Genomic DNA, 275483 nt, shown 5'->3' on the forward strand with positions numbered 1-275483 from the left:
TGTTAAATGGGCCATGAAACATCTGCAATAAGAAAAACAAAGCCCAGTCCCATAAGATATGTCAATGAGTGATGATGACCTGGATGACAGAACCCTCCCAGACACCCTAGGGTGGAATGTAACCACTCTGCAAGTCTGATCAACCTAAATGACAGAATACAAAAAAGCTTATGAAATGCTGTCCTCTGCTGCAGACAAATGCACTTTGGCAGTATAGTCAATAAAGATGTCCATCCATCTATCCATCCATCGCCTGCCGCTTATCCTACTTAGGGTCACAGGGGATGCTGGAGCCGATCCCAGACGGGGTACACCCTGGACCAGTTGCCAGTCAATCTTAGGGCTCAATAAAGATGTGTGTAAGGTGCTACCAACTTTGAACCACTGGTACTTTGGATCTTCGGTGACTGAATTGCACTTTTTATAAGTCGCTTTGGATAAAAGTGTCTGCCAAATGACTGTAATGTAATGGAATGTAAAAGGTAAAGAATGCAGATTAGCATTATTTTGAGTGTTTAATTGCATGAGTACATCATAATAATTTATCCTTTAGTAATCCCTGTGGGGAAATTCAATCTCTAAAATTAACCCATCACTGCACTCCTGCCCAAGACATCATGTCTTGGATATGCGTAGACCAACGTCATGACGCAAGCAGTGCATCCAAACGTTAACGTCAATTCGGTTTACTGCCGTTATCTGAATATTACATCACTTTTTTTTTCAAAGTTGTCCGCCACTTTTGGTTACTTCAATACTCAAACCTCAGACATGAAGGTAAATGATTACATTTATTTGATGCAATAAACAGCAATAAACAGGTAAGTAAACGTTCATTCGATCTCTGAACAATGATAAACTATGGGGTAAACAAATAGATTGCTTCAGTGCAATACACGGGTAAGTAAACATTCATTTGGTCTGTGAATAACAATAAAACACTATGAGGTAAACAATTACCGGTAGATTGTTTCAGTATAAAACAGGTAGATGCAGAAATAAAATATTCTATGCTCAAAATATTGAGCATAGAAACAACATTATTAATACTTTCAAATATAGAGCCTAGAATCAATCTTGTAAATACTTTCAAATGCAACAGTAAACAAAATGACTCTGAGATACTAATTTTGAATGTTTTCCTTCAGGTAATTCCCAGTACAGAGCATAAAGTAAACAATCTTATAAAGATAAAGATAACTCATTTTGTTTTTCATCTATTTTCAAACTCTAAAATATTCAGTCCGTTTCTCAGTTTCATTTTTTTTGTTACAATCCATTTCACCGTATAATTTTTTAGTTAATTTTTTAGTTGCCTGTTTTCCTCAGGCTGTTTCAAAGTCACTGAGGTATTGTAGAGGCTGTCGGCACCTGGCCAGGCACTGTGTCTGTGGTGACTTCCTCCTCTTCTTCTGCTGCAGATATGTCACGCAGGCCAGGGTTGAGCTTGTTGAAGATGAAGGGGTTTCCTGTCACACAGTGTCCACTCCGCTCAGCTGTGGCCTTGACAGTCGTCACTCCCCACAGCTTGGAATTGTAGCCTGCGGTAAGTTTTCAGTGCCTGGCCTGAGAGCACAACACCGCGGGGTTGCCAGGTTGGAGATTGTAAGGTGCAGCATGATGGTGAGTGCTGCTCTCCATGTAGGCAACAAGGAGGGTCTTTCAGAGCGTTCTCATGAACCTCTTTGCCGTAGCATTTGCCTTAGTGTGATCTTTCGATGGGGGGACCCCATGTAGGTTACAAATTTGCCTAACAGCTCACGTTGAAGCGGGGGCTGTTGTCTGTCTTCACTGTTCTGGGGATGCCAAGCATCAAGAAACTCTTTTCCATGACAGGTATAAAAGAGTTTGCAGAGGTGGAGTGCATGATCTCAACTACAGGGTATCGGGAGTACTGATCCACAATAACTAGTAGATGTTCAACTGACGGCCGTGAGCCACAGAAGTCTGCACTGATGTCAAACCTGGCCAGGTCTGACATCTGCAGAGGCTCATTGTGTGTCTCAGGTCCAGTAGCTTGACATGCTAGGCAGTTTCTCACCATCACCTCAGCTTGTCGATCAATGTGTGGAAACCACACCTTTTCTCTCAGGAGGGCCTTTGCCTTGGTGATTCCTCGATGTGCATCGTGTGCAAGCTGAAGGACCCTTTGCTCAAGTGAGGAGGGAATGATTCTTGAACCCTTCAGTATGTCATTTTCGTGTGACTCTAAAAGCTCTATTTTAGCATCGTCTCAGTATCATCCATCCAGCCATTGCTTTTTGTGTATTGCCCCGCATGATGAGGTTTACGTACTCTTCAGCAACTATTGTTGCATGAGTGTTTTTAGTGTGTGGCTGTGCTTGTATTGAGTGGTGGGACATATAGGCATATAGGCATATTTTGTACTCCACCTTGAGGAAATATGGCTGTCGCCATCGCTTCCAGACATGCATTTTCATATTAAAGCATCTAACCAATCACATTTCAGCCATCATCTGTTGCCAGGCAGGGTCAAAGTCAAAGAAATCTGCCTGGGTGGGGCCCTGAACAATCAGTTCTGCTAGCCCTTTACGCAAAAAAATAAGTGTTGCTTCAACCAATCAGATTTTGACCTGGCGACATCCAAAGCCTTCAAGCAGGCTACAGCAACATCAGCGTATTCACACCCTCTGATTGGATAGTCAGCGAGTGGACTAGTGTACTGGCAAGGAGAAGCGTACTAGCGAGCTGCGAACAGAAATATAGCTGTGTTTGTTTAATATTGGTTTTGTCATACTGCGATGGCTGCAGGGGGAGAGAAGCGTATTTAGTTGCTAGTACATTGTTAAAGCCATTTTCTAGATGGAGTTTTGCAGAAAAGCTGGACATAGTAAAGAAAGGTCTGGCAACTACCAAGCTGGCAAAACTGTCATAACCAGAAAAAGGATTTGTCCAACATTGTCAAGCCACTAACCATGACTGGTACTCCTGGCTCACAGGCTCTTAGGTACAGTGCAAATCATATTGCTGGGAGTGCTTGTTCTTCTTCTTCTTCTTCTTCTTCTTCTTCTTCTTCTTCTTCTTCTTCTTTCGGCTTTTCCCGTCAGGGGTCGCCACAGCGAGTCAACTTTCTCCATCTAACCCTATTCTCTGTATCTTCCTCTCTCACACCAACTACCTTCATATCCTCTCTCACTACGTCCATAAATCTTCTCTTTGGTCTTCCTCGAGACCTCTTGCCTGGCAGCTCCAATTCCAGCATCCGTCTACCAATATATTCTCTATCTCTTCTCTGTACATGACCGAACCATCTCAGTCTGGCTTCTCTGACCTTCTCTCCAAAACATCGAACATGTGCCGTCCCTCTGATAGACTCATTCCTGATCCTCTCCATCCTGGTCACTCCCAAAGAGAACCTCAACATCTTCATCTCTGCAACCTCTAGTTCTGCCTGCTGTCTTTTGGTCATTGGAACAGTTTCTAGTCCAAACATCATCGCTGGTCTCACCACTGTCTTGTACACCTTTCCTTTTATTCTGGCTGAAAGTCTTCTATCACATAGTACCCCTGACACGTTTCTCCACCCATTCCAACCTGCTTGGACCCGTCTCTTCACCTCTTTTCCGCACTCTCCGTTGCTCTGGACTGTTGACCCTAAGTACCTGAAATCCTCCAGCTTCTTGATCTCCACTCCCTGTAGCCTCACCACTCCACCCGAGTTCCTCTCATTCACAGACATATATTGTGTCTTGCTGCGACTAACTTTCATTCCTCTCCTTTCCAGAGCATACCTCCACCTCTCTAGATTTTCCTCTACCTGTTTTCTGCTCTCACTACAGATCACAATGTCACCCGCAAACATCATGGTCCATGGGGATTCCTGTCTAACCTCATCTGTCAGCCTGTCCATCACCATTGCAAACAAGAAGGGGCTCAGAGCTGATCCCTGATGGAGTCCCACCTCCACCTTGAACTTCTCGGTTACCCCTACAGCACACCGTACCAGTGTCTCACAGCTAGCATACATGTCCTGCGCTAGTCTAACATACTTGCCACTCCAGACTTCCTCATACAATACCAGAGCTCCTCTCTTGGCACCCTGTCATATGCTTTTTCTAGGTCTATAAAAACGCAATGCAACTCCCTCTGACCTTCTCTGTACTTTTCTATTAGCATTCTCAACGCAAATACTGCATCTGTAGTACTCTTTCTAGGCATGAAGCCATACTGCTGTTCACAAATGCTGACTTCTGCTCTCAGTCTAGTTTCCACTACTCTTTCCCATAACTTCATTGTATGTCTCATCAACTTAATCCCTCTATAGTTGCCACAATTCTGCACATCCCCTTTATTCTTAAAAATAGGCACCATCACACTTTGTCTCCATTCTTCAGGCATCTTCTCACTCTCTAAGATCCTGTTGAATAATCTAGTCAGGAAATCTACCGCTGCCTCTCCTAGACACTTTCACACCTCCACAGGTATATCATCAGGACCAACTGCTTTTCCACTCTTCATCCTCTTCAATGCCTTCCTCACTTCACTTTTACTAATTTTTGCTACTTTGTGGTCAACAATGATCACCTCTTCTACCCTTGCCTCTCTTTCATTTTCCACATTGATCAGCTCTTCAAAGTGCTCTTTCCATCTTCCCATCACTCTTGTAGCATCTGTCAATACATTCCCCTCTCTGTCCTTAATCACCCGGACCTGTTGTACATCGTTTCCATCTTTATCTCTCTGTTTCGCCAACCTGTATAGATCATTCTCACCCTCCTTACTATCCAACCGAGCATACAAGTCATCATAAGCCCTTTGTTTTGCCTTTGCTACCTCTATCTTTACCTTTCGCCGCAACTCCCTGAACTCCTGTCTGTTCTCTTCAGTCCTCTCAGTATCCCACTTCTTCTTCGCTAACCTCTTTCTCTGTATACACTCCTGCACTTCCTCATTCCACCACCAAGTCTCCTTATCTACTTTCCTTCCAGATGACACACCAAGTACTCTTCTACTTGTCTCCCTGATAACACAAGCTGTTGTTGTCCAATCATCTGGAAGCTCACCCTGACCACTCAGACCCTTTCTCAACTCCTCCCTGAAAACCATGCAACACTCCTCCCTTTTCAGCTTCTGAGAGTGCTTGTTATTTGCCACTTATTGACATGGTTATTGGAGCCACACTGGGTTCGCAGATCTGGCTTGGCTAAGCAAGGCTGCAACAAGACACCAAAGCACTGCCGGACACATACAAGAAACTGTGCTTTCCAAAACTTTTTGGGAAACGGGAGTGGATCTACGGCTGAGTGAACAAGTACACAGGGAAACAGTGCTCCACAATGAAAAGGGAATAGGAAAATCCTTAAAAGACTGATAGACTGTGTCATTTAATTATTAGGGGGGTGGATTGATTCGGTGCACTATTGATTGCCTAGGTGTAAAATGCACGGCCTGCCACTGCTGTTTGGGAGTAATGCCTCTCTCCATCACTGAGCACTCAGCTTGCATGTGCGATTATGTGTCTCTTTGCCTTGTCCTTTTGTAGCAGTATTGCCCCGGTACTACCAGACTGGTGTCAATGACGAGCTCTGTTTCCATGACCATCAATTCAGTTTATTGGCATTATCTTAATATTACAGGGCAGATGACTTGTGAGGGGACAATGGAACATTGGTTTATCATGACCACACAAGAACTTTCTCATGAATGTTTCAATTGACATCTCTAGTGCTGTTCATATGAATCCAAGGCAAACATACCTTCTGGTGAGCAGAAATGAAACATTTAAATGGACTTGTAAAGTCAGACACAAACTGTAGCTCTTTGGGATGGCTAAGCCACAGTCATGAAGATAATGCCTTTCCAGCTTTTCATGGCTGTATGAGGGAGAAAAAAAATCTGCCCAACCCTTGGAATAAAAAACAGTGGGAGCGAAAGGAACTACAGAAGCAACTGGACGTTGCTCGGGACAACATGTGCAGAAGTCATGGACGTAACAACAAAGGTAAAATCTGTCTTGTGTCACAGTTTTTTTTATGCTACCAACACAATCCTGATACTGTTACAATTCAAAAACAAACAATTTGATACATTCGATGGGAAAGGGTATCAGAAAGCATGCTGAGTGCAGTGTTCACCATGCTGTAGGTATCGGTGAAAGAGGGGGATGCTGCAATCAGGACACCAAATAGCGGAATTAATGTGGACCCTCCCTCTGCTGCCATTTATGCAATTTCACCTGCAGAAAAGGCTAGCGCCTTAATGGCCATATCTTTGGTTACTGTGTTTGCTGAGAGTGGTGACCTCATCACTGCCTCCAGGAATTCCAAGGGCAAGGAGGCGCTAATGCCAATTTTATCGTGCAACTCAAGATCAAGATTATGTGAGCTTCTTTCCTCATTGCAAAAGCTGTGGTTGGTCTTTGACAAATTAGAACTTCTTACCTATCCTCCTGATCTCCAGGGTGAGCTTCCCATTGTTCTCTCGAAAGCAAGTGATGACAATGAAGAAGTTGAACTTATCGATTTTGTTGTATTCCGGGTAGGCCAGAGCTCTGAAAATTCATTATGCCAATCTCAGCCAGGTGTAAACTGTGGAAGGAATATAAGGGAATATAAACAGTATAGACGAGATTTGCAAGTTGAAAGAAAGAGTACAAATTGAAATATCAACAGTTGTGTTTACACAATGTGCAACATGAGAGAGTGAAAATTGACATCTTGAAAGTGGAGTGCAGCTTTGGGTGTGCAAACTCACATGGTGAAGGTTGTATGCACACAGTTAAATAAAGGATTATATTCAATGGCCAGTTGAGTGCAGCACTGGCTGTACTGAATGTAAAGTGCAGTGAAGTGAAGAATAGGGTGCATTAAATTTTCCTGAGGTAGGAAATGGTTATTGAGTCCTGTTAGTTGTCCAGGAGTCTGCAGGCAGTTGGGTAAAAAGAGTTCTTCAGTTGTAACATACCTGGTGTGGTGCTTGGCAACAGAGGCAGCTCTCCTGTGGACTTTGTGGTAGTAGATACTCTGCAGAGAAGGCAGTGGGGTTCCGGTGATCTTCTCTGCAGTCCCCTGCAGTACCACTCCCTGAATTGGTGAGGATCTTAGGCAACATGCCGAACTTCTTCAGCCTCCTCAGAAAGTACAGCCACTATTGAGACTTCCAAACCATCCGTGTTGTGTTGAGTGACAAGTTGAGGTCCTCACTGATGTGGAAACCACGTACTTAAAACTGCTCACCCTCTGCAATTCAAGATCTCGGATGAACAGTGGCTGATGATGACTCTTCCCATTCCTCATGTCCACCATCATCTCCTTCATCCTGTCCATATTGAGGGTGAGATGGTTGTTCTCGAAACATGACACCAGATTGGCCACCTCTATCCTGAAGGCCATTTCTTCCTCCCCAATGATGCATCCTATCACTGCAGTGCCAGCTGCGAACTTCAGCATTGTCCTTGTGGCAGGCGACACAGTCATGAGTGCACAGGATGTTGAGGATGCGGCTAAGGACATATCCCTGAGGAGGGCCAATGTTCATAATGATGCTCGCTCAAGTTATATGATCTATCCTGACAGACTGGGGTCTGCCAGTCTGCAACTTTAGCCAGTGATGTGCAGGGAGGTTCATGGCTGGTGAGGTACTAACTTCATTGCATTCAGATTTACAAATATATGAACCCTACAGAATAGCTTATTCACCATTTGACTGGCAGCACTTAACAGGTTGTGTTTAAAATCTCGTGTCAGATTTCTCCACACACACAAACTGTAGCACACAAAAAAAGCACCTTTAATATTAAAAAATGTATTACAGTCTTATGTTTATTTATAAATGAAGTCCATGCGCCACTCCTGAACAAAAGCATCAATAACTTGATTATAGAAGTTGCAAGTTTGGATTTGTAATCCTCCATTTTGAAAGTAAGGAGAGGAAAAAATAAATGGATGGCTGCACTTGACTTGCCACTTTTAGCTTCCTGTTACTATATTCTGCAGCTGAGTGGTCCCAAAAAGAATCCCTGGAATCACGGGCCCCCCTACCATGAGGAAGGACAGCTGGGTGCCTCACTTTGTGGCTCTTCACACCTGATCGCTCAGCACGAGAAACACACATACAGCTTTTCACAAAAAATACTGTACATTGGAATTGTAGTTCATATCGCAAAAGTATTTAAACATTTTGAGAGGGTTTTAATGGCTACTGTGGGTTGAAGGAGGGGAGGATAGTGTGTTCGGAAGCAGAGAGTGAATAGGAAAGGCAAGAGTCTGGAACTGAGAGTAGGGACTTTGTATATTGGGACTATGACAGGAAAAGGTAGAGAGTTGGTTGACTTGATGCAGAGAAGGAAGGTGGATATACTGTGTGTCCAGGAGACCAAGTGGAGAGGTAGTAAGGCTAGAGGCTTAGGAGCAGGCTTCAAGTTGTACTATCATGGTACTGACAGGAAGAGAAATGGAAAAGGATATATCTTCAAGTTTGTTGGTTTGTTAGTAATGTTCTGGAGGTGAAAGGAATGTCTGATAGACTCATGGGCCTGAAACTGGAAATTGAAGGGGTGACGCTCAGTGTTGTTAGTGGTTATGTCCTGCAGGTGGGTACAGGTGGGTAAGTTAGAGCGGAAGAAGAATTTCTGGAATGAGTTAGCTGAAGTGATGCAGAATATCCCTAGAGATAAGAGAGTGTGGTATTTGGTGCAGACTTCGATGGGCATGTTGGTGCAGACAGTAGAGGGGATGGGCAGATTTGGTATACAGGATCAGAATGCAGAGGGGCAGATGGTAGGAATGAAGAGAACAGTCAGATACAGTATAAGGTAATGATAGCAATAGCCAAGGCAAAACAAAGGGTGTACGATGACTTGTATGCTCAGTTGGACAGGCATTGAAGGCATGGAAGAGTGGAAAGGGAATTGGTCCTGATGATATACCTGTGGAGGTATGGAAATGTCTAGGAGAGGCAGAGGTACAAGTTCTGACTAGATTATATCAAGATAGTCAGCGAGCCTCACATCCCCTCTGCATGCACAGTCCCAAAAAAACCGGGCTGCTTGGCACGTGCTCATTTCTGTTTCTCAAAACCATGCTGATACAATGTTTGTGGAAAGATTTATGATACACCATGATGCTCTACACGGTAATAAAGTCTTTGAAAGTGTGTTATAGAATTATTCTTGATGTAAAGAGAATAAACTACAGAGAGAAGGCCCAAGGTGTTGCAAACAGAACTGTGCTGCACCAGCAGTGGGAATAAGTAAGCTTACAGGTGCTTGTTGCTACTGTACTTCTAGAGTAAAAAGATAAATAAAACAAAATAAGGATGACTTTTACCACAGAGTATCTGCTTTTTATGGAGAAGGATAGGTAAATGGACTTGGTATACATGCAAAGGTAAGACTGCTAATTGTTTTGAGTGTGAGGCATTTGAAAATAATGACCTAAAGTGTTTAAATCTTTTTTCTTGTTATCCCCTTTAATGAACAACCTGTATTATATTTGATGAAAGTGTCAATATTTAAAGTTTTAAAACAACTAAAGGTTTAACTGAGGGTCAAAATTGAAATTGTGTTGTGCACCATACTCCACTTTTGTTCATTTAGAATGATTCTAAATTGTTTAGAACACATGGGGATGCATCACAAATGTCTATCCATTGTTTCTTGCTGCTATAAAAGGAATGATCTTTCTGGGATAAATATATGTGTATTAATGCGTGTATGTGTAATTGAGTGGAATGCTGAAGGGATACAATGACAAATTACTAGAGGTAAATGGCCAGCATGCTATTGAAAAAGGTACAAGATAATCTTTTCAGCTCTTACAATTGTAATTCTAACCCCAAAGAAGTACAGCATACCCCGCGCTTTGAGAAAAGCTTGTTTATGCCGTCCTCTGCTGGGGACATTGTCACAAATTGCATTCCAGATGAGGTGGTTGGGGGGACAGGAAAAAGGAGGATACACATTTTGTTACGGGACGAAACATGTGTCAGTGTCTTCTCTTTTTCAGCGAATGGAGAATGGAGACTTCCACTGATAATGTCCAGTTTAATCTCTTGGATAGCTGAAAGGCTATAAAATAATTTCCAATCTTGAGGCTCGTCCAACGTTTTGAACGTTATATGCCTGAACAGATGAAATCAGGATTTTTTTTTCGAACTCGTCATATTGATGTGGTTGAGAGAGAGAGATGAGAGACAGATGAGAACAACTTTATTAATCCCGAAGGAAATTGTTGTGCCAGAATTTCAAGTAAAAACATAACAGTAATAGATAATAGTGGAAAGGAGGAAGAATAAGAAATATAATGAAATATAAATTGTCTTAGCTGTTAGCAGTAACTACAAAGATTGAAGATTCCCTGCGGCTGAGGGAAGAGGAATTAAAAAGTCTGATAGCCTCAGGTAGGAAAGACCTCCTTTAGCGTTCAGTGGAGCTCTTTGGTGGTATCAGTCTACGACTGAAAGAGTTCCGACAGGACATCAACGTGGCATGCAGGGGGTGATGGATGTTGTCCATGATGCTGTGGAGCTTCCTCATCATCCTCCTCTCTGAAACCTTCCGGTTCTAACAGATCCTGGGATGACTCTCCTACAAGTCTCCCCTCTGCATGTTACCGTGTCCTAAATTAGTATTCTTATTATTATGACCCTGAGTATCATACGTATGATGAGGATATCACATAATAAAAATAAATAAATAAATAAAATAAAATGTTAAAACTAAAAGGTGCTTGCCAATTGGTACAGGCATCCATCTGCAGCCAGCATTGATACTGGAAATCAAATATCTAACGGGCAGAGCTGTCGGAGTGAGAGTCAGGAGAGTGACTTCGAAGTGGACGCCACCCCTGGCAGGCAAGGGACAGTATCAGATTAAAGGTCAGTGTTTAAAAATAAAAGCAAAAAAAAATCATGAAGAATCAAGGTAGGTTGTCCATATTTATCATATTTAAGACAACTGAGGTATATACAGGTTCCACTCCCACTTAAATATCGTTTTATTAATTTAAAAGTCTCAATGCGGAATTCAAAGAACAAAAACAACAACAGTTGGAGCAGTAACAGTAACCATGCAAACTGTAATCCAGGTAGCGCAGCATTTAGTGCTTTAGCAACACAGCAGTAAGGTCAAGGATTCTAAGTTGGTTGCTGACACGAAGTTTGCAAGTTCTCCCTGTGTCTGCGTGGGTTTCCTTTGGATTCTTCAGTTCTTCCAACAGTGCAACAAACACGCAGAAGGTAAATTGAAGAATCTAAAGTGGTATTTTTCATCCACTGTGCCGTGTAATATCATAGTGTATGAAAAGGTGAAAAGCATCCACTGTCATTCAATGGATCTAAATATGCATATGTAGATATATATATAGCAGTGACGTGCAGTCAGTGGAGGCAGGTGAGGCCGGGCCTCACCTGGCGTCATGGAAAGAAAAAAAAGTAAAATGAAAAAATAATTTAATGGTTCTATTTATTCAGTGATTTGTACTATTAAGTTATTTTCAACCTACCTTCACCATTTTTAGTTGTTTTTTTTTTTCAAAATTGCTGAAAAAAAAATCACATTTTGTGTTTAGATACTAAGAAGAGCCATGCGGCGATGCAGCAGCCAGCGGAGCCCGCTATGGATTGCACAATAACTGCGCTGCCATGCTATGCGGCTGAGACCGTATTGCTGTCTCTGTGGATTTCACTATTAAAATTTTCAAACACTTCAAGCACTAATATATGTACTTAATTTCCATACTTTAGCTGATGTGTATAATTTTTTTCGTCAACAACCGTAACGTGTGTCTTGTGCTGAGCGATCGTAAAGCGGCAGGGAAGACACACTAAGTGAGGCACGCAGTGACGGGGCCTCATGGTAGGAGGCACCGGTAATCCCAGGGAGCCTTTTTACTACTCGGCTAAAGAATAATAGAATTTGCAGTAGCAAGCTACTGTTAACGGTTAGCAAGTCAAGTGCAGCTATCCAGTTATTTTTTCCTCTTGCTTGGCTTTATTTCCAAAACAGAGGATTACGTAGCTAAACTGAAAGAATTTTCTAAACTGGACTTTCCGTCGAAGCAGGAGATAATAAGTAAGGGAAGACCGACGCCGGTGCTAACAGATTTGCTTCAGACTACGAGACGGAAGACTCAGCCTTTTCAAACCGAGTGGTACACACAAAAAGGCTGGCTTTTTGGTTCATATGCTTGTAAAACTGACTGATGACGTCAGTGCCTCACCAGCCATGAATCTCACCGCACATCACTGACATTATAGCGATATATATATATATATTGTGGCGAGCTGGGGTTCAGCAAAGTAACAATTGGGGTCAAGGATAAATTTCTCTTAAAGAGATGCTGCCTACCTGGAATTTGTGGAATTCAGCAAGTTTGATTTCTTCATCATCATCTCGGACACTCGCTTTCGAGAGAACGACGTGAAGCTCGCCCTGAAGACCAGGAGGATGGGCAAGAAGTTCTACTTTGTTCGGTCAAAGATCGACCACAGCTTACGTGACGAGGAAGAAACCCAGAATGATTTCAACCCGTTGGTGACTCTTCAAAAGATTTGTGACAATTGTATTGAAGGTAGGTGTTTTTCATCAGATACAATTCCTCTCTCACTTACGGCATGGTAGCGTTCTAAAGTATGAATTATTAAACTCTTAATTCATCGAAAAACAAGAGAGCTACACAACTAGTTTCCCTCATACACCAGAACCCTCATAGAAGGACATGCATCCTGAGTTTTCTGCAAAATCTGCTTCATTATAAAAACACATACGGTTTTAAAGGCATTCCTTATGTTAATCATTATTTGAAGTTCAATGATGGAAATACTGTATATGATTGACATTCCTAACTGTTGAAAAAGAAATTGACAAATAACTAACTGAAAAGATATGGACCGAATGTGGCTCACTTTGATACGCAGGACTTGAGAAACAAGGTTTCCAGGATCCCAAGGTTTTCCTGATCTCCAGCCGCTCTCTCCACCAGCAGGACTTTGTGAAGTTACCGGAGACCTCAGGAGACCTTGGAGAGGGAACTTCCCAAAAACAGGAAGGATGGTCTTCTGCTCGCCATGCCAAACATCAGCCGCAACATCATCAGCAGGAAGAAGTTGACTTTTCAGAGGAAGATCAAGTTCTATGCCGCTCTGTCTGCTTTTGTAGCATTGGCACCTGTTCCTAGGCTTCCTTTCACAATTGATAAGGCCATTGTGGTTAGCACCATAAAGCAGTACCAGAAGGCATTTAATCTTAATCCCGAGTCGCTGAATAAACTTGCTCTCAATGCTCGCGTGCCCTTGGAATCCCTGAAGGCGGTGATAACATCATCACTATCAGCAAACACAGTAACCACAGATTCAGTAATTAAGATGCTGGCCTTTAACATCTTAACAAGTAATATGGCATTAAAGGCAGCAGAGGAAGGGTCCAAATACATTCCACTATTTGGTTTCCCGATTGCAACATCCCTCTCTTTCACCGCAACCTACAGAATGTTGAACACTGCACTTAACATGCTTGCAGATGATGCGCTGAGAGTGTTCTCAAAAGCCCTGGGTTTGGACACCTCAGTGTGATACCCACCCAGGCAGGCCTTTGTATACAAATAAAGGTAAGACTAATCATGGTTTTGAGTTTTAATTAAAAAAAAGTAAATTAGGTATTTGAAAAAAAGTTGACCTAAGGTGAATTTTTTTTTTCCTTGTTATCCTCTTTAATGAAAAACCCATATTAAATCTGATTAAAGGACGACTATATAATGTTTTAAAAACAACTAAAGCTTTAATTGATGGTCAAAATTTAAATTGTGTTGTGCACCACCCTATACTTTTATTTGTTTAGAATAATTCTAAATTCTTCAGAACACATGAGGCTGCAGCATAATTTTTGTCTATCCATTGTGTCTTGCTGCTATAAAAGAAAGGTCCTTTCTGGGCTAAATGTGCTCCTATGTGTTTATTGATGTGTGTGGGTGTGTGTGTTTGAGCGGAATGCTGATGAGATTTGATGGAAAATTACCTGCGGTCAATATGCAAACTGCCTATTAAAAAAGGAACGAGGTACTCTTGAGTTCTAAAAATTGTCAGTCTGACTCCAAAGGAGTCCAGCAAACTCGCTGCTTTGAGATAACGTTGTTTATGGCGTTCTCTGCTGGGAAAACTGTTATAAATCACAACGGCAATCGACCTCTCATTGTCCATTATTTCTTTTTAGTTGTTATTTTATAAGCATTTTCCCCTTTAACAGCTGAGAATAGAGACAGCAAGATTGTTTGATCATTTAACTCTGCTATATTATAAAATATGTACTCTACACATCTTATAATGGGAGAGGAAGAGTGAGGCTGGGTCGGAAGAGGATGACTGAGAATTAGCGACTTCCGCTGACAACATCCGGTTTAGCCTTTTGGCTAGCTGAAAGGCTAAAAAACGATTTCGATCTTACATGGTATCAGGACCGAACGGATGAAATCAGCATTTATCTTTAGGACTCTTGATTTTGAGACGAGAGGAGACTCCAAAAAACAGTATAGATATAGTTTTATAGAAACTTTTTTTTTGAATGATGTAAAGTCTTGCCATGCCCGATCTGACTGACGTCACGTTGCAATATCACGTCTGACCAAGAGGGGGAGGAGGACAGCTTCTCCCTGTTTCCAGGAACTCAAGTGATTTATCGGAAATAGCCCGAAGTTAATGATTTCGGATTGCATAACATTATCAAATATTCCTTTATTCGCACATAAACTTTTGGGCTTTCAAGCGTGAAACCATAGGAGGCTACCAGGGTTCCGCTTGCCAAAGTTTAGGATACTGGGAAGACTACTCTGCACATTTCCCTACAACACGTTACTGTATCGTAACGTGTTGAATAGTATCATGCATATAGTATTATAGTATCATTGTTCAGTATCCTGAATTTCATACTTTTGTTGAGGATATAACTTAAACACATTTATTCATCGATGCTAGTGTCAAGGATAATGAATAAACCAATAACACAAAATTACGTTACATTACATTTGGCTGACGCTTTTATCCAAGGCGACTTACAATAGAGGACATAGGGACTGCAAATAACACTTGCAAATACAAGATGCACAGGAAATATACAGAACGGTAAGCTTGGGTGTTTTTTGACAAAGACATACACAAACGTACACACACACACACACACACACACACACAGCAAAATAAAGAAAAACAAAAAATAAACTGAATATTTAAAACGAGGAGGTGCTTGTCGATTGGTACAGACAAGCAGCCAACGTTGACACTGGTTATAAACGATCTGAGGGGCAGAACCATTGGAGAGTGAGAGTCAGGAGAGTTTCTCCAAAACAGACGCCTCCCCTCGCAGCCGCCGAGCCGCGGAAAGACAGAAACCGTTTAAAGATCGGCGATTAAAAATTAAAGGAAAAACAAAAACTTCTCAAGGTAAGTTGTCCATATTTATGATGACTGACGTATATACGGGTTCAAACTCCAGTTAGATATAGTTTTATTCCCAATTAAAAGTCTGGCCCGGAATTCAAAAGAAACTCCATGTGAAGATTTTTTTTACATTATACAGATACAAGAATAACAATAACAATAAGAACAACTTTATTAATCCCGAAGGAAATTGCTGGAAATCTAGTCCACCAAAAAAATACAAGATTTCAGGTCAGGTCATTTTAGATGACAGACTGAGAATATATTTATTAGGTGAGTGTTTTAGATGCCCATTATTGATTAACTTTCTTCTCTGAAGTGCTGGTTCAGTGTTGTTTTTTTACTTATTAGGTGAAGTACAGCTGTGTCCCTTTCTCCATAGAATATCATACTTCTCAGTTTTGTTCCACTTGGTTTCAAGTTGTAATCTGTATTTCTTTTTCAATGAATTATTTATTAATCCCTGCAGACCATGGCTACTCCAGAGGATGAGGAACCCGCAGAGTTGATCAGAAATGCTCTGCAATCCAGTGGTCCTGCCTCTGCTGCTGCAAGGATCCAGGAATATCTGAATGAGCAGAATAACATTCCGCTTCACATTGGCATCACTGGAGAGGCTGGCTCTGGAAAATCGACATTCGTGAACGCATTCAGAGGCATCAGCAGCAGGGACCCAGGAGCCGCTCCAACAGGTGTTGTGGAAACCACCACAGTTCCTATGCCGTACCTACATCCAGTCCACCAAAATGTCACTATATGGGACCTGCCTGGGATTGGCACTATGAATTTCCCAGCGGTTGCCTACCTGGAATTTGTGGAATTCAGCAAGTTTGATTTCTTCATCATCATCTCGGACACTCGCTTTCGAGAGAACGACGTGAAGCTCGCCCTGGAGATCAGGAGGATGGGCAAGAAGTTCTACTTTGTTCGGTCAAAGATCGACCACAGCTTACGTGACGAGGAAGAAACCCAGAATGATTTCAACCCGTTGGCGACTCTTCAAAAGATCCGTGACAATTGTATTGAAGGTAGGTGTTTTCATCAGATACAATTCCTCTCTCCCTTACAGTATGGCAGCATTCTAAAGTATGAATTATTAAACTCTTAATTCATTGAAAAACAAGAGAGCTACACAACTAGTTTCCCTCATACACCAGAGCCCTCATAGAAGGACATGCATTCTGAGTTGTCTGCACAATCTACTTCATTCTGTCTGACTTAAAATAGTTTGCCCATGTGTGTAGTAGACATAGAGACAGAGGTACATTAGTTAATAACACCCATCCATTTAAATTAATGGAGAACCAGCAGATTCTGAAACTAAAGTGAACAAGATGCAAAACGACATACATGTTTGTCGTTTTAAAGGCATTCTTTTTTAATCATTACCTGAAGTTCAATATTCCAAATACATGATTGACATGCCTGACTGTTAAGAAAAGAGATGAACATAAAATTTGCAAGTAACCGACTAAAAAGATTTAGGTAGTTTTTCGGTATTCATACGCACTCATAAAACATGGCCCTCTTTACTCGGCAGGACTTAAGAAACAAGGTTTCCAGGATCCACAGGTTTTCCTGATCTCCAGTCGCTCTCTCCACCAGCACGACTTTGTTAAGTTACAGGAGACCTTGGAGAGGGAACTTCCCAAACACAAGACGGATGCGCTGCTGCTCGCCATGCCCAACGTCAGCCGTGGCATCATTGGAAAGAAGAAGTCAGCTTTTCAGAAGAAGATCAAGTACTATGCCGCTCTGTCTGCTTTGGTGGCGTCGGCACCGGTTCCTGGGCTTTCGTTCACTTTTGATGTTGCCATTCTGGTTAAGATCATAAAAGAGTACCAGCTGGCATTTAATCTTGATCCCGAGTCGCTGCATAAACTTGCCGTTAGCGCTCGCGTGCCCTTGGAATCCCTGAAGGCAGTGATAAGTTCACCACTCTCAGCAAACACACTAACCAAAGATATGGTCATTAAGGTGCTGGCCTTTTCTGCAGGTGAAATGGCATTAATGGCAGCAGAGGAAGGGTCCAGATTCATTCCACTATTTGGTATCCCGATTGCAGCAGCCCTCTCTTTCACCGCAACCTACAGCATGTTGAACACTGCACTCAACATGCTTGCGGATGATGCGCAGAGAGTGTTCACAAAAGCCCTGGGTTTGGACACCTCAGTGTGATACCAACCCAGGCAGAGTTTGAATCAGTCCAGTCAGCCTCGCTGGTCCCCCCACTGGTCATTTGCGATCAATAATGTAGCGTTTGGGACCCATCCAAATTTGTCATCTCTTGCAAAGTTTTACATTGAATTGTTTTGTGTAACACCGTGTTGTATGATACGCTACAGACAATTAGGTAAAGTTCTAGTTCACTTTCCTGATACTTTTGGTTTTCAAATTTATCAAATTATTTGTTTTTTGAGACAGCAGCATATTTTAGGTTCTGTTGAGGACTTTTTGTGTGTGTTTTGTTGTCCAAATGATATGCAGATTTATTTCTTCCACCATACAAACATGAAAAATTAAAAAGGTCAATTAAAATGGTCATTCATGAATGTGGTTTAACCATCACATAATGCCACAGGTTATGGCTACACGTATTTACAAGTGCCATTTGAACAGCATTCAATTGATTTTGGTTTTCATCCACAATATTTTATTCTCTTCTTTTTAATATCAATAAGTTGTTATTTCTATTTTATATTGCATCAAGTATACAGCAAATTCAATGTACGCAGTTTCTTTATACAGGACATGAGTTTTAAGTGTTTCTTTGTTTAGAGTGTCAAGCCTTGTGCACACATACTCATCCCCAGTAAGCTGTTAGAATTTCTTCCACACCTTCTTTTATATCCATAATATTCACATTCTTTTTATCAATAAGATGTTTTCAGTTCAATATTACTGTCACATGACAGAATTTAATGTCTCTAATTTCAAGTATCTGTTTCAGTACTCATATTGAAAGTGTATTTTTGCTCAAAGTGTCAAACCTTGTGCAAATAACAGTACTCTAGGAAGGTGTGTTTGCCTCGGATTCAAAATGTCAAATAAACAATTCATCAGAAAGGACATGAGTGCTCATTATACATATGCCATTGTCCCTTATCAGTCATCTGCCTGGGCGATTACCTGTGCAGCAATGACGCTCCTCCTCAATCAGAGGAGGAGCGTCTTTTTTTTAAAGTTTTTTTCTTTTTTTTAAAGTTGCTATGGTAACCTGAGACAAGGGTCTCTGCCATGTATAATACTATAAGTTGAGATCATGTTTTTGCACCTTATCATGTCATATCATTGAGGCATTTTCATGTGGCCGATCTTCTCCTTTTGGCTTTTCTCTTCAGAGGTCGCCACAGTGAATCAACTTTCTCCATCCAACCCTATTCTCTGTATCTTCCTCTCTCACACCAACTACCTTCATATCTTCTCTCACGACGTCCATAAATCCTCTCTTTGGTCTTCATTGAGACCCCTTGCCTGGCAGCTCCAATTCCAGCATCCGTCTACCAATATATTCGCTATCCCTCCTTTGTACATGACTGACCCATCTCAGTCTGGCTTCTCTGAACTTCTCACCAAAACATCTAACATGTTTTGTTCATCTGATGGACTCATTCCTGATCCTATCTATCCTGGTCACTCCCAAAGAGAACATTAGCATCTTCATATCTGTGACCTCCAGCTCTGCCTCCTGTCTTTTCGTCATTGGACCTGCATCTAGATCATACAGCATCGCTGGTCTCACCACTGTCTTGTACACCTTTCCTTTCATTCTGGCCGATAGTCTTCTATCGCATAGTAACCCTGACACTTTTCTCCACCCATTCCAACCTGCTTGAAACCATCTCTTAACCTCTTTTCCACACTCCCCATTGCTTTGGACTGCACTCTCCAAAGCCCTGGGTTTGGACACCTCAGTGTGATACCAACCCAGGCAGCGTTTGAATTAGTCCAGTCAGCCTCGCTGGCCATTTGAAATCAATAATGTAGGGTTTGGGACTCATCCAAATTTGTCAACTCTTGCAAAGTTTTACATTTAATTGTCTTGTGTAACACCTAAGCTTTTGAAAATAAGGTCAAGTTCTTGTTCATTCTCCTGATACTTTTGGTCTTCATCAAAGTGTATCAAATTGTTTTTGATTTTGAATTGTGACAATTGATCAGGGGTTGTCCTCCTAGCTTAACTAACACAAGACAGCGGCAGATTTTAGCTTTGTAGTGGCGTGAAGGACTTTTTGTTTGTGTTTTGTTGTCTACAGGATGTGCTGATTTATTTTTTCTGCCATACAGCCATGAAATATTAAAAAGGTGTGGTCATTCATGACCATTTCTCTGGGCTGTTGACCCCAAGTACCTGAAATCCTCCAACTTTTTGATCTCCACTCCCTGTAGGCTCACTGTTCCACCTGAGTTCCTCTCATTCACACAGATATGTCTTGCTGCAACTAACTTTCATTCCTCGCCTTTCCAGCACATACCTCCACCTCTCTGGATTTTCCTCTTAAAACAAACACCTCAACCTCCACACTCAAGTATTTGTTTACCAGGCGGTAGCCCTAACAACAGTCCTCTACACATGTGAAACATGGACACTGTACGCACGACTTGTTAGGATGCTCGAGACTTTCCACATCATATGCCTACAATGGATCCAGGGTATATCCTTGAGGGGCTGCGCCCCTCACACTGAGGTACTCTGCACGACCAACTGCATCAGTATAGAGGCCACAGTCGGCCAGCAACACCTCCATGTCACCAGGATACCCAAAGATCGCCTGCCAGGGAGAGTTCTCTCCGGCAAATTACGTCCTAGCCGCCGCTCTGCTGGTGGCCAGAAAAGGCATTACAAAGATCAACTGAAAATCCTAATGTAGATGTGCAGCCTAAAGCCAACCCAGCCGGAAGAGGCTACCACCCAGTGCTCCACCTGGCGGGGGCTCTGCCAACAAGGTGCGCACAGACTGGGGGAGGACCAAACTAAGAGACGGATGAAGAAACGCATCCGTCTGGTGATGGATATATAACTTACATTTAACTTATAAACCCAGCCTGTGGATTCACCTACTCTGACTGCGGCAAACAGTGTGGATCAAGAATTGGATTTCCAGTTCTTCCTCTGAAAGTCCTTAATGACAACAAGGTCCTGTGGTTGGAGATTGTGCAGGGGTGCTAAGACCGGAGTCGGTAGGGCTGCGACTCTGAAATCAATTCCCAAAAACGCACCTACTTATGTAATTGCTTCCTTCATGAAATGTGGACTATTATCACTGGAGATTTTAGATGGGTCATCACATCTAACAATGTTCTCCCTTAGGAACAACAGTGCAACAGCCTCGGCTGAGAGGAGGTGGGGAAAGCCTTGACCCATTTGGATCACATATCCACTATCACCAGACAGTGTTTTCCCCTCAGATGATGTGAGCTTGATGAAATCCATCTGTAAATGCTGGAAAGGTTGATCTGGGGGTGAATGTGCTGCTATCGCTTGTGGTTTGATTGGCTTACCAATATTTTGTGAGATGCACACAAGACATGAATCACAGTGTTTTTGAGCTGTGACTGAGAAGTCTGTTGTGAACCAATGGGTGTTTATCACATTCCTCCCCTCCCCCCTTTTGATACATGATTCAACCCATGTGTCAACTTAGCAAAATGAGGGAAGAAGAGTTTTGGCAGGCACAGGTTGTTGTTTGGTCCCAGCCACACACCAAACCGGTTTCTCCTCTGGTGTAGCAAACTGTTACATAACGGCCACAGAGGAGGGAACATCTTGTGTTGGGAGTAAAGGAAAGCAACGTGAGGTGAAGAGGGAGAGGGAGGGGAGCTGTTGCTCTATGAAACGGGGTCAGTGAGGTTTGTATGGGCTTGGAGAGAGCTATGCCAGCAGGACAACAGGACAGCCTTTGGAGCTCACCCATGAGAGAATGGTTGAGAATAGGCTTGCCATCCAATTTAAAAACATTTCGGTGCTTCCACAGAGCACCAAAGTCATGTGCGACACCAAAGATGTAAATATGGTAACAGTGAAAATAGTAACAGATTTGCCCATAGCTATTCTACAGGGTTCAGTGAGTGCACCCAACTCTGCCTGTGCTGAGAAATGACATGGAAGTGGTCCGAAGCAGAGGACGTTGTGATCTGAAACCAATATGATTACGGGTTTCAGGGTTTTGTGATGCGGAGCCATCAACATATTGCACCGTGTAAGAGTTGGGCAGACGTGTGTCGAGCAAGTCAGGTCTGGGTGTGCAGATCATGTCTACCAGCAGAAAAGCATAACCAGATATCCTGACCAAACAGCAATAAGATACAGGAAAGCGGGTCAAAAGTCATAGCAGGAATTAACAGGGAAGCAAATAAGAGACAATGGTAGGGAGAGATAATGGTGGGAAGATGTGGACATTAATTCACATTCAAAGCGGGGGCTGAAGAGGGGGAAAAAAGTAGAAGAAGAAGCTAGTTGATCAGCATTTTAGTGTCCCTATATTCATATGGGTTACATTTGGTAGCAGCAGTTTAATATAAGCGGTAAGAGATGAATTCGATAGTTGGTAATAGGGAGGCTAGGCAAATTCAATTTGTACACGAGGGAGGAGAGGTTAGACCATTTAGGACCAGGCACTACATAGGGTAGCTAAGTGTAGGCAGGGTCTGGGAGTTGATGACTGATTTGGACAAGCAGCTGGTTGTGCCAGCATATATAGTTAGCACCCACGTTATGGCTGAATATGTTGCTGTGGTAGAGAGGATTGTGTATGTTATTCAACTTGGGGTTCCCTGGAAGGATCAAGTTGAAGGAGCTAGTGAGTCCCAAAAGATAGGTATGCCGAGATGGCGGCAGAAGCAGAGCAGCAAGGTCAGACGGCTCAGGCCTGTGGTGCCAGTTGCGGGTTTGTGGCAAAGTGCTCTTCTAAGTGAGTTGGGCATTCGCAGCCAGAGCCTGAAACTTGCAGTCAGTAACATGTCACTTGCAGCAGAACAAGCAAGTGAATGGTTGGGGCCAAGGAGGAAGCATGGTAGCTGAGGTCGCTAAGGACAGGTTGTTTGCTTGTGGAGCAGGGTGTTTCCAGGATGCTGGATTTCACTGTAAAGCCTTCTTGAGGTGTTGTCGGCCTAACTCAATGAAACACTGATGATGGAAGGTGCCCACTTGATAACCCCAATGATATCCAGGGATATCAATGCCTAGTTCTACACAACAGATCTGAGATCTTCAGGCTGCTGTTGGCTCATGTGGGTAAGTGGTGTCTGTTTTACAGGGTAGGGTGCTAGGCTGCTGATAGCTTGCCTGTTGTGTGTTATAGATAGCTTCAATACAGCTTGAATTGGGCTTCTAGATGTGTTTTACGGATGCTCTTGGCACAAGGGACAGGAACACTTTGCCCTGTGTATTAATGCATGTGCAATGACACGATGGCCTGGGCATGCTTTGGGGAGAGGATCTTCCTCAGACCGGTCTCATCCTGACCAGTCAGACCAGTCACTTCCTGTTTAACAAACTGAAGTTTAGCAAGACTGGACGTGTGTCTGGCTGAAGGCCCGTGCAAAAGTGTTGCAGAGGTGCATTTCCCACAGCACCTGCTCTGCTGTTAGCGGATGTAGTTCCTGTATGCCATAATTCTCTTTGAACACTTTACACAGTCTCTGGTAGTACTCTGCCACTGCTTTCTGCTCACGATCAGTGATTTTGGCCATGTTCATGGTTTTAGGACATTTTTCCTTGAAACCATCGCACAGGACAGCATTGGCATTCCTGTAATCATTATCTGCAGCGTACTCCCAGTTCATGCCATGTTGGCGTTTTTGGCCTTGTGCTAGGTTGCAGATTTCTGCAAATTGAGTTGTGCCTAAATTCTTCATGACCAGATGTCTGAACTCAGACTTGGTGGGGCTGAATTCCTTACAGAAGGTTAGCGGGTCATCCCCGAACTTGGCGCTGCTGTTTTCCGGGTTTGGCAGATATTGAACAGCATTCTTTACTGTATGTCATCATCACAAGGCTCAGACCCTGGAGTCCCATGACTTGGATCATTTGCAGGTTTAGGACAGAAGAATCAGGGGCACTCCCCTTTCTGGTGTGACTGGGGAGAAGGGCGTTGATCCCCGTGTAGCCAGCACCCTCTGCTGGTCTCAATGACACTTCTGCTTCTCTTTCCCCATCTGCCAATGGGAGTGGGGCTGACGGAGATGGGGATTGGTCAAGGTAGGAAGGGGGTGGACAAGAAAAATGACCCTTTGCTCCTGTCAGAGAGAGATACAAACAAGTGGGCTGGTTTTTATGTTTTCTTATCACCTTCGCTACTTTTTTGTTTGCCCTTTTCTACATCTGTCTGAATTATCTGCAATTCACACTTTTTAAGTTTCTTCATCTGTCTATGATCCCATTCAGTTTTCCCCATTTTCCAGCATTCCACATTTTTTTGAATGTATTCCAAGTCTTCCTTGGAAAAACCTCAGCTGTTTTTCTTTTCAAATTTCCGTTTCTTTTGTTTTGTTTCCAAATGTGCCAATTGTATGGGACTGAATGACAACCCCCCCTTTCCGGAAACCAAATTCTGACCATTCAATGAGACAACTTATGGATTTTGGTCCATATTTGTCAACCATGCATTTCATAATAGAAATCAGCTTCTAATTTGGCTTGACAATGTTCCCTGAATCCTCTTCCCCACTTTTTCTTGACCATGTTCACTAAGAATTGTTTGGTCCTCACAAGAAATGCAGCATGGTGATCACCTCAAATGACTTTTAGCAATCTTTTTGCTTTTTATCACCAATTTAAGAATTTTACATCTCACGCAGTGACTCTGAGTTCGTTGGAATAGACGTGAAGTCTAACGGTTCTTCCCACCAGATATTGGTCCTCTTGTCTCTGTAATTTACTTTTATTTGAGGTAGAGGAGGATTTTCAATTCCGCTGATCAGCCATCACGATCCAGGAGTCAGATTGGTCTTTGTATATATATTTTGAGGCCTCAAAGGTACAAGGTTCACCGAGCATAGAGTAATCTGAGGAAGAAAATACAAAAACTTAACTCTAGAGTGTGGTTTTTATACCTTAGTGGGACAGTTGGGTCCTCCTTGAGGATGGACTCCTGTGTAACGTACACAGGAGTAGAGGCTTCTAGACAATGGGTTGGAAACCAAGAAATTGAGAAAACAGCTGATATTCAAAGGAGGGGCAGTTGGGAGGCAAGTCGATAACAGGTCTGGTCTACATCAATGCTATGAAGCCTTCATTAAAATTTGCCATATAGGGAGACTACCTGTACCACGGAACTACCTGACAACCTGTACACCATTCAAAATGCCCTGATGAGCTTCAAGATTGAAATTATCGATAGCTTTCGATAGCTTGTCAGCTAGCTGAGAGGCTAACCCAGATGATGGAAACCGCTTGCACAAGCAGCCTGAGGGCGTCATACAGTGCACTGTAGACCCCAAAACCCCGCCAACACCGACCAGAGCGTCGATACGAACTGGGGACACCTGTCTTAAGTGGTATCTGACAGGGTGCCGAAACGGGCAACCAAGAAGACAGAAACGGCCGAGGCACGTCTGCAGCAGCAGTGGAGGAAAACGGGACCACCTCTGGCCACCTAGTTGTCCAATCAACTACGGTGAGCAGTGGGTAAAACCCTGCATAGGAGGTAGGGGGCCCACCAGGTCGATATGGATATGGTCAAAACTCCTGGCCAGAATAGGGAACAGCTCATATCTACCCACTTGTGGAGGATCGCGCAACAACTCCATGACCCACCCTCGTGGTCTGCTGGTCCAGCGCCGTGACAACCAAGAAGTACCTGGCATCCTCCGACGAAATTCCCCGCAGGTGAAAAATCAGACCTTTGCGTGTTGGAACCAAGCGGCCAAGGGGCTCTGCCAAAACTCCGGCAGCTGGATGGCAGTGACGGTCAGGTTCGGCTGTGCAGGATCGGGCGACATAGGTAGCATCGCACACTTCCTCTGAGTCAGACATGCTCGGATCAGTGTCACCAACGTGTTGTTTCGGTGATGAAATAGTGGCAGAGGCGTGGAGAAGTTTGTCTCTTTAATTTCGAAACACCAACAACTCAAACATGAACATCTGGGATTCCCCATATATGTCTGTCTTAACCCCCCCTGCCCCCAGTCCTTAGTCCCATGGGGTGATTGGCTACACCCTTTGGTGTCCGCCGCAATATATTCATTAATGTGTTTATTTGTTCATTTTCTTATAGCTTACTGAACGCCTTTGAGAGATAAGCATGACGAGTGAATAATTTCTCTCTCCGCCTCCACTCAGGGACCAGAGCAGAGCAGTGTCCTCTTGGTAAGGGAGGTGCGGTCCAAGCACTGCTGGGCTGCAAGAGTTATCAGGAGAGGCATTTTGTGAGCAATTCTGTCTTTTTGCAAAAGGGAACGGCTACTTTGAGCACTGTGATTCTTCATTCAAGAGGTGGAACATGAAACTATAGTGATATATCATACTATACTATAACTGTTGCTCTTCCTGCATGATTAATACAGTGATATTTTATATATATATATATATACTGCCATGACGTTCAATTCATGACGTTCAACAGTGCCAGTTTGGCCACAAGATGGCAATATTTGCCCCTCACTCACAAAAGTTTTTGTACTCTTACGAAATAATTTTTTCTCCGTTTTTATTTAGTGCCAATCAAGCTTCCGATTGTTATTGATGAAGTATTCAAAGGAATAATGCCACTATCATCTGCAACCTTTCTCATTTTTGAAAACCAATAATTATCAAGAATGATCAATTGCTAGTCTGGACACATTATGCCATCTACAGGTTTGTGTTTTCCTTGGAGTAACTGCGAGATATTAATGAGATCATACAACTATTTCTATTTCTTATTAAAAATCTAATCTTATCTAATAATGAGGCTCCTTAGTGGGGATTTTTTTTTTACATCTACACTTTTGGGATGTGAGTTTGCTTGTATTTTGGCAAAAAACTGAAACCATTAATTTAAAAAAATCAACCTATTTTTTCACTTTTTTTTTTTCAGCATAATTTCTTTCTATGGAAGAAAACATTTTTTAAATTTTAACAACTCTATATATACACGCATATGAACATTTAATCTTTGTTGTACATAAACATTACATCTACTTCTCAAGGGAGATATAGTTTAATTAATTCCATTATTCAATTATTCAGTGAGTTAAACCAATGGTTATCCAGAAATAAATAATTAGTAACAAGCTTAATAATACGGAAAACAAAACAATTTGAAATTAAAAAAGGAAATATAATCAGAAACAATTATTTATTAGTATTGTAAGCTTTTATAATTTGTTGATGTATTTTTGTATAAAATAAGGAATTCCAAAAATTTACAAAATAAAAAAGAAGAAAGAACATTTTAAATATATCTTTGTAATTACTAAACTTACCCTAACCCTTTTTGCAAGTTTCGATTGCAAATAATGATTATTTATTACATCTGATCAGGGAAGGAGTAAAGAAAACACATTGTAATACAGTAAAGTACAACATACAGTATATCATTGAAACATTTGAAGGATCCCCTTATGAGCCTTCTTGAACCTTCCGACCTTTCGGTAAAGTCGAGTTTCTGAATGAACTTGTGAGACTCCCCTGCAACTGTTCAAGTCACGGCAAGCGTAATTATAATTACTGGCACACCATTCCATTTTTGTGCAGACATGTCTTGTTTCTAAGTCAGTTTCGAGAAGCACCGAGAGTCGATGACGCCGAAAATTCCCTGGCTGTCTAGAAACCCTTGGGCGAGTGGCTTCCGTCACCTGTGTCCTTAAGGCTTGAACCTCCTCGTGATGCACAAGAATTTCAGCAGACGCAAAGGAAAACCCCATAGAAACTTGATTTTATCCCCCTGCAGAGGGGGAATGAAGCCCGTGCCAAACTGATGGGTGGAGCGGGGTTGGAGAAACACATCTCATACACTTGGCTGCTTGTTCCCTGATCTGGGCAATGATTGGCTAACCAGCGGGTGGGTGGATCAGGGAGTAAAACAAATATTGCCACAAGCTTTGCCACTCTGCACCTTCATGTTTTAGTGCTCCCAGTTCAGTTTAGCCACAGATTGGACACCCTCTCTCCACACTCCCAGGCCTTCCAAGCTTTGCCGCTTGGTTTTTCCTACTTGGCCATGGGGACCACGGTGCTCACTGTTGTCATGGTGATGGCGTGCATAACGATGGTGTACGCAGATGTGAAGCCACAGCGGGATTTCAACCTGCAGAGGGTAAGAGGGATAAACAGGCCTAAGTATATTCAAGTTTGTTTGAGTGTGTGTGTGTGTGTGTGTGTGTGTGTGTGTGTGTGTGTGTGTGTGTTTGTGTTTGTGTGTATATGTGTGTATGTGTGTCCGAGTCTATTGTTTTGCGCAGAACTGAAAGTGTTTATGCTGTTGTATTAAGTTGCTTTGCCCCAGATAAACAACTGCGTGAGTCTACCCAATATAAACAACATGTTTAAAATGATAAATAAGAGAAGAGTATCCTTCTATTTTTTTAACAACAGTTTTCGAAAAAAAATAAAAAATTCTCAGGTATTTTGAAGCTTCTTTGACCAATAACTGTGTTTGTTTTGCCCCCCCCCCGAAGAAATAGATTGAAGTCAGGTCAAAGCCAGTTAATTATAATAATTATTATTATTATTATTGCTATTTTTATTATAATTGTTTTTAGTAGTAGTAGCTTCTGTAGTGGTGATCTATTCTATTTTTAATTTTTTAAAGTGTTAATCTCTATTTTACCGGTTTTTCAAAAATGGTGGAATTTTGTTGTCAAAGGCCCTGAGTATATTCCTGTAAGGGAAAATCCTTGCGGTTTGTTTCTGAGGAAGATGCATTTTAGAACGTCACAAGGACAAGAGTGTTTCACAGCTAGAAATAGGTCACTCGCCAATCTGATGCAAGCAAAGGACGAGCCACGTCAAGTTGGAAGTATTTAATCCTCCATGCAAAGGAAATGTGGTTGCAGTTGCACAAAAAGGCACCATCTGTCAGATCTCAAAAAAGGTTGAGCCTGAGAAATATTGAGAAACTTCATGGAAACTTTCACTATCAAGCCTGTGAAATATAGTCATTTTTGAGTTTAAAATGAGTCCTCATATGGAAGAAATAGATTAATTTTACTAACCAACCCCCCTACCAGTTCTCTTTATTTTAAACTCTGTTTGCTAACTGTTATTTGCCACAAGGAGGTATAAAAGTCCACATATGAGGACAAGGGGGATGCAAAGGTTTTAACATGTGCATGTGTTTAACATTTAGTTTGCAGGTAAATGGTACCGTGTGGGTCTGGCCTACGACTCTCAAGGCTTTGTGCCTTTCAGAGACAAGCTGAAGGCGTCAATGGGCATCATCACACCACTCACAAATGGCAACGTCAACCTCACCATGTGGGACGCCACGTGAGTCTGCGTGCATTGCCTATGGCTGTAATGGTGAATTATGAGAAAGGAGAACATTTAGGTGCTCATTTTCAGCCTCGATCTCTTTGCCCATGCAGGCCTGCAGGTTGCCGAAGTAAGTTGTACCACTACGAAAGGACCAGTGTTCCCGGGCAGTTCACCTACTTCAGCACACGTGAGTCCCATCCCGGCCTTCTCCCTCATAAGGGAATGGATGCTCCAGCATTTCTCGACACTGCCTTCAGCGTGGCGGTTCAAATATTTGACTGGTGTTGAGCTGCAAGCAGTACAAGCAAACAACGTGCACACAAACAAATGTGCACACAACGATAATCCAGATCCTTCAATCTTCCAGGAAACCAAAAGACAAATACGCCACAGTGTGCGTTGAAAGTTTCCTGTCGTCCTGCTCATTCAGAAAATACAGTATATATATATATATATATATATATATATATATATATATTGTTTATAGTTTTACCCAATATTTAACATTATATCCAATATGTATATTAATTTAATAATAATAATAATAATAATGATAATAATAATAGTAATAGATCTCCCTTTGTATTCCCCATCAGGCCACAACATGATGAAGGACATCACAGTGGTTGAGACAAACTACAATGAATATGCATTGGTTCTCAAACACAAGGTTTTTAACAGGGAGTACACACAGGTTGCGCTATACGGTAAGACACACGGGTGCAAAAACACGTAGATGTAAAACACACACACACTAGTAATCGGGTCAACTTGTTTGTCTTTAATCCCAGGTCGCTCTCAGAGGGTCAGAAATGAAATAGTCCAGAGGTTTAGGGGCTTTGCTTTGTCCCGTGGGTTTCCCAGGGAGTCTATCTTGACTCCACCTCCTGCAGGTAAATAACCACGCCCTTTTCCCCGAGTACTTTCACACAAAGGGTAGAACTCAGTGGCTCCAACTGTTTCTCTCCAACAGAGAATTGCCCGCCAGCGCCATCTGGCCGTTAGGTGAGTCTGCTGAATGATAATAATGGGGGGGGGTGAAGGCACAGTTTAAAAAAAATAACTATGGTGTTATTTCTCTCACTCTAAGTTTGCAGATGATACACAAGGATTTCCAGTTTAATGAACAAAGACTTGGAACAAATGACATTTTCTCCATCAAAAATCATGACAAAGGACACGAACTCCCTCCCAGCTCTTCATCCTCTCCACACAACATGACTGTTCTTCTGTTTTACACTTATTTCTTATTTTACACATATTCAATAAACCTCAACTTCCAGCTCCCCTTTCTCTAAGAATCAGCAATTATAGCTCAAATAAATCTTAGCATGCACTGCAATAACTCAGTAATTACTCAGAAATTACATTTCCTTTTTGCACTGCACTTTTTAGGCATCAGGAGTAATTTTTACAAAGTTCACTTATATGTGAACGACATGGAACTCCATCCATGTGTTATGACTGAGGGTTGTAGGTCAAAAAGTAGATGCAAGGTCAAGACATCAAACCGATTACGTTGTGTAATTGATGGATTAATCTAAAACACCGATGATGTTTGAATTACTTACTTGAACATACTGGCATCGCACCATGAATAAAAATTATAAGTGATCGAATGAAGAGTCTGGCGAAAAGCTGTTTTTAAAAATAATTGAGGACACTAACCTAGTATCCGTATGACCACTAGGGGGGTATATTTCACCAGTTTACAGTTTTTTTTCCTCTCATTTGCACATATTTAGTGGAGAAGCATGCACACAATGTGATTTCCATCTGCTGCAGACTTTGGATAGACTTCTCAACAACAAAATGACGAGATCGGACATACTTTGGTGGGAGACCGACACCGTCAACATCACCTGCTCCCTTTCTGACAACCTGTCTGTCACTGCGAAATCAATAAAAAAGCTTGTCCCTTCCTTTTTATATCCAAACGTGTATTTTTTCCAAAAAGAATTAGATGTCATTGAGACAGAGAGAATATAATGACATTGTTAAACAGGCAGAGGCCATCCTCTAGTGATGTAATTGGCACTTTTACTTTGCAGCAAGAAGCTTTCCAGTTAGATTCCAACAGAGGGCCTTCTGTGTGGAGTCTATTTTCTTACCAAACCCGTGTAGGCGGTTCATTGGACACATTAAATAGCCTAGACCTATGAATGCCTGTGTGAAATATCAAATGTCTATATGTGTATCACTGAATGAATGAGGAAAAAAGTGAAACTCCACGTGACATGGTGATGCTACTAACAGTTACTAAGTTTACCCTATTGTCCCCGTTGGACAGGGGTGGGCAAACTTTTTGGCTCAGGGGCCAAATTGACTTTTAAAATTTGATTGGCGGGCCGGGTTAGCACAAGATACAATACAAATAATAAAAAACACATTTGTTAACAGTTCATATCACACTCGTCTGACATCTGCTTTGAAAGCTCGGTTTTGAAGGCTCTGACGTTTGCTTGCATTTCATGTACAAACCAGTTTTTCCCTTGTAGCTTCACGTCCAGCTCATACATGTGTGTCAGTAAGTCAAGAGTAAAGTCTAAATCAAAAAGCCAATATGTGTCATTCAGTTCAGGTGTTCTAAAGTAGCTCCAAAAATGAAATCATCTCCTGTTTGAGCTCCCACATTCATTGATCCAGTCATTCAATCATTCAGTATGAATTCACTACCAATCTTTGGCGGGCCGGATTAAAAAGACCAACGGGCCAGATGTGGCCCGCAGGCCGTGGTTTGCCCGCCCCTGCTGTGAGAGAACAAGTCTGAAAATAGGACTTGATCATTAAGCAACAGTGTCAACACATTTATCCATTCATTCTGGAGTTTTTAATAACTATCCTGTGTTCAAGGGTGGGGCTGGAGACTATCCCAGACATACAACCATTCACTCCCTCATTTATACCTCATATAGAGACATACAGCCACTCATTCTCTTCTTCACTTTTCTGGGTGATTCAGGGTCTCCAGTGAACCTCTTGCATATTTTTAGACAGTGAGAGGAGAATACAGAGGAACCGCACGCAGACTGGTGACATGGAGACTCACAGGGAAAGCCCCTCTCACACAATCGAACCTGGGACCTTCTTGCTGGGAGTTACAAAGCTCAAAGCAGGGTATATATATGACTAAATGAGATAAATGAGATAGCAAAGAAAAAGAGGCCTTAAAAGAGAATGATAGCTGTGTTTATCAGTGTTCTGGTTTATCACTATTTTGCTTTGTGCCTTCTCATGGCCACATCAAAAAGGATGCAATCATGAAGGTATTGCAAATCCTTTCAATTCAATCACCTTTTTTTTTTGTAGCCTGCTCTCGGCAGCCACGTGGCGGATTGTTGCAACCCTGACCGGACGCGAACTATGTCTGGAGTGTGCAAACTGAATAAACAATTCTGATTTTACACAACCCGGGGAGCAGCGTGGGAGATACTGACAGTCAACCCCACTCAACAGTCCACCCCCGACCTTCATCCTCGGGGCTGGACAGTCCATCTGACAGGATGCAGCGAGCAGCAGCACCAGTGACCCTGGTGGTCCTGCAGGGGATCTGGATTCTCCACAGAATCTCTGCTTTTCCTGAAACACCCATCCTGACACAGCAGGACTTTGACTTGGACCAGGTGAGAACTCCCATCTATATGATATGATATGATATGATATGATATGATATGATATGATATGATATGATATGATATGATATGATATGATATGATATGATATGATATGATATGATTATTGTTATTATTATTCAACATTTGTCCTTGCAGTTCACAGGGAGGTGGTACGAGGTGGCTGTGGTGTCCGACTGCCCCCACTACATGAGGCGGAAGACAGCGAATCCCTTCACTGTCGCACTACAGCTGACGCACAACGTGTCAGAAGGAAACGTCGCAATAACAAGAGACGCTTTCAGGTCAGAGGCCAGGGGGGATGTAACCTGAGAATGCTCCTGGTTACATTGCACTAGTAAAACCCACTTTTTGTTTTTAAATGTTTTGGATGTAGGAACGGCACATGCACACAGATGTCCACGCATTACAGTCTGACAAACACGTCGGGACAGTTTTTCCACCACGTCGCAAGTGTGTTATCTGGATGTAACCCTCTCCCATAAACATACACACACACACACACACACACACACACAAACACACACACACAAACACGCACGCACAATTGCAAGTACTGACCAACAGTGTTTCCCACGCAGGGTTCGGTGCGGATGTGGACTCCTTTGTGGTTCAAACCAACTACAGCAGTTACGCTGTGCTGGTCCAGCAGGGCACTGAGAGGCCCTCCGGCACCGAGACCACCGCCATCAAGCTTTACAGTACACATACACACGCACGCACACACACACACACACACGCACGCACACACACACAAATATTTTGTGAAGCTCAGGATTCTTATGAAATCATTGCCATTTTTTTTTCAAACAATGAAACTAGTTTATAAAAATATTCCTATAAGTACCATTACATTTCTTTACGTAAAGACCCCATAACAAACATTAACCATGTGTTCCTTTGACAACAACTGTTAGTTTCATATCATAACCTAAACATCGAATTCATGCAGATTTGATAATATTAAAGTTTTAAAAAGGACTGTTAACAACAACTTGACTTAGACGAGTTTGCCTCAAATTAACAACGATGCACCTTTGTCCACTAATTCTGTTATTGCCACGACAAATTTTACGAAGCTGACGAATGACATATTAACAAAGATTTATACGCAATGTACTGAAAAGTTGTGGAAACGACTGGATAGAAGGCAGCTGATTTAACAACGCCTTTACAAACACTATGTATCAGTGAGAGGGGGGGAACAACAATGCTTTTTTTTTTTCTTGCAGGTCGAAAGGTGGAGTTAAGGCCCACTGTGCTGGCCGACTTCAAAACACTGGTGACCCAACATGGACTGAGCAAGAATGCTATCATTGTCCTCCAGAGCAAAGGTGTAAATGAACCCTTCACTGAGCAGGATGTCAGGGCTCTGAGGCGGGAAACGGGTTGAGGCGGCTTCCAATATCTAGCCAAGATATTTGATAACCCGACTAGAGCACATCATTTTCTAATAATTTATTTTATTTCTCCTCTCTGGAATAACTTGTACCTTCCTGTTCATCTGTTTATTTATTTATGTTATTCATGTTTTGATTGATGAGGCTACAAAAAGCCATGGCAGAGCCAGGTAGCTGTGCAATTGTCATTTGGATTAGATTAAAAGTCCTTATTAGACTATGTTTTTGTTAAAATTAAAATTAAAATTAAAATTAAAATTAAAATTAAAATTAAAATTAAAATTAAAATTAAAATTAAAATTAAAATTAAAATGCAAAGAAAAAGATGAAATTAAAAACATCATTTTGATGCTAAGGAGGAGGAGGAGGGGATTTGAAGGATGATGATGATGATGATGATGATGATGATGATGGCAATAATTATAATTAGATAATCAACTGTAATTATAATTATTGTGGTTGTCACCTTTGCATAAAGGTTGCGTAGTAATTCAGTTCCAACTGGGTTCATTCTGTGTGAGGGTTCTGCCAGCCTGGATTCTCTCCCACAGTTCAAAAACAGTCAGCGAATTTATTGAAGACTCTAAATTACCAAATGAGATGAGAGGATGAATGGCTGGATGTCTCTGCGGCCCTGTGATTGACAGGTGACCGGCCAACTCCCCTCTATTCTCAGTTGTGATTGGCTCCAACCTCCCTACAAGCTTGTGTGCAGGATAAACAGTAGAGAAGATGAATGAATGAATGATTGAATGAATGAATAATGATCAGTTGTGTTTTCATTATTAAACAGCCAAGTAGCACTCATGTGTTTCTTCTGGCTGGATTTCATTTGTTTATTTTATTTTGTTCATCTGTCTGCTCAGGTGATTGTGTTCCAGGTGAACAGTTGACTGATGAGGCTCAGCGTTCCCAGGTAATCTGATTCACATCCACACATACACCCACACACGCATACACACACACAAATACACACACAACACACACGATTTAGCAGCAGGAAACTACAAAATATTTATATAAAGTCTCAAAAAAATCACCTAAATTCAGATATGTTCTGAATTACATAAAGAAGTACATGAAAGGAAGAAAAGAAATATTTTTTTCATAACAGATCCATCTAGTTAAACCATTGACCATAAAAGGGCCACATTTTACTGAATAAAAAATGGAAAGAAGATCCTGGAACTGTGTTCCTGACTCTTCACCTGGGGTAGCATTAATCTGCTTTTCTTACTTGCTTTTCAGGAATCATGGATTAGTTTGATGAATGTTTGAATTTGGTCGAGCAACGTTTTTTGCACTTATGTTTGCAGAGCTGAAAGAAATGCAATCCCATTTCAAAATTGGGTGGATGGGAGTTGACAGTATATCAGCAGGTGAGTTCAATCAAAACTCAAACTAGGGGGCAACCATGGCATTGCCCCCCAAAAATAACATTATCACCAACTGCGATGCTCAATGGTGTCTTATCTCCAAACCATATTTTACGCACACATACATAAGCACATTTGAAATGCACAAACACACCAGGCTCGTCACAGACCAGTGGATCGATCCATATCTTCTGTCTGTTCCAGGACAAACACCGGGGTGGACAGAAGTGATACCTGGAGGCATCAGTGATCCAAACTGACCACCCATGTGAAGATAATAAAAATGGAACAGCAGACATGTCCTCTGGCCTCATATCTGAAACACACCACTGTTGGGAATTGAAACAATAACTGTGAAACCACAATCCTGTTCCTATTATTATTATTATCATTGATAGTAGTAGTAGTAGTAGTCGTATCTAACACTTATCTTGCCATCATTTGGTGAGACGACGTAGCTTCAGAGGGATAATATTACCATTATCAATCCAGTGAATTCTGATTCACCTCACCATTTTTGAGTGGTAACACGTTTAAGAATAATTTTTTAGATTTAAAAAATCACTAATATTATTGCTATACTTACGGATTAATTTTGGCCTGTCTTTATTAAAAAAGAAGTGACCCTGAAATCAGCCAAAATAAATGATCAAATACGAAAATTAAAAGAACGGTTGGGATTAAAGATAATAAATCTAAATGTAAAAGAATAAATATGAAGCAAATTTCCCACAAATATTGATCTTCATTCACAGCGGCTAGAACTTTTGTCAGGCCCCTTGTAACACCCTGCATTTTGGTGTAGGAATATATTGATCGGCTGTTTGTTATTCATCTTATCAGCACAAATATCCATTTGTTGATTCTGCCAAGGCTCTGAAGTCCAGTGTGTTCAGGAGGCAACGAGACAGAAGCAGAACTTTGCTCTCTCTCTCTCTCTCTATATCTATCTATCTTTTGCCTTCTCTTCTGTTTGTTTTCTTTGTCATTGGTTCGGGCCCGGACGCAGGTCGATGCCCTCCTCCCAAACCAGAGGAGAATCTTATCCCTCGATCTCAGAGCAGAGCGGATGTTCAGGATGAAGACAGCGGTGATTCTGGTGTCTCTGCTGGTCCTGGGCTGGACCTGGACCCCCCAGGGTGTCCCGATCCCCTTGGACCCTGTGCACTCCACGCAGGAGAACTTCAATTTGGCCCAGGTGAGTGCAACGTCTGGGACGAACAAGCCAAAATGGAGAAATTAACCCCCTACCCCCTTTTTCTTTTTTAAGATAATTGAGTTAATCAATCCCTGATTCCAAGAGATTACAGCTGCTGTCGCAAGATACAAATTTAAATACCTCCGCATTGGTTTCAAAATGGCAAAAGAATCACACAAAAGTAAATTTTTTCTCCAGGTCGTAAAAGCTCTTGCAGATCTTTAGATGACAGACAAATCGCGTCAATTCTAAAATCTAGTGTGTTCCTATTTTACGGCATTTTCTTCCAGATGTTTGAGCAACTTCCTGTTTTATTCGAAGTATTTATCTTTAGCAATAATTTTTATGGAAAGAACCTAATCTTCTAATCTTTTGCAGCAAACGCCTGCTCATTTTCTTCTTGTTCATTCTCCAATTAATTATAGTTACATGACGTTAGAAAATTAAATTCCTTTGCTATGCATTTTCAAAAACAGTTGCAAAACGGTAGAAACCATAATTGATACCCAGGCCTTTATTCACCAAAGCTGTCCTCCAGCGATAGGTTTGTTGAAGTTCATTGCAGCGTTATAAATACTGAATATGAATATGTTGAGTGCAAAACTGACATGCAATCAATTCTGTATATATAACTTTACATTCTAAATTAAACCTATAAACATGTGGCCAGTTTCTCGGAACCTGGTACCACATTGCCAGGGCAACCAACTGCAGTAAGGCGGAGCATCATGGCAAAGGTAGGATAGAGAAGGTGGTGCTAGAAGAAGGACTCGGCATGGACAAGGTCAAGATGAAAAGAACCATCGTCAGGTGTGTGTCTTCTTTTTTTGTGTGTGAAAAATGAATAACCATGGAAATGTGTGGAGTTTGATATCAAAATAGTATTATTTTGAAACAGAGATGCATTTTTCGTTTAAATAGTATCTGTTTATAATTATCATTTTCAGTTCTTGCATTTACACAAGGCTTGAAAACTAAGACTGCATTTTGGGTTTATTTCAAAATTAAGGATGCTTTATGGGCGTTTTTTAATTCTAATGTTATTCTAACCTGGTTTATTTTCTATTTTGAAAACATCATCACTGCTGGGTATTATAATGGAGATACCCAAAAGTCAAAGGCAACAGTGTTATATGTGGGAGGAATCATCAAATAACATGTCAGCTTTTCTACCTGTATGTGTGTCTTGTGTGTGTGTGTGTGTGTGTGTGTGTGTGTGTGTGTGTGTGTTCGTGCGTGGAACGGAGTGCAGACAGGGGATGTGCAAGGAGACATTTGGGGAATATGAGATGACGGCAACACCCGGACGATTCTTCTATCACATGGAAAGTGAGAGTCTCTCTTTCTCTCTCCCTCCCTCTATTACTCCCTTTTTCTATGTAGTCCTGACTACCCCTTTTTTTGCTCCCCCTAACAGTGTTGGGGGCCGACATAGACATCTATGTTACTGATACAAACTATGACGAGTACGCCATAGTCATAATGAGAAGACAGAATTCCTCAACCTACATCAGCACATGCGTAAACCTTTACAGTGAGTAGACATTTCAAATATGTGTGTTCAATTTGTGTGTGTGTGTGTGTGTGTGTGTGTGTGTGTGTGTGTGTGTGTGTGTGTGTGTGTGAAAACTAACCTTTACACAAACACACACACACACACACACACACACACACACACACACACAAACTATCCAGCATTTCCCTCAATCATTCATGACATTGCTTTTATTTCAATGCATTTCCCAAAATGATGATAAAAGAAATAATGAGCAATTGATTAAATATGAATTTAAGTAAATATATCATTATAAACCTGCATGGAATGGAGACTGTCATTTCTCATGTCATTTCTCACTGTATTTGAATATTGTGGCCTCCTTAAAATAATTACCCAGGTCATTTTTTCCAGTTTTTCAGACCAAAAATCTAAACCATATGCTGAATAAGGAGTCGATTTTGGCAAAAAAAAAATATTCGGTCAAAAAAGGAATTATTTTTAAGAAAGTGACAATATGTAATATGTAGAATGTTCTTGCAATCGTGTCCCCACACGGGGACCAATGCTCTGTTTCTTTGCACTAGATATGCTCAAGTGTTGATTTGGGTAATGCAATTCCAAGGGACTTTGATAGATGAGATACAATCATCTTTTCCATTTCAATAATAATCTGCAAAAAGATGATTTCAGGCACCTTTTTTTTTTTACATGTCACACAATACTATTTTGCCAACGAAGAGGAAGGTGTCGAGAACTCAACCAGTAATTTTGTTATATGAGAATTCCAGGTCGCAGGAGGTTCAAAAATTGAACTTTTACATCACTTTACTACATTTGGGAAAACAAAAATCAATCAGGTTATTTAGATCAGCCATTTGAAAATTCACATTCTTTCTCCTATATGTGTCCAATTCTGCACCCTTCAGGCAGGACCAGGGATGTGCCACAAACGGTGACTCACAAATTCCTAAATGTGGTCCGTGAGCAAAGGTTGGACAATGCTATCCTCATCACCAATAAGAATGAAGGTACATATACATATCTCTGTATAAATATATACAAATACAAATATTATTCAAATTCTGTTTACCTTTAATTGTTGAAGTTAACAGAAACCCAGACCTTCATATTATGTCATCAAGTTATTGTCAATTCAGTTCCTAACTTAATTTTATTTTTCAGGTAATCTTCTTGTAACCATTTACCGACTTTCAAAAAATGTTCAGAATTTTTCATCACCATCTCATTTTTGTTGGCAATTTATTGCAATTTTATTTTTTGCAGATTTCTCAAAAACTTTGTAGTTACTTGTCGATTGCTAATTTCTTGGTCAATTCTTGCAGATATTTAGAGAAAAATCTTCAAATAATGGCAATATTGAGATGTGATTAAGCACAATGGCACAATGGTTAGCGCTGCCTCATAGCAAAAAGGTCCCTTGTTCGATTCCAATGTGGGTGCGGAGGATTCTGCACGCACTTCCCATGTTATCGTAGATTTCCTCCCACAGTCCCGAACAATGCAGTAGGTTCATAGACGACCAGATGATTGCCCTGATGGAAAGAATGATCATGTCTCCAACAAAGAATACTTTTAAAGTTTAAAATTTGATGAGTTTGTATATCCTTAAATCTGCTGTGTGCCGAGTGACTCTTTCTCTCTCTTTAATTGGGAAAAAAATGAATGACAGATATGATTACAAATGTTCTGCGCAGGTGACTGCGTTCCTGGAGAGCCAGTGGCAGGGAATGTAGCTGAAGAGCACCACCATCAGGTAGTCAGTCTATTTTGGCTTTAACTATTGCAAAATAAAATATACCTATTGTCCTTACACACCTATTTTGTAAAATTAAGAAAAGGAAAAAAAAAAACTTTATGTTCAAAGATAACGCTTTATTTTCAGACTTATTTTTTCACACAAATGGGGAGGAGGAGTTATGTGATTCATGAGCAAAGGGTCGGATGGGGGTTAGATTAAAGTTCATGTCTTTCAGTCAGCTGAATGAACACAAATATGTACATTGTCAAACTTTTCAAACTGGTCAAAAAAATCACCCTCTGCCTCAAAAATATGATGTAGCTCAACTCAAAGACTACCATTGTCTGAACCCATAAAAACAGTTATAAAAGTGGATTTGACTAGCTGTTTCAACACTGTTGCATCATCAATTAACTTTGAACTCAAGCTGCTTCAACCCTACAATCTCAGTTGAAGGAGCTATGACACATTACCAACAAATGTTACTGAGCAAATCATACTAATACACATTTCTTCATCATTATGTCTCACAATGCAAAGATGTTTTTTGAACTAAAAATCACTGAACTTTGTTAAGATTACTAGTCATTTTAAGTGAAGAGAGTGATGAATTAACTGATGAATGCAAATGGGCCTTCTTTTTTTTATAATCCATTTTATTAAATTCAAACAATTAATTTCTTCAAACACATTTACTGCAGCGCAGTAGTTTTCTGCAAGAACCTCAGACATCAGCTTTCAATGTTTCCTCCTCCTTTTCATTGATTTTTTTTTTTGCATTTTTGTAAATTGAATGTTATCATTGGTTTATTGTAAACCTATTTAAATGCTTTATCTAACACTGATTGGGTTTACAAAATGGCCTTTTCACTCCCACTTCCAGTTGCCTGCACCATATAAAATTTTCATCAAATGCAGATTTACAGAAAATGCCATCCTATTATTCTTGTGATTCACTTTTGATGAGCAACAGCTTTGTTTCATCAACCATTAAGTTCAAATTTTAATGCACAGTAGACTTCCTTCTCACTTGGCTATTGCTGCACTCCTGGAAACATTAGCATAGTATCTGAAGAGCAAAGCAAGAAATCCAAGTTAATCCCTGAAGGCCGAACCCATTTCGACCCATTTCAGACTCAACATAGCAGTTTATTCTTTGCAGTTTTTATGGATTCTTGCATAGTACTGGTCGGATTTTATTTTCATGATAACTTCCCCTGAAGAAGCTCGAAAAAGCCCCTCAGATTACTGGGGTATTCCAGGTTAAGGCAATAGAATGTTACCATTAACATGTCTGCAGGCACAGTTTTGAGGTCACCTGGATTATCGTTTCGTCTACCACCACAGTAGCATTGGAGATTTCCCAGCAGAGGAGCCTTCTGTCCCATCAAGATCTCAACCTAAAGTTGTTTCAGTATCTAACTGAGGGTTTCAATGTGTACCCCAAGACACACACATATGTAATTATACCTTTGGGGTTAAAACAAAAAGGTCTTTAAAGATAATTCATCAGCACTTTCTCTCCAACACAAACAAGAATCTGAATCAATTTGATAGTTTCCTGCATTTCTGCAAAAGTTTAATGCCGGCATGACAGAGTAATACATTCATTGTCTTCTTTTTCTTCTCCTTTCAGCTTTTCCCATCAGGGGTCGCCACAGCATATCAACCTTCTCGATCTAACCCTATTCTTTGTATCCTCTTCTGTCACACCAACTAACTTCATATCCACTCTCACTACATCCATAAATCATGTCTTTGGTCATGGAAAATGTCTCACTGTTGGTCAAAATTAGACCGACTGACATCAAACATTTTAGACACATTACTGAGTCAGAGGAATCCTCTACAAGGAAACATGGAAGACCAAGTAGGGCAGCTGTTCTTCTGTTTTGGTTTGTGTCCTACAAGAGGGGAAAAACCCAATTGAAAAGAGTACAAGTAATCTTGTCTACCTAAGAATGATCCCAGCAGGTCTTCTGTGATGATTCTCTTGAAAAATTAGCTGAGAATAGAGCACGAATGAGCTCAAAAGAGCAACAGATGGCTGTAGGTATAGACGGAATGAAGTGCTAGTTGAAAACTGACACAAAGTTATAAAGTGCTTTCAGACTACAATGCTCAAATATGTAAATGCTCAAGTTCTAAGTTTCCAGTTGGCAAAGGTATGATTACCTGTCTCTGGCTGAACGACAAAGGCCATCTTTCCATATTTGTTGTGGCAAGTGGTTCATCACCATCGATCTCTTTTCTTCAATCACTTCAATCAAATTCTGTGCCCATACTCCCTCCATGGATACTGAAAAGTTGACTTCAAAATGAGCAGTCAAAGACTTCACAGATATTTGATATTATTCTGATGCTGTCAACCTAATTTACTTTCAGTGGAGTAAATTGTACGCCCAAAGTCAGCCTTTACCTGTGGTACATAACTGTGGGGCTGCTCAAGCATGCACTGTGCACAGACAAACAGTTATTGACCAGTCAAACACATCTATATTGATGCCAAATCATGATCCAAAGTTACTATCATCTGATATGCAACTTTTAAAATTATTAATTGATTCAATTGTCAATATAAAATGCCTAAATGTGTCATTTAGAGGTGAACTTAGGCATCATGGGGATAGTGTCAAAGGCAGCTGTCTTAAGCTGACACAGCAGTCTAGTAGACTAGCAGTATTAAGATGACACAACAAACTAGCACTGGATCATATGACAAACTTGATACACAGAAAAGACGAAGAATACCTTCACACAACAGAAACACATAAACAAACAAATACTTTTTAATTCAAACCCTTTGAGCAGAAGCATTCGAGATAAAGTGGACCACTGCGACATTATTGGGCACGATGGAAACAGGAAGGTGGAAAAACACCAGAAAGCTGATGCTAACAACTACAAAAGTCATATATATATAGATATATATATACATATATATCTATATATATGAATGATGGATTTCATTGTCAACATCTATATTTGTTGGACAGCTCGGACAGCATGGACAGCATGTCTTGGACGCCAGAACGAGCAAGTTAATGGTTGTGGCTGGGGAAGAAGCATCGTAGCTGAACAGGTTGCTAAGAAAGGTAGTTAGCTTTTGGATCAGCTATGTAGCATGGAGGGCGGTGTTTCCAGGACGCTGGATCTACTGTCAAGCCTTCTTGAGGTGTCGTGGGCCTAACAATGAAACACCGATGATGGAAGGCGCCCACTTGAAAACCCAAGGATATGCTTCAGGCTGTTGTTGCCTAATGTGGGTAAGTGGTGTCTGGCTGGTGGTGTGGTAGCCTGCTGGTAGTTGGTTTGTTGTTTGTCTTAGATAGCTTCTCTATAGTCTTGATTGGGCTTCTATACATGTTTTTACTCAGGATTTTGGCACAAGGGTCAGAAACACCTTGTCATGTGTTTCCCCCCTGTTTGGAAAATTCTGTCTCCTCCACCTCCACCAATTTCTGGTTCACAGACCTCCTCTGATGACACTCGTCCTTTTTTGTCCAGCCCTGCTTCCTGTCTTTTCCTGAGTGCCAATGCATATAAACCAGACAGCATTGAAGGTCTCATCACCATCTTGTACCCCTTTCCTTTCATTCTGGCTGATACTCTTTTATTGCACATCCTCCCTGAAACTTTTCTCTACCTGTTCCAACCGGCTTGCACTTGTTCCCTCACCTTTTTTCACACTCTCAATGGCTCTAGACTGTTCACCCTAAGTACCATCTTTATCTCTTCTCCCTGTAACCTCACTGTTCCACTTAGGTCCTTCTCATTCACAAATATATCCTGTATTGCTGCAACTTACCTTCATTTCTCTCCTTCCCAGGGTATATGTCTGCCTCTCTAGATTTTCCTCCACGGGCTCCCTACTCTTACTACAGATCACAATATTATCATCAACATCATGCTTTTTCTAGATCCACAAAGGCATAGTGCAGCCACTTCTGACCTTCTCTGTACTTCTTCAAGCAAGTTCTGCATCTGTAGTACTCTTTCTTGGCATTAAGCCATACTGATGCTCAAGAATGCATCTATGGATTAAATGTTGGTTGGAATTTAAAGTCACTGTGTTTTTAGGAAATGCTATGTACTTTATAGCCTTAAAACTAGACATGTTTTGAAGAAGACTCTTTCTGTTCCTTACCTTTTTTATCGATAACTTTAAGACCAGAGATCCAACATTTGTTTCAAACAGTCAGCATAATTAAGTTGAACGTCTAAAAAAATCCAAATCCAAAAACTTGCGGGCATACTTTGAGTGGAAGAGTGGAGGTAAGTGGATATAACTAAATGGGGCTATCATGTTTTAAAGTGTAGATATATATTAGTGTAGATATAATATATAAATGTAGATGTTATATTTTTGTGACTACAAAAATTGTTGTGATTTTGCTGAAGCTCTTGGTTAGAGACGATAAGTGCAGAGTAAAGAAGTACAATTGTCTGGGGTATATTAGAGGGTAAATTACATTACATTACATTACATTACATTTAAGGATGTTACAAATTACAAATTAAAGATGAATGTTTAATCCCACGTTTGTATCGTTGACGAAGCATCTCTGTGTATTCAATGCAGAGGATGAGAAGGTCTCTGTTGTCTCCTGATGATGAAGGTTCTGGAGATGATTTATCTCTGTTCCAAGGAACTGGTAAGACAACACTTTATTCACCAAATGACTCACATTGTACTTATGCACACTGAGCCCCCTTGAAATGTATAAATCTATCAGTGTGATTCTTGATCAAATTAATTAAATTACACAGACATTGACCAACTGTCCACTAACATTTCTGTTGCGTGTGTGTGTTTTTGTGTTTGTGTCTGTTTATTTGTGTACACAAACAACCAAATATGCACACACAATTATACACTTTATGAAATACACATAATATAAAGCTTGTTTTGAAACATGGTGTTATAACATAGGGAGCGCCTTTGGGGACTTTGCAAGATCACGCAAAACTGTTTATATTAGGAACAATGTTCTTCTGGGTCATCTACCCGGGACAAACATCTACCCTAACGTTACAGCCTCTATGGTTAGAGCATAATGTGATTAGCTCATCTTAAATTCTGTAGTGCTACATTAAGTTACTGAATGAAGGTTATGCCCACTTTGTCTCTCTTCATCCACATCCTTTTTTTAGCCTTCAAAAATCCCCCCCATGTCCTCGAAGAGGCTCAATAATATCATGATTGTTGTTCCAAAATAGACAAAAAGTAAAATAAAAGGGAAAAGGTTATTTCACAGTATCACATTCATGAAAGTAAAGATCTAGAATATCTAAAATCTGGTTTCAGCTGGATATGATCTGACTTTCTTTTGTTTCAATCCTCTTAGAGGCTTGCAAGGAAGCCCCGGATGCAGGGCCATGTTTTGGGATGAAGCAGCGCTACTACTACAACTCCACCTCTATGACGTGCACACTGTTCAGCTATGGAGGTTGCATGGGCAACCAAAACAACTTTGAGACTGAGAGAGAGTGTCTGCAAAGATGTCGCACTGAGGGTGAGGAGTGAAATGCAAAACTAGGATATTTGCATTGGCTGACTCTTAAGACATTGCGATGTGATTTGTTTTGCAAGCTTAGAAATGTTTTATTCTGTGTTGCATTATTGGATTTTGCACAAAAGTGGAACAACCTGTAAGAAGGGAGTTTTCTTGGGACAGAGTTATACCAGAATATCATTTTAGCTATTGCCCCATACCGTCATTGCTACAGTTATTAGCAGTAAGAGATCATTTGTGCCTGTCCTTTCCACCCCTCGACCTTCCCTGACACTATCACGCCCATGCTTTCTACTCCTCTATCCTTCTATCTCTCTCTCTCTCTTTCCCAAAAGGGTTTAAACAGAAGGATGCTCACATTAAGCTTAGATCTGTCCAAAGTTTTTGCCCAGTAAAAGCTGCTTGAGGGCAAGAGGGCAAATAATCTACAGGGAGAGTGGGAGGAGTGGTTCAGAATAGGTGATGTTTCTTCAGTGTCCTCGGGAAGAAGATCCACTGGTGATCCTTTTTGACAAAGCTGGAGGTGTTGGTAGTCCTAAACAGGTCTTTCGAGATGCACATCCCCAGGAACTATAATCTGAGGACATATTTCACAGCTATCCCCTTGATGTGGATGCAGTCATGCATGGCTCCTCTCTCCCTCCTGAAATCCACTAGGAGCTCCTTTGTATTGTTGGTATTCAGGAGCAGGTTGTTATCAGCACAATGAAGCTAAGTGCTCTACTTCCTCTCTGTATCATTATTGTTGTTGAGGCCAATCACTGTGGTGTTGTCTGCAAACTTGATGAAGGAATTGGATCCATGCGCAGGCCTGCAGTCACAGATGAGGAGGGAGTGGAGAAATGGGCTCAGCACACAGCTTTGCTGTACACCTTTGTGATGGTGGCGGAGAAGCTGTGGCTTTACCGAACATGCTGAGGTTTGTTGGTAAGGAAGTCCAAAATAAACTAAGGAGGGAGTTTAGTTTATGCTCAGATCTCTAAATTTAGTGACTGACTTAGAAGGAATTATGGTGTTGAATGCTGAGCTGAAGTTGACTGACAGTATTAGTCTGTATATGTTGTTTTTGTCCCGATGTGTGAGCACAGGGGGTGATGCACAGTGCTGTGATGACATTATCCTCAAACTGTATGCAAAAATTGATGTGGGTCCAGTGAAGCTGGTACAATTCTTCAGGTGTGCCAAGATTCACTTCATAACGATGGGTGTGAGTAGCGTGTTATGGCACTGCTACAACAGAGGTGGATTCGAAGTGTGTTGTCACAGGTGCTTCAACCTGGGAATGGTTGAAAACATCTGTGAAAGCCCTTGTGAGCCGCTCAGCACATGCCCTAGGCATGCACACAGGGGATGTCGTCATGGTCGATAGCCTTCCGTGTATCAATCCAGCTCAGTGTGGCAGAGACGTCGGTGGAGGTGAAGGGCTGGTAGTCTGGAAAGTGACTGGTCTCATCTCTGTCAAAACAAACATAAAAGTCATTTAGCTTGTTCAGGAAGGATGCATTGGTAGTTTGTGAGGCATATTGGCTGGTCTTGTAATTGCTGATAGCCTGAATGCCCTGTCATAAGCATCAAGGGTTTGAGCTGGAGAACCCCACTACCTTTGGCCTGTTGCAGTGCTTGGCCTTTTCAGTGCCACTCCTCAGGTTTGTCTAAGATATGCCATAGGCGTGTGCATCACTTTTTCTGAGGGCGGTCTTAGAGACCTTCAGCAGGACCCACACACACTTCTTTTCTGTGTGGTAACACTGTCGATGGTCATGTTGAAATAGACCAGAACAGTGGAGGGGTGTTAATATCCTTGTGCAATCCATGCCCTATTTTATCCTGAAGTACATAGTCTGTCCCCGTAGGCCACATGGTGATTGTTATTCTTGATGTCTTTAAATATTGAATAAGTGGTGCATACTTGAGAATGAGGTATAGGAAAAGGTGGTCTGACCGTCCCAGGCAGGAGGGGGGGGGGTCACAATGTAAGTTCCAGCAATGTTTGTGTAAACATGATCCACAGTTTTGTTTCCTCTTGTACTGCAGGAGAAATGTGTTGGAATTTTACGAGCTCTGTCTTTGAGTCTGAGTGATTTTAATCACCTGCAACTATAAATGCCCCATTTGTTGTTTGCTGATGGCTGTGTAATGTTTGCTATGTCAAGCTTGCCATTAGCAATTAAAAGATTCATGGAGCAGTATATACATACAATTAACTACACATCTATGAATAAATGGTACAGTTATGCAATAGACTGTACATTAATGCAATAAACTGTAAATGTATAAAATAGACATTACATCTAAGAAAAAAACAGTACATTTATAAATATAATGTATAATGTAATATAAATACCAGTAATAACAGTAGCAAAATACACAATATATTATGTACAATAAAAGTTGGGAAAAATAATGGAACACCAATTAATCAGGCAACTTACTGATTTTTTTAGAATTTACGACAGCTGAGGATAAAAAGTGTGGGGGGGGCACATATTGTTTTAACAGTTCCGTGTACTATCATGCAGTGCTCGAAGTCAATAATCCTCATATGGGGACAGCAAAAAATAAATCAATAAAGGTTTAAAGACAATGATTGGTATTGATACTAATATACAGCCCCTAAATAGCTTCTTTTTGTTTTTGCTTTAACCAAATCACCACTGTCATTGGAAATAAAGCTGCTTCACGGATCTTGTGTGCACATTGTCGATAACATCAAACTATCACTGTAAAATATCTGTGCTTTTCCACTCCTGCAGCTGTGTGCCGTCTGCCCATGGTAGCTAACCCCTGTGTAACACAGACACCCACATGGTCCTTCGACTCGACCTCTGGTCTGTGTGTGCTCTACAAACAGGGCTTCTGTTCAGACAACGCCAACAAGTTTTACACCAAGTCCGAGTGTGAGGAATACTGCGGGATCACTGGAGACGGTGAGGCGACAGCATCAGATTGAAAACAAATATTTTAGTGGCATTGGGGAACAGAGATATACTATGAGATATTCATATTTCACTTATTACTAATTCTGTTTTGTTCCTGTAAACTTCCTTATGCTGCTGTGAAAATGACTCCTGTCAAACAATATTTGGTGTTCAGGAATGTGTAATGACAACAATTTTTTCATCTTGTCTAATGAAACTGGCCCCTTATTTTCTTGTGAAAAAATCATGGTCTTAGAAAAGGGCATAGAGACTTTGTTACTCTGATCTTTTACTGCACTTCATGAATTTTCTTAATTTTAATTTAATGATTTTGTTGGTGGTTTTCTGTCGACTGGTTTATAAGTCTTTCTGGCAAAAATGTATAGTTGTACTTTTGCTGATTTGAAGGTTCAAATTTCAAGAATTTCAGCCTAACTGTTAAAGAGACTTCCCGCAAATTTCATAACGATCTCTTACTGATTTTTTTAATTTTTTGGGAGGTAATTTCTTGCTCTTTTTTGGCAAAACTGTTTTGGTAATTTTTGGCTCAATGTTTGATGAGCATCACACAATACTAAGTACAGCTACCGCCCTCTTTATCCCCCCTGCTGGCAGAAAATGCAACTATTAGGCACAATTGTTTTCAGGAAAAAACCCTCGAATTGACATAAAAGCACTGAATGTTTCTCTGTGTCTGCAGGGGAAGAGTAACACAAAGGAAAACACAACGCTCCTCTAAATTCACTGTATGGGGGAGGAACGTGATCCAACATTTCCGATGAAGCACATGGAAAACATTGATTTTTTTCTTAACAAAGAGAAGATGTGGAGAAAATTCAATAAAACAACACATGGCTCCTTTTGGCTGGTATTGACTGTGTCTTAATTACACATCTGACCATCGGGATGGAGGGTTTTGGAACCTGAAAGGAGGATATAGATGGAGACGAGGAATAGAAAAATGGAAAAGTTATGTTTGTGAAATGAACAGTCCAACAATACAATTTAAGTTGTAACAAGCGATAATAAGTTAAAACAAAAACACAATATTGTGTGCATCCGGGAAAAAGCAGAAACTATACATCATGGGAATACATCAAACTGATGAGGCAAACATTATGTGGTATTTGCTGTCATCTACTGGTAAAGTCAAGTCAGATTTTTATTCAATTGGCACCATATCACAACACAGCTGTCTAATGAAACATTCCATGAAGACCAGGTCTGGATCACCCTCTTTAAAATGATTTACAGGAACCCAACATTACCCAATGAGCAAGCACTTGGCTACACCTTTTACTGAGCAGAAACCTTGGACAAATCCCAGCTCAATGTTAGGGGCTTTCTGTCTTGACTCATTTGGGTAGCAGATAGAGTGAGAGGGAAGGGAAGACAGATAAAAGGCAAGACTACTGTCTTCTTCTTCTTCTTCTTCTTCTTCTTCTTCTTCTTCTTCTTCTTCTTCTTCTTCTTCTTCTTCTTCTTCTTCTTCTTCTCCTCCTCCTTCTCCTTCCTCTCCTTTTGGCTTTTCTCTTCAGGGGCCGCCAGAGCGAATCAACCTTCTCCATCTAACCCAATTCTCTGTATCCCCCTCGCTCACACCAACTTTCTTCATATCTTCTCTCACTACATCCATAAATCTTCTCTTTGGTCTTCCTCAAGGCCTCCTGCCTGGCAACTCCAATTCCAGGATCTGTCAACCAATATATTCACTATCCCTCCTCTGTACATGACCAAACCGTCTCAGTCCCTTTCTGACGTTTTCTCCAAAACATCTAACATGTGCTGTTCGTCTTGATCCTATCCATCCTGGTCACTCCAAAAGAGAACCTTAGCATCTTCATCTGTCAGGGTTCACAGCTGATCCCCGTCGTAATCTGCGCCAGCTGCAGCAGATGCCGCTAATCGAGATCCCTATAAAGGGCAGCGGCACTCTCTGCCTGGCGCCGGGGGATTGTGGTCTTCATGGATTACTGTGGGACCCTGCCACGACCCGGACCGCACCCCTGCCAACCCGGACCTCACCCCTGCTATGACCGGACCCCAGGTAGGACCTCCCTTCCCGAGTCACGGCCGGGCCCAGACGGCCGGCGTGACCTCTGTTCCCTTCCCGAGTCACGGCCGGGCCCAGACGGCCGGCGTGACCTCTGTTCCCTTCCCGAGTCACGGCCGGGCCGAGTTGGCCGGCGTGACCTCTGTCCCCTTCCGCAACCCGTACTGTTGAGGCCCAGCCTCTGCCGTTCTGTCTGCAACTCTGTCCCGGGGCCCAGACGGCCGGCGTGACCTCTGTTCCCTTCCGCAACCCGTACTGTTGAGGCCCAGCCTCTGCCGTTCTGTCTGCAACTCTGTCCCGGGGCCCAGACGGCCGGCGTGACCTCTGTTCCCTTCCCGAGTCACGGCCGGGCCGAGTTGGCCGGCGTGACCTCTGTCCCCTTCCCGAGTCACGGCCGGGCCGAGTTGGCCGGCGTGACCTCTGTCCCCTTCCGCAACCCGTACTGTTGAGGCCCAGCCTCTGCCGTTCTGTCTGCAACTCTGTCCCGGGGCCCAGACGGCCGGCGTGACCTCTGTTCCCTTCCCGAGTCACGGCCGGGCCCAGACGGCCGGCGTGACCTCTGTTCCCTTCCCGAGTCACGGCCGGGCCCAGACGGCCGGCGTGACCTCTGTTCCCTTCCCGCAACCCGTACTGTTGAGGCCCAGCCTCTGCCGTCCCGTCCAGTCTGCCGTCCCGTCCAGTCTGCCGTCCCGTCCCGTCCAGTCTGCAACCCGACCCAGTCAAGGCCCAGCTTCTGCCGTTCTGTCTGCATCTCGGCCAGTCTGCAACCCGTCCAGTCCAGTCTGCAACTTCAACCGAATAAAAGCGCTTTCCACCCATCTCTCTCCCAGAGTGTTGTTCCCTGCTCGAGTCCGCCCCAGCACATCGTGACAGAATCCCCCGGCCATCATGGACTCGGGGAACCACACCCACCCAAGCCAGCTCCGTGGGGCACCAGGAGGCGCCCATTGACGGGGGGGTACTGTCAGGGTTCACAGCTGATCCCCGTCGTAATCTGCGCCAGCTGCAGCAGATGCCACTAATCGAGATCCCTATAAAGGGCAGCGGCACTCTCTGCCTGGCGCCGGGGGATTGTGGTCTTCATGGATTACTGTGGGACCCTGCCACGACCCGGACCTCACCCCTGCCAACCCGGACCTCACCCCTGCTATGACCGGACCCCAGGTAGGACCTCTGTTCCCTTCCCGAGTCACGGCCGGGCCCAGACGGCCGGCGTGACCTCTGTTCCCTTCCCGAGTCACGGCCGGGCCCAGACGGCCGGCGTGACCTCTGTTCCCTTCCCGAGTCACGGCCGGGCCCAGACGGCCGGCGTGACCTCTGTTCCCTTCCCGAGTCACGGCCGGGCCCAGACGGCCGGCGTGACCTCTGTTCCCTTCCCGCAACCCGTACTGTTGAGGCCCAGTCTCTGCCGTTCTGTCTGCAACTCGTCCTGTCTGCATCCCGTACTGTTCAGTCTGCCACCCTGCCTGGGGCCCGCCCCGTCTGCATCCCGTACGGTTGAGGCCCAGCCTCTGCCGTTCTGTCTGCCACCCTGCCTGGGGCCCGCCCCGTCTGCATCCCGTACGGTTGAGGCCCAGCCTCTGCCGTTCTGTCTGAACAGTACGGGATGCAGACAGGACGAGTTGCAGTCTGCCACCCTGCCTGGGGCCTGCCCCGTCTGCAATCCGTACGGTTGAGGCCCAGCCTCTGCCGTCCCGTCCAGTCTGCAACCCGACCCGTCCAGTCTGCAACTTCAACCGAATAAAAGCGCTTTCCACCCATCTCTGTCCCGAAGTGTGGTTCCCTGCTCGAGTCCGCCCCAGCACATCGTGACATTCATCTCTGAGACCTCTAGCTCTGCCTCCTGTCTTTTCATCTCTGTAACTGTTTCTAGGCCATGCAGCATTCCTGGTTTCACCACTATCTTGTACACCTTCCCTCATTCTTGCTGATAGTCTTCTATCGCATAGTACCCTTGACACTTTTCTCCACCCATTCCAACATGCTTGAACCTGTCTCATCACCTATTTTCCACAATCCCCGCTGATCTGGACAGTTGACCCTAAGTAACTGAAATCCTCAAATGTCTTCATCTCCACTCCCTGTTGCCTAACCGTTCCATCTGGGTTCCTCTTATTCACACACATATACTCTGTCTTGCTGCGACTAACCTTCTTTCCTCTCCTTACCAGCACATTACTGTGATGTAACATACCCCTACCTCTTTAGATTTTCCTCAACCTGTTCTCTGCTCTCACTGCAGATCAAAATGTCATCCACAAACATCATGGTCCATGGAGATTCTTGTCTAACCTCATCTGTCAGCCAGTCCATCACCACTGCAAAAAAGAAGGGGCTGATCCCTGATGGAGCCCCACCTCCTTTGAACTTCTCTGTTACTCCTACAGCACACCGCACCACTGTCTCACAGCGAGCATACATGTCCTGCATCGGTCTAACATACTTCTCTGCCACTCTAGACTTTGTCATACAATACCAGAGGTCCTCTCTTGGCACCTGTCATATGTTTTTGTAGGTCTACAAAAACACAATGCAGACCCCTCTGGCGTTCTCTGTACTTCTCTATTAGCATTCTCAAAGCAAATACTGCATCTTTATCTGCGCTTTATCCCTCTACAGTTGCCACAATTCTGCACATCCCCTTTATTCTTAAAAGTGGGCACCATCACAGTTTGTCTCCATTCTTCAGGCATCTTCTCACTCTATGATCCTGTTGAATAATCTAGTCAGAAACTATACCGCTGCCTCTCCTAGACACTTCCACACCTCCACGGGTATATCATCAGAACCAACTGCCTTTCCACTCTTCACCCTCTTCCATGCATTCCTCATTTCACTTTTACTAATCTCTGCTACCTTGTGGTCTACAATAGTCACATCTTCTAACCTTGCCGCTCTTTCATTTTCCACATTCATCAGCTCTTAAAAGTACTCTTTCCATCTTCCCATCACTCTTCAAGTATCTGTCAATACATTTCCCTCTCTATCCTTAATCACCCGGACCTGTTGTACATCCTTTCATCATTATCTCTCTTTCGCCAACCTATATAGATCATTCTCACCCTCCTTACTACCCAACCGAGCATACAGGTCATCGTACGCCCTTTGTTTTGCCTTTGCTACCTCTGTCCTTACCTTACGTTGTATCTCCCTGTGCTGTCTGTTCTCTTCAGTCCTCTCAGTATCCCACATCTTCTATGCTAACCGCTTTCTCTGTATATACTCCTGCATTTCCTTATTCCACTACCAAGTCTCTTTATCTACTTTCCTTCCAGATGACACACCAAGTACTCTCCTTCCTGTCTCCCTTATAGCACCAGCTGTAGTTGTCCAATCATCTGGAAGCTCGCCCTGACCACCCAGAGCCTTTCTCAACTCCTCCCTGAAAACAAAACAACACTCCTCTTTTCAGCTTCCACCACTTTGTCCGTTGCTCTGCCTTTGTCCTCTTGATCTTCCTTATCCCCAGAGTCATCCTACAAATCACCATCCTATGCTGTGTGGCTACACTCTCACCTACAACTACTTTGCAGTCACTGATCTCTTTCAGGTTACCTCGTCTATACAAGACAGTCTACCTGCGTGCACCTACCTCCGCTCTTATAAGTTACCCTATGTTCCTGTTTTTTCTGGAAAAAGGTGTTCACTACAGCCATTTCCATCCTTTTTGCAAAATCTACCACCACCTGTCCCTCTGCATTCCTATCCTGGATACCAAATCTGCCCATCACTTCTTCATCCCCTCTATTGCCTTCACCAACATGTCCATTGAAGTCTGCACCAATTACCACTCTCTCTCATCTCTGGGGATATTCTGCATTATTTCATCTCACTCATTCCAGAACTTCTCCTTCTCATCATACTCACATCCCACCTGCGGGGCATAACAACTAACAACATTGAGCATTACACCTTCAATTTCCAGTTTCAGACTCATAAGTCTATCTGACATTCTTTTCACCTCCAGAACATTCCTAACAAAGTCATCCCTCAAGATAACTCCAACTCCATTTCTCTTCCTGTCAGTGCCATGATGGACCACTTAAAGCCATTTGGTGTCCTGGGCACACAGTATATCCACCTTCCTTCTCTGCATCATGTCGACCAACGCTTTACCTTTTCCTGTCATAGTCCCGCTATTCAAAGTCCCTACTCTCTGTCAGACTCTTGCCTTTCCTCTTCTCTCTCTGCTTCTGAACACGCCTTCCTCCTCTCCTTTTTTGACCTACAGTAGCCCAGTTTCCATTGGTACCCTGTAGGTTATCGGTACTGATGGCGGTCGTTGTTAACCCCGGCCTTGAATGATCTAGGTTGAGATTATCAGGTCTGATTCACATGTTTGATTTTGGCAAAAGCTTTACGCCAGATGCCCTTCCTGATACAACTCTCTGCATTTTTCCGGGCTTGTGAGACACTGGCCTGTGTCCCCCTCCAAGGCTGGCTCAGGGAGACACTGGCCCGTGCCGCCCTAGGGTTGCATTAGATAGAAGGCAAGAGTGTGATAGGCACAAATGATTTCTAACTCCTAACACAATTAGCACTGGTAGTGCATGTTAATAGCAGAAATGATACATTAAAAGCTTTAATATTCATAAAAGAAATAGCAGTGGTGGAGTGTAAGACCGCTGCAGTACATTAAGCCACACCCCATGGAACCTGCTAAATGAGAGAGCCAAAAGCCTCAGGAGAAGATATGAGATTACTATCATGCATTGACAAAGGGATATAAGTGAAGAAAGTATAGGAGTGGAAGGAATGATTGACATGCATCATGGGACTGCAGAGTAAGCTACTGCAGCATAATTACAAGCTCACCTGGCCCTTAACTATAAGCTTTCTCATAAAGAAATGTTTTAAGTCTATTATTAAACAAAGAGATGATGCAGATGGGAGGATGGATCTGCAGAAGAGGAACTCTGTAACTGAATACTCCGGCTGCTATTCTGCTTTTTAAGACTCTAAGGGCCACAAGTAGCTTGTGCAAATGGACCTCACCAGACGGCCGCCTGCACGTGAGGGTATCAAAGTGAAGAGGACAGTGGCAGCTTGGAGAACAGCAGGAGCTTGAAGTATATTCACGGCCTAAAGAGCAGCAATCCCTTCACCGAGGGTTGGAGGAGCAGCAATCCCTTCTGCGAAGGTTGGACCAACAGACCAGGTGGTGTCAGCAATCCCCAGATAGAAAATGACTGCTATCGAGGGTTCCAAGAGGAGACATTCGGAGTCAGTTTACCTACAATGCTATACAAGGCTATACTTCTCTGCCTCCCCACAGCCAATTGCAGTGAATGCGACCATGTCCACAACTATAGCCTTCAACTCCACCATGTCACCTCGCTAGCCTCATGGATCCAAGATGTCCGTAGGTTGGTAATGCAGAGCTACTCGCTAAAACAGAGAGGAGCCCTTACAGAATTACCTCATCCAGATAGATATGATGGCATGGTTCAATAACTGGTCACTAGAGGATACAGAGACCCAGGTTGCCCTAGCGCAGCAGATTCTCATCGACCTTCAGCTGCAGGAGTGGCTCAGCTTTCACTCTATTGAGAAAGTACTTCACCAATTCTTTGTTCGCAGAAGATTTCCGGGACCAGCTATACAACCATCACAGAAGAAGAGAAGAGAATCTGAGGACATAGTATTCCCCAGGCAGGATGAGCTGGCCCTCCAAGCATTCTGGGCCCACCAACCTGCATGGGTCCAAGAACACTTCGGCCTACATGCTCCCAAGACCTTAGCTAAATCCCTCAGCAAAGCCGAATGGCTGCAACCTGTTCTGGGTGCTGGAGAACACACCTGTAGTACGAGCATCCCAAGACAAACAGCCCATCGTTGAGGTGGGCAACAACAAGGGAGTAACCCTCCGCCTGACGGAGGGACGTTATCTGTGTCAAGAGCCAGGGCACATCGCACACAGCTGCCCGGCACCAAAACCAAGAAGTCCAGCCACGCTACTGGCATTAAACTATAACAGGATGACACAATGGGAGAACTGCCACCTGAGACCACTGCCATCTCCCCCAACAAGGTGCCGCTTTGGGGTGCCAGAGGAGCTGCACAGGGGCAGAACTTCGAGGCCCTGGTGTTCAGCAAGGTCCACTGGCGTCTTGATGTCAAGAAAACCCAAAGGACACTACTACACCCCCAAAGCAATGGGTTGGTTTAGCAGTTCGGCCACACCTTGGCCGCTCAACTTGCAACCCTGAACAGCCGTCAATAGTGAACTGCACCAGCAACTGGTCCTGTGGGCTTACCAGACAGTAGTACAGCAATCCACCAACTGTGCCACAGCTGTCATGTCTGGATGGGAACTGCATACCCCTGTGGACTTTGTTTTTGGATTCCCATGTGAACCTGAGAATCCAGCAAGGCTGGCTTGTACTATCTTTACCATATGCAAGAGACTCAGGAGTAAACGATCTCACCAGGTAAGTCCTCACCGAGGCTCGGTCCAAACAGAAAAGGGCCGATGACACTTGCTGTCATGGGGAGGGATTATAAGGACCTTTCCCCTACAATGAGGAACCACTTGGTCAGACCCGGCACTACCCTAGCACAGGGCGAGGTAAGGAATGGATACAATCCTCAGGAATTCCACCTTTATTTCCAGTCTACTGGGGAGACTTTCAATCAACCCCCCCTGCAAGGTCCCACGCCAGTTAAAGGATTTCAAAAAGCTTGATCACTGAAAAGTGTTTCCTCTCTTCCACTTGCCTGCTGTAGCCTTGGCTCACAACAATACAGACTAATTATGTGTGAACATTTGATTATTTTATTTAATTTCTAAGTGGTGATGATGTGGTCAGCCTTGTTGAGATTATAACAACGTGACAGGTGCCTGCATATAGGACATAAATCAGGGCGTTTTTATAGAAATGTTGAAGGAAGTCTGTTTTGAAATGAAACCCTGTAGACTATTCTGTTAGTATTTATGGTTTGCTATCAAGATATATGCATGTGATACACAATAAATTAAAGGATAGCAGAGCTTTGGGGAACTCTGGCGAAACATAAGACCGTGTTGCATTTAGGTGTCAGATCCTGATGAAGACCAAGCAGTCCGCGTGAGCGGCTCAGTAAAGAAGCCAAGAGTTAAAACTTTTAGGTTATCTGCATTTACCTCGGTAAAAAGGACAAATGATTGGTCCTCCAATCAGACAGTTCAATATATTATCAAAATTCTGAGCCTGAGGGAGAAAACTGTCCGCCAAGAGGCACCCCGCTCCGCCCTCCGCGCACACCACCGCCAGCCCCTTCTTGAACGACCCTACCCAAAAGCTCATTTTCATTGGAAGTGGAAAGTCAGCCCGTTGCAGTAGTTCGGTAACGTTATTTGTTTTACGTTCTCGTTTCATGTAAGGAAATACCAGTCACTGCTCGGTCGGCCATGAGGGGAGACTATTCTCTATTCCGGGGTTTGAAATGTGTAGACGCGGCACTGACGGTTGACACTATTTAAGTATTTTTTCCCTTTTTTTTTTAAGCTAGTGTTAGTGTTAACTCACCGCGGTGGCAGCTAACGGTTAGGGACTCGAAGCACGTTGGTGGAGGGAGTCAGCACGGTAAGTAAGTGTGAATCAGTGAGTCGCGGTTACGCTGCATCAGTTGTTAATGCAACTGATTAATGACATCTACGTGAGAATACGGTCTGTGATGGTAAATAAGACATTTTGCTCCCAAGGTTAGAATCTATTACATCTTTATGAAACCTTAGGGAGTCCAACAATAAAATACATATTTCCGGCAAATTCATACGGCTATTTTGCTAGTAATGTTCATGGTAAACTTTTGCGGCTAATCAGGAGCATAGTTAGAAAACAAACATAACTTTAACATATTTGTGGCATTTCAGTATTTTAGCTTTCACGTTTTGTTTATTTGAATGGACGAAATGTGACCTTCGGGATAGTGGATTACAGTAAAAATGTTTAAAAAAACTCATGACAGATTTAAGAGTAGCTCAAAGCCCAGATTCCTCTCGACAATCATATATGACCTTCACAACAAAATATAATCAGACATTATTTAACAATTGTAATTTTATATAAATTGGGTATACTGCGTTTATTTGTGCTGTAACCCTCTTTTTATTGTACAAGAAACTCAGTCATTATAGGAGGAAATAGACAATAGAGCTAATGGCTTAAATCACATACAATATATTTTACATTAAAAGAATGAAAACTCAATGAAAAAAAGCAGCATTTTTATAACATCTGTAAACAAATAGTCCAATTTTTTTTTTGAAAAGTTGTTTTATCTAGTTCTATTATTGCAGACCTGTAAGGAGTTTAAGATAACCATCAGCGTGAATCATTTTCAGTGTCACAAACTGAACTATCAAATTTTGAATTATGCCATTTGAATCGTCAAAGCCTTTCCTCCAGACGATCATTTGTTTTAGATGTGTATTTACATTTAAACTCTAGCTGGCTACCTCAGTATATCCTATTTAGCCTTATTGTATCATTTGGTATTATATTAAAATATAGGTTGAAAGCATGTCTGGTAGTTACCCAACATTGCAATCAACCTCCACCCCCTACGTTGGCCTCACAGTGGCTTGTTTTGTTGCCCACAGTTCCAGTGCCTGAGGAGTCTAGAAGTTTGTCAGGGCTGACTAGCTTCAAAAAGAGAAATGTCAGACAGTTCATTCATCTCTTCAACTCAGTGGACTAAATAATGTTTAATTGTACCCAGACAGCAGTTATTTTTTGCAACTTTGCCTCCCAGCCAAATTTAAAGGCAGACAGGAGAATTTCCTGGAGCCAAATTACAAAAGACAACTTTCCAATGTAAAGCATTGCTGTTATGATGACGCACAACTTTTTTTTTTTTTCTTTTCCTGAGTTGGGTATCTTAGAGTTGCTGTGGTTCCACACTGCACAAGGAAGAGGCAGTAGATTGTCACCCTATTTCAAGAGACGAGTCTGCTGGCTTCCCCACCACTACTTAGACCATATTGTATGAGAAGTAGGTGACACAGGAAATGGCATTCAGAGGCAGACGGAACATTTTATTCCAAAACAGACAACTATAAACAATGTGTTTCAAACCCAAGGCTCAGGGACCAAATACTGTTCATCTCCTTATGCGCATCTAAAGCCTTTAAAGGATAGGATTTCCAAATTAATGCTGCAAAAAAGAATGATCCTCAAACTACCCATTCCCGTTATTATTGTGCTATGAATTATTACTATGCTATAGACTGTAATAATTGAATAGCTATTGTGACTGTTTCCTAAAAAATAGACAGAGCTTCTTAACAATTTTGTAACAAAAACAATTGTAATCAATCAAATGCAGAGGGAAAAAAAACATTTGCAAGTAGCCCTTTTTGAGTGTCTGTTATTCTGATGGAGCCCAGAGTAAAAGAATGGAAAATAAATAAAATAATAAAAATGAACCATGACTGGAATCCTTCTCTAAACCAATGAAGCTTTCGATAATTTCCTAGATAACATTTAGATAACATTTTATCTTTTAAGACTAATTAGGTGAACCCTGATGGTAGCAATGATGAAATAAAATCCAGAAATTGATGAGTGAAAAGAGCAACACTAAAGATCTTTCCCCTACATTTAAAGCTATCATAACACTTTCTTTGAAATTTAGAATTTGACTGACACAATATGGCAAATAAGACTTTATGATAGTACATAAAGATTACATACAAAAATATCCAGTTGATAGTTTTAGTGTGAGAACAGTGATTATCAATCAGTTTGCTGAATTCAGGAAGTAAAAACAATTGGCTTAGAGTTAAACTTTAATCCACTGCCAAAATGAAATTGAATGCCGGGAGTCCTGCTGTGTCCATACTGTGAGAAAATGTTTGGTGCAGAGGGTCAAAGGAAATGACAAAATTCAGATGGTAGAACTGGTCATCTCAATAGCCTTTTGGCTTTTAAGATAAGTCTTCATCTTTCTGGGCTTGAGTCTTTTCCCTGCCTGTGCATTTCATCCTTGGTCTCAATCAGATTCATCACTTAAAAGCCTGTATCTGAACGATGTATGTTACTTATCTGCAGTCAACTTTGCCTTTGTCTTCAGTGGTTCACATGTTCAGCCTTCCATCTTAACCTTTTGTCTGTGAGTTTTTGGTTACAACAAAACATCTCAGAACCTCTCCATTATCTTGTCAGACACTAACATTAAAAATGCTGCCACTCACAACTTCAAGTTATTATGTATTTCACATAAATTTAAGTATAACTGCTCAAGGGTACACATTTATTAACATTGTTAGTTCAAAGGGAAATATTTAAGTTTTGTTGCTTTCAAATGGATGTTAAAATGTATATTGACTGTGGTAATCCGATAGATTCCCCAAGCATTATTCTTACAGCTGACTGAAATTTTTACCCAGGTCTTAATAATGTGTAACACTGATCAAATTTAATTCAAGTCACACTTGGAAAACTGTACTAAAGCTGTAAACCTTAAAACAAGTCTATTAGCGCCCCTATCACCAGAACAGAGACAACAACTATCCATGTCCCAAAGTAATATTCATTGCTGTTTTAGGAATAGTGGATTATTGAGAGGCAGGCAGCTAGATCTGAACTCTAGATAATGAAATTATCACTTACACCACAGTGTGGTTTTGCCTTGCGTTTGCCTTGATTCATTTATTTTCAGAGGCATCCCGCTTTAGGCAACATTACCGACTTCATCATGGGTGACTGAAAGTAAGTATTGTTCACCCATGCACTCATTCATTGTTTTAACACAGTAGGAGGTATTTTAGAGAGAATTCCTTGTACAAAACTCATAATTTGTCAACAAGGAATACAGTATTACAGTATACAGGAATACGGTAGCAATATCAATAATACTAGCTGTTGATTTGTGAATCATTTTTAGAAACTCGTTCATCCATTGTGCTAGTGCTGTCTTGTTGAGCAGTGATTTCAGAGACTTGCATCACGGCAAAATCTTTAAAATATGGAATCTGTGTTGTCACCATCCCACGTAACTCATTTATTTGGGATTATCTCATTCCAATTGTTTTTTGTTTCTGCTTTAACTTCAACATACTTGTCTGATCTGTGTCACATGGACATGGGAAGATATACAGTGGGGCATAAAGTATTTAGTCAGCCACCAATTGTGCAGGTTCTCCCACTTAAAAAGATGATAGAGGCCTGTAATTTTCATCATAGGTACACTACAACTATGAGAGACAGAATGCAATTTTCTTTTCCAGTAAATCACTATCTGATTTTTTTGCAAATTATGGTGGAAAATAAGTATTTTGGTCACCTACAAACAAACAAGCAAGATTTCTGGCTCTCACAGATCTGTAACTTCTTTTTGTAAGAGTCGCCTTAGTCCTCCATTTACGTTACCTTTATTAATGGCACCTGTTTGAACTGGTTATCAGAATTAAGGATGCCTGTCCAAACCCTCAAACAGTCACATTCCAAACTCCACCATGGCCAAGACCAAAGAGCTGTCAAAGTACACCAGAAACAAAACTGTAGACCTGCACCTTGCTGGGAAGACTGAATCTGCAATAAGTAAGTAACTTGGAAGACATACAAGGCCACTGATGATCTCCCTCGATCTGGGGCTCCACACAAGACTCACCCTGTGAAATCAAAATGCTCAGTGAGCAAAAATCCCAGAAGCACGTAGGAGGACCTAGTAAATAACTTGCAGAGAGCTGGGACCAAAGTAACAAAGGCTACCATCAGTAACAAACTATGCTGCCAGGGAGTCAAATCCTGCTGTGCTAGACGTGTCCCCCAGCTTAAGCCAGTACATGTCCAGGCTCGTCTGAAGTTTGCTGGAGAGCATTTGGATGATCGAGAAGAGGATTTGGAGAATGTCCTATGTTCAGATGAAACCAAAATAGAACTTTTTGGTAAAAATTCAACTTGTGTTTGGAGAAGAAAGAATGCCGAGTTGCATCCAAATAATACCATACCTACTGTGAAGGATGCCGTTGGAATCCTCATGCTTCGGGGCTGTTTTTCTGCAAAGGGACCAGGACGACTGATTCATGTAAAGGAAAGAATGAACAGAGCCATGTATCGTGAGATTTTGAGTGAAAACCCCCTTCTATCAGCAAGGGGAATGAAAATGAATCGCGGCTGGGTCTTTCAGCATGACAATGATCCCAAACACACCGCCTGGGCAACGAAAGAGTGGCTTCGTAAGAAGCATTTCCAGGTGCTGGAGTGGCCTAGCCAGTGTCCAGATCTCAATTCCATGGAAAATCTTTGAAGGGAATTGAAAATCTGTGTTGCCCAGTGACAGCCCCAAAACATCATTGCTCTAGAGGCAATCTGCATGAGGAATGGGCCAAAATACCAGCAACAGTGCGTGAAAACCTTGTGAGGACTGACGGAAAACATTGGATCTCTGTCATTGCCAACAAAGGGTATATAAGAAAGTATTGAGAACTTTTGTTCATGACCAAATACTTGTTTTCCTCCATAATTTGCAAATAAAGTCTTTAAAAATCACGCAATGTGATTTTCTGGATTTTTTTTCCGCATTCTATCGCTCACAGTTGAAGTGTAGCTATGATGAAAATTACAAGCCTCTAACATCTTTTTAAGTGGGAGTGCATGCACAATTGGTGGGTTAATAAATACTTCTTTACCCCACTGTGCAGTATGTGAATATTGTGATTATCCTTTGCGTCCCAGCCATTTGACAGCTGCAAGTGGAGATATGTTTGTTTTTTTCATAGGGTAGAGACTTTTTTCTTTTCTTTCCAGACTTTGTAGTAAATATTTTCTTCCTCTCTTTTCACTCCTTTTTCACTCCATTGCATTTTCACCCAAATCAATATATTTTACTTATCTATTATGCTATATTTACTCTTCCTCTAGCCCTCCTGTCTGGCAGCTCTCAATTCCAGCATCCGTCTACCAACATATTCATGATCACTCCATTATCACATAGTACATCCTCTGTACGAACCATCTCAGCCTGGCTTCTCTGACCTCTTCAAAACATCGAACATGTGCTGTTCCTCTGGAGTCATTCCTGATCCTATCCATCCTCGTCCCTCCCAAAGAGAACCTTAGCATCTCCAGCTCTGCAACCTCTAGCTCTGCCTCCTGTCTTTTCGTCATTGTCAGGAAAAATTGTCACAGTTACAAGACTGCAAATTATCTTGCTTCTGTAATGCACTGAGTGGGGGGTTGGGCTGATTAAAATGGGAATCATTGGATGCTAACTTTCTGGATTTAACATTTTCTACTATTTCTTGTGGCCACCTCTGGACTTTCAGTTTTCAGTGGATCATTCTTAAAATGCTGATGTAGCCACAGTGTTCTTAACGATTCCGTAGCAGAAAGACATCAGTTGGCTCTTTCTATTTATAGTACTGTATCGGTTCTTTTACTTTTCTTCCACCCATCCATCTTCTCCTGCTTACTGGGATTGGGGGTGCAGCAGCTGTAGCAGGGGGGCCCAAATCTCCATCTCCTTGGCCACTTGGTCCAGCTCTTCCGGGCGATCCCAGGCAAGCCTAGAGACAGTCTGTCCAGTGTGTCCCGGGTCTTCCAACCCTCACTCATGGAGTTCACGGTCCGATGAAGCAAACAGAACCACATTCTTATCCAACTCTGAGATCATCAAACTTGATACCCTCAACACACTGGCTGCACCTAGAAATTCTGTCCATAAAAGTTATGAACAGAATACTTGACAATGACTGTCCTGGCAGAGTCCAAACCTCACCAGAAACGAGTGTGACCTATAACCGTCAATGTTGACCATGTTCTGGTACTTATCAGAGAAAGACTGAATAGCCCTCATTACAGGATACAGAACCCTTTACTCCCCGGACACGGTTGAATGGTTTCTCTAGGCCCACAAAACACGTGTAGATTGGTTCGGCAAACTCCCATGCGCCCTCAAGGACCCTGCCAAGGGTGTAGAGCTGGTCCCCTGCTCCAAGGCCAAGACAAAAACCATATTACTCCTCCTGGATCCGAGGTGAAACCACCTGTCGAATCTCCCTATCCAGCACTTTTGAGTAGACTTTTCCAGTGACGTTGAAAAGTGTGATCCCTCTGTAGTTGGAACACAAGACTTTTTCTGATGACCTGAATTTGTGAACCGATGCAGCATATTTTTGAATGTTACAATCCCTGTGATAAATTCTTCAGTTTGGTCCAATTAGCATGTTGAAATTTAAGTAGAGCAACAAGATTAAATATTTCTAAGTAGATGAGGGCTAAATAAGACAATGAGCCATTCATCCAAATTGTAGCTGATAATTTTTGAAGAAAAAATAAATGGATGACACAGGAGGGGGAACAAAGGAATGGAAAATAAATGGTATGTTCATAAATGAAAATGAGGTAAACTACTGAAGACCGAATTTAATGCGAAAAACCAAAAAATGACACTAGATCACAATCGGCGATAGGTAAGACTGATGATCAAAAGGAAAAAAGAGGGAAACCAACCGAGATGAGGCAAAGCTCTGCATACATTGAGGTAATGATCCCATAATGATCCCAAATAAAACATTGAAAAGAATGTGGAAATGTAAACAGAGCTCCAAAGGCCAGTACCAGTGTAGACAGGGACAGATATTTCTCAAACTACAGAGACCGTGGGAATAAAAAAGTCTGTCAGCTATAATTCACGTATAGGAAAGGCATTCAATGAACAACCTAATTCAAACGTATTAAAAAAAATTTGAACTTAACTGTAACAATAAAACTTCACTGTAACTATAAAAATTGAACCATGATAAATAATTTTTCCCTCTACCATAAGAAACCACAGTGTAGCATCAACAAATGAATACTTTAACCAACGACCGAGCACTGTACTCTTGAATTTGTGTAAAAATGCATGCCCAGTGCCCAGCTACTGAGTATGTGTTTCCAAATAAACGAAACATGAGGGAATCTTTCATTGCCGCCCACACTTCCTGAGGAACATGGCCCAGTTTGACAGGGGTTTCAGTTTACTGTCCCCTTTTTCTGAGGCCACAAAATGTCTGAGGATCATGCTGCAGCAAGAACTGAAAAAAAAACAATGTGTCTTGCAAGATCTTATAAACATGACTTCCACTAATATTGAGCAGTCAAGTTTTCAGTCATACTGACTCCAAACCAGAATGTCTGTGTTTTTTCAGATGAGTGAAGCTCGCTATCTGCAGCTGAGTTCTCTTGAATCATTACCACATAGCAATAATTTCTGTTTTGTTAGGTTGACCTATATGTTATTTTCATTAAGTAACAGTCAGTTAGGTGGTGTGGTGCTGTAAGGCTGCTCTTGTAAACACTCATTCAGCCAGAACGGGAGCGTCCATAAACTTTTCGCAAGAGGGCAGATTACTTAGGAGTACTGAAGAGTAGGCATCTGCAGTGAGTAGTACAGCTGTACAGCTGTAAAAGCCCAAATGTGGCACAGCCTGATAACTCTGACACAAACCAGCACTGAGGCCCTGATAACGCGCAGCAAGGAACTGCTCTCAATTCTGCCTGTCTGCAACATGATAAACGTTTTGGGTGTGTCAACACTGATAAACTACTGACAGACCAGAGTGTTCCTACTGAACTTCCTCTTGTCATTTGAAATTTTGAAAGTTAGATTAAGCAAAAAAAATCCTGCAACCTTCAGTTTGCTGTTGGATACATTATTAAAATGATAGCAATGAGTATAAATGCCCCAGCTTGTACAAAGAAAATATAATTATAGATTCGTAGTCAGTAAAATCAAGTTGGTAAACCTTAAAGATATGTTGCGCAGGGGAGTATTTTTCATCAGGAACTCATATGAGGTTGGATTTTCCACTAAGCTGTAAGAAAGAGGTGGTTTTGTGGATGGTAATGTTCAGCCATCAGAGCCATCAGAATAACTGCTAAGTTGTAGGGGCTTTCATCATGTTAAATTTTGATGTATTTCACCCAATAATGCATTCTCCTAGAATCCAGCTGACGGTAGAAGAGAAACAGGATGTTGTTTTTAGAGGAAGGAAGTAGGACAGAAGAAAAGAAGCAGGGCAAAAAAAAGGCAATACCTGTAAACTATGACATCAGCTGTGGACACATTGGTATCCAAAGCTCAGGGGAGGTTTCTTGGCTTCTTCACAAAAGGAGGAAATAGGAAAACATCTGGATAATGTTATGCTTTCAGTTTTGATGTAACAGTACTGGGAACTGCATGATCAAAACTATCAAGATAACAGAAACTGCAGTCTTTCTGCTATCAATGTTGTAAATAAGACTAAAACAAGATTATCTTACCTTATCTTAGGTCTATCTTATCTACTCTTGTGTTTACGTTCAGTTTGTGCATCACCACAGCAACATTTTGTCATGTGCTCTTTTTTTTTAACTCTGCCTTTCTGTAACATGAATGCTTGTCCTGCCTAAGGAGGGATTCTTGTGACTTTGATGGTACCCCCAGCTTTCTTTTAGCCCTATTGTCCAGCTGTGATTAATAATATTTCTGCTGGTCCATGGCAATATGTTGAAATCTTCTGAGTAAACACCTGAGACTTGTCTAATACTTGAATCAACTACAGCTGTACTTTTTCTGCAGACATTGTCTGTAAAAATGTTTAATGGTTCTCATCCTACCAGGTGGATGTTTGTGGCAAACAGCACATGGTCTGTATTCTACTGACAGACATGGACCTGTCAGCTTCCACCCCTTCGACAGACCACCACCAGGGCTCCCTCTTTGATGTCAGTGCTGCTTCCGGACTGGACCCTGAGTGGGACCGAGATACCATCTGCCTAAGTGTCCACCTGTATCACATGGGAAAGGGGGGTGGCAGAGAAATGGAAGGAGGAGGGGTACCCAGCAGAACAGACAGTATGCTCACATTTCCTGCTGGGGAGTATGTTGCAGAGGAGCTCTGCATTCAAGCAGCGAAAGCATGTGGTGAGTCTGAAGATGATTTAGCACTTGATGTTGACCAATGCACAGTAGTACATGCCAGCGTAATTTTTATATTTACATATATATATATACATACGCACACACAGACACATATATATTTGTGTGTGTGTGTGTGTGTGTGTGTGTGTGTGTGTGTGTGTGTGTGTGTGTGTGTGTGTGTGTGTGTGTGTTTTGGAGATAAAAGTCAGAGAGGCCAGATTGAGATGGTTGTCAAAAAGAGTCAATATTGTCAAACTAAAAAAAAACTAAGCCCCAGTGAATGTTGACGGGCATGAAAAACTGGCAACTAAATTTTTGTCTACAATGTATTTCTTTTTGAAAAAGAAACATTTAAAAGAGACAAAGTGATGAGGAAGCAGAATTGAAATACAGCACATTTTGTGGCGAGATCAGAAACTAGGTATGATAAAAAAACTTGAAAAGAAAAAGTACTAAACAACATATTTGGAAAAACAATGTCAAACTCTTTTTATAGGTTTATTTATTTATGCATATATACTGTATATATATATATATATATATATATACACACACACATATATATGGACATATATATATACACACAGTATATATATATGTATATATATACTGTACATATACAGTATGTATATATTTGCTGATATGTATATATAAGCAAATTTCTTGGTTTGTCCTACTACTTCAATGCATTTGTCCTACGACTGGGATGTAAGCATTGTAGAGCTGATGTGATGTTAGAGTTTTACAAATGTAATGAGGTTTGATTAAAAATGAATACATAATATAAATGAGACCTTCCAATCATCAGCACCGGACCCTGAACTTCAACACTTGCACAGCCTCTAATGAGACCAGCTGTAATCACAATATTATATTTATAACATGTGTATATATATATATATATATATATATATATATATATTATCCCAATTTGAAAACAAAACTAGTCAGTCACAAAAGAAAAGCTGCCTTCCTCTTTTGGGTTTTAGCATATTTCCCTTATACTGTTCACACACAGTTGCTACACAAGTGTGAGAGCTGCCTTTTGTGTAAAGACATTACGTCTGCAAATGACAGCTGAGCATCTCTGTAACAGGTGGTGTACAGTTCATGTACCACTTAATGTAGAAAAGTAAGTTGTTATTTACATAGCAGCTTCATAAAACCTGGATTAGGTAGCATTGAAAAATAGTCAAATATTCAAACGAAGTGGTGGTTTGAGTAAAATTAATACCGTATATATCGCAGCAACACAATCAAAACTCACAACGTAGTGCCATGACAAATCAATAATGCATAACTCTTGTTGGCCTTAATATTGGAAGATTTTGTCCAGTGTAGTCTCTATTTCAGAAACGCATTAGCAGAATTTTAAACAGCCCCCATGAGGTATCAAAAATGTTTGATATGCATCATGCTTAATATTGAACATGCCTTAGTATGAAGCAAATTTATAATGCTGCTGGTGTAGAAAGAAGTAAGGAGAGAAAGCTCTAAATGCATCCTATTTCTTTTTAGGCACTGCAGGTCTCTGTAGCTTTCATCACAGTCTTACATTATGATTTTTTGTTGTTTTTAATTTTCACGAAAAGACTGGTGAAGTGAGGTCATTCCGAGGTTATTCTCCCCAGATGTAGCGCCATTGCACTGCAGCCTGTTCGCCCTGAGGAGGGAAAGTGACCAGACCTGGTTCCCTCCTAATCACATCTTTAAAGTTCGACCGCCAGCCAGTGAGACCCTGGACTTCAGAGTCAGGTACCACTTCAACTTTCAGTACCACTTCAACCCATTCAGGCATGAGAATTTTCAAAAAAAAGTTTAAGCTTGGGCTCCATGTTTTTGTTTGTCTGTTATCCTGTCCAGGTACTATTTTCCTGGCTGGTATAACAGGGGAAGCACTTGCCATGCCCATCGCTGTGGTATTTCAAAGGAGATGGAGACCTCTGTTATGGATGATTCTGTCATGACATACCAGTTTTTTCAGGTAACTTGTCTATTTGTCTTCCACTGGATTCACTGGAAAAAAAATTGTCTATATTATTATCAAAAAGCAGTATAATCTTATCTTGAATCTGTTCATCCTAACCGTAGGATAATGCCGACTAACAATTTTAGAACAATGCTTCACTCTTCCGACAGTGCTTTACTTTTTTTTTCAACAGTGCTTTACTCTTTCAACAGTATGTCATCTTTTGCTTTCTGTACTCTTTCAACAGTATGTTAAAAGAGTACAGACAGCAAAAGATGACAATACTTTACTCTTTCATGTTGAAAGAGTAAAGTATTGTGATCTTCTGCTCCCGGATGTGTCAAGCTCCTTTTAAAACTTCTCAAATCACAAAGTCAAGTGTGGTCAGCAAGTGCAACTCGATCAGTGTCTCATTTTTTCTAAATATATAATAATTATGTAAAACCAGATGCTAAAACCATTGACTCTAATGCCTTTCTATCACCGAAAGGGTTTTTTTTTTACTTTTGTATTCCTGCTTGACAACATGCTGATAAGCAGAAATGGGCCCGTCATGTCAAACTTTCTCAGCGCAAGTTGAAAACAGGAAGTGTGGTCATGAGTGCAATCATCAAGGTTTTACTTTGTTTTACTCTCACAATGATGTCTTGTCACTACATGTGTGCTCTAGTGTTTTTTTTCTATCCCACTTATATCAAAGTATCATACTGATAAAGTGGTTATGTAGATATAGTTATGTATAAACCCTTCTTCAGAATTCAATAAAATTTTTTTATTTGTAATTTCAGGATTAGTTTTGAAGAACAAATTCTAATTTTCATGTGAGCCATGATATGTTGGATTTCATGACATTCAGCAACACATCAGCGAATCAACTATCTCCATCTAACCCTATTCTCTGTATCCTCCTCTCTCACACCAACTACCTTCAGGTCTTCTCTCACTACATCCATAAATCTTCTCTTTGGTCTTCCTTGAGACCTCTTACCTGGCAGCTCCAATTCCAGTATACATCTACCAATGCTTCACTATCCCCCCTATGTACATGACTGAGCCATCTCAGTCTGGCTTCTCTGAACTTCTCTCCAAAACATCGAACATATGCTGTTCCTCTGATGGACTCATTCCTGATCCTAACCATCCGAGTCACTCCCAAAGAGAACCTCAACATCTTCATGTCCGCAACCTCAAGTTCTGCCTCCTGTCTTTTCATCATTGTAACTGTTTCTAGACCAAACTACATCGCTGGTCGCACCACTGTCTTGAACACCTTTCCTTAAATTCGAGCCGATAGTCTTCTATCACATAGTACCCCAGACACTTTTTTCCACCCATTCCAACTTGCTTGAGCCCGTCTCTTCACCTCTTTTCCACACTCTCCGTTGCTCTATACTGTTGACCTCAAGCACCTGTAATCCTCCAGCTTCTTGATCTCCACTCCCTGTAGCCTCACCGTTCCAGCCGAGTTCATCTCATTCACACACATATATTCAGTCTTGCTGCGACTAACTTTCATTCCTCTCCTTTCCAGAGCGTAGCTCCACCTCTCTAGATTTTCCTCTTTCTGTTTTCTGCTCTCACTACAGATCACAATGTCATCCGCAAACATCATGGTCCATGGAGATTCCTGTCTAACTGTCTGTCAGCCTGTCCATCACCACTGCAAACAAGAAGGGGCTCAGAGCTGATCCCTGATGGAGTCCCCCTTCTGTTTCCCCTACAGCACACCGTACCACTGTCTCACAACTAGCATACATGTCTTTCACCAGTTTAACATACTTCTCTGCCACTCCAGACTTCGTCATACAATACCACAGCTCCTCTCTGGGCACCCTGTCATATGCTTTTTCTAGGTCTACAAAAACACAATGTACCATATTTTGATGACTATAAGACACACATAAAAGTCTTAGATTTTCTTCAAAATGTGCGGCGCGCCCTATAGTGCAGTGCATCCTGTGTGTGTCGTTGTCAGGAGGACATAGTAGAGAACATCATGAGAATGTTAAAGGGGGAAGTGTGGGCGTTAATTGTATATAAAGGAACGGTATATGCGTTATGCAGAACATTGTTGTCTTAACAACCCTGAAAACATCACCGACAGACACATCCACCCTAGCCACATCACTAACATGGACAAGGTGCCACTCACTTTCGAATGACACTGTGGAGAAGAAAGGGACCAGCATGGTAGCGATACGCACAATGGGGTACGAAAAGTCTTCTTGGAGACCACAGTTTCACTAAGAGTGGAAGGCAGCACTGGATGAGTTACGCCAACTTTTTGTGAATGGATTGTAGATGCTTGGGCTAATGTGTCTGCTGGCACTGTTGTTCAAGCTTTTGCAAAATCCGGCATCATTTCTGTGGAGCCGCATGGCACGGAAAGCGACTCTGACAGTAAAGAAAGTGAACCTGGTATGTTTGATCGAGATTTAGCGCAGCTGTTCAAATCAGAAACAGGATGAGGACGTCGATGGCTTTGATTGATGACGATTGCTGGTAAAAAAATGTGAATACCAAACTCAGTTTTCCTCTCACTCTATTTTTAAATACGCACACTTGTATGCTTGTGTGTGTTGTTGTTGTAAGGCGGACGTAGTAGAGGACACCATGAGAATGTTAAAGGGGGAAGTGTGGGCGTGGATTGTATATAAAACCTGCGCCCTATAATCAGGTCCACCTAATATGTGTGTTAAATACATAATGGCACACATAACTGAGACTGCGCCTTTTTAGTACGGTGCGCCTTATGGTCGTGAAAATATGGTAGCTCCCTCTTGCCTTCTTTGTACTTCTCTATTAGCATTCTCAAAGCAAATACTGCATCTGTAGTACTCTTTCTAGGCATGAAGCCATACTGCTGTTCACAAATGCTGACTTCTGCTGTCAGTCTTGTTTCCACTTCTCTTTCCCATAACTTAATTGTATGGCTCATCAACTTTATCCCTCTATAGTTACCGCAATTCTGCACATCCCCCTCATTCTTAAAATAGGCTCCATCACACTTCATCTCCATTCTTCAGGCATCTTTTCACTCTCTAAGATCCTGTTGAATAATGGAGTCAGAAAATCTACGGCTGCCTCTCCTAGACACTGACAGACCTCCACGGGTATAACATCAGGACCAACTGCTTTTCCACTCTTCATCCTCTTCAATGCCTTCCTCACTTCACTTTTACTAATCTCTGTTACTTAGTGGCCACACACCAAGTACTCTTCTACCTGTCTCCCTGATAACACTAGCTGTTGTTGTCCAATGGGAGCTCTCCCTGACCAGCCAGAGCCTTTCTCAACTCCTCCCTGAAAACCATACAACACTCCTCCCTTTTCAGCTTCCACCACTTTATCCTCTGCTCTGCCTTTGTCCTCTTGATCTTCCTTATCCCCAGAGTCATCCTATAAACCACCATCCTATGCTGTGTGGCTACACTCTCACCTACAACTACTTTGCAGTCACTGATCTCTTTCAGGTTACCTCATCTATACAAGATGTAGTCTACCTGCGTGCTCCTACCTCCGCTCTTATAAGTTACCCTATGTTCCACTTTTTTCTGGAAAAAAGTGTTCACTACAGCCATTTCCATCCTTTTTGCAAAATCTACCACCATCTGTCCCTCTTCATTCCTATCCTGTATACCAAATCTGCCCATCACTTCTTCATCCCCTCTATTGCCTGGACCAACATGTCCATTGAGGTCTGCACTAATTACTACTCTCTCATTTCAGGGGATATTCTGCATCACTTCATCTAACTAATTCCAGAACTTCTCCTTTTCTTCAAATTCACATCCCACCTGCGGGGCATAACCACTAACAACATTGAGCATCACACCTTCGATTTCCAGTTTCAGACTCACTCTTTTCACCTCCAGAACATTCCTAACAAACTCCTCCTTCAAGATAACTCCTACTCCATTTCACTTCTTGTTAGAACAATAGTAGTACAATTTAGAGCCTGCTCCTAAGCTTCTAGCCTTACTTCCTGGTCTCCTGGACACACAATATATCCACCTTCCTTCTCTGCATCATGTCGACCGACTCCACCTTTTCCTGTCATAGTCCTGATATTCAAAGGCCCTACTCTCAGTCCCAGGCTCTTTCCTTTCCTCCTTTCTCTCTGCTTCTGAACACGCCCTCCTCCTCTTCTTCTCGGACGACCCACAGTAGCCCAATTTCCACTGGTACCCTGTAGGTCATCGGTACCAATGGCAGTTGTTGTTTACCTGGTCCTTGACTATGATCTGGTTATTATGGTTGATTTGCTTGTTTGGTTTTGGCAAAAGTTTTACGCCGGATGCCCTTCCTGACGCAACCCTCTGCATTTATCCGGGCTTGGGACTGGCTCAGGGAGACACTGCTCCGTGCCCCCCCGAGGCTGGCTTGGGGAGACACCGGCCAGTGCTGCCCTGAGGCTGCATGGGAATTTGACCACAACATGTTCTTTAGTAATGTTTGTACACAAACAACATTACAGCCTCTCTGACTCCTTTACATCACAAATTCGACACCTATTGGATTTGATTTTTGCTGATTTGTATTTCCATTGATAGTGGCGCAGCGACTTTCTGAATGACAGGATCCAGATTTCGATGGACTATGCAGCCCAGGAGGACTGTCTGGGCATGGCAGTGCTTGACATGGTGAGACTTGCCAAAGAGACTAATCAATCACCTGTGGATGTTTACAACAATACCAGGTATGATGCTTTTGCTTCCTAGAAACGATCAATTAGTTTTGGATAGTGTTATAGTGTCTCTTAAGGCTGTCTGATGTATTGCCTATACATTGCTTGTGTTATTTCTAAGGGAAAGGTTAAACTTGCAGGTTCTCCTATAGTAGTGACAGCCGATGGCTGCTACTAAAAGCTGTGAAGAGTACAAACTTAAATGTTTGTCAATGCCTGTCAGGTGTGATATAAAACAATGTTTCTACATATTTCTGCAAGTCATTACCAACCTTGAGCTGTTTCTCAATTCTGAGTTCAAATTGGGAAACAGCTTGTCATCAAGCTTGTGTAAAAAAGCTGCAATCATCAATGTGGAACATCTTTTTGTTTTTAATTTCCTTTTATTGTTGGTTTGCTGTCTCACATTGTATTTCTATTTTTTCTGTGTTATGAACCTGTTTTCCTCAATAAGGCCTGCCTTGAATTGACTAAATGTAAGCATCAGTCATCAGCAGAATCTGTTAATTGATTCTACCATTTAACTCTTGGGCTTGATATGGAAGTTTCTATTGGGCAGTCAGGTGTGAGTCAATACAATAGATTACTGCCACAAGATTTGCTTACATGTAAATTAGTTGTTGTAGTTACCTGGCTCTATAATCATCCATCTTACTTCTGTCATTTAAGTCTTCTGTTATCTGCTTTCTTTAATTCTCACTCACTTCCCTCTGTTTTCTCTCTGTGTTCTCATCTTACTCAATTCCAGCTACAAGTCCTTCCTGCCACGGAGCATGCACAGCCACATTCAGAAATATAACATCCTGACAAGGAAGCGTATCCGTAATCGTTTCAAGAAGTTTATCCAGCAATTCTGTGACTGCAAGGCCTCGGTTTGCAACCTGAGACTAACTTATTTGATGACCCTGGAAATGCTACTTCCATCCCTCTACTCTGAACGCTTCCAAGTCACAGACCTCTCTGCACATGCAATGACCATTGTTGTCATGGGCAACAAGGGCATCCAGTGTTCAATAGGGAAAAAAGATGAAGCAGAGGAGGTGAGGGCCAGAGATTGTTTTATGTTGCCATGGTAATAATTTGGATTTGTCAAATTGGCTGTCAGGTAATTTCATAGCTGGTAAAAAGTGATGAAGCTGGTTATTACTCTGAATCACCAGTAACAACAAAAGTGGATGTGTGGACATGGTATTGTACCGAATGCAAGTGAAACTCACCAATATTACCTTTTTTTTTTGCCTCTAGGAGTTATGGACGTACTGTGATTTTCCAGAGGTGATAGATATCACTATTAAACAGTCCAATAAAGAAGGCTCTGTAGAGAGCCGCATAGTTACCCTCACCGATCAAAACAATAAAATCCTGGTATGTTTTACACTTTTACACTCCCCAACATATATCTACTCCTTAGGCACTGTAGACTGCAACAGAATACTGTTCCTCCCTTTAACTAGTTTAGGGTTTAATGTATCTTTTTCATCTCAGCCATATAATTTGATATAAATGTTCTGTGTTTGCTGGAAAATATGTGGATGACTAGAAGAGAAAAGAAATTCATTTGAAACATTTCAGTTCCAACCGTTCTAAATGACTTTAACTGAGTTTGCTGTATACGACAAAATGAGAAGAGAGACACTTTAGTCTATCGCTTGATTCTTGGTCTTTTGGTCTATTGGTCTTTTGGTCTATTGAGTCTTGGCTCCTCATACTTCACTATTTATAGTGTAGTGCCAGGTTCACTGATTCAAGAGTATTATCTTAGACCATGGCTTGTTGACCTGTTATCTTTAAGCAACTACAGCAGTATGTATCTTTATCTCCCTCTGCCTGCTACCTTGGCCAAAACATTCTTTTTTGTATTACTTCAGGAGCTGGAGTTTCATTCGCCACCAGCAGCACTGTCGTTTGTATCTCTAATTGATGGATATTACAGACTAGTGGCAGATACTCACCACTACCTTTGCAAAGAGGTTGCTCCACCAAGACTTCTTGAGTGCATTCAGAGCTACTGCCATGGCCCTATGTCGTGAGTATCATACAGAGAGCACAAATACAGCATATGACAAACACACGTGTCCCTACAATCAAAGGCTGATTCAGAGACACAAAGACACATTCTGTCCATTTGATCACAGGATGGAGTTTACAATTGGTAAACTGCGTCGCTCTGGTAACCATCAAGGCCTGTACATCCTTCGCTGCAGCCCTTTGGACTATGAAAAATTCTTTATTTCTTTTGTAGTCAGGGTGAGTACTGTAATCATCTTCAGTGTGAAGTACTGCGGTTACCACATGTGACTATACTAACAGACAGCCGTTAACACAGTCTTCCCTAACTGATTAACTGTATGGCTTCAGGGTCTTGTCAAACAGCTTAAATGCCTTGATTCAGCTCCCGACACAGGACTCTTGTCACCAACTGCCATCCACCTAATCATACAACAAATGTTGTAAAAACTTAATTCACTGAACCATAAAGTCATTCAACGTACACATTGGACCTCACTTGGACTAAATACACTAAATAACAGAGTAATAGAAACAAGGAGAGCTATGCAGTAGGGGAAGATAGAGGTTCAAGTTTTGCATAACTCATTTCAAATCGTTAAAAGTATTTTGGGTAAACACCAAGCAGCTGTCATAGTTGTCATAGCTGTCATAGGGCACAGTCCTTGAGATGAGAATTATCTTGTTTCCTCACCCCCGAGCAACATGCTTCCTTGCGACAGTTCAACTTACACTTACAGTACATTGCCAATAACGTCACAGCAAGGATGCCCAGTGACAGTATTGAATATTCACAGGAGGAACTGCCGCCTGTCTTTTTGTTTTGTCCCTGTTTCTAGACCTGGGGTGGGCAAACTGTGGCCCGCGGGCCACATTAGCCTGTTGGTCTTTTTAATCCAGCCCGCCAAAGATTGGTAAAGAATTCATACTTGTTGTGAACGATTAAATGATTGGATCAATGAATGCGGTAGCTCAAACAGGAGATTATTTCATTTTTGGAGCTACTTGGGAACACCTGAGAATTTTCAGGAGCTGAATGACACAGATAGGCTTTGTGATTTAGCCGGATGGTTTTCAACCAGTGTGCGGCACCACACTAGTGTGCCACTATTTTGTATGCTTATCTACAAACAATGCGAAACAGGCTTTTTTTTTTTTTGAGAAACACCACAAAGGTAAATCAGAGAGCCCTGAAAAGTTAGCTACCTTGTTGCTGAACTCGTAGCTATATCCAAAAAGTCCCACACTGTGGCAGAAACATCAATACTTACAGCTTTTAAAGCTTGAGCAAGAGCTTCGTGTGTGTCTTTCTACCATTACTGCCAGGATACCCATTTTGTTTTCACCGAAACAGCCCTAGGTCTCACACTAAGTGAGTATAAATACATTAAAAACTATATTATTAACTATATGTATTATATGTACTGTGTTAGACTGTCATTTTGGTTGGTGGTGTGCCCCAGGATTTTGTAAAGGTAAAAAATGTGGTGCGGCTCAAAATTGGTTGAAAATCACTGGGAAAAAGGGAAAAAACTGGTTTGTCCATGATATGTAAGCAAACGACAGAACCTTCAAAACCAAGCTGGTTTTATTTTAAAAGCAAATGTCAGATGAGTCTGATATGAAATGCATTTTTTTATATGTATCTTATGGTGACCCGGCCCGTCTGTCAAATTTTAAAAGTTAATGTGGCCCCTGCGCCAAAAAGTTTGCCCACCCCTGTTAAGATAAGATAAGATAAGAACAACTTTATTAATCCCGAAGGAAATTGTTGCGCCAGAGTTACAGAAAATATAACAGTAATAAATAATAAAAAGAAAAAGGCAGAATTAGAAATAAAAATAAACTATAAACTATAAAGAGTGTCAGTGAAACTATAAAGTGTCTTAGTAAACAAGTGATAAAACTATAAGTGTCTTAGTAACAAGTGAGGTAAGGAGTGCACAATAGTATGATAAAAGGAAAAATTGTAGTGTAGCTGTTATGAAATGAAATATTGCACCGTGAAATGAAATATTGCAGTTTTCTAGACCATACAACATTGCTGGTTTCAACACTGTCTTGTACACCTTTCTTTTCATTCTGGCTGATAGTCTTTATCGCATAGTTCCCCTGACACTCCACCCATTCCAACCTGCTTGAACCCGTTGGTATGAATTCTTGCAAATGTGAAAATTTTAAGCTATTTTAAATAATCATTTGTTTGTTTGTTTGTATGTTCATTAAAATAATTCTAAATTTGGGGCTAAATATTCAAATGAAGCTGCTCTGGGCCAACCCAAGTGATATCACATGGACTGTACTAACATAGAACTAAGATTCACTACCTCTTTGGCATTCAGGATGAAGCAATAGTGGACTACAAGCACTGTCAGATTGTGCGGACGGAGTCTGGAGAGTATATTCTAAGTGGTGCCATGAAGAGCTTTGGTTCACTCAAGGATCTTCTAAACTGTTACCGAAAGGAGGCGCTACGCACAGATGGATACACGTTCCAGCTGACCACATGCTGCCCACCCAGCCCTAAATGCAAGTACTCATGAACACACATGCATGCACACTCATACACAACACTAAAATTATGTGTGCTTATGTATAAAAACATCATATTCAGTGTTATAAAAATAACGTAGTGATTATTCTTGCAATTGATTTAATTTCAATTGAAACCATTTGTAATTTGGGATCAATAAAGTAATTCTGATTCTGAAATCCTAATTTGCTTTGATTGGCCAATTATGCTGTGTGTTGGTTGCACACATCTTCACTCTTTAGCTGCTTCTGGGTAACCTCTGGAACAAACTTTTGACTTAGCCTTTGCGAAATGTGAAATGAATTAATTGATTCAATGGGTTTAAAGCCTTGTTTCCATTGGGTAAATAAATGTACACCAAGAAAACATACCAATCCAACTAAGTATTTTCATCTAGCAGTGCAAACAAACAGGTAGTATTACAAAAATAAGAGAGACAATTGAATTTAAACAATGGAAAATCAGCACACTTAAGTTTAAATTGCTGTTATTAATATTCAAATCAGAATACTTAGTGCAATAGAATTCTTTGCTGCAAGGTTTGAAGCAACCTGACAGGTTCTGGAAGATTGTGAAGAGACCAAAACAAAGATAACTATATTCACTGGGCAGTGTAAACTAGGTAATTAATTTTATTTAATCTAATTAATGATCCTTTGCCTAAATATTTGGTGTTGATGGATAAGCTCATCAGTGCTTACTGGATATTTTCTTACACCTACACACTTCAGGGGTTGCCACATCGAATCAACCTCCTACATATAATCCTATTCTCTGTATCCTCTACTCTCACTCCAACTAACTCCATGTTTACTATATTCATAAATCTTTTTTTTGGTTTTCTTCCTAGCCTTCTTTTCTTTCTTTTCTTCCTAGCCTCCTGCTTGGCAGGTCCAACCCCAGCATCCTTCTACCAACATAACCGCTATCCCTCCTCATTGCATGACCAAACCATCTCAGTCTGGCTTCACTGACCTTCTCTGTGAAACATCTAACATGTGCTGTCCCTTTGATCAACTCATTCCTGATCCCTATCTATCCTCGTCCCTCCCAAAGATAACCTCAACATCTTCATCTCTGCTGCCTCCAGCTCTACTTCCCATCTTTTCTTCAATGTAAATGTCTCGAAACCATATAGCATGGCTGGGTTCACCACTGTTTCGTACACCTTTCCATTCATTCTGGCCAATACTCTTTTATCACACATTACCCCTGACACTTTTATCCACCCATTCGAACCTGCTTCACTATGTTTCTTCACCTCTTTTCCATACTCTCCATTGCTGTTGTCCCTAAGTGCCTCAAATCCTCCTTATTCTTAATCTGCACTCCCCGTAGCCTGTTCCACTTGGGTTCTGTCTCATTCACTCACATGTATTATGTCTTGCTGAGACTAATCTTCATTCCTCCTTTCCAGAGCATACCTCCACCTCTATAGATTTTCCTACCTGCTCCCTGCTTTCACCATAGATCACAATTTCATCTGCAAACATCATGGTACATGGAAATTCCTGCCTCCTCTGTCAGCCTGTCCATCACCACTGCAAACAAGAAGACCCTCGGAGCTGACCCTTGATAAAGTCCCACCTCTGCCTTGAACTTCTCTGTTACACCTACAGTACACTTCATCGCTGTCTCACAGCTCGCATACATGTCCTACTTCTCTGCATGTCCAGACTTCCTCATACAGTACCTTAGTTCCTCTCTCTACACCCTGACGTATGTTTGTACTAGGTCTACAAGGACACAATGCTGCTCCCTCTGACCTTCTCTGTACTTTTCTACCCGTGTTCATAGAACATATACTGCAACTGTAGTATGCTGAAAACCATACTACTGATCACAAATGCTGACTTCTGCTCTCAATCTAGCTTCCACTACTTTTTCCCATAACTTCATTGTATGGCTCATCACTTTTATTCCTCGGTATTTACCCCAATTCTGCACATCCCTGCCTCCCTACTTTTCCAAGTAGCCTTTGCTACCTCTAGCTTTACCTTGTGCTGCATCTCCCTCTACTCCTGTCTGCTCTCTTCGATGCCCTCAGTGTCACACTTCTTCTTTGCTGATCTCTTTCTCTGAATATACTCCTGCACTGCTTCAATCCACTACCAGGTCTCCTTATTTATTTTCCTTACAGACGACACACAAGTACTCTCTTGTGTACTGCTCCTGACCACTCAGAGCCTCTCTCAGCTCTTTCCTGAAAACCATACACTCTTTCCTTTTTCAGATTCCACAACTTTGTCGTCTGCTCAATTTTTGTCCTCTTCATCTTCCTTGTCTCTACATTCACCCTCCAAACTACCATCCTATGATGTTTAGCTACAATCTCACAAACCACTTCTTTGTAGTCTCTGATCTCCTTTACACTGTCTAAACAAGATGTAGTCTACCTGTGTGCTCATACCTCCGCTCTTATAAGTTTCCCTACGCCCCTGTCTCTTCTGGAAAAAAGTATTCACTATAGCCATTTCTATACTTTTTGCAAAGACAGCCATCATCTGTCCAGATGCCCTTCCTGACACAACTCTCTTCATTTATTTTGTCTTGGGGCCAGCTCAGAAAAACTAGTTTGTGCCCCCCTTAGGCTGCACTGCTCTAAATACTCTTCATGACAATTGTGTGAAATCCTTGTTTTTGCAGATTCACTAAATTAATTTTAACTCGTAAAATTCTAACTACTGATAATATCTCTAAACCGTAGATTTAGATTTGTAAATTTAATGAGCCCTGTATTATTTTGGATGAAGAATTTAGTGGGAATTTTACCACGCATGATCATCATAGTATCCCAGTAAGGGACATGATGGACCTACTGATGAACTCTAATGACCGTATATCTCTCTTGAACATGTCTATGATTCTCAGTCATCCAGGTTTTAATTGTCGTTTAAATCTTTTTATGGTAACTGGACTTGAACCTCTTCCTCTGAAGACATTTCACCTCACATCTGAGAGGCATCTTCAGTTCCTTTGGTCAAAGTGAAGAAGCCTGTCGGATGAGAGGTTAAACCTCTTCAAGGGAATAAATTCAAGTCCAGTTCTCTGAATAAAAAGCAGTTGCAGAATGTAATAGTAGTAAAAGTGAATTTTCCTGGTTCTGATACCGTGCCATGATCCATGATCTCACAACCACCCCCACAGACAAATCCAACCTGCTGATATGCAGAAACAATCAAGGCCCGGAGGCTTCTCACTCTCCCTCCCTTCACAAACAAAACATTGGGCAGATGGTCTTCCACAAGATCCGAAAAGAGGACCTCGTTTTCGTGAGTTGGTTTTGCTTACAGCCAAATCTAAAAGTGATGAATATCATATACAGTAGATTTAAAAGGATTGAACTGTAAATCTGTGAAACATCTCTGCTCTGAAGTGGACATTAAGCAGTAAACCAGTGCCCTGGGAAATAAGGAAACAGGAAAATCCTTTTCTTAGCTTGTCATCAGCCAGGATACCTCAGGTTCTGAATGAGTCCCAAATGCTGACTGTATTTCTTTCTGGCCATTATAAATGCCAGATTTGTGCCGATTTGGGATTATAAAGTGCCGATTTGGGATTTCCTCCAATTAGTTTTTCCAATGTGCGGAAGAAGTTAGTCAAGCACCACCCTAATCTGACTCCAGTTATTTTAATCTGGCTGCAACCATAAAAAAACTGAAAAAAACAAATGCAGTATAGTGTCCTGGTAGCCACTACATTGTTCTGGAAAATAACTTAGACAGTATTCTACTTTTCTTTGAGATGTTTAGAAAACTGACAGTATCAGTGTCTGTAATGTTTAAAATATTACTACTATTTCATTAGAAATATAGTTGGTGTGAGAGAAGAATATATAGAGAATAGGTTTAGATTGAGACGGATGACTTACTGTGGCAACCCCTGAAGGGAGCAGTTGAAAGAAAAGAAGATATTATTTAAAATATTGTTTTTCAAAGTCCAACTTGGGTTAATGACAGCTGTTTAAATCTTTTCATAAAACTTCATATTTCTTAAAATTTGAAGGGCCGCATGGCACAGGAGACAGAGCAATCGTCTTTGGAACTGAGCATTCCTGTTTTGATTGCCGGCTCCTGCTAGTGTGTCAAAGTGTTGTTGAGCAAGACAATGAAAAAAAGAAAACCCTAAAATAGTAAAGAGAGGGAAAAAAAAAATTAAAAATTAAAAAACTGTTGTGCTTATCACTTTAGAAAGAAAGTCTGGGTCAAGGGACATTCACGAAGATCTTCAGGGGTGTGAGGAAGGTGCTGGGAGACTACGGGGAGATACACCAGATGGACGTGGTGCTGAAGATCCTAGACAAGGCACATCGCAACTATTCAGAGGTTGGCTTACTAATGGAGTGAGTGTGTGATCAACTGGGTTGTCTTCCTCCCTCTCCCATTCTGACGCCTTCATGTCTCCGTTTGTCCTCTCCCTGTGTCTCAGTCCTTTTTCGAGGCAGCGAGCATGATGACCCAGGTCTCCTTTAATCACCTGATCTTGATCCATGGAGTGTGTGTTTGCGGAGATGAAAGTAGGTCTCACACACACACATACACACACACACACCAACACACAGACACGCACAAACACAAACATAAAAATAGAAAACAGGTGTCTCTAACTTGGGCATGTTGGAGAATAAAGGACCAATCCAACGTTCAGGTCCACCCCTGCCCCAAGCAGACTGAGCACATAAAAAATGAACACATTCTGTGTGCCAGTCAAATATTTGAATAGCAGCAGGAAGGAATTGGAGGTAATATGTGATGACTTTTTACAAGTTGTTTTGGGGATTTTTATTGATTTTAATTATCAGTAATACATACATCTCTTTTTGTCATGGAGGTTTCTGTACTTTTTTTAACAAATTTGTTATTTGATGAACCATGTATATAAAGCTCTTACACTGATAAAGAAATATATAGAAAATGGAAAGAGTCTTTTTCCTGTCCCCCTGAGCAGACTGAGGATCCAATGTTCCATTCTATCATATCTGAAGAGATAATATAACTGACTGGAAATGTGTCAAAATGTATTTTGTCCCCCATTTTTGGTCATTTAAAGTTCTGTAATTTCCAGACTGTTGAGAGCAAGTTTGGCACCTGTTTTAGCACCAGCTAAAAATAAATAAATAAATATATGTGTACACATATAGGCCGCACTTGTCTATAAGCTGCAGGTGTCCCTGTTGTATTGGGATATTTACACAGAAAAAAAAATTGTAACTGTTAATTAAATATATACCAGTATCATCCACAAATATGTACCAGAAAATATTTTTTTCCGAACAGTGCCTGAAAAAGATTAATAATAAATAACACAAGGAAAAGTCCATTCATCCATCCATTTTCTATCCCCTCTTCTTCCGCTCCAGCTGATCACTATCTTCATCCTCGTCCTGCGCACTAAAACCATTAGTGATCTTCTTCAGTGTTAGAATTGAACAACCTCAGGATTTCATGGTAATTTCATTGGTCCAGTGTGACGAGGCTAAATGTTATGGCATTTTGAAGCTGGTGAGCCCAAAAAATCAATAAATTAGCTATATCATTGTTTAAGCCATAGTGTTCAAAGTGTGTGAAAAAAGTAGTGGCTCATAGCCTGGTAATTACGGTAAAGAGATGAGCAACACGTGAGACTAAGGGATATGGATTCACCCCCTCCCAAAAAAGAAATTTTCCATGCAGAAAATAGCTTGGTAAAAAATTTTTTTCGTCTTACTTTCAGACATAATGGTACAGGAATATGGTAAATTTGGCTCCCTGGACACCTACCTGAAAAAGAACAAAAGCTGTGTCAACATCAAGTGGAAGCTGGAAGTGGCCAAACAGCTGGCATGGAGCATGCACTACCTGGTCAGATATGGACATACGAACACAATCCATCACATGCACACACTTTTACTTTCTCCTTGAAAGTGACATCAGGCGACTCTTCAATTCAAGGCCAAGAGAACAAAGCATTTGTTAGCAAACCTGGTTGAGCCTTTCACTTTAAAGTAAATGTTTTATCCTCATTCACACACAATAGCGTGATTGATATGCCTATTTTGTTTCACTCACAGGAAGAAAAAAGTTTAATTCATGGTAATGTTTGCGCCAAGAATGTCCTCTTGATCAGAGAGGAGGATCGGAAGTCAGGCAGCTTGCCCTTCATCAAACTCAGTGATCCTGGTATCAGTACTACCGTGCTGTCCAGAGAAGGTGAGGCACATTCTTGCCATATGCGCAAGGTCAAGGTCATCTCAAGATTTTTGAATGCAGCTGTTTCCACCAGTTGTTAAAAAAAAATGTTATTCTTAGAAAATCCTCATCAAATCCGGTTACAGAAGCCCAGCTCTCCAGCTTTCAGTTGGTATGCCAAAAGGAACAACTCTCTGCTTTGTGTGTCTCCTAGTGCTGGTTGAACGTATCCCCTGGGTGCCCCCTGAATGCATTGACAACCCACAGAACCTGAGTCTAGCCACAGATAAGTGGGGCTTTGGCACCACCCTCTGGGAGATCTGTAGCAATGGAGAAAAGCCACTCAGCACCCTGGACTCATCCAAGGTTAAGGGAACTTGACTGGAAAGGGAAAGAAAATACATTAGCGTTTGCTCATGTGTTTATTTCATCATGATGCTACTGTAGCCTTTTCTATTAATGTTATTCACCTAGATAAGAAGCTACTGAAACCACCATTTTTGGTATCATATAAACTCAGAAAAGCTTTATCAAATAGTCGGTATTTGTCATGTCTCCAAGTAAAATTGGACATGTAGACCTTGGCTTCAAATGTGGAGTTTTAAGGATTGGGGTCCAAAAAAAGCATTGGGTAATATTATAACTAAACAACATTTTAGAAAAGAAAATAATTAAGCTTCACCATGATCTAAGAATAGATGAGTATCCTGGCCCAATGCTAATGGAAACTGTGCTTGACGTCTGCTCTGTCCCGCTGCAGAAGAACTTGTTCTACGAGGACAGACATCAGCTCCCGGCTCCGACATGGACAGAACTGGCCAACCTGATCAACAGCTGCATGGACTATGAGCCGTCACATCGACCCTCCTTCAGAGCAGTAATCAGAGACCTCAACAGTCTCTTCACACCAGGTAAGAACAACCTTCTGACAGTCACTGATTGCATAACAGAGCAGCAGCCATTTCATTTTCCATATGCATATCCATCAACAAGAGTTCTGTCGAGATCTTAGATTGTAACATCATAACAATGTACTGTTTCCTGCTAGACTATGAGCTGCTGGTGGAGAGCGACATGGTGCCCAACAGAACACGAGGCATCGCGTTCCCATGGGCCCCCGAAAGCCAGGAGCCCGCTCAGTTTGAGGAGAGACACCTCATCCTTCTCAAGCAGCTGGGGAAAGTGAGCAACACTTACAGTTTTCAAAATATCCATTGACCACTTTCCTATTTGTCTCTGACACAAAGGATTTAGATCATCCTTTTACATAAAAATCTAAATCTATCGTAAGCGATACCTCAGAATTCCCCTCAATTAATGCGAAGTATGGGACACTTCTTCAGTTGCCTGCATAATGGGAGGAGAAAATGCAAGCTGATTATATACAGTGTTATACGAATTTAACACATGATGTGTTATCAACATGGTACTTTATTGACTATGTAAAACAGTTTGAATCAAAGGCAAGTATTGAAGTAAAGTATCTTAAATGTGGAAGAAAATGCAAGAACATTTGAGCAGCCTCCTTTTCAAAAAGCATTTTCTGTTTGCAGAATGTATCATGTAACACTTGCTGCATTGGGAAAGAAAACCAGCTTATGGATAGAAAGTAGATTTGCATACAGAAAATCCATGAGAAAGAAAAGATTTCTAGTATGACGTGAGGCCTTCACATGTGATCCTCTACTTAATTTAGCACAAGTATTGCAAAGCACTGACTCTCAAAGTAAAGGTAGTAGTTGTAGCTGCATCTGTGGAGGTGAGGTGATGCAAAGATGCAATAAATGCAGCTAAAGACAAAGTTTTATCAAGCCAGCGCTAATATTTTACTTAAAGGCCTTTTTTTTCAATGATCTTTATCATATAGCTCCCATCTTCGCCTCATAATTAATTTTTTTCTTCCCTAATTATGGGCAGCATCAACATTCTTACTGACACTCTTTCTTCCTTTCCTACAATACCAATTTGTTTCCCAACAGCACGCTGTCAGCCATGTCCACCAGCATCTCCACTTCCATTACTTCCATTTTCATTTTCTGCTTGCACTCATGCAACATTCCAGGGCCAAAGCCACTATAACATGCAAATCCACAATTTAAGTACTATACTTTGACCACTATTTCCAGAGACAGAACAGTTTAGTGAGTTAAGCAACAGTGGAAAAATGTTTATACAAAACATTTTAACTAACAGTTTGCCCTGGTCTAACAACACTCTGCAGGGGAACTTCGGCAGCGTGGAGATGTGCAGGTACGACCCCTTGCAGGACAGCACGGGGGAGGTTGTGGCAGTGAAGAAGCTACAGCACAGCACAGCTGAGCACCTCCGGGACTTTGAGCGGGAAATAGAGATTCTCAAGTCCCTCCATCACGAAAACATCGTCAAATACAAGGGAGTGTGTTACAGTGCAGGTAGGGCTCTCACTCAGTACATTCCCCTGCAAACATCTCAGAGATGCCTATACCTCTTTATTTGTTCCTTGTAGTGGTTTATCTGAAGTTATTGAGAAAATTATAGTTTCCTAAGAGGAAACTTGTCACACAAAGAATAGGGACTTTCTCACCTGCTGCCGTTGAGAATCATTATGACTTTGGAATTAAAATGAATGCCACTGAGTCTCTCAGTGATAACAGTGAGGACCAATGACATCCCATTTTAGCAGCGGGTAGAACCCATTATAGCAGCGGTCTCCAACCTTTTTTGTATCAGGGACAAGTTTGATGCATGAAAATGTTTCGGACCGGTTCGAGGCATAGGGGTTAAATTATTAAAAACGTTTGTCAGTTTCACATTATTTAGGCAAGTAGGATATTAAGTGCAGCGGTAAGGCGAAGGCAGAAACAGTAGTTTTTCAAAATAAGATCCGGAAGGTCTAATGAAAAAAATATATAATTTGTACCATGAAAGATTATCTTTGCAGACCGGTACCAAATGTTCCCCACACTGGTATCAGTCTGGGGATTACGGTTCAGGACCACAGCTTTAGAGGACAAAGTCTGACTAGTACTTTGAAGTTTTTTCGCGTAGGTTTCATCCTGTACTTCCTCCTATGTTCCGAAACCTTTTTTTTTTTTTTGCTAGTAGTCATGCACCCTTTTTGTGCCCACAGGTCAAGGCAAGTTAGGAAGCCCTAAAAAACTAAAACTAAAAGACAAACTAAAAGATGACAGCATTTCTAAAACACTTTGTGTCACATCCTATCTGACAAAAATTGGAAAGGTCTTTCCTGTTTCATAGCCAACATGTTCATGACATAAAAACGGTCAACTTAGTCAGTATTTCATATCAGTATATACTGTATCATATGTAACCTTGTCCTGTTCTGTCAAAAACTTTATTATTCAAGTCCATCCAAAAGGTCAGCAGAGACAGTAACCCCAACTTCAGTCAAGGACAATTTCTGCAGCTCAGCAGAGGGAATGGAAGTGGATTCCATCGGTAGACTGCTGATTTACTCCATGTTGTATGCCATCAGGCTAAGCTAGTTATCTAGCTGGTGGAGACCCCGAAATAATCATGCTTAATATTTTCTGTGTGATAATTGGTCTTAGAGAACAATGTTCTTGGAGCCTTTCACAGTGTAAAATCAAAGGAGAAGTGACTAGAATGTGCTTCAATAGGCTAGCCTTCTCTGCAAACTTTTTATTTTCTTCTTATTGCTCTAAAATCAGCATCTGCCATGGAAATGCAGAGAAGGGGGAAATCCTCTCAGTCTATGTTTGCCCTCACCATTATATTCTCTCCCATATAACCGTGTGTTTACAGCCTCCACATCTGCTACCCAGGGGCTTTCTGACCATTTCCATTAGATAATAAAGAAGATAATAAAATTACATTTGACCTTCAGAGATATAACACTTCCCATCTCTGTCCTTCACAGGACGAAGGAACCTGCGGCTGATCATGGAGTACCTCCCCTATGGCAGCCTTAGGGACTATCTTGGAAAAAATAAGGACCACTTTGACTCTAAGAAATTACTACACTATGCATCACAGATTTGCAAGGTAATACAAGATCAACAATCATTAAGGTTTTATGCCACGGTTGAAACAATAATAGCTGCCACTCAGTGTTGGATGAAACCCCTACTTTCTAGGGTATGGACTACCTGGCCATTAAGCGTTACATCCACAGAGACCTGGCCACCAGAAACATCCTGGTGGAAAGCGAGATGAGGGTGAAGATTGGCGATTTTGGGCTGACCAAGGTCCTGCCTCAGGACAAGGAGTACTACACTGTCAGAGAGCCCGGAGAGAGCCCTATCTTCTGGTGAGGAGGACACAAGGCTACTGTTTGAAGCAGACATTTCTGCCCCAGGGCGCCGTGGTTTAGTGCCTGCACCACTGTGGTAGACAGTGATGCAGTGGTTTAGTGCCTCCTCCCCACAGCATGGACGTTCATTGATAGATTCTGACAAGGAGCCTTTCTTTTGGGAGATTTGCATGTTCTTCCCATGTCTGTGTGAGTTTCCTCCAGGTTCTTCCCACAGTCCAAAAACATATAGTGGCTTCATGAGAGACCCCACATGGCTGACACGGGAATTAGAGAGTGTCTGGTTGTTTGTCTCTATTTGTGACTCTGTGTCTTGACTGGCAACCAATCCAGTGCATACCCCGCCTCTCGCCTCTTGACAGCTGTGATAGCTGTGATAACCCCTGACTGCAGGACAAGTGATGTAGATAATGAATTAATGTTTAACCCGGAGGGGGAATCATTTGCTCATCTTCACACACAAACCCAGTAAAACACAGGAAGAGAATAGAAAAGTGTGTGTATACAAATTTATAGAGGTTTGTAGAAAATGAAGAGGTGTATACACAAGCATTCAATTAATGATGAATGCATTGAAATAATTCTGAAAGAATCTGTAATAAACATCCAACAATATCAAAAATAATTAAATTTGTAGATGTATAACCAGCTGGCAGAGTGTGAGCCACCTTGCTGAGTGGATATGCTATGATTAAATAGAAGACTACCAGCCAGAATGAAAGGAAAGGTGTACAAGACATTGGTGAGACCAGTGATGCTGTACGGCCAAGTAACAGTTACAATTTATTTATTTGAGATATGCATGTAAACATACCACTCTGGATTGTAGCCATGGGCTAATTTGCATCCATTGTCCCACAGTTGCATTCACAAACACCACTCTCATTAATCCTGACCTATTGTACATGTTTTTAGTGGTAGGGGAAACTGGAGCACCCAGAGAAAACCTACGCAGACAGGGGGAGAACATGCAAACTGCACGCAGAAAGTCCCCGTCAGGCCCGGGAATCGAACCCATGAGTTTCTAGCTGTGAAGCACAAATTGCTCAAAAGTGCAATGACGAAAAGACAGGAGGCAAAGCTAGGGGTCGCAGAGATGTAGACGCTAAGGTTCTCTTTGGGTGTGACCCTGATGGATAGGATCAGGAATGAGTCTGTCAGAGGAACAACACATGTTAGATGTTTTGGAGAGACTGTCAGAGAAGCCAGACTGAGATGGTTCGGTCTTCTGCAGAGGAGGGATATTGTGATGAATGCTGGAATTAAAGCTGCCAGGCAGGAGGTGTTGAGGAAGACTAAGGAGAAGATTTATGGGCTTAGTGAGAGAAGATATGAAGGTAGTTTGTGTGAGAGGAGGATACAGAGAATAGGGTTAGATGGAGAAGGTTGATTCGCTGTGGTGACCCCTGAAGGGAAAAGCCAAAAGGAGAGGAAGAACATCTTAATAAGAAACAGTCAATTCATGGATTTTTGGGCAAAGAACCTAGCTCTTTCCTCTGGTTCAAAGCAGTGCCTCATCAGCAGTTCATTTCTTCCTCTCTGCATGCCAAAGTGTCTCTCCTCCCCCCACTCCCACATGCTCTACACTCTACAAGTGGAGGGCCTTTTTTTAACAGTATGAAGAAAAAGAAAGGATGTGAGATTTGTCTGCATTGGCTCACAGGTACGCCCCAGAGTCGCTGACGGAAAGCAAGTTCTCCGTGGCGTCCGACATTTGGAGTTTCGGCGTTGTCCTCTATGAACTCTTCACGTACAGCGACAAGAGCTGCAGCCCCCCGACGGTACTGCCTTTCCTCTCAACTATTTTTAGTCTTTGTTTTTTTTTCCAACGTCTTAAAAAAAAAAAAAAAAACTGAAGTGCCCATTTGTGGTCTGACTCACTTAATTGATGTCGAAAAACAAGGGTTTAATTGAACCAAATCGGCTGATTGGGCTATGAACTCGACCCTAATCAGAGGCCTCCCGCCACAGGTATTCATGGAGAGGATGGGGAACGAGAAGCAGGGCCAGATGATTGTCTACCACCTGACCGACCTGCTGAAAAACGGCTATCGGCTCCCGGTTCCCAGCAACTGCCCAGCGGAGGTATATAACAACGAGTTTGTGACATAGACACACACACACACACACACAACACACCTACCTGGTCCTGGCCAAAAAGAAGAAAAGTGCTTCATGGGTTGTTTCCTCAGCCGCCCCACCTTCAGCTCACTCTGTGTCCGTCTCAGATTAACAGGGTGATGATGGAGTGCTGGAGCGGAGACCCCCGGATGCGGCCCTCGTTCAGAGAGCTGATCCAGAGGGTGGAGATGACCCAGGCCAACATCCAGCCCTGAGTAGTGCCTGACCCCCTCCTCAGGCAGCGAGAGGGGATGAAGAGCAGGAAGAAACAAAACTTGCTTTTTCTTTTTTGTTTAGTTTCTGGTGGGTCTTTTAACAACCAAGCAGGGAATCAAGACCCCTCTGATTTCCAGCAGCGTTTTGAGGCCGCAGGGAGGTGTTACATCATTCATTCGACAAGCTCTTCTATGCCCTCTGTGATGTGTCATCACCCCTCTGATCCACGCGCACGCGCACAGACTCACACACAATGCAGGCAAGGCAGCTTTCTGACACCCAGTCAGACAATGTGTCTGAAAGCAGCCGACGAAGAACTTTGGCTTGAAAACAGACTACGGATGTGACTTTAGGAGGCGAGAAAAGAGGAGCGGTGCGTCTCAACAAGCCACACCTGCATGATTGAGGGTTGGACTCAACATTTCCTCGACAGAGGACACGGCAGGGAAGAGCTGTGACCTTCAGCCTGTTGCAAGGAGGTCAGAGAGCCCGTCTCGCCCCAATTCCAAAGAGCACTGTTTTTTCCGACGTCCAGAATGTCTTAACTTATTTTCTTTGTGTTTTTTGGACAAAATGTGAGGGAAAATGCATTTCTGCGGATTTAAAAGCCAGGGCTCCCTCTCTCTCTCTCACACACACACACAAATTAGTGCATCCGAAGGTACAAATCAACCCCTTATATCTTCAAATTCTAGAAAAAGAAGTCTCTCTTCTGTTTTTTAAAATATTGAGGAATTATCTATTTTACAGTTTTACAGTTGCTTGTTGTGACTTTGTTTCAAGGCGATTCAATGCTAATTGGCAAACATTTGGCTGATTTCAGAAACTTTTGTGAACTCATTTAGAGACACTTTTGAATTGTATGAAAAGTGAGCAGGACAACTTGACTGTCTTAGTAATTACAATGCTCACAAACTATAAGTCAATCAAAATATTATAACTGTAAAAAAAGCTTTGTACCAGAAAACCGGCAAAAAAAGTTTGTTTCGCCTTCATTTTCCATTTTTCAAACATTTTGTAAGAATCTTGGTTTAACATAGGCAATTTTAAATTATTGATAATGTGAGGAGTTCTGTTATACCGGTTAGTCTTGGCTCAGAGGCTCCTGCTTTAAATCACTCAGAGGGAGAAACGCGCGTCAACGGGCTGCCTTCACTGCTCCTCATGGCAAATCGCAACTGTTACATTTCCACGCACTGCTTTTGATCCGTCAGAGAGACGGAGTGGAAGGGGAGTGAACAGTCATCACTTCATCGTGTCAAAGAACAATATTCCTGCAGGACTTGAGCAACAGCCATCGACTTACGACTCACGGGACCGGCCGAGTTCTCAAACATTTCGAGTCAAATCCATCCAACTATTCAGGGGAACGTTTAGCATTGCAAAGCAGCAGCTGGACTTTTTGTGCCCAAAAAAATGAATGTCTTTGGACTCTTCTTTGCTAAGTCAAGGACTTCCACAGCTTAACTGGATGAGCTTTTCAAAAAAATTCCCCTTCACCTGTTTACACTTTCACATGGCATGGGAACAATCTATTCTCAGAACACAGCTTTTTCTAGGACAGTAAAAAAATCAATATCTTTGTTGTGAAAGGAAATAACTTTCAATCTTACCTCAAAGTTTAAAAGGTTATCAAATATATATTTTGTTAAATACAGGATGCACTTCAGAAGGTGACCAGGGCGCCACATTGGCCCAGAGATTTCAAACATGCAAATAATGTCAAAGAAATGCTTTTTTTGTTGTTGTTTTATTTACCTGTCGCATTAAGTTATGAAACTTATGCAAGTGTTTTCAAGAGCTCAAAACACGAGTTCCTCCTTCAACGTATGCCGGCCATTTTTTCTCAGTAACCACGTTGACACACCCTGGCAGGAAAAAAAGACGACGGAAGGAACAATGCCTTTTTCACTTACAAGTCACAGTTAATTCCTGATTCGCCTTCATGCTTCACTGTGATTTGCCAAAGTGTTCTGTTACATTTTATACCATAAATAAATTGCCAGGAGAGATTTTTTAAGATTAACTGACGCAGCCTTTTCTTTTAGAAATATAAACACATATTTCCGCACATTCATCACACTCACATGTTCATATGGGTATGCACATCTGGATATGTGTGTGTTTAATTATATGTATTTGCATGCATGCATATACACACTGATATATGCACACAACTTTGACTGCGATAAATTAGCAATTTAAGAAAATTATTTAGTTCTAGTGTAAATTCAACGACAGATTGGGCCATGACCTGGTGATGAGCACAAATCAACGGCAGATGTCTATTGCAGATGTGTGCATGCGCTTTTCACTCAATGTCTCCTCACACTGACGTAAAAATAACAACATTCTTGATATACATTGTTGTATGAAGCTGTGAACTGATTTCTCCTCCCCACTGTCTGCTCACACACATAGTCATTACAAGCTTGGTGTTTTATTTTTGCCAGCGACTGCATTGAGGAGCTGCTGGGGTTCAAGTCTGCAGGTCAGAACCTCAGGTCTCTGGCGTGGCAGCACAAACATACACTACTTTGTGTTATCATAGAATTTTAAATTTATTCTCCAGGCTGTTCATTGGCTGACAAACATGTACATACATTACAGAGCATGTTTTTAAGAAAATATTACTGAATGTTATAAGCATGTAATAAATCAGTTATTACTATGTTCTGTGCGGCAAGCGTGGGAAAAGTAACTCTTTAACTGGTCAAAATGCATATTTGAATTTTGAATTCAATACTCCTCCATTAATGTCCCCGTTTTCCTCAACATAAGCGTCCAATGTCGTTCTTAGTGCAGCCCTGGGTGCAGCACATCCCCGCCACACCCATAGAAAAGTTCCTCTTCATCTTAGCGGGAACGGCCCGGTCCCCGCCTCCCCGCTGCCGTGAAAAATTGGCCTCTTGGGAGGTGTTGGAGAGCTCCGGGTCGCCCGGCTGCCAGTCCCCGGGAACCCCCTGCAGGGCGAGCAGGTCCGCCAGGGAGAAAGAGGGAGGCGCGCGGAGAGCAAGGACATCTGGAAGCTTGGAGCCACGCTGCCAGGTTTGCTGGTCCTCGTCCACCGATAGCACATTTAAGAGAGAGCCCCACTGCCTTGAGTCTGGATTTTTGAAGGAAAAAATGATTTTCGTAAAATAAAGTCCTAAAATACATATATTACTTGATCATTTCTCTTGACAAGGTGCACGGAATTCAAAAGAGCAACTGCATCATCTCTATCTATCACATCCACCTGCTTTTTATAGACAGCTAAAAAGCTGATAATTCCAGTTATTAAAAGTAAATAAAAGTCAAAACTTTTTTTTTTAATTTACTTTTCAAATTGTAATAGAAACCCACAGTTAAAAAAAAAGACAAAATTAAAACCCCTGCGTGTCAGGTGACTCACCGTCGTCCGTCTCCAGGGAGCGTTTCCACCGGGAGCCGCCGCAGGTAAAAATGACGGCTCTGATGAATTCCCGCCCGCACAGTTTCACGCCGTAGTCCCGGGGAACGATCAGGCGGCTCATCACGTCCGCCCTGACGCAGCCGCACGTAAACACCGCCGCCGCGAGGGTTGCCCACCACAGCATTGCTACTTAACTAGAGCTTCAAAAAATAAAATAAAAAAAAAAAAAAAAGCGGAGTGGAGGGGAGGGTTGCTTTTATTCTAAAATGCAAAATTCCATTCAAGATTTTTTTTTTTTGAAAAGACAAAAACTTTTTTTTTTTTTTTAATTTTGGAGGTTTTGAGTTTAATCAAAATGTGTATCGAGTCTAAAGTCAGCTGGCTTCCTTTCTTCTTCTTCTTCTCTTCTCCCAGCGGACGCGACCTTATATACCTCCACGCTACACTTGACACGCAGGACCTATGCATTCATCCAGCGCCCTCCTCCTCCTCTTCCTCTTCCTCTTCCTCCCTCCACTGGCGTCACGCCGGAGTGACGTGGTCAAGAGTTGTTTTGTCCCTCTTGCGACGTCTTTTGGCGTCAAGTCTATTCGTCCTACGCGGGGCGGGGATTCTTGGGCTGATATTGTTTTAATGGTTCTCCTGTCAGATTAAGGCCTTTGTTTTTCCAAGAAGCGACCCCCCCTAAAAAGCTTTGAGAAATATAAAGCAAAAATAAAAGGCATAATAAAAGCAAAATGAGGCTTGGGTTAAATAATTGAAAAATCATTTTATTCATTTTACAGAGATTAAAAAAAGAAAACACAACCGCAAACCCAGATGACAGGGTCTTATCAATGCCAAAATACTGTCAAAAACTTGACCGTTCTTTGTATTGATTTTGTCTTTTTTTAATTTATTGAGTGTATGAAATATTTAAAAGATATTATACCGTATGGCATTTGTGTTTGAATCACAAAACAATACAACAAAGATTACATCTCAGATGAGGATGAAGGCCTGGACAGGCTCTCAGAGACATACTAAAAAAGCATCGCTTAAAGGCCTTTATTTTTAAAGTATCCATTGTGCGTGGCTCTGAAGTGCAAAATGTCCTTAACGAAGTTCAAGCTGAAGCCGACAAATGTCGCGTGATCGGAGATGGTCACCACTTTTGGCAGGTTGAGATAAACATTCATGTTGGATGTGTTTACGCTGCTGTTTAAAACGAACCAAAATCAGCTCTGCCTGTCTGTTGGGGTCTGACGACCAGAATCAGGGAGCCTTTTAGTCTTCAAGTTCAAACGCGTTACGCAAAAGTAAGTCCTTTTTGGCCGCTAGGTGGCACTAGGTGCCAACTTTCAAAAAGTTTAGAAAGACACCTGGAGGAGAATTCAATTTTTTGGCCAACAGGTGGGATGGTGTGTATTTCAGGTTTATGGATGCGGGATGGACAGGTCAAGCCCGGCACAAGTCCATCCCATCTATTGACTAATTCATCCATCCTTCCATCGCCTGCCATTTATCCTGCTCTGAGGGTATGCTGGAGCCTATTCCAGCAAGTCCTTTATCTATAGAGATATATCTATATATCTCAAGGGAGAGACAAAGAGAGCCAAAGGATTAAATTATAGAATCGTCATTCAAGTAGTGTAAGGCTTAGTGGCACATTAGCAGCAGAGGCCTTTCGTGTTCTTTGGGTCCACAGAGGTTAAATGCTGAACCAGGACCACCTGCCCAATCCAGCATCAGTGACTCCTCTTTGAGAACGAATACCTAGACGCTTTCGCTCCCCCTCCTGGTTCCGTCCCTCAGATGGGGACCAGACAAATTTCGATCAGGAACATTACAAAGATTCTGCTTCCCCGAAGCCTCCTCAGACTCTCCGTTGCCACTTCATGAATGACGTCAGTCAGCCAGGTCACGTGTTCACAGGGAAGCCCCCGAGACTCAGGTAGCCAAACTCATGATGGATTGATTTGATTTGTAAAAATGTGGCTCTAACCCAGGTCAAGGAAAGGCGGATTCCATGTAATTCGATTCAAACGTTCATGAAAAACAGGGGGGGAGGTCGAGGAGGACTTGCGAAAAGGCCCACCCTTTTTCCCATAATCAGTCAAAAGGCAGGTAAGTTCAGTTCGACTTCTCGGGCAGGTTTATGGCCAGCAGGAACTTCATGGGGAACAAGGCGAAACAAGGAGCTGAGAGGAGGACGCAAAAGACCGAGGCTCGGGGCAGATGTCCGCATCGGTGGCCAAGGGTAGCCATTACGGCAGCAGTTCTAGGCGGGTGGACGAAGTGGAACTCACTTCTGCAAGGGGGTGGGGAGGGGTACACACACACACCCACACACCCCGCTGTCACTTCTCCAGCAAGGAGACGAGGCTGCTGGCGGCACGCCGGGCCTTTTCTATGCCCTCGAAGGTCGGCCTCCCCTGAGGTAGCTCCAGGCGGTCGTGTTCAGAAGTCATGATGCTCTCGGCCTCTCCTACAGGGACAACAAAAAAGTTCAACATGGCTTTGAGCCAAAGGGCTTGATTGATCTAAAACACACCAGTGTAGTAGTAGTCTTTAAAAAAATCCCAATGTTGAAAAAGACCAACCAAGATTAGCCGCGTCCTCTCACTTCCTGGTGTCTAACTAAATTCCAATGACTACAGCTGGTATGGAGAAACGGTACAGGGAATAACAGGTAAATGCACGGGGCGAACACACTTACAGGAAGTAGGAAGTGGCGGTCAATCTGTCCGGTTAACCGAAGAATACTATCAAAAGGTAACGGTGTCACCTGCTGCACATTATAATTTTTGCTTCTCTTTCGCCTCCAAAAAACAATCAGAATGATGGAAAGCAAATCATTATATAAAGGGCAACGCCTCTCAATCCTTGAAGGCAGCCATCCGGCCTCTAAGAAAACCTGAACATCTCCACTGCTTGGCAGTGACAGGCCAGTCCTCACATAAAACATGCATGCACGGCAAAGGAGTGGGGAACTGTGGCTGTTTTCTGAATCGAGTTCAATGTGAATTACAAGACGGCCAGGCTGCCGTCTCATTGTACTCTCAGGCTCCTGGTTTGTGATTAACAGTCCAAGTTGATATCCTTTGTAATGGAGGATGTCAGAGATGTGTAATTTCAATACACTGAACTTAGAACTTTTTTTTTTTACCTCTAATACGATAGATGAGTGTCCCGTAGGCGCTGTCCATCTGGTAGGCAAATATGAAGCTGAGAGGGACAATGGGAGCCAAAAGGGCTGGCTTCTTTCTTTTAACAGCACTGGAAGGGGTAAAACAAATGTCTGGATGACGCCGAGGGGCAATGAATTCTCGGACGGCTTTGACTAACTGAGAAGCTTTCCACGTATGAGGCGCACTCACCCGACACTGAGGCCCACGATGGTTACTGTGAAGAAAGTGCCGAAGTATTTGAGAAACTCCCTGGACCAGGCAATCTGCATGGCCACCTGTCTCTCACGCATCTGGTTCTGCATCAGGAGTTGACGCTCCAGCTACACACATTTAGATATCACGTTATAATTAATTATATCACGTTATAAAGACAAGAAATTATATAGGCAAACACTTAAATATACGTGATGATTGATTATCTTAATTCCAGTCCAGAGAATAAACAATTTGGTACTGGGCCACAAAGAAAGAATAAAATTGTTTAAAATTAAATGCACCTTATTTTCATTAATCTTCTGGGTATTTCATTTTGAAAAACTGCCACTTCAGTCTGCGCCTCACTCCTGCACATCTCTCAGTCAAAGGGGTTTTTCTGCTCGGTTAACCCTAGCTAAAAATCGCCTCCAAAAAATGTCGCTGGAGAGCAAATTTGAAAAGTGAAGTCTTACTCGAACAGGTTAATTCCCCCCTGGTCTACGAAAAAGTTGTCCGGGATGGAAGTGGTATGTGGCGTTAGAAAGGTTGAGACCACTGACGATGGTCACTATGACAACTCACTGGTTTTGAGTGTTTTCAGCTTTTCTCTGACCTGACAGGTCTGAGCGGAGGGAATGACGAGAATCATTTCATTCATTATATTTAAAAAGGAGAAAAAAAAAAAAAAATTGCTTCTGGGATAACAATCAAAAGCACATGTTAAATTGATTTCCATTATCCGTCTTTGTGCTATAAAAATAATGAAGTGTGTGTGTGTGTGTGTGTGGCGGAAGGTGGGGGGTTCGTGATTCAAGAGGCAGTTTTCAGACTGGAATCGAGAAGAAGCTTTCTTTTCTCTTTTGTTCAGCCAATATGAAGTTGGCACAATGCATCCCTGAATGACATAGAATCTGAGTGGTCGCGGACATTTAAATATCACTTGGATCATAACTGATCCCCCATGAAGTGAATTTGTGTATACTTTTATAACCAACATTTATACTGGCAGGAAGCACAACAATGCTGTTAAATTGGTGAAAATGGGATGGCGATTGGGGGTAAATAAACTTGTGATTCTACCCACTCTTTTCCTTTTCGAAGATGTCATTATCTTCATTATTTGTTTTGCTGTTAATATGCTTTAAATGAACAAACAACACTAACTTCAGATGAGATGTTCCTTGTCGTGCTTTAGCGTTTTTATTTATGTCAAAGTAGCAATGCTGGATTTGTCCAGACTGCAGCATGGAATTTATGTCAAATAAAATTAAAAAAAAAAAAACGCCACCCTGCATTTAAAAACGCAGCTCATCTCCCTTACATTACTAAAAGGAGGTCAAACCTGCGAAAATGACAAGGAAGTCCAGTAGCAGGAATAAGCTTGATGGTCCAGGAGGGCTGCGAGGTAATCACATCGCCAAGACGTCAGCGGGAAAATTAATGTACGGTGAAAAGGCACTCAAGTCAAAGAGCACAATCAGAAACTAATCTAATATGTGTTTTTAAGCACGCTGTTCAGCCTGATTGTGGAGGGTTTCAATCAACCAGTGGGGGGCCGTACATTTCACAACTAGGCCTTCAGTAGTGGTAGATTTATCAATCCACCCCTAACTAAACCATCTTATTATGCCGAAACGGGGTATAAAGAGTCATTAGGTCCCAGAGATAACTTATGTATAGAAGATCTAGAGAAGAGACAGAAGAAAAGCCTACAACTTCCAAGAAAAAGAGAGATTTAAATAGACAATACCAGGAGTTCTACTTGAAATATGGATTTATCGTAACAGGTGATTCCCACAGACCAAGCCGCTCTGCATAATATGTGGCAATGAAGCCTTCATTATACTCATGTTAAGTTGTTGGCGCAATGTTATGAGGAAGCTGCTAATAAAGTTGCATACGAGTACACAGTGGATTCACATTTATTATCATAGTAGCAATATAAACAATCTACGTGTACACCCCCCCCGGTCACCGGTAAAATTGTCAAGCATTGACCGGTCCAAGGTGATAAAAAGGTTGGGGACCACTGGTATAGATTATCCATGCACTTATGCTCTATCAAGAACTCCTTTTCTATCGTCATCAAGGCTCAAAAAAAAAAGATTAACATTGGACCTAGTTTTCCCTTGCCTGTACACAGGTCTCCAGGTCTCCTCCCCCAAGGGCCAGGCCTGGGGGCAGGGCTCAATGGCCTTCACCCATGGGGCTCAGCCAGGCAAAACCCGAAGGAACAACATGGGTCCCTCCTTCCCTGGGCTAACCACCCACAGGATGGGCCAAGGGGGCCGGATGCAGTGTGAGCAGGGCAGTGGCTAGAGCAGGGGACATTAGTGGTCCGATCCTCGGCTGCAGAAGCTGGCTTTTGGAACATGGTATGTCACCTCTCTGACAGGAAAGCAACCTGAGTTGGTGCGCGAGGCTGAGAGATTCCGACTAAATATAGTTTTCATCACCTCGACGCACCACATGGGGTCTGGAACCAGACCTCTAGAGTGGCCACTCTAGAGTGGCTGGACTTTTTTTTTTATTCTAGAGTTGGGCCCAGTGAAAGGCGCTGGGCAGGTGTGGACATTTTGAATGCTCCCCGTCTCAGCACCTGCACGTTGGGGTTCAACCCGTTGGACAAGAGGGTAGCCTTTCTCCGCGTTTAGGTGGGAGGACGGGTTCTGACTAGAGAACGCTTCTAACAGGGACTACCTCATTCAACCGAAAGACTTTAACCCTCTCATGGGCAAAGACAGTGCAACTTGGAAGAGCGTGATAGGGAGGAACGCCCCCCCCCCCCCCCATTTGAGCCCAAGTGGTGTATCGTTATTGGACTTCTGCGCTTGTCACAGATTGTCAATAACAAACACCGTACTAAGACATATGCGCACTTGCCACAAACACACCTAAGGCCACAGTTCTTTGATCAACCTTGTGGTCGTTTTGTCAGAATTGCAGCCGCAACCCTTGAACCTGCTGTTGGAGTCCAGTGGTGAGGGATGCTGTCAAACAGGAGGAGTCCTATCGGGCCCTTTTTGGCCTGTGGGGCTCTGGAGATAGCTGACAGGCACCGGCAGGCGACTTTGACCCTTCATGGCAACAATTAATGGCTGAAATGTGATCGGTTAAATGCTTCAATATAGAAAATACATGTCTGGAAGCGGCACAGCCAGGGAAAAGGCTATGAAAGGACGCAGACAGATCATTTGGAATTATTTAATGATTTTATATTGTGTGTGATTCTCAGGCTGACAATTTAAGTGGTATGGTAAAGAGTCACAAGTTTAACCTGCGTCCCCATTTCAAGCAAAGACTAAACTGACACAAAGGTGCATCAAAACTCCCCAAAATACATTCCCATTTTCTTCTTTTACTTTATGTCAGATCCCTTTTTGGGTCACCACAGCCAATCGTCTTCCTCCATCTAACCCTCTGCATCCTCTTCTCTCACACCAAATACCTTCATGTCCTCATTCTAATTAAATCTTATCTTTAGTCTTTCTCTTGCCCTCGTGCCTGGCAGTTCCAGCCTCAGCATCCTTCTACCCAACTATCCCTCCTTGGATCATGTCTATACGTTGAAGTCTGACTTTACCTCCAGGAACATCTAACATGTGCTGTCCCTCTGATGGACTCCTTACTGATGCAATCTTTTTTCCCAATTCCAAAAAGAGAGCCTCGACATCTTGATCTCTGCTTCATCCAGCTCATTCTCCCTTCTCCTCAGTGTCTCTAAACCAGACAACCTGGATGATCACACTTGCATCTTCTTCACCTTTCCTTTCATTCTAGCCAATACTATTTTCACCCAGAACCCATTCTACACAGATTCCAACATGCTTTCACATATTTCTTCACCGTTCCACTGCGCTGGACCGTTGACCCTCCAACCTCTGTAGTCTCACCGTTCTTCTTTGGTTCCTCTCATTCACACACATGTATTAGGTTTTGCTGCAGCTAACTTTCATTCCTCTTCTCTCCAGGTCATACCTCCACTTCCCTTGATTTTCCTCTACTTGCTCTCACTTCAGATCACAAGATCATCCACAAACATCATGGTCCGTGGAGATTCCTGTCAAACATCTTGTCCATCACCTTAATATATTTCTATCAGACAAACAAAACATGGTGGAACATGCTAATTTTAACAAACTCGAAACAGCAACATCCCTTCACAAGCTGTAATGTCAGGTCTGCATCCTCAACAGTTGTAACAACCAAATAACTGATCATTCAAACAACTATTTAATAATACAACTACAACCACATGTGACAGGACCAGCATGTCAAAAAAAAAAGATCCGAAGTCATCTATTTACTGGACATTGAAATGTTCTTCACATCAAAACGGACCTCATGGAAACTACAGTGATTCCTCATCTAGAAATAGGAAGTGACATGGCGATACCATTACTCCAGGTAATAGGCTTCTTTTAAAAGAGGGTGATTTAAAAAATAAATAAATAAATACATAAATAAAAATTTGCTTTCATCCAATCGACCTCTAGCCAAAAAAAAAAAAAGGGGATTGCCTTATCCAACTTTGGGCAAGCAATGGATTAAATATGGTGACCTTGTAATATTTTATAACAAATATTATTCTAGAACTGGAAATCTTGCCTCGTGATGGCAGGATATTTTTGATTGCTGATGCAAAAGTTGTATTAGCTATTTTCTTATTTGGGACGGTTGATAGCCAATATTGACCTGTCTTTGAAAATTCATTAGGAAAAAAAAAATACGACAAAGTCTCGGGTTTTTTCAAGGGGTAAACGCACAACAAACAGAATTACATTCTTAGTTATTTCAAGTACAGAAAAGCACACGAGGAATTCTACCTGTTAAACTTTGGTGGCTAATTTTAATGTCTTTTAGTTTTTGATTTTTTTTTTTTTTTTAAATGTTAAAGAAAAGTCCATCATATTATAGTCTTCAGCGGCTTCTGAAAATTCAACTCCGATTACTCTCTACACTTCCATGATTTTGAAAATGAACAGTTGACCAAGACTCAACATGAGCAAATCCTTCCAATCATGAAACCTGCCTGAAACTAGTAACTTTTAACTTGTGTGTTTGCAAAAGATGAAAATAAAAATCAAGAAAATTCCCATGGAAAGGCTGATATGACCTGCCTCTCAGTTTGACGTATCATTATGAGCCTCGTTTGGTTCATTAACAGCTCAGTGTGGTTCTTGGCAAGGCTTTTGGCTTGTTTTAGTAACGCTGTTACAGGAAGTTACCAAAGCCACGTGACCCTCGACCAAGCGGTGGTCTAATACCGCACACCAACACAACAAGGAGTAGAATTACACTGGGAAAAATAGAAGGAACAGCCCCTCTAAGCAGAGAATGACAGCCTCCAGACAGGATGGAGGATCAATTCCAGGACACTGTGAACAGAAAGAAGCGCTGACATCATGAGCATGAAACTATGACAAAGCAAGAAACTGAAAGAGACTTAAAATTCACGGACAGCGAAATCCAGGAATCACAGTTCAGAGAGGTGTCACAGATAAGTAAAAGTGGCCTTATGTGATCTGTAGTGAGAGTAGGCAACAAGTTGAGGAAGAGGTATGTGTTGGAAAGGAGAGGAATGAAAGTTAGTTGCAGCAAGACAGAGCATACATGTGTGAATGAGAGGAACTCTGGTGGAACGGTAAGGCTACTGGGAGTGGAGATCAAGAAGTTGGAGGATTTCAAGTACTTGGGGTCAACAGTCCAGAGCAACAGAGTGTGTGGAAAAGAGGTGAAGAGACGGGTTCAAGAAGGTTGGAATGGGTGGAGGAGAGTGTCAGGGGTACTATGCAATAGAAGACCATCAGCCAGAAAGGAGAGGTAAACAAGACAGTGGTGAGACCAGCGATGCCGTGTGGCCTAGAAACAGTTACAGTGATGAAAAGACCGGAGGCAGAGCTAGAGGTCAAAGAGATGAATTTCCCTTTGGGTGTGACCAGAATGGATAGGATAAGGAATTAGTCTGTCAGAGGAACAGCACATGTTAGACATTTTGGAGAAGTCACAGAGGTCAGACTGAGATGGTTCGGTCATGTGCAGAGGAAGGATAGTGAATATATTGGTAGATGGATGCTGGGATTGGATATGCCATTGGATATGGCAGGAGGTCTTGAGGAAGACCAAAGAGAAGGTTTATGGACGTAATGAGAGAGGATATGAAGATAGTTGGTGTGAGAGAGGAGGATACAGAGAATAGGGTTAGATGGAGAAGGTTGATTAGCTGTGGCAACCCCTGAAGGGAAAAGCCGAAAGGAGAAGAAGATGTCCTTTACGAAAATGTTGAATTATCCTCGAAAAAAAGCAGAAAAATGTGTCCTAACAACAGGTAACATTACAGCTGACCTCCCTCTATAGTTCAGAGCTTCAGGGAAATATTCTAAATAGTGTTTGATCTTACGTGTGGCCACTGCATAGTGAGAGGTTTTAACTGCATCACACACACCAAGTGAGTGACGTCCAAGTAAAGAGCAGCGGAACCCATCCATTAACTACAATGATCACCCTTTTTGAAAATGAAATGAGCAAAAAAAAAAAAAAACATCATTTACTTCATGTCACAGACGTTATTTTGCAGGACGTGTGTCACATAGTTAGTGTCTGGTACTTTCCAGGGTTTGAGGTGGCGGTTCCCGTAATTCATCTTGACGGCACCCACTAAGAATCAATTAGCTATGATGAGATTTCAAAACACTGGAAAGCAAATCATTTTTGACGCCTTAATGCGGGGGGGGGGATCGTCAGCGGCGCATCACAGATTGTTATGGTCCATTTTATTCTGTCGGAGTATCAATTAAGTGCTGAAGATCACATAAAAGAAAAAGAAAACTTGTATTCAGTTAGTGTTTAATAATATTTGACCTTAAACAGCCATGACCGCTGCGATGTTTGACCATGAATATGATCTGATCATTTAACTCAGATATTGTTTTGTTCAGTTTCTTTTAAAATGAAAAAGTATGGGGGCACTTTCAATGCATGTTTATGCATCTTAGTCTTAAAAAAATATTGAGAAATGATTTCAAACAATTCATCAAGAAGATACTGAAAAATAAATCAATCACACAAATATTACCTAAACTGTTATTAAAATTCAAAATTGTCTTTAAAAAAATGCAAGAATTTTTAAATCTAGAAAAGGATTAAAATTAGTAAGCAGTTTAAAAATAACCAGTACTGTTAAGTAGTAAGACAAAAAGATGTTTCAGTCTTAGTAGTAAAAACACTTCAGATCACATTATTGATGCTGGTCCTGATCTTTGGAATATGTTTATGTTCTAGGATGACGAGGATAATAAGCTGTGAGGATTGGAGTGGCGATTGCCATGGTGATGCATTGGCACCAGACGCTGACCGGTGAGTCACCTTACAAACCCACTGAGGATGAGGCCAAACTCAATTGACAAAACTTTGCAATTACAAAGTAATATCAGCCGTCATCTACCGCTTTCTACAGCTGCAAGGGGAAGAGAAAATGAAAGGAGGTGAAGGGGGGCATCAACCTGCGTCTCTTTGGAATGGAAGTCGGATAATGTTATTGTTGTTATAAGAGTCACACATCGCACCTGCTGCTCGGCAGCTGCCAGGCATTTATATATCACAACAAAAAAAAAAACAATTTCCCAAGCATAGGATCATTAGAGTACATCTCATCATCAACAAATCGCCCACGAAAAAGGGAAAAAAAAACTGTTTACATGTTAAAACAATGGAAAGAAAAGTAATAACGATTGCAATAAAACCTGGGATCCACTTGCCTGAACTAAAGCTTAAGGAGAGGCAAAGGAAACAATAGGAAGAGAATGCAGTTACATCAGAGCGAAGGCCAAGTGAAAGGCCAGGGCCTCTGGTTCATTATAAAATGATCGTCCCCGCCGGCTGAATTCATTACTAACATTAGAAAGACTCATGTTTCTGCTTAGGTAATAAGAATATGGGGTCATTATTACTAGAATATGCATGGACATGCATTATTAGCTAAAGCTACAACATTCCTGCATAAATTTTGAGTGCACCTCCTGCTCAGCGCTTGTAGACAGCAGCCGCTTTCTCATTGGGTTTCATCACCTTCAACTGAAGTTTCTCTTTTTTCCCCAGGGGTCTTCTGTGGGATTGTCTGCTTCTGTGACTCAAAACACTTAACGAAGAGTCATCCGGCGCCTGATCTCCCCTTAGAGACCTCCAGTAGGTTTTGAACGAGGAACCGTCCTCTGACACAATGTTGGCGCAAACAACAACAACCTGCTCTGCCAGCTCAACAGCAGGAAAATCCATCATTCAAAAAGCTGATAAGCTCTTTGTACTTTGCTTGAAGAGGTCATGAGATCAGCAATCACGTTGTCCTGATCTTATTAACCATTTGAATTTACACATACAAACCTCCCCTTAATTTACTCGTTTCCGAGTTCAGTTTATTGAATGTTTGTGTCCCTGCCTTTGCACCTTTGGCACTTAACACAATGAAGAGAAGGCACACTAAGCTGCCTTTGGGCATACGATGTGCTATATAAATTATTTTCCAATCCAAAACGAAGTTACAGTATTGAATTTTCCCTGTGTCTGTGTGTGTGTGTGTGGGGGGGGGGGCTCCAGGATGGGGGGACGCCCTGGGCTCTTAGTCTGTCACCCGGCTGGTGATTCGGTCTTGCACGGCTCAATATTTCACCGAGAAATATTATGGGGTGTTAATCAAATTTGAACAGATACGTGTACACTCACCTGCAACCGCGAGGTGTGCAGCATAAACTCTTGCTGCTTTTTAAAGTTTGCATCCATGGATTTGGACAGCAGGAACCCCATAACGGACACGACCTGGGGGAGGGTTACAGACACAAGGGGTTTAATTGAGCCAAAAGGAACAAGGTCCAGCTACTATATAGCCTTTTAAGTTAACTACACATCATCAGCACAGCTGAATTTCAACATATAACAGGGGCGTCTAAACTGACAAACTAACAAACTAACAAACTACTAACGTAAGAAAATTACTTTGCATTAGGTCCAGTGCTTTTGAGGCGACTTTCGTGTCGGTTAAATTTGGCTAATGCTATCTAGCTAACACTTCACGGGAGTCACCTGCAAGCTATTCTGACCTTCAACGTTAGATCGGCTAACAGTAACCAAGAGCTTTGCACGTACCGTAAATGAATCGGAGTGGCTGAAAATAGTAAAACGTTACTGGCAACAAAAATAAGTTTTTCAAGTTCAAAAATAAGTCACTGTATCAAAGCAAAACTTCACGCGTCAAGTCTGCTGTCAAACATATGTGTGACTTTTGTAGCGCATACCGATACTGCTTCCGGTTAGCCTTTCAAAATAATAAGATGCATACGTGCATGCATGCACACATGCAGGCAGGCAGGCAGACAGGCAGACAGGCAGACAGACAGATATTGTGCTTTTTGTGAGGTAATATTTAACAGTAACTACCATTATTAATTGCATCCAGGCAGCGTATATGACAGCAAAGAATGCTGTACTACTTAAATATATGAAGATACTGTGGTGAGCAATGGTTTAGCAAAGTAATGGGTCTTTAGAAGATGGATCAAAATTGACAGACAACAGCAGTGGAAACACAGGGGTTTGTCTCTCCCAGCGCTAACAGTTAGCCTGAGGGTGCACTCCCCAGTTATGCTCACTGCACAGGATAGCGTCAACAACATTCGAACACTCCACCAAGGAGGAGAGAATGATCCATACAGGTTGACGAAACAGACACATGAAGATGGAAAGAATGTACAACAGGTCCGGGTGATTAAGGATAGAGAGATGTCATCTGTCAATGTATTGAACGATGCTCAACAGTGATGGGAAGATGGAAAGAGTACTTTGAAGAACTGATGAATGTGGAAAATGAAAGAGAGGCAAGGTTAGATGAGATGACTGTTGTAGACCACAAAGTAGCAAAGATTCGTAAAGGTGAAGTGAGGAGGCGTTGAAGAGGATGAAGAGTGGAAAGGCAGTTGGTCCTGATGATATACCCGTGGAGGTGAGAAAGTGACTAAGACAGGCTGCGTAGTTTCTGACTGTATTATTCAACAGGATCTTAGAGAGTGAGGAGATGTCTGATAAATTGAGATGAAGTGTGATGGTGCCTATTTTTGAGAATAAGGGGGATGTTCTGTCCGCAGACTATCGCCCAGAATGAAAGGAAAGGCGGACAAGACAGTGGTGAGACCAACGAAGCTGTATAACGTAGAAATATTTACAATGAACAAAAGACAGCAGGCAGAGCTAGAGGTCGCAGAGATGAAGATGCTAAGGTTCTCATTTGGAGTGACCAGGATGGATAGGATCAGGAATGAGTCTATCTGAGGAGCAGCACATGTTAGATGTTTTGGAGAGAAGGTCAGAGAAGCCAGACTGAGATAGTTCTTTCATGTACAGAAGATGGATAGAGAATATATTGGTAGACGGATGCTGGAATCTGAGCTGCCGGACAGGAGGTCTCGAGGAGAACCAAAGGGAAGATTTATGGACATAGTGAGAGAAGATATGAAGGAAGAAAAAGATGCAATATTCTTATTAGATTATTCGAAATGTAGGTTCAGATAAATACAGAAGTAAAATGAAAACTTTATAACTTATCTGAAGACACAGCAGACAGTATAAAAAATAAAACAATTTGCAAGAAACAGGTCAAGATTAAAGTCATTTTAATGCAAGAATGATCGGTAAAGGTGAAAAATACACTGGACTTGTACGTCCACTAGCTGCAGAGAACCAATTCTAGCCGAGCAACCTCCTCAATCATGATAGCATCTGGATAAAATTCTCCTGTCGTTGCAAAAGCCCTTAAACTTTCCCAAGTACTTTATCAGAAAATAAGCATGACATCGAACTTTTGTTGTTGTTGTTCTTTTGTTTAAACAAATCCAGCAATAAATAAACAGCGGTAAATTGCCACTTATACAAATAATTCCGTTGTCTTGCGCCTTCATGGCTCATTCCGTTGACACAGATTACACATGATATCCTTCTGTATTTGGATAAACACCGAAGATGAACTCTAACCTTACTCCTCCAGCTGCTAATATTGTGAATCATATCTTGATAAAGCCAAAGCACTTGAAAACTCATAGAAATCCCCTTTAAAAAAACATTTCTGGATTTCACATTTGCATACTCGTTGTTTTACCTGCTTGACTAAGAACATTCACATGGGGTTCTTAAAGAAACTTTGAGAGAGACACTGATCTCAAGGAATTATGACTTGCAACACAACTGTATTCCCATAATAAAAAGAATCGAACGTGAGTTTGATCTTGTTGAAATCTTCGACCAGCCCCAACCCTGGCAGCTCAATACAGAAAACTCCCCACGGTCCATTTCAAGTTAAGAAGCGTCTCCCATGAGAGGTGATGTGTCTTCAAGGGGAGAAACTGAAGCCCAGTTGCCATGGAAAGATTTTGAGTCTGAACTCTTTCAACTGGTTGGAAAGCCCACAGAATTTTTTTTTTTTGTTTTTTTGCAACCGTTCCACAGCAGAATGGTAGGTGGAGGTGTCAAGGTGCCAAAGTATCTGGAAACTTGATGGAAATTCAACCTGGTGGCTCCCGTACACAACAATTAAGACACGCTAAGATCTTATCCAATTGATATCCTGATCAAATGTAGGCTGATATTCGTCCTGTACTTCCCGGGGCCACATTGATGAAATCATATTGGTATATTATGCCATTTTATACTGAGTTTAACATTGTTGCTTGCCAAGCTGTTCACAGTACGAGATGACAACTCATATATTCTCTGTTGAGACTTTTACTTCACATGGAAAACAGTGTCAATTATGTAATAAAAGTAAAAGACTACGACAGTTAAACAACTAGAAATGGGCAAAATCTTCCGCAGCACTGACACCTTACTCTTCATTTTAGTTCATTTTTACTCGTAACTCTAAATATATATAAAGATACGATAAAATTCACCAATTTTTATGGAATTATTTTTAAGCTCGTCTAAGTCCGCCAACGTCTTCGATGACAGACAGGTCTCTTACAGAAACCATTCGCATCATGGCCCACAACTTCCTGCTTACGGGAAAAAAAATGATCTGATAATTGAAACAGAAACAGATACGGATAACCCGAAGCCCTCCCACCGCAACATAAGAACACGCAAGTCTCGCACTTAAATATAGTAGGCGGCACTCACTGGCAGATCGAAGCTCGACTCGCCTCGCGCAGCTTACTGCGGAATCCCGGCTGCCGGAAGTGACGCCACGGCTCGGTTCGGGTAGGGAAGCGTTGTTTCGCGAATTCGGGTTCTTCGATCTTTGTTTTGATTAAATATGTGTAAATTTATTTTATCATCGTTAGTTGCCCCACAACGTTGTCAAATCCCTTGTAAGACCACCCAATTGTGTGAGCGATATGTATTGTAGCGTTTTTGGAAGGAAAAACACCTGGTCAGGCTGTTGTATGTATGTATGTATGTATGTATGTATGTATGTATGTATGTATGTATGTATACAACATATGAACATGTGTTTGTTTGTATATACATATATACATACATACATAATTATTGGTAACAGACTTCTTTGCTTTTTTGTTTTTTCAAATCATCCATTAAGTATTAAAATAACATTGGATCTTAAGGATGTACTGAAATGCTCACATGGAGAACATTTTAAAAATATAGGATATATTTGAAAGGTATTTTCATTTTTTTTTGGCCATCTTTTAGCCCCATGTATCTTTGAAAATTTAGATTTCTGGGTTTCCATCTATTTAAATCTATATAGTGAAAATGTCTTGTGCTTATATATTGTAACATTTTAGTCAGGGAAACACCCGGATGACTGTAAAACTTCTGTTTAATGGGCAAAAGCTGTTGTTGGCCACAGCCATGCCACAAAAGCCTGTAATACAACTAACTGTTACCGCTCAATTCCAGGTGAAAAAAAAAACAACTGAATTCATTGCACCCTAAACCACACCCACAAAATTCCCAGCAACCCCAAAATCATACAGACAGCAAGCATCAACATAAACCCCAACATTTGTGACTCACTATAATATGTATAACTTGTGTACATGTGTAATGTTGTGACTGTGATAAAGTGCTGGTACTGTTTAATATCACTTTTATTTTGAGTTTGGAAATACTGTGAACCACTATTCTTTTGGAGTGCTCCAGTGAAATGATTCACCCACAGGATGTCCTAACATATCCTGTTACCTGGCATCCCCCCCACCCCACCGCTTTCTGTTTTCTTCTCAGGTGTAAATGGACTGGCTCTTTTTCTTGGTTTTCCAAGTTGTGTTTCTGCCATGTCTCGCAGGTATAAAAGTGTCAACATTGCATCTAAATTTAAAGTAAAGATTCACAGTGATTTAATGCTATTTTCCGATTCGTTTTGGGCTGTTTTTTTTTTCCAAGAAGCCCTGTTCACTGTTGCTGTAGAGCAAGCCACATACACTGCAGAGTTCAGAGGTGACATTGTGATGGGCTGCAAATTCCAACCTGCACCACCAAGTCCTAATCGAGGCCTGAGGGTGACCTGGCACAAGCTCATGTCCACTGTGGCTCGGGAAGTGTACCGGCTGGACAGCGGAGAGGAGCAGTTTGCATCCCAGGATCCTGCCTTTCGGGGTCGCGTCAGGCTTCTCACAGAGGACCTGACAGATGGCTGGGCCAAGTTACAGGTCAATACTCACAGTCACATGGACACACTTCTTCTGTCTATCTTGCGGTTTCAAGCAAGGTTTTAATTGGCACAACCACAAGAACAATGCATCTCCATCTCAACAAATATAGGATGACCTATAGTCCATCCATCCATCAGCTGCCGCTTATCCCGCTCTCAGGGTTGCGGGGGATCCTGCAGCCTATCCCACCTGTCATTGGGCGAGAGGCAGGGTCCATCCTGGCCGTATTGTGACCTATAATCACTTGGTGACAAATTTAAGATAACAACCCCTCAAATGTCACAGTCTAGGAGAATCACAAAACAGAGGTTGTCTTGAAATTGCTTCTTTTTTCCTCTGAATATTAAGGTGTAACCAAAGTACTCCACTTCTTCTCTTATCAGGTATCCAGACTCAGGATCAATGACTCGGGGACTTACCAGTGCTTGGTGCAAACAGATGAAGAGGCAGATTATAAACAGATTGCGTTGTCTGTTGTGGGTAGGCTTCTTTTGAATTCCTTTTGATTCAGGAGTCTGAGACTGTCGTACTCTATTTCAGGGACAACAGTTTGTCATCATTTCTGGGCAGAGGGTGTCATGCTTATCTTGAAAGTGAAAGTTGATTTTAGAAACAGTAATCTGTAATTAAATGCAAGCTTTTGATGGGAAAGTAAGTCAATATAGGCAATGTACTCCACAGTGCAGACCTGGGAAATGGCTGGTCTCAAAGCAAATAGACACCAAATTATTTCTGTGCCCAACGAGAGGTTGTGTTATTTTTAAACATCACACCAGTTACCAGTTACATCGAGCCAAGGCAAAACACTATTGTTCATTATTATTATTACCCCCCCCCCCCGCCTGGGTTGTTTTTCAAACCAATTTCCCCCTAATCATTCACCAACCTTTTAATAATAATATCTAGATCTGGCAGGATGACTCTAATAGAGAGATAGCCAGGGCACATTCAACTGCGTGTCGAGCTAAAATGTGTTTTTGGGAAGCGAGAAAATGCAGGTTTTGAACTGTTTTTGAACAAAAGCATTGATTAAGGATCTTTGCAAGGTTGACTGCAGAGGGTAAAACTGCTGGTTGAGCCAGATTTATCTTTAATGAGAAGGAGTTGAGCATATTGTCAAGTCATACTATGGAAAATGGAACTGACTGTGATATTTGTAATTAATATTTGTGACATTTTCCCAATTGTGCTGCTGCTGCTGCCACCGCCTTTCACACAGCTAACTGGGATAGCCTGGTTATTATTAGCCCGAGCCAACAATCCAGGGTGCTACCAATTTCAAAGAGGTTTGAATTCATTATCCACCCCAATTCCTCCCCAATATAATGAGTATACAGAGATAATCTCCAAGTCAGGAGCTTGATCAGTGGGTTTGGATCCTCAAAATCCCTGAAAGCAGCACTAGTCAGGAACGGCAAACTCACTAGGCGTGTCATCAACCATGAACTTGGGGTTTGTCCTGTGTCCTTTGCTGGTCCTGCTACAATACAATTCCCCAGCTCACACTAGGGAAAATGTTTTTGGTTATTTTGGGTTGTTTTCCCATGATGTAAAACAAATCACATGAGATCCTGTCACAGAAACTCATGGCACGACATGTGATATCAAATGTGCTGAGTCACAGTCACATCTTCATTTATGTAGGGAAAAAGGTTTTACATCTTGACCTAGTTGTGATTCATTTCCAGAATTGGACTGCTGAAAATCGGTTTGTATATCAAAGCGGAGACATTATCTAAACACAAGATTCCCAAGTATATGTGTAAAGTACGGCTATTACCAGTCACACATCCGGGATTTCAACAGAATAGCTAAGTGTTTTGTTTATGGAACATCCTGATTCTTGTGAAGCTGCCATTGCAGTTCCATGAGCAGGAACTAAGAGAGAAAAGTCACCCATTTATTGTAAATCATAATATAGATGATCCTATCTATACCCAACATTGATTTGATATCGTACTTTTGGTTTTGTGTTGTTTTTGATTCATTCTGTACTTGATTGTCCCCATAGCGCCCTATAAGAATGTGACTAAAAGCATACAAAAGGTGGACGGCAACTGGGTCCTGCTTACCTGCCAGTCCGAGGGATTCCCCGAAACCTCAGTCACATGGCAGGATGGAAACCACAAATTTCTCAACCACACCACAGCAGCTGTTTCAACACAAGAGCAGCTACGTAGAATCACCACTCAGATACGTGTCAGCACCACGGACAGAAACAACTATACCTGCAGCTTTATGAACGGGGTCAACTTTGCGATGTTTCGCATTCCAGGTAAACTTGACCGGAGTACGTTCTTCCCGCACAGAAAGAATAAGTAACTCACATTATTTCCATTTTATTTATTATCTGAGGCTGAGCGATATTCTTTTTTGAAAAATGACCAAATTCTCTCCGTTACATCTATGACTTATTAAGTATTCGGTCTTAATGCATGTCAAAATGCTTGTCTTGGTCATGTGATACATCAACACTAATATTAAACCCACAAGCTAGCAAAATTAGTAAAAAGAACGATGTCTTTGAAACTTTTCTTTACAAAGGGGGAAAGGGCCAGTGAGGAGACAGAAGAAGAGCCTATGACTGCTAAGAAAAAATGCATTTAACAGACATAGCCAGGAGACCCACTGAGCGCACCGGAATATAAGTTGCACTGACAAAAAGTAAATAAATAACTAGGTATATGTGTACATATATAGGGCGCACTTGTTTTATAGGCCGCAGGTGTGCACGTTGTAACATGAAATATTTATGCAGAAAGATGTCACACAGAAACATCCTTTTTTTTTTTTTACTCCAGCTGATTGCTATCTTCCTCTTCTTCTTGCACACTAAAACCATGAACAGCGTCTTCTTCAGTGTCTCAATTGAATAGCCTCAGAATTTGGTCCGATGTGACGAGGCTAAATGTTTTGGTGACATGAAGCTTGTTAACCCAAAATATCCATAAATTAGACATCATAAATTAAACATCATCATCAGTGTTCAAAGCGCGTGGAAAAAGTAGTGGCGGTAGTGACGGTACTTAAAATATGGATTTATCGCGACAGGTGATTCCCACTCACCTAGTCATTCGTTGAAAGATGACGTGCTTCACATACTGTTTAGTGCTGCCCAAAGACTTTGATGGCACAGCTGGCAAGGGGTAAGAAAACGCTTTGGAGGGAAAGTTTCATACTTGGCATCATACAGTGGCATCTTGGGTAACATCTTTTCATACAGTGGCATCTTGGGTAACTTACAGTTTTTTATTTAATTAGCGATGAACAGCGATTGTCTTTGCCGTCTGAGGTCTGTTACACACTTTAGGACTGTGCTCTTCTCCGCAGAAGAAGTAGTGCAACCCCCCTCGACAAATCAGGCACTTGTCATTTGCCTGTTGTTGGCCATCGTTTTGGTTCTGGTTGCCGCAGCAGTGCTCATCTACAAACACCGTAGAGGTAACGTATCACCCAAGTTTTTCTGAAAGCACGTGGCACAGTCGTGTCAGAGAGCAAATTTAGCGCAGTCTCTGCAATACACAAATGTACACATAAAATCTGTGATTTATCTAATCGGGTGGATTTATATAATTTCCCTCCAGTCGGATTGCAATTGCTGTGTGAGCATGTGTGGTTCCTGCACTTCATATTATGTGACAGCCTTGGAAACGGTGGCTTCATTTTGGTCATTTGTTTTTTCTAAATAACCACTAACCCGTTTCTTTTGAAGTGTCTTTCATTGTCCCTGATAGTAATTATACATAGTCATGTTCAACTGGTACAACTCTTATCTACCATTCTAATGAATTTGTGCAGTGGGGAAACAAATCAAATGGAAAATAATTATCACTAAAAACATGATGATTCATTGTTTTTAAGACCTTTATCATAAAAGGCAGGAGTTTTGTGATAGTTTTTGTGATTCATGGTTCAGTTTTCAACCACAAACTTGTTGACTCCGTTTTAATCGTACCAACTTGTTTGCGGTGCAGGAAATGTGACGTTTGCTCCGTTTTCCGACTGGGGAGACGCTTTCAGATTGAAAAGGGAGTTAGAATATTCATTGCACGTTTTTACAACCCACGATATCAATAGCAATGTAACAACGGGGCCACAAAAGCAAAGCGATAAATGAGGAAGTTGCATGCAAGTTTGTCTTTTTGTTTCTAAAGTGATATGTCACTGCCAGGAACTACAAAAAAACCAAGCTTTTCCAGTGACAGGGGAATTCATCAGATGTATGTACATTTTTCAAGAGACAGCCTTGTTGGCTTGTGCCCCGCGTCATAATTACTAAAATGTTACCACAAACAAGTCAGTCTTCTCTCGGGAAGTAATAATTGAAGCTATGCTATTTCAGTACATGATTTTCATAGTTTTCCAAAGTAGGGTATCTGAAAAAAAATTTCTGCTCAACTACAAGGGAGAACAAGCACTTTATTTTGATTTACACTCGTCTAATTGTCCACCGATTGAATACCGATTAGTATTATTATGTTCCCCCGACAAAAGGAGCATTAGGAACTGCCAGAGTGATGGTGAAGAAAAAGAAACAAAAAAAAGGAACTTTTTTTTTTTGGTCAAGTCTTGATTTACTGTCTTACACAATGTTTCTTGGGAAAAAAAAAAAAAACTGTGTGTATGGAGAATATATGGCACCTCAAAGAGATAGAATACAATAGAACTTTATTAATCCTGAAGGAAATTATTTTGCCGAAAGGCTCCATCATTACGTACATTCCCCGGAAACATTATATTGATTTTATTGCTGTAGGGTTTCCTTCTTGCAGAAAAGCGAGGAATTATATAGTCTAATGGCCACAGGTAAGAAAGACCTCCTGTGGCGTTCTGTGGTGCTCCCTGGCGGTCTCAGTCCATGGCTGAATGTGCTCTAGTAAGACTTCAGTATAGCATGCAAGGGCTGAGAGGCATTGTCTCTGATACAGAGCAGCTTCTTCAGCATCCTCCTCTGAGACACCTCCTCTAACAAGTCCAATTCAACCCCCAGGACGGAGCCGGCCTTCCTGATGAGCTTATTAAGTCTGTTAGCATCAGCTGCCTTCAGTCTGCTGCCCCACTACACTACAGTGTAGAAGATGACGCTGGACACCACCATGTGATAAAACATCCACACCATGGCTCTACAGACGTTGAAAGACCTGAGTCTCCTAAGAAAGAACACGTGGCCCTGAACTTTCTTGTATATGGCATCTGTGTTTTTAGTCTAGTCTAGTTTATTGTCTAAATGCCCAAGTACTTGTACTCCTCCACAATGTCCACATCTGTCACATTGATGGAGATGGGGTTTGAACAGGATCTCTGTTTCCTAAAGTCCATCACCAACTCCTTCGTCATTGTCCCGCTGAGTTGCGGTTGGTTTAGACCACACCACTCCACAAACCTGTCCACCACGCTGTGCTCAGCCTCCCAGCCTCTGCTGATACAGCCAACCATGGCAGAGTCGTCTGAGAACTTCTGCTGGTGGGAGGACTGTGAACAGAAGCAGAAGTCAGGGGTATAGATTGTGAGCAGGAGGGAGCCAAGACCGTTCCCTGTGGTGCCCCTGTGCTGCTCATGACCGTGCCAGACAGGATCTTCTGCAGCCTCACATACTGTGGGTGGCCTATGAGGTAGTCAGTAATCCAGGCCACTAGTGGGGAATCCACCTGCATGTCCAGTAGCTTACTCCTGAGTAAGATAGGTCGAATGGTGTTAAAAGCACTGGTAAAGCTGCACTATGATGCTGGAAGACACAACAGATGTATCTCACTATCTGGGGTGAACTGAACACATGGATTTAAGGCCAAAAATGAGAAAACAATCTCACAAGCAAGCCTGCAGTGACACGTTCCCGCTCCCCCTGGAATGAAGCAGAAGAAGAGGAATAAAAGAAGATGGATTTACATTTGAAAAACTGCTGGGTTTCCCATGAGTACCCCTATTGGGTCAGGGACCCATCTGGCTCTGCAACGGCAGCTGCTGGAAAGGACACGACCAGGAGGAACCAGCTGAACTGAGGAGACCATGGTCGCTAAGGTTTTTATCCAGAGTTATGTGTGTCTCCTTCTCAGTTCCAGCCAGCTTTAGTTTCATCCAAAGTCAAGTCAGAGTTTGTTGATACGGAGCCAAATCACAACACAGTTGTCATTTGGCGCTTTCCATGTAGATCCGAGCTCAACGTTGGTGGCCTTCTGCCTCAACCAGTTTGAGTAAAGGTAGAGAGAGCAGGAGAAGGACAAAGAGATACAAAGCAAGAGTGACAGGAACAAATTATCTCTCATCACTAACAGAAGTAGTGTTTACAAGCACATGGTAATAGCTGATATGCTTGATTAAGCTATAAACATTCAGAAAAGAAACAACACTCTGCAAGAATGCTGCAGTCAGTCATGCCCCAGGAATCTGCAAAATGAGAGCCCAAGGACTTGGGAGAAGATATGAGGCTACTATCATGCATTGATAAAGTAACATGAGTGCAGACAGGATAAGAAGAGAAGGGGGAATGTGAGAAATGTATCATGGGATATCCCTCTGTAGATTAAGCCTATGGCTATTGGATAGCTGAAACCGTGGGTATAAGTTCTCTCTAAAAGGAAGGTTTCTTCTTAAACAAAAGCCTATTCTTAAACAAAGAGAGGATGTCCACCCCTTAGATCCATATCAGAAGATGCTTCAACAGAAGGGGAGCTTCCTAACTGAATGCTTCGCTTCTGTTCTCCTTTTAGAGACGCCAAGGAACACAAATAGCGTAGGGACTATAGCGTAGAGATCTGGGCACCAGTGCAGAGAAGCCAGTGCCGGGAAGATCTGATAGCTAATAGCAGTTCTTGTTAGAACACGCGCAGCTGCTGTCAGAATTAGCTGCAGTCTTTAATGACTTAGTTATGATAACCCAGTCTGAAAGAGACACAAGTTTATTGTTTTGAATCATAATATGCCGAATTTTTGCAATATTAGGTGACAGAAGGTTGTCCTCGATCTATTTTTTATGTCTTCTAAAGAGGCCCAGGTTGAAGATAATGACTAATTTGTCATTAGATTTACTCTTTTAGGCTTGGAGAGGAAGGTAGGTACTTTATTCATCCCTGGGGGTAGAACTCACAGTTTTGGCAATACATAGCATTAGATAAGCAGTTACAGTGTAGTGAGGAAGGTACCCAAAAATCATTGGTTTAAAATGGCTTGGTTAACAGCCACACAGTTAAGATGCATGGTGTTCCGTGTATCCATCTACTGAGGTGGTCTTCCCTAGGCATCCAACCTTTGTTTCTTTTATTAAAGAATTAAATTATTAAAGCTATTATTGGATGATGTCAGTTATTGCCATGTAACTGGGCTGGGCCCATTGACCTCAGATTAATCAAATTTTTCTACTTTTTCTGCAAGATGCAGTGTTTTTCACCACTGTCACCAAGTGGGGGAGATGTTGGGTTTCAGGAAATCATTTTAACAAGTTTGGTACAGACCTATTTGACTTGGAAAGGCTAATGGGGTGAAAGGTAAAGTGTAAAACTGTGTGGTGATTGATGCCTTATAAACAAAATCTGACTTGACTTGAAAGTTTGTAGCGTACCGATCAGAACAAATGGCAGGACCTTGACAACAACCGATCGCTGAAGCTGCTCCTCTGCCTGGGGACGGTGCCGTGCAGTGGATGCAGCGGGTTTTCAATGCTTAATAGGAGCCAGTGGCTATAACCACAGAACCCGCCATCCTCTCTGTTTTTTTCCAGTCATGTGGAATCCTTCTTCTTGATTCCGCTTCTCCGGCACACCACCACATAGAAGGCGCTCACCACACAACGGTCTGATAGTACATCTGCAGGAGCTTCTTTTTGCGGATATTGAAGGATGCCAGCGTTTTGAGGAATTACGCTCTGACTTTTCCTGAACAGAGCATTTGATTCCATTTTTTTTTGTATTTTTTAAATGTAAAATATGAAAAAGTACTGTACACAATAAGGCAATATTGGATGGTGTTCAGATGAATATTTTGTACCTGTTCCAATCTGATTAATGACTTATTCTAAAAACGTTTTCCAGGTGTTTTATGGCAACAAAGAAACAGGTATAAAAATTTTTCCCCCTCTCTCTTTGGTGACTTTGAAGAGGTATCGCTTTGATAGAAGGCATTATCTTTTCTTATTATCTGGATTTTCTGTTTCAATGCCTCGGGGCACGGAACTGGTGGTTTTCCTGGGTTTTTGAAAATAAGTCATTAACACAAAGGCATGAACATTACAGCTCTGCACGCTGTGAGGCATAGACTGGAAATCTCCACCTCTTTTGATTGGTGTTAGTTCCATCATTGCTTCATACAAATGTGGCATTACTAATGAGGAAATGCCTCAAATATGTTTGATGAAAACTGGGTTAGTACCTTCCTTCTAAATGCAGTCAGTAACTGTGCCGGGAAGAATATTAACTGATGATAACACAGTTCAGTTTGTGTGTGTGTTTGGGCTTAAAACAACATGTTTTCACTCCCAGCAGGCAACAAGACAAAGCCAAACTGCAGGAGACACTGTATTTAAAGAGGGTAAGTGAAGTGCACAGAAATGAGAACCTCGGAGGCAACATTTTCTGACGAGCCAGTCATCTTGATCATATCTCCCAGTCATCTCCCAATATCTCTGACTCATAGTTACTGCTCATGACTCTGTTGTGAAACATAGTAAACATTCATTAAATAACCGGGCAAACTGGAAGTACTCGATCCTCTTTTATTTTTTCTTTTCCCCCAGGCAATACCATGAGTTCCCAGGAGTTAGACGGAAGAGGGCCTTTTTTTTTTTTTTGTTTGCCGTTGTGGAGTCAGTGGCAGGAAAAGGGAACGTCAAATGTGGACCCTCAGGGCCTGGAGAGGCCTCCCCTCATCATCCCGATGCCATCGTGCTTGGCCATTTCTTCTGTGCTGCTTGCATCTCAACTGTATCCAGGGGTGAATGAAGATGGATTGAACTCGGGAACAAGCTGTTGACTGCACAGACCGGATTCAACTATTCTCTTGTTCTTGTTGGGACCTTTCTACAGGAGAGTGAGGGATGGGTCTTGTCCTGTTCAAGACTTTTTCTCAAGGTGGAGGACATATTTGTATTTTTTTCTTTTTTTGGTGTTTTATCCAGACTTCTACAATTCATTCAAGGACATAGGGTCTCTCATAGTTTTTACATCAGCTTTATTTATAGTTTTTTTTCTTATGAAGCACTTCAAACAAAATGCCAAATGACTAATTGGTCTCTGCCCAGTCAGTCTGTGAGACGACAATTTAGTAATCAGGGTGTTTTTCTTCTCTCTTAATCATAAGCAAAGGGGAACATCTGAACTGGGAACAAAGAGAGAATTTTGTTCTGGGAAAGGAACCGCCCTGAATTGGTCATGCAGCAAACATAGCACTGTCGGTGCAGGTTTACCACAGCCCATCCCCAGGCACAGTTAGGCAACACCCCAGCTTCCTGGATTGGCTAAGACAGTTTTATACATTCATGTCATCCAAAATGTTCGTACACTTTATGAGCATAAAAGTATGATTTTTCTTCGGGATCTGGTGTCAGAATCAACTGCAAAGAAAACTGCTCATTTGTCACCACAGGCAGGCGCTAAAACGCGGCACAGGAGAATAAGAAGTCAGTGTGAAGTAGAGTATATAGAACTCCAAATGTATGTGAGGACCTTGGGTCACAAGGCTGTCCTCATGGTTAAATTTCAGCTTCACAACAATGAAATGTATCTGCATTTGCATCAGAATACCAACTTTAATTGTGCTTCCCTGTAGCCACCCCGAGTTGACTTCTCTCTCTTGTTTTTGCTTGGGTAAATGCAGAAGTCAAGTAAGCAATTTCCTCGAAGAATTGAAAGTCCCGAACAAACACAGTGAGGGTAAATTACGCGGACTTAACAGTAAAGTGGATTTTTTTCGTAAGAAATTATGAATCCATTTGTAAACACTGCAGGGGATACATATGTACTAAAACAAAAACAAACAAACCTTAAACCTCATTTTCTTAACATCGACGAGCAAACTCTTAAAACTGATCTCTCTGACTTCCTCGAATGAACGTAGTGAAGGTTAGATTGACCTCTGAATCAGATATCCATATTTAACCTCTAATAAACCATAACGTGGGCGACTTAGCGGCGCATTGGTCAGCATTTCCGCCCAAACATCAAAAGGGTTCCTGGTTCCATTTCAAGGCATGTCCGTGTAGAGTTTGCCAATTCTCATGTTTAGGGTACTCCAACTTCCTCCCACAGTCCAAAAACATGCAGTAGGTTACCAATGCCCCAGAAGTGTGAATATAACGGTGAATGGTTGTATACCTCTACATGACACGTGAACAGTTGTTTGTCCATATGACATGTGAATGAAAAAGTTAATGGTTGTGAGTCTCTTTATTATGTGCGAATGAGAGGATGATTGGTTGAATGTTTTTATAGCGTAGTAGTGGGAGGGCGATGATTGTGTCGCCATAGTTGCATGAATGAGAGACTGACTGGTTTCTTTATATTCATATGGCATTGGAATGATTGGGTGAATAGTTGAATGTCTCTATATGTCCCCATATCATGTGGGAATGAAATCGTAAACAGTTCTATTTCATGTGATGAGTGAATGAGAGTGAACATTTGTTTGTCCCTATGTGACATGTGAAAGGGATAGTGAATGGTTCTACATCTCTAGGATGTAGGAATGAGAGGGCAAATGGTTGTTTTTCTGTAAAGGATGTGTGAATGACAGAGTGAATGTTTGTTTCTAAATATCGTATGAATGAGAGGATGAATGGATGTATCTATACTGCTTAATGTTAGAATTCTGTCTCCATGTGACATTTTAATGACAAAGTAAACAGTTATTTGTTAATGTTACATGTGAATGACTTAGTGAAGGGTTGAATGGTTGATGTTGGAATTAGAGGGTGAACCGTTCGATGTATGATATGTGAATGGAATGACAGGGTGAATGTTATACTCCACAATAGGGTCTTCCAAGTATAAAGTTTGAAAAAGGATGTTGCTGCATAAACCTCAAAGACAGAGGACGTGGATCTTGAGAACTACTGCAGCTGCAGATGGTCACTGGCAACATGACACAGCAGAACAAAAAGAAGAAAGTCTTGAGCTGCAGGATGCTCTTTGCTACTGCAGTAGTTGATATGTACAGCATATACAGACTCCAGTAAAGCAGTAGAGTTCCACTAGAGGGCGCCATCCCCCCACAAATACAGGACTCAGCGTTCCGAATGTGATTTAGGCTTTCAAAAGCCCTCAGAATGCTGCCTTTCACCTTGGTTTTGAAAATATTAAATTTAGACACAAATATTGTAAGTGTTGAAAAGTTACTATTCGAGGTTTTTTTTGCTTTTAAGCAAATTGGTAGGTAATATTAGATTGCAACCACAAGGTAAGAGATTTGGTTGTTAGAAACCTATCAGGTTTCAGCGGCTGAATTTCTCACTACTCCAGGTTTCATGCAGTTCAGAGTTATTTGTGTTTTAAGTGTATATTGCAGTCCATGATATGTCTAACTTTATATTAAAAAACTGCTCCTTATGAACAAATATTTTGATTAATTTCTAAACTTAACATCCAGGTGCCGGAAAGCTGAGAGACAAAAAAAAATCACCCCACCTCTCATCCCACTGAAACCTAATTCCCCAAGAAAGTTGATGGTATGTGTTGTCTCGTCCCCGTGACACACGCACGCGCGCGCACACACACACACACACACACACACACACACAAGATGAGAGTTAACCCCATCAAAAAGGACTGATCTCTGACACCCCCCACCAGACACACACACACACACACACACACATACATACCACTCCAACCCCCACACCCCAACTTCCTCTCTCTACTTCAACCTTGCAGACCAAAGAGGTGGTTTCATCATTCAGTAATTAATATTCCGGGGAAGAGGGTTGACCATCAGGAAACAATTATTCAATAATGTATGGATGTAAATGCACACAGAATCCCAACACAAAAGAGGCTAGCATGCACAAGAACACGCACATGCACACACATACATACACACATGTGTACAAATTTAAGGGTATATCTAAAACCGTTATTTGTAGAGAAAGTGAGTATAGATAGGTTGCATCCCATTCAAACATTCTCAATAATGAATAATGAATAAAATATGTTCAAATAAATAAATCCCTTGATGCATGATCCATTTTGACTATAAGCCATTTGTGGGACTCTATTTCCTGTTTTTGGTATTTTTTTTTTGTAAATGTGAGTTATTATCAGGCAAATGTATCTCTTGGTTTAGATATGCTGTAAGACTTATAACAAGAAAAACAACAACAATAAGTAGAAAAAGAAGAATAGTAAAATGTAAAAGACAAAATTAAGTACTAGAAAGACCAATAAAATCCCACAAAGGCAAGGGGTAAACGTATACACTCCCACACACATATACATACATCCTGTGGCATCTGCCGTTGAAATGCTAGCTGTTGCTAGACTTTTTCCCCCTTCCTTCATCTTTCTTCTTAAATAGCCATTTAATCTTTACTTAACTGAGAAAACAATTTCCTGATCATAATGATGGGTTTGGGGGGGGATGAATGAACAAGTTAAATGAATAAATGAATAAAAATCAGGTGGGACACTCATTATAGCCAAAACAAGAAATAATTAATATTCTGACAAATTTGTATTTATGAAAATCCTTTCTTTGATAAATTATTAAATAGGATGCTTTTGTTGCTCAAAATACGCTCAGCTGAACGAGAACATTAAGGTGTAAATTTATTCACCTTGAACTTGTGTGACAAATTAAATGGAAATGGGATTCCAAGTCTGACGGCTGCACTTTACAAACAATCATCATTTTAAGTGTTGTATTTTATTTATTTATTTTATCTTCTTTTACCAAGAAGTGGTTCTGAAGTGGCTGAGTGGATACAAAGGAGGTTTAGTTTCTGGCAGGTTGCAGGATGATGTATAACTGTTAAAAAAAAAAAAAAAAAAACACAAGATTGCGAGCCCCTTGGGGGCAAACCCTGGTTTACTTGCCCCCGCCCTTCTTTTTCAACTCACATAATTTACTCATTTACTATTAAAGAGATGAGAGAAACACGACAGAGCTGTTGTCGGGCGGTCGACTTGTGGCATCTGCATCTGAAAAACACACCTGGCGAAAGACGGGTGTGTTCAGGTGGTGAAAGTAAGCAGGTTGTCGTCTATTAGACCTAATATACCGACGTCTGGTTATTATTCTTGTCATGAACTTTTCTGCTGACTTTCATATTGAACGTAGGAGCATGCATTTAGGAATCCCATGGAAGTCCCTTCATCCAGCATGGAGGCAAAACACATCCATTTATAAGTGAGAAAATAAAACAAAAAAATAACCATTCGTCACGCCCCTTTGCATCAGGACTCTTTGTCTCTTACTCTGCCAATCAGAAGTATGAACGGAGGTAATGCCGTTAGTGGGAAATGATTGGGAACATTGTGATTCATGAATCGCAGGGGTATTTTGTGTGTGCCCTTAAATCAAACAATTCGGCTTAACGCCAGTCCTCTGGGCCTTTGGACCTCTGGGGCCTCCGTAGGCAGGTAGGTAAAGCCAGATGACGACGCCTCAATTAAAGCCAAAAAAAAGCTACACTTGGCTGAGGAATCCAACACAGGACTCCAGCCCGTGTCCGTCCACAGTACCGTCTTCTTGCTCATGACCCGGTCGGTGCTGGTAATTGGGATCAGATGAGCGGGGTGACCCCGGGTTCTCCTCGCTAACCTGGAAGCATTTATTTTATGGAAAAGATGTTTAGTTAAAGTGCGGGCGCTGCGGCCCGGCCTCTCTAATGACTCTCTCTTTTTTTTTCTTAAAGCCTGGAGACGGAGCCCTGTGATGGATACGACTGGTGAAACAGGGACACACACACAGAAACGTGCGCATGCATGCACACACACACTCCCATCACCATGAAATGTGATGGATATGACTGGTGAAAGCTCTGAACGCTGCTTCCTGAGTTTCTTCCACTTACTTCCTCCCAGTTTGGCTCATGCCGGGGCCAAACTGAGCCGGGCTTCGCTTAACTCGGGGCCCGGATTGGATTGCAGATTAACAGGCTTCCTGTCCGATCTGTCGGTTGTCTTCCCCCCCGCACACACACACACACATACACACACACACACACTTTTTTTTCCTGCTAACGGTCACTTTTTATTTATGAGCGCGCAAGGATAAATGACTTTCTTCAGGATGGATGAGATCCTCAGAAGGCTGAGGGGGGCACTGGGGGGGGTTACTAAGGGACATGTGTTTTAGGGAATGTACTGTGGAAACAGTTATTCATATTTATATGCTAGATGATTCCACCTAATCCCCAAGAATACTAAGGGTTTATGTATTTTTGTTTGTGTGTGTGTGTATGTGTGTGTGTGTCTTTTTCAAGCGTCTACACTCAGCTGGGCTGAGTGACCCATGAGCAGGGTTCTCTTTCTGGCTGCTAAATTTTGTGTGCAGGTGTACTGAAAGTCTGATCTTTAGAGAATGTGACAGTGGATACATGAAGACATAATGTCACTTCATGATGAAATTAGCATTTTGATGTATTCTGGAATATCTAATGACTGAAAAATAATATTTAAATCGTCGTTTAAATACAGTCTTTACCATATTGTAATAAATGTGCAAAGCAGGTCTTTAAGGCTTTCAATTCACCAGATTTAAGCCCTTTTTTGCAGATTTAAATGGTCTAAACTTGGCCAAACACACACACACACACACACACACACACACACACACACAAATACACGATGCATGCAAGGGGTTAACCAGGCCATCATGAGTAACTGGGTGTCCTGCCCAAAGACACTTACATTACATTACATACATTAGGGAGGAACCTATGGATGCTGCTCTTCCAAGTGACCCACAACAGCCTCACAATTTGATATAGTTATTACAGTTTAGTAATAAGTCAAACAAATTTAAACTCCCTCTAACATTTTATGATTTTCTTTGCAGCATTCGTGGTGTATCAATTTATTGACCTCATCCAACCTCAGTACAAATGCTCACTTGTTTATGAATGAATGGATGGATGGATGGATGGATAGATGGGAGTAGTGGCTTTATTTTTATGCACAGTTCTGCACACAATTTTGGTAAAATTCAGATTGTATTGAAAATAAAGGTTAGAAAACTGAAAAAGCTCATATTTCTAACAGTACAGATGAATTGCCTATTTTTGAATAAAAAAATGTTTTTAATATTTTTTGCAAAGTGTAAATATTTTATGCGATTCTTTTTTTTAGGTAGATATTTACTGTGATCTCTGCACCTGGCTGTTAAATCCACTGACCTTTGCCTTAAGGCTTTCTTTACATGCCCAAGTGGCAGTAAAAGCAAACACCGCTGACCCATGGGGATTGGTGCTGCAGATCCTGATACTTATGAGCACAAAACACAAAACTGTGGGTTTAAAAGGTCTCTTTTTATGATAATTTGTAGTTTGATAACTACAAATTAACAGTTGGTTTTTTTTTGTACTTACTGCTCCCTCATTCCCTCGTCCTCCACCTCTCCGTAGCCCCATTGGTGCTCAAATGACGAGACAGGTCTTATAAACAGAATAAAATGAAAAAAAATATCCTGTCGAGTGGCAACGCGTCACTCTTTCCACCCCTGAAAGCTGCTCAGGTTTTAATACCCCTTAGGATTGGATGGTCCCGAAACGACCAGAAGACACAAATTAATGTCAAAAACCTAAAAGGGAAAAAGATTTGCGAATTATCTGCATTGTGATTCTGTGTAGCCCGCACCTCTCATCCGCCCCCCCTCCCCTGCTTCCCTTCTGGCAGCCCTTGATTACACCCCCCTCCCAACCCTGCAGATACTAATATGGAGGGCACTACTGGCTGGTCACTTTAGATCAGGACCGGGGAAGGAAATGGCGACGGACATAAAGCTAAATATATAATTCCTCCCATGCTGGTAATCACGATGTCCAGACGATTTGAAATGACAGTTTAACCACTTTAGACTGAGGGACGCTTTGTTCAGATCGCGGCCGCCAGCCGCTGTGTGGATGGATGTTGCAGAATCTGGTTGGGGGCGGGTGTGGGTAGGGTTAGCCTACTTGTGCGTACATCCAAAAAAAAGTTAAAAAGGTGGAGGGTGGGGGCCTCTGTGTGGTCCTCCCCTCTAAATGGGTGGTGTGTGTGCACGTTCCAGACATGAGCAATTCTTTAAAGAAAAAAACAAGTAGACTGACATGCTGGCCGGAAGGAAACACTCTTGCCTCCTGGTATCAGTTTACCTGATTATTAGGATCCCCCCCCAAAAATGGTGCTCATTTCCCTGTTAACGTCAGAGGGTCCACTTTGCCCCCCTCCCAAAAAAACAAAAACAAAACCAATTAAGCTATAAATATTGATGAAGTCAATCTGTTAGTATTCTTCTCAGTAGGGATACTCCGAATCTGTTTAAAGTTAAACACATTTTTTTTTCTTCTTTTTGCATCCGAGCAAACGCGTTCTTCGCCATTCCTCATCATCACATGGCATTAAGAAAAATGCATGTTTGGTATTCACATGCTGATTGGATCCTTGATGAGATCTTCAGGGTGGCTTCTGACACTCCGAGGCGTCTTTACACTCAATGGGCAATGAGAAGAAGGCTGTGTGTGTCTGTGTGTTGAAGTGGTCTGTGGGCTCTGTGGCCTCCTCAGCTGCCGCATGAGTTCTGCGTTCCATGTCTGATGAGAGCAAAAAACACGAGGCGGACCATCTCTTTCCCTCTGACACAGGACAAGTAAGGTGGCAGTGGGTTTGGGGGGGATTTTCGGCTGATGTGACTTGGTGTGTCGAAGCTTCAGGGGGAGAGTGGGCCTTTAGAAAGTATTTAATGGCAAAAAATACTTCTGATTAACCTCTAATACTGTATTTCCGCCAAATAGCAAGGCATTTCTTTCGAGATTTCCTGGAACCGAAGTAGCGAGGTTGACCACGAGGGGCAGAGCTGACTGCTTTCACCCACAATTAACTCTACCAGCTGACTGGTCAATAGTCATTGGTCTGAAACACAATGGAAAATATATCTCCCATTAAAATATTTTTTCTCTGAATTTGTTGGAGTTTTCTGTTTTCGCAACTTTTCAGCAATGTAGAAGAAAATCTTATGCATTTTAAAAATAACTGTGTGCCAGGGTGCATTCTTACTTGAGGCCACCAGGGGGTTCAGTGAGCTTTGATACTGCGGAAGATATTCATAAAAAATCACAAAAATTTCATTTTGGGATAATCTGTTACTTTAGAAACTGGAGAATAAATAATTATGCTTTTCAATTCAAGGAAATAACTTCTTCCACATCTTTTTTTTTTTTTTTGTTATTTTCAGATAATGTCCATGATTTTAAATGATTCATTATCTATGAATGACCATGCAACTGCTTATCGTAGTCAGAGTCCCGTGCGGGTGGAGCCTATCCAACTTGTCATTTGCCGAGAGGCAGGGTTCACCCTTGACCTATCGCTAGTCAACCATATAAAAAGACAAACAATCATTCACTCAGTTGTTCATACATCAGGGAAATTTAGGGTCTCCAATCTAAGTCACAGATTGGCCCCTCTGTTGGAATAAAACCAGAAACCTTCCTGCTGTGAGGTGAACATGGCAACCACTTCTCTTCTGTGCTACCTATATTCCCAAAATATTTTTTATTCTCTAAAAACATGTTTATGCTCTTGTTTGTCACGCATTGGTCTGCATCTCTGCAGGACGGGGGGGAGGCAGTAAGCCTTCCGAGGTCATATTAAAAGTGTGTCTGCCATCGTATATCAGGTGTTACTTTGCTGTTCAGGTGAACAGAGGTAAAAGCGAACCACATCAAAACTGCATGGTTGGGAATCAGAGAAGGATTCGTTGTTGGGGATGAGCCGTCTCTTTAAGTATAAATCTGGTAATCTCTCCTTCTGTGCAGCGGCAGCGAAACAAAGGCCAGACTATCAAATCCCAAGTTTACTGAGCTAATTTGGATTTGTATATGTTTGTGATGAAGGGCCAAAGGACATAGCGCAACTTCCAGAACAGATGCGGCCGTGTTTACGTGCAAAGGCGGTACTAGGGCTAGTAAACATAAAAAAAAGGGGGGCGGGTAATTCACTTGATAAATGTCAACCGAAATGAAGCTATCAGCTGAAAGCAATTTCCTTGTGCTCTGCCCGTGTTCTGCGCCAGAGACTTGGGAGATTTTCACCCCTCCATCGATCATGAAGCCTCTGTTTTCAGCCAAGGTACACAATGCCCCGAAATTGCTGACATATGGACCCAGAATCACCATGAAAAAAAACTGCCATTTCCACTTCAACCCTCCTCCTCCTACTTCTTTTCCTCCTCCTCATGCTCTATCTCAACACAGATGCTCCTCAGCTAAACTCTTAAGTTTATCAAGCGATTCTGGTCTGTTTGTGCCGGTAAATCGGGAGGGGGGAGATAAAGATGGTTAATATGTGTCATTTATACAGGAAATAAAAAGAAGCCATGAGATTTCTGACTATTATCTCCATACAATAGGTCTAATTATTAACTATCCTTGTAAAGCATGCATATGAAAGGTTAAAATAACCAAATTAAAAGTTAATGAAGAAAGTTTCAGTTCTTCATTCTGGTCATTTCTGTTAAAAAGACCTTTCCTGGTAATTTTTTTGATCCATATCACAGATTTTAGAACACCTTGACCTTTTTTAAAGACTTTTAAACAGTATATCATTTGATAGTAAATAGGATTTGACAATTAACATTACCGCAGTTATTCAATTGTTTGCGAATTTCCCAGGAATTTAATTTTGTGTTTAAAAACTATAAAATTAAAAATCAATATATTGACCTTTTAATGATTGGAAAAATAATTTTCTTCATAGTTCTGTCTAATTCTTTTTTTAACAGACAGACTTGCTCAATTTACATGAAGGGAAGTTCGTTTCTACAGATCATTAGCTGCAAAGCTCCAATCAGCCAAACGACCATGTGTCTGCAAGACAAAGTTTGTGGTTGAACTTCAATCTGCCTGCCTGCCCCAGGCTGCCTGGTAAAAAGTACCAGCGAATCTAAACAGGAAAAATAAAATAAAATAACAGAAACGCGCTCAAACACACTGCAGCCACGATCGCGTGTTTAAATACAGGAGGTTCCGATTCAGTTTTTTCCTTTTTGTTTTTTTTGAGCCGGTGTAAACTGACTCACTGAGTCACTTCCTGACTCTTTTAAAAGAACACTTGTTTCGAGAAAAATAAAGCCCAGCATACCCATCTCACACACATCCACGCACACACGCACAATCTAATGGATGTCTGTGGTGCTAGCAGGCAGGCCTGGGGATCCATTTGCAGGAAAAGTCCATTATCACTTGAACTAATGGAGGGTGTGGAGGTGGTGGTGGTGTTGGGGGCAGGGGTGAGGGACTTCAAACCAAGAGATCAGGAAAAGAAAACAAGAGAGTGGAAGTGACGATACACATGGTACAAAGCAGGGCTTCTTTAATGGGCTCCATCAATAACCTGACTTTTTGGGTGAGAGAGTGGGGAGATGGTTTTTCTATCCAGTGCGGACGTTGCAGATATCTCGATGGAACAGACCCCCGCCAAAACAACGTTCGTTCGGGGTGATGTGTAATCTGCTTCATCGCGCCCAAAGTGCAGGTGGAAGAATAAAGAAACCCTGCCACCGATACAAACCTGTACCCAGTCTACATGGGTACAAGCGTGCTTGTTTTATCTAAAAAGACAACACTCTGACTAGGAGGGAGACCCACAAATCCCACTGGAAGTCCATTTGGCCGCTCGTGCTGACTGTTTGAAGACAGTATAGGTATCGGGTGGGTGGGGCAGCAGTCTGATGTTGTTGTTGTTGCCTTTTTCAGCCCCATGTGCAAAGTTTCTGCTCTCTTGCTGACAGCTTAACACAGATGTCACTCAACAGTGAGGAGGGGATGTTGTCCGGCCATGTGAAGGGGGGAACAAGGAAATGGCATGACGGGAAGCAAAACCTGCCACCTGCCAACGTCCCGAGCAGTCACCCCAGCAGTTCCTTGGTTTTGGTTGTGAGCTGCTTGTCAATGTCTGCAGCGACACCGTCTGCCATCTGCTGGATCTGTGGAGGCCAGAGGAGATAATAAATGGTCTGGATGGTCCCTGACGATTTAAAAAAAAAAAAAAAAAAAAAAAAAACCCAGGTCGATTTCAGTAAAAAGCTACTTCCTTCAACAAACCGCAGTGATGGTACTTTGGTCCTCCTCGGTGGATCATTTGAACTTGACCAAAACAAAATCTATTCTAAAACACAAAACCTCAAACCAAGTAGAAGTGTTGAATTTCACCGTTAATTAAATGCTGTTACAAAAACACGCAGTGACACATAATCTGGAATTTGAATCTATGCTTTTGACAATCCCAACATATTTCTTTTTGCTGAAGATCCAGCAAATTTTGAAGCAGCATTTGTTACAAATTAGGCTCCATTTGGATACATAAAACAGAGGTTTTCCATATGGTCTCCACTTATATATATATTTGTTTAAGTTCACACCTTGTAGTTTTCAAGTGCTTTATACTAGAATATTCACCCATCCACACACACACACACACACACACACTAATGGTTTGACAGCGGCATCAGGAGCAACTTGCAGATCAGCGTCTTGCCCAAGAACACGTCAGCATGTGGAGACAGAAGGAGACCCCCAAACTTCAAATTGGAGGATCGCCTCGCTCTACCAACCGAGCCACAGCCGCCCCATGTTTTTTTCTCCTATTACTATACATTTCTCGCTGCAACCAATGGGGGACGTCATCCAGTACGAGTACCTTAGTTGGTACTACGAAGTAAATAGTAATTCAAATAATTTGGGTGGGGTTTGGACAAACAACTGTAATTATAGAGCTGTGACCAAAGGACGAGTGTCTTTTATAAAAAGGGTCAAACACCAAATGTATTTGGCTGCTGAAAAAAATAGTTTTACCCCTATAAACATGATAAAAATGTTGATATGATTCATTACAAGGAATTGTTTGGAATTCTGGCGAGACGGTGAAACCTGCGACACACGCAACAACCAAACCTGTTTCTCCAGGAGTCGAATGATGTCCTCTGAGTGTCCCTCCTTGGCCTTTTTCACCTGGGCCACAGCACCAGAGCGCACCTTCCTCAGTGAGTCCTTGGCCCGGTTGCTGAACTGCTTAGCCATCTTGACGAGGTTCTCCCGGTGTTCTCGCGTCACCCTGCCAGGAATGGGGGTGGGTTGGTGATAATGATGAGAAAACAGTTGTTTAGCCCCTGCCATGAGATTTTTGTTTTTTTGGTCTCTATTTCAGATAAACATAAATCAAAACTATCAGATGATATGCGGTGATGCCAAAAATTACAATGTTTTAATGAAACTAAACTGTTTTGTCACTTTCCCCAGTAGACCAATAAGATATCTCCATGGAGTTTCAAATAACTTTACCATACAGTTTGGCTTTTTGTTCACAAATACCGGAAGAAAAAAATTAAGACATTAAAAAAGATTGAAAAATCTTTTTTGTTGATTGTAAACCCCTGAACCACCTCTAGATGGCAGCAGAGTCCTGGGAAAAAAATGAATATCGAAACGTTTTGGTGACAAATACACTGCTACATGTGGAATAGAAACTGAACTTTCCTCCTTTGACACTCGCTACTTTTTCATGCAATACTTTTTTATGAGTGTACAATCATAAAATATTTTACTTCTATAAGTTACTTGTTTACCTTGTACAAGTGTTTCCAGACAGTAGCTGCTTTTGCATTGTGGGAACGTTTTGCAGTTCCTAGAAATTCAGAAATTAGACTGTTTTTTCCAGGCACTCAGACAGTATAGTTGCTTACCTAGCTGTTAGAACCATTAAGGGTCCCACTTTTTAGGGTTCCATAGGAATTCATGTGACACAGCTGCCTGGTAAATGGTGTAACTGATAAGCCTTGCCCATTACCAGATGCTTCTTTGCTGTGTGCGATTTTAAAAAAAAAAACGATTGCAGTCACTACTTGGCTGTTTTGTCATGACAGTACGGGCAGAAGCAGCAAGAAAATGGGCTGACGAAGAGGTTCAAGCTCCTCTGGCCTTCTACGCCATGGAGGAGCTTCCAGGGCTCACAGCAGAACAAACATTTTTGCCAAAATAAGTACAAAGTTAGCAAATGGTGGAGCCTTTTCAAACAGAAAAGCAGTGCAAGGAGTAGATGAAAACACTTGAACTCAGAGAAAAACTTCTTAATCATGCAATCTTAGAACTTTTCAGTCCGAAAGTATCTATATACGGTTCTTTACAACTTACCTGACTTCAGGGACTGGCAGAGGACATAATTAACAAGTAATCTACTTTACAACTGTATTTCAATCAAAAGTTTTTTTTGTTTTAAACACTTTAATCAAACCAGGTAACAAACATGTAATTAAAAAGATTTTCATTTACTGAGAGAAAAAATACTTTTTTTTCTCCATTGAGAACATTTAATCTTTTTAAGTACTCTTTAAATAACAAGTTGTAATTTAGTTTTTTGAAATTTAGGTGATTTCTAAAAATCAACCCCTCCCCTCTCCCCCCAGCTATGGGAACCTCTGGCCCTGTGAGCTCGGCTGCACTCTCAAAAGACCTTTAGAAAAACTGTGAATGTAGATATATAAGAATATATTAAGGCTGAAAAGACCAAAATCTTCAACATTTTAGAAATTAGAAGTGAAAAGAAGAAAAGCTCTTAAAAGGGAGTCTACACCCTCATTTGTGCACATGTTGGGGGGAGAGAAGAGATCTACAGACAAATCGCCTCTCACAGCCGAGACGAAACATCCGCCATTCCATCAAGTTCGCATTTGCTTCCCACTTGTTAATCACTCGGAAAATCCTACTTTCCCGTTCCTTTAAGTTTTTTTTCTGTTGTTTTTCTTTTTGCTGCGCTTGGGACTATTTGCAAACAATCTCACTGCAGCGTGTATTTACCGCTGACAATACCGCCTAATTACTGATTCGGCAGCCAATCAAGGAGCGGCCTTTTCCTTTGCAAATGCAAATGGAGGCTTGGAGCGTGCAGACACTGATTGGAGGGGGGGGTCTTGACTCTCATGTCCCTCCTCTGCCAGACTAACACCTGCTGCTCCGTCCGCACACACGCACACACACACACACACACACACACACACACACACACACACACACACACACACACACACACACACACACACACACACACACACACACACACAGGCAGACAAGTTCAGTCAGTGACAGACCGACCCAGTGACAGACCAAAAACGGATCGAATAGCCAGAGGTTGCTGCTCGCCACAGCTGTCCGTGTGAATTTATTCATTAACATGCTCATTCAAGGACACACACACGCACGCACACACACACACACACACGCTTTGTTCAAAACAACCAACTTGAGGCATCGATCCATTTCCTAATTTCCTTTTGTTAGTATTAAAATAATCACCTAAGTCCCTTTTTTGATTTTTTTCAGAAAACACAAAAATCTGAGCCATGTGTTGAATAAGGGGTGAATTCTGGCAAAAACATATTTTTGTCAAAAATGACTAAGGCAAGTATTTTAAGAAAGTGAAGATATATAAAAATATCATTTCCACTGAGATGGGCACAATCTGACTTTGGGTGATGTTTCGCATAAGCTTGGTTACAAAAGATATGAACAGACTTGACGATGTACTATTTCTCCTGCAGCTTTTCCATAAACACCGACAACATACATGTGAGAATGTGCTTCTCTGCGGGGATAAGGGTGTAATGGGATTTTATTGATGTTGAGAGTAACCATGGCAACAAAAACTGACGTAAACCAATGCTAAATATTCCATGGTGGAAGAAAAAGGAGCGGCATGAGGTATGGTCAACACTACCACTGCAGTTTACTATTTAAGGTCAATATTCTGGTCACTAACTGTCTGATTGATCAAAACTTCAACAAGGTTATACATTTCTTTTCTTAAACTCTTAGACTCTTAAAGGCATGTTCAGAAGATCTTAAAAATATATGACGTATTCAATTTGTTAGTTTTGGGTTAAAGAGGTGACGACTTTGTAATTTTATGAATTTTGGATGAATGACTTGGCATTATAATTTAATTGTGAAAGAAATTAATTGGATTGACCTTTGTTTCCTTTACCGACTGACCAGCATCTTCTGTTCTTTGGTTTGAGGCTTTGGCAACTCAGTTCTGACTGCATTCCAACTGAAACATTTTTTTTAGTAATTTAAGGCCAATAGGCCTTATTTATCTAATATTATGTGCAATTTTTGAGGGAAGTAAAGTGAAAAAGGGGGTCAAATGGAGCTTTAGGACAACGGGGAGGTTAATGGATTCAGTGCTTTTTAAAGGATCTGCAAGAACCTTCTGTTTCACAAAACAACCAAAGTGTGTGTTTATATAAAACAGGAGTAATGCCTGGACAAACTGATGGATCACAGAAGAAAAGCAAATTTGTGTTTGTGTGTGTGTATGTGTGTGTGTGCGTGTGTGTGAAGGAGAGACTCACTTGGGAACAGGCACCTTGATAATGGTCCCGTCTACCTCAGGGTTTAGGTTCATACTGCTCTCTCTGAGGGCACGAGTGGCAGCCGCTGTAGCCTGAGGGTCCACGCATGCCACACACACACATACGCAAACACACACACACACTTTTATGAATGTTGGGTCACTGCAACAAAATGACTACAAATGCAGATAGTGCTCCAGCTGGCAATCATTAAGGTGCAGTGCTTGTGTGTGTATATGTGTGTGTGTGTGTCCATCTGGGGAAGCCCATACACTGTGGAAATGCCTTGGGCCACTGTCAGGACTGAGCCCTGTGGGAGAGCACTGAGGGGTTGCAGGGCAGGGCGTTGACCCTTGGTGACCTGAAGGAGAGTCTGCTTGCGAATGATACATGGCAACACTTTCTCTCTCTCGCTCGTTCTCTCTCTCTCTCTCTCTCACACACACACACACACACACACACACACACACACACACACACACACACACACACACACACACACACACACACACACACACACACACACACACACACACGTTTACCTTAAAATTGGATTTAAAAATTCATATATTGCCTTAATTACTTGCATTACTGTAACAGTAGTGTTAAACTGGCCGTATTTCCACAAAAGGTCTAAAATACATAAAAGCACATTCTAGATTAGGAGCTACGTTTTTTTAAGCTCATGCACGGATGTTTAATTGGTGGCGGGGAAACGCAAATCAGCGTTTTTCCATGGTTGAGAAACATTATGCAACAGATGTTGGGATATATATATATATATATATATATCTATACATATATGTTTCGAGGCATTAGCACTGCTACAGCGACATTTTTACATGGTGGGGTGGAGATTTTTCGATTTTTTTAAAACAGTCTGATCCCTCTTCAGTCCACTTTGTTTACCTCGGCTGGAGCGCGGCAAAGAGTGTGTCCTGTCAGAACGCAATCCATCACCCACCATTTCCCCCTCTGCATTATCTTTACGCAGGCTGGTGAATAATTAACTAAAAAAACTCAAAAGCTTATTCAGTCACGGGTTCACACGCGCTCTCACCGACAGATTCAAAATGGCTTTTCCATGCCTCCAAGGTAAATGTTTCGCACCCATAAATTTTCTTAAACGTCACTGCGGTGGACATTGGCGAGGATTTCCTTCTAATTTTTCATGCGCACTGCATGTTTTAACCTCAAGGTTTGATGCAGAATAAACATTTTATGTAAATAAATGGTCGCGGGAATCGATTGAGGCCGAAATATTGACTGATGTTACGAGAACCATGTGTGTTGTGATATATCTGTGAGACGTCCAGGGCTTGGACTCTGGCGTTTTTCCACAGGTTTCCCAGTGTCTCCAGGAAAAGGCTATTTTTGGTGCAGTGTCCAGACTGCTTCCCTGAAAGACCCAAAATTTGATCAATTGGCTGATCTGTAAGCCCCATGCTGAGCTCAGCTGATGGCTCCTCAACATCAGGGTCGCACCACCTGTCAATCAAACCTCAAGGAGACACCTTTGTTTGAACAACTAAACACAACAGCAGAAAGATGCGGAGACATCGATATTATCAGATTAGCGGGGTTCATCCTCAAACAGTTGGCAGTCGCAGAGCCACATACAGAGATATACAACAATTCACTCTCTCATTCAGACATCTGGCAATTTAGGGTCTCGAAAGAACTTACTAGATGCTTTTGGAGTTTGCACACGTAAACACAGGGAGACTCCAAGCAGAAAGGCCTCTGGTTGGATTAAACCAGGGACCTGTGGAGCAGAAGCAGAAATCACTGCGCCACCACTTTTCTTTCGGCTGCTCCCTTCAGGGCTGGCCACAGCGAATCGGCTTCCTCAATCTAACCCTATTCTCTGTATTCTCTTCTCTCACATGAAATAACTTCTGTTCCTCTTTCATGCCATCCTAGAAATCTCCTCTTCGGTCTTCCTCTTGTCCTGATGTCTAGCAGTCCCAACTCCAGCATCCTTCTACCAAGATATTCACAATCCCTCCACTGTCCATGTCCAAAGTATCTCAGGCTGGCTTCTCTGACCTTATCTGAGACATACCCCACAACCAAACATTGACGTCTATTCAACGCTACTTTCCACCCAGAAATCGTAAGTGCAGCCTGTCGGACATTTTAGAGAGGAATTCAGTGAAGAGATTTGTCAACACGGTGTGAAACTCCTTAAGGACTTCATCAAAAAAAGCTTTTTCCAATGTCTGGCAGGTATACAGACAGGAAGACACTTATCTTTGACTTCACATACGTGAAAAACACCGCCACTCTATGCACAACATGATCCTTTGCTCTGGCTAGCACTGCAGCATTTAGAAACAGAGAGGTGAGGCTGAACAGTGGAAAGCGGACCGTGGTGGAGGGGAGTGGGGGTGGGAGGTGAGGGGGGATATGGGAAAGGAGGGAGGCTTTGAACCACCGAAAACACAAGTTGCACTTCCTCCAAACCGCATGAAAACTCCCTTAGCTGAGCATTACAAGGCGTGTACACGTGCAATCCCAGGAAATAGCGCATAGAATTTCCCCGCTTCCCCCAACGCCCCTCTAACCCCTTCTCCTTGGACAGCTCCTTCCAGTGTTTCCCGCTGGGGAAAAAAAAAAGGTGGGGAGATAAAAGGAATCAATTTGCGTGCATTAAATAAATTCACAGGCTCTTGTTTCGCTTCCTTTTTAGTCTGAAAGCAGGCCAAGGGTCTCCACTTGCTGTCTTTGTGTGATCAATTCAGCGCTGTGCCAATGTCCAATTATTCTCGGCATAACCGGCCGCATTCTCCACATCACCGGCCACTTCCCTCTCTCGAACGGCAAATTAAATAAATGATTTTGCGTGAGGTTCTGGTTAATGTGTCAGCAAGGGTGGAAGAGAGGAATTAGGTAGAAGTCAAACATCAAACGCAAACGGGCGGCTTCAAAGCAGAGGAGCAAATGGAGGGAAATGTGTGCATGCGCACGTTTGTGTGTGTGTGTGGGGTCCAGATTCACAGGTCCGACGTGTCGAAAAACAGCCCCTTCCCAGGCTGCTGTTAATGAAAGAACGGAAAACAAATTGACAGGCCTCTGGAGCGGCCGGTAATGGATAGACATCATTATAAGCCTATAAGCCTATTAGCTGCAGGCACTGAGAAGTGACCTCTGCATGGGACTTGGGTAACGTAGAGTACGACACGTTGATGTACGCGTGTGTGTGTGTGTGTGCGTGCGTCTCCCGGCATGTGTGTGGTCTGCGGTCAGGAGTTTTGTGGGAAGGAACTAGACTGACTTCAGGATCCATTCAGCTTCCTACAGGCTGAAGACTTGAAATTCCTGATAGGAGATGCTGATAAATATGGGCGTCTGCTTGTTTTGGGATGCCAGGACAAAGAGAAGGGCAAAAATAAAAATGCGGAAAGGTGCTGCTTCGTGCTTGTGAAAAGGTAACGGACAGGTGGTTCTGCAAAGGGAACAAACCATTCCTTACAATGAAAGAAAAAAAAAGAAATGGTCTAAGCAAAATGTATTCTTTTGCACAAGTTCTATCCGTCACACTGCTGGGCGGCCTATGATAACCAGCTGCTTCGGGCGCCACTTACAACGCCACAACATGAGACATTAACGTTGATTTAAATTCACTTAAGAAAAAAAAAATGTCAATTAAACTCAAAACTGTGTGTGTGCTCTTCACACCCATATTTAAAACTTGTTATTAAAAAGTAAAAAATGGAGGTCATTGGTGCTGAGAGGCCCTCACTGGACGTTGAACCCCCACTTTGCTCTTGCAGACAGAGTGTGGCGCTGAATAGAGCAATGCCATGTCATTGTGAGGATGGAGAGAGAAAAGAAAAATAATCTACTCCTTCCAAACATGGGGGTAAAATGAGGTAATTTCCTATTCTAAGGCAACTCATGCGCAGACACCAGAAGGTATGTAATCCCCGACGCGACTCACACGCACGCACACACACGCACACGCACGCACACACACACACACACACACACACACACACACACACACACACACACACACACACACACACGTGTCTTGCTATCAGTTTCAGCCCCAGAACAAAGTGCTCCCCGAGTTATCAATCAATTATCATCCTAGTCTGAACAGGGGAATGTGAAAGAGGGAAAAAAGAGATAGAGCGACAGTGTGTGATGGAGAGATTAAAAAAAAAAGATTAAGGTCAGGTTTCATTTCCAGGGTTGTGGTGGATCTTTGACTGAGTTTAGTTGGTGTGTTAGTTGGTATGAGCAAAACAAAAAAAAAAAAGAGTGTGTGTGTGTGTGTGTGTGTGTGTGTGTGTGTGTGCGTGTGTGCGCATGTGTGTGTGTGTGTGTACGTACGGGTACATCTGCCCTACCTCAGGGAAGCTGCTCATGTTAACCATAATGAGCTGAGGTGACTTCATGGAGATCTGGCCCAGCTGGTTGAGAGGGAACTTCCCATCCTGAGTTGTCACAACGATGTGATCCAGGGCTCCTACACAAAGGCAGGGAATTATTATTATTATTGTTGTTGTATTAGTCTCAAATATTTTTCTCTTATAAACTGGACTGAAAATATTTCAGCCAAACAATATTTGCCATGAATACATCAAAAGTGAAAATCCACGAGTTTATATATCCTTTTAATATACAAGCAGCAAATGTTTTTGTCTTTGCAATTTCTTGTTTTTAAAATCATTTAAATCTATTTATCTATTTATTGGCTTCACTTTTGACAAGGTGATATTTATAGTTCAGGGCCTAAATAAGCCACCAGAGCTAAAATTTACTGATTTTTTTTAAATCCCCTTGAGCTTCAGCACCAAGAACGCACTGAAATACATTGAGAAAAATAGTACTTAAAAAAATCATCAAAACATAAAACGTTTCAATCAAACATTTGAATGAAGTAATACAAAAAAATGGCCAGCTGATTCAAAAGAAAGTATCTAAAATGACTTAAAAGGGGATTAGAACAGGAAAGAGACAGGACAGATTTGAGCAGATTTCTGATAAATATTGATAATGACATCAGGGCACTGAAATCGCATGTTCTTGACCAAATAAACAGTATTGATTATCAGTTGTTTTTTTTTTTTCATTTTTCTCTATGTGACAATGTGAGACGGATGAAACTAACTGGTGCAGGCCAATGTGAAAAGCTAGCTCATTTATTCAATAAGCTGACAAAAAAGGCCAAAACATAGAAATCCATTTGTTCATTAAATCTTACATATGTGGCCCAGTTCCAGCACGGGAGGATTCCAGGGCTTATACCCGCTGTGCTGACGGCATTTCAGATGGATAAATAGCAAGAAGCCTGTCCGTGGGCGATGGTTTTGTTGAATTGAGAGACAGGATGAGGAGCAATCACATGACTGTGTCGAACCAAGGAGGAAGCCGTCGCAGTGTTTCCACACTGAGACTGTCTGTCCTCATTGCAGTGACAAGAAGCAAAGCTGTGTCTGCCAGCTTGATGTTTACTCTCCACCACCATCCCTCGCTCTCAAGGCTCCACCCATCCTTTTCTCCCTCCATCCATCCATCCATCCATCTGGCTAATCTCAGACGCAGTTGTTTCCTCCTTCTCCACCTCTGCCTTCCATCACCCCCTCCCTGTGTTACCCGCCGAAGACTGGGGTACTGTTGGTGGTGGTGTGTGTCTGAGTATGCACAAAGGGTGTGTGTCTGTGTGTGTGTGTGAGAGTGAGAGAGAGAGAGAGAGAGAGAGAGAGAGAGAGAGAGAGAGAGAGAGAATCCAGTTAGCTTAGAGGACTGAGCCTTTCAAGAACACAAGACACAAGTCATCGGCAGCGCACACAAAGTAAAAGGCCCACACTCATACACACACAGGTCACGACTCCTAAAAAAAATTATGAGAGACGACTGACTGTCCTCTGCTGATTTTTGCTATCCTTTCTTATTTTCTTTTGAGGTGGGGAGGGTGATTTCTTTCTGAATTTCTTGCTTATTTTAATTTGATCTCTAGCTCATTTTTGACATGAACTCTTGCAAACGCCAATTTGATGACAGCCCACTCATCTTGCTGTATCAACAGGCATTATGTCCTGGGTGACGTAGCATCTCTGCACTGCAAAAAAAAAACATTCTTTCAAACGTCAAATTAGCATATTTAATTTGAAAATATAAAAAGGGAAGACAAAAAAATTTGCCAAATGACTACAGGGGGTCCTCGAGCTGGAACTACCATAGCCTAAGTAGCTTACCTATTCTAACACACCCTAAAATCACAAGTATATATCAAGAAACAGAACTAGGCCATAGGAAAATGATGGGGAACGCATAATTACAGCACAAAAATGTGACATAAATGAAACTGTAATAAAAACAAGCAAACATAAAAATAAGAGGACAGACATAAACAAAGCAAACTCCCTAACAAATGCCCCGTAATAGTGTATCCTTCCACTGCGCACAAACAAGTTTATCTGTGACATTTGAATTTTACATTTGCCACTCAGGTCGGGATTTATTTGTGGAATTATTAACAGGATTACTGCCGTAAAGTCGAAAATCACGTATGTTGAGGACCCCCTGTAAATAATTAAAACAATGAAAAAAACAATTCAAGACAGATTTGCGATCAGCAGTCATTTAAGCATACTTTTGTTAACTGTGAGATGATTCCCAGATATCGTCAGCATCAACATCTTAATCATAAACCATCACCTTGGTCCAGACTGAGAGGACCCTCCCAGCCCATCAGCCAAAAGGCTCTTGGCAATCCAAAGTTGTAACAATTTTCAAGCAAAAGAAAAAGTTATATTTATTATCCTGGGCTCTTTTGTGGCAACTGAATTTTCCTCTTACCACCACTAGGTGGCACAAAAAGGTCCATGCATAAGGAAAACAGGTTGAGTTGAAGGAGTGAAGAAGAGTTGAAATCAGTCCAAAATGTTATGTCCCAATATGAGGACTTGGGGGTTGCAGCCTGATTGCTCATCTGTGACCAACCCTATCAACGGCACTGACTCCTTCCATTCTAAGCCCGTCTAAAAATTCCTGCAGTATATTAGCCTGCCCGCGCGCACACACGCACACACACACACACAAAATGCATTCATGGCGTCACACAACAGCACAGTCATATCCACACACACTTACTCATAATCTTAATAGAAGCCAGATGAGAAGTTCATGGAAACACATACACACACACACACACACACACACAAACGGAAAAAAAAAAAAGAGACACACATTTGGACAACTGACGTCATTCCATTCCACAATCTCATCTCTCCTGTCAGCTCTAAGTCCTGCTGCCTCCCTGGATTACTGTGCAGCTGGACAGAAAAAGGGGAATGGACGGACTGGAGGAGTTCAGTGAGAGATGGACAGACAGATGGAGGAGAGGATGACAGGATGGGGGAGGGGCGGCAGAACAGATGGAAGCTGGGAAAGGTTTGCCCTGTGAACAAATCTTTCCCCGTGGATCAATAAAGACGTCCGAAATTGAAAGTGTTGTCTCAGCAAAGGGCAAAATAATGAAATGATTGAACAAACAATGAGGAGAGGGAGTAATGGATAGATGGCTGAGGGGAGGTAGGAGGGATAGGGTGGGGGCTGGTGGGTTTGGGAAGGAACCTGCACGGCAATTGTTGATTGATGAAAAGGGAAGAAAATGGAAGAAAGCTGATGGGAAGAGGTAGAAAAACGGTCTGGTTTAATAAATGACAAGCGGTGAGATGGCCAGGGAAATAAAAAAAAAGGGGGGGGGGGGGGGATATTGAGATGCTGGCCATAAAAGGAAGACGAGGTTTTATGTGATACATATATATATGTGTGTGTGTGTGTGTGTGTGTGTGTGTGTGTGTGTCAATCAATTGTATTATAATCATAATTACCATAATATATAAAAATACAACGTTCTGTGGTTGGCTCCTTCCTAAGAATCTACTATTATAATAACCCCTCCGACAACCACTCCCCTTCAAACCTAAGTCCCATTTGTTAGAGCCCAGAGGCACCGGGATCACGACCTGGATGTAGTTAGGGAAACAGAGGTCAAACCAGGGTCAAGGCAAGGTTACGTGGCCCTCAATTTTCTGCAAACGGTCATAAAGTCAAAAGTAAAAAAAAAAAAGAAAGTCTGACTCCTGCAGGAAACAAGCAGAAAAAGTAAAAGCGTGATCAATACAAAACCCGAAACCCAAACCCCAACTTTTTTTGCAAATAAAATAAACACACACACACGCACGCGCACGCACACGCACACACGCACACACGCACACACACACACACACACACACACACACACACACACACACACACACACACACACACACACACAATCTCAATCACAAGGAATAGACTGCAGGGTGTTTGTCTATAAAGTTATCTTGTCGATGTTTTTATGCCAGACGGACACTGAACACTAGGTTGCAGCAGGCGGAGAGTCAAACTCTCCATGAGGTAAAACAACGCTATTGCTGAGAGGCTGCAGCTATGAACAGTGCCAATGTCCCACTTTTTTTAAGCCAGTCTGGAACGCCCATCTCTTCTTGCTTAATTAAACCTTTTTTTTATTTTTATTTTTTTTTTATGAGACACTACCACAAAATTTGCATGAAATGACAAACCCAATTAGCTGAGAAATCACAAACTAATCAGCATTAGATTGTCTTAAAAAATCTTAGACACATTACTCAAATCACAATGTAACCTCGAAACTGAGAGAAATCGGCTGAAAATGACACAGTCATTAAAATATAAAACTAAAATTGAGCTGGAAGTTACCTTGAAATCGGACAGAACATTGAAAAATGTCCTTTAAAAATCATAATGACCTTTTGCAGAAGAATCAGAAGAATGAAATGGTTCGATTCCTGATGCGTCAGCCTATTTCGTAAATCCTTATCAAGGTATGTAAATACAGCTATATATAATAATAATAATAAATAGTAAAGTAATAAATAAAGTAATAAATTAATAATTAATAAAGTGGTTTTAGATGTACAGTACTACACTTCAATAGACAAAACTCCATCAGGAATCCACCAGCCCCACTCCATAGTTCAGTCCCCAGGACTGACAAACTGCTCCCACCTGGCGAAGTCCTGATGCTCAGGTTGCGCGCGAAGTCATCATTGAGTGCAGCGAGAACTGCCGTCATGTCCTCCCTCAGCTCCTCCAGGCTGATGATGTCTTCCACCAGAGCAGAGTTGATTTTCACCTTTGTCGATGGTCCCTTTGACTTCACTTGGAGAATCGGGAAGGGGGGGTAAAAGAAAAATATACAATCACAAGCTCTGATCCGGGATGCTAAAAAAATCCCAAGATACTAAATAAATACCGTCATTTCCAGACTATAAGACGCTACTTTTTTCACACATATTGAATACTGCAACTTAACAATAATGAGGCTAATTTATGGATTTCTTTTAGCCTTGTCAGATCAGACCAATGAAATTACCATGAAATTCTGAGACTGTTCAAATCCAGCAGATTATGCCTGGAGATTATGCCTTTAATGGTTTTAGTGCGCAGGAGGAAGACAAAGATCGTGATCAACTAGAGAAGGACAAAATGGGGATAGAAAATGGATGGATGGATGGACTTTTCCTTGTGTTATTTATTATTAATCTTTTTCATCGTCCGTGTTACTGGCACTGTTCAGAAAAAAAGGCATTTCCAGTACGTATCTATGGACGTTACCGGTATGCATTTAATTAAAAGTAAAAAAAAAATGTTTCTGTATAAATATCTCATGTTACAACATGGATACCTGTGGCTTATAGACAAGTGTGGTCTATATATGTACATATATATTTATTTTTTTATTTTCAGCTGGTGCAGCTTATATTCAGGTGCACTCAATAGTCTGGAAAATGCGGTACAGGCATCTAAATTAGAAATATAGAAGATATAAAAATTAATTAATGAATAAAGAATGCAACCTCTTCACCTCTTTTTCAAACATCACTGCTGCTCACCTTTTGACTTTTTGGTGGCATACAGTCTTGTGCACATGGTTGGAGGGCAGGGCCCGGCAGGGCACAGGAGGGGGGCGCGGACATTCGTGGCAGCCGCCAGGGGACACCTGACCTGCCGTGCAAGAGCCTGGCACAGCAGGGGTCGCAGCAGGGTGAGATGGTTCATGGCCATCACTGAGAGAAGAGCACAAATACAGAAGAGGTTACCACTGAAGTAACACATGACCATCATTTAGATTGAGAGAAATGTTAAAAAATTGAGACAAAGTGATGCACATAATTTTGAAACATCCTAAAATAGAAGTTTGATAAAGCAGGAGTAGATCATTGTGATATTACACTTAAAAGAGACAATGCTGTCACCATCCTCCAGAGGGCGATCCTGCTCAATTAGCTACAGTGTTACTAGAAGCAGGAGTCAACAAATGTTAGACGATCATCACCTTGAGAAGACAATGGCCTATAAGAATATGGTGAACCTAAGGGGTCAAAACAAACCTTTAGAAAAAACAAAGCTTATAATTTTACTGCACATAAAAATCATCAGATATTTGGTTGAATATTCTAATCAGTGAATTTGTTACCTCCCAATGGCCCAGCCCTGCCTCTTCCACAAACACACCTACGGACCCAACCCAACTCTTGTTTGGGAATTCCTCAAGGGGAACCTCCCACTGAGGAGCACACAACTCCACTGGACCGGGTCATTTTTTTTTTCCAAACACCCACGAGCCTCCCACCTCGTCAACTGCCCTGCCTCGGGCTGCAAGCGACGACACCAACCATGGCGTGCACGCACATGTGTGGACATGGTTCCCGAAGTCACAAAAAAAAAAAAAAAAAGAGCCCAGACACAAACAGATGCCGGAGGGACGCCATTCATTGCCAGTCGCTGTGAACGGCTTAGTATTTGTGAGGGGATAGCATACCAGGCAGGGGATGTGGAGGTAGAGTGGGGGGGGGGTGATAAAACGCAGGCTGACTGCATCACAACACCAGCGTCCCTCCTCATGCAGGTGATAAGATGTGGTGTGTGTTTATTCCGGGCTCCAGACTCAAAGCACGATAGCCAACCATGTGGATTGTCTAGGCAGCAGCCACTACCTGTTGTTGTGACGGAGTCCACTGTGACATGTTTTTGATAGGAAACCCTTAACTGTCCATCTGAACCCCCCACCTCACCAATCCTCCCAACCACCACCACCACCACATCACTTGAGAAAAAAACATAACAACAAAATTATAAGATTACTGAAATCCCTTATATTTGGCCATTGTAAAGACACCAGTGGGGAGGTGCTACAGGGATGTCAAAATAAAAGCAGATGTGACATATAGATCTCAGTCTTTCACGGAAGTTAACATTTCTGCCTCAAAACAAGAAGGTCCCTGGTTCAATTCCAACAGGAGGGGTCTCTGTGTGGAGCCTTCTTGTTCTCTCATGTGTGTGTTAATCCAAAAATATGCAGGAGGTTCACTGGAGACCCTACATTGCCCAGATGTGGGAATGAGAGAGTGAATGAGTGAATGGTTGTTTGTCTCTACATGATGTGTGAATGAGAGAGTAAACGCTTGCCTCTATGTGACATGAAAAAGAGTGAATGATTGTATGTCTTTATATGACATGTGAATGAGAGAGCTGGGATAGGCTCCAGCACCCCCCCCACCCCCACCCTGAGTGTAAATACCTTATTGGTTGCATGTAGGGGATGTGATTGGTAAATCTGGGAAACTTTCATCATCTCGATACACCTTTCCTACAAGCTGTTGTGGCCAATTCGACAGCAGCTGCCTAACAAAACCTGCTGGATTCATGCAAATACTTAGGTCATCTTTAAAACAGGTCCAGAGGATTTTTGTTTTCTGACCCTTGATATTCGAAAGTGAATATCAAAGCTATTCAAGCTATACAATTTGCCACAGGTGGGATTTCACCCACCTGTGACAAATTGCGTGTCACTGTTTCAAAAGAACTTTTCATTTCATACATTCAATAATAAATTTCACGTCATAGTTGAGCTACTGAGCTTAAAGATTTCACTTACATAAATGTTTTTAAAAAATGTGTTTATCAATTTCAGTCCTTCTAAGGTCAAATTGACATCCTCTGACAATAGGCCAAAGGACATAGACAAATACTGTATTGCTGTGTATATAATCAACGCATGCATATAATCAGTACAGTATTGGATAAGGTTTTTTGCTTTAAACTCACAAAATAAAGCAGCTTTTTGAAGTATTACAGTAAGTAAGATGATCAGAATACTTCCTAATTTGCAAATCAAAGAACCAACAACTCAAACTAAAAATTCCAACTGGTTTTGCCAACTTGCTTGTTCAACAACTGAACCTAACAGGCACCCTAAGCAAGCAGATTTGTCGACGGCCTGATGCTGTGTGATATGGCGCGCTGTGGTAGAGCAGGTATAGATGTGGGATGCTGACGGATCTCTTTGGAGGGCAAGTGGAGCAGAAAACGCGTAGCACAGGTGTTTACGTGGATACTGTAGCTGCGTATCCTGTAAATTCACACAGGGCGGCAGCTGCAGACACACCTCGCCTTCTTCAGCGGCGAAGGGCCAGCTGGGGAACCCGCATGAGCTCTCCTTTGTTGAGCAGAACATATCTGATATCTGTTCTTCCTGGATATACCTCAGACTGGCCGCAAACACACTCCCACCAAGCTATGACTCTTAATGTGGATCAAGTGTTTTCAATGCAATTTTCAAGTACGTTCATTTCCCTTTCCTGATATCATACTTAACACTTCACAACTCAATATATACGTCAAAATGTCATGTATATGCTAATCATCTAGTATGTATGTTCTCTATACATCTTGACCTTTTGAAGTTAGAAAGAAGCGACCGATTCAACAACAGTTTTCTTTGTGTGAGGAAACCGTTCGTCTTCAATTCAGTGTCCAAAGTATTAAGATAAGCAAACTGTGACTCAAATTTCTCACATTTCCTTAAAAAAGAAATAAAAACTTAATGTGACAGTCATTATTAATTGAATCCTGTTTTCACAGACACTGTCATACTAGCTTTAAACAATAATGCAAAAATACCGAAGATGTATAATCTCAAACTGTGAATATATGAATACACCTCAAGAAACCTTAAAGAATTTTTGAAATGACAAACATTTAAGTTCAATATATTCCAACAATAATAAGGATACATATTCATAAAGCAATTTTCACAACTGCACAACAGAAAGACTAGGAATAATTTCAGCTAATATCTGAACAATCACTCCTCAAAGACAAGGTTCCCATATCCCAATCACTTAATACATTTTTTCTTCATTATGATCAGTGAACAGTTATTCATTTTGACCCTTCTCTCTGTTCTATCATCCTGATGCAACCCCAAGAGAGTTTCTTTATTTTGGTAGAACCTGTTGGTTCCTGGGGCCTCTTTTCTGTTTCCACTGCAACACAGGAGACTAACTGGCAGGATCCAGATTTTATTTCTTAATTTACTCGGTCTTGATTTTATTTTCTCAATCGTCTAGCACAACTCAAACCGACAATGGAATGTGTATTTAAATGCCACGAATACACAAATCTAATGAATTACACAACATGCAGGAAGAGTATGATTTTGCATTCATACTCTTTTTCAGAGTTTCTCAAAACAGATATGAAGATGAATGGCTTCTGAAAATTGCAATATTACTATATTATAGTGCCCAGTCCTATTAAAACATCTTCGATTGCCATTCTTTAAAGCCACTTAAAAAGGCTCATGTTACAAAAGTTACAAAGCCAGTAACAGACGATGATCATGCCTGATAAGTGACATATATTGGTCATACGTCAACTATTAGCATTATTTTTTTGATCAAAAAATCTTTACACGCACTACCCAAATCAGAGAGGATTTTGTAAAACACATCAGCATAATTGAGGTCCTGTTATTCGGTTTCATTTGAGGTAAATCGTTAGGAAATGATGATTTACCACAAACCATGCATTACCCTTATGTTAATGTAGCAGTGAAGGTCGGTATGATTGGCAAGCAACTTCCTCACCCCTATCATTTACAGTGATATGTTACGTGGACTCGGGAAGCAAATTCGATCGAAACAATTTAAAAACGACCAGCCAGATAGCATAAATTGACTCTTAGTAGCGCCGAAAGCTGTTACTTACTTTCAAGCGACAATTCTTGACAAGAGCATGTAAGCAGGGGGAGATAAATTGAGTTTCATTCGACGTCATCATTCAGCGACGCTTTACGCCGTCCAAGTCTTGTTTATTTCCTATCACAGGACGTACCGCTTGGGCGGCGTTGTACGATGATGAACAGCATTCATTGTAAATGGGAGATACTTGTGTATAAATCCAGTACTTCTTTTCGGAACAGCAATTAAACAACCTACAACATCACCCCGCGCCTTTGTTGTCAGGCAGGCGACTGCTCTTTCCACTTTGCAAAACCCAACCGTCGCATCGGAGAAAAAACGTAAACTATAGTGGAAATGTATAGCATTATATTTTGACGTCACCGAACCATCCCGAAAGTGGGATTAGACGCAGACTAAGGCAAACTATTTAAACGCGACCAGAAAGAACATATGACAGAGCGAGAAGGTAAGATGATCATATGTTGCTAACTGCTAGTTAGCATCGCGACGTTTGTTCAAAGCGAAGTATCTGGTGTATGAGCGGGCGATTCGGCAGATTATAAACTATTATCTTGCTTAATGTAACACATGGTGGTTGATAGTGATCGGCTAATGCAAAGGCAGATTGGATAGTAGTCTAATGGCCCGCAAGTTACTGCTAGCCTTAGCCGTTAGCTTGTTGTCGTTCTCTCTACAGAAGAATTTGGAGGAGCTCTTGCAAGATTTTTGTGCCGTGATGCAATAAAGCACGCAATAAAAAACATCCTACCGACACAAAAAAACGAAAGTTGAACTTAATTGGCTTGACTTTGACTAGTTATTCCAACGTTATGTTCATGTAGCTTCTGTGGCGTTGTTTCATAGACTACATCAGACATTGTACAATGTCGGTCCAAGTTTTAAGTGATGGTTCATGATGATGGAGATGTGTTCAATGTTTTAGTTACCCAATAATCCCAGTGGTGTTTGTGAATTTCTGTGTTTAAACCACCCGAACGCCACAGTGAGTTTCCTGGCCAGAATTTATTCTTATTTTACAAACTGTCTTGTTATTTATCTTTTCACTATTCTCACAGTTGTTGAAGTTTCTTTTATTTGATCAGCAATGCTAATAGTTACACATTTCAACAATTCTGGAAATCAAGACTCATCCACAGTTTTTGTGTGTTCTTTGTTTTTGCGTCCTCCTTTAAGGACACATGTCGTCTGCAGCAGAGACTGTGGAAAATGCATCCATCATCTCAGAGAGTGGTGCTCATGAGGGAAACCGCCTGTGGATCGGTAACATCGATCCAAAAATCACAGAGTGAGTCGTTTTAACACTGTGAGACCCTCACACCTTTCCCTCATTTCTTAATTTGTTTACATTTTCTTCAGTACCACCTGTGATGCCTTGGAAAATTTCACAAGCAATTTCAAGCATCAACATATAATGGCAAGCCAGTTTATTCATCCACTCATTCATTATTTTTATTATAATATCAGACGTCAGTAAACAGGGTGCAAACAGCCATCCATCAATTTAGGAATTGTCAGGACTCTAAATGACAGATTTCTTCACAACACTATAAAATATCAACTAATTGTATCCTATTGTAGTCCAGTCGATATGAAGAAAATGACCATGATATCCGTTGAATTTGATTGAAGTTAGAAGCCTGTTCTCAGAATGAGATTGTTATTGCACATATAATATCATTTCCATTGACACCTACCCTTGCAAACTCAACAAAAATATGAATTTGAATACTTTATCACTGACAATTTAAATGAAAAGTATTGGATAATGTTGTGACATAACATTGAAAAGGGGACAGGTTACAATAGTGTAGATTATGTGAGTTCAGATCAATTTCATCCTCAGACCCCTTATCCTTATTATGCCCCACATTTATAAACAGTAACAGTTTTTGGAAATAAATACATATCCATATTTCACACAACACAAGAATCTCATGACCTGGACACATGAAGTAGCTGATTGATGAGCAGTGTTTTGCTTTTAAGCCATGTTATTAATCCATGGCTTTCCAACTTGCCTGGTTCTGCCTCGCAGAAAGGTAGTGCATTGTGTGCGCATGCATGATTGATTAACTGTGTGTATAGTGCGTGTGTGTGTGTCGCTAGCTGAGACTGAGCAGACGGTGTTGGGTGTGTGAAAGTGAGGCAGCGAGGCGTGGAGACCTGCTAGACTAAGGATCAGCCATCATTCCTCACTCACCTGCCCTGTTTACTCTCTCCGTGTCAACCTGCGGGTGACTGGGGCGTGCGTGAGGGTGTTTAAATACACAATTGATGTTTTGGTGGCAGCTTGTGAGGGTGCAGGTCTAAACACAGCGAGGTGTCTGCGCGTCATTTGTGCATCTCACATTACAAAAAATTTTACACTTTGCAGAAATACCCCCCTCCCCATTGTTACTCCTCTTTTAGAACAGGACCTGGGTGTTTGACTGCACAAAATGTTTGTGTTGAGAGCAGTTATTTACAGTGACATAGTTTTTTTGTTGTTTTTTAGTTGGGGGGGGGGGGGGGGGTCTGTGTGGGATGGGGGAGGTGGGCTTCTGCAGAATGTACAGGCCACAGCTCTGGTGGGCGTCTAGACAGGCGTTTCCTTCCCCCTTCCTCTGCTCTGCTCTTACTTAAATAGCCCAGAGCTTCACAGTTTGGAGGAAAAACACAAGGGAAGCCCGCAGCCCTTTTTTGCTGATTGGGGAGATTAATTAGCTCTGGATTGCTCTCCCTGCATTATGATTCCCGGGTTTGTCCTGGTTAGCTAAGCCTTGTGCAACTGAGCAGGAATGCAGGTGTTCATGTGTAAGATCCTGAGGTGTAAAACAAAGTGTAAATAATTGTGTGTTTTTGTGGCTAAGATTTTGCGAACTGTCGCTTGACGCTCACTCCTGTGTCATTTTATCAATTTTTTGAGAGACTTCCATTTTATTTATTTTATCTTATATTGTGGCATGACTTCAGCAAAATGTTGATTTCTTATTAATGCAAGCAAATGAAGCTGCTGTGTTTTCTGTAATCGTGAAACTGTGTAGCCTGAATAATAGGAGAGGCTCTGTGTGTGTGTGTGTGTGTGTGTGTGTGTGTGTGTGTGTGTGTGTGTGTGTGTGTGTGTGTGTGTGTGTGTGTGTGTGTGTGTGTGTGTGTGTGTGTGTGTGTGTGTGTGTGTGTGTGTGTGTGTGTGTGTGTGTGTATGGGAAGGCAGGATGGCAGAAATTTTAAGTGTAAGGGGCTAATTCATGGCTGCCACTGCAGCAAACATTGAGATCGGATTCAGAAACAACCCCTGATGCTATGGGGTCCCCAAGAACCACGTTTTTTCTCCAAAAATACTCTCATTGTGGCAGTATGACTTGATGTTGTCAGTGTTGAAACCATATATGTATCAGTTAAGGTGAGTGCGGAAACTACTAAACCCTTAACTGCAAGTCATGTTGTCCCAAAGAAGTGTTTCACTGTAGACTAACATGGATAAAGAAGCTTCTGTAAAACTGCAATCTTTTTTCTTATTTCAGAGTCACAACACTGCGTAAGGGCTCCGGACCCTTTGCACCAATAACATTTAGATTTGTTTCTATCAGGGAAGTCCCCTTAATATTTTTGTACCAAGTGATGCCAAGGAGCTCATCAAAGAAATACATGGGACCCCTCCCCCCCCAGCCATCCCCCAGCCCACCCCCCCCCGATTATTTTGCAGTCTTAGTTGCCATGGTACCCCTAAATAGTGCTTTTTTGTGACTTACGCAATTGAAGTGGTACAATCAGTTGCCACAACAAATATGGAGTATAACAATATGTGCCTGCCTTTCTCCTGCAGAGCATTCATAACCAAATGTTATAATTTCTACCGCAATAGGCTGTTACACACCAGAAGTGTATCAGACCTAAATAGAATTGAGTGTGACGAGCTCCACTTGTCCACAAATTAATTTTGTGCACTCGTGTGTGTGTGTGTGTGTGTGTGTGTGTGTGTGTGTGTGTGTGTGTGTGTGTGTGTGTGTGTGTGTGTGTGTGTGTGTGTGTGTGTGTGTGTTATAATTGATCTCAGGTTCCCTCACTAAAAGGATTCCTGGATGGATCCTCTGGTATAATGGACCCGTACAGAGACCCATCTGCTTCAGATTTGTCTTCTTCTCCCTCTCCTTCTTCCGTGCTTCTGCGTCGTCTCCCTATGTGTATTAAGTCTGTGTTGCTGAGGGAAAATGGTCGTTGTTGCTCCTCAGACGTTCCGAAAAGATGGCGGCTCCCTTGCGGACACTCTTCACTCCTCACTATTTAAATTAGCCTCTCAAAGTTGAATAAACTTTAACTTTTTTTTTTTTGCGTGGGGTTTTCAGCACATATTCATTGCGTTTCTGGCCACCCAGAGAGTTAATTAGTCATCAGAGGTAGTTTGTCACCCCAGCCCTCTTAACCCCCCCTTCTGGAACTTTGAATAAGACTTTAAGTTCTTTACCTCAAACTTGTCTTCCTATTAATTTCTAAATTAAATGACCTGTACCTTACAACTAAGCCTAACCACTGCCAAATCAGAAAAGTTTATCTTTGAAAAAATCTGTGGAACAAACTGTCTTGAAAAGGTTAGTAGATTCAGCTATTATTCTTTAGTCTTGCTTAAATTACGGACACAGAAATATGTAGAAAAAAAAGATTCCAAGGCTCCTTTTTTAACTTAGACATTGACCTTTTTATATCATACAGAATTTTAAAGTCAATTCTAGATCATTTTTGGTCAGTTTCTTGTGATTTTATACAATGTTTCAATGTATTTTTTAAGGTATGTTTCATGCTGATATTCAATACATTTTTATATTGTCATCATTAACACATCTATACTGCTCACCCTGCCGTCAGAATGATGCGAGTGGGGTTTATCACAGCTGTCACTGGGTGACAACAGCTCCTTTTGGGCAAGTACACCTTACCACCTTGACCACACAATCAGTCGATGGCAGGGCAACATATAGAGACAACTATTCACCCACTCAGCCATACATCATGTAAACTTAGCTTGGATTACACCTTAAGACTTTGAAAAGATTTTGAAAAGACAAGTGTAAAACTATTTGGAGTTTTAAGTCTCAGCCTAGCCTGAGCTCATCTATTGGTTGTTAATTCAGTCTTAACGGTGATGTAAGAAAAAGACTTGCGATAATATTGAACACGTTTAAAATTGTCGTAAGCCCCCAGACTTGGCAAAGACTGAATTACAACTGCTCTAAGACTGTGAGACTGCCAGGTAACACTTAGTCAAGGCAATTTAGTCTCCAATGAACCTACTGCATGTTTTTGCAGTAGGTTCAGTGCCCAACACCGGAAGAACCCAGGAAATCATAATAATTCCTCGGGGGAAAAAATGATCACAGCTAAGTAAACCCCTGTCCCTATTTATGCTAACTGTCAAAGAAAACTTCCAAAACTTACAATTTGATAACCTTTTTCAAGGTGGGTCTATCCTTGTTATGAAACCGTAAACGTAAAAATGTGCTTAACCTCTCTGTCTTATCTCTTTGTGGACTGGTATCACACTCCCCCTGTTCCTTCCTCTCCACACTTCCTTCACTCTCCTCACCCACCTGGCCCCCACACACTCAGCTTCTCACCTTTTTCCTCCCTCTCTTTCTCTTGGCTCATCCTTGTCTTCCTCAACCTTTTCACCCCACCGTCAACATCCACCCCCCCTCCCGTTGCTGAACTTTACTCCCGCTCCCACCTTGACCTCTCCCACCCTCTTCCTCCTCTTCCTCCGGCGGATTTTACAGCTCCCAGGAGGAGCGGCCCATTGTGGTTCTGCTTGCGACGATGCAGAAACGAGCTTCTGTCGTGTTGCTCCCACATTAAGAAATTCCTGAGAGGCAATAATGGGTGCGAGGACATCTTAAATTGAATTCTTTTACTGCAACGGTGGGCTCCCCCAGCCTACGTGAGTTTCAAGTATAATAGTTTATCTGTCATTATTGGCTATTAATTTGTGTGTGTCAATGTATTTGTGTGTAAATACGGCACATCTATACTGTTGCTTCCAGGGTGTGTCTGGGAAAAGCAGAAAATCTCTCCGGCCTCAAGAACCCGCTTCTCCCATGGGAGTCGTAGCAGAGTAGAAGGCTACAACCTGTGGCGTAATCCCCCTCCCCCTCCTTACCTCTCTTGTCCTGCCTGGCATCCCATCACAAAAAGGCAAAGCCTATCAAGCAGCCGTTGTTATGGTGATTGTTCTATAATATTTTTGTATTTTTACTCAAGTATATAACTGTGAAATATATATTACTGTGAATTGTAAGCTATGCTGGGAAAATCCATTGTTTTTTTCCTCAGGGTTTATTTAAAGCCAAAGACAGGTATTGACTATTATCAATTTCTCCACATGTGCTAGACCTACAGAAGAATCTGTAGAAGATGTTTCTCACTTTCTCGTGGTGACATGAAATTAACAAAATAATAATGATAAGGTGCACATTAATAGTAAAGTGCACAATAAACAACAAAACATTAAACTATAAAGTACTAAGGGGAAGGGAAGACAGTTTTAACAGTATAAAAACCTGAAATGTATAACTATATAAAATTTGAATATAATAGCAGCAGGGTTATCTGTACAGTTTAGTGCTAAAAACAGTCAGGAGCTTAGACCATACAGTAGCAGATGAGGAAAATGAATGATGGATTTAAATGGGTTTTCCTCAAAAAAAAAAAAAAATTGTTCTGATTTTAAATAATTTTTCAAAATTATTATACATATTACTTTTATCTATTAATTTTTTTTGCATTTATCCCCTGAAATAGTAGTAATAGTAGTAAAGTGATTTCAAGATTATTTTGGTAGGCTTACCAATTAACAACGGCATTGTATGTGCATGCGTGCCTGCTTGCGTGCGTGCAAGGAAGCAAGAGGCACACCATGTATCATGCCATGGTCAGTTTTGGTATCCATAGTCTGTTTTGATTACTTACTAAACATATTTTCATTCGTTCATGATCTTTACCCCTCATATGCACTCAGGGTATCGGGGGGCTTGGAGTCTACACCGGCTGTCAGAAGCTGGAGGCGGGGTTTACCCTGACCCAGTCACCAGTCGATCACAGGGACACATATAGAGACAAATAACCAATCGCTCTCTCCTTCACACGTCATATAAAAACATACAACAATTCACCCTCTCTCAAGTCATATAGAGACAATCAATTATTCACTCTCGTTCTCACATCGTTTAGAGCATTCACTCTCTCCTTTACACATCTGGGCAATTTAGTGTCTCCAGTTAGCGTACTGTATGTTTTCGGCAGGAGAAAATGCAAAAAAACAACATAGAAAGCCGCCCCACAAGAGGCTGAAGGGCTATCTGCTGCTCTATGGCGGCACCCGTAATATGTTCTCTTTAAAACTAAAATACATTTAGAGTTATGTATTTTCTTGACCGCATAATCTTTATGCAAATTAGTCGACACTTAATTTGATACTCCACAATTCCATTTTTTTTCATCATAGCAGAGAAATGTATTTTCTCTCATTTGAAAAAAGACATATTTTATTAATCACCTTTGGTATTACTAAAGATATTGTTTGATGGATGGTGGAATTTTTTAATCTTGCAGTCAAGGAGCGGACACTCAATAAATCAGTCTCTGGTTTCCTCCAGTTTGATGGACCTCCAGTCGCCCGGGAAACCTGATCGTTCATGCATCTTTACGACAATTTCAAATGTCTGTTTTAAACATTTAATTTCCCGCCGCATCGAACAAAATTGCATAAATCCAGGCCCATACCTTGATACCGGCTTTGTCGGAAAGAGCAAACTAAAAAAATACACATTTTTCATCTGAGTTTTTTTTTTTTTCTTCTAAGATTTCACTTGTCTGCAGAATAAATCCAGAACTCTTAATAGTTTCATACACAGAATCATCACGGACCCACTGACGCATTTGCCTGCAGACTTGTTTTTGTAGCAACAAAGGCACTTCACTTACCCGGAGAGTAATAACTTTTTTATGCAAACCACGACCAATTAGTAAACTTTTTGGATGCAGTGACATAATGTCAATTTTGACAGGTCCCTTTCCTCCAATTTGATTGTTTCATATGCAAGTAATTTCACTAATTAAGGTCATTTTAACTCTTGATTTTTAGTTGATTTTCTTCTCAATTTTGAGGTAATTTCCCATTGAATTTGGGTCATTTCAACGGAAGCTTTGCAGGCAGCTTCATGTAATTAGACCTTAATTCACAGCTTTTTTTTTTAATTTCTGAGTGATTCACATTCATTCATTCAACTTGAGTCGTTTAAAATGCGTCAAACGGAATAACCACGTGAGGACAGTACAATGTGAAGGTGACCTTGAAGTCATCACATGCACAGTTTCAAAGCTGTGTTTCCCACAGCTATTCATTTAAACACGCAGGCGTGTACGCGCGCATACACACACACACACACACACACACACACACACACACACACACACACAATGGGGGGCGGGGGGGTGGGGAGGGGGATATGAAGCTTCCTCTATTTTATTCCCTCATTGTCCTGCCACTGTATCCTCGGTATTGTCTCAATAAAAGATTTACAGTTGGCGGGCAACGACAGCTGTTGCCCCACCGCCAAAAAGGTGTCAGGGAGCGAAAGCTGTCGTTGCAATTAGCAGCAAGTTGACAGATTAACACTGCTCGGCCACGAGGCACTGCGTGGAGATGAAATGCAACAGGGTTTCACGGGGTCTGGTGCACTGAGCACAAGCAGGGGAAGTGAGTGGTTGATGAGGGAGTGGGGATGGGACTGTCTCTGATGTACGTTTTCACTTTTTCAGGAATTCGAATTTGATCTACGATCAAAAACTAGGGGTTAAAAACTAGTATGTTTTAAACTTAACGCATCAACAAAGGTGGAGTAAAAGCAAAGGTGTGTGTGTGTGTGTGTGTGTGTGTGTGTGTGTGTGTGTGTGTGTGTGTGTGTGTGTGTGTGTGTGTGTGTGTGTGTGTGTGTGTGTGTGTGTGTGTGTGTGTGTGTGTTCTGCACAAGCAATGTGTGATTGTGAGGATGACTCCTTAGGCAGCATGAGGAGTCATCTGCTTGGAGTGGAGCAGGTGCGGGATGAATTTTGGTTGAGTTTAGAGGAACCATGGCAACAAAAATAGATTAGAAAAGTGAATAGGGGAGTAGATTTGATCACTCCTCCTGCAGCCTTGTAGAAACCCCCTGACAATGCACATTTCAATGTGTACGTATCAACTGGAACAAGGAATGGCTTTTGCTGGTGTACAAGTAACTGCAGCAACGGGGATCAACAAAAAAACAGTACACACACGCAGTCCCATGTGTTCTGTAACAAGCTGATTATCTTTGGTCTCCAAAGAGGAGTTCCCAAAACAATGTAAAAAAAAAAAAATCCTGGAAATTGATTCAGTGATAACCATATTCAGTGATTCAGTGGTTGTTTTTAGAACTGATAGATTGAACTCAATCATGTCGCTGCGCCACTCACAGCACTTCTAACGCAGATCAAAAACACAAGATCCCACCAATCAGGCTGCCTCGGCGACCGATCTCCAAAAGGCCTGCCAACTCACACCATGGCATGTCGGTCACATAACTCATGTTTTGGCAGGTACCACCTGGTGAAGTTGCTGGAGAGGTTTGGCAACGTGAAACAGTTTGACTTCCTGTTCCACAAGTCTGGACCTCTGGAGGGACAGCCGCGGGGCTATTGCTTCGTCAACTTCAGCACCAGAGAGGTACGGCCCCTCAGAAGCATTATTATACACGTATATATAACATATTTGTACGTGCACACAAATAAGACTTAGAACAACTCACCAAAACCTACTAATGGCTAAAGAAATGTCTGTCAGATATTTTTATTGGGTCAATTGGTTTGGAATGCACTGAGCATTACGGGTTAATTATTGATATCAGATTCATTTTCAGGATCTTTGGTAAACATTGGATAAAAAGGTCGTCTTCAGTCACATCAACCAATTACCACAAAGAATAAAGCATTGAAATTGAGTCATTTAATTATAGATATCAGCTTTATATTTAGGATCCACTGTAAATATTGGATGATTACTGCATTTTCAATGCCACCAATTTCATTTAAAAAGATGTTTAAATCTCTAAAATATGAATTTGATTTTTTTTCTCCAGTTCTAAAGGAAATGCACTTACCGTATTTCAAGACAAAAAGGCACACATAAAAGTCTTAGATATTCTTCAAAATGTGTGGCACGCCCTATAATGCAGTGCACCCTGTGTGTGTTATTGTTGTAAGGCAGACATAGTAGAGATCACCAAGACCACGTTAAAAGGGGAAGTGTGGGTGTTGATTGTATATAAAGGAACAAGTATGTGCATTATGCAGAACATCGCTGTTTTAACAACCCTGAAAATGGTAAAGAGATACGTTTATGAAGCACAGTTCAAACTGTTGGCCATCAGCTGGAAGTCGAGCAGCCGTGAGAGAATTTAAGATTAATAAAACGATGGTTCGCAAGTGGAGGAAGCTGGAAAACGAGCTCCGACAGGTCAAGAAGATACAGCTGAGTGTCTGCGGACATAATGGGAGGTGGCCCGAGTTGGAGAAAAGACTCGAGCAGTGGATTATCGAGCAAAGAATGACTGGGAGAAGCGTTTCGACGGTCACCATTCGATTAAAAGCAGTAACGGTAGCAGAAGAAATTAAAATTGGACATTCCCAAGGAGGTCCGTCTTAGTGCTTTCATTTCATGAAACCATGTGCCATTTTTCCGGACCAGGACTACGGTAGCGCAGCAACTTCCAGCGGATTGTAATGAAAGCTGTAGTGGAGGACACCACGAGAACGTTAAAGGGGGAAGTGTGGGCGTGGATTGTATATAAAACCTGTGCCCGATAAGGTTTGCCTTATGTGTGTGTTAAATACAGTAATGGCATACATAACTGAGACTGCACCTTTTAGTACGGTGCGCCTTATGGTCGTGAAAATACGGTATGTAAAATAATTCTGCATTTAAAAAAAAAAAACAAAAAAAAAACTGAGTATTTAAAATAAAACCAGACAAGACAAGATTTACTTGGTTTTGTATCAGTTAGCGGTATTGATGGAATAGCACACACCCCTAAAAAGTGCAGCATGGCAGGTTCAGCAGCCAGTATTTGTTTTGGAATGACCGCCAGGGGATCATGATAAGCATCTCATTTCACAGCTAGTGTCTGTTAGTGGGATATGAGAGCGCTCCCAAAAAGATGGTGCGGAGGAAGTGTGTGTTTATCTTACACGCTCGCGAACACTTAGCGTCCCACACACCCAGATGAAGTGCTTTATTAATAAACAGCAATGAAGTTTCAAAGGTACTCATTGGTTTGATGTGATCTTTTGTTTTCATCCTATCGCACAAAAACACATGCATCCACACACATTATTCCAAGTCATCCCACCAGTAAAATAAAAAAAAAACAATTTAACAGCAGGCTAAATCATCATGCAGATTTATTAATTGTTTTGTTTTTTTTCCTATCCTAAATCTAAAGAATGCATATCCTCCTCTTTGCCTTGCAGGAGGCAGAGCGGGCCATCCAATGCTTAAACGGGAAGCTTGCTTTATCCAAGAAGCTGGTCGTGCGATGGGCGCACGCACAGGTGAGGGTAAGTGTTGCACTCGGACGCCACACACACACCACCAACAGCAGCAACAGCAACAACAACTTTACAATTTTATACCTCAGATAAGATAGGTGAGGCTGATGGGTACTTTCTACAGAGTTCATAAAAAAAGAATGGAGTACAACCTCTGTGTATGTGTGTGGAGGGAGGGGGCTGTGTGTGCGATCTTAAGACTTTAAAGGCGTTAAAGGAAGAAAAAAAAACGGGTATCTATTTTGATCATCAAAACATGCAAAAAAGTACAGTAGTTGGTTTGCGGAGAGCAGTGGGATCCCGGCACAGCCCGCTGCCTGTCTCTTAACAATAGACAGCCTACTGGCAGAGGGCGAAGGGATATCCTGTATAGAGACGAATCACGCCCTGCACGCAAGCACATGCACACACACACACACACACACACACACACACACAAACAGGCATCCATGCATCATGCATACACATTCTTGTTTCGATCACTCCACAGGACATTACATCCACTTGGATTCATTTCCCAAAGAGTTAAACCATTACCTCTCACCATGACCAAGACCCATCCGATTCCTTTGGGTCTTACCCCTCCTCCCCAAGGTTCTTTTTTTTTTTTTTTTTTACAATGAACTAAATCATTTACGTCACGGGGACTTGCATTTGGTCCCCGAGAGTGCGTAAACAAATTAGTCGTCTGTCCCCTGCAACACACGGGGAACGTGGAACATCTGGTAGAAATGTGTGTGAGAGAGAGGTCCCAAGGTTGATGCTTCTGAGTGTTAGGGAACAGCCTGGAAGATGAATCTGCTCTGACGAGGCTGTGTCAACCGGCTCGCTCTGTGTCAAACATACATGCTAATCTGAGGTTTTTGTATTCAAGATTTTTATTTTGAGGCTTCATCATTTAAGGGCGATTTTGGGGAAAAATATGTAAAAGGGATGTAAAGACAGATAACGCCATTGTTTCATTGTGATTTGTATGTGTTTGTATCGGAACCACCTGTATATTAATGATTAGTAATGCAGGTATCTCCAGCATGTTAGCTCAAATTAACATGAAAATAAGCAAGAAATGACAGAAAATAAGACAGATACACAAACATCATCTGAAATGTGTTATAGTTCACCCGAGAATTATTGAGAAATTAACCAAAATTCTATTTGAAATTATGGCAAGTGGTCTCAAATTGAATAGTGCTTTCACATCTTGTACTTTCAAAGTGTATTACTCTCAATAGCAGTAACCCATTCACACATACACCAATGGTCGCAGAGGGAGTTGGCTCGATCAACTGATCGGCTATTGCTCAGTTGTGAGAGCTACGATTAATGAGAAAATGACCACATTTGTTACGGGAAATTAGGACTTTTAAAGGAAAATTAGTAAAATGGCTAAGTGATACATTTAGAATTAATGGAAGTTTTTGGTTCATGAATTAGCATAAAAGGCAAAAAATTGCTTAAGTATTTCACTATGGGATGTACTCCACTAAACAAGAATCATTGAGAAAGATGAGAAGTACCTCCGGTGGAAAAAAATTGCCTTTTTTTTTTGTCGAAGTACCAATCATTGATGTTCAAGTGTTGAGGAGAAAAGAAAAAACAAATCCCTATCTTGAGCGAATCGACCAGGCAGTCAGTTCTGATCAGGTCTCAGGCTTCAGTCTGTTCTGACGCCTGGAGCAGGAAATTCTGAAAAGTGAAAGTGATTGTCAGATCCTTTCGCCTGTCACCAAAATCTGGTGTTTTTAACGCGACGGGGGTTCTCAGGCCCATCTGCCAGTGAGGCAGTAACCTGGACTTTGACCCTGGTTTCTTCGACTCTGCATTGGATCTCCAGCAAGCACCATGTTCTCCACCATATTCCGAGATTCCTAAACCACCAAACACACTGACATAAACGCAACCTTCTACGTAAATTATCCCCTATACGTTGAGAACCATTATTTTAAATCCATCCCTTGCCAGACTTCTCCAGCGTGTCTGCCACTGGAAATTGCCTCGGCTTAATTATTCAAAGTGTAGCTGCAGCGTAGCTGTGTTCTTATTTTTTTTCTTTTTTGTTTTTTTCTTCTCCCCCAGTTGAAAGCAATGAGCTCACAAATGCTCTGATTCACCTTTTCATGTTGCAGCACTGCGAGTTGAACTTTTCAGTCACAATTATCCTCACGTTTATTCACCGGAGTCAGCAAGCGAATATGTAAACTCTTTTTTTTGGGACGTCGAGAAATGATTGTCACCGGACGCCCCCGCCAGGCAGTCACATATTCCAAAAAAAAGGCCTCCAAGTAGAAGACAGCGCTGCTTCCAGACCACCTCAAAAGCCTTGCACAAGTGGCGCGGCGCTATTAGATCAGCTGCCGAGTCATGTGACCTCTGCGAAGGTTGCCTGCTGGCAGTTTAGACCCTTTCTTTTTTTTTTAAGCATATTTAGTTACAGGACTCCAACATTGGGACTCGTGTATACCGAGCTCAATTTTATTTTCCGAAAGATAACGTTAAAGCATTTTAAGGTGTTGTGTAATGATGCTCGCCGGTCTGATTGTCTCCTCGTGGGCTGTCCACATGCATTCCAGCCCTGCGCCTGTAGGAATAGGTGGAAAGGGAAGGGTCCTGGCTTGAGGAGCGGGTATTGTTCCAGGCCTATTCTTAGCATAGCTTTACATGGTGTTCATTTCTGCCGACGCTAATGTGATATAGATTGTTTTTTGCGTGTGTTTGTGTGACTTAACTGGATTTAATGTGAGCCCGCCTGATCGCCTGATCGCCGCTCCTACGTCAAGCACACCAGGGGTTTGGGGGTTTCAGTGGCCTTTAAGTAACCAGTGTTTTTTTGTTTTGTTTTGTTTTTTTTTTTTCTTGTGTTTTTTTTTCTCCACAGGTTACAAGAATTCTGTTGTTGGCCGGCGGCGCTTGTTCGCAAGGTGGTTTTGAAAAGAATTATGTGGGTTTGTCGCTCTTCGGCTGCTCCTCTATCCTTTCACGTCCCTCGGGGGTGGGGGGTGGCAGCGATTCTAAGACATTTTTGACTCGCCTCCACCCCCGTCAGCCTCTCCCACCCCCCCACATACCACCCTCTTTTAGTCATTTCTTCTGCAGTGCGCCTCCTTTGACACACTGTTTCCTCTCTGACAGCTTCTTCAGGTATCCTCCTCTTCCAAACCAACCAGCTGGCTATTTCATCTGGCTCCCTTATTTTTTATTTCATTTTTTTTGTAAAAGCCGCACGCTCTGACAGGGCTTATTTGGCCTCCGATCGAATACCTCCCCCCAAAAAAAGTTCCACTGTAGTTGTAGATAGTCTCATCATGGTGACATGCACAATAGCAGAGTACAGCATGAGATGCTGTTAGCTTAGTGCCATTTAACCTCATCCATGTACTGATATTTTTTATAAGTAAATCAATATTAATGTACAACAAAGGTTTTTTTTTCTTTTAGATTTTTTTTGTTTTTTCAATCCCCATCTGCCTCATTGCAGTATCACCAAGTACCACTAGGGGCACACAGGAACCACTGCCTTCGGGTATGAATGCGAGCTGGATGCAGTCCTGAGCGGTTACTGTCTACAGTTAAATAATGTCTATCCCTGCGGGAGGAAAACTAAGTTGACTCTCTGGGCCGCTGTCGGTTCCCATTAGGGGGCCCGACATGGTGCAAAAGTGGCTGACAGGATTCCTCCTTGTTCCCTGACTGCCTCTTTGTCTCGGTGTAATATGGGGTCCCATTCGAGCTTCGCACTAAAATGTGTCTTTAGTTCAAATAAATAAGAGCGCAATCCAGCCCCCCTCAAAATCCGCTGTAATCCAACCTCGGGGTGGGGTGGGGGGTAGCAAGTGGTGCGTTTTGCATGTTAAGCAGGTGAGAAATTCGTTTTTACTTGACACTGGGCCTTTTTAATTTTTTTTTTAAACTCAAAACGGGCTTCTTTTCCTGCTTATTCCTCTTCTATAGCTTCTGTCTTCGTAAGAGATGAAGATGGCAGGGTTGGGCCCTAAAACAAATTCCTGACGAATTAATTGAGTTTTTTTGTTTTCTTTTTCGGTTTCTTTCGGTTTCCTCTCACAGTACAAAAACATGCAAGGGGCTTATTAGAGACCCTAAAAATCCCAGATGTATGAATGAGGGAGTGAGTGGTTGTGTGTCTCTCACTTATGATTGAGAGAGTGAATGGTTTTATGTCTCCGTGATCGACAGGCGACTGGTCCAGGATAAATCCTGCCTCTCCCCCAATGACAACTGGGATAGGCTTCAGCCCCCCAAGTATTCATTGATAATGAACAAATTAAATGAATGAATGACTTACTGGAAGTTGACACTTAGTCACCAAGCAAGAAGCCCCGCCCCCAATAATCTGAGCGACATCACTTTACAACATGAGCAAATGCTGCTAGCTGTTAGCAATTAGCAAGACCATGTCACATGGCCACGCCGAAAAGCAGAACAAAAAACGTAATCTAGCGGCAACACCGCAAAGAACTTAGCAGACCAAACCCTGCAGCTCTTAATTTTTTTGAATAAAGTTTTGCAACCTCAAGCACTTTGAAATTTTATTCCAGTTGTCTTTTCTGATTAATATACTGGAAAATATGTAAATAAGTGACACTGATCTCTTGCACCTGTTTGTTGAAATCCGATAAAGTACTTGAAATTATTTACATTTGGATTCTTTTTTTTTTGTTTTGTATGAACTCACTCCAGTATCCTGGAGCGCTTTCATTTTGAGATTTGCTTTCGAGAACGTTTTTCATTAAAGAAGAGTTCCAAACATGTTTGTTTATGTTGTCAATTAGGGCTGTATTTCCTTGGAACACACAATAGATCTGCGTAAGTGCGCCAGCCTCACACACAAAAAAAAAAAAGGGGGGGAAAGCAGCTTTTTGGTACCTTTCTACCTGTCCTGCTACGACCTGCTGTTTCACCCCTCTGCTTATTTCCTATCCCCTTTTCTTTCTTTTTTCTCCCACCACTCTTTTCATCCCACCACACCTGTGTTGTGCACAGAGGTTCGAAGGGTTCCGCAACGACAAGACGATGCCTTCGAGCCTGGAGCCCTCGAGCAGTGGCGCCAAAGACGAAGGGCCTATCACCACCAACCACCTCAGGTTGTATTGCGTACGCAGACACACTCATACACACACGAATCCTCATCAACAATAAACCGGCCTCCATTTGCGAGTTTAAGCCTTCTGAGGTTGAATCTTGAAATTCAAGTTGTCTCTCAACGGTATGGGAAAAGGAGACTCCTCTCTCCGTCTCTGTGCTTCTGGGCAGGAAAAAAGAAAGACGCAACTCCCCCACCCGACTAAAACCCCCTCTCCTCTTTTATCGTTCCGATGTTGGAATTGGGCTCAAACAGCCTTAAAGCACTGCGAGTTTCTTTCCAAACTTTCGAGTTGTTTGCCTCTCCAATTATTCTGCCGCCTTCCGTTGTCTTCAGTTGGTCCCATATGAAGCTCTTTGACTGACTGGAGAGCGGAAAAATAATTTTTTGGGTTTCTCTGCTTTTTTAAGTGGTTTCAGAGGGGTCAAAAGGCTTTTTCAGTTTATTTTAGTAAAAAAAAAAGGCATTTTTCACATTTCAACTGGTCGGAGCTGCAATCGAATCGCTGAAACGTCTGCAACACATTCCAGGGACGAAACGGCCAGCCAACGTGCTTCCAGGAAGAATCTCACCGCTCTGCTGAAAATATGTGCCTGTGCTCGACACGCACATATAGTGTAGAGATACATAGTCAGTTTCAGTCGTTCCAACCGTATTATAAAGGTATTGTAATGCGGCCTTCATTGGGACGTTTAATGCGACGTCGGCAAAAGCCGCAGAACCTTGCTGATCCTGACGCTTTCTTGCCACTTAGGTGGCAACCAAGTAACTTCTCGAGAGGCCCGAGGCTCATGGGCCTAAAGAAGAAGGCCCAGTTTGAGGACATGGGCGCTCAGAAAACATCTGGACAAAATATGTTAAGTTAAGGTGGTCCATAAGCCAAATCTTAGAAAAAAGTTGGATTTTATTTTAACATCTGCAAAAGCTGATTAGTTATTAGAAGAAATGCTTTATTGGTATTTCTTTACTCATTTATCTTTTTTCGTTTTGTTATGTTTCACTTCCACAATGCAATAATAGCCACATGGGCATTTACGACACATATTAGATGTAAATAATAATAATAATGAAAATTCAACATGTGATTTGTTGTTTGACTTTCATTTTTTTCATGACACATAAAAATTTAGTCACCATGGGGAAAATAAGGTTTTGTGCAAAGCTTGCAGTTTTAACATTATTCAGAATCATTTACATTTTTCTTCAGATTTCCACTCCAATTGCTAAATGTACTTCTGACTTTGACCCCAAGGAGGACTCAATTAGAACGCATGAGCCATTACAACTGAGCCAGTAGGTGAAAGAAATAAAATGTCTCTACTGAGCGGTAACAATTAAATGGCTGTTGTGTTGGGCCCTGGCTCTAATCATCATTTTGTCCATTTTATTTTTATGGAAAATACTTTATATATAGAATTTTGAAGCTTGATACCAAGATGTTCAGTAAGCGGATGTCATGTTCAACGTGCACAGTTTAATCCTGGTAATTTTGAAAAAACTAGAAAGTAAGGTGAGCAATGGAACAACTTGCTATGAAAGAACAACAAATCCCACAAACCATTGCAAAGTGTGGTTTTGGCGTCTGACAGGATCAGATAGGGATAGGGTCATGGAGGTAGCTCAGGGAAAGTCTGATTTTTAGAGCTCATAGTAAAAGAATGAATAGAATGTTAATATCCACAAACATTATAAATGTCACTGTTGGGATATAACCCCCCCAAAAAGTGTTAAAAATGGTTTTACTGGGGTGGGGTGGCGTGGCGTGGCTCACAGGATTAGAGCGGTTGTCCTTGGAACCAAACATTTCAGGTTCAATTCCCAGTTCCTCCTAGCCTGTCAAAGTGTTGCTGAGCAAGACGCTGAACCCCCAGCTGTTCCTTAGCTGCTTTCTGCTTATGGTTCATCCATGATGGCTTACATGGAGTGGACAAATTTCGCTGATGTTGTGCTCTATGTATAATTGAATGACAATAAAGTCATTTCTTCTACTCTTCTTTTATATCCTTAGTGGTAGATCCCGCCCCCGATACTCAGATCAACAGTAAGCAAAGGTTCCTGATTGACATATTTAATCAAAAAAGTCATTTTACTTGGGCTGTAACATCTTTGGCAGTAGTTGCCCTCAAAGTGGTCAAACCAGGAAGATGGCATTGTGTTGATCATGACTGCTGAAGAGACGGGTTCCGATGTCCTAATTTCTTTAGTCCATTAAGATTTCAAAAGTCCACAAGATCCACATTTTATGTCAAGAAGCAAGAGCTAACTTGCTCTTCCTACTTATTGTTCAAGTCTCCAGCGTTTCTTTTGGCGCTGAAATGCTAAAGCTAGTTTAGCTGCCTAACAAGTCCCCCACACAGTCAGCTCACCTCCGCGCCATGTTTGACTCCATTCTGCAGATTGGATTGTCAGGCCAAAACCCAGTTCATAACAGTGTGAGCCACTCAGACCTTAGTTGGATCACCCAATGGCCACCGGAGACCTTTGATCATATTTAAGTCGCAGCAGGTCACCCATTGACATTTTAAGAGTGCCACCTCTGGATCCCGTCCTCTCCAGCTGCAATTGGTTGTTCCGCAAGAATTTCCATCTGATTGGTTTGGAGTTAGATTTTGGTCTGTGGTCACAGTCTAAGCCTTCCAAAAATCTGTAACGAGAGACGCTGGCGATTTGATGTGACCAGGCGGGCAACAAGCGGCGGTTTTCATTGATTAGTGGAAGCTCCACCCCCCAGCGTTGCGTCCAGATTCTACTATGTATTAGTGAATTGATTTAAAAAAAATAACGTGCCCACTGGGGTCTCAGCATCAGCATGGATGAAAGACCATCGTGCCCCCACCCCTCTGATATTTGACATGAAGGGCCAGCTACTCTGTACAACCCGCCGTTCCAGTCGTCTTCATCAGAGAACCGCGTCCAGCCCGCGTCTCGAGCAAGCATTGAGTTGCCCCTCGGCAGTGTCCGCTGCTCCAAAGGTGCAGCGGTTAAATAACGGTGGCCTTGAAGCCCCATAGAGCTGAGTGGTGACTCACTTGAAACAAGCCTATCAGTTTTCCCCCCGCTGGGGGAGAAGGCTACACACTCGGGAGTCTAGTATAAACTTCAATTCTCTCCACACGGCCGAAAGAGGAAATATAAACATCGACCTCCCCCTGCACCCCCTCCAGACATAGTCCCTGCGGTTCTTATGCACTTACTCCCCTCATTCACTCTTTGTCCCACCATATTGTTTCCACACAGCTTCCCATCACTTCAACTCTCATTTCACAATTTAAATGAGACACCGCCCCCCAAGCCCTATAATCTCCCGTCATCCCCTCAGTTACTCGGCTCATCCCTCACCCTCAGAACCAACACTGGTATTTTTTTCCCCCTCCTCAGCATCCTAACATCTCCAATTCTCCCCTCCCCCAAAGTACGAGTGCTAAGATCCGCGCCATCGAGGCCAAGCTCCAGATGATGGAGGAGAACCCGGACGATGACTACTCGGGCCCGTCAGCCTACGTTTACAACAAACCGCCGGAGAGGAAGCGCTGGGAGCCCTACTCTAAATCGCACCACAACAACCAGAGCAGGCCCTTCCGCAAGTTCAGGAGATGACCCCCATCCTCCCACTTACTCACGAGAACCCTCGCCACCGCCCGCCCACATCACACACACCCCCATCCCTTCTCTCTCCCAACACCAGCACCTCCCCTCCGCCTGCCATCACACAGACAGACTATACACATCCTATGCCGGAATAAAAGACTTGTTCAAAAATCATGTTTTGAAACACACGCACACAGTCTTAGTTTTTGTGCTTCAGTAGAATCATCGACTGGTTACTGTTAATAACCAACAGCTGCTATGCAGGTCAGAAGCCTTTTTTTTTAATTGCAGTTGTAACAGTCTTGACCGTCAATCACGTGACACAATGCACGAGGAGATTATTCTTAAATAATTTTTTCCTGTTTCATGTTTATTCATGCAGGGTGATTTTGCTTAAAGTTTTTTTTTTTTTTTCCTGAAAAGAGTTCAAGGTGAAAATGCAAATTATTGTTTAAAGCGTTTTTCATGTTGAGCCTTGCTTTGATTTTTAACTTAATTTCTTTGTTTGTGCTCCATTCAATGAGACTATTTTTGTCTTTCTTTCTCTTTAACCATCATCTGTGTGCAGTGTGTAGGTTTTAGTTGTCATGGTCATGTTGTTTAAGAATTTTTCAAATAAAACTAAATATGTTGTCTGCGGTGTGTGTCTGTATGATTTGAAAAAAAATATTCTCATCAGAAACTCCCAAATTATTTGATATAAACTATACTATCCGTCAGTATTAAGGGTAAAATCAAGAGATGGGCTTACAGTCTGTGAAAATATGTCACATTTTTAGATAATCTCGATAATCCTAGTAATTCCAGTTTCCTATTGAAACCCAGCTAGGAGTTTTTCCAGTCGTCCCCGGTGGCTATGAAGCAGATGTCATTTTCATGTAGATTAAAAAAGAAAAGAAGACCAAATATGGAAATAAAATCAGTCAAGGTATTTTACAAGTACCTGAATTCACTGTTTGTTTTAGCTTTCAATACGTCGTTCGGGCGTTATTATAACAGAGTAATAACATGATTCCTGGAGTAGTCATTTTATATTGACCGTTTGGTTCTCTATTTGCGCCCAGTATAACAAAATGCATTTTTTCACCACAAAAAATAAAAACTAAAATACATTAATGCGGGTTATCCAAAGAATTCGCAGTATTAAAAGGGCAAATCCGGGGTTTCACGGAAATGTCTAGTCTTACAGTTCAACAGTCTGAGAGAAGAGAATTAGAGAGAGGAGAAGAGACGAAAAAGAGAAGAAAAAAACTCAAAACATAATTTTCTTTCGTCCTTCTAAATTTCACCGAATTACAAAATAAGTGTTTTTCAATTCTCGCCCGCGGGTGAGATTCGAATCCGGATTACGGAAATTACCGGATTAAAATTTATAATTACATATTTCTGGATCTGATCAAATGCCTGGTCACCCCTGCCGTCTGCGAAAAACGGCGGGCTCGATGTGGAAACCCCTCGATGATTGACACTGACCAACGCGAGTGTGTGTGTGTGTGTGTGTGTGTGTGTGTGTGTGTGTGTGTGTGTGTGTGTGTGTGTGTGTGAGGGAGGGCGCGTGTGTGGCCTCGCACACATCCTGTAATTATCAGGCTTCCCTTTATCGTTAACCCCTCCACCCCCACACCACCGTGTTGTTCCTTAACATTTCATCTGTCGTGCTAATAAAAATAAAGTTTTTTTTTGTTTTATACATCTAAATGATAAATATGATTCAAAATAATAGTGTGAAATGTAAATATGTTACTAGTTTTTCCTTTCTACATCCAAATCATAATTTAATTGTACATATATATAAATATAGATGTGCGTTCGTTGGAATATACATGTACATGTAAAAAAACGGAATATGATATATAAAAAATTGTTAGCAATTTAGATACGTAACTATGGTATTTTGTATTTCAGCATTTTCTTCTTTTATAGATGACACAGATGTCAACAATAAATAAACATATGTGTGTGTGTTTATATGATTAATATATATATATATATATATATGAGGTATATAATGCATACACACATTATTAAGTTTAAATTATTAAGTTACTTCTGTATCTTGAAAGTTAATTATTTTCTTTTCTATTTTCTTTTCAGGAAATATGGAATATGTGTGTGTCTGTATATATATATATATATATATATATATATATATATGATACATAATATATAAATCCATTGTTATACATTTAAATACGTTACTTTGGTATTTTGAGGCATCATTCGTTTTATTTTCTAGATTAAGCAGATGTCAAGAATAAATAAATGAATATACAATATATATGATGTGTATTATATGTAACACTTCAAGTTTAAATGCCTTACTTTGGTATTTTGAAGCTTCGCTATTTTTTTTTCTTTTCCTTTTCCGCACAAAATGTCTCATGCGCATAAGTGGTACCGATCGGCATCGCGATTTGATGCTTTGCTTTTTTTTCAAGTTTATTAATTATTTGGGTGTTTTTTTTTTATTTCTACTGCCAGATGGACCTGCAGTGTGCATGTTTCTCTCTCGGGCTTTAAATACCGGTGATTGCAAAACATCCAGCAGCAGCAGCAGCAGTCTATGGAGTCCAGTCACAACAAGCCGTCATCTCCGTGCGCGTCCACGCCTCTCACGTTCTCATGCACGCGCACTTCCCTTTTTCTTTCCTTTTTTTTAACACGTGAAGAAAAAACAAACTTTCACTCCCCTCTTTTCCCTCCTCCCTTGCACCTTCTCAGTCCGAGCACCTCCGCTTGGATTCACTTCCTGTGGATCAGACTCCTTCCACCCCCCACCCCCTCACCCACCCAAAATAAAAGTGGGAAGAGGAGGGGAAAACAGGAGATCCATCTCCTCTAAAAAAAAAAAGAGGGAGGAGATGCAAGAAAAGCCTCGGCTCGCTGTCAGAACATCGCGCAGCGGCGTTTTGCAGCAACCGGAGAGACTTTGCGCTTTTTTGGTTTATTTCAATTAAAAAAAAAATCAAATAGTGCGCGTTAACGGATGGTTCCCGTCGTGACGCCCCGCCGTCCACCACTCCACTTCTTCTCCCGATTGCTTTCCTGACGAAACTCCTTTTTTTATTTTATTTTTTTAATGTTTCTGATATATTTTTCGGACGCCTCGGGACTTCCGTGATTCTCCCCCGGGGGCGTTCATGTACTGGAAAAATGAAGTTCTGTCCCCCCTCTCGGAGGGAAACAAGATTCTGTCCGAGGGGATTCCCGTGAAGCAGGTACGGACGCCTTCGTCGTAGTTTTTCGCATGCGTGGAAGTTTTTAAAGGTGCGTCTTTGCGTGATTCACGTAAACACTGCAAAATTTGTTCCTGTTAAAAGGCTGCAATAGCGCAAAAAAAGGGCGCAGCTGCGTTTTACGCGGTGGCATCCCGTTCGACGTGATGTCGCGTGAAGGATCCGCGCACCTTCTGTGCAATCAATCGCGTGATGTGCGCGTGCACGAGCCGTCTAATTTGCAATGCCGGTCCGGTCTGAATCAAGTTAGATGGCAATTACAGAAATTACGATAGAATTAAGAAAAAACAAATATCGCACTTTATTTGAAATTGACAGTTGAAATGGACCCTCTTATCCAACGAGCTATTTGGCACGACCTCCAGAACACACACACAAACACACGCAGCAGACACACCTCCGCTCACAACTCTCATGTTCTGGACAGCAGAGAATTAAGGACAAAAATAGATTTATATTAATTGTAGGTCAAGACAAAAACCAAAAAGAAACCGGGGCCCGAGTGCCTTGGTACCCCCGTATTTAACGGAGGAATAGCAGGAGGAGCATCCGGTTGTCCCGGATTAGTGGAGGGAGCGGTGTGTGTGTTTGTGTGTGTGTATGGTGGTGGTGGCGGTGGGGGGCTACAGAGAAAAAAGATGGATGGATCGAAAGAGGGAGAGAAGTGATGAAGGCTCTCCGTGTTTCGTCCCATACAGGTGATCTCCACAGAGCACCAGAGCGCACCGGGAGCCTCGCGCTGCAGCGGGGACTCCAAGCAAGCGCCCACGGTGAGAGCTCCATACGGACAATAATATTTAAAAAATAATAAAAGTAATAATCGCAGAACCTACATTTGTGTCAAATTCCGTCTTTCAAAATTAGAATTATCATTAACTATATTTTTACTATAATTTTTCAAGATAATTTGACGCCATTTTATTTTTAATTTACTAAATGACTGAATTTTTTTCATTGACCTTCACGTGCGCGTAAAAGCGCGCTGGGCCGGCGACATCCGCGGAAACGAGCGAGCGTGCGTGCGTGTCTGTATGTGTGTGTGTGTGTGTATGAGAGAGAAAGAGGGAATTCAAGCAAGTGATTGCGTTTAAATGCGTGCGCATGTGTGTGCGTGTGTTGTGATTTTTTTTTTTTTTTTTTTGTGAAAAGGTCGTCTCTCCGCAGCCTCAGTCGGACGGAGAGTCGCAGCCTTCCAACATGGAGCGGGAGGACGCCCGCTCGTCCCCGAGCAGCCCCTCCACACCCTCGGTGTGCTCGCCCACCTCCACCGCCAGCTCGGTTCCGTCCACCGGGAAGAACGTGTGCGCCAGCTGCGGGCTGGAGATCCTGGACAGATACCTGCTCAAGGTGAGACCCGGAAGTGATCGAAGTGACCACCGTATATGTATATTTTTTGACGCCAATATTATTATTGAGTATGTTAAATTCAAATGTGGGTGAATGAGAAGGAAAAAAAACGATTTCAATCGAAACAGAATATTCTTTAAAGAATCATAATGAAAATTAAGAGAGACAGATGAAGGTGTTTGGAAATCTCCCAGACCAAAACCGGGGGGGGCCTTTGTGCTGCCCCCCCCCCCCCCCCCCCCCCCCCCGTTGTCGCGTGTCGCGCCAATACAATCGGAAGTGACAACACTTTAAGAAAAAAATAGAATAAAAAAATTAAAAAGGGTGTCTGTGACGGGTCCGTGGTTGTTTTTATACGGGATGTGAGAGTTTGTTTTTTTTTTTTTTTTTTTGTGAGGGGGTCACGTGATCGACGGCGAGGCCTCTTTACACGTGGAACGAAACGCGGGGAATCACGCGTGGAGCAAAACAATAATATTCGATTTGCCCGAGGTTCCCTTTTTTCATTGACCTTCAATTATCTCTTTAAGATTATAATATTAAAAATGATACCCGATTTTTCCAGTTAAAAATATCTGAACACCCAACTGTGATGGACATCCTGGCGAGAAGAAACAAAAACATGACGTATCCGAATGAGATAGGAATTTGTCAAAACAAAAACAAAGGCCGTGGTCATCTCTTTTGGGTAGTTTTAAATCTATGTGTTGTTCTTGAAAAACTGATCAATAACTAGACGTAGGTTTACATGCCGAAAAATTCCAAATACAACATCTTAAGCAACAAAAGCTGTCTTCGTAATATACGTCGTATTTGAGAATATGGGCGTTTTTTTTCCAATCGTTCTTCTCACGTCCCTTATTATTCAAGCAAAATAATGTTACGGTATTACAGATGGATTATTGACATCGGTTTTTAATCCCCCACGCTTGAATTCAAATGCACCTTTGAAACGTGCTTAGAATACTCATAACGAATAATAATAAATTAAAAGGTATTTAAAGTCACACAATTTCTTTTTATTAATATTAAAAAGTCGTCATTACACAGTATCACTTATGTATCAAAGAGCTAATTCGACGTTCCCACCGATGGAGACGATAACAGAGTGCTTGTGTGTGTGTGTGTGTGTGTGTGTGTGTGTGTGTGTGTGTGTGTGTGTGTGTGTGTGTGTGTGTGTACGCAGGTGAACAATCTGATCTGGCACGTGCGCTGCCTGGAGTGTTCCGTGTGCAGGACGTCGTTGCGGCAGCATAGCAGCTGCTACATCAAAAACAAAGAGATCTTCTGCAAAATGGATTATTTCAGGTAGGGTAAGTTTATGACTGTTGGTTCGTTTTGTTTTTTTTTAATTGTGTTTTTATACCTCACTTCCGGGCTTCTAACGCCTTCCTGTGCGCCCCGCCACCCACCTCTCACACACGCGCGAGACGACGATGATGATGATGATGATGTGGGTGCCTTGTCATAACAACCTTTTCGTCTCCAGCACAAAAAAAGTCATAATAAAACTATTCATCAACCACCACTGGAAACATTGAAATTTCACAATAAGAGCACGGAGATGTGCTAAAATAGGTCGTTTGACTTTGGATCCTTGTGATGTCCGGGTGAAGCCGCCCAGCTTGGATTCAGGGCCTCACCTTAGTGCTTGGAAAACGGGAATTCGTTCTAAAACTATGTCCACATTCTTATACACAAAGCGAAATTAGCACCGGTGGTCTCAGTCAGGATATGAAAAAGTAGCCCGGCTGTTATTGGTATTGCTATTCTGGGTTGAAGGCCTATCTTTGTATGTATGTATGAATGTATGTATGAATGCATGCGCGCGCGCGTGGTTGCGCACTTAACCGAGTAATTAAACAAAACCAAAAATAAATCATTTAAACGCAATATACAAAAAGAGGTAGACATTAATACTAACAATTATGAATATATAGACAAATGAAGAAAAACTAAATAGAAAGAAATCACTGTTATAGCTCTCCCCATAAATCATCCAAACCATATTTTCCATATACATTGCAATTAAATGTAGGCCAATTTCCCCGAGTATCATGTGATATCATGTAATGTAATACAACATTGCATAGCATATAATTTCAACAAAATAATACCATTATTTTTGTAATCTGGTTTATTCAGCAGATTTAATCGTCATTGCGAGTAACAGCATAATGAAGTTAAATTGTTCGTAATATGACGGTACAAAGTATTTTCGCAGTTTGCGTTAAATCGTTAAATTGCCGAAAGAGCCGCTCTTTCATTTTCTTTTACTGCTGCGGGATATCTGATGTTTCCACCCGAAGAGGAAAAAATAAAGAAATATTAAGGCTTGGTAAAATCAGTTTTTTTTAATTATTTTCCGTGCGTGTGCGCGTTTGCTTAAATTACTTGAATTATTTGGGAAGCTGATTTTGACCGCACTGTTACTTTCTATTGGATGTGATTGAAGAGTAATTAGGTTTATAATTCATAGGAATTATTTATCTGATTAATCCACCCTTGTTTCACGAGAGTTAAAGGGCGAGAAGCGCTCGCGCGCACACGCACACCACTTGTAAAAACGCACCACGTGCCGGGGCGCGCGCCACGGATGTCTCGCTCGTCGTCTTCCGTAGACGGACACGTGGAACCGACGGAAATAGCCGGAAAGGGCTGTTTTAGTGCAAGGTCGTCGGGTTTTTATAATAACTGCAAGTCAAGCGTAGTCCTTTTTTTCAAATAAATTTAACAAAAGCAATTGTTTTAATAAAATAAATAATAATAAAATCCAGAGACATTTTTATAAAACTATTAGAGAATATCTATAATTCGGTGTTGAATCTACTCACTAAGAATCTATATCTATCTATCTATCTATCTATCTATCTATCTATCTATCTATCTATCTATCTATCTATCTATCTATCTATCTATCTATCTATCTATCTATCTATCTATCTATCTATCTATCTATCTATCTATCTATCAGCTTGTTTAACTCTAAATGGCAGTTTAATCAGATCTGTGTTGCATTTGTTTGCAGCAGGCGTGTGCAGTATTGACATCGCCTGTTTGCAGTGAGTCTGTGTGTATGTTTGTGTGTCAGAGATCAGATGAGGATTCACACCATTAACGGGAAAGTGTAAGATTCAGTTTTAGGTAGCCTTGAACTCCCGTCTTACATTGCATAGACAAAAATTCCCATTTATTTAAACATTTTTATATATGTGTGTTTGCGTGTGTGTGTGTATGAGTGCGCTTGGAGCTGTGTGAGCTGTTGTGGAGCTTTTTGTCTGATCGAAATCGAAACGTGACACCAAGCCACTGCTCTGAGGTTTATAATCACCAGCAATTAGTCGTCCTTCCACCACCCCCACCACCCCCCATCCCCAGACCTCCAGACCAGCAATTAGTCCGCCCCCAAGTGCCTGGTCAGCATGTTTTCTGATCTTGAATGTGATTCCTTTCCCAACTGAAAACACACACACAGATATTAAACACGATCTCACCTTAGAATGAAAACACTAATATGTAAAGCATTCACATTCACACACACACAGTATGTTGTCTTTTGCACCACACACACACACACACACACACACACACACACACACCCCACACACACACACACACACACACACACACACCCACACACACACACACACACACACACACACACTGCAGTCGCACAAGGATTGACTGAGATCTCTGTTTATTTATTCACGTCTCGCTGCTGTCAATCATCTTGCTAATTTTTTTTCCACTCAAAATGGAGATGTTGGTGTTCACCGCATCGTATTCATATTTTACCTGACCAGTTTCCTTCATAATGTTCTTTCACCTTCCATCTCACCCTCAAACTGGGACTGTCAGCCACAGTGGAACGTATAATGCTCAGGACTTTCCTTGTCAGAAGTAACGGTCACAAGTTATTTATTGATTTGAAAAATTCCTGCAGGGATAGCATTGGTTTGATTTATATCTGACTCCTCCTTCAGTTGCTTGCCTTCGTGACCCGACAATGTTCAAATCAAAATGTACACCTCAATCGAGCTAGTGCATCGTTATCTATCCAGGGGAACAAAAAATGCCAGGAAAATCTGCAAAGAAAATTGCTGTGCAATGAATGAGAAGTGGAAGTGGATGAGGACCACGAATCCTGCAGCCTTACCTGAAACTTGATAAAGTACCGAACCACTTCATTTTCAAGTAACTATGGCAACAAGGTCACCCAAACCTATGAAAAAAAACAGATAGGAATGAATGAGGGTCTGACTTATTAAAATTTCTATGCAGACCACGGCAATGTAAATATCCAAATGTACATGTTGACTAGGAGGAGTGGGGCCTTTTTTTGGCTAATTCCAAGTAACCATGGCAACAAAGATCACCCAAAACCAAGCAAGAAAAAAAACATCTAATAAGCGTGTGGAGGGGGATTTAAAAAGGATCAGACCACGTGGTTAGCAGAGGATGACGACATTAAACACTACTGCAGGAGGCTTTCACTTGTTGCTGATGTTGATTATTTAGAATAGAGGCGCCAGGCACAGGACTCAGGATGACAATGTGGAAATAACGATGGAAATATAAAAGACACAGTTGCAGGAAACTGCATTCATTGTTTTCCACATAGATGGGGGAAAAACACACACAAATGCTAAGATAATAAACTCTTATGCCACTATAAGGTAATTTAATTGCTGCTTTAAAACCCTTTCTAATCCTTGCTTTTAACTTCCTGGATCAACACAAGAAGTTGCAGTGTTTTTAACGATGTCACATTTTCAAACTCCAACCTTTGAAACCAGTGCATTTTGTAAATCAAACTAGAAAAACTAGAAAAGTTGTATTGACATAATAAAGTCAGTACATGTTATAATAATGACTTAAAGCAAACTGAGAAAATATGCATGTCTATTGTGACAAAATTGTTATATACAGTATACATTGTTTAAAATCACTGAAAGAATGATATTTGACTGAATGACTCATAATTCTTGAGTTTTATTTTTGATGATTCCCTGCTCATTTCTCTTGATATTTTATTGTATTGCTTTTCAAAACCCCTCAAGTCTTATGTTTAAAGAGTGAAGAAAGAGAAAGGATGTCTTTTTAAATACATGTAAAAAAAAATCAGAAAGAACTGCAATACCAATACATGTCTTGAACAAAGGCGCTAGAAGTCGGGAAATATTTCACTGTGAGCGAGAGAGAGATCCATGAAAAATGAAAATGTTCACAAATCATAAAACTCAACTCCCAAAAAAATCATAAAGCTGAGGAGTCTCGCCATTGAATATATATAGCAATCAAAAAGTTACCTCTAAGCCACCTGAGTTTTACCTGCTCTTTAAACAAATCATTTAAAGTTCCAGATTTTCTGGTTGAAAAAAAAAATCAATTTGGCTTCAAACTGAGATAGCTCGTCTTTTACCCCAGCACAGCGTACAAGAGATAATAATGTTGATGCAAGCATCAGATCGAGGATTACTTTGAAAATAAGGTTTGTGATGGTCACCTCTGCAAACACAAAGCGTAATCCGGTCAGATTGAATCTTGTTTAAGAAACTCCAGTGAGGCTCCAGATTTCCTGAGCTGGTTCTCGAAAACCTCCTGAGACGTCTCCACGTCTTTGTCAGCCTCTCATCTGGCTTTCTGGACTGACAGCTGCTTTAATGGGGTGTAATAGCAGGAAATCAGAGTGGGGGTCTCTCCTTCATATATGTGTGTATGTGTGTGTGAGTGTGAGTGTGTGTGTGTGTGTGTGTGTGTGTGTGTGTGTGTAGGGGGGGCAGCGTCAGGATAAGGGTGCAGGACAGAGCCTTCGCTGTGCCTCCTTTAAAACCTATGTCAGGCCCCAGGGGCTTCCTCACACACACTCACACAAACACACACACACACACACACACACACACACACTTACATGCGTGCACACACGTAAACCATTTCTTTATCAGCCTCCTCCTCCTCCTCCTCTGACCCCCACCCCCAACTCTACCACTCGCCTCCCCTCACCGTAGGAACTTCAGCCCCCCTGTCCGTGAGCTGCAGGCCACACAGGAAGTTGTACTGCTGTACTAATCAGGGCAGCCTGGGATACTGACACTGTAACCAGAGTCCATGTCTGTTCTGTGTGTGTGTGTGTGTGTGTGTGTGTGTGTATGTGCATTGTCAGAAAAATGATTCATCAACCCACCTACGGTGCCGGCGATTAGGTTTCCATAGCAACAAATTCTGCATGAAGAAACTGCATGTGGAGTTCATCAGGAGCGGTGTGTGAGAAATCAGAGAAAAACTAGTAAAGACCTTGGCCCCAAATGAGGTTACCATAGTAACAAATATGTGGAGGTGGCAATTTGAGGATTATTGGGAGTTCAATCTTATTTTTGTAATTATTCCACATAAAAAGTTGGATTAAACAACTGGGTTTCCATGGCAACATATGTGCGGGGAGAAATTTATTAAGGAGGGCGTGAACTATGGTGAAATATGCATGGAACGATGAAATAATAATTTGAATAACAAGAATTCAAAGAAATGTAACTTTTAGTTTAATTGATTTTATTTATCCATTTATTCCCACCAATATTACCATTCTGAATGAGAAATGATAAAAAAATGAAGCAAAGGATTGAAACCTCAGCAAGAAATTATTAAAAGAATAACTAGATGATATTGAATATAAATGAATAAATTACCCTCTTTTGTCATTTATTGTAAGACATCATTTTTTAATTTCCAAAAAATATTTTTAATAAAATTGTAGCAAAAAAGAAAAAATATGGAGAACTTTGTTTCTATATTTGTTTCTAAAGTTGCTTAATAGTTGCCCCTCCCTCTCGAGGAATTTAGTTTACGTGGAAACTAAGTGAATCAAGGTAGTTTCATGAAAAACCTATGGCTCCTTGAAACTAAGCGTTTGAAATAAAATGTGCTAAAAGTATTGTTTAGCCCATCTGCCCCCTCATACAAACACATGTGCATGCCCTCACACACGCATACACACACATACACACACACCATCTTGAATTTCCTCTCAATATTAAAAACTGCAACAGAAACTCTCATAGGACAAATCGAAAAGAGATTAGTGTATCCTCACATTCACACCGCACCAGAAATAATCTGTAAAATCTATACCTCCTCCAGATCCCCCACTCCCCTTCTCCATTTTCCAGCAGGTGAGCGAATTAGGGGGTTAACAAAAATGTACAGATTAGGCGAAATAAGGGCAGGGGAGGGGGGAAAAGGAAGGATTTTCCTCTTTGCAACCGATAAAGTTGAGGGGAAAATTGTTCCAATATAAACAAAACAAAAAAAAGGTTAGAGGGTGGGTTGAGGATGGGTGAAGCAGGGTGGGTTAATGTTGGTAGGGGCTGGGGTGGGAGGAGAGGGGGGTCGGCTGATGGGCCGATTTGCCGGCGCTCTCTCTGGGTTGTGTCTGCGAAGCGCGGGGCTGACAAGCTGTCATGCTAGATTAGCTGCAATGTTGCACAATGACCCCCCCCCCCATTTTAATTCCAACTTTTGCAAAAAAACAAACAAAAAAAAACAGCTGCGATTCTCCGTATCGAATGGGAAAGACGCAGATACATGTTTTTTTTTTTTAAAAAAGGAAGAAAACACACGGAAACAACTTGAGCCTCTCTCTTCATGCCGCCAATTTTATTTCAAGGTCACCACAAAGCCTTCTCTCTCTTACTCGCTCTCTATGTCTCTCGCCCTTGCTCTCTAACGCCAGCCCCAATTTCTCTTTCCTGGTGTTTTGTTGCATTATGAAGAATGTCGGAGGCCCTGCTTGTTTTTATATTTTGGACGTCACTCTCAAGTAGAATTACACGTTTGACGGTTGTGATATGAGCTTGTAAGAAGTGAGGCTGGAGGGAGCGGAAGGGGGAGTAGGCGGGTTGGTGGGTTTGGCGGGCCGGCGGGCGGGTAGAAGGCAGTCCCGGAGTCAAACAGTAGGCATACAATGGCCGACTGTAAATATCCGACATGTTGAGAGACATTGGTTCACTTTCATCCCCAGACAAAGTGGATTTGAGTGCAGGGAGTCGCTGCCAAACCCACCACTCTGCTGACTACAGCCCCCCTCTTTCCCTCTCTCTCTCTCTCTCCCTCTCTCTCTCTCTGACATCTTTACTTTCCCCCCGAGCGACTTTCACCAGTGTCCTCAACCCTCGCCCCTTTCCTCCTGCCTTGCTTTGCAACTTTCTCTGCTCATTGCATTTGGGTCCTGTTTGCCATGATTATCTCAGATGGGAGAAAACAAATCATCAGAGAAATTATAATATAAGTGATAAATAAAAGGGTGGAAAATTTCACAATTATTTTTCTAACAAAACATTTGAAAGAATGACCAAAATAATAACTGAACACATTTATTTGTTTGTTTGTTTTTATGGTATTATTAAGTATTTTCCTTATTTCTCCATAATATGCAATATTATTCTTGCTATCTTGCTTGTCCTTTGTGACTTTGTGATTTTGCCTTGCTTGTTTTCAAAATCCCAATGGGCAGAAAAAAACATGCTGGGGAGAAAGAAGAGTTCTGTGAATAAGTAAATAAAAACAGAAGGAGACTATCTCAAAATTAGCACAAAAATAAACAAATAAATAGATATGATAGAATTGATAAATAAACAAGAATAAATGGAGAAAAAAAATGAAAAAGTGGTTACAGAAAACATATTTAGTAATTCTGAGGAATTAACCACCACCTGCTTTATTTTATTTTATTTTCCATCCATCTTCTACCGCTTATCCTGCACTCAGGCTCGCGGGGGATGCTGGAGCTTATCCCAGTTGTCATTGGGCGCTAACCACTGCGCCACCATGCTTCCCTATTTTATTTTATTTTATTTTATTTTATTTTATTTTATTTTATTTTATTTTATTTTGCAGGTATCAGTTGATTATTTGTGACAATTTTATGGGATAATTGTAATTTTTAACCCACCCAAATGTAACAGTAAAGAATGGGCAAGGTTTTAGGCAAATTAAGAAATGCTTTATTTAAAAATAGAACTAAAAAGGGATCTGGATTATTATCTAGTGCAACTGGCAAAATAATGTGCAATAAGAAATTATGTGAAAGTTCTGCAGAAAACTACCAAAAATAACCTCAGTTTCATTAAATTCAAATTAAGAAAAAAACAGAAATCCAGTGCTTATTTTGTCCTCAGAATATTGTTAGTAAAGATACGAGTGGATCTACAAGGGTTATTTATAAAAGGAAAAGAAAATTTGCATTCCCATATGTTTGCTTTTTGTTTTGTATGTTGTCTACCTGCTCTTTTGCAGGTGTTTTCCTAATATCCTTCCTTATTTATTTTCAAACCAATTGTTTTTTCGGTAATTTTCAGAGACATTCCCACCATGTTTTATGGTCAATAAATTGATAATTTATTCATTTTTCACTCTCTATCCATATGAATACTTACAGGCTCATATTTTTGAATTCCTTGAGTTTATTTTTTCCAGCTGTGGTTGCTTGTTCTGACTGTGGACTGTTTTCTCCAGGTTTTACCAAACGTAACTTTTGCCACTCTGTTTACAAACCATGTTGAATCTTTTTGCTCTGACAAAACAAAACAAAAAGATTCAGTGAGGACTGAGGGGCTCTGGAGCCTATCCCAGCTGTCACAGGGTGAGAAATGGGGTTTACCCTGGACCGGTAGCCTGTCAATTACAGGGCCAAATATAGAGACATACAACCACCAACCCTCTCATTCACACGTCATACAGTGACATACAGCCTTCACGTGTTAATTCACATGTCATACAGAGCTATAAAACCATTCACTTGTTCACACATGTGGGCAATTTTTGGGTCTCTGATGAACCTTCTGTATGTTTTGGACTGTGGGGGGAAACCAGTGGGACAACACGTGGAGAGAACATTGGCATTCCATACCCTGTCGCAATCCAACCAGGGACCTTTATGGGCTTCTTGGCAGAAAAAAAAACAGAGGAGTTACATTTACTTAACTTTTATCATCGTTGTCAGTGTTGCTGGAAACCTCCCAGGTCAGATGCTGGTGACATTATTGTTGTAAACAATTATTAAAAAGCATCAGTGGAACGCAATTTTCTTTTTTTTTGTTGGGGTGTAAAGAGTAATTATTTTCTGAACCATTCTATCTCCATGGCAACATTCCTAACAGTGACATCACCCCCCCCCCCCCCCATTCCCCGATTCCACTCACCCAAGTAAAAGTTATTGAGGACAGTATTTTATCAGGGATTCAAACTATGCAAAAGTTATTATTACTACCACAATTATCATTGATAATATTACAACCACCACTACGACTGCTACTAAAACTAATTTTTTAACCATATTAAAAATGACACATATCATACCAATGTAGATTTCATTGTTGTACAAGTGTAATAAATCGAAAGTTAAAGATTAAGGTTAAAGCTGCAAAATGGTGTTAATGACGAATGGGAACACCTTCGTATATGATTGGCTGAAAACTTAAAAACTTAAAAATATACACACAATGAGCACTTTAGCTGCTGGAAGGGTTTCAGTGTGAAAATGTACAATACCAGCTTTATCCTCTTAGGAAAATACCTCCTTTATGACAGAGTTCTTTCACTGATCTCATGACACGTCAGTGTAATGGAAACAACGGCGAGTCTCACTTTGTCTCCTTCAGCCGTGTGTTTGTCTCATTCTGTCCTCAGACACATTTACGGTCATTAAGGGGTATCAAAAATGTTTACGCCGGGTATTAATTTTCTTGCTTCGGTCAAAAAAGAGAAGAAAAAGTTTATGTTCGCTGACCAACCTCTCTTTTTAAAAAACGTTTTTGTCGATTTATCTCTCATCTGGTCTGTTCTGCACCGCCTCCGCCACCGCCTCCCACCCCTCATCCATCCTATCCTGAACAGTAAGTCAGGTGGTTTGGGTTTACATGCCGCCCTGACCTCACTGTTGCTATCGGTTACAGCGGCTCGATACGGAGTGATGTCATCCAAGTCTTTCCTCATCTCTCGAGTCGATGTATAACCGCGCGGTTTGCTTGTGCATTAGTTTGTTTCCCAGTGCGTGAGTGTGTGTCCATGTATGTGTGTGTCTGTGTGTGTGTGTGTGTAGATGTCAAAGACGTCATGCATCAGCCAGGAAATTGCAGGTGTTGGTTTGTTTGGATTCGAAGCTCAACTTGCAGCCAGAGTCAGGAGACTTTTTTTTTTATTTTGAAGGCCACATCCTCCTCCTCCTCCAGATTTTTTCTCTTTCTTTGGGATAAAAGCCTTTGACCCAGCCAAAAGTTAGAACCCTTGTATTTTTGAATTTGTTTGTTATCTGAAGAAATGTCTCTTTTTTTCTTGTCCTGCTTCCACTACTGCCTCAGTTGTTTTCTGTTTGTCTCCTCTGCAGTAGGTTTGGTACTAAGTGTGCTCGCTGCGGCCGGCAGATTTACGCCAGCGACTGGGTGCGGCGTGCCAGAGGAAACGCGTACCACTTGGCGTGCTTCGCCTGCTACTCCTGCAAGAGGCAGCTGTCCACGGGCGAGGAGTTTGGCCTGGTGGAGGAGAAGGTCCTGTGCAGGATTCACTATGACACCATGGTGGAGAACCTCAAGCGAGCGGCTGAGAGCGGTGAGAGAGCAAGGCTCGAAAAGTAACACTGGCCGCCTGTTAGCCGCAAATAAACCTAAAAACCATCTAATATCTAGACATTTATTCTTTTGACAACTCAATGTTCTAAATTATTCTGGTCAAACAAGCATACCATTCCAGTCTCAGCTTCAGATTTTAGGTAAAGATCGTCAACCACCTACAGTAAAATTGGCCGACGGTATCACCCACTCAAGAAAACTTTATTGAAATGTACAGATAGAGGCCCACACCATCCAACTCTGCATCATCTTGCTAAGACACTGAACGTGAATCTTTAATACTAATTCTTATGCTTCCAGTTATTCTTGTTATTATTATCGTCATAATTATTATTATAAACCTGAGTTTTAACATTGAAAACCTCATGAAGCCCTTTTGATTATACAGGCATGCATTGTAATATTGATGAAAGTAAAGGCAATTCATTACTTAAATGTATTCATGATTCATCAAGAATCAGTTGGTTTAGTAGTAAAATGTGTGCAGTCAAATCTTTTAATTTTCTCAATCTCAATATCTAGTGATCATTCGTTCTTCATCATGAATTGTGTTTTTAATCACACATAACTATTATATATTTGTATTATATATATATATAGCAACATATTTTGTTTCTAATGTATTCCCAACATTTGGTACCTATACATAAGTATAATAACTAAGCTTCGTCAAGTTTTTTTTTCCTTTTTTTCAAGTCCTTCTGTGGGGACAATGTGGGTTCATTATATTCTGTGATAATAACATCAAAATGTAGCTTTCTCGCTTAAGGATGCAGTTTCCTTTCGCTGACACTAAAAGGTGAAAAAAAAGTCTGCAGATTTGAGAGCAACAGTTTATAGGTAAATAGAAGGAAGTATAAGAGGAAGACAGCCCAAAGTGTAACGTCCTCATTTGAGGACTCCAGTTCACAAGAGATTCAGGGGGGGTAGAAGCTGTTCGAGAAGCCAAGTCTTCTTTATCCCTCATACTGACACACACATGGCCTGTATCCCAGGGCACACACTGGAGGTTGACGAAGGAACAAAAAGAAAAAAAAGAAATAACCTGTTTCAATCTGACTTTAAACACACAGCAATTAAAGTGTTAGCCCCGAAAAACCATAATTTGTACTATTTATCGTACCTCCAGCCAGGAGGCAGTGATTGTCAGCAAGATTATGCAAAAACAAAAACTGGGCGATTCAGAATCCAGGCGACGGGCGAAACACATGCCAAAGTATATGTTCAAGTGGGGGATTGGAGGGGCTGAGGGTGTACACGGGGTTTGGTGGAGGTCTCAATAATCATGCGGACAGAAAATGACAGACCTGGACAGATACCAGCAGGACAAACGGATTAGCAGATACATTGAAGCATCTGACACAACCGCATAAAAAAAGGTTAAAATTATCAACCCCCCGCCCTGTCAGGATATGTCAAAATTCCTCTGGTTTAAGACTAAAATAAATAAATATTCTGCCTGGAACGTGGCAGAACCGTAAGTCATGGCACATCCGCCATTGTTTTCTCAGGCAATGGTATCACGCTAGAAGGAGCAGTTCCTACGGAACAAGACAGTCAACCCAAGCCGGCCAAAAGGGCACGGACATCCTTCACTGCCGAACAGCTACAGGTGAGACGCATAACTCTTGCTGATCTAGAAGTGAAAGGGAAAACAGAAAAGAAAAACAAATACCACTGCATGGATATTATTTCAAGATCATAACTTGTACTTTTTGCATTTTTTTTTTTTTTTATTTCTCAGCCACTCAGGATCAGTGGGGCCTAAATAAACATGTTAATCGGCATTGTCTTGGAAAAGCAATGTTTTTACAAATAACATTTAACAAAGCCAGACCAAACTATTTGTTTTTGTTTATTAATTTATTAATTATCTGTAATGCTTATCCTGCACACTGGGGTGCTGGTCGCTTTCCCAATGTAGGAACTTATCGCAGTTTTGAGAACCTTTTTTGGGAACAAGGCTGTTTTTCCATGCATTCGGACAGCATAGGAACTAGAAATTCGGACCTCAGATCCTAGAACTATTAAAGATCATTACTTCGAGTAGTTTCCATAGAAACTATGTGATGTAGGTACTTGGTGATTGGGCCATGCCTATTTCCAGATACTGCCTGTGCACAATTCCGTACCATTTAAAGAAATATATTGTGGTCACTGATCAGCTGTGTTCTTGTAAAAGAATGGACTGATGAAGCAAGAAATGGACTGATGAAGCGGTTCAAACTCTTCTGGCCTGCTACACCACAGAGGGGTTTTCAGGGCTTGCAGAGGAACACAAACATTTTGGCCACAATAAGTATGGAGTTAGCTAGCGGCTGGGTTTTTCACATGGCAAAGCAGCACGAGGAGAAGACAACCCTAAAACCCATTTTAATAGTCCATGGTTATTATTCCCACCAGCAAGAAAATGAATGCTGAGACAACCCTGTTTTCTGAATCGTCTTCCTCTGCTTTGCGGCGTTTGGTTTTTGATTGTGGGGCTTAAAGTGCATGTCACAGACGCCTGAGTTACACTGGCCCCCACAGTGGTCCCATACTGGCTGTGGGAACGCAAAACTAAAAAGTTCCCCTGGAAGAGGGGGGCTCCTGAAACGAACAATTTGAGCTGGACAGTTGATACAAGTGAATTCATAGGGGGTAGATGGCGGGAAAACCTTGATAGGTCACCAGCCAACCACAGCAACACGTATAGACACATAGAACCATTCACTCTCATTCATATGTCACATCATGAGATATAAACATTCACTCGCTCATTCACACAAGAAAACCCACTCATGCAAACTCCACACAAAGGCCCCCCTGTCATAATTTAACTTTTTTTTCTCTGATGCAGAACTTCTAACTACTGTGCTTCTGTGGACCTGCATAGCGTCCACAAGGGGGTGGGGGTGGGGCTTTTATCAAGTCCCAGTGTACTCAGTTGGGTGCCTCCTACTCAAACCCTAAAAGTTTTGCCAACATTAGTGTCAGGATTTGCAGCAGTCACTCTAGTTTTTTTTTTTTTTTACCAATGCTGCCACTACCAGGCTGTATATGCAGATGTATAGTTAAATGTATGAAGTGTCTCCTGTCTTCATGCGGGGATTCATGGACGCGGCATGAAAAGCTTGTCAGCTTGTGACTGGTGTGAATTTGTCTCCCCCGCAGATCATGCAGGCTCAGTTCGCCCAGGACAACAACCCAGACGCTCAGACGCTACAGAAACTAGCAGACATGACGGGCCTCAGCCGCAGAGTAATACAGGTCAGTGGTCACATTAAGCAAAAACACAAACAAAGAAAAAAAAAAATGAACCAATGGGGGAAAAAAAAACAAAAAACAGGAGAACAGTCTTGTTACGAGTCATTCCACTAAAATGCTTCCTAATCAACGTTGGAAAGTTTTTAAGATTTTCACTCAAAAACATCAAACTTAAGCAGACATATCTCTGTCACATGCTTTGTTTTGAAGGGATGGAAAACTTTAAAAGAAATACGGTAAGTTAACCTGCAGATTCATTAAGAAACAGGGGGACAAATGAGACTGCCCAAACAGAAAATTATGCTGTTTCAACCAAATATAATTGATTTTTCAATAAATTGGGGATATTTTCTGTGAAATTGGACGCAACTATGTTCCCATAAGAAAACAAAAGATTCTTTTGCATTACTTTTGCCAATTTCCTATAATAAATATGATAAATACCCATTGCTGATATGGAGACGCGACTCCCTTTTGAGGATTAGTGACATGCAGACTTGTTCTTGACATTTTAAGAGCGAAAACAACACACACACACACACAAAGTAAAGTGACAGCGCTATTAAAGAATAGCCTCCTCGTGATGTCTGGTTACATTGCATCTTCATAGGTGTGGTTTCAAAACTGCAGAGCAAGACACAAAAAGCACACGCCCCAACACAGCGGGGCCCCCCAGGGCCACCCCCAGTCCAGGATACCCTCGTCCATGCCTGAGGAGCTGCATTACTCCCCCTTCGGCAGTCCAGACCGGGCACGCATGGTGGCCCTTCACGGCTACATAGACAGTGAGTTGTTTGATTCATGTGCACTTTCTACTTCCTGATAAACACACCGCGATGAGGTCCTAAGGTTTTCTTCATGTGTCCCCCAGGTCACCCTTTCTCCGTCTTGACCTCCCAGAGTCTCCCGCATCAGCCGATGTCCCTGCCCCAGCTTCCCCTCAGCCGCTAGCCTGCTGATGGCGACCCTTGCGACCCCCAACCCCACCCCCGCCCACCACCTTCAACCATCTTGACCCTACATCTCTCATTAGCGTCGTCCAACCTCGGGAGGTCATGCGAGGAGTCACGCCTCGGACACCTGCTAGAAACCCCCAGCCAGGAGAAAAAGCAAACTGAGAAAACAAAAAAAAAGGAGACCTACAAAAAAAAAAGTTTTTTTTTCTGCGAGGACAGGAATATGTCAGTTTTTTGCTGATGGTGAGTTGAAAGTGATGGCCGAAGAAGCGTTCATCGTCAGTGGGAACCGACCGAGGGAGGTGTCTCACACTGCTGGAATTTTTGCTCTAGTTTGTAAAGTTCAGCTTCTGTCACTCGCTCCACACTCTTGATTTTGAGGGAGCGCATTTTCCCCTCTTTTTAATGGTATTTTTTTGGAAGAAACTGACCCACGAAGCAGAGCTGAAACCTCTGAAGTACTGAAGATGAGCGAAAAGGGTGTGTGGGGGTAAACTGCAGTAGTCCGGTGGGCCATTTGTTGGAGGGTGGGGCGCAGGCTTAAAGGGTTGTGTGATCGCGGCCCAGGGGTCGGGCACATACAGTAGACCACAACATAGGTAAGACTCCTGCCTCTTTTTTCTCTGACTCTAAGCAACCATGAAGGACAACCAGATATGTAAAGAAAAAGAAGAAATCATCATCTTCATTTACAACGCAAAAACCAAATGGTGAATTTTCCACTGAAACACGAAAAAATTAAGACACCAGAATGAAAAGACTGTGTGCCTTATCTTTTCCATAACAAAAAAACATTCCAGAGAAGAAAGAATGTACTGCTCTGGAATGTACGAAGAAGTACTTAATAGTCACCTAATTTCTTTTTCTTTTTTCAAATAGTGTGGCACAAATTGAATGATTCAACTGACCAGAAAATTCTTACCCGATGATCATCAAAATCAAAATCAGAAATAGTTTTTTGATCCCTGGGGAAATTATGAAGGAAAAACCACATCTTAGAGTCTTGGGTGGTGTGTAATTACAACATGATAAAACCTGTTAAATTCCAAGCTGTTTTATAACCTCTGGTTGCTCGTTCAGCCTCTGTGAGTATTTGGTACAAAAAGGACAATTTGAAAACAGACTGGGGTTGTACATAGTGAGATGTGTGTGCGTTGCATATGTGTGTGTGTGTGTGTGTGTGTGTGTGTGTGTGTGTGTGTGTGTGTGTGTACTGGCAGGGTTAGAGAGCGTGCATCTGTATTTTAGTGCCATGGCCATTGTGTGAAGAACAGGATCCAACAAGACCTCAATGTCCTTGTATTTATTAAGATGGTTAATCCCTGTAAAGCACTTTTTTTTCCCGACCTCCCAACCCCCCTTTTTTTTCTCCCCAGCCCCTGAAATGGTTTTGTAAAAAATAAAAATTTATTGAAAAAAAACAGCAGTGAATCGAAAACAGGAAAGTTTATTTGATAGACTGTGCGTCATACATGTTTTGTGTACTAAAATGCAATAAAATAGAATGTGATATTTTCGTGGTGATTTTGGTTCATTTTCCAAGGACGAGTCAGTGAAGCAATAACTCACTTGTACAACCGATTTGTGGCTCAAAGCAATTAAATAATACTGAAAACCTGTTTCGTTTTGGGGGTTTTATTGCCCTAAATAGCAATGCACAACATAAAATTAACAAATATAAAGATACATATTAAATTCTTTTTCAAACGAAGTATATTTAATTGTTTTTTTTTTCCTTTCTAGGTGGATAAAAGCTTGCTGTGTGTATACATTTGTGTGTCTGTACTTAAATTAAGGGTACATCCTGGTTTTTAAATGGTGACAGCCCATCTTCTACCATAACCAGTTAAGTGAATGAGCTGGCAAAAGGCATTTACATGCATTGATGGCTTCCGTTTTTTTTTCCCACATAACATGATTTGAGTAGCTACGTGGGCTGCAATGTGATGATAATAGATGTTCAGTTAAAAAAAAAAACAAACCCAAACAAAATAGATACACGGTATTCACTTTGCTATCAAAAGTCAAAAGCATTAGTATTTAGATTCTGAGGATGCCAAAATATATTGTCCAATTTCACGATCCAAGAGACCTTGAATATATTGATAAGGAACCACAAACTCAGCATAGAAATGGGATCGAAAGGATGCAGCTAAAATCCCTTAATCACCTGCAGCGTTATAAATGGGCAGAAATTTAAAGGAAGATTTAATGCAAACATTCATACAGTCATGTGTGACCCAGTGGCCGGAGGTGTCGCAGTTCCGATCAGATTGTGGCAGCAGTTCCTTGCAGGGAATTAATATTGGATTCTAGAAGGAATGCCGACCAACAGTCCCAGCAATTCAAGTTTAGTTCAAAATGAATGCTAATGCTTGACATTGTTGTCCTGGCAAACACATGATTTCAGCTACAAGATCCAAATTATTCTAGATGATGAAGTTAGATAAATAGGGTCACGGATCCTTTCAATGCTCAAATGATTCACAGGTAGTCACAGACGATTGGATGTGATATTATAGCCGATCGAGAAAACTATTGGACCTCGTTGTCGGCGGTCTCCTCAGGCCGGGTTGCGACAGACGTGGAGGCTTTTCCGGAACGGACCATATCCCAAGCTTTTCGGCAGGTTTTCATGATCCACTCGTGCTCGGAGTCGTCTATTAAGAGAGATTTAGATGGAAATGAGTGAGAATTTTGATGAACGTTCAAGGCTAGAGTAAATTGTTTGACCTACAATCAAAAAAAAAATCAGGGGGCCTATAAACTGAAGGATCCAAAGCGAGGAGACGCACTCACTTAAAACGTCCAAATCAAATCTCTAATAACTAGTCGGGGGGGATAATTAAACCGCGGGTCATTCTGTGCGTGAAGCTGCAGCGGTGAAGTGCCATTCAGGTCCCGGGTAAATTTTGTCAAATCAAGCTCACAATTAGGAGAAAATAACTTCTCTGAGCCACTTCAGACACCGATAAATACTAAATCCTCCCTCCTCAAAAACGGACTGTGATTTTTTTCGCTCCCTCTCCTTCATCTTTTTTTTGTCTGTTCTTTAAACCTGAAAAGGCAGCCAGAGGAGCTGATAATAAACCAGTTTTCCATTGTCACCAGTGAAATGAGTAGCTAATTGCAGGGGAAGTGAGGTTTATTCTGGAGCGCGCGCAGCTGCACGCACTTGAGCGGCTCGCGGGCGTCACCCCCAGGTTCCACTGCGCGAGGGGGCTCCATTGTAGGCCGAGTGTGCAGGTCTGAAGCCCCAACCCCTCCCCCTGCTCCACCACTGTACACCCCACAGTGATTGTGTGTAATTGCATGGGGATGGGCATCAAGGCTAACAGCCACTTCAAGCGCAAACCCGCTCGCCCCCATCCCCACCCGTGTTTCCTCCTTCTGGCAGCAGCTCCTTCTACCTGCTCCGATCAGGAGGTCAATTCAAGTTATCAGGAGCGGCGGCAGCTGCCGCGCAAACATTTTCAGCTGCCTTTGTCACCATGAGAAGGTAATTATTAAAATGGGCAGGGGGGCGTGTGACCGCGAGGCCGACCTCGATTAGCCGGAAACCCAAAACTTGCCTTAATGATAATTAGATTGAGGCATTTTTCACATTTTCTGTAATTCTGCCCTCTTGAGACTGGATGGTGGTGTTTATCTCAGAATTTAAGTTGCGTGAAATTGTTAGCTAAGCTGTCCGAGGACACAGGTGGCTGCATCATTGTCGGGTTGGTGCTATCTTGTGATATATTTCACTTTTGTTAGATGTCCTTTATTTTTTTCCCCCAATTTGTTCATTTTGACACCTTAGTTGAAACTTTTCTCGTTTTTCTTGATCTCGGGGCAATTATTTCACTGACGTTTATCTCCTGACAGAATCATTTAAAAAATAATTTTAAAAAAGTAAAAACCTTTGGAAAAACAAAAGTATTAGGTGACAAAGGAGGGATATAGTCCATTTGGAGCATGACAAGACAATTTTGTGACTTCTTTTCTTCTGGAAGGTGCATTTTTTTCTTACTTTTTTGTTTCACAGATTAATAAGGATTATTTCTTAATCAATTTAATCAACCATTCTGTCAAATTCTGAGAACATAAGATGGCGTCCTACAAATGTCCATGGCCGGGTTCTTTTTCAACTTGAGTTTTTAATGGAAGAATTTAGGATATTTTCTTTTTGCTCACTCTGTCAATACTGATACCGCAGCTAGATTTGTTTTCAGCCCCGATTCTGCTGGTCCAATTAAACAATAGAAAAATGGTTAAAGGCCCAAGATGACGTCATCGGCCTGAAAGATCCCCAACCTATTGTCGTCCTAAAGAAAAAGAAGCCATAAATTATTCACGTTTAATGAGCAGGAAGTGGAGAAATGTGACTTCTGTGATTGTCAATGTGACTCAGACTGATTATGGGCCTCAGGTCTGTCACGGACGTCGAGTGTCCCCTAATGTCCACCCCGAATGTAACCTGCAGGAACGACCTTTGTCCAATATACACAAGACTCGGAGTGTGTGGAAGCGATAATGCCAACCCCCCTTTCGGCCTGTTTATCTTAATCTTTAAAATACACTCAGTGGGGAAAGTGTTTCCTTCCAGCCTAATAGCTGAGAGAGAACAGGCACACAAAGGCAATGCAAGCAAAAAAAAGGGTGACATTTCTGACATTGTTAACATTGTGCGGGACTTTTCTTGTGAAAAATTACTTCAGAATTTCAGATTCCCAACGTTCAATACACAATAAAACAGATATAAACGAATTTGTTTCTATGTACTAGCCTTGTAAGTGTGTAAATATTTGAGGATTCATGACGTCAGTATGTCTACAATTCAACAACACATGAATTGTAAATGGAAACCTCATTTTGGGTCTGAGTATTGCTGATTTATCGGGATGTCCTTGCAAATTTTTGTTCGCATCGAAAAAAAACCCCAAACCCCCAAAACATTCAACAGTCAAAAACTAACTATGTTTTAAGTCAACACCAAGGACACATTGGCTTTTTACAAACAGACACGTGACGTGTTTTGTCTTTTTTCTACCATGTGTTGTGTTCCGAGGTTGTTCCATGGGTAAGCTCGTAGCCAAAGACAAGGTGAAAGGCTCAAAACAACAGCAGAGCGGCTCTTGCAACGCCACGTCAGAGAAAACTGGTTCCTGCTTTTATAAGACGATCCATCACTGCTCATTGGATGAATTCGCCTTTTTTGTTGGAATTTATTTTTTTGGTCCAGCGGGGTTTCGGCACGAGGATATGTTCCACTCCCAGGGGCGGCAGGGGCTGATGTTATCTGTCTGTGAAACACCTCAGCTGGACGGGGGACAAAGGGAGGGCCTGCAGTTTGTGTCACCGGAGGTGTTTTCCTTGGCAGTGGAATGTTTTCAGTGTGGAACTGTTTCTGTGCCGACTCTCAAAAGGAAGTGCTTATTCCAGAAACAGGAAAGTGCTATAAACAATATGGCAGCATATTTGGCTGCCACTGAAGCTGCTGCTGCTGCAAACGCTGCAAAATGAAGCCACCTCTTTCTAAGACAGAATATACATAACCAACTGTGTGTGTGTGTGTGTGTGTGTGTGTGTGTGTGTGCGCTTGTTTGCAGTAACACAACACACTTGGGCAGTCAGTCCGCTGCAGAGGTTCGACTGTGCAGCTGTGGCCTTGCTTCTTGTTCCTGTCTTTCATTAAAAAATTTGAAACCGTGAAGTGCTGCATCTCTGAGCCTCATCAGCGTCGACAAATTAAACTACAAGATGATCTAAGAGGGCGTGACGGGGCCGAGATAAGCAGAGGTGCGTTCGGTGTTGAGTGCCCGACACAAATAATAGAAAAATCAGGTCATATCGTGACACGAATGTCAAATCCACTACGCAGGCGAACTTTGGTGCTGAAAACTGAGAACAGGATGAAAGGTGGTTTTATTTATGCATCAACATCGCAGTGTTGTAAGGTATGCAAAGATGGTTCCCCTGTGATTTTATTCTTTCAGTTGTTGGCAAAATGATTTAAATCATGTTTGTAATTTGCCTTTTCTTTGATAATTCACAACCATGAAAGTTTTTAGTTTAGGTGTTCGATGTCCACAGCTGCATGATCAGTTGTGAAGTGTGAAGTGTGAAGTGTGAAATGTCAAGTGTGAAGTGACAATATCAAAGTGGTGCTGGTCACGTCCTTTTTCGAAGTCAGTCCTTATCAGCAGGAGGCTAATGTGGTTTGTACCATAACACCCGTGTTGGATGAACCTTCTGGGCTTATGCTCCCCAACAACAAGATGAAAGATGAGCTTTGAGCAACCAATCAGTTATTTGGCCAACAACCTGGTGAATAAATTAAAGGTCTATGACCCCCTTGGAACCATGTGTTCTGTTCTTGTGCTCTCAAGGCCGATTTGGCCACATCATGAAGGAATTCGAATCTCCGGTGCCTGTACTTCAGACAATATGCTTCGGATATTCAACATGGACTGTTGACAGTCGCTTAATCAAGGCCTTTAATCCCAAACCGAGTTCTTGTTCAAAACTAATTCACTGGCTGTTTTGATCAATATCAAACCTGAAAGGTTCCCTGTTTTGGGGTTGCCTTTTCTCCACACAAAGATTTCGTACTCCACAATTTACAGCCAATTAAAAGGAACACTTTCAGTCAATCTATCGTGCACAGAAAGACATTAACAAGTTCTTTGATGCCATTAAGAAAACCACTAATAAGCTGCTAACATACATGCTAATAAATCACCTATTAATCATGACTATACTAACAAGTACGTTAAGTATTCCCTGTCACTTCTATGACTTTGACAAATGCATTAGTGAAGGACCTTGTAATGCTGTTTTCATTTTTTGACACTGGGAGGATCGGGGGCAGCCAGGGGTCGAACTGATTGACAAAACCAATCAGTAAAACAGGCTTTGCAGGGCGAACTGAGTGGATCAATTAGAACCAGGATCAGTCTCGGGTTGAACTTGGCCCACCGGCTCCTGCGGAGGAGCTCTATGTTCGGGGAGTCGCTTGGGGGGGCTCAGAGTCTAAAGGACACTTTGATGTGTGGGCAGGAGAAACCAGGGACCGAACCGCTAACCCCCCTCTCCAGTCAGAAACACTCACGTCAACTTATTCAAAGTGGTATTTGGCAGTAAAAGGCTTTTCTCTGCTCATTTGATTCTGCTGGGAGAATGAATCCCCCCCTGAACCTTCCACCCCCACCCTTCCCCTTCCACCCTTCAATAACACACACATGACCATTAAATCTTAAATCAACAATAACAAGTGCACTTCGAGAGTGCAGACCTGAGCCAAGGCCAACAGTTCGCTCCTCTATTATATGCAAATTGGCAAATTAAACCATCATATACGTCTGGATCTATTTCTGCTAAAGGCCCACGTGATATTTCCTCAGACATCGCTGGCTCTCAAAACGTTAAGGAAAAATCCTGGTTCTCCATCGTAATTTAATGTTTTTAAGTGTGTGTGTTTTTTTTTAAAGTTGGCCCGGTGGCTGCAGAATCCTGCCACGACAAAAAATAAATAAAAAAATAAAATATGACTGAGGACCGACCCTCTTGGTTATAATATAGTACATAAGGAGGAAATTAGAGCTGTCACATATTCTGTGGTATAATTCAGTCTTGGATGAAGCATTCAGACCCTTCTCGCCAGCAAATGTACTAAGACCACACTGTGACAGTACCCCACTATGAGTAAAAGTCCGGCATGTTAGTACAGTTGGCAAAATGTACCAAAAGTAAAGAGGTCTTCCTTGGCTGCTATTCTGTTATGTACAGTAGTTAATTTTATTTCGGACAGTCCCGCTGCAAATCTTACAGGTTGAGGTCACTTTCATGACTTTGCAAGCTGTCAGGTAATTTCAACAATAACATAATCATAACCTGGTTGTAGCATGACTTTCACAAGCTCTGAGGAACATCGTCTCAGTGCTAAACCAAGAGGAAAAGATCCTGGACCCATGAAGAAATTCTTCAGATCCTTGATGTCAGTAAATCTTATAAAATCAATGAGAGCTCAAGTTAAATAAACAAAAGTATGTACATGTAAAAAATAAGCTAGTCTTAGGATTCAAAATGTATTACCGCTGTCAAAGTTAAGAGGTTGAGGCAATACTTAACAAGTTAATAAATTTGTGTCATTTTATCTAAAACACCATTAAAACTGTCAGAATTACATATCTCTGAAAAGTTAAAAAAGGACACTTTTTTCTTTTTGATCCCTGATGATACATTTGATATTGATACATTTCCAGCTGAAATAGTTGATTTAGTTTAACCCATGGGAAAATTTACTGAAACCAGAGAGAAACATAATCCGCCAGCTGATCACAAACAAAAATCTACCGGTTGCGATGATAAATGTATTTTCGATGGAGATGAAGGGGATAAGAAAAAGCTGTGAGTCTGGTACAATACTTCCTTCAGAAATGTGACAGAGTCACGGAATCAAATAGGAATGCTTAAGTAAAGTGTAAGTTCCTTAAAATGCACATTAGTGAGTGGTATCATTGTACACTAGTAGTAATGGCTGACCAGCTGGGACTGAAGCAGGAGGGAATCTGCAGATTAGTGTGCGGCTTGAGCTTTGTGGTAATACTGTGGATTTGCTCAAAAAAAAGACTGAATGTAGGGTCAGAAATGTCTATTATCAAGGAATTTGCTCATATTTCTGGCTCTTAAATCTCTACCGTGTCTACGACTTGTCCATGACAAACAGCCCAGCAGGTTTCAGGGCAGCCCTGGTATGACAAGAAATCAGTTCAACGCTAAAAATAATCTATATGCTCTCGGGGAATATTAGCAACAGATCCTATTGTTTTGCTGCTTGGCTCCGTTCCAGAGACGACTGTTTGTTCACGTTAGCAACAGTAACTAAGGAGTGCAGGACTTTGCAGAGAGGTTAAATGTGGCCAGTGGCCAAAGTTCAGGCCTCCTAGCAACAATGTCAAAGGGTCAAACATGAATCATCAGGTTTAAAATAGTTCCATATGATTTTGGTTGGTTTTTTTTTTCAGCTTTTCTAGATAGGCGCCTTTTCAATCATGACCTTTTCTTTGTCCTCCATCTCAGTGAGGGCACAGGGAGCTCCCTCCTCTGTCCACGTCCAACACCATTGGACACCCTACAACGATTGTACAACCGAAACCATGTCCCATCATCACTGCAGTGCTCATCCTGAATGGAAACCACTGGGAAATATGTTCTACTTTTGCGCCTGCTCCCACCGAAAAATGAGCTTGAACATCCTGCCGTTGAAGAACAAATTTGTCAAGGAAACAGTCATTTTTTTGTGCATATAGTATTCAAGCTACACCCCCCCCTACACACACACACGAGAATAGAATAATGTCATAAAAGGCACACAGCAATTAAATAGTTCCTGTTTGACTTCATATTTATGTAATTCAAAACAGAGTCAGGATATTGTTGGAAAGTGCTCAGTTCCCCTCTTTTTTTCCCCATTGCAGTCTCTAAATAATCTCTCCTTCTCATCCGCTCTTGTTCTCTCGCTCCACATCTCTCTTTCTGTCATTCCACTGATCAATACCAGAGCCATAATGACTACGAACAAGCCGCATCAAGGAAGAGGATTGCAAATCATATTTTTGTCTTCTTACACAAGCCGATGACATCTGGCGAGGATGCGGATCGTCTTTTCTTTCCTCCTGGACATGCCGGTGGAACGAATCTATATTATGTTGCAAGTAGCTCATTGTAACACAAAATACAAATATTCTCTCCAAAATTCGTTCCTACCTTTGGGAGACCATGAGTCATGCCATTGCTTCTGCCAGGTCGTATCTTGACATGTGTACACATTTGTTAAAAGTACAAACGGGGAATTAAATCAACATGCAGAATAAAACTGGACTCAAGAGGCCAGAAATTTGAAAGATTGTAAAAAAAAAAAAAAACTAACAAAAAAAAAAACAGGTGATTTAAATTCTTTTGCTCTTTCTAAAATGAAAGGCAGCATTAGGATTGCACTGTATGAAGAAGTGATTAATGGTGACGTTAATGCATGATGAAAAGAGATATGAAAAGAGCGTTGCTGGATTTATGGATCGTAACTAATATTTGGGGGTAAAAACAGTTCAGCATTGATATCGGTAGATAGCTTGAATCTATCAAGTACTGTCAGCACAATTCATTACAAAAATAGTTAAAGAATGAGTGCTGCTTATGCACAATGTCAAATATTGTCTTATATTAATGTTATATGTTTATGAAATTGAAACAGCATTTAAAAGCTGCAGCTGCAATAATTTCAATGAGATTGGTCCGATTCAGAAACGAAAGACTTATAACTTGGAATCGGACCGAAGCTACACTTCATTTGGGAAGGAAAATCGGGGTGACCTTTTCATTACATTACAGTCATTTGGCAGACGCTTTTATCCAAAGTGACTTATAGTGAAGATGCTGAGGATTGAACCCAGGACCTCATACATGAAAGACACACTCTACCACTGAACCATTTTTTGTTACATTTTTCAGGTTGTTAAAGGGGTCAAGTAGCAGGACGGTCGAACCGTACTGACAGTGAGGTCAAAGCGTGCATTCATACTGAATGCTGTTAAGCAAGAACCTTAGAGTGTAAACACAGCAAAGCGATCATATACTGTATATACATAGAAAGTATTAATCGATAAAGGTTATCAAGAATATACAGATATGGATACAGTCTGTCAGAGACTAATATGAAATGAAACAGTGGCTGGTCCTTATTGGATACATGCTGAAAAAGGTCAGTGCCAATAGCTCAATAATTTACCTCTGAAAATCTGAGTTTTGTTTGCTAAGCTAATGAATCGTTAGTGTACATCTTGCACAAGGTAGAGCACAGGCCACCAAAAAATCATCCTGCAAGTGTTTTTATGAAAATATCTGAGCAGCTGAATATTGAAATGGTCTCAGGTAAAACAAGAGTCTAGATTTGAATCTACCTACCAATTTGACACACAGGAAATAAAAATCTGTTTGAGGGCCCCTGGATAACGTGAAGATACATCTTGAGGGGTTTATACTGTTACGTCAATTTCTGTTCAATTAGCCTATTTAATGACATTGTCTGCTAATGTAAGACCGTGGAGGGGAGACATGATGAGCAGATGATGTCACACTACAGGAATTCCCCGCTGGACACCTGACAAACTGCGTTCGCCTCAAATCAGAAGTTCCAAAACTGGGCATCTGTTCAGCATAAAATGTGTCTTGAATTTTCCCCTTTTAACAAATAACAAAAAGAAAACAACGAAAGCATAGCCTAGAGAATCATGCTTATCAGATGACTTGTAGTAATAATCCTCCATCAGAGATTCCAGGGATTGAGCGTTTAACATCGCAGAACAGGTTCAGCGTTATCAAATCCTTCCCATATGGCCATGCTGTTTGATTTCCAGGCTTAAGTTATTAGAAAATGGCAAAGACAGAAAGGCCTCGCACGAAATAAGTCCGACACAAAAGCAAACTTAGTTTCAAAGGATAAGCCGACGAGATGCTTGGTTTGTGCCCGGACATGTGTGAAACCATGGAGGAAAACCGGACCAAAGCTGGAGGTACTGTCTAAACACCTGCCGATGGGGGACTGTGCACAGTTTTAATTCTGTGGACATCACATAGAGTACCGGCTGCAGGATGTACAAACATTATCTCCTGACATCTGGAATCTTTACATGGAGAATGAAATTCTTCTTTGCATGTCCATATGAAATGGCTTATCATGCCTGAATTAGCCACTTTGATGGAAACCCCTTTGGGGTCCACAGAAGGACGTTTACAAGATTTAAATCATGAAAACAAAATAGAAATATGAGAGGAATTAATGGTAAACTATTACGAGAATAAAAACAGTATTGGGGGAGTATTAGGGGATTCATATTGAAAAAGTATGAAAATCAAATTTGAATTTTATTGGGCTAAATTATATCATATAAAAGAAAAAGAGTTGGAAATGGGTAGCATCTTTTCTGATAATAATTTATCCTTTATTCATCCCTTGTGGGGAAATGTGTTCTCTACAATTAACCCATCATTGATGAACCATGAGCTGCCGTCAACCAGTGCCAGGGGAGGTATTAGGGGTCCAGTGTCTTGCTTCTTGCTCAACAACACTTCAACACACTAGGAGGAGCTGGAAATTGAACCAGGAATGTTAGGTTCCAAAGACGATTGCTATACCTCCTGTGCCACGGCAGTATCACTTTCATGAGAAAGGAGCTACTTAATCATTTGCACGGCCGTTTGAGATCCCAATGACAATCCAGTGTTTCAGAGCCAAATTATGTCTAATCTGATGGAAGAACCGCAAGGACTTGGAAGAATTGTCCACATTTGTGAGAGGAAGTGGCTGGAAGTCAGTGTTTACATTTGCCAGCCATTCAAAGAGATGATGGAGTTTCCCAGGGAACAATGAGAAAGATTCTCAATGATTTTATTCTTGTAAATATCTTGTAAAGTTGTTGAATGACTGTAGGCTTATTCGCCACATATATCAACTCTATTTTCAGTAAGAATTATGACTCAATACTCATAGTATCAAATCTTATTCTGATAATATTCCAACATCATTGTCATGACCTCCAAAAAATAGTAATTATTTTTCTTTCTTTCTTTTCTTTCTAAAGCCCTTACTTGCAGGTGACATTTTAAATATTTCGGTAACCATGGGAATTTGTGTTGGAATTTAAAGAATAATTCATAGATTTTAGAATATGGGCTTGAAAACCTTTGTAATAAAAGGGCCCCCTATCTTCCCCAAACATGAAAAAGAATATTTCAACTGTAGGAAAACAAATGAGTGGCCCTGTCTGTCAGTCTTCCATAACATAGTTTCATATAAAAAAATGTCAGCAGGTGAAAATTCGTCCCTAAGCAATTGAGCCAGCCCACTGAAATGCATTTCCGGCAGACGTTGCAAGGTGATGCTTTGAGGTACAAATACTCAAGAAAACAGCCAATGTATATGATTGAAAAATACATAAGTAAGTAAATTGAACTCAAAAACTGGAATGTCAGGAGAGGAGAACTAGTTCCATCTTTGACTTAAAAATATAGTTCAACATTAATAATTAAAACCAAGCTAAAAATTTGACTCAAAGAAGACTGAAATGATAAACATGAACTATGAACCTGAGGTAAACTTGGCGGGGGGAGCTGTGATGTCACAAAAGGAGAGTGCCCCTTCTGTTACTTATAATGTGAAAAAAAGATGAATGGTGAAGCAGCATCTTCTTCTTTTCTTCTCCTTTTGGCTTTTCCCTTCAGGGGTCGCCACAGCGAATCAACCCTCTCCATTTAAACCTATTCTGTGTATCCTTTCTCACACAAACTACCATTATATTCTCTCTCATTACGTCCATAAATCATCTCTTTGGTCTTCCTCGAGACCTCCTACCTGGCAGCTCCAATTCCAGCATCCCTCTACCAATATATTCACTACCCCTTCTCTATACATGACGCAACCATCTCAGTCTGGCTTCTCTGACCTTCTCTCCAAAACATCTTACATGTGCTGTTCCTCTGATAGACTCATTCCTGATCCTATCCATCCTGGTCACCCCCAAAGAGAACCTTAGCATCTTCATCTCTGCAACCTCTAGCTCTGCCTCTTGTCTTTTCGTCACTGTAACTGTCTCTAGGCCATACAGCGTTGCTGGTCTCACAACTGTCTTGTACACCTTTCCTTTCATTCTGGCTGATAGTCCTCTATCGCATTGTACCCCTGACACTTTTCTCCACCCATTCCAACCTTCTTGAACCCGTCTCTTCACCTCCTTTCCACACTCTCCGTTGATCTGGAATGTTGACCCCAAGTACCTGAAATCCTCCAACTTCTTGAACTCCATTCCCTGTAGCCTCCCCATTCCACCTGAGTTCACACATACATTCTCTGTCTTGCTGCGACTAACTTTCATTCCTCTCCTTTCCAGCGCATACGTCTACTTCTCTAGATTTTCCTCAATCTGTTCTCTAGTGTCACTGCAGATCACAATGTCATCTGCAAACATCATGGTTCATGGAGATTCCTGTCTAACCTCATCTGTCAGCCTGTCCATCAGCACTGTAAACAAGAAGGGCCTCAGAGCTGGTCCCTGATGGAATCCCACCTCCATCTCGAACTTCTCTGTTACCCCTACAGCACACTGCACCACTGTCTCACAGCTAGCAAGTGCACCAGTCTAACATACTTCTCTGCCATTCCAGATTTCCTCATACAACACCAGAGCTCCTCTCTTGGCACCCTGTCATATACTTTTTCTAGGTTTACAAAAACACAATGCAGTTCCGTCTGGCCTTCTCTGTATTTCTCTATTAGCATTCTCAAAGCAAATACTGCATCTGTGGTACTCTTTATAGGCATGAAGCCATACTGCTGTTCACGAATGCTGACTTCTGCTCTCAGTCTAGTTTCCAGTACTCTTCCCCATAACTTCATTGTATGGCTCATCAACTTTATCCCTCTATAGCTGCTGCAATTCTGCAAATCCCCCTTATTCTTAAAAATGGGCACCATTACACTTTGTCTCCATCCTTCAGGCATCTTCTCACTCTAAGATTCTGTTGAATATTCTGATAAGAAACTCTACCGCTGCCTCTCCAAGACACTTCCACACCTCCACAGGTATATCATCAGGACCAACTGCCTTTCCACTCTTCACCCTCTTCCGTGCCTTCCTCACTTCACTTTTACTAATCTGTGCTACTTAGTGGTCTACAATACTCACCTCTTCTACCCTTGCTTCTTTCATTTCTCACATTCATCAGCTCTTCAAAGTACTCTTTCCATCGTCCCATCACTCTTCTAACAATACATACGTCAATACATTTCTACATTTCTTTGTAGCCTTAATCACCCGGACCTGTTATACATCCTTTCCATCTTTATCTCTCTGTTTCGCCATCCTGTATAGATCATTCTCTTCCTTCTTATTGTTCAACTGAGCATACAGGTCATCGTACGCTCTTTGTTTTGCCTTTGCTACCTCTATCTATACCTTACGTTGCATCTATATGTACTCCTGTTTGTTCTCTTCAGTCCTCTCAGTATCCCACTTCTTCTTTGCTAACCACTTTCTCTGTATATACTCCTGCACTCCCTACATCACTTCATCTAGCTCATTCCAGAACTTTTCCTCAAAGTCACATCCCCCTGCGGGGCATAGCCACTAACAACATTAAGCATCACACCTTCAATTTCCAGTTTCAGACTATCTGACATTCTTTTCACCTCCAGAATGTTCCTAGCAAACTCCTCCTTCAAAATAACTCCTTCTCCATTTCTCTTCTTGTCAGTAACATGGTAGTACAACATAAAGCCTGCTCCTAAGCTTCTAGCCTTACTATCTTTCCTCCTGGTCTCCTGGACACACAATATATAAACTTTCCTTCTCTGCATCTTGTCAACCAGCCCTCTACCTTATCCTGTCATAGTCCCAATATTCAAAGTCCCTACTCTTAGTCCCAGACTCTTGCCTTTCGCCTTCTCTCTCTGCTTCCAAACACGCCTTCCTCCTCTCCTTCTTTGAACTACAGTAGCCTAGTTTCCATTGGTTCCCTGTAGGTCATCGGTACCAATGGCAGTCATTGCTAACTTGGGCCTGGACCGATCCAGTATGATCTGGCTATTACGACTGATTTGCATTTTTGGTTTTGTCAAAAGTTTTACGCCAGATGCCCTTCCTGATGCAACCCTCTGCATTTATCCGGCTTAGGAACGGCTCAGGGAGACACTGGCCTATGTCCCTCTGAGGCTGGCTTGGGGAGACACGGGCGTGTGCAACACTGAGGCTGCATTATTTTACAGCAGCAAAAGAAGTACAAAAAAAATTGAAAGAAAAAGCACAAAGCCATTTGCTCCTTAACCCTTCCAGTGCATCCACAGTGACCTTGAGTAAAGTGTCTGCGCAGTGCCCACATTAAGGTCAACCAAAGCACCGGGGTTCCCCTGGTAGATTAATAGAAATCACCAAAACGCACATTGAACCTCTGTCTTTCCTTGTCCTGTGTCAGTGAGAACAATCATTAGGTAACTCTGTAGAAGTAGTACTGCAGGTTGCTAAGTAACCGATGTGACATGTGTCATGTTTTGTGTTATCCTGTTGCACGGATTGCCCCCTTCTCTTTATTTCTCTTTATCTTGAAGTGCATTGTTAACATATCGCACTTCATTATTTAGCAGCTTGAGAGCCTAATGATGATTTGAAACCCTATGTAATTGTTTAAAAGACATGGCTGTACATGTAGCAGAACATCTTGCAGTCACCTGCATTCCTGAGGAAAAAGCCTGTGTAGGAAGTGACCACTCTGGTATTGGGATCGTAGAAGCCATCTCCGCAGTCGTAGCAGCAGTCTGGAACTTCTCGCGGAGGGTGGAGATCTGTCAGCTGAGATTCACCTGCACCAGCAAAATCAGAGATTTAAGGGACAATCCGATATGTATGAAACCAGCTGGTGATGATCTCATGTCATTAGGAACTGGCCAGAAGGCCATGCTATGTGAACAGGAGTATTCTATACTATATTTATAATGCTGCATAGATATATATATATCAACCCATTTTGATGTCTTATCAAGGGTTTTAAAAGTCAAAATTGGAACACATAATACAGTATCTCAATCTACAGAAGGACAAATCAATGGTTATTAAGTAGATAGTAAAAATTTGCTGATTAGTTTCTTTTTTTGCAAAAGACATACATTTAACAATGTAGTAGAGTACGAGAGGGGATATCAAAACATTAGCATGGTATAAACTGATAAAAGGACAAAACAAAATTAATAAAAATAACCTTCATGTAAACAAGTAAATATTTCAAAAAGCAAATCAAAATTTCAAAATAAGAAATGAGCTAATATCAAAAAATAACCGCAAACACTTGCCCAGTCAGAAATTAACAAATTTTGGCAAGGTAATTCATTTGATGAAAATTTCAAATTTTAGAAATACATAGTCAAATCTGAAACCTATCCATTATCAGAGATTCAATGCAGTATTCACGGAACTTTAGCCAACATATACAATAGAGAGAAACTGAACGTAACGTCATTAATAATCTTGGGTCAAGCCCAGTTAATTTCAGTATATATTGACCGGCCTAGTGCTCTGTACATTGTGCGCCAAGTATAACTGAAAGGCGAAGGATTTATAGGTAAAGTTTAGCTCAGGGCCTTTAACTTCTTCTCATTATTATCATTATAAGTATAACTTTAGCCAGTAATCTCTGAAGTCAGAAATTTTGACAGTACAGACAGTATGACTGTCTGACATTTGGTCCAAACACAGAGGTTAAACTACATCTATGTTGTTTTTTCATTATTTGGGGAAAATAAACACATAGAAGTTCATCAAATTAACACATTTGGCCCTTTCATTGAGATACTTATGGACTCAAAGATTTTTTTTTCCAATTTACGTGCAGGCACAACTTTATGTGACCCAAATAAACAACCAAACAAAGATAACCTGCAGGCCTGAGTCCATGGCACCTCTCGCTGTAGAAACGTCGGTCATGACCATTGCAGTAGTCCCAGTTTGTCTCCATATACTGCAGACCATCGGCAAAGGTGAATGACCCCTTGTTAGGAAACACAATCAAGAGACACAGGAAATTAATTTCATCTTCCCCTCGGAGACCTACTCGAAAAAACTGTCCCCAAATGATACCATGCAGATAGTTTAATCTCCATCTGCCAATTCTTTATGACATCCACATCTTCTTCCTCCTCAAAGCGGAGGGAGAAAAAAAAATGTCCTTGTTACTCAAGATCATTTGCAGGCCTCATTGTTTACTTGCTGGTTTCACTTGAAATATTTTGTTAGTGGGAAATGAGTTCCAGCAAAAAACTGTTGAAAGCCAGGCCTGGGGGTTATCTTACATACCACAGTCACAGTTTAACGGAGAGATGAGCTTGCTGATGAAAATTTCAAGTGTCATATTCAAGTCCCTGAAGCAATCATAACCCCTGCCCCCTATTCGTTCGAGGCAGAAATCTCAAGAGATGAATCTCCATGAGGTATTTGTCTGAGGTTACAGTACCAGGGGGACAGCGGAGGGATTATGTGTCTTGGTAAACTGGGTAAACTGTCACAATAGCTTTGTGTAGGCTTTTTTTCTGTGGAATGAGACATCAGTTCCAAAAAATAAAAAAAAACAAAACAAAAAAAGGTTAATTTGTATATTAGAAACAGTACCCCCCCCTCCCATGTTCTTTTGCAATCACAAAGAAGATGGTGTTGCTTTGAGGGGAATACACATGTAAAACTGGTTTATTTGTATACTTGATCGATAATGGCTTACAGTTGGTGAGACAACATATTGGTTTTAAACTTTCATAGTAAAAGTTAAATGACGCTCTTGAGACGTACTGATGAAACTAATGCTGAGTTGTGCCATTGTGTGTGTGTTTCTAGAATCCCGGACCCATGAGACACTTGCAAAATGAATGAAGCTCAAATTAACCGATTGCAGCCCTGAGTCCTCATTCCAAACAGTGAGTATCTGTAGTGAGGACTTTTGGACTTAAACCTTAAGCCTTAAACCCTGTAACCACACCCCCGCCCATCAGTGCACACACAGAGACACCAACACAAACAACAAACATACTTTTTGTATTATTAATAGGCAAATCTTAGTTTGTATAATTATTTTAATCTTACTGATCCTAAACAGTTAATAGCCATTTTCAAAAATTATGTGATTGTAGAGTAGTAAATTGGGTTGGTACATTCTATAGTAAATTGGTTATATAATAGACTTTGTCTCCTGGCTGGCCTGGGAAGACTGCAGTATTCCCACGGAAGAGCTGGGGAGAGGGAAGTCTGGGTCTCCCTGCTTTGGCTCCTGCCCCTGGGACATGACCCCAGCCCGTGGAAAATGGATGGATGGATGGATGGATGGATGGATGGATGGGTACACCATGGCAACAAAATAGGTGTCCCTAGAAGTATCAGAAGTATCCAATAAAGTTTCTCTATACATGTTAAGCATGCAGAGGACAAAGCACTGGAGAGGGGAAAGCTATGTGTAGAGGGCACAGCTTGAGCATAAGGACTCCCCCCTCCTATGGTGGGATAAGGAAAGCTGATGTCACACAGGGAAACCTCACTGTATGTGATGTCACAGTGAACTGTCATGACTTGTCCACCAGCATTGATTCAGGACCTTTTAAAAAAATTATAACGAACTCTTGGAACCACATGCATGCATTCATATTATTTTCACTTTCTATGAAATGTTTATTATCGGAGAGTTCCTGGTTCGATTCCCCAGCTCTTCCTCCTTGAGCAAGACACTGAACCCCTAACTGAGCCTTTTGCTCATGGTTCATCCATGATGGGTTAATTGCAGAGAAAGAATTTTCCCATGGGAATTAATAAAGGATAAATTATTATTATTATTAGTCATAGACAATAACACCAGGTAATACTTTAACACAGCAGAAGCAAAAGTAGTATATTTCAAAGCAGAGGTTTAGTCATCTGAGCCAATATTTCCACACAACCTGAACCTTAACTCTCAGGTTTGTACGGACTGCTGCACAGTGAGCTGCACGCCAGGTACAACTTAAGGAGGATGAATTTGAGATGGCTGAGCACTGTTTTTTATTAATACAGGTCAGACTGGCATCAGTGCAGGTGCAGTGCAGTCTTGGTTGAGGTTAGTCATGGTCAAGGGCGGCTATCATTTCAAATGACCCGCGTCTGAAATGATGATAATAATTGGGGTGATTGCTGTTGTGGCAAAAGCCCGTGATTTTTTTTTTTTTTTTTCAGAACAGAGGAGAAAATATCATAATGAGGGAGAAGGCAGAGAAACCTAATTAACTGGGACAATGCCGGCGAATGACTGCTAAAAGGGACCAGATGTAATATTGAGTATAACCAATGTGAAACACACAGGCGTGACCCGAGTGGATGCATTGCAGTGTGACATACACACGCACACAAAACCACATCCACACACTCAGCGGCTCTCCTCACCTCCTTGGCAATGCCGTTCACCCAGGTGGCCTCGTATTTGCTTCCATTTGGAAAGTGCAGAACTCCTTTCCCGTGAAACATGCCGTCCTTCAGCTCGCCCACATACTTGGTATCCGTGGGAAATGTGTACTCTCCGTTCCCGTCCATCCTGTGGGGCAGGGACAAGGAGGCTGGGGTTGAGTTAGCACTCGGCCCTCCGTGAAGCGCCGGGTTAGCAAAAACTTTGCCATTTGTATTCTATTCAACCGAATGCCTTTTAATGTACCTGCCATTTTTAGTCTCTCCTTTAAATGAGCTTCCAATGAACTCCATGGGACTAAATTCGTGGATACACCTGATCCTCAAACCTAACAGAAACACACCGGTGGCGTTGATGGCAGCTGGTTTTGCTGTTACCATGGCAACATGATACCAACCCATCCTGCACGTGAGGCAGCAGTCGCGGAGACGTTTTAAAAGGGCATGTCTGTTTTCTAAAACTCGCCGACACTGAGTGTAACGTCTGGTTTGTTTTTATTCTTTGGATTGAGAGCTGTTTTCTAATTTTCAAGTGAAGCTCGACTGACGAGGTACACGAGAACGTTCGGATAAAGCTTGAACTGGTGGCGCACGCGGGTCTAGTCGGGCGTCTTGGTTGCGTCATCAAAACGCGCCGCCCTCCAGCCGACACACGTAAGGCGCAGTACACTGACCTTCCCAGCGGCCTCGTCGCTCGTCCTGGAACCAGACGAGGATCTAGAGTGCTGTCTTTTTTCATCCCCGCTTAGCGGTGTTTTGTTTTTTTTTCTGTTTTTTGGTCTTGAACTCCATTGTGCTGCCTAGCCGACATGCCTACGACGTTGGAGGTTCCCACGCTGCAGGAGCTTAGTGTGGACGAGGTGAGACGAAGTGAACGCGTATGAAACATTAACGTTAGATGGCATATGCATACCAGTTAGCTAATCGGCTAAAGGTAGCAGCTTCGTGCTTAAAGGGAGTCTTTCGCCTGTAACTTTTGCCATTGAATCTTCGTCCAAGATCGATGATAATGAAATCTTTTTGAATACACGAAGCTGCGGTTGTTATTCGGTCATTACACGTAATTGCTTTCTTTTAACAATCGCATGTTTTGCAGCATAAATATCAATCAAAACACCTTCCAAGTCATTCCTAAGGACATGCAACCGAAATCGCTTTAATATGTATCAAATAATCGGGTCCATGGATATAAATTTCATACTTTTCCTTGCAAGAATTTGACAATGGCTTAGCAAAAATATAACGAAGTAAAATTATTCTTTTGAAACTTTGGTTCCGTGTACTTGTCCTTGGGAGTTGTTTATTGTTAGCTGCTTTTAGCTCTCAAACACTAAACTCCATGGGAGTTTGCTCCTCCAAAACACAAGTAATGTCTCCTATGTTTTATGAGTGTTATTATCGTTGTAGCTTTATAAACCCCACTCCTTGTCGTCTGTACCCCATACTGGTATTACTTTTAAGCTGTGTTTTTGTACTGTTTATATACTCTTTGTATTGACAGTGGAAATTAAAAGTATTGATCAGTTGTTTTTACAGTTGGAATAAATATATATATATTTGAATCGTGTTGATGGTACTATCAGAGGTCAGCACGTCTCACATGATGTGCAACACATCTCTAGACTCCTGCCTGTGAAGTCATAGGTGTCATGTATTTATGCTGTTTTGAAAGGGGTAGTTTTCCCAATATTATATTTGTGAATGTTTTTGGGTGTTCGATAGGCTCTATGTATGTTTCAAAAGCAGTCCTTCAAATTATTATCTTTTAGTTATTTGTCTATGTATAGAGCCAGAATGGTTTGCAGTGTATTTTTTTGGGCCTCATACTTTAAGGCTCTTGTGCCACCAAAATGCAATGATATTCAGTGTAAGAAGTGCTAAACAATGTTTCCAGCACTGCCTTACATAATTTTTAAAGCTGTGTGAAGAATTTCAGACAATTTGTAAAACTGTAAAACTGAAATGCCATCAAATAGTCAAAATGTCAAAAGTGCTGCAGGTTCCTCATGAAGTCTTATTTGTGTCATTGTTTTCCATCAAGGTAAACGTTTCGTCAGCTGTACTGAAAGCTGCTGCCCACCATTATGGTTCCCAGTGTGACAGACCCAACAAGGAATTCATGCTCTGTCGCTGGGAGGAGAAGGACCCCAGGAAGTGTCTCGAAGAAGGGAGGAAAGTCAATGAATGCGCGCTCAACTTCTTCAGGTAACTAATGCTTTGGTTCCTTTTTGCCCTAGATGGCCATGAACAGAGCCCTTTCCTCAGTGCCTGAAGTCATAGACCAGACATTTAAAAGCATTTTGTCATCTTGCGCTAATAGGTGCTGTAGTTCTAATTTGCGCGCGCGTGTGTGTGTGTGTGTGTGTGTGTGTGTGTGCGTGTGTGTGTGTGTGTCTCTCTGTCTGTGCGTGCGTGCGCGCGCTGTGCGCGCACATGCCAGCACATGTGTAGATGCCAGCACAAGCTACCAGCAGCGCTGCACATGTGCTGAAAGCTTTAGAGAGGAATACATTTTCTGATAAACTAATATATAAACCAACCTAACCAAACAACTAACGTATATTACGGACGATAAACCGCAATTTTTGAACACTACAGCTTAAGCAACGATGCGGCTAATTTATGGATTTTTTGGCGGGGGTGGGCGTCAAGCTTCATGCTGCTAAAACATTTAACCTCGTCACATCGGACCAATGACATGACCAGGAAATTCTCAGGCCGACACAGAAGATGACGACTTTGACTGTTTTAGTGAGCAGGAGGAAGCCCAAGATAGCGATCAGCTAGCTGATGCGGCTTCTATTTAGGTGCGCTCAATAGTCCGGAAATTATGTTAATCTATTGAATAATGTATTTATTTAAAATGTCACAAATACATTCATCATTATTTTTCATTTGAAGATGAAGTAATAAAACTGACTATCACATGCATACTGTAGCTTGTCCTGGTGTGCACAGCCTTTATTTAATTAGGATTGCCTCATTCAACAAATATTAAATCTTCTCAATGAGGCTGCATGGTGGCACAAAATATTTTGAACATGTTGTGTTGGTTTTTGTTAAAATTTTAGAATTTCACAATATTTTCTACTTCTGTTTCGTAGTTTGAAGACTTGTCATGCCATTGATGTGATCCATACAGTCTCATCTTCAGCTTTGACAAGACAGTCACCAGTCTCCGTCCCCAAAGCTTGCAAACATGACAGATTGGCATAAACTAGTTGGCTTTCTTGTGAGCATCTTGTGCTAATAGATAAATCATTTGACTTTGTACAGACGTAATCAGTAACTGATTAACTTATGAACATATTTGGAAATTAGATTGCCAGAAAATACATTTATGAATTTCTAACTCTGGTGCTTTGTAAAAAGCCTAAATGGCTCAATAGCAAAAGGGATACTTGGTACTAGCTAACATTAATTTGGTTTTGTGTGTGTGTGTGTGTGTGTGTGTGTGTGTGTGTGTGTGTGTGTGTGTGTGTGTGTGTGTGTGTGTGTGTGTGTGTGTGTGTGTGTGTGTGTGTGTGTGTGTGTGTGTGTGTGTGTGTGTGTGTGTGTGTGTGTGTGTGTGTGTGTGTGTGTGTGTGTGTGTGTTTTGGAGTCCTTATATCATAAATCAAGGCAGATGGACTGTAACTACAGCATTAAATAATAATTCAGTGTAGTAGTGGTAAAGTTAAAATTGCCCACATTTGCTCTTCTAACCATATTAAAGTTGCTGGACACAACCTTTTCTCAATGCAGGTAAAATCCTGATGGACTCAAAGCGTGCTTTTGGTGTATGTGAGAGTCAGCTGCAGGTCAGAGTGGGTTTGCAGACGTTCATCTGAGATGCAGTTGGGTAGAAAAATGTCCTCAGAGGCCGAATGAGAGGTCGCAATTAAGTTCACGCAAAAATCCCAACTCAGGACGTCTGGTTTCCTGCTCTGCTCATTAGCCTTCCTTTCCATCGGCTTCTGTCTGAAGTGGAATGTAGATGCTGGCCTTTTCCTACTGAATTTGCATGTAAGCTTTACTTGTCTTGAAAGAGGTAAAGAGATACTTTTGTTTGTAAATTTGTTCCAGAACATGTTTAGGAGGAGTCCTTGATGAAATTGCATTGTCCCTAAATTACATTTTGTCATGAGAACTCATGTGAAATGACATAAAACAGAGGTGAGACAGGATCATTTTCTCCCACTGAGCCAAGTTGCTTGTGGGTTGGTTCGCAAGCAAGCCACCAAAACGTAAGGGGAAAAAAGAAGTGATGAAAGAATGAAATGAGATGTTTGCAGAATAGTCACAATTCATAGCCTGTCTCTTTGGAAACCAGTGGTTTTCCATGTTCTCCCCCCATCCTTATTTCGGACTTGCTTGTGTTGATGATTCCAAATGCAGAGAAGAATCAGTGTGTGTGTGTGTGTGTGTGTGTGTGTGTGTGTGTGTGTGTGGGGGGGGGGGGGTTGTCAGAGTGATAACTACCACCAATTTTCACACTCTCGAAGGTGTCCATGTCCATATTCAAACCTTGTACAATAAAACTGTTTACAAACATAATTTTCACATCTGACTGATATTTGGTGTTTGTTTGTTTGTTTGTTTGTTTATTTATAAACCCTGCCAGGCAAATTAAGGGGAACTGTGCTGAGTCCTTTACTGAGTACTGGACCTGTCTGGACTACTCCAACCTGGCAGAGCTGCGTCACTGCCGCAAGCAGCAGCAGGCCTTCGACGGTTGTGTCCTGGATAAGCTGGGATGGCAGAGGCCCGAACTGGGCGACCTGTCTAAGGTGAGACTTGGGCGAGGGGGGGAGTGAACATACGCTGAATGGCCCCCCACTGATGGGTTCTATTCTCGCTGATTGTGTACCTGTTGAGAGCCACCTCTTCCTTGTGGTTTCTCTCAGTGACAGTGCTCAGCGAGAAAATTGTATAATTTTTTTTCTCTTTACTTTATCCCTATTTAACATTTTAAAATAGTTTTTTTTTAATTTATTTCTTCATTGAAAATAATTGGTTAAAGTACTCATCCTGGCAGTTGTTTTGGAAGACATCTGACAGTGATGGAAGCTGTACGGGCTGGGGGTTGTGACGACTAAGGGCGACTGGGGTCGAATATTGCTGGAGAAGCTGAGGGTGTAAAGTTTGAGGACAGTAATCAGGACTTATGAGTCAAGTGAACCAACAACCCGCAAAAGTTTGGTGTCAGAAATATTGAAATGAGATGCCACTCATGCAGAAAGCAAGTGTGAACACACATTGGGGGGGGGCAGGAGGTAGAGCAATCGTCTTTGGAACCGAATGTTCCTGGTTCGATTCCCAGCTCCTCCTAGTGTGTCAAGGTCTTGTTGAGCAAGACACTGAACCCTCTGAACTGCTCCCCTGGCGCTGGTCAATGGCATGCCTACTGCTCATGGTTCCATGATGGCTTGATTCGGAGAACATATTTACCCGCAGGAATAATAATAATAATTATTATTATTATTATTGTTACTATGCAATCTATATATTTTATCTGATATAACACAACACCTTTGGAATACATCAACTTTCAGATTTCAAATAATAATTAACATTTTTAAGAAGGAAACCTGAGTTAACTTTGTCCATCCATTGATCTGAAGGTAGACGCTTCTCTCTCCATCCAAGCCTTGATTGTTGTTTTTATTATTATTATTCAAAGCTAATAATCATTATTGGTGCCATCACTAATACCAGCTCCTTCTAATATCTGTCCCCACTGCATACATTTCTGTAGAATTGGGAATGGTGTGTTCAAAGAAATACCACAATCATCACAATCATCTATTTTTTTTTTTGTCAAAGACTTTCTTTTTTCTTAGCAGACCTGTTTGTGCACCTCGATTGTTGGCTTTTTTCCCCCTAATTTAATTATCCTTTGCATTTCAAATCTTTGTTGGACAGCAGCCGCATGTTAGTAAAGTGTCACTAGTTATGATGTTTGTAAGTCCACAAATGCTTTTGTCAAGTATTTTAATCAGTGTTCACTGAATCCATGTCTTTCATAGGTGACCAAGGTGGCGACCTCACGGCCCATCCCTGAGAACCCCTACCACTCTCGGCCACGCCCCGAGCCCAACCCTGTCATCGAGGGTAAACTGGAGCCTTCCAAATTTGGCAGCAGATTATTCTTCTGGACGTGGTGAGGAAAGTCCAGACCATCTGCCGCCCTCTGGTGCTCTCTGCCAAAAAAAAAAAAAAAAAAAAAAAAAAACCAACAAACCTGGCTGCAGGTGTGGCCAGTGATTGGATGGGATTTTTTTTTTTTAAATATTAAAAGATGGTTATGATCTGGCAAAAGTGGTGAGTTCAATATGCCGGTTTTGTCTTTGTATGGCAGGAGAGGCTGCTTTATGCGCAGAGTTCATGAACGTTATGCTTTAGGAAGGAAGGTTGGATGAAATACTGCAACTTTTCCCTATCACCTCTGTAAATGTCATGAGTGAATAAATATACAGCGGCATATAATTGTTGCGAAATAATAAAGAGACAAATTAAAATACCCGATTGGCTTGCTCTTTTTGTGTGGTTACATTATAGAGCCATGTGACAGGATTTGGAAAAGCTCTGTGATGCCAGACGTAACCCCCCTCCCCCTCACCACAAGTATCTGCAAATTGTTAAGCAGCAACACTGTTTTGGCACATCTGTGTTTTGTCAGAGTGTATTGTCAGGCCTACGGAGAGCGAGGTCAGGGGTCAAGACTAAGGGTCACTACCTGCAGTCAGAGTGAGCTGCTTCTGCTTCCTCCTTTTCTCCCAGCTCACTTCCTGTCTTTGACCTGGTCTCGAAACATGCAGAAGGTTGCGTCGCTGCTGCCAGCGCACGTAGGAACATGCATACTTCATAGCCTGACCCTGAATGGAAGAAGATGGGAGGCCGGTTCAAAAAGGCAGTGCCAAGCCAATGGAATGGAGTGTGGCGCTCCGGTGTGGACACGCACCTCACATAGGGCCGGGTACAAAGCTGCAACGTGGCAATGAGGGAGCTCTGTTCCGCGCTGTCTTTCCAGACGTGCTTCAGTATGTCTCCGTCGAGCAGCGGCGGTCAGGATTTCTCCGCTTTTTTTAAAATGTCAAGTCAGGCCGAGCAATGAGTCCCTTCCATGTGTTTGATTTCCACAGGGACAGATAGTAACATGATCTGACAACTTTCTCATAGTCCGCAGCAACTACGCAGCCTTCGGGTGTTTTCTTATGATGTACACGTCTTATTTTGGCGCACAAAAACAGCTTTATCCCCTGATGGTCATCATATTGATCAGAAAATTGGAAGGGGGGCTTTGAACTTCTAATTTGTCCTTTCAAGGATAGACAATATTGTGTTTGTTTAATGTATTTTTGATCTGTGTTACTACTTGTTTTTTCCCCCCAAAGGTTTTCTTTTGTTATACATACAAACAAATAATCATTGTCAAAGATGGTTTATATAAGTGTCACGGGTATTAATGCCACATGCATGCCTCTTCAAGCGTCACTGCAGAAATCCCCCTCGCGAGGTGTGGTCCAGACCTGCGGCTGGTATGGGAAACGTGTGATAGACCCTCATCTGACCTGGACAGGGGAGGATAGGGGGGAGGGATGGGAAGACGGTGCGCAGAGAGGAAAAGAAGTGTGGACAGAGGGTAGGATGGTGGAGCAAAGTGGGGGGGTGGATAGATGGGAGCGATGACAAGAGAAGCAGGAGGGAGGGAGATAGGAAGTGGGATGCTGAATGGAAAGATAAAATTTAAATGGAAGAAGGAGTGGGATCCAGACAAGTCAAGGTGGGGAACTATTTAAAAACAGATGAGCTGTGTGTGTGTGGTGGTCGGGGGAGGTGGGGGGTTCAGAGGTTGTTCAGTGGCTGGCGGCGAGGCCCCGGGGCTCGTGGCAGGCCCGTCTCCATGCGACTTACAGGAAGCAGAGGGTCATCGTTGTTTGACACGGCACCGCCACAGGAAACAGGCTCTGGCACAGGAAAGAAATACAATACGGGGGGCTTTCACAAAGCTGAAGCCCGCCTGGGAGCCCAGCGACGCTAAAATACTCAAACAAACCTGGCGTGTTCATAACACACGGCTGTCAGTATTCCCATTGTTCAGTGTCAGGTTCGGCATAATAAAATGAAAATGTTTGAAGTGGCGATGAGCGTCAGGCATCCGCGCCTGTCAGATGTTTTGTGCCCCCCCCCCCCCCCCCCCCCCCCCCCCCGCTCTCCTTTCGCTTGCTGATGTCAGACCTCAAAGAAATCCAAGGCGGGAGCCAGAGGTGCCATTGGGTCAGATAGCAGAAAAACAGTCGCCAGAATCCATTACTGGGTATCAGACAGCTGCTGCTCCGCATCCACATTATTAAAAGCCCTTAACATGTGGGCACAATTGATTGTTTATGTTGGTCCCTCCTTGCCTAGCCGCTTACTGATCTTTCAGGTTGTCCGAGTTGCCGAGTGTTGCTTTCATGTCTTGCTCGCTGTAACCCCACCTAACATCCCCCACCCCCACGCTGCACAGGGGCAGCTTTGAACTAGCATGCAGGTTGCTTTGTGTAGAAAACACGGCAGCCGGACTGAGTGGTGCCACTTTATGTCCGTCACCAGCACTCAGAGAAGAATAATAATATGAGAGGGGGTGTACTGGTGCACTGCAGATGTGGTTGTTTTTAATCTTGGTGTTACTTTTTATACACACCATGCAGGTGCATTTATATCCCCTCAGTGAGGTTCAACCTTTTGGTCTTTAAGAAATGTGTGTGTGTGTGTGTGTGTGTGTGTGTGTGTGTGTGTGCAGGAGCAACTCAGTATCTGACCAAATGCAAAACATAGCAACAGTCTCCCCATCTTTTCCTTAGAATAGTGTTTATGATTATAATAACTTGGATATCTATAGCGCATTTCATTAAAAAAACCCAAGGACAGTTTGCAGAAGTCGGCTGTGGACAAACATTGAACGAAAAGGGGAGTGAGCGCCCGGTGCTCTGAGGTGAGCGGCTGCCAGGAGGGAGAGGGTTAGCAGAGTTCACGTCCCCTGGAAACAGGTGGAGTGGAGGCCTTTTTCAAGGGAGTAAAGCAGAGATGGACGACGGTGGATATCAGCAGAGCATTGTTTTCATGGTACTTGAAGTGAGGTCAATTTTCAGCGTCTCACCGAATCCTAATCAGTTCATCCCTGTGGTTAAGATGGGTATTTTTCACCCGGTGTAATGAAACTGTCAAGGCATTCCTGATGAAGCCCAACAGTTTGTGTCGAGTTCATTGATGCAACCTGTCCTGCTAGAATATCAACGTCATTGCAAGGGCCCCCCCCATTCTATATTTGCACTCGCACACGTCCTCGAGAGTCCACAAGACCAAAGGAAGGGCCAGGCTGTAGGTAACCAACACCACTGGGGCCTGCCGTGGCTTTTGACCCGACAGTGGTACTTCCTGTTCTGTGTATACGCATTAAACAGAGGTGACGGCCACTTCTAAAAACTATACTTCGGCGACCGTAGTGACCTCCTACCTTTCGGTTAGTTATCCAAAATTCCAGAGGAACCCACCATAACCCTGGCGTCCTAACTTTTGCATGCTTTGCCCGTGTTTCACCGTTTTTTTTTTTTGTTGTTGTTTTTTAGCCATTACCCTCCATCTCATTGAAACTAGCCAATCACAGGGATTCGTACGAGGTCTACACGCCCATGTATATCTTCCCAAGCCACAGAGATTGTCTCAAGCCCCATTGAAGACACAAGACACATTGAAGGCCGCGGCATTTTCAATTTACATTACACCCAGGCACACTTTGGTAGCTACCTTTAATGCTCGCAACCACCTGAACGGCTGACATTAAGCAAGGTCTTTTTTAGGGTTCTTGTGCATAGCTTGGGTTAAAGGCAAAACACAGCAGGAAGGCCAAATCTTCCTTGCACGCTAACCTAAGATTGTAAAAAGGGAAAAAAAGACACACGGAGGAGAGTGACAAATATCCTACATACATGGCTGCCATTTTTCAATTTGGGAGTTAATGATAATTACAGGAGGTGGGAAGGGAGGAGGAGCTGTGTGTGTGTGTGTGTGTGCGCGCGTATGGGGTGGGGTGGGGGAGTTGAGAAGTATTTTAATGAGTTTGCTAAGACATCAGTAGGGATTTACCGAGGGCTCAGCTAACTCCCGGGTCTGTTTATTTCACGTGTAAAAATAAAACTTCAGCCATGTCTGTTGGCTGCCTGTTTATTCTGCGGTATCCGAGCAAATGGACTAATGTGAAGTATGTGATGAAATGAGATGTCGGAATGACAGCTCATGCCGTTGTCACACAGCTTAAGGCTCAAGGAGTTGCGGTCTGGGAGCCACAGAGAACACTGTTTATTTGTCTGCAGGTGTGTGTGTGTGCATGTGTGAGTGTGTCTGTGGTCGTCTTATATAAAAAAATAAATAATAGAGCTTGCAGCTTTTTGTGTGACTGTACATTTGCACATGTGTGAGCGAAGGGAAGTTCATGTGTTCGTGTGTGTATGCGTGTGTATGTGTGTCCGTGCATGTGCTGCAGCTCCGTCTCAGCCGGACGGTGTTTATCTTGGCTTCATCCCAGACCTTCATCACTCCTCTGCTGATAGCTCCATTTCTCCATCCCACTGTCCCTCCGGCTATTTACAAGTCTACCGCAGACTGCCTTTTCCCTGCGTGCCAACACACAATCTCTTTCTCTCTCTCTCTCTCGCTCTCGCTCCCTCCCTCCCTCCCTCTGCTGCTCCTGCGAAGATGGAGCCCATTTGCTTTCAAACATTTCAAGATAATTTCACTTAGATTTGTCTTATTCGTTGAATCTCAAGAGGGCTGGGTGCCATCAATTTCCATCATTCGGAAATGAACGCGGGAATAACTTGTCTAAGATATTGTACAATAGATCACTTGATTGCTATTAAGAAAAATGATATCTAAGAAATCATCCGAAAATAAAAGTTTCGTAATAAAAATAATATTGTAACAGCACTTTAAGATACATGCTGTGTGTAGTCCTTTCCACTTGTGCTGTTTTGGGGACCTGTTATAGAGCCCTCTAGTGGCAGGTTAAGCACAAATAAAGCTGACCTGCCTCATTCATTCATTCATTCATTCATTCATTCATTCATGGTCTCTAAAGCTTATCCTGCTCACAGGTTTTATCACGGGGCTAGAGCCAATCCTAGGGTTTAACACAGGTGACCTGTCAATAACAGGGCCACATACCAAGACATCCTTCACACAGAAAGGTTATTCACTGAATCTAATCGATGGTTTTAGGATTGTCAGAGGAAGGAAGAGAACCTTGGGGTCATTGTCAGGATTTGGTTGGGCGGGCATCTCTCCAGTTAGAATGTTGGCGGTTCGAGCCCAGGCTTCTCCTATTTCCATGCTGAAGTGCCCCTTGGCAAGACACTTCACTCCCAGTTTCGATGGCCCTATTAGCATGTTGCATGGCGGCTTTGGCACTAATGGTATGTGAGTACATGTGGGAATGAGTGAACGTGAGATCCCTTGTAAAGCACTTTGAAACTGCATTGACAGTGCCATATGAGTGGAGACAATAAACCTGGAGAACCCAAGGGGGGAAAAATTGAGACCCCACACAAAGAGAGTTCAGCTGGAATCAAAATAGCAATCCCTTTGCTGTGAGACCACTGCGCTTCATGAGGGTCACATGGATCATGGACATTGACTCACCAAAACAAGGGATACATCTGAAGAAAGGAGCTATGGCTTCAATTACTGTCTGTGGCTCAGTTGGTGGAGCAGGCATCCCTCCAGTCGGAAAGGATGGCCTAAGTTACCTTGAGCAAGACACTGACCCTCCAGTTGCTACTGATGATCTGGCTAGTGAATGTAATCCTGTGTAAAGTATGAAAGTTATATTAGAGGGCACCATTTATGAACATTTAATATTTGATCAATACTTTCAGGTCCACAAATAACTACCAAAGTTCTTTGTCATGCAACACTGATTTTAATCTCTTACAGCACAATAAACACTTTGTCCCAACTTGGGAACTTGATTTCTAAAGATTACCCGTACTATTTATTTGGTTGCCTGCTGAAATAAAAACATGGACAAAAGGCAAAAACTGAAGAGATTAAACAGTGTGTACTATTTGTTATTGATTTAGTGGCTTAAGTGGCAAGTGGGGGTTGGGCATTACCAGCGAAGGTGAATTTTAAGTATTCTATCCTGATTGGTCCAAATAATACTTGGCCTGCGTGGATTACCCTTGTATTCTCCAGAACACATATAACCTAGGTAACAGCGCCATGGTGGGATGGGAGGAGGAGGTGGCAGCCATGTCTTCCCAGCATCCTGAAGCAAAAACACATTCCCGAACACTGGGAGGATGAAGGAATGTGTATTCCTCCGCAAATGTCAAGTGATGCGCCGAGCGGCAGATTCTCTCTGATTTGGATACGAGTTTCTCAGGACTTCTCCAAAAGCTGCAGGCAGAATCCTGCTGTTCTGCTGTAACTGCAGGCTGGATTTATTTGTTTATTTTACTTTGCGCAGCTTGAGTTCATTAAAATGTTTTTAAGAGGGACATCACTTGAGAAACTTTTTTTTCCCCTTATATAATTTTGTAATGGAGTGGTACCACCAGTGCTTTTATCCTTTATTCATTTTTTTTTATTCTTTCAAAGTCATTCATTCACTCATTCGTTCATTATCTGTACAGATTATCTAGCAGTCTGGGTCAAGGGAGAGGCTTAAGACTCTTCCAGCTGTCATTGGGCAAGAGGCAGGGTTCACATACAACCATTTACTCGCCATATGGACACATAAAACCATTCTCTCTCATTCACATGTTATATAGAAGCACAAACATTCCCTTTCTCATTCACGCATCGTATGTCATACATCCATCCATAATATTTTTGCTTATTCTACACTTAAAGGTTGTAGGGATGCTGGAACCTATCCCAGCTGTCATTGGGCGAGAGACGGAGGTCACTGGTCACCAGTCAATCGTAAGGCCACATGCAACAGACATACAACCACTCATTCTCTCTTTCACGTGCCACATAGAGACATACAACCATTCACTCTCTCATTTACACATTGAAAAGCTCAGGGACCTTCCTGCCATGAGATGGAAGCACTAACCACTACGCCACCACCTTTTTGAGACAATTTGAAATATTTCAAACAAATGAATGACCCGTTATTCACACCTTCAGTGTCCTTGCTCTAAAATGAAAGGATGATGTGAAGACAAGGATGGCCCCCATCTTCTCCTTGAAAGCCCTTGCTGTCTGTATTTCCGCAGTATCTCAAGCCCATTTCCGCTCTGTAATCCTCCAGCACGCTCTCATGTTGGAGCAAAATGAGTCTCTGCGAGAGGAGTAAGTCATGTTCGGTATTTTGGACTTCTGGCGTGTCGAGGGCGCATTTGATGATTTATTTACTTTATCCGATTGAAGTGCGTCATAACTTTAAGACCCTTTGCTTTCAAGTTTTGTCTTGCACGTTTTTTTTTCCATGCATCTGCCAGCTCAAGTCAAAAAAACCTCAAGTATCATCTCCCCTGGATGAACTTTGGGATCTTTTCCTCCTCGACCCCTGATGCGCAAAACTTTTCCTTTCGAGTCCCAGTTGACTCAAATCGAATACGACCTGAAACCACCTCAGAGCGACATTGCCGTTTGCCGGCTCTCATTAACAGCTCTCTGACAAAAATTACAGCATCAAAGGTTATATTGATACCCAGGGGTTGTGGATGAACATATACTCACACACACACACATGCACTGAACCCCCCCACCGCTGCCACCAGCAGTCATAATCCTCCTGGTCGCAAAGAGCTGACTTATTCCTATGCTGCAGGAGGGAGCCCACGTCGCTCTACTTCTGCTGTGCCTGTGGTTTCCGCGGGGCACAGCGGGGGCCGTACCTCCGCCGTTCTCTCATCTAAACACTGCTAGTTAGGAAGGACAAGCGGCAGCTCCAGCTCCACAACGCAACTCTGGGTGGCTCCTCTCTGACAGGGGGTAGGGGAGTTTTGGGTTTCCTATGCATGTCAAGGTGGGTTAGCTGTTTCTCGGCTTGGGGGTCACTTCACTTGTAAGCCCCTGGTGGACTATTGCTCACAGCGGGCCCTTCCCTGCCTCCCTCCATCCTCCCTCCATCCCCTCTCCCTCTTTTGATGAGTCTCCTTCCTTCCCCAGAGCCAGCTTCCACCCACCACCTCGCCACCAACACCCTCATGCGTCAAAGGCCCTCCAGCCCCCATTAACATCACGATTCCTTTCGTTCTCCTTCTTCGTTAGCAGAAAGTTGCGTCTGGGTCACTGTGAGGTGCCGCTGTCTCACAAAACAACCCCCGCTGCCACTTCAAGGTTTACCTCGTCCGTGTCCGGGGGTTTCTTCGTCCAGCGATGCAACGACACTGCTGCTTAATTGCGAATGCAGGCAGTTTGTGAGTCAAAACTAAAATAACTTTTTGTGAAAGAAAAATAAACCGTCAGGGATTTTTCCTGAGAGGAAACCTTTAGTTTACTATATGACATGTTTCTTAATAGTGCTAAAGTGTTCAATGTTCTTTAAATAAACAATGTGGAGTTTTGCATAGTGGGGCATGAAAGAATGCAGAAGTCTCGCTGCCCCTCTCACACATGTCAGCAATTTGGCCGCCTTGTGTATTTTGGAAGTTGAAAAAAAAAAGAAAAAAAAGGAACATTTCAAAGTAAACGAAAGAAGGAAAGTCTTATCCGCCTGGCAGCTGCGCTCCGGACCAAATTGCTTTCAGCTGATGTGCTGCAGCTCAAACTTGCTTGGGTAATGTCAAGTGATGCATTGCAATACTGAGAAAACAACACAGACAAAAAATAAATAAGAAGGGAGAGAAATACAGGAAAGTTCCAGTGCTTATTTAGGCAAAGCCCTCGAACCCCCAACAAGCTTTTCGACTTTTTCACATGTTAATTTGATCTGCGTTCGGCGGAGCCGAATATACGTTGCATCCGTACGAAAGCCTTTTTTTTTCTTCGAATAATTTAACTGAAATTGAAGGGCAAGCGGGTATCGGACAACTCTGGACACATTTTTTTCCAACTTTTTTTTACTTTATTTATTACTTTTTTAATAAAACTACATTCACTAAAGCAGCGTGCGGATTTTGTTCGGCACGTCCGATAATTAAAAAAATGCATTTTTTGTGGAAAGTAAACGTAAAAGCAGATGCATTTCTTACTTACACTTACACTTACACACAAACACACACACACACACACACACACACACACACACACACACACACACACACACGTAAATATCTGCCTCAGACTAAATGATAATGATAAAGCGATGTATTTCTTGGAAGGGCAGTGTAAACAAACGCGCGGGCAAACAAATTACAGCGCCAATCAAGAATTACGCGGGATTTGTTTTAAAAATCAGCTGACAGGCAAGATTACATAAACATAACCTGGGCTCCGACGTCAGTTTGTATGAATTTCTGAACTTTTATATTTTACTCTGCAGCCATCAATTGTTCTTTCATCCTTTTTTATCGGTCTTCACACCTCCGTCATATCACATTAGACGTCATGGAGGATTTGCTCTGCTCCGTGTTTCTCCCAGGATCTCCCCCTTATCGTGCAACTGTGACGTAAGTTAAGTGCACCTTTCAAGAGCTCAAGGGGGAAACCAAGTTGAAGATACCTCGCTGGGGCAATATGGGTTATCTCTCCGGCTGAAATCCACGCTCGAGCGGCTTTCTATTTTTTTGCACAACAGTGGCATCACACCGTATTATTTCTCAGGATTTAAAATAGGCTATGACATGCTGCGTGAATACAGCGTGTTTGAAGTTTTTTTTATTTTTATTTAATTTATTTTATTTTTATTTTACTGATTTACAACCTCCCTGGTGTTTACTGGCCACCTTTTTTTATCATATTCTTTTTATACCTAAGAGAGTTTAATTTTGGACATTGTGAAATATCTTTTCTGCTTATTTAGTTCATCAAACGCACACACACACACACACACACACACACACACACACACACACACACACACACACACACACACACACACACTCACACACACTAGCACATACAACACCAAAACGAACACCATTGCCCTTTTTCAAGTTAAATGCCATTCACTGCTAAAAACAAAACCCTAAACATTGTGGGAACATTGGTTCTGGCCAACTAAACCAACAAGATGGGTTTGAGTTCTGCTGTGTGGCAAGAACTCAACAGGTTCTGCTCTCTCCCAGCCCCCGGCTCTGTTTACATTCCGCTGGCAGGGCGATCTTGAAGTGTTTGGCTCGGCTCAGACACTCACTGGGAACTATCAGGCAATTCACATTTTAAACTATTTTGATATCAGCTCTGTGGAGAGTTGCTGTTTCCCTGAGAACATGACTTGCCTCTGGGCTCTGGGGCCTGCTGCACCGCCAGACGAATAAACAGAGGGGAGGGAGCGAAGGCGGGGACAGTCCAAAATGGGAGATGGGAAGAGAGCGAGAATGAGGGAGCACTTTTTTGCATGGTGAGTATAGAACTAAAAAAAAGAAAAAAGAAAAAAGGAGATAATCTCAGTCGGTGCGTCCAGTGTAAACAGCAGATGAGATCAGGCCATGCGATGAATGACTAATTCCTCCTTTCGGTCCCTGAATGGAAAAGTGCAGAGGCGCTATAAATAGAGGGGGACAGGGCTCAAACTCCAATCGAACCGAGAAGGACTAGCGTGCCTTGCATCCGCGCCAAAAAATATCAGAGGTCGATATTTCCTATCCAGTTGTCACCAGCTGTGATGAGGGAATCCGTCGTCCAGGGCCGGGCGGAGGTGGGGGTGGGTTGGCTATCGAGGGAAATGCTGTTGTTGTTTTATTTACAACGTGCGCGACAGTTGCTGTATGTCCAGCCTAACCTTTCTTTGACCCTGAGGGCTAGTAAGAGGAGGTTGTAGGTGGAGTTCACTGCACCTGCTCTGCTCTGGCTCTCTGGCCCGATGGGTATAAGCAAGCAGTGTACACACGCACACACACACACACACATACGGTACTGTATCACAAAATTTTGCTAAACTGACCCAACAATCATAAAGACTTTTGAGCCTGCACATAGATCCACATACAAATGTGGAAAAATGTTTATTTAATCCATTGTTTGAAAATAATTCAGGTTTGTATAATGCATCTAATTTAATTATGGCAGCAGTTAACATGTACAAACATGTACAAGCATGTACAAAAAAGTGCATGTTTGAGGATGTTATGTCACAACAATGCCATCCTACATCTACCTAACTTTGATGTAAGAGTGTCTTTTTTGTTTTTAGGTGCCAATTTTAGCTGAAAAATTGCTGCCCCTTGTAGCTTAGCGGATTAAGCAAACATGGGCCACTGCTTGAAATTTGTCTTTGACACAAATAGCTCTGTTATTTGAGAGAGCCTGTCAAACAATGTTTCTATACACTTTACTCTGATGGCAAATTATTGCACGGACACCTAATTGCTGCTTATTAGCCACAAGGTTTTCCAAGGTTTGCGTTACATGCAATTTCTCCCGCTCGCTTGGCTCCGCCCACCTCGCCCAACCCAGACCATTCAAAAGTGCTTGTCAACCACAGTTAGCATAAGAATGTTGGATCAGTAATTGTGATTGACTGTCAAATTTGAAAGAACAGTGATGATCATATTGAGACAGTTTCGACTGACTTCCTTAAATGATCCAATAATTTAATAACTTAATAATGAAACCTGTTCGCTCTTATTTGTTGTTTTAGTTTTGAGGAGAAATACATATTTGACTGACAGTACCTCAATTATTTTGCTGCTGTAAATGCCAGGCTCTTGTAATTGAGTATCCATTAGCATATGCAGCGCTCATATAATAGCTGATACATGCAGCTTACAATGAATTCTCAACCTCTGTACGGTTTTCAATTTCTTTCTTTATAAATTTACTAATTTACTCAGTATACGTCCTAATTTTTGTAATCATAATCAAATGATGGGAAGAAATTGTAATAACAAGCTGAAAAAAGTTTTATAATGGTAAACAAAGGAGCATTAAGTTAGTAACCAGCAAACAATTATCTTGCTTTGGCCTCAAACTTTGAATCTCAAAGCACGAATTTGCATTTTTTCATTCATTATTTAATTTTTTTTTTCATTTATTTTTGGGATGCAACGATGTAAGGAACAAAATGTTTTGGGACAAAATGCAAAGTTTTCATGTGTATAACAAAACATACACTTTTAAAATACTCAGCATGCACTGAGCTGTATTGTGTTCTGACAAAGAGCAAACATTATGTTTGCTGTGTGTTGACTCCCTACATGTGAAAGTTTGCGCTTGCTTTGCTTAAGCTAAAAAAAAATTAGCCAGACAATCAACTTTGCTTCAGGTTGGAATGGCCTATTAGCCAAATGTGTTTATTCAGTGTTTAGCCGCCATTAGCCCTGGTATGATCCTGGGCTAAAGGGCTAATGGCTCCCCATCTCAACCTCACCATAAAATAATTGATCGCATGTGAGGAGCGACTGGCACGCGCTCGACCCTCCCAGTCCCCCCAGCACCCCTCTTCTTGTTTTCCCAAAGAGGTGATATCATGCGGTCGGGCCGATAGTTTCGTCACCGAGATAACATGATTGTTTCTGGTGGGGGGGGGGGGTACTCTGTGAGGCTTTGAGGCGTATAAATCACGTTATCGCTTGTTTTGACCGGAAGTGCTCTGATCCAGTACAAATTGTGTTTTTCTTTCCAAATCACCACTTCATTAAAGCGACAGGAAATTGTCCCTTATCAAAAAAACAAACCGTGCAGCTTCGTTTTTCATTTGTTTCTCTTTGTTTACCTCTTAAAAAAGTCTTTCAGCTACAAGGGTTAAATGTTTTCTCATCTTCTATGGTTTTGTGAAGTGGACTTTTTTCTCCTCTCACTCAAAAGTTTCTGCATTTATTTGTTGCGTGACCAGAAACACCTTCCCCTCTGTTTGACCGCCGTGGTATGAATCAAAATTCAAGTTAAACTCATTAGAATCATTTATCTCTGAGGAAACAATTTATTGAATGAGAAGAAAATCACAATAAATACAATTTAGTTCAGCTTGACAGTTGGGGAAGAAAAAGAAAAAACAATAGAAAAAACAAATAAATAACTAAAACCTGCTGTTTGATGTAAATCCAAATAAACTCCAGCAACAATGGTAAATTTTGTGTTTATGTGTGTGATTGAAACCTCCTCTTTTTAGATGCTGTATTTGTTATTAATCATAATGTGCATCCCATGTAACATTAGCCTAAGATAGTTGTATGTGTAATGAATACATGAAGAGCTGGTGTCAGATGGCGTCCCATGTTTGTGTGTGTGTGTGCGTGTCTTTATTCATGTGTGTATGTGTGTGTGCGTGCTTCCCCTATATGTTACATTTACCTAAACTGCTGCTCTCTCTTTTTCCTGCTTCATTTTGACAAATTTGCGTTTCCAGGAAGCCTCTGAGGTCAGCACCGCATCTGTTGCTACTTAGGTCCACTTCTGCACACAAACACACACACACACACACACACACACACACACACACACACACACACACACACACACACACACACACACACAAAACACACACAAGAATGCATAGTGCAGAAGCTGCTTTGTATAAGTTACCGAAGAGCTGAGACCCAATCAGACATGAAGGCATGTTTAAAGTTCCCAAAGTGACTTTAAAGAGGACTACAGGTCTGGACCTTCATAGATGTATCTGGGAGGTTAGGTGGGGGTGTGAGGGGGTGGAGGGTTGAGAGGAGACTAGTTTAAGTAATGTTAGTATTATATTCTTCAAAAGCTTGGGAATGGAATTTTAGCCCTCAGAGTGTGAGATAATAATGATCCCTTGTATATATTATGGGGTCAAATAATTCAGGTGTGCCTACGTATTGTATTTTCCTCCTCTTACAGCACCATGTGTACAGTCGCGTTTCTCTGTTGTGCCAGATCTCAGATCACGCTGACAAGTCCGATTAAGCCCCCAGCCAAACCAAACAAGACCCCCAGATAGCCACACGGGCCCTCCTCAGTCTGGCCAAAGCTGCGGGCGCGCTGGTCTTTAGACCTCATGTTATACGCTGTCAGTTCCAATTCCTTGTCATTCATATTTACACACTCATGACCATTTATGGTCGGGTCCCGTCAATGTGATGCTCAAAGAACACTTTGGTTGAGAAATGCTTGTAGCTAGACCACGTTGATGGAAGCTGGGAAGAGTAAGACAAAGAAGAAGAAGCCGTCATTGCTCTCTGGGGAGGTGGGGGGTGGGGGTGGGGGGTTGATGCAGCATATATCTGGGGTGGGGTGGGGTGGGGTGGGGTGGGGTGAGATGTGGGGTGAGATGTGGGGTTGAGGGAAGCCAGATTTCGAGAAAAGATCTACAAGGGAAATGGTCTCTGTTTTTTTGGCTCGGCCCGCAGCCGCAGGAACTGGGCTTCACAGCCAAGTCCCTGAGCAGAACCAGCATAACCTCAGTGGGTTAAACAGAACCCAGAGCTCGCAGATCAGAGACCTCTGCCTTGGTATGCAGAGGGTTCTAGATTCCAATCCAACCCAATGTTTGTCTTTTCCATTTATTTAAGTTGCTCAGCGTCGGGAACCATTTTAAACATTTATCAAATTTGGCTGTATCGGATTCTTGTTGTGAATGTTTGGAGTATTGTGATTTTGTTGATCTTGTCTGTACCGGAGGCACAGTCCAGGATTTTTTTTCCCCTATGAAGAGCGTTTCAAGGGCAGTTTCCTTGCCTCGGCAATAGGTGTAAGGGCGAAGGCCGAGGATGGATGTAAAGGAGGTTATCTTGTCCAGACTGTAAAACCCTCAAAGCCAAACTGTGTTTTTTGCTTTTGGTGTCAAATAGAAGGTTTGACAAATTAGATATATACTGTTTATTGTGAAATTTCTATATATTGTTTACACACACACACACACACACACACACACACACACACACACACGCATACACAAATATAAATGTCTTCATTTTTTTTAAGCCTCATATTCAAACAGAACTGAACAAAACCAAGCAAGAACAAAAAAAACCAAAACAAATCATAATCAATGTATATTTTATAGATCAGTCATTACACAAAGTAACATGTCATAAAACATTTATTACCTACAAACAATGTACCATATAGATATCTGCCATTCTTTACTTAATTCTTACTGCTTATCCTGCACTCATGGTCAGGGGGGTGGGCTGGCCACACAGGGACACATTTATAGAGACATATAACCATTCCCTCTCATTCACACAACTGGACATTTTAGGGTGTCCAAAGAAGCCTCTGCATGGTTTTGGACTGTGGGAGGGAACCTGAGAACCTGGAGAAAACCCATGCAGACATAAGTAGAACATGCAAACTCCATACAGAAAGTCCCCCCCTTTGGAATTGAACCAGGGACCCTCTTGCTGTGAGAAGGAAGCACTAACCACTGCACCACTTTGCTTCTCTAATATGTTTTATAACAAGGATATATATTAGGTTGTCAATCTGATGGGTAACTTATAAGAGCAGAGGTAGGACCACACAGCTGAACTACATCTTATATAGACGATGTAAACTGTAGGAGATCAGTGATTGCATAGTAGTGGTAGATGCAAGTGTAGTCAGACAGTATAGGATGGTGGTTTGAATCAGAATACTTTATTGATCCCCCAGGCGGAAATTGCTTTAGTTGGGTGACTCTGATGAAACGGATGATGAAGAGGGTAGAGACAGAGCAGATGATGAGGTGGTGGAAGCTGAAAAGGGAGGAGTGTTCTATGGTTTTCAGAGAGGAGTTGGGAAGTAGCTCAGAGGTCAGGAGGAGCATCCAGATGACTGGAAAATGACAATGGTGTGACAGAGAAGGTCAAGGTAGTGGTGGGACTACAACAGGTATCAGCTCTGAGCCTCTTTTCGTTTGCTATAGTGATGGTCAGGCTGACAGATGAGGATAGATATTTGCAGATTACGTTGTGATCTGTAGTGGGAGCAGGGAACAGGTGGGGGAACATCCTTCGAGGTGGAAGTATGCTTTGGAAAGTAGTAGAATGAAGGTTTGCTACAGCAAGACACGATTCGTGTGATTTAGAAGGACCCAAATGGAACCATGAGGATACAGGGAGTGGAGATAAGTGCCAACAGTCAAGAGCATTGGAGAGAGTGGAAAAGAGGTGAAGAAACACATCGACGCAGGCTGGAATGAGTTGAGAAAAATGTCAGGGGTAATGTTTGATAAAAGAGCATCAGCCAGAATGAAAGGAAAGGTGTACAAAACAGTGGTAAGACCAGTGGTATTATCTGGTTTAGAAACAGTGCCTTTGAGGAAAAAGAGGCACAGCTGGAGGTAGCACATATGGAGATGCAGGGGTTCTCTTTGGGAGTGACAAGGATGGATAGGATCAGGAATGAGTTCATTAAGGGGACAGTCAGACTGAAATGGTTTGGACATGTACAGATGAGGGATGGTGAATATACTGATAAAGGGATGCTGAGTTTTGAATTACCATAGAGTAGGTCTAGGGGAAGACCAGAGAGAAGATTTATGGATTTAGTGAAAGAGGACAGGAAGTTAGTTGGTGTGAGAAAAGAGAATATAGAGAATAGGGCCAGATGGAGGACGTTGATTCGTTGTGGCAACTTCTGAAAGGAGTAGTTGAAAGAAAAAGAGATATCTTCTCAATCTAATGATTAGACTTTATGTATCATTCAGCTTTCCAGAAAACACAGTATGAGAAATTCAATGATTGGCAAAGTGCAAAGTGTTTCTGTCGGAGTAAAAAGTGAAAAGGTATCTGGGAAGCATGGCACAGGGGGTTAGAGTGGTTATCCTTTGAACTGAACATTCCTGGTTAAATTCTCGTGCTCCTCCTACCCTTTTGAAATGTTGTTGAGAAAGACACTGAACCCCTAAGTGCTCCCCTGCCACTGCTGAGGGACTGCTTTCTGCTCAAGGTTCATCTATGTGCTGTATGTATAATTGTATGTGACGAATAAAGGGATTTCTATATTCAAGAACAAGTGTCCTCTGCTAAGGCTTCATGCCTGCCAGCCCGGCAAGATTGGAGCACATTTCACCAAAGAAAGGCTTTTCTGATTCTATTGGACTTGGAGAGGGAATCGGTGTAGTTGAAGTGTTGCTCTCTAAACAATTTGCCCACTGTGTGTCAGCATTTTCTCTGCTGTTTGTTGCCATACTTTCAGTTCCAGAGTTTTGCCAGCATGAACGGAATTAGCATCACCGTCTGACTCTCCTTTTGGATCCAGAGATGGATCCTTCAAGTCCTCTGGTCTAACCTTTTTGGATGACAAAAAACACCATTAAAATGAATGTCATTGCCTCCTGTGCAGTTGCGAGGTGACAGGCAACTGTCACCCCTATGCAATGTGTTCAGCTGCAACATCACCACATCTTCATTCTTTTTTGTTATGTTTTGGGATGGAAAGATGCTAAAGGTCTCTTACGTTAACGTTACGCTATGTGCTGTGTTTGATATTGTTGTCTAATTCACTCAGGTGAGCCCTGTCATTCCCCCCCCCGGGGCAAGATGCCAAGGTATTGTTGAAATGTTAACCTTCTGTTGTACGTTTTTCAATCAGTGCTAACCAGACAGGCTGATTTTTACTAACTCTGCTTTTGGGCTGCTTTGGAGATGTTCAGAAAGCTAAATGTGACATTTTATGGTCTGTTTCTGTGGTTTGAGTTGTACTTGCTTATCATTGCTGCATTGTTGTCCCGGACAATGTGGTTTCCCTGAGAAACGGCGCATGGTACTGCGGGAGAAAAAAGTTTGCCTGACCTTATCCTGGCCCTGGGGGGAGGAGCCGGTATCAAGCAACTTTTTCTGTGCTTGTTTGTTTGAAATCCTTGCAAGAATTGCAGTATTAATAAATATAGAACCAGTGTGCCTGTTCTCAGGGATATAACTTATGTCCCCTCATCAGTGCATGATGGTAACCTTGTGTCTTCTCCCGATTCCTGGGTTTTCTCATTTTGCAGGTTTCCATGGCGGTATGGTGTGGTTTATTGCAGCAGCCCTGTCAGGTGTCTTGCATTGTTTTTAGAACAATGAATTTATGAATTTATGAATGTTCAAGCTATTGATGAATCTTGTCAGCTATTACCATGTAACTGTCAGCACTACTGTTATTATTATGAGGGGATCGGTTGTGGCTGATCCGTCATCCCTAAACCCTTGTCTGTCTCCATCACACTCTTACTTTCTCTCTCTCTGTCTTTTTCTCGTGTACTCTATCTTTCCTTCCCAATCGGTCGAGACAGTAGGCCGCCCAAATTGCTTCCTCGCTGCTGTCGCCAAGTACTTGCTCATTTGGGAATGCTGGGTTTCTGTAAACCATTTAAAGAGTGTGGTCCAGGTCTGCTCTATAAGGAAAGTGTTATGAGGCAAATGTGTTGTGATTTGGCGCCGTACAAATAATATCTGGCTTGACTTGAAATTTCTCCATGTGATTGAACTGAAAAAGGTGGAGCTTATGTGTTTGATCAGGACTTGTTGCCGGCGGTATTGAAAAGGAAATGGTGAAATAGCGTACCTCCTCCAATTGCGCCGAGTTGCTGCGATTGCCAAGGTGCAGACGGACTCTTCGTGGCCCCGGCGTGTTAACAGGACAGATGTGTTAGAGAAGCAAGGACCACCCCAACGCAGCTTCCCCCGACAAAACTCAACCAGATGTGTAATGAAGGCCAGTGCATGCGTGAGGACGGCTTGACCGTGTGTGTTTGTGTGTATGTGTAATCATTCTCACCTGTGTCGTGGAGCTGGATGCCGCTTGGGTAGAGGCTAGTGGGTGCAGCCCTGTGATACCTCGGCAGGCCTGCAGGTCTTACATCACCTTAAACTTTTTCTTGATGTCACTTCCAACATTTTCTTTTTCTATTTGCAGCGTTTTTACCCGCCCATACACACCCCTCCTACCCAGACCATCCCACTGGCGTTTACAGGCGGAATTAATTTTCATACAAACCCCCCCTTTTCCTCTCTTCAGAAACCTTCTTCGGCTGCCAGCCCTCCTCCCTCTTCACCTTCCTGCCTGCACTGCCTCCTACCCCTCCTTCCCCCCATCCCTACCTTACAGCTGTTGTTTTGGATTAGTCAAATAGCTCCTGTCAGATTCACTGATCCCTCACCGTTGCCACCCACAAGGCAGCACACACTCGCTCCCTGCGTCTGTCTCTCACTTCGACCCACCACCCCCACCGTCACCAGGCTGCACGTGCACACAAACCACACTGACATCCCAGACAGGTGCGTGTCAAGGTGTTCCTAGAGGAAGGGCTGCGGAAAGGTTGCAAGCGGTTGCTGTTGTGTTTTTCTCTTTTTTCCCCACTCCTGTCTTTTCAGGCCCAGGAAGGCTTGACGGTGCCAGTGCACCACTCACACCTTCCTGCAGCAGCGGGACAGCCTATGTTATAAATTCACATCACTGTAACACACCTCTCCTTTCAGCTGCAACTTTTAACACTTTTTTTTTTTTCCAAATGGGTGGAATTTTGACAGCTGCAGGTCTGGTCATCTGCCCCGGGTGAGACAGACTGACAGAGAAAAGAGTTTTGACATGATGATGGCCAGCATAATGGTGTTATTACAGTCATTTGGAGAGGAGTGTCTGTGCTTGTGTGTGTGTGTGTGTGCGTGTGTGCACGTTTGCGTGGACACAAAAGACTGAGGTAGTCCAGTTACTGCATGGATATGCACTGAAGCAGAATTGAAGCCTCAGTTTGACAGAAACGTGTCAAATTAATGTTGTTTCTGTGATTGGAGAGGGTGGTTTGCTTTCTGTGCGGAGGCGCGGTGACACAGTATCGGGGTGTGGTGGTGCAAAGGCAACAAAAATAGAGCACTAGGACGTGTATGAGATTTGTGTTTATGAGCTGGAAGCATAGACTTAGAGGAATTTTTCAAATGGCAAGTCGGGCCCAGTCCAGATGGGACTGTGGTTAATATATTAGTGCTGGAAAGCCTGGGATGAAAAAGGCAATACTGAGAGCTGCTCAGTAAACTTGGACAGGTAAGGGTTCTATCCAAACACATTATTCTGGACCCTGTTCATTATCTAATATCATATTCTGACCCCCCCTGTCAGTTAAGGATTGATGACTCCTCACCTCGCAGATCGAGGGACATGGCAGCACTGCTTTAAGCCAGACACTATGCTGTTGTTTTTTATTTACAAGGGTATAATTCAAAATAATGATAACAACTTAAAAAAAGTGAGAGGTTATAAATAAGAAAAGATCTGCAAAGATGGCAGTTGTCACAAATGACATCTTAATTAATAAACAAGTTGGAACGTGAGAGGATAAAACTAAAACTCCCATAAACATTGTCTGCATAAAGTGGGTGCTCATTGGTCCAATGGCTCAACACAGCTTGTGCTCATTGGTCCATTTGTGAATTTGACTTTACGGTAAACAAGAAATCTGGTAGAAATTTTAAAAGTTAAAGTGGGGAGGAGAAAGACGGTAAGTCAAAAGAAGCATTTTCTGCCCGCGAATCGAGTTTCCTCCTAGACAGCTAGCTAACATGTGAGGTGCAGGATTCAAAAATCACAAATGTCTCCTTTTTCTTGCTTTATTAACCAATACAACATGTAAAAACATATAAAATGATCCAGCATAAAATACATGCATATCAGTGATAGCATAAAATCTCCTAGCCCAAACAATATATAGTTTTATAAGTCTGTTAGCATTAGGTGGGTTGACGTTGTGCAAGTTTGCATTGACTTTGATTGGATGATGACATAAAATACACAGTTTAACCAATGATACCATCACATGACATCACATAACACACTTACTGACTAATGATGTTCATCGTGACAACAATTTAAACAAGTTCACAGCACTTTTGCATTGGGCTTTTTGCAGCGCTGCTCTTCTGTTACAAATCCCATGGCACATGTGCTGCGTGCTACACACTCATGCTGACCACAGACAAGGTGCATTGCTAACTCACATAGAATGCAGAAGACAAAAAGCAGTAATGTCAAACCCTGGTTGCTACATCATGTATTTCAAATAGATAGCTTCACCCAGTACTTATGGCATTTGAAAATTAAGGAAAGTCTTGGTAGCCTTTCAGTATTAGTTAGTCCCGAGAGCTACACTGGTAAATGGTCCATGGAGCGCAGTCCTGAACCAACTCTCCTGTGTCTACAGCAGCCCAGTAGATAAGACGGCACTTTTCTTATTCAGACCACTTGTTTGCTACAGAAAAATCTCGCTCATCTTCTGTGGGGAAAGAGTTAAAAGGAAAAAAAGGAGGATGCACAAGTGTTTAGGCTTCATCCTGATGACTGGTGAGCCACAGGGGATGTGTCACTCAGTGTGTGTTTTGTGCCAGAGCTGCAGGAAGGGAGTTCCTCGCGGCAAAATTCGGAGGGGTCTTAGGAGAAGTGAATGCCAAAAGACCGCATGTGCACGCGCATATGTGTGTGTTTGCTTGTGTATGTGTGTTTCAGTGGCGCTGTGAATCTTCTATTGTTTTACAGTGACACGGTAGCTGTTTCCTGCATCATAAATCTACATGTCCGTGCACGCAAACACATCACACTGCATGTGATAGCAGCTTGTCGGTCACTGCTTTAATTTGAACAATAAATGTAAAAAAAAAAAAATAAATAAATGTGCATGAGTACAATGTTACTCAAATATTCATGCACATGCAGATAGAAACACAGAGCAATAAAACACACAGGTCTCTCTGCACAAACATACACACAAACACACACACACTTCTCCTTTGCCCCTACCATTGTGTTGGAGAGGAAACATGCGAGCGGAGGAAGAGATCTCGTCCTCGGCTGGACAAGGAGGCAGAGGGGGCCTATGGAGGGAAAAACTCTGGGATGGACGGGGAGACGGATCAGAGAAGGAGGCAGAGGAGGAAAGGGGAAGAGGAAAAAATCCATTGACTTATGGATATTTCATTGTTTCTTTATTAAGCTAAATAATTTGAAAATGGCAAAAAACAGTTCTAATTCACATTGTTCAGATAGTTCTCTCTCTTGAGCACACAAACAGACACATTGAGGCCTTCAGTGATGGCTTCATGATAGCAGAGTGTCCGGGGGTCTTTCAGTACATTTCATTATTATTTTGTTCATATGGACATAAATATCATGGAGCTGAGAAAAAAGCAGACACCTTTCTGATTAAAACAATTTTTCTTTCCACTTGCTGGTTGTGATGTCATTCCTGTCCCATCCCAGGTCTGAAGGAGGAAGGGCAGCAATTTTTTTTTGTTATGAGAAACTTGATGCAACTTTTTCCAAAATGAGGCGACTGACAACCTCAGACTGGGTCTAAATCTTGATCTGAACCTTTATCCTTCTTGTGGAAGACCCAACAGATCTTGTAGTCAAGCCAATGCATCACTTGCATAGCTGTCACTGACCAACAGTGGGTTACTCAAGATATATGAAGAAAATGGCATTAGATCAGAATTTTTTTTAAGCTTATTGTCTGAGTTCCAATTCTTCCTGACAACTGGCCGGGGGGCTCTAATGTCCACTTCACTGACAGCGTAAATGGAGCTGCAAGGGCAAAAAAAAATTGAAGTTTAATATGACATAGTGGTTCAGCAAGTAGCGCAAGATGCAAGAAGGTCCCTGGTTTGATTCCCACTGGCTGGACCTTTCTTTTTTGTGTTTGCATGTTGTCCCCCTGTTTGCATGGGTTGCATCTAGGTTCTCCTGCTACTTCCCACAGCCCAAAAACATGCAGTTGTATTGGAGACCCAGAATGGCCCAGATATGTGAATTTGAGAATGAATAGCTGCACATCTCATGTGGTCTGGTCCAGGGTGAACCCTGCCTCTTGCCCAATGACAGCTGGGACAGGCAACAGCACTCTGGCAACCCTGAGTGATAACAATGAATGTATGTTCAAAATGACTCATGATACACATCTACCAAATTCAATTTTTAGACGACAAAAGCCAAAATTACAGCAAAGGAAGTGCAAAATTTGTGTGACCATGGCATATTTTTGATTACGTGGCACTACTTGTGACCGCAGAACTTCGCAGGAAAGTATGGAAACCGGGTCCTGGAAGTTGCTGTTTCTGTGTCTGCAAAAACCTGTCTCTCACATTCAAGTCACTGGTGTTCGAAATTGAGGGTAAACGCACATTACATGAAAAAACATTCATAAAGGAGCTTTGTTCTCTCATTTGATCTCAAACCTGTTTTTTCTCTCTGCCAAGGGCTCTGGTGGCAGTTGGCAGCAGCCACATTGAGACATGCTGGCATGCAAAGCGATACAACGCGTGAGGGAATAAGACAAGTTTGAGGTGCGAAGGGCGAGGAAGCCTTGCGTGGCCTAGCTTTACGATCTAATCAAATTCCAAATCACTTCTGCATTGTCTCAAATAAGATGATTGATTAGCGTTAGATCACTCTTCGAAGCACTACCCTCACCAGACAATTGCCTTGAGAGGCCCCATGCACACGCACACACACACACACACACACACACACACAAGCAGCAGTGCTCCAGTGGCCCACTTCAGATTGGCAAAGATGGCCGACTGTCCTCTCGCTCTGCGTGCGCAGACAGTCACCTAGAGATTAAGCTGATATAAAAACGCATAAGATTATGGTCCTTTCACTCCGCTCTTTTTTTCATTCTTTTTTCACACATTCTCTTTCGCAACGCGGCAACAGTCAATCACCTGCATAAAGCTGCCTAAATATAGGGTTCAGGACTTGTTACACTACTATCCACTGCCACGGCTTGTAATTGAAACTTTTCCATTCTCTTTTTTTTTAAATGCTTTGGCTGCCTTGGGGAGATTGGCAGCTTGGAGTGGCCAGCAGATGAAGCGGCTGGCGCGCTAATGAATAGAACGCTGATTGCAGGATCCCCGAGATGCAAATTATCGTGCCCGCCACCCCTGACGACCGGCAATTACCGGGCCGCGGTGGCGGACGCCTTGTGCATATTCATCGAACCCGCTGGGCATATTGATCAACAACTTGCTCTGAGCAGAGGAGCGGCAAAAATGCTCGTTCGGTGCAAAAAAAGCACCTTCTTTTCCCGATAACCAAATTGACATTGTGATGTCTCACAGCACAAGAAGCCCTTTAGCAGTACGGGGAGTATTTATTCTAATCAGACATAGGTACAGGCTAATTGCTAACGTGCCACATTCAGGAAGAAGGTAACAAAACAAACCATTCATCAGAGAGCAGCCTTAATTCATGTATTAGTCTCTTGTGCTTGTGCTTCGTCTGATTAACTGCACTTAAAGTTCACTGGCCCTAATAATGGCTTTTACCCCCCCTTAAAAAAAATCTTGCTTGATTGGCAACACACAAATGTTGGAAGACAATCAAATGTAATGTTTCTCCTTTCTCTCTCTCCCTCTCTCGGTCTTCATTTGTTTGAGATTTTAGTTCAATTACATTCTAACATATTTTCCATCATTGTGTAAATCACAATATGATTTGTTTTAATACATGGATGATTTTCATTTTATTTTGTCTTATTTCATTTATTAATTTATTTGTTTGTTTTATATATATACATTTTTATTTGTTTATCAATGTATTCCTGGAACAGACTGATGAAGACAAAACCTTGGATTCAACCCCAAATCTACATTAAGAAAATCCTGAGACAAAACACAAATGTCAGAATTTCGGTTGCAGTTCACCCGTAGTTTTGAAAGGATTTATTGACTTCTAAAGGCGAAGAGCACCCACAAACACACACACTCACATGCATATACGCACTCAGGGCAAACTTCAGTACATGGAATATGAATATGAAAGAGCTTCCTTCAACAACGGAAAAACAAGAGTGCTGCCAGCGGTTAATGGGACCAAATGAAGGAAAGCTGAGCAACATTGGATTTCAGGCTCTTTCCCTCAAAACAAACATCCAATGATCACATTAGCAATGGATCACAGAGCTGTGTCATTATTGTCTTGTGTGTCGCGTCTGGTTTAGAGCTCTGGCCTTCCTTGTTCGGGAGAAATAAGTTGAACATGATAAAAATGATAAAAAAGTGGAGAGTCTTTTTTTTCATATATGTAAATATATATACATATATTTATATTTGTATTTATATTTATTTTTCTTACATAGGCAGGAAGTTTGATAAGAACGATCACACGGTTTCATTAATGTTAGTTTCCCAGTCATAAAAAAAAAAAAACATTTCCACACTATTTTTCATCATTGCTCCTGACTTTAAATTTGTGAGCAAATTGACCTCACTAGCTGTGACCTCGGGTATATGTGCATATCTATCTATCTATCTATCTATCTATCTATCTATCTATCTATCTATCTATCTATCTATCTATCTATCTATCTATCTATCTATCTATCTATCTATCTATCTATCTATCTATCTATCTGTCTATCTATATGCTTGTATGTGTGTGTGTTTGCACATGTAAATATATATATGTATATATATATATATATATATATATATATGTGTGTGTGTGTGTGTGTGTGTATATATATATATATGTGTGTATATATATGTGTGTGTGTGTGTGTGTGTGTGTGTGTGTGTGTGTGTGTGTATGTATTAGAAATCTTGAAAAACAAACAACTATATGCATACATATAAGACACATACACACGCACACAAAGACATACACACACATCCATATATGTGTTTGTATGAGACTGTATATATGTGTGTGAGGGCGAATGTGCGTTAACAGAGACCTCTGAAACTTTTTCGAATGAGGTAAAACACTGAAAATGCATTTCTCTTTCAGATTAAGTTTTATCATGAGACACAGAAAGATTAATAATATATCTCTGGACCAATATATACTATATATACTGTACATGTATGTAAGTATTCGATACGTATATATATGTACAGTATGTATCTGAAGAATTGGCTGAAATGTGGAGCAGCTCCTGTTGGCTTAATTTAAGGCAAACCTCAACAGATGGGCTCACTCCCCCCCGAAACCTGCAATCCTGCTGCAGAGGCCGGGTTTGACAAGAGGCTTGAAAATGACCCCCCCCCACCCCCCACCCGCTGTTTGCGGGCCAGAGAATGAATGAGTTTGCCAACCCCACCCCCACCCCCCTTCTTAAATAAGGTCTAAAAACACACACAAACACATGTCACTTTTTCCTTTCAATGTTTTCTCTCTCGCTCACCGGCGAACGCTCGTAGATCCATATCTTAAATTTCCAACCCCCCCGCTCCCCGATAAGAATCTACACACACACACACACACACACACACACACACACACACACATAAACACATACACACACATGCTCTGACGTGTTTCGGATACAGCAAAACCCAGAAGAAAAAATAATTAAATAAGCAATTTGAAAAAGAAAAAAAGCAACCTGTGCTGGGGGTTGGAGGGAGAGGAAGAAAGAGAGTGCAGGTGCTGACCCAAAGAGCTGCTTGCATCTGGCGTTATCTCCACGCACTCTCTCGGCCAGAGATTTGTATCTTCTTATCGGAATTGGGGGGGAGCTTGGAATTCACCCCTTCCCCTTCTGGAACTCCGGGCCTCTTCACATCCATCAGTGTGTCACTGCAACTGTCTAATTGTGGCCTTTGTTTTGTTTTAATTTTTAATGAATGAAATCAGTCTTCTCTGCGACCACCTCCTTGTTTTGTTTTGTTTTGGTTGGTGAATTGCGTAAAGTCCCGGGCAAACTTGGATGGGAGAATGCGAAACGATACGAAACGAAGCAGAGACAAGAGTGTTTCGCAAAATCTGTATCAACCTATGGATTGTGATCTTTCCCCGTTCTCAAAATTATTTCTTGTAAATGCAAGAAATGCATTGACCTTCGGCATGACCTTCAGATTGTTGATTTTATTCTGTTTCATGTGTCATACATGTACACAGTTTCCAAGAAGCTCTTCACCTCGTTCATGTTCTGGCTAAGAGCCACGACCCTAAGAGCACATGAGTAGATCAAGCGCATCGATTTGCATTCTTTTATTGATCTTGCATTTTAAACCGCATCCCAATCCAACAATATCGTGGGTAAAATGTGGCTGCTGACTGCTGCGTCCCGTCATTGCAGCCTTCCATGATTGAAATTGCCAGACAGCTGTGGCCAAATTCCATTTCCAGCAGTTTGCAACACTTGTATTGTGTTTCATCTTTAAAATGGAATTTTCTGTCTGGTCTTTTTTTTCCATGAAACCCTCACAGAATTGTTGTTTTATCTGTATGTTTTATCTAATCCGCTGCGCTAGTGGTCGACGAAGACATAAACCTGACCGGTTGAGCGGCGCTATTTGTTATTACTTGCCAAATAAAAGAATTTATCGTGTTTTTTTTTACTGACATTTAAATGCGCTAAAGGGTAAAATCTGATTATATCTGGATCACATGTCCCAGATGAAGACTGCGCTGTGTGAGGATAACAATCGCAGTATAACAATCTGAGACAGGAATCTCTGTGAGGGCAAGATTTTATTTCTGGAGTTAAAAACTTGATGGCCTTGTGGACCTTCTTTTATCTATTTATTTTCTTATAATTAATTTCAGCAAAAATGGTTTTAATATTATGTAATTTGTAGTTTTTCCTCCTTGTTTCAGTGCAGTTATTATGTGTGTGTGTGTCTGTCTGGCAAAGACAGTGGGTACCATCAACGTGAACGAGGCTGGTTGCTGGACCGTTGTTTCCCGAACTCATACGCAAATTCAACCTTTCTTTTAGTTTTTCACAGTTTACTAACATGTATGGTTGTATTTACCGGTACATCTCTTTTCTCTCGAGTCGAATGTGGGCAGAGACACTGAGCCCATGGATAAGTAATTACCCACGGACAAGTAATTACACAGATATCAACCACGGTATTTGCGTTTGTTTGAGAAACACAACCAATCTCCTCACTCACTTCGGCTTTTCTTTGTCTTCATTTCTTCGTCCCGTGCCCTGCTCTGCTCATCCATTACTCTGGATAGGTGTATATATAACTATATATATATATATATATATATATATATATATATATATATATATATATATATATATATATATATATATATATATATATATATATATATATATATATATATATATATATATGTATAAATATATATGTGTGTGTGTGTGTGTGTTTGCCACCAATTTGCCTGTTATGAGCTGGAGCGAGTCCTGGCAGCAGCAGGATTGTAACAGGAAGCAATCACTTCAGGGGCGACGCAACTATTGAGAGGCGTCAGTCACGTTCATGGTCAGCGCTATGTCCCCAGGGTTGACACTCAGCTCATGTGTGTGTGTGTGTGTGTGTGTGTGTGTGTCAAACTTTTTACTTGGCAAACTCAGCCTAGTGTAATTGATGGGTGATAACTTTCCAGGGTTGTGCCGTATATGTGTTTGTGTGTCTGTGTGTTTGTTGCATCACGCTTTGCCCCCACTTATAAACTAAATACTCCATTTGTCTGATTTTTTTTTTTTTTTTCTCAGATCTCTCAGTCTGCCCTCCCTTTTTTTCTGCAATTGAATAAAACAACAGTTTCCGTCCAGGTCATTCATCATCCCGCCCAACAAGGCCACGAAAGCCAGGACTTGGCCTTGACGTTGTTTGTCGGCGCGACAAAAGCGCGTCCTGCTGCTCTTGCGAGATCACATGATCGTTTGTGACAGGAGTCATGAGGTGGGAGATTGGAGGGGGTCAAGTGGGGTCATGAGTAGTATCCTGACATCCTGCCAGTTTAATCACCTGTTTATTTATTTAACAACCAAAGTCTGATCCGCAGTGACTGAGGTGGGGAGGGAGCCAGAGGGAAGAAGGAAAGTTCAAGTGTGCACTTAAGGGACGCACTTTTAATTTTTTCATTTATCTATTTATTTTTTGGGCCACAAATAATAAGAATATTATTATAAATCACCTTTTTGTGACTTCCTAAAGCGCAGGGCTCGTGACAAACTACAATATAGAAGTCGTACATGTCAGGCTGCATGATGTCATGCTAAATGGAAATTTGTTTTTTCACAGGTTGACAGAAAATAGACACGATACAAGCATTGAGTTGTGCAAAAGTATGTTAAATCAAGGAGCATGAACTCTTTATAGAAGTCTGAGCCGTGAGATTTAACTTATACCCAAACAATTTATATTTTCCTCCGTCATTAATGACTTTGAAACCAGTCTACTTTGATTTTCGAGGCGGAGAAATACGCTCAGGTCAAACTTCTTCTCCGTAGCTTGCTGCTGCCCTCTTTTGGAAAGACCTGCGGCACACACCTGCACTTACTACCTTTCTCCACGCGATGGCGGTAGTACACATTCTGAGACCAACTTCTTCATCTCCTTCATCCTCCTCTACCGTCATATCCTCTCTCACTACGTCCAGAAATCTTCTCTTTGGCCATCCTCTAGACCTCCTGCCTGGCAGCTCCAATTCCAGCATCTGTCTACCAATATTGTCACTCCTCTATACGTGACCGAACCATCTCAGTCTGGCTTCTCTGACCTCCTCTCCAAAACATCTGACATGTGTACACAATCTGAGATCAACTGATGGGATAAAAATGCCCAGGGAGGTACATGGATGCTTGGATCATGAAAGAACCGACCATTTCACATATATAGCCAGAGGCCAGGAGGATGACTGTTGACGAGATTTATGGATGGAGTGAAATTATGAAGTTATTTGGTGTAAGAGGAGGATGTAGAGGAGAGTGGGGTGGCTTACTGTCAGACAAAGGTTCTGAATTGGTAAGTCACATTCCAGAGAACTGCAAATTAACAATACAGGATTAAGTGCGGAAAAAAACTGAACAATAAGAAAACGGGAGTGACTTCCGCTCAGCAAGTGTGGTCTTGAAGAAAATGATGAAGAATCCATCAAACACTTGATTGTTACCGCAGAATTTGAATATCAGACGAATGTGCAATGCATGAGTCATGTGCATGCTTATGACCACACATACAAATTCACACAACTTTTTCCTTCCCTGACAAGCATTTTATAATTGCTTGATTGTTTTGTTTGACTAATTTCTCTCAGAATTCCAGAAATTGAAATGGCAATTTTCAGGCTTATTAATGTAGTTTAATGTAGGTAGACCAGAGTGAACAGAGCCTTTTTTTCAATATGGCGCATGTTGTTTTCGTGCTTTATTTCAAAAGTTTAAGGCAGAATGCATCACGTACTCGGACATAAGATCAGAGAGGCCAGACTGAGATGGTTTGGTCATGAGGTATATTGACTATTTTGGTAGAAGGATGCTGAGGTAGGACCTGCCAGACAGAAGGTCTAGACAAAGATCAAAGAGAAGATTTAAATATACAGTAAATCCTTGTTTATTGAGGGGGTTACATTCTAAAAACAACCCGCAATAGATGAAATCCGCGAAGTAGTATGCTTTATTTATTTATTTATTTATTATTATTTTATTGTAGAATGCAATACTGTATTATAGAATGAAACCAAAGATCAAAACCTGTTTTCAGGCCCAAGCATTTAAAAAAAATACATTTTTTTTTCTTACAATAACTATGATAGTTTTTAGAAATACTGTACAGTAAAATAATAACTTTAATAGTCAATACGTTATTTCATCGTCAATGAAATAACGTTATTTCATCGTTTATTTTCCTCCTTTATGTCATGAACCGAAAATTAATTTATCAGTTTATTGATTTATTCATTTATTCCGGCCCTACAGCCGTATAGCCTCTACCTTCATTCAGCATATCCAGAAGTTTATCTTTTACTGCGATAGTTAACATCTTCCTCTTCCTTTTGGGCACGTCGTCAGGTGCCTTTTCTGGTGCAGAATGTTTCGTCGACATTGTGGGTTTTGTCATGGAGAACATTTGCAAATATAAATTTGGCAAGCTGTACAGGGACAAGGTGCGGAGATTGTTTACACTCGTCGCGAAAAGGTGAAGCAGCAAAAGGTGAACCGCATTATAGCGAGGGTTTACTGTAGTGAAAGAGGACATGAAGTTAGTTGGTGTGGGAGAAGAGGATACAGAGAATAGGTTTGGATAAAGGAGGTTGATTTGCTTCGGCCACCCCTGAAGGAGGCAGCTGAAAGGAAAAGAGGGAGACACACTACATTGATGTATTTTCAAGTGATATCATATAAAATGGGGCGGCACGGTGGCACGGTGGTTAGTGCTTTGGCCTCACAGCATGAAGGAGCTGCAAAACATGCAATTGGAAAATATTGGGAAAATGTAAATGTCTGTCTCTATGTGGCCCTCTCGCCCAATGACAGCTTACAATCCCAGTAACCCTGATTGCTGGATAAGCACTCAGGACGGATCATATAAAATTAGTGCAGCCCTAGCAGGAACTAGTGTTCTCCTTGAGTGGGTCCCAAGTCTAGATAAATATGAAGTGTTGTTCCAAGAAGGGCATTGAGCTTAACATGCAAATAAAAACTATGACTTCAATACAAGATTAGTCAACCCTAAGTTAATGGGTTAACATTGACTGTCATTGGCGCTGGAAACCTGCAAGATACCTGTGGACATTTGGCTACTGTGGGCTGAAGACGGAAAGGATAAAAGCGTCATCAAAGGCAGAAAGAGAAGCGGGAAGAGTCTAGAGTTGGTTGACATGGTGCAGAGAAGGAAGGTTGGTATATTGTGTGTGGAACCAGTTGGAAGGTAGCAAGGTTCAAAGCTTAGATGCCAGGAGCAAATTACGTTGTTCCATAATAGCATTGATGGGGAGAAGAATGGAGAAGGAGTTGTAGGGTAACTTATCAGAGCGGAGGTAGGAGTACACAGGTAGACCACATGTTGTATAGACGAAGTAATCTGAAGGAGATCAGTGACTGCAAAGTATTGGTAGTTGAGAGTGTAGCCAGAAAGCATAGGGTGGTGGTGGTGTTTACAAAAACTGAAGAAGATGATGAAGAAGATTCCATTGACACTGTCTTGATTACATAAAAAGATTTCGTTAAAAAATGTATGGCATCAAACAGGCACCATGGTCTGCCTGGAGAAAATTTTTCCAAAGTAAATGCTCTCCTGATCTGCATATCTCACAGTTACATAGCTCTGTCTCCAGACATCTGTTTCTGGATGTCTGGGCTTCTCCAAAAAAAAAAAAAAGAGTACCTTTGAATTGACTAATATGGTCATGATTCTTCCAGCCTAGGAGGCATCAATAACAAAGGGCCATCAATTTAACTATTCTAAAACTTATCACCATGGTGGCGCCGTCCAAACTTACATGACGTTGTAAACTGGAGACAGGTGTGGGAGGTGAACTTACAAACTTGTTATACGTCAGTGGTTTGTGGGATGAATCCAGTGGGAAGGAAGATGAAGAGGACAATGGCAGAGGAGATGACCAAGTGGCAGAAACTGCATTATGTGGCTTTCAGAGAGGAGTTGAGACAGGTGGCAAGGAGGAGCCTCCAGATGACTGGACAATTCCCGATAGAATCAGGTAGACAGGTCGGAGTGTGTGTCCTTCTTGGAGTGTGTCATCTGGCACGAAAGTTAAAAAGGTGTCTTAGTGGTTAAATGAGGATGTGCAGGAGTATATACAGAGAAAGAGGTTAGCAAAGGAGAAGTGGGGCACTGAGGGAACTGAAGAAAGCAGACAGGAGTACAGGCAGATACAGAGCAATGTGAAGGTAGTGTTGCTAAAGGTAAAATAAAGGGTGGATAATGACTTACATGCTATGTCGGACAGTAAGGACCAATCTACACAGGTTGGTGAAACAGAGATGGAGATGGACAGGACTTGAAGCAGGTTTAGATGATTATTGTTAGAGAGGGAAATGTATTGACAGGTACTCAAAGTGTGATGGGAAGATGGAAAAGAGACTTTGAAGCGCTGATGAATGAGGAAAATGAAAGAGAACAAGGAGTGGTCGAGAATGGTAAAAGTTAAGTGATGAGGGCATTCTATTGGATGAAGAGGCAAAAGGCAATTGGCCCTGACAATATACCTTTGGCGGTATGAAAGTGTCTAAGAAAGGTGGCTGTAGAGTTTTTGACTAGGTGGCAGAGAAGAATGTTAAGCTGGGGAAGGACCTGTATGCAAGCTGAGAGACAGTGGGGAGGTGTGCTGTAGTTATGAGTGAGGATTTCAAGGTGGAGGTGGTACAACATCAGGGATCCCTTCTGAGCCCTTCATGTTTGCACTGCTAATGGACAGGCTGACAGATGAGGTTACAGAGGACTTTACATGGACTATGATGTTTGCAGATGACATGGTGATCTGTAGTGAGGGGACTATGTGGAGAAAAATCCTGAAGATATGCTCTGGAAAGTAAAGGAATGAAGTTTGGCAGCGGCAAGACAGATAAGTAGGAACCAAATGGAAAGGTGAGGTTACAGGGAGCCGAGAAAAAGAAGGTGATGGATTTTAAGTATTTGGGTTAGACAATGGAGAGTGTGGAGAAGAGGTGAAGAAATCTGTACAATCAAGTTAGAAAAGGTGGAGAAAATTGCAAGGTGTGATAAAAGAGGGTGAAAGGAAAGGCTTAGAAGAAGCAGGTGAGGCCAGCCAGGTTGTCTGGTTTAGAGACAGGAGGAAGCAGAGCTGGAGGCAGCAGACATGAAGATGTTGAGGTTCACTTTGGGAGTGAGGAAGATGAATAGGATCAGGATATTAGATGATATGGAGGTAAAGTAACACTGAGATGGTTTGGACATGATCAGAGAAGGGTCAGTGAATTAATCAATAGAATGATGCTGAAATCAGAATTTACAGGCAGGAGGCCGTGAGGAAGACCACCGAGAATATTTATGGATGGAGTGAAATGATGAAGTTTGTTGGTGTGAGAGGAGGATTGAGAAGACTGTCTTTTATGCTATCAGACACTCTCTGACTTGAAAAGTCACATTGCAGAGAACCGCAAATTAACCGCTCTGGATTAAGTGGAAAAAAAATCAAACAGTTAAAAACAGGAGTGACTTCCTATTGAGCAAGTGTGGTCTTGAAGAAAACGCAAACAATGAAGAAATAAATGTAGTTTCATGTAGGAGGGCCAGAGTGAACAGAGCCTTTGTTTCAAAATGGCACATTTTGTTTTCGTGCTTAAGGCGGAATGCATGTTTTTTCCTGATCCGTCTTATATAAATATTGACTTCAGCCATGCTTGGAAAACCTATCCTGAGGAGGAACTGTGCAAATAAATCAATCGTGCAAAATCAACTTCTTCCCTCCCGCCCAGAAAAGTATTATCACAAAAATATTACGGCATAGTCCAGTGTCATTCTACCTGTCATGGCCATGTTTGTGAGGTGATGCTTTGGTTGTGGTCTCCGGGACGATTAATATTTTATCTGCTGTGACCAAGCCAGGAAGTTTATGGTTGCAGGAGGACGGGGGAGGGGTGGTTGACAGCCACACTGATACGACTGTAAAAGAGACGGAAACGGCGATGATATAGTTCACAACAGAGGCCCTCTGGTGTAAGGTTTTCCTGAGGGCATGTGGCAGAAGAGGATCCTACCTCATCTAAATATATATCTTTTATCATAACTGTGGTATCTTTACACTTGTCACGGAGCTCATGTGACTTGAATGGATAGATGCACTAAGAAGATTCTACTTTTAGTTAATTATTAGATATTCAATGTGTCCAATAAATGCTTACCTGGTGCTTACCTAGTATGTTAACTGTGTGAAATAACACATTACTGGGAAAATATAAAAAAAGCAACTGAACTCTAAAATGGAACCTGCTAGCAAAACACAAATGCGCTCAAGACAAACCAGGACTGGGGAGCAAACATGGAGGTGTCGCGGAGGGTCCAGCGAGAGGGAGGACTAACCCGAGTGGTGACAGGTGCATGAGAATGGGGCTGGGAGCTGATTGGGCAGAACCTTTAGGTGGGGCAGGGGTGCTGACGGGGGCTTATTACTGCAGAGACGAAGAGAGAATGAGAAATCCAACCGGGGTTGATAAGTGAGACAAGAACCCTTCCTGGACTCAAACCTGCCACTCCCCCCCCTGGGTTGGGCCACAATGTCCTGATCAGCTTGCAGGTCACTTTAACCAGTCAGAAGATGGCGCCCTGTTGTCCCTGGCGAATGTTGTTTTAGTTGGTAAAGCCTCTCAGTTGGTGTCCTTTCAATTGGAAGGTTGATGGTTTGATTCCCAACTCCTTCTGACTCCTTCTGATGTTCAAGTGTCTTTGGGCATGACACTGAAGCCTGACATCCCCTCTGATGGTCTAGTTCGTGCCTTGCACTGTGCTGGTACCATCAATGTGCTTGTGTGAATGGAATCTAAAATAATATGCTTAGAAATGTCCGTATAAATATAATATAAAGTTACACATTAAGGTCAAAAGTTAATCTGTGATCACAAAGTTATGTTTGTTGTTGGGAAAAGCTGTGAAACAACAGAATCTCTGTTTTGCACAGAAGTACTTGACAATTTAAACCCAAAATGTCAAAGAGAATCTCCAAGCTGGAGTTGAAGTGCTTTTTTTTTTTTTGCTGCTCCTCCCACTGCCTGCTCACTTGCATAAAAAGCCACCTGTACCATCAGAAGTACAACCCTCCTGGATTCCTCTGGATTCTCGCTGGTCACCACCTGAACCACGCCCCGGTGAGTGCTTTATCATGTGGAGAGATTTCTATTTATGAATTTCATTTTTTAATTTTTTTACAAGTTTTTTTTTGAGAGCTATATGAATTTAAAATATTTTTAAAATATGAATCTAAAAAATATATATTCCTGTGCCTTTGTTTGAGCATTTGAGCCCCATCATTTCATCCACTGTGGTGATATTTCTATGAACAACTTGTAATGTTAGATTGCTCACTGCTGTGTTTCCCAAAGACTTTGCCCCTTGTCACTGAATTTGCGCTAAGTGTTACATTCTTAATTACAGCGATGATTTAAAAAGAGAGCTTGGGCTGCTTTTCAGTTGACAAATCTAATTCCCTCGTCTTTTGGTCATCTAATGCTGAGATGATTGCAAATAATGCCCCAAAAAAAGGAAAGACACAAAGGTACATTTCCTTCCAAACAAAGTGCCTCCTTGTGTGGCTGAAATTCACTCCGAATATTTTCCCGATCATTTTTCTCGCCGGAGTCAATCTCTCATTCGAACAAGGGCTGCCTGTCTCCTTGCTGGCCCCTCTGTAGTGCCATGGGAACAGCGTCGGGAGGATCAAGTGACAGGGAGACAGAGAGCTTCCCTTCACTGCTAATCTTCCACCTGAGAAACACACTTGAGCAAATAACACACTGGTCATACACACACACACACACACAAGCGCACACACAGACAACCCACACAAACACACACACACACGCACCCACACACACACGCACACACAAACACACACACACACACACACGCACACTCACTCACAGTTGTTCAATGCTTATCTTTGATATGTCCTGAAAACCTAATGTCTAGGTGAGTGAAATGCCGGACAAGTGGACATTATGTCAGTAAGAAGGAAACAAAAACTGTCTTAGATTTCCGCTGTCTGACTTTGACGGACGGGAGTTGGGGGGGCGGATTGGTGGGGGAGTGGAGGGTCACCAGACTCGGTGGAGATGTCTCTTATTTGTTTCCATTGTTACGAGTTCTCTATTAGCCTCTTCTCCGCCTCAAAATGCATCTTATTATCAGGGTATTATCATAGTAATGGGCCATATGAATGTGCTCCCCCTGCCCCTCCACTGAGGGGCACTTTTGCGCCCCGAAGCTGAGCAGCAGCCATTTGCATTCTGATTTAAATCTAATCGAGGCAGACCGATACAAGTGGCGGCTGAGTTGTTCATCTCATGCTGTGCGGGAGACAGGTTGAAAAAGACAGTCTTGCCATACAGTCCACTCATTTTAAGACCTACCTCTTCCTCCCCCCGGTCATCAGGCTTAGGGGTCTTGAATATTAGAGCCCTACTCGTTCGCCCATTGGAGTTCAGCCAAACACTAGAGTAAAACACATTTGCTCAAGGGCCATCAAGTAGCTTGCATCCTTCCAGATGATGTGACAGCTGCTCTATATTGTTGCTCAGGAGTCGAGTCGAAACCATGCTTGTGTAGTTGAAGGGGGGGGGAGGTCTTGCATTTGTCCCCTGTCACCCTTTTTTCCTTCAGGGATGCAGCAGCTTTGGAGCGTCAATTTTCTTCATTAGATAAGACGCGTTGGAGGTCGCGGCATGAAAATGGAGACCGTGTTTTTGCTTACATAACAGATATTTTAGATGTGTTGACAGTTTTCAATGTGCAACATCATCATCTCTGTAGATGGGATGGCCTGGCAACCTCTGGAGATCAGAATCTACTGAGCCTAAGTTGGCTCCACTGATATGTCCAATTCCCTGCATAACTGGGAATTGAAGAAATGAAACTACATCCCGCTGAAATTTCCATTTCCTGTTCTCACAGCTGCTCATCATGTCAACCAACTTTTCAATGAGGTCTTACTCTGTGAGCCGCCAGCCATCCTTTTCCAGCCGCTCCCTGATGGACACCAGCCGCGCCCGATCCCGGGCGTCTGTGTCGTTCTCGGCGGCGAGCCCTCTGGCCCGTTCGACCTCCATCAGCCAAGACCTCAACGGCCCGCTTAGCCTGCAAGTCAACGGGCTCCATGGTAACAGTGCCAATGAGAAGGAGGCCATGCAGAGTCTCAACAGCCGCCTGGCAAACTATCTGGACAAGGTGGATTAGGCAGCCATGCTACCACTGGCCCCTCGTCAGCAGATGACCCAATTGGTTGCCAGCAAACATGCTTTGATTGCTAAAATTCCGTATTTTTTTCCAGGTGCATTTGCTGGAGCGATCCAATGCTGACCTGGAGGCCAAGATCAAGCAGCTGATGCTTGACCGCATTCCCAAAGGTCATGACCTCGACTCCATGATGGCCCAGGCTCACGCTGTTGAGCAAGAGGTACCATCTAATGACATCATGAACATCTTGTTTTCTGACCCGTTATTTCACCTAAATGAAACCTTTTCGGCACATGCGTTTATGAACACTAGTAGAATCAAAGATGGCCAAAGATTATTTTCCTTGGGTCTAAACCACAAATTAGAAATTATTTGACTTGATCAAACAGAAATGGTTACAGATTAATAAAGGTAGAATATGTTCCTTTAATTTATTTGAGAAAAACTTAGGTTTCACTTAGGTTCTTTTTTTGACGCCATCATCAGGAAAGTACTAGCATAAAGATAAGTTCAATTCTACCAACATGTAACTCTGCATAATCATACACTATGAGCATAATAGATGAGCACAGATAAACATAAATAATACTGTTGCACCATTGTTATTTTCAAAAGGTGAGGAAGAAGACCTTGGAAAATGCTCGTCTTATGTTGGAGATTGACAACGCTAAACTTGCTGGTGATGACTTCAGAATCAAGTAAGTGGTGTATATAAGTATGTATATATCAGTGATGTGCAGTCAGGGGAGGCAGGAGAGGCTGTGCCTCACTTCCCATTCTTGGAAAGAAAAAATGAAAAAAAGAATTAAATGGTCATACTTATCAGTGATTTGCACTTAAAAGGTATTTTTCGTTTCACACTTCACCAGTTTTTTTATTCAAAATCACTGGATTTTCACATTTACCGTTCAAATACTGAGAAAAGACGTGCGGTGAGGCCACGGAATGTTGAGCCTCAAGTCGAAACTCTGTGGCCTCACCAGCCATGAACCTCACCACATGCCACTGATTTTATATATATATATGTATTTATATATACCGCTCAAAAAAAATAAAGGAAACACTCGAACAACTAAATGTAACTCGAAGTCAATCACCCTTCTGTGAAATCAAACTTAGGAAGCAACTTAGGAAGCAACAATGATTGATTTTACATCAATCATTAAACATAACATCAGAATTGGATCAGCCTGTAGTGTGTTTTTCCACTTTGATATTGAATGTGACTCCAAATCCAGACCTCCATGGGTCAATGTATTTGATTCCCATTGATAATTTTTGCGTGATTTTGTTGTCCGCACATTCAGCTATGTAACTATGCAACTATGAACTATGTAAAGAACATTAAATTCATTCAAATCTAGGATGTGTTATTTTAGTGTTCCCTTTTTTTGAGCAGTGTTTATATGAATATATGTGAATAAAGTATGAATGAATGATTTTTTTTTACTTGCGTGTGCTGAACAGCTTCTGCAACAAACAGGCAAGTAAAAAAAAGACCATATATCCATCAAAAAGACCGCCAACTTTGTGGTGGTTGATGCTGGCAGTCTTTTTTTCCACTAGTTGTCATTCTGATAAACTGACCAGGAAGCTTGTGCTCTGCAGGTGGGAGACGGAGCTGGTGATGTGTCAGTCGGTGGATCGGGACTGCCTGGCCCTGAAGAAGGCCAAGACGGACCATGAGCAGATCATCGCATCGCTGCGTGGGGACCTAGACAGCCTGAAGGAGGAACTCTATTTCCTCAAGAAAAACCACGAGGAGGTACTCTACTGCCCCCAGCCCCCATCTCCCGCAAACCCTTCATCTGACTCTCCACCCCACCAATTCAAACCAGCAGCATGCCGCACCAACATTGGCTGGTGCTGTTTGGTGGTCTGATGTAGGGAAACAGAGACGGAGGTGTTACCTCCGGTTACCGTGGACAAAAGGGAACCAACCGGTAGATCTGGTTTCCATGAAACCCGCTTGTTTGTCTGGTCAGCTGATAGGTGACACAGATGGTAAACTAAGATGTAGTGCTCCCCTGCATAGTTTATCCAAGTTTGGATTCACAGGTGAATACCTGATGCAGGAATTTATATATATGTATATATGTATATATATATATATATATATATATATATATACATGTTTATTTATTTTATTTTTTTTCCCATTTTTCTTTTTTCCCCTCAACAGCAGAATTACTTACACACAAGCCCTGAATTTTTACAGTAATATACGGGAATTACTCTTGTGATGGAGTTTTCCGGTTGCAATGGACAGGGTATTACTACCAATGGCTCACAACAGCTGAGAAGGTTACTTGTCCCAAGAAAAATTACAAAATATTGCAAGGAAACAATCACATTACATCCTTGTGCTGGGAAATGGAGGAATGTGTAAGGATGATCCCTGGGGTTTTCATGTTTACCTTATTTGGAGAGGGAGCACGCGCTCTCTCCTCCCGAAGTAACAGATCCTCTGGGAAAAATAATAACTGCGTGAATAAAATCAAGAATAATGCATGTTTTTATCTCCCCCCAAGCCTCGAATGGAAATAGGCCCATGAATAAATATCAAGAGCACTGAAAGCGGATCACATTAAGTTTTTCCTGCAATGTACACGTGCGCAAAGAACAAAAGAGTGGGAGAGCAATCAACGTGAATAATGTGTGTGCGTGTGTGTGTGTGTGTGTGTGTGTGTGTCTGTGTGTGTGCGTGTGTTGAAAGGAGCGGGGGTAAGGTGAGCTCTGCTGCTTCAACTGTTGATGGAAAAGGTCTAAATAATAATGAAGGTGGCCTCATGTTCTCCCTGCAGCCCAGCAGTCTTGCATTATCCACGCCGGTCCACGTTCCATATGTCATTGGTAAACACCAACGTGAATGCGCGTGCCAATACAGGTGCGACACGTGCGTAGGTGTACTTGTATCAATCATCTAAGGTCAGGGAGGGGTTAAGCCAAGTGGAACTGCACATCAAGCCTGAGCGTCGCTGCCGCACTGTTTTCCTCTTCCCTTGCTTCCATCCAAGGAATTTTGTGCAAAACAAAAAACATCAGCCGCCATTTCTTGGCTGAGTATGACTGAAGTTCAAATTCCCCACTGACTCCTTCCAGGCAGGTCAGATTGTTTTGATTTTTCATCAGATTTTATTTATATACAGCGCCAAATCACAGAACAGTCTTCTCATAACAAGCTACATGTAGAGCAAAATTGTTGTATAGAAACCCCAAATTATCCCTTGAGGGTACTAAAAGGCTGTCGCCGTTAGTGACAGCCTTATACTAGGTAGAAACCTTAGACACATCTAGACACACCAATACCAGCGGCCTTCTGCCTCGACCGGTTGGGGTAAAAAGACAGATAGCTAGATACAATAGACCCCAGGGAGAAATTAAATTGTAGCCTGGCACATCAAAATTCAAATAAGTAAGAAAAATTATCATACAAAAGACCTTAAGAAACATTTAAATACAAAAAATGCTATCAAAAAACCTGAGGTAGAAAGTGTTGTGGACCAGATTCACAATTTGGAGGATGAGCGTTAATTGTCTTTGTCTTGTTAGAAGACAAAGGTAATTATTCAATTTCAGGAGAATTGTTGTAAGAAGTGCAAAAGATAAATGATTTAAGCATGGTATAAGTATACTAGCTTTAATATCAATAAAAGAATTAATGGTGGGCACCCAGCCCTTACCGTGTCAATGTAATTATCCCCCACTCTGAAAAACTCAGTAAATATTTAACTTCTGCCCCTGCAGGAACTTGAGCAAATGAAGTCTCGCATTGCCAGGGATGAGGTGAACGTGGAGGTGGACCCGGCCAGCGGACCGGAACTAGGCACCATTCTGTCTGGGCTGCGGACCCAGTATGAAGGGATCGTGAAGAAAAACAAGGAACACGCGGAGCAGTGGTACAATAAGAAGGTATCTACACTTTGGTGTACTATTGGTCTGCAGCAGGAACCAGGACAACCTGGTAGAGAACATAGAGAATGGTTTGATTCTAGATTCACTATGCTGCCCTTATTGAACACAAACAAAACTTGCATATCAAAAATGGCAGATTAGGTCAATTTAGGGTATATCCATCAGCACTATGTTCCTCTTCATATGGTGGCCACCTATGTTTTGTTTGTGTGTGTGTAGCTGGAGACGGTGCAGCTAGAGGCGAAGGAGAGCAATGAGGCTCTGCGGGGGGCCCAGAGCGAACTGACCGAGAGGCAGCGCTTCCTGCAGACCCTGGAGGTAGAGCTGGAGAGTCTGCACAAACAGGTGAGGGCTAAATATTGCGCTTCCTAACAGCAGGATTGATTTTACATTTTCGTTTTTTTTTTTCTCAATGTAATGTAATTTTGGACAGAGACACCAAGTACTGGTAACTGCCCAAGGCTGAAATCTGACTTTGTTGATGTCTGACATGTTTGTGATTCAAATCAAACAGGTAAAATCACAAACAAAAAGGGTTTCTTCTTCAAGAAGCCCTCATTTGCCAGCTTACTCAATCAATGACAGGGTGGACTTGCAAAATTACCAAAGATTCTCTTTCGGTCTAGACCTAATTTATCCCGGCGCTGTTGTGACACACCGGGCGTCTGGGAAAAATCATTTTATTCTCTGCACTAATCCTCCCACGTTGACAGTAAACATATTATTCCACGCTGCCAAGTCACGGCTGCTTTGCTGCAGATCAGGTTTGGGTTTTCAGTGGTGAGTCATGTTGTCATAACCTGCACTTGTGTCGTCAATTCCTGGGTATTTCTTGATAATGTATTCAGAGCCAGAGGGCTCATTCGTCATGTTTTGTGTTCTCAAAAGTCAACGCTTATTATTGAGATCTGAAAAGACACGGCAGTGGGGAAACATTAGATGCTTGAAAATTTACTAAAGTAATTTGATATGATTCCGTGGACACGTGAGAGTTCATCATCTCTGCTCCCTTTCAGATCTTTCCATAGATCGTTTTTAATTGATTCACTCTAATATTGTGGCATTTTGTGGTCGTGGATGTTGGAACTTTCGCCAGTATTCATCCAATGCGTGGCAGCTACATCCAAGAGCACCTCAGTGATGGAAAGGTCCGCCTTCTTGTCTCTTATGAAAATACACAGTTGCCACGTGTGTGTTGTTGTCTTCACTTTCATCACCAGCTGATGAAAAAAGCAAGAAAACTACATGCCTCATCAGCCAACTGCAATGTCAGATATCCTGCTAATTCTTCCGACCTGGTTTGCAAAGGTGTTTCTTCACAAACTGACATTTTGAAAAGTCTAGATCCAACCATGGCACACGTGCACGAACCTTTGGCATGCATGCGTGACAGTCTGGCAATTTCTTAAATAATAAAGTTAGCTTTAACTGACGCAGAATTTTTCTGCCGAAGTCTGCCTTTTAGTTCTAACATTCACATCTGTGTAAATCTTGTGTACTTGCGTTTGATTGTCAAAATGCCATTGTGGATTGTAATCCTTCAACACCAACACTGCCCCATAACATAACAGACATGAAGGTTTTTCCCTTGAGGTATAAACAAATATTTACTTTCCAATAATTTGTTAAATTGCCTTCCTGGTATAGCAGTCGTTCTCTTCTTGTGTGCCATCACTTCTAGGTCAAGAAATTGACTTGCATTGCGACCAATGTACGTTTAATATTGGTGTAGAATTGCGTTTTCAGACAACCACAGTGATGTTGAGCTCTTGAGAGCAACATAAAATGACCTTGGGTTTGACATTTGTGACTTGGCGCAATTATGCCAAAAAAACATACACAGGATAGCAAGACGAAAAAAAAACAGATCTCCAGGAAATACCCAAGAATGCTACGATTCCATGCTATGAAAACAGAAAATAGAAAAGAAAACCGTGAAAATCTGTACAAATGTGAAAAATACCCTGGGTGAGGATGGACACGACCTCAGCGCTAATCTGATAATGCAATCCGGTCATTTCTGTGGTTCAAGGGTAAGACCTGCTCCTCATTTGAGTTCCTCAGAGCGGGAGTACTTTGATTTGGGACCTGAAATTCTCTTACTTTTCTTCTTCTTCTTCTTTCGGCTTTTCCCTTCAGGGGTCGCCACAGCAAATCAACTTTCTCCATCTAACCCTATTCTCCGCATCCTCCTCTCTCACACCAACTACCTTCATATCCTCTCTCACTACGTCCATAAATCTTCTCTTTGGTTTTCCTTGAGATCTCCTGCGTGGCAGCTCCAATTCCTGCATCCGTCTACCAATATATTCACTATCCCTCCTCTGTACAAACTGAACAATCTCAGTCTGGCTTCTCTGACCTTCTCTCCATGACATCTAACATGTGGTGTTCCTCTGATAGACTCATTCCTGATCCTATCCATCTTATTCACTCCCAAAGAGAACCTCAACATCCTTATCTCTGCAACCTCTAGTTCTGCCTGCTGTCTTTTGGTCATTGTAACAGTTTCTAGGCCATACAGCATTGCTGGTCTGACCACTGTCTTGTACACCTTTCCTTTTATTCTGGCCGATAGTCTTCTATCATATAGTACCCCTGACACTTTTCTCCGCCTATTCCAACCTGCTTGGACCCGTCTTTTCACCTCTTTTCCACACTCTCCATGGCTCTGGACTGTTGACCCCAAGTACCTGAAATCCTCCAGCTTCTTGATCTCCACTCCCTGTAGCCTCACCGTTCCACCCGAGTTCCTCTCATTCACACACATATATTCTGTCTTGCTGCGACTAACTTTCATTCCTCTCCTTTCCAGAGCATACCTCCACCTAACTAGATTTTCCTCTACCTGTTTCCTGCTCTCACTACAGATCATAATGTCATCCACAAACATCATGGTCCATGGGGATTCCTGTCTGACCTCATCTGTCAGCCTGTCCATCACCATTGCGAACAAGAAGGGGCTCAGAGGTGATCCCTGATTGAGTCCCACCTCCACCTTGAACTTCTCTGTTACCCCTACAGCACACCGTACCAATGTCTCACAGCTAGCATACATGTCCTGCACCAGTTTAATATACTTCTCTGCCACTCCAGATTTCCTCATACAATACCAGAGCTCCTCTCTTGGCACCCTGTCATATGCTTTTTCTAGGTCTACAAAAACACAATGCAGCTCTCTCTGGCTTTCTCTGTTCTTCTCTTCAGGCATCTTCTCACTCTCTAAGATCCTGTTGAATAATCTAGTCAGAAAATCTACTGCTGCCTCTCCTAGACACTTCCACATCACAACAGGTATATCATCAGGACCAACTGCTTTTCCACTCTTCATCCTCTTCAATGCTCTCCTCACTTCACTTTTACTAATTTGTGATACTTTGTGGTCTACAATAGTCACCTCTACTACCCTTGGCTCTCTTTCATTTTCCACATTCATCAGCTCTTCAAAGTACTCTTTCCATCTTCCCACCAGTCTAGCATCTGTCAATACATTTCCCTCTCTATCCTTAATCACCCGGACCTGTTGTACATCCTTTCCATCTTTATCTCTCTGTTTCGCCAACCTGTATGGATCATTCTCACTCTCCTTACTATCCAACCGAGCATAGAAGTCATCATACGCCCTTTGTTTTGCCATTGCTACCTCTATCTTTACTTTTCGCCGCATCTCCCTGTACTCCTGCAGTCTGCACCAATTACCACTCACTCATTTCTGGGAATATTCTGCATCACTTCATCTAATTAATTCCAGAACTTCTCCTTCTCTTCAGATTCACATCCCACCTGCGGGGCATAGCCACTAACAACATTGAGCGTCACACCTTCAATTTCCAGTTTCAGACTCATGAGTCTATCTGACATTCTTTTCACCTCTAGGACGTTCCTAACAAACTCCTCCTTCAAGATAACTCCTACTCCACTTCTCTTCTTGTCAGTACCATAATAGTACAACTTAAAGCCTGCTCCTAAGCTTCTAGCCTTACTACCATTCCACCTGGTCTCCTGGACACACAGTATATCCACCTTCCTTCTCTGCATCATGTCGATCAACTCTCTACCTTTTCCTGTCATAGTCCCGATATTCAAAGTCCCTACTCTACTAGTCCCAGGTTCTTTCCTTTCCTCCTCTCTCTCTCTGCTTCCAAGCACGCACTCCTCCTCTTCTTCTTGTTCTTGTTCTCAGACCCACAGTAACCAAATTTCCATTAGTACCCTGTGGGTCATCAGTATTAATGGCGGTCGTTGTTAACGCGGTCCACGACCGATCCGGTATGGTATGGTTATGGATGACTCACATGTTTGGTTTGGCAAAAGTTTTACGCTGGATGCCCTTCCTGACGCAACCCTCTGCATTTATGCGGGCTTCGGACCGGCACAGGGAGACACTGCTCCGTGCCCCCCAAGGCAGGCTTGGGGAGACACGGGCTAGTGCTGCCCTGAGGCTGCATTTGAAATTGTCTTACTATGCCCGTGTAAATCAATGACACCTCCACCCGATCCCAACCCAAATCCCCTTTCAGATTGCAGCCCTGGAGGGCAACCTGGGTGAGACAGGACAGAAATACTCAGCAGAGATGGAGCGGCTGCAGGCCATGCTGAGCAAGCTAGAGGACGACCTCTCCCAGCTGCGCCTGGAGTTGCAGCGCAACAAAACTGACTACGAGCAGCTGCTGCGCATCAAGCAGAACCTGGAAATGGAGATCGCAACCTACAGACGCCTGCTGGAGGGGGAGGAAGTGTGAGTGTGGGGTGAATTTACATTTTTAACCTCCATCAAATACGAGCACGGAAAATCACTGATATCTGGCTGAGTGCTAAAATAGCAATGAGCTCTCCTTGTCCCTGGAAGACCTGTCAGCCGCCCGATGACTAGTTTTTCATAGAGCTTTGTCTTTGGAAAAACCATTAACATCCAACGGACAATGGTTGCAGAGAAGGAAGTGTCAGTTTTCCTGGTTGTTCCATGAAACACGTGGCCTTGGGAACCCAGTGCCAACAGGATGGAACCCTTAGACACAGAAATGTACTGTGAGTTAGCAAAAATGCATAGCAAGTTAGCATAAACTAGCATACATCAAAAAGGAAACAAATAGCCCTAACTTTAATATTAGATTTTTTTTGGACAGATTATCATTATTATTATTATTATTATTATTATTATTATTATTATTATTATTATTATTATTATTATTATTATTATTATTATTATTATTAATGCCAATATGTAAATCTGAAACAACAGAACTTTTGTGAACTTTTATGCTAGATGTATGTTTGTTTGCCAAGCTAACTATAATTTTGCATGGATTTACTTTCAACAAGCATTTTATTGGCTCAGAATCCACGCTAACGCTTTTCTTTGTGGTTTCCTTTTCTGTTCTCCAGAATTAAGGAAACCCCGCCCCCACCCAAGAGTAAGTATAGTAATAATAATCCGCCGCAGGTCCAAGACTTGCATTGAAGTACCAGACAGATATTCTTCAATACACACCCAGGTTGTTTTCAATACCAACATGAGTGACAGTTCTGCGGCTGTTGCAACTCACATGGGCGTGAAGCCACTGTTCCAAGTTCCTGCAACAGTCTTAAAAGGGATGACTCAAACAACAGAAAAGGCTTGAATGTGTAATTATTTTTGAAAGAAAATTAATTGTTGCAGACAGTGAGGTGACAGAAGCCCTGGGGAAAAATAGTGTATCAAGATTTTAAATCTATTTATATGCTATATAATTTTCAGTTGTAATGAACTTCTCAGTTTTCATCTGCCAAAGTGAAATATCTTGTTTGCTTTAGTTCAGGTATTGAACTGATGTAATAAAATGCTGCTCGTTAAATTAGATTGTATTATAATTGTCAGATCATTGCATTATAAATTTACAATTGTTGTATGTGAAGTCAAAAGTAATAATCCAAGTCATCCCTTGTTATTTTGTTGAATAATCCAATATTGCTTTATTATTAATTATACGCTTCTTTTATACACAATATAACAGAAATGTACTTTAGAAAAACACTTGAGACATCACATTATTATGTATATGTATTTTTAGATAATTTTAGATTTAGATTTTTTTGTTAACAGGGAAACATACGCAGATTATGACAAAGTTTCTCAATTCACATGTTTTAAATCTCATCCAATGTCATTGTTTTTTGTTTTTTTTTCTGTCCATGTGAACCAAGTCTTATCCCTTCCTGTTCTCACGTCAGCCTGTGTTCTTGTCGTCCGCAGAGGAGCCTGACGTTCGCACCAGGAAGATCGTGAAGGTCGTGACTCAGACGATGGTCGACGGCAAGGTGGTTGACGAGTCCAGTGAGGTGGAGCAGATTGAGGAGACCAAGAAAGCCTGATGAAACAAGAAAACCAAAAATAAAAGAGCTCCTGTTTTTCTGAGACATTATTTGATTATGAATGTTCTGTGTATTCTAAGGTTTCTGGTAACTTGTAACACTCCTGTTACTGTCCTGGATATGTCATATGCTTGCTTTGGTTTTTGTTTTTTTAATCATATACAAATTTATAATTTTCGTCTAGTTTGTGGGACAATTAATGAACAATATCAGCAACATTTCAGTGAACATAGAGTGGTTTCTGCAGCAGGACGTCCTCATATACAGTAAGGACAATGAGTTTATAGAGGGAAAAATCCAAGTGTCTTCATAATACCACCTAATACACAGCTTGTTACAATTCAAAAATGTGCATGCATATCAAACTAAATGAATTATTAAACATTAAAAAAAGTAACAACATTGAAGTGAATACATTTTTGTAATGTCTTCGCGTCGATGTTAGGATCTGCTGAAGAGCGTCTCTTAACTATATTTACACCATTGTTAAATAGCAATACGTGTGTCCTTGCCACTATTTAATTAACCAGTGATCTAAGTGTATCAATTTGTTAGTGTACTGAAGTTTAGTTTACATAACATAATATGTACTTTTCCACTTTGAACACAGACGTTGTGAAATCAGCTTGTTGAAATGTATGTATTTCGTCTAAATAAAGTCTATCATGCAATCAGACTATGTTTCTACCTGTCTCAGCAGGTTGGGAAGCAGGCTTGACTGAACTGAAGTCTGGCCTGTTTTCTTCAGCTGTCATGGGGGATCTGGGTCTGTGCTTTTTTTATATTACTAATACATTTGGGGGAGGGTACTTTACTGGGAATGTATCATACAGAAGGACATGGAGTTTCAAGTAAAAAGCAAGTTGAAAAATAGGCAAGATTCTCTGAGTTCTTTGTTGTAGTTTGTGGAGTGCAAATTTGGACATTGCTCTATCAGCTTTATTACTTCCAAATATTTTCTTCAATGTAATCCCACAATGAGACATATCAGTACAGAAATGTATGTATTATAGATGTAATTTTTAGTTTAACAGGTTTAACCGGTAAGTGGTGCAGTGGTAAGTGCTCTGCATAAATTCAAATGATCCCTGGTCTGAATCCAGCAAGGGGCCTTTCTGAGTTCCCGTCTCTGCGTGGGTTTCCTGTGGGTTCTTTGGTTTCCTTCTGGAGTCCAAAAACATGCATTGTGTCCATTGTTAATCCTAAATTGCAGAAACGTTTAAATGAGAGAATGAATGTTTGTATGTCTCTATATGCTATGTCAATCAAAATGAGAATAGTTGCATGTCTCTATTTGTGGTCCTGTAACTGACTGGCAACCAATCCAGATTGAAGCCCCCCTCTGGCACAATGACAGCTGAGATAGGCTCCAATTACCACCCTGTGACTCTGCATGCAGGACAAGTGGCATATAGAATGAATGAGTTTGATCCCATTATTTAATAGGAATAAATCCCCAACATAATACAAACTATTACTATCTACAAAAGTTTTCTTTTTCGTATCATGACACGTTTAATTGTTCTGCATGTTGGTCTGGAAGCTTCCTGCATTTTCTTTCTCAGTGCATTGCATGTAGTTTGAAGTGTTCACAAATTTTAATGTCATGAAAAGCACATATATAAACATTAAACACATTATCCATCTTACATGGAACACTAACAAACTAAAAAATAAGGGGGATGTGCAGAACTGTGGCAACTATAGAGGGATAAAGTTGATGAGCCATACAATGAAGTTATGGGAAAGAGTAGTGGAAACCAGAATGAGAGCAGAAGTCAGCATTTGTCAACAGCAGTATGGCTCATGCCGAGAAAGAGTACTACAGATGCAGTATTTGTGTTAAGAATGCTAATAGAGAAGAACAGAGAAAGCCAGAGACAGCTGCATTGTGTTTTTGTAGACCTAGAAAAGAATATGACAGGGTGCCAAGAGAGGAGCTCTGATATTGTATGAGGAAATCTGGAGTGGCAGAGATGTATGTTAGACTGGTGCAGGACATGTATACCAGCTTCGAGACAGTGGTGCGCTGTGCTGTAGGGCTATCAGAGATGGGACTCCATCAGGGATCACCTCTGAGCCCCTGCTTGTTTGCAGTGGTGATGGACAGGCTGACAGATGATGTTAGACAGGAATCTCCATGGACCATGATGTTTGCAGATGACATTGTGATGTGTAGTGAGAGCAGGGAAAAGGTTGAGGAAAATCTAGAGGTATGCACTGGAAAGGAGAGGAATGAAAGTTAGTCGCTGGAGACAGAGTATTTGTGTGTGAATGAGAGGAGGAACGGTGAAGGGTGAGGCTATAAGGAGTGGAGATCGAGAAGTTGGAGGTAAACAGTCCAGAGCAACAGAGAGTGTGGAAAAGAGGTGAAGAGACGGGCACAAGAAGGTTGGAATGGGGTGACAAAAGTGTCAGGGGTACTATGCAATAGAAGACTATCAGCCAAAATGAAAGGAAAGGTGTACAAGACAGTGGTGAGACCAGTAATGCTGTATAACCTAGAAACAGTTACAATGACTGAAAAGACAGGAGGCCGAGCTAGAGGTCGCAGAGATGGAGAATTTAAAGTTCTCTTTGGGAGTGACCGGGATGGATAGGACCAGGAATGAGCTTATCAGAGGAGCAGCACATGTTATATGTTTTAGAGAGAAAGTCAGAGAAGCCAGACTGAGATGGTTCTGTCATATACAGAGAAGAGATAGTGAATATATTGGTAGACGGATGCTGGAATTAGAGCTGCCAGGTAGGAGGTTTCGAGGAAGACCAAAGAGAAGGTTTATGGGTGTAGTGAGAGAGGATACTGTATGAAGTTAGTTGGTGTGAAAGAGGAGGATACAGAGAATAGGGTTAGATGGAGAAGGTTGATTTGCTGTGGCAACCCTTGAAGAGAAATGCCAAAAGAAGAGGAAGACTGCCAAACTGAAGAAAATTCTTGAGGAGAGGAAAATTAGAAATTCTATTCAAGCTAGTGACTTAACATTTTAGGCACTTTGATACTGCAGGTGTTTTACTTTTTTAATTATGAAGTCTTGTCATTTTTGTCCTTCATGCCACAGGTCAGGGCAAAGCAACGTCAAAAACGTCTTTCACGCAGCAGGGGCACCCTGGAGATTTGGATCACACCAGCCATGCAGTGGGGAGGTGTTTTATGAATTGTTTTGGTTTGATTGAAAATTGGTGGCAATTTACGCTGCTTCGGAGAAAGTTGTTACATGCTGTGTTTTTTCAGTAAAAAAAACTCCACCCTGCCATACTTTTGGCCTGGGGGAATGGGGTTGCCAGCAGATAATGTTTCCATTGGTGTGTGAGCTGTTTATTTAACTCTTTTTCAGTAATTTGTGAACTTTTTTTCTGCTCCACCCAAGTAAAAAGAAATTCATGATCCCTTAAAAGGCATGTCCAACCCCAAGTGCTTAATTTGTCTCTTCGGGTCAAAACGACCCCCATGTGACCTCTGGCCACCCGTGTGTTTTAGGTTCATAACCTTTTTGACCGGGGCCACCTTCCCCCAAGAAGACTGGTTCGGGAAAGTCTATTAGTTCACTGCAACACATAGACATTCAAACCTTTTTATCTTCAGTTACAATCAAAACAGATACTGGAAAGGCCGTTAATATTTTTGCACATTCAGAGTTGTGATAACAGTTTTTTTCTTTATCCTACAATCACTACTACATGCGTATTCATGGATTGTAACTGTTTTTTCCTATAAACTTTAGTGACTAATGTAAATAGGAAAAAAACAGTTACCTGTTTTCCCTGTTTTTTTATACTTAGGTAACTACCCCTCCGTGAGCTGCCACCTTACCGTGGTGGAGGGGTTTGCATGTCCCAGTGATCCTAGGAGCTATGTTGTTAAGGGCTTTATGCCCCTCGAAGGGTCACCCAAGGCAAACAGGCCCCAGGTGAGGGACCAGACAAAGAGTGGTTCAGAAGACCTCCCATGAAGAAAAAAACATTGGACCCAGTTTTCCCTTGCCCAGACACAGGTCACCGGGCCCCCCCCTGGAGCCAGGCCTGGGGACAGGGCTTGGTGGCGAACGTCTGGTGGCTGGGTCTTTACCCATAGGGCTCGGCCGGGCACATGGGTCCCCACCCAGAGGAAGGGCCAAGGGAGTCGGGTGCAGTGGGAGGCGGGTGGTAGCTAGAGCGGCGGACTTTAGAGGTCCCATCCTTGGCTGCAGAAACTGGCTCTTGGAGCATGGACTTTCAGCTCTCTGGTGGGGAAGGGGCCCAATCTTGTGCGAGGCTGATATTTGGACTCACCTAGATGCTCAACCTAGGGTCTGGAACCAGGCCTCTTGACAGAGGCTGGACTCTTTTTTGTTCTGGAGTTGCCCCTGGTGAGAGATGCCAGGCAGGTGTGGACATTTTGATTTCCCCCTGACTTGAATGTTTCTCGTTGGGGTTCAACTCGATGCACAAGAGGGTAGTCTCCAAAAGTTGGAGGACGGGTTCTGACTGTTGTTTGTAGTTATGCACCCAACAACAGTTCAGTTTACCCATCCGTCTTGGGGCCCCTAGAGGGGCTGCCAGAGAGCGCTCCTTCTGGGGACTCTTGTTATACTGCATGTCCAACGTATCGTTGTACTGGCAGCTGCATGTCCTGGACACTTGGGTGAAGTAAGGGGCAGAGCTGCAAAATGATCACCTCCTGGTGGTGACCTGGCTCTGATGGTGGGGGAGGATGCCCATCAGACCTGGCAAACCCAAATGTACTGTGAGGGTCTGCTGTGAATGTCTAGCAGAGTCCCCTGTCAGAAGGAGTTTCAACTCCCAACTTTGGCAGAACTACAACCACGTCCTGAGGTAGGCGGGGGACATTGAGTCCAAATGGGCCATGTTCCGTGCTTCCATTGTCAAGGTGGAGAATTGGAGCTGCATCCGTAAGGCGGTCAGCGTCTGTCAGGGCAGCAACCCTTACATGGAGAACACAGGGAGGGGTTTTATTGTTTTTTTTATTTTTGGTGTGAAAAAAACGACGGAATCACATTATCTTTGAGAGAAACACAAAATAATAAAAAACGTCCATTTGCCTGTGGGATGATATGTCTGCAGAGATCAACCCTGCCGATGTTTCTCATGTGAGTCATCAAAATGGGACAAGGTGAGTCTTTTAGAAAACAACAACAATAATAGCTGAATGTTATTTTTAGGATGTTTAACCAGGTTCATGTATCATCTTAAAACCTGGTCTAACCACCTGCTGTCTTATCCTGGTGTCTACTTAAGAAGAAAAGAATACCTGCCCTTCCTTCTGAGAATATTTATTCAAGCAAAATCCGGTCACACAAAGACATACAATTTTCTCAAATTTTACTTGATACGCGAGCCATGTGAGGCCTTTGTTTTTTTAAATAGCTTTAGGGTTGAAAGTGCATCTAACTTTAATGAAGTAACCCCCCCCAACATCATTTGATTTACTTTGCTTAAAGCTCGTTGATTACTAATCTGAGCACACTGCCTCCCCCGCCATGACATCATGGCTTCCCCATGCTGCGCTTCCCCTTTTTGAATTAAGCAGCAGAATCAGTTTTGTGATTCTGCTGCTACACACACACACACACACACACACACACACACACACAAACACATACATATACATATACATATACATATATATATATATATTGCTTGTTGTAGAGTTGTTTGTTGTTTGTAGAGTTGTTTGTTGACCAACAAAAGTGGGGTGGGGATTTTAATAATCAGGGTTGTTTATGATTTGATTAATTTGAGATTATTTAAATTAGCATACTTCCTGACTTGAATTTGATATTTGTTTCATAGTAAACAGTATGATTTTGTGACTGCATCCTATAAAGATCTAAAAAAATGATGACAGAAAAGTATAAAATTATTTATGCTGGGCTAACCAAAACAAAGCCTGGATCGGGCTTGGGATTTGACAGAAAAATAGAGTTTGATGATTTTCTTCTTTACATATGATTGATAAAAGCCGGATCACAAGAAAATTCAGGCGAAGATTTGTTGCTCTGGAGAATCATTAAAAGGAAATTACAACAGTCGAGCTCTGTTTGCTCTCAAGTGTAAACGACATACAGAACGAGGACGCCGGATTTATCTGTCTGGTGACTTTCCATCTGCGGCTGATGTGAAGAAACACTCACCACAGACCCGCCTAATGTTTCAACAACGCCTTTTCCTTCTCCGCAGGTGGGTGCACCATGACATATTTTTGACCACAGGGAGTGCTGTTAGGTTACCTGAATCTCATTTGATGTGCAAACCTGGTATTTACTCCTTGTTTTCTCATGTAAACAAGGTGGATACCTGAGATAGCGGTGCTGTGGTGCCCGCAATGTAAAATAGTTAATAAATAATCATGTGCTTATTGAAGTATCATATTTCAATTGAATTGTTTTCGTAGTTTCATAGCTTTTTAAACATCAAAAGTCTTTTCAATTCAATTTTTAGTCAATGTTAGGTAATATTAGTATGTTAGCACCTTACCCTTGCTGTAATATTTTAATACGAGCAGTGTAAGTTATTCCGTTTGTTTAATCTGTTTGAAGGCTGAGAACTATTGTGGGATAAAGTTTGTGGAAATTTCAAGTGGCTTTGCAAGTACTTGCACATTCTAATGAATATTTTTGTGGGTTTGTGGTAGATGGATTTGTATTTATTTTGTTTGAATTAATGCGTTTACTGTCAATAACCACAGCCAACTGTCATGTTTTCATTACCATGCTTTGCTTTTCTACTTTAGTGTATTTTGCTGGATCTTATTACTCTATTTTTGGACAAAGACCACCAACTATCACGGTTTAAAATTGAATTTAAAAGCTGCAAGAGCCCCAGACATAATTGTGTCCTGCGTGACATCCATTTCCAGGTATGAGATGCAATATTTCAAATATAAAAACAAAGAAACTAACCAAAAAATATTTCCTGGTGAGATCGAATTTAATATTTTCCACACAGGGTTGTTCGATTATTAAGGAACTTTGTGATATTTTCATGCAGGGCATGAGAGGGTCGGTCCTTGGTAATGTTGGTTGCATCATGGAATGCTTTTTAAAAATCCAATTCCCAATATGCTTGAAAATATTAAATATTTTTCCAAGAAAGAATATAAAATTTGCAAGACCTCCTGTCCCATATTCAATAAGAAATGATCTGAAGAAGTGTTTGAACTTTTTATTGAGTACTTAACAAAGCTTTGGAAGAGCTTTATGTAAATATTGAAAAAGTGACCTAAATTTTGGAAACAAATTTTAGATCTGGGCTCAAACAGGAGAGATACATATGAACATATGTAATTTGCTATGTAATAAAAACACTTCAAAATATAATTAAGCAGGAAGAAAATTATTTAAACTATACAAAATAACAGTAAAAAGACAAACAGTGGAAAGAAGACTTTAAAATCTGTAAGAAAGAAATTCTTATCTTCACATCTGATGTAACTATTAAGTTTTATTTACCACCATGAATGCCTCCATGAACCTCCACACACCTCCGCACACACACACACACACACACACACACACACAAACACACACACACACACATATTTGTCATTAGATTACATTAGATAGACCTCTATGAGTACCACAGCTTCTTCGGTTCCTTTTTTTCCATGAAATCCATCTTGTTATGCACATCATATCAGCTCTTTGAGGAAGGCTCTAGAAATAGTTGGATATCTTCCATATTACAATATCCAAACACAATAACAAAGAAAAATTGATTCCCGATGTTTTCATGCTGCACTCTTGGATGCAACAGACAGAAATGATGTGGTTAATTCAACGCTGTGAGAGTTTTAAATTGAATTTTGATTTCATTTTTTTTAACAATAGAGCAACAGAAAATAAATGAAGACTGTGCCGATGGGCAGATGAGTAGGCCTTTCCTGTTCGTTAAAATTACGAATAATAAAACAATACGAATCACATTCAGTAATCGCTAGGTTGAGAGCCGAGACTCGTTCTCAACCAAAACTGTCTGGGCTTCAGAAATCTCCTGCTTTGACCTTTGAGCCCTGGAGGGCGTTATGTGGCTTCACAGCTGAATTAGCATAATGGGACTAGGGTTTCCGATAAGCCCATTACTCCTCGGATTGCTTTGCTTTACATTTGGCTGCTTTTTCCTTCAGGCTCAGGATGGATCACGACCTCTTATATGGCCAAAGTACAACATGTTATCATGCCTTGGATGAAGAAGAACAGTTTGATGTTTTAATGGTGATGTTGATGTTGATGTTGTAATATTACAGATGTGTAAGTACATGCGTTTCAGAGAAGCTCCCCAGAGATTTTCTTTTTTAGAAAAATATTTATTTTTTGTTGTCATATATACCCCAAATACCATAGGGATAAACAGCAAAAAATGATCAATTGTAAAGACTCCTGTTTTTTTTCATCAATTATTTCATCCCCTCTCTTTCCTTAATGCATTAACTACACACACACACACACACACACACACACACACACACACACACACACACACACACAGCCATTCAGTCTCACTCTTGTTCCCGTCAAAACTCCCCAACTGCTGCCATCTCAGGCACCTCCTGTTGTGTTTCTTTTAGCAGGCGCCGGACTGCAGGACAGGCTGGAACTCTCCGGCCATGCAAATTTCCTCCTGCTTCTGACGCACAACGCGCTGGATAGCCGGGGGAAGCCCGCGGGGGTTCCTGGAGAAGACCAGGGCATAGCCATCCTCGCAGGAGCCGTCTTCCTTCAATGCACGACAAGCGTAGGTAATGGCATAGTTGTCATAGTCAGTGTCGATCACCCAGTAGTTATCGCCTGGTTATGAAGAGAAAGACAGAATGGTGAATGTGAGGGGTGGAGATGGGGGAGTTGGGGCCATAAGAAGGAAGGTTGTGTGTGTGTGTCCATGGACCTCCACTGGACAGGTAGCTTGCCAGACCCTGGTAGTTCATGAACATCTTGCCGGGGGTTGCAGGATCAGGGACGGAGTACTGGGCCGCCATGTCAGCGCACACAACCCAGAAACTGCAATGTAAAGTCAAAAAATGAATCACATATTGTTGTTTTTTTAGACAAATATACATTCCCCACCTTTCACTATAAACACATTCCTGTGCTCTCGCTGCAGACATGCACCTTCCCGTGTAGAACTCTGCTTCCCTTGACTGCATTTTTGCCTAATCCCTTTTAATCCAGAGCAGAAAAGCCCATCTTGTTCTCAATACTGTTCAAAATGCACTTGTTGGAAATATACCTGCTGCACCCCCCCAGATTTTCCACAGCTGAAGAAAGTATTTCTGTGGCAGTTATTTTCTTCTCTGTGTAACAATAAGACACAGAGGCACCCCTCACCCAAACAGAGTGACGCGGCCCTTGGAGGAGGCCACCATGCTGCCGTCATCGTCGATGGTGTACTCAGCCGAGATGTTATCCTGCAGGAACAGGCCCTCTGGATCTTTCTTCTGCAGTGCGTACCACTTCCCCAAGTACTGCGGTTGAAGAGAAAAACTGAGAAATTAGAAAAAAAAACTGTTTTGCAACATTGGTGCCATTTTTATGATTTTGAGACACTGACCCTCTGTGGGTCGAAGTCTTGCTTCACGGTGAAGCTGTCGACAACGCAGGAGGCAGACAGACAATGCTCGATGTAGGACAGAAGGACCAGCATCAGGGCCATTTTTGAGGATGCCATTCTAGAAAAATAATTCACAGTGCTGGAGTCAAAAACAATGTATCTCACCTGGATATTTTTTCCCCTTCATATTACTTTTTTAGCATTATATTATGCTGATAGTTACTTAATCACAGCAGCAGGTTTTAATGAATGTCTTAACGTTGGCTCACATCACTATGCCGGTTATGATGTGAGAATCCATAAAATTAGTAAACAGAGATCATGTTCTTACCTGTTTGGCGTTGAAAAATAGTCAGCAGTGAAGAGAAGCCAGCAGAGTTTGTGATAAATCACCGGAGTGAGTTGGGGAAAGGAGGTGGCCTTTATATATGGGCCATGCAGACAAGCTTACGGCTGATTTTCATTGCTTGGAACTAAATACAGGGGCTTAAATCGAGAAGTAATCCTGTTGGGGTGAAATCCTTACCGTAATCTTGCTTCTATATTCAAAGCAGCCCCAAGATTTTACAGTTAAAACAATTAGGCCCTTATGCAACAGTGCGACACCAGCCAGCAAAGTTGCAGCAAAAACAGAGACAGAGAGTTTGGACCCATTGTCTCTGTGTTTTGGTTTGTTTGTTTATTTTAAAGCATGAACTGTCCACGTGAACTGTCTCGCAGCGTGCTGCTGTCTTGCAGATAAGGTCGGGTCATGAACTGGCGTCAGACAAGTGTTCTGCTGCTTCACAGACTCGCTTCCTGAATGTTTTCTCACTCTGTCTTATTAATATCTTGTCTGATTGAACACATTCTCAGATATTGAGATAATCCTGAAAGTTATGGAGGGATAGTCTTTCAGCCTCTGCAAGACCGTCGACTATGTTTTCAGGAGTGCAGTGGTCAAAGCGCTTGGCAGAGTCAGCTGCCAAATGCCTGGGTCAAGGGGGTCACCCTGTACTAAGTCCATTAATTAATCAATGTGTGTGTTTGTGAGGGAAAAAAATGCTGATAAATCAGTCCAAAGGTTAGCTGTCATGGCGCCACCTACAGGAGGGTGGTAGGAGTGATATTGTGACGTTCATGGTGACCTGAGGCCCCTTTGGTGAAGAAAGTGCGAGGGATGGTGTCAATAACCTTTCACCCCTCTTCTCACGGGAACACTGTGAGTGTGTCAGCAGACGGAGAGGAGGCATAGGAGAGAGTGAAGGAAAGAGTCGGTTTCTCAAAGACTCTGTATGAACTGATAAGTAATTCATCATTAATCCAGAATACAAATACATCAACATCAGCCTCCTGCTACAAGATGCAAAACACTCCTTTATCACTGTTCACACTTCAAAATGGCCAATCAGGATCTTTCT

At 41.9% G+C, this 275483-nt stretch overlaps 14 protein-coding genes across 28 annotated transcripts; 9 read left to right on the forward strand and 5 right to left on the reverse strand.

Annotated features, from left to right (window-relative positions):
- The first annotated feature begins 15233 nt into the window (after positions 1-15233).
- Positions 15234-18453, forward strand: LOC147231301 (interferon-inducible GTPase 5-like). Its single transcript, XM_086152618.1, has 3 exons — positions 15234-15390; positions 15857-16415; positions 16928-18453. The coding sequence occupies exons 2-3, from the start codon at positions 15860-15862 to the stop codon at positions 17563-17565; spliced, it is 1194 nt and encodes a 397-aa protein (XP_086008744.1). The 5' UTR covers positions 15234-15390; positions 15857-15859; the 3' UTR covers positions 17566-18453.
- An 8974-nt stretch (positions 18454-27427) lies between these two features.
- On the forward strand, positions 27428-30708 carry ptgdsa (prostaglandin D2 synthase a). Its single transcript, XM_086152619.1, has 7 exons — positions 27428-27626; positions 28659-28798; positions 28897-28973; positions 29383-29493; positions 29578-29679; positions 29760-29791; positions 29877-30708. The coding sequence occupies exons 1-6, from the start codon at positions 27531-27533 to the stop codon at positions 29789-29791; spliced, it is 558 nt and encodes a 185-aa protein (XP_086008745.1). The 5' UTR covers positions 27428-27530; the 3' UTR covers positions 29877-30708.
- Positions 30709-32249: 1541 nt separating this feature from the next.
- Positions 32250-48954, forward strand: ambp (alpha-1-microglobulin/bikunin precursor). Its single transcript, XM_086153007.1, has 17 exons — positions 32250-32409; positions 32557-32702; positions 32795-32871; positions 33000-33119; positions 33651-33752; positions 34685-34734; positions 35399-35411; positions 36082-36392; positions 37063-37202; positions 37645-37721; positions 37810-37926; positions 38817-38918; positions 39606-39664; positions 44232-44304; positions 44998-45165; positions 47919-48092; positions 48784-48954. Exons 1-17 carry the CDS (start codon positions 32290-32292, stop codon positions 48792-48794), a joined length of 1860 nt encoding a protein of 619 aa, XP_086009133.1. The 5' UTR covers positions 32250-32289; the 3' UTR covers positions 48795-48954.
- An 8484-nt stretch (positions 48955-57438) lies between these two features.
- Positions 57439-93649, forward strand: LOC147231304 (tyrosine-protein kinase JAK2-like). Of its 5 annotated transcripts, none has more exons than XM_086152620.1 (25): positions 57450-57701; positions 58721-59112; positions 66708-67011; positions 68640-68763; positions 68872-68992; positions 73531-73676; positions 74413-74704; positions 74910-75029; positions 75533-75690; positions 75800-75911; positions 78014-78200; positions 81352-81476; positions 82395-82529; positions 82633-82720; positions 83917-84044; positions 84254-84392; positions 84586-84737; positions 85132-85282; positions 85420-85553; positions 86593-86782; positions 88252-88376; positions 88469-88641; positions 90308-90425; positions 90616-90729; positions 90873-93649. In XM_086152620.1, the coding sequence occupies exons 3-25, from the start codon at positions 66732-66734 to the stop codon at positions 90978-90980; spliced, it is 3420 nt and encodes a 1139-aa protein (XP_086008746.1). In that variant the 5' UTR covers positions 57450-57701; positions 58721-59112; positions 66708-66731; the 3' UTR covers positions 90981-93649. The 5 variants fall into 5 exon arrangements, with proteins under 5 accessions (XP_086008749.1, XP_086008746.1, XP_086008748.1 ...); XM_086152622.1 differs by having other exon boundaries at positions 58990-59112; XM_086152623.1 differs by lacking the exon at positions 58721-59112 and having other exon boundaries at positions 57439-57462.
- Positions 93524-95045, reverse strand: LOC147231305 (relaxin-3-like). The gene is made up of 2 exons (XM_086152626.1): positions 94376-95045; positions 93524-94087 (listed from the first exon to the last, which is right to left on the reverse strand). The coding sequence occupies exons 1-2, from the start codon at positions 94557-94559 to the stop codon at positions 93753-93755; spliced, it is 519 nt and encodes a 172-aa protein (XP_086008752.1). The 5' UTR covers positions 94560-95045; the 3' UTR covers positions 93524-93752.
- An 85-nt stretch (positions 95046-95130) lies between these two features.
- Positions 95131-107010, reverse strand: plgrkt (plasminogen receptor, C-terminal lysine transmembrane protein). Its single transcript, XM_086152627.1, has 5 exons — positions 106879-107010; positions 106459-106551; positions 97735-97865; positions 97524-97633; positions 95131-96842 (listed from the first exon to the last, which is right to left on the reverse strand). Exons 2-5 carry the CDS (start codon positions 106537-106539, stop codon positions 96715-96717), a joined length of 450 nt encoding a protein of 149 aa, XP_086008753.1. The 5' UTR covers positions 106540-106551; positions 106879-107010; the 3' UTR covers positions 95131-96714.
- Positions 107011-109867: 2857 nt separating this feature from the next.
- LOC147231307 (programmed cell death 1 ligand 1-like) lies at positions 109868-124358 on the forward strand. 4 transcript variants are annotated; one of them, XM_086152628.1, is made up of 8 exons: positions 109868-109977; positions 110968-111028; positions 111127-111392; positions 111779-111875; positions 113407-113670; positions 114726-114836; positions 119867-119915; positions 120121-124358. In XM_086152628.1, the coding sequence occupies exons 2-7, from the start codon at positions 110974-110976 to the stop codon at positions 119908-119910; spliced, it is 837 nt and encodes a 278-aa protein (XP_086008754.1). In that variant the 5' UTR covers positions 109868-109977; positions 110968-110973; the 3' UTR covers positions 119911-119915; positions 120121-124358. The 4 variants fall into 4 exon arrangements, with proteins under 4 accessions (XP_086008754.1, XP_086008755.1, XP_086008756.1 ...); XM_086152629.1 differs by having other exon boundaries at positions 119870-119915; XM_086152630.1 differs by having other exon boundaries at positions 111130-111392.
- Positions 124359-130857: 6499 nt separating this feature from the next.
- Positions 130858-150092, reverse strand: mrrf (mitochondrial ribosome recycling factor). Of its 3 annotated transcripts, none has more exons than XM_086152635.1 (7): positions 150015-150092; positions 145856-146029; positions 144969-145116; positions 140276-140394; positions 135918-136009; positions 132466-132625; positions 130858-131498 (listed from the first exon to the last, which is right to left on the reverse strand). In XM_086152635.1, exons 2-7 carry the CDS (start codon positions 145937-145939, stop codon positions 131421-131423), a joined length of 681 nt encoding a protein of 226 aa, XP_086008761.1. In that variant the 5' UTR covers positions 145940-146029; positions 150015-150092; the 3' UTR covers positions 130858-131420. The 3 variants fall into 3 exon arrangements, with proteins under 3 accessions (XP_086008761.1, XP_086008758.1, XP_086008760.1); XM_086152632.1 differs by having other exon boundaries at positions 144969-145121; positions 150015-150090; XM_086152634.1 differs by lacking the exon at positions 150015-150092 and adding an exon at positions 149894-149912 and having other exon boundaries at positions 144969-145121.
- A 74-nt stretch (positions 150093-150166) lies between these two features.
- On the forward strand, positions 150167-170925 carry rbm18 (RNA binding motif protein 18). Of its 4 annotated transcripts, none has more exons than XM_086152638.1 (6): positions 150167-150455; positions 151184-151295; positions 159599-159725; positions 161528-161614; positions 166604-166704; positions 170117-170925. In XM_086152638.1, exons 1-6 carry the CDS (start codon positions 150440-150442, stop codon positions 170298-170300), a joined length of 627 nt encoding a protein of 208 aa, XP_086008764.1. In that variant the 5' UTR covers positions 150167-150439; the 3' UTR covers positions 170301-170925. The 4 variants fall into 4 exon arrangements, with proteins under 4 accessions (XP_086008764.1, XP_086008765.1, XP_086008762.1 ...); XM_086152639.1 differs by having other exon boundaries at positions 161528-161608; XM_086152636.1 differs by lacking the exons at positions 166604-166704; positions 170117-170925 and adding an exon at positions 164481-164844.
- A 2267-nt stretch (positions 170926-173192) lies between these two features.
- Positions 173193-192299, forward strand: lhx6a (LIM homeobox 6a). Of its 3 annotated transcripts, none has more exons than XR_015106614.1 (9): positions 173193-173509; positions 174226-174297; positions 174677-174874; positions 176061-176182; positions 186255-186475; positions 188007-188107; positions 189649-189744; positions 190372-190526; positions 190613-192299. XR_015106614.1 is itself a non-coding variant. In XM_086152640.1 (9 exons), the coding sequence occupies exons 1-9, from the start codon at positions 173432-173434 to the stop codon at positions 190690-190692; spliced, it is 1143 nt and encodes a 380-aa protein (XP_086008766.1). In that variant the 5' UTR covers positions 173193-173431; the 3' UTR covers positions 190693-192299. The 3 variants fall into 3 exon arrangements, 2 of the variants coding, with proteins under 2 accessions (XP_086008766.1, XP_086008767.1); XM_086152640.1 differs by having other exon boundaries at positions 190352-190526; XM_086152641.1 differs by having other exon boundaries at positions 174692-174874; positions 190352-190526.
- morn5 (MORN repeat containing 5) lies at positions 192168-211289 on the reverse strand. Its single transcript, XM_086152642.1, has 5 exons — positions 210939-211289; positions 210674-210821; positions 208157-208268; positions 206956-207087; positions 192168-193357 (listed from the first exon to the last, which is right to left on the reverse strand). The coding sequence occupies exons 1-5, from the start codon at positions 211091-211093 to the stop codon at positions 193233-193235; spliced, it is 672 nt and encodes a 223-aa protein (XP_086008768.1). The 5' UTR covers positions 211094-211289; the 3' UTR covers positions 192168-193232.
- Positions 211290-211334: 45 nt separating this feature from the next.
- On the forward strand, positions 211335-217193 carry ndufa8 (NADH:ubiquinone oxidoreductase subunit A8). Its single transcript, XM_086152643.1, has 4 exons — positions 211335-211551; positions 212733-212896; positions 215295-215460; positions 216700-217193. The coding sequence occupies exons 1-4, from the start codon at positions 211501-211503 to the stop codon at positions 216835-216837; spliced, it is 519 nt and encodes a 172-aa protein (XP_086008769.1). The 5' UTR covers positions 211335-211500; the 3' UTR covers positions 216838-217193.
- A 34961-nt stretch (positions 217194-252154) lies between these two features.
- LOC147231313 (keratin, type I cytoskeletal 18) lies at positions 252155-265216 on the forward strand. Its single transcript, XM_086153112.1, has 10 exons — positions 252155-252191; positions 253993-254265; positions 254369-254494; positions 254890-254972; positions 255883-256039; positions 258022-258186; positions 258409-258534; positions 262710-262927; positions 263575-263603; positions 264422-265216. Exons 2-10 carry the CDS (start codon positions 254002-254004, stop codon positions 264538-264540), a joined length of 1287 nt encoding a protein of 428 aa, XP_086009238.1. The 5' UTR covers positions 252155-252191; positions 253993-254001; the 3' UTR covers positions 264541-265216.
- Positions 265217-271946: 6730 nt separating this feature from the next.
- rbp4l (retinol binding protein 4, like) lies at positions 271947-274539 on the reverse strand. Its single transcript, XM_086153113.1, has 5 exons — positions 274415-274539; positions 274084-274201; positions 273861-273997; positions 273421-273533; positions 271947-273323 (listed from the first exon to the last, which is right to left on the reverse strand). The coding sequence occupies exons 2-5, from the start codon at positions 274198-274200 to the stop codon at positions 273100-273102; spliced, it is 591 nt and encodes a 196-aa protein (XP_086009239.1). The 5' UTR covers position 274201; positions 274415-274539; the 3' UTR covers positions 271947-273099.
- Between the last annotated feature and the right edge of the window lie 944 nt (positions 274540-275483).

Source organism: Fistularia commersonii, chromosome 9, assembly GCF_037954325.1.
Source record: "Fistularia commersonii isolate RoL2024-O1a breed Wild chromosome 9, RoL_Fcom_v1.0, whole genome shotgun sequence".
Classification (NCBI taxonomy): Eukaryota; Metazoa; Chordata; class Actinopteri; order Syngnathiformes; family Fistulariidae; genus Fistularia; species Fistularia commersonii.

Coding starts and splice junctions, on each gene's coding strand:
- LOC147231304 (XM_086152623.1), top strand. CDS start 66,732: ATGGTCTGTATTCTACTGACAGACATGGACCTGTCAGCTTCCACCCCT. Junction 68,993..73,530: donor TGACATACCAGTTTTTTCAG/GTAACTTGTCTA, acceptor TTCCATTGATAG/TGGCGCAGCGACTTTCTGAA. Junction 75,691..75,799: donor TACTGCCATGGCCCTATGTC/GTGAGTATCATA, acceptor ATTTGATCACAG/GATGGAGTTTACAATTGGTA.
- ptgdsa (XM_086152619.1), top strand. CDS start 27,531: ATGGGGACCACGGTGCTCACTGTTGTCATGGTGATGGCGTGCATAACG. Junction 28,974..29,382: donor GTTCACCTACTTCAGCACAC/GTGAGTCCCATC, acceptor ATTCCCCATCAG/GCCACAACATGATGAAGGAC. Junction 29,494..29,577: donor CACACAGGTTGCGCTATACG/GTAAGACACACG, acceptor CTTTAATCCCAG/GTCGCTCTCAGAGGGTCAGA.
- ndufa8 (XM_086152643.1), top strand. CDS start 211,501: ATGCCTACGACGTTGGAGGTTCCCACGCTGCAGGAGCTTAGTGTGGAC. Junction 211,552..212,732: donor AGGAGCTTAGTGTGGACGAG/GTGAGACGAAGT, acceptor TTTTCCATCAAG/GTAAACGTTTCGTCAGCTGT. Junction 215,461..216,699: donor AACTGGGCGACCTGTCTAAG/GTGAGACTTGGG, acceptor TGTCTTTCATAG/GTGACCAAGGTGGCGACCTC.
- mrrf (XM_086152632.1), bottom strand. Junction 145,122..145,855: donor TGCCACCAAAAAGTCAAAAG/GTGAGCAGCAGT, acceptor CGATTCTCCAAG/TGAAGTCAAAGGGACCATCG. Junction 132,626..135,917: donor ATCAAGGTGCCTGTTCCCAA/GTGAGTCTCTCC, acceptor CATTCCTGGCAG/GGTGACGCGAGAACACCGGG.
- LOC147231307 (XM_086152628.1), top strand. CDS start 110,974: ATGGACTGGCTCTTTTTCTTGGTTTTCCAAGTTGTGTTTCTGCCATGT. Junction 111,393..111,778: donor ATGGCTGGGCCAAGTTACAG/GTCAATACTCAC, acceptor TTCTCTTATCAG/GTATCCAGACTCAGGATCAA. Junction 113,671..114,725: donor TGCGATGTTTCGCATTCCAG/GTAAACTTGACC, acceptor TCTTCTCCGCAG/AAGAAGTAGTGCAACCCCCC.
- ambp (XM_086153007.1), top strand. CDS start 32,290: ATGCAGCGAGCAGCAGCACCAGTGACCCTGGTGGTCCTGCAGGGGATC. Junction 32,410..32,556: donor AGGACTTTGACTTGGACCAG/GTGAGAACTCCC, acceptor TTGTCCTTGCAG/TTCACAGGGAGGTGGTACGA. Junction 33,120..33,650: donor CACCGCCATCAAGCTTTACA/GTACACATACAC, acceptor TTTTTCTTGCAG/GTCGAAAGGTGGAGTTAAGG.
- rbp4l (XM_086153113.1), bottom strand. CDS start 274,200: ATGGCATCCTCAAAAATGGCCCTGATGCTGGTCCTTCTGTCCTACATC. Junction 273,998..274,083: donor AAGACTTCGACCCACAGAGG/GTCAGTGTCTCA, acceptor CTTCAACCGCAG/TACTTGGGGAAGTGGTACGC. Junction 273,324..273,420: donor AAGCTACCTGTCCAGTGGAG/GTCCATGGACAC, acceptor CTTCATAACCAG/GCGATAACTACTGGGTGATC.
- LOC147231305 (XM_086152626.1), bottom strand. CDS start 94,559: ATGCTGTGGTGGGCAACCCTCGCGGCGGCGGTGTTTACGTGCGGCTGC. Junction 94,088..94,375: donor CTCCCTGGAGACGGACGACG/GTGAGTCACCTG, acceptor TCAAAAATCCAG/ACTCAAGGCAGTGGGGCTCT.
- morn5 (XM_086152642.1), bottom strand. CDS start 211,093: ATGGGTTGGTATCATGTTGCCATGGTAACAGCAAAACCAGCTGCCATC. Junction 210,822..210,938: donor GGAGAGACTAAAAATGGCAG/GTACATTAAAAG, acceptor CCTGCCCCACAG/GATGGACGGGAACGGAGAGT. Junction 193,358..206,955: donor CTTTTTCCTCAGGAATGCAG/GTGACTGCAAGA, acceptor CTCTCTTAATAG/ACGACTCCGAGCACGAGTGG.
- lhx6a (XM_086152640.1), top strand. CDS start 173,432: ATGTACTGGAAAAATGAAGTTCTGTCCCCCCTCTCGGAGGGAAACAAG. Junction 173,510..174,225: donor AGGGGATTCCCGTGAAGCAG/GTACGGACGCCT, acceptor CGTCCCATACAG/GTGATCTCCACAGAGCACCA. Junction 174,298..174,676: donor ACTCCAAGCAAGCGCCCACG/GTGAGAGCTCCA, acceptor TTTTGTGAAAAG/GTCGTCTCTCCGCAGCCTCA.
- rbm18 (XM_086152636.1), top strand. Junction 151,296..159,598: donor ATCGATCCAAAAATCACAGA/GTGAGTCGTTTT, acceptor ATGTTTTGGCAG/GTACCACCTGGTGAAGTTGC. Junction 159,726..161,527: donor TCAACTTCAGCACCAGAGAG/GTACGGCCCCTC, acceptor TTTGCCTTGCAG/GAGGCAGAGCGGGCCATCCA.
- LOC147231313 (XM_086153112.1), top strand. CDS start 254,002: ATGTCAACCAACTTTTCAATGAGGTCTTACTCTGTGAGCCGCCAGCCA. Junction 254,266..254,368: donor TGGCAAACTATCTGGACAAG/GTGGATTAGGCA, acceptor ATTTTTTTCCAG/GTGCATTTGCTGGAGCGATC. Junction 258,187..258,408: donor AGCAGTGGTACAATAAGAAG/GTATCTACACTT, acceptor GTGTGTGTGTAG/CTGGAGACGGTGCAGCTAGA.
- plgrkt (XM_086152627.1), bottom strand. CDS start 106,539: ATGGGGTTCCTGCTGTCCAAATCCATGGATGCAAACTTTAAAAAGCAG. Junction 97,866..106,458: donor TGCACACCTCGCGGTTGCAG/GTGAGTGTACAC, acceptor AAATGTGTGTAG/CTGGAGCGTCAACTCCTGAT. Junction 96,843..97,523: donor ACTCATCTATCGTATTAGAG/GTAAAAAAAAAA, acceptor TTGTCCCTGTAG/GAGAGGCCGAGAGCATCATG.
- LOC147231301 (XM_086152618.1), top strand. CDS start 15,860: ATGGCTACTCCAGAGGATGAGGAACCCGCAGAGTTGATCAGAAATGCT. Junction 16,416..16,927: donor CCGTGACAATTGTATTGAAG/GTAGGTGTTTTC, acceptor TTTACTCGGCAG/GACTTAAGAAACAAGGTTTC.